The sequence below is a fragment of the Canis lupus genome, chromosome 28, assembly GCF_011100685.1.
Source record: "Canis lupus familiaris isolate Mischka breed German Shepherd chromosome 28, alternate assembly UU_Cfam_GSD_1.0, whole genome shotgun sequence".
NCBI classification, from domain to species: Eukaryota; Metazoa; Chordata; class Mammalia; order Carnivora; family Canidae; genus Canis; species Canis lupus.
In genome coordinates, this window is record NC_049249.1 from 15,093,167 (window position 1) to 15,340,482 (window position 247,316).

The 247,316-nt window shown below is 49.4% G+C and overlaps 9 protein-coding genes, 3 long non-coding RNA genes and 1 other non-coding gene across 32 annotated transcripts; 7 read left to right on the forward strand and 6 right to left on the reverse strand.

Moving 5' to 3' along the window:
• Positions 1-300: 300 nt before the first annotated feature.
• NFKB2 (nuclear factor kappa B subunit 2) lies at positions 301-8,145 on the forward strand. Of its 2 annotated transcripts, none has more exons than XM_038578632.1 (23): positions 301-455; positions 1,714-1,808; positions 2,085-2,166; positions 2,281-2,321; positions 2,587-2,685; positions 2,765-2,916; positions 3,149-3,255; positions 3,348-3,506; positions 3,798-3,902; positions 4,019-4,104; positions 4,214-4,352; positions 4,608-4,736; positions 4,866-5,072; positions 5,151-5,292; positions 5,701-5,815; positions 5,908-6,121; positions 6,272-6,441; positions 6,569-6,671; positions 6,808-6,959; positions 7,087-7,156; positions 7,357-7,529; positions 7,650-7,761; positions 7,860-8,145. In XM_038578632.1, the coding sequence occupies exons 2-23, from the start codon at positions 1,788-1,790 to the stop codon at positions 7,982-7,984; spliced, it is 2,703 nt and encodes a 900-aa protein (XP_038434560.1). In that variant the 5' UTR covers positions 301-455; positions 1,714-1,787; the 3' UTR covers positions 7,985-8,145. The 2 variants fall into 2 exon arrangements, with proteins under 2 accessions (XP_038434560.1, XP_038434561.1); XM_038578633.1 differs by having other exon boundaries at positions 7,863-8,145.
• PSD (pleckstrin and Sec7 domain containing) lies at positions 3,645-26,258 on the reverse strand. 7 transcript variants are annotated; one of them, XM_038578628.1, is made up of 19 exons: positions 25,957-26,253; positions 24,349-25,510; positions 20,989-21,725; positions 20,605-20,707; positions 19,744-20,110; positions 18,565-19,005; positions 17,174-17,368; positions 16,941-17,021; positions 16,638-16,750; positions 16,045-16,103; positions 15,840-15,929; positions 12,227-12,270; positions 10,655-10,845; positions 10,500-10,570; positions 10,233-10,390; positions 9,918-10,062; positions 9,501-9,644; positions 8,805-9,042; positions 8,230-8,361 (listed from the first exon to the last, which is right to left on the reverse strand). In XM_038578628.1, exons 3-18 carry the CDS (start codon positions 21,640-21,642, stop codon positions 8,812-8,814), a joined length of 3,087 nt encoding a protein of 1,028 aa, XP_038434556.1. In that variant the 5' UTR covers positions 21,643-21,725; positions 24,349-25,510; positions 25,957-26,253; the 3' UTR covers positions 8,230-8,361; positions 8,805-8,811. The 7 variants fall into 7 exon arrangements, with proteins under 7 accessions (XP_038434557.1, XP_038434556.1, XP_038434559.1 ...); XM_038578629.1 differs by lacking the exons at positions 8,230-8,361; positions 8,805-9,042 and adding an exon at positions 3,645-5,496 and having other exon boundaries at positions 25,957-26,258; XM_038578631.1 differs by lacking the exon at positions 8,805-9,042 and having other exon boundaries at positions 25,957-26,257.
• Positions 18,039-27,474, forward strand: FBXL15 (F-box and leucine rich repeat protein 15). 4 transcript variants are annotated; one of them, XM_038578640.1, is made up of 6 exons: positions 18,050-18,128; positions 24,301-25,245; positions 25,341-25,471; positions 25,643-25,796; positions 26,117-26,622; positions 27,140-27,474. In XM_038578640.1, exons 3-6 carry the CDS (start codon positions 25,419-25,421, stop codon positions 27,327-27,329), a joined length of 903 nt encoding a protein of 300 aa, XP_038434568.1. In that variant the 5' UTR covers positions 18,050-18,128; positions 24,301-25,245; positions 25,341-25,418; the 3' UTR covers positions 27,330-27,474. The 4 variants fall into 4 exon arrangements, with proteins under 4 accessions (XP_038434567.1, XP_038434568.1, XP_038434565.1 ...); XM_038578639.1 differs by lacking the exon at positions 24,301-25,245 and having other exon boundaries at positions 18,039-18,128; XM_038578637.1 differs by having other exon boundaries at positions 24,301-25,471.
• A 112-nt stretch (positions 27,475-27,586) lies between these two features.
• CUEDC2 (CUE domain containing 2) lies at positions 27,587-35,221 on the reverse strand. Of its 3 annotated transcripts, none has more exons than XM_038578635.1 (9): positions 35,082-35,221; positions 29,478-29,564; positions 28,987-29,130; positions 28,828-28,889; positions 28,612-28,739; positions 28,344-28,526; positions 28,150-28,211; positions 28,008-28,068; positions 27,587-27,925 (listed from the first exon to the last, which is right to left on the reverse strand). In XM_038578635.1, the coding sequence occupies exons 2-9, from the start codon at positions 29,549-29,551 to the stop codon at positions 27,779-27,781; spliced, it is 861 nt and encodes a 286-aa protein (XP_038434563.1). In that variant the 5' UTR covers positions 29,552-29,564; positions 35,082-35,221; the 3' UTR covers positions 27,587-27,778. The 3 variants fall into 3 exon arrangements, with proteins under 3 accessions (XP_038434563.1, XP_038434564.1, XP_038434562.1); XM_038578636.1 differs by having other exon boundaries at positions 29,478-29,561; positions 35,082-35,154; XM_038578634.1 differs by having other exon boundaries at positions 35,018-35,143.
• On the forward strand, positions 35,148-41,088 carry LOC106557960. 3 transcript variants are annotated; one of them, XR_005380525.1, is made up of 5 exons: positions 35,148-35,638; positions 35,869-36,038; positions 36,997-37,065; positions 37,522-37,556; positions 38,315-41,088. It is a non-coding gene; the product is annotated as an uncharacterized LOC106557960 (long non-coding RNA). The 3 variants fall into 3 exon arrangements; XR_005380524.1 differs by lacking the exons at positions 37,522-37,556; positions 38,315-41,088 and having other exon boundaries at positions 36,997-37,449; XR_005380526.1 differs by lacking the exons at positions 37,522-37,556; positions 38,315-41,088 and having other exon boundaries at positions 35,950-36,038; positions 36,997-37,449.
• MIR146B (microRNA mir-146b) lies at positions 38,159-38,219 on the forward strand. The gene has a single exon (NR_049300.1). It is a non-coding gene; the product is annotated as a microRNA mir-146b (primary transcript).
• A 4,867-nt stretch (positions 41,089-45,955) lies between the features above and the next one.
• C28H10orf95 (chromosome 28 C10orf95 homolog) lies at positions 45,956-47,048 on the reverse strand. The gene is made up of 2 exons (XM_038578641.1): positions 46,817-47,048; positions 45,956-46,662 (listed from the first exon to the last, which is right to left on the reverse strand). Exon 2 carries the CDS (start codon positions 46,641-46,643, stop codon positions 45,984-45,986), a length of 660 nt encoding a protein of 219 aa, XP_038434569.1. The 5' UTR covers positions 46,644-46,662; positions 46,817-47,048; the 3' UTR covers positions 45,956-45,983.
• A 7,747-nt stretch (positions 47,049-54,795) lies between these two features.
• MFSD13A (major facilitator superfamily domain containing 13A) lies at positions 54,796-68,561 on the forward strand. 5 transcript variants are annotated; one of them, XM_038578645.1, is made up of 10 exons: positions 54,802-54,907; positions 57,982-58,175; positions 62,551-62,793; positions 63,416-63,498; positions 64,023-64,475; positions 64,629-64,752; positions 65,372-65,468; positions 66,015-66,186; positions 66,265-66,458; positions 67,713-68,561. In XM_038578645.1, the coding sequence occupies exons 3-10, from the start codon at positions 62,626-62,628 to the stop codon at positions 67,973-67,975; spliced, it is 1,554 nt and encodes a 517-aa protein (XP_038434573.1). In that variant the 5' UTR covers positions 54,802-54,907; positions 57,982-58,175; positions 62,551-62,625; the 3' UTR covers positions 67,976-68,561. The 5 variants fall into 5 exon arrangements, with proteins under 5 accessions (XP_038434570.1, XP_038434574.1, XP_038434573.1 ...); XM_038578643.1 differs by lacking the exon at positions 57,982-58,175 and adding an exon at positions 55,244-55,352 and having other exon boundaries at positions 54,823-54,907; XM_038578644.1 differs by lacking the exon at positions 57,982-58,175 and adding an exon at positions 55,241-55,352 and having other exon boundaries at positions 54,859-54,907.
• A 1,509-nt stretch (positions 68,562-70,070) lies between these two features.
• On the reverse strand, positions 70,071-87,990 carry ACTR1A (actin related protein 1A). The gene is given in 11 exon segments (NM_001003164.1): positions 70,071-71,873; positions 72,025-72,065; positions 72,684-72,745; positions 72,850-73,024; positions 73,641-73,733; positions 74,454-74,670; positions 75,961-76,085; positions 77,036-77,161; positions 77,917-77,992; positions 78,686-78,750; positions 87,864-87,990. Coding segments are annotated over 11 exon segments (1,131 nt in total). The 5' UTR covers positions 87,912-87,990; the 3' UTR covers positions 70,071-71,770.
• Positions 87,991-90,539: 2,549 nt separating this feature from the next.
• On the forward strand, positions 90,540-212,779 carry SUFU (SUFU negative regulator of hedgehog signaling). 2 transcript variants are annotated; one of them, XM_038578647.1, is made up of 12 exons: positions 90,540-90,902; positions 95,066-95,200; positions 131,934-132,070; positions 174,615-174,757; positions 175,678-175,763; positions 176,037-176,109; positions 180,334-180,490; positions 182,749-182,860; positions 196,685-196,819; positions 198,337-198,475; positions 207,090-207,158; positions 209,577-212,779. In XM_038578647.1, exons 1-12 carry the CDS (start codon positions 90,721-90,723, stop codon positions 209,664-209,666), a joined length of 1,458 nt encoding a protein of 485 aa, XP_038434575.1. In that variant the 5' UTR covers positions 90,540-90,720; the 3' UTR covers positions 209,667-212,779. The 2 variants fall into 2 exon arrangements, with proteins under 2 accessions (XP_038434575.1, XP_038434576.1); XM_038578648.1 differs by having other exon boundaries at positions 90,541-90,902; positions 180,337-180,490.
• Positions 199,609-218,863, reverse strand: LOC111093060. Its single transcript, XR_005380527.1, has 5 exons — positions 218,524-218,863; positions 213,521-213,632; positions 203,066-204,308; positions 202,541-202,713; positions 199,609-201,320 (listed from the first exon to the last, which is right to left on the reverse strand). It is a non-coding gene; the product is annotated as an uncharacterized LOC111093060 (long non-coding RNA).
• A 2,040-nt stretch (positions 218,864-220,903) lies between these two features.
• On the forward strand, positions 220,904-235,513 carry TRIM8 (tripartite motif containing 8). The gene is made up of 6 exons (XM_038578649.1): positions 220,904-221,865; positions 231,855-231,950; positions 232,257-232,490; positions 233,287-233,318; positions 233,451-233,566; positions 233,917-235,513. The coding sequence occupies exons 1-6, from the start codon at positions 221,296-221,298 to the stop codon at positions 234,522-234,524; spliced, it is 1,656 nt and encodes a 551-aa protein (XP_038434577.1). The 5' UTR covers positions 220,904-221,295; the 3' UTR covers positions 234,525-235,513.
• Positions 235,514-239,337: 3,824 nt separating this feature from the next.
• Positions 239,338-239,862, reverse strand: LOC111093000. The gene is made up of 2 exons (XR_005380271.1): positions 239,694-239,862; positions 239,338-239,544 (listed from the first exon to the last, which is right to left on the reverse strand). It is a non-coding gene; the product is annotated as an uncharacterized LOC111093000 (long non-coding RNA).
• Between the last annotated feature and the right edge of the window lie 7,454 nt (positions 239,863-247,316).

Sequence of the window (247,316 nt, forward strand, 5' to 3'; positions counted from 1 at the left end):
GAAGTGGGCAAGAGTTAGGCGCAGCATGAGCCGAGTAGCAGCAGGGACTGCCAGCTGTCTGGGGGCTGGCGGGGCGGGTAAAGAGACCGGAGCCGGGGCCCTTGGCCGGGAGATGGCGCCCGGTCAGCGAATCCAGCCTGCGACAGGTCCCCCTGCCAGAGCCCTAGCAGTAGCGGCCCGTCATCCTACCTCCCGACTCCTCCGCCTGAGCTAGTATCTCCCCTCTAGGGGCGTGCGTGAGTCGCTCCGGATTGGCTGCACGAGTCCGGAGTTAAACTTTCAGCCAATGAAAAAGGGCACGGGGCGTGACGCACGGAAACGTCACGGGAATTCCCCCCTCCCGGGGGTGGAAAAGGGGCTTTCCCGGCTGGAGCCTGGGTGGCTGTGGAGAAGTGTCGCGACCCGTCCGAGGTGGGTCGGGCCGGAGAGAAGCCGGAACCGGAGCCGCCGCCGCGGTGAGTGGCCGGGACACGGGGAAGGGCGGAAGGAGGGCCCTTAACTAACCGAGGCTCAGGGCTGGAGAGCGGTATCTGCAAGCACACACAGGACGCACACGAACAAGACGTACGGATACTCATCGACATCCTTGTACAAAAAAACAAAACAAAACACGCGGACCCATACGTGCACCTACGCGTATGCGAACGAGTGCACAGCACTGTCCATGCATTCAGACTCGCGCACACGCAAACATGCTCACCCGTGCACAGGTGCCTGGACCCATATCCTTCACGCACGAACTCCTATGTTCACCTGTGCCCTTACATATCAAAACACGCTCAGACGCGTCCACACTGAGAAGTTCACAGACGCTCACCTGCACACAGCCTTGCTCACTGGTACATGCATACTGACACCACGCAAGCACATGGGACGACGCACACTATGCCTGTGATACACACACACGGCCATGGGCCTGGGGCAGGGGGCGTGGGCACCCGGAGCAGGTGCGGTGTGGGAACCCAATGACTGCTGAGATGTTTCGGGGAGAGGCAACAGAAGGGCCCGTCCCAAGAAGGAGACCCTGTTCCTCCCCCCGCCCCACGGCCCCAGAGTCCGTTCTCGGGGCAGAACCCCGGGGGCCCCCGCTGGGAAGAGCCCCCGCCTACAGGCCTTCGGAAAGGAGGCCTTCCTACAGCAGGAATGTCCCCCCAAAAGCCCCCGGGTGAATCAGCCGTGGCCTCCCTCAGGGTAGAAAATCCCAAGGTTGCTCCAGGACAGGGGAGGGGGAGGGGGCGGGAGGCGGGCCTCGCCCCGACCTAAGAGCGTCCCCCACCTTTGAAAGGCCCTCCAGCCCCCCGCACCTGCCCTGGGACGAGGAAGGGGGCCCAATCACCAGGGGCGCCTCCCTGGGTCTGGCTGCCCCTCTGCCCTCAGAGCCGCTGCAAGCTCGGAGGCCGCCGCCGACCTCGCGCCCCTCCCGCCGCGGGGGCGGGGCCAGTGGCGTCATTTCCAGGCCCGCCCCCTCCGGCCCCGCCTCCCCCTGGTATTTTCGGGACTTTCCTAAGCTGTTCTAACTTTCCTGCCGCTTCCCCGGCCCTGCCCAGCCCAGCTCCGGATCTCGCGCTCTGCCGGATCTCGCCCGCCACACCCGGACGGGTGGCTGGAAGAGATCAGACCCTCCCCCAAATCTGGGGCCCACTCGCCCCCCCCTCGTGTCCTGATCTGTCTCTCCCTCCCACCCCCCGTCACTCCCCCCCGCCCCCACCTAAGGCGGGCGCCTGAAACACTCTGGGAAACAGAACCTGGCCGGAGCCACCAGACAGAGCCGGGCCTAGCCCAGAGACATGGAAAGTTGCTACGACCCAGTGAGTCACGCCTCCTGGCCCTAAAACCGGCCGGCTGCCCCCCATGTCTGTCTGTCTGTCTGCCTGTCTGTCGGAGTCCCCTCTGCCCCCCTACACCTGTAATGCCCTCTGATTATCTCAACCTGCTTGTCAGTCTGCCTGCCTGTCTGCAAACTTTTTCCAAGAGGAGCTTTTTATGGGTCTGGGGAGGAAAGGGAGTGGCTACCCAGGGCTGGGAAGTGGAAGGCTCTCCGGTGTCTCAGATTCAGTTGCCACCCTAATCTGTTTCCAAACCAGGGTCTGGATGGCATGATTGAATATGATGATTTCAAATTCGACCCGTGCATTGCAGAGCCCAAGGAGCCAGCCCCAGAGACAGGTTAGTGAGTTCCTTAGCTCCCCTTGTCCTAGAGAGGGGGGAGGGAGGAGCATGTGCCCTCTGACTGGGGGATGGCCCTGAAATCCTGGCTCAGCAAGGCCCCTTTGTCCCCAGCTGATGGACCCTACTTGGTGATAGTCGAACAGCCTAAGCAGGTGAGTGAATGGAAGGGATGGTGTGGGAGGACTTCGGCTGTAGGGACCAGTGGGGTAGTTGTAGTTGGGTGGCCATGGGGAGGGTCACTGATCACGGAGGCCACTTCGGGTTGAAACGGCTGACTGCTACTGATCACAATGGAGGTGTTGTGGTTCAGGAGAGACACTGCCAATTGTGGTCACTGATGGCTGGGAGTGTGACTGGCTTGGGGGGAAAAGAGGGGTCCCTCCTGTTCACATTGTCAATCTGCCCTGGGACGTTCAGCGAGGCTTCCGATTTCGATATGGCTGTGAAGGCCCCTCCCATGGAGGATTGCCAGGGGCTTCCAGTGAGAAGGGTCGGAAGACTTATCCCACAGTCAAGGTGAGTCAGGATGGTGCTGGATGGAGGGTGGGCTAACAGTGTGTTCAGGAGCATTACTGACAACCCTCACCCCTCCCAGATCTGTAACTACGAGGGACCAGCCAAGATTGAGGTGGACCTGGTAACGCACAGTGACCCACCTCGCGCTCATGCCCACAGCCTGGTGGGCAAGCAATGCTCGGAGCTGGGGGTCTGCGCCGTGTCTGTGGGGCCCAAGGACATGACTGCCCAGTAGGTGCCCCCTCATTGCCTCCCAGTCCTAGGCCCCAGCCTGCCTCTGTGAGTTTAGCATCTGACCAAGGAGAGAGACAGGTTGGCCTCAGAACCCCAGGCCCCAAGTGAAAACCAGGAAGGCTTCCTGGAGGAATGAGGGCTGAGCTGAGGCCTGGCAGTAGAGAGGGTGCCTCAGGAGGAAAGAACTGCCTACAAAGCTTCTGACTCCTCCGCCCCCTCCCCCACCCAGATTTAACAACCTGGGCGTCCTGCATGTGACCAAGAAGAACATGATGGAGATTATGATACAAAAACTTCAGAGGCAGCGACTCCGCTCCAGGCCCCAGGGCCTTACTGGTATGGGGGGGAGGAGGGGTCATGGGAGGTGTTCATGGAAGGAGTAGAGGAGGAGGAGGAGTGCAGGGGTCACATGTATGTCCACTACCCAGAGGCTGAGCGGCGGGAGCTGGAGCAAGAGGCCAAGGAGCTGAAGAAGGTAATGGACCTGAGCATCGTGAGGCTGCGCTTTTCTGCCTTCCTTCGAGCCAGCGATGGCTCCTTCTCCCTGCCCCTGAAGCCAGTTATTTCTCAGCCCATCCATGACAGCAGTGAGTATCCTGATCATCTGGGGTGCCAGGTCTAGGTGCCAGAGGGAGCATGGGGGGCAACCTCAAGCTGTGGAGTCAGACAGGCCTGGGTTTGAACTTGACCCGCCACATATGAGCCAAGTGATCTTGAGCAAGTCATTTCCCTAGTATGGCTTCCATCTTGGGGAAATGAAGATACTAGTAGTTCTTGTACATCTTGGGGTTGTTCAAATAATAATACAAAGCACCTGATTCCATAAATGGGGCCATGGCTATTATTTTGCCTCAAGTAATTGCTATCCCACCCCACAGAGTCTCCTGGGGCCTCGAACCTGAAGATTTCTCGAATGGACAAGACAGCTGGGTCTGTGCGGGGTGGAGATGAGGTTTATCTGCTTTGTGACAAGGTGCAGAAAGGTGAGGCTGGGAGCCTGGGATGCTGGGTATCAAGATGGGGAGCCAGGGCAGCTCTAGGACAAAAGGCCCTGCAGATTCTATTAGGAGCCATGGCCATGCTTCGCTCTTCCCTATAGATGACATTGAGGTTCGGTTCTACGAAGATGATGAGAATGGATGGCAGGCCTTTGGGGATTTCTCTCCCACAGATGTTCATAAACAGGTACCCCAGGGCCAGGGCTAGGGCCAGGGCCAGGGCCAGGGCTGGAGGCTGAACTGGGCCAAGGCCTCAATAACACCTTCTGTCTTCCTCCGCCCCCCCCACCCTCCAGTATGCCATTGTGTTCCGGACACCTCCCTATCACAAGATGAAGATTGAGCGTCCTGTAACCGTGTTCCTGCAACTGAAACGCAAGCGTGGGGGGGATGTCTCCGACTCCAAACAGTTCACCTATTACCCTCTGGTGGAAGGTGGAGCTGGGCTGAAGGGGGTGGAAGGGAGGGGTGCGGGGGTGGGGGTGGGGGAGTAGCCTGGGCTGGAGTGTCCCAAAGCTAGATCAGGGGACCCATGAGTCAAGTCAGGAGTGGGGAAGGTCCCAGGAAGAGGTGGTCCTAGGAGACAGCCTGAGGGCTTTTGAGGGAGGGCCATGACCAAACTCAGGACAGAGCTCTTGAGGCGTGGTGCATGAATTGGGGTTTTGACATCTCGTTTCCCTCTGGCCGCAGACAAGGAGGAGGTGCAGCGGAAACGGAGGAAAGCCTTGCCCACCTTCTCCCAGCACTTCGGGGGTGGCTCCCACATGGGTGGAGGCTCTGGGGGCTCGGCTGGGGGTTATGGAGGAGCTGGAGGAGGAGGTGAGGGGCTGCTGGTGGCGGGAAGGGGGATGGAGGAGGGAGGAGTAAGGGGGAGAGAGGTTGTGGGGGAAGAAATCAGGGAGAGCCCTGGCTGGTGCCTCCTACCCACAGCCCGGCCTGTATCCGCAGGTGGCAGCCTCGGCTTTTTCCCCTCCTTGGCCTACAGCCCCTACCCGACCGGCTCGGCCCCTTTGGGCTGCTACCCCGGAGGCGGGGGCGGGGCGCAGATGGCCGCCGGGGCGCCTGGCGTGGATGCCGGGGAGGAAGCCGCAGAGCCGAGCGCGTCCCCCCTCACCCCCCAGCGCGAACCGCAGGCCCCGGAGCTGCTGCAGCGAGGTACAGCCTCTTGAATCCGGGCGGTCGGGGCGCTGCGGGTGGGGACCGAGCCCGCGCCCACGCCCCTGTCCCCCCCAGCCCGGGAGTACAACGCGCGCCTGTTCGGCCTGGCGCAGCGCAGCGCCCGGGCCCTGCTCGACTACGGCGTCACGGCGGACGCGCGCGCGCTGCTGGCGGGACAGCGCCACCTGCTGACGGCTCAGGACGAGAACGGAGACACGTAGGTGGGCGAGCGGGAGGAAGGGACACCCGGGCTCCCTCGGCCAGGCCGGACTTGGAGCGCGATGGAAGGTCGTGGGGTGCGGGGCGGGGAAGGAGCCTGAGCCAGGGCTGTGGAGTCGGAGAGACCCGGTTCCAAGTCCGGCTTCACTACGTACTAGTTGTGCTCAAGGTACTTGATCGCTCCCCGCTTCAGTTTTGTAGGCTGTTAAAAGAGCACAATGATAGTACTTATATACTGCACTGGGTGTTCGGAAGGATTCAGTTCAGGTGCAGCGATGCCTCCGGAGACGTCTGGGTTCCACAAGCCCCAGGGACAGAGATCGTGGAAGCGGTGGGCGTTTTGAGGGCAGTGGATGCTCTGAGTGGCCTGGCTTGCTTGGCTACATTCTTGCTCCCCACCCCTCAGGCCGCTGCACCTGGCCATCATCCATGGGCAGACCAGTGTCATCGAGCAAATAGCCCACGTCATCTACCATGCCCGGCACCTGGGTGTTGTCAACCTCACCAATCACCTGCACCAGGTGAGGGGCACCAATTGGTGAGGGGGCAGGAGTGGGAAGGCAGGTGGGCCTAGGTCAGGGGCGGACCTGGCTCATTCTGCCTGCGTCCCCAGACACCACTGCACCTGGCGGTGATCACCGGGCAGACGAGCGTGGTGAGCTTCCTGCTGCAGGTGGGCGCAGACCCGGCACTGCTGGATCGGCACGGAGACTCCGCAGTGCATCTAGCTCTCCGGGCCGGCACCAGTGCCCCTGACCTGCTGCGTGCCCTGTTGCGCAGTGGGGTTCCCACCATGCCCCAACTGTTGCACATGCCGGACTTCGAGGGTGAGTTTTTCACCCCCTGCAGACTGGGGGCAAAGGTGGAGCCCAGGGAGGGCACCTGGCAAGTGCCTGGTGTGAACATGAGGCGTTGAGGCCAGCTGGTCAGGGGCCATGTTGGGGATGGCTGCTATAGGCTGAGTATCTCTGTCCTAGGCCTGTATCCAGTACACCTGGCAGTCCGTGCCCGAAGCCCCGAGTGCCTGGATCTGTTGGTGGACAGCGGGGCTGAAGTAGAGGCTGCAGAGCGGCAGGGGGGCCGAACAGCTCTGCATCTAGCCACAGAGATGGAGGAGCTGGGATTGGTCACACATCTGGTCACCAAGGTGGGACCGAGGACTGCTGAGGGGGTGGGGCTGAGGGTTGTAGAAACAAGGATGGTGAAGATGCATGGGTAGGGGCGGCCAGCCAGTCAGTAGGTGCTGTGATCAACCACTCCCTTGCACCCCACAGCTCCGTGCCAACGTGAATGCCCGCACCTTTGCGGGAAACACACCCCTACACCTGGCAGCGGGACTGGGATCCCCCACTCTCACCCGCCTCCTTCTAAAGGCTGGTGAGCCTCATCCTTGGGGCATATGAATGGGATGCCCCAAGGTTGGGGGGAGGAAGAGGGGTGCCTCCCAACCCCCACTTTGCAGTTCTTAATGTGGGCTCCCATTGTACCTTCTCACGACTACCTCCCTCCCCAGGTGCTGATATCCATGCAGAGAATGAGGAGCCCCTGTGCCCACTGCCTTCGCCCCCTACCTCTGGTAGTGACTCAGATTCTGAGGGACCTGAGAGGGACGCCCGAGGCAGCTCCCGGGGCCATACACCTCTTGACCTCACTCGTAGCACCAAGGTGAGGCTAGTGGGAACTAGAAGCACCAGGGAATGGGGTACCTGGGCTTATGGATGGGGACCCGAGAAGCTGCACCTGGGCTTAAGGACTGGGATGGGAGGTCATCAAACTGAGGCTGTCTCCCCAGGTGAAGACCTTGCTGCTAAATGCTGCTCAGGACACCATGGCACCTCCCCTGACCCCACCCAGCCCTGCAGGTGAGATCTCTTCACCCACTGCCAGGCCCCAATCCCTGCTCACAGAGGTCTCTTCTTTAGAGCCTCTGAAGGAGGGCTCCCTTGCTCCCTCCCTGTTGCCACCCGCTGCCCCAGGACTGTGAGAGTCCCATGAGAGAAAGGTGCCTGCCTGTGTCCATCTCTGGGGCTAACAGACACATCTGTGTGTGTGTCCCTGTCAGGGCCAGATCTGCCACTTGAGGATGCAGTCCTACAGAATCTAGAGCATCTGCTAGATGGGCCAGGAGCCCAGGGCAGCTGGGCAGAGCTAGCAGAACGGCTGGGGCTGCGCAGTCTGGTGGACACATACCGGAAGACTGCCTCACCCAGCGGCAGCCTCCTGCGCAGTTACAAGGTCAGCTGGCGCCCGCCCCTGCTCCATGCCTGGCTTCTTTGCTGTCTCCGCTCTCAGGTGCTCCCTTGGCCCCAGGGCTCCCGACCCCACTCTGATCTCACTCGTCTTCCTTCTCTCCAGCTGGCTGGTGGGGACTTGGCAGGCCTGCTGTGCGCCCTGTCTGACATGGGCCTGGAGGAAGGAGTGAGGCTGCTGAGGGGCCCTGAGGCCCGAGACAAGCTGCCCAGCACAGGTAAAGGGGTCCTACCGGGAAGGCAGATCCGGGCCTTGAGGGTGGGAGGCCTAAGACCTTGACTGTTCCCTTCCCCCTCCCTGTGCCCACTCTCCTAGCAGAGGTGAAGGAGGACAGTGCATACGGGAGCCAGTCGGTGGAACAGGAGGCAGAGAAGCTGGGCTCACCCCCTGAGCCACCAGGAGGGCTCTGCCATGGGCACCCCCAGCCTCAGGTGCACTGAACTGCTGCCCACCAACCAGCCCCCTCCCTGGGCCCCTCTGTACAGCACCCCTGCCTATTCCAGTTCTTATTTAACACCCCATGCCCACCCCTCAGTTGGGGCAAATAAAGGATTCTCATGGGAAAGGGAGGGGATACAGCACCCTTCCTAACTTATGGCAACCCCTGATGTGACTCTTGTCCCTGGAACCATCTGCCTAACCTGGCCCCAAGCCAGGTACTGGAGAGAGGAGAAGGAGGCACAGCCAGCAAGTCCAGAGCAGTTTTAATGGGAGTGGAGGCTGTACAAAGGGCAGGACCCACTGAAGGAGGGAAAGCAAGGCCGTGCTGTCCCCCGACTGTGTAAGGGGCCTAGGCATGGATACCCTTCCTTCACCTCTGGAAAGAGAGAGGGTGAGTCTCAGGGAGGAAGGAGGGAAAACCAGCTTAGCCCCAACTCCTGGCCTCTATCTGAGCCAGGCCCCAGGACGGAGGGGGATTGCTGGTGTTGGGTGGGGGTGGTCTCAGCAGAAAGCAGAAACGTCAGGCCTCCCCCCCAAAAAAAGCATCAAAAGTCCAAAGGGCCCTGGCCCCTCCCCCCCCAGCCTCCCGCCCCTCGTACGAAAAAGTGCAAAACATTATCACAAAATGGGGGTCTCAGAGGGGCCCCTAACCTAGGCTCCCGAGGCCCATGGCCTAGCCCTGCCCTGCCCCGGACACCGCGTCCGGCGCGGTCGGGCTCTGGGCCAAGGGGCCCTCATGGGTGACCCGAGGCCGGCCCGGGCTCAGGCAGGGCTATGTCATGCAGGTGCCCAGCAGGTGCCAACCCCCCACGCTCCTACCCTCAACTCAGAGCTTCCACCGCCCACTGCTTGCCCCTGTGCGAGGCTCTGAGCCAGGACACTGAGCCCGGGGCTGGCTGGAGGGGTTGGCCTGTAGGGAGGGACTGGAGTGAGGTGGGGGGAGTCCATCCTCCGTGCTCCCGGCCTGGGCCAGTGCTGCCTCTACTGCATCCAGCTCTTCACTGCCTGCCTTCAGCTTGACCCGAAGCAGCGCTGCATATGTGCCATAGCGGGATTTCTGAGGTAGAGGGGCAGTGGCTGTGAGCCTGCTCTCCACCCTCTGCCCATCTCACCCCCATCCGGACCAAGGAGGGGTGCCAAAAAAGGCTAGGAGATGGCAGGTTCTCGCCCACCTCTGAGACCCCCAAAGCCTCCTGGGACTGTGACGTGATCCCCTGGTAAGTTGGTTATCCTCTCTGGGCTCTCTTGAGGCTGCATATTATAACAGGTAATACTTCTGGAGCCTGGACTAGTTGGGAAAAGTGAGCACTTCAGCACCTGACAGACCTCATCTCACTTCATTACCCTAGTGGGTATGGAATGTCATCCCTGGCCCATAGAAAAGGAAACAGGCACAGAGGGGTAAGCAGTCTTTCCAAGGTCACCCAGCTGGTCCCATCCTCCTAGAGCCTGTGCCCTTAACCACTAGCCTGAACCTCCCTGATGGAGAAAGGAGCCATAGGGCGGGAGGTTCACCTCGAACTCCAGGTAGGCCTCCTTCTGCCGCTGCTCGTCAGCCTCCTTGCCCCGGGCCTTCCGGCCCAGTTGCGCAGCCCGGTGCTCTCGCAACTCGCTTGCCATGGCCTTCAGCTTGGCCTCGTGGGTCCGCACCTGCTCCTCCTAGAGGCCAGGGGGAGTGCAGTCAGGGTCACTCTAGTACATGTAGTGCCTTTGTGCAAAGTTTTTTAAAAAGGTGCCCCATCCTTTGGACAGGCAAACACCGCGTCTAGTTTAACACCTTCATAACTGGAGTGGAAATGATTCAGCGTTCATTCACCCCCGCCCCAGGCCAATGTCCCCGTGTGGTGGACATCTACATAATCCCACACCGCAGTCGGGCTGGGCCTGCCCCACTCCATCCCACTGGCACCAAGTGGATGGAGCTGGGGGTACCTGGGAGAGGCGGGTGGCAGCACTGGGCAACAGAGGGCGGCTGAACTTCCTCTGGGAGCTAACAGCAGCTGGGAAGGGGGGTGCAGAGAACATGGCAGCCACCACATTGATGCGAGTAATCCAGGACTGCATCTGCTCCAGGCTCCTGGGGAGACCACACTGCCGCTTAGGGCCTGGGCCCAGGATTCCTGTCCAGGGATGCCTGGCCTGGCTCAGGGTGTGGCCTGGGAAGAAATGAGGCAATCCAGGGACAAGGGAGGGGAGCACAGTGGGAGAGGGGCAAAGCGGTCCAGATGGCAGGAGGAGGGCACTCACGGGGCCTGGAAGAGGAAGACCCGCCAGTCAGCAGTGCGCAGGTAGAAGACATGGGGCCTCTTGCTGTAGTCGCTGGCACGCGTGGCCAGTGCGTGGTGGATGCTGATGGCATTCTTTAGCTCCGCCTCTGATAGGGCCTTCCCGGGCTGATACTCCTCCTACAAGGGTGCCCATCTTGTCCTGGCCATGGTCCCTGCCCCGCCTAGCCCAGCCCACCCACATTCCCCTGAGCCAGCTCAACCCCAACCCCTTGGGCTGGCCCCGCACCTTCTGTAGGTAGAGGATCATGCCCTTGAGGATCCCGTGGAAGCTCTTCCAGCCCCGCTTGCCCCGAGGTGCTGGGGGGAAGGAAGACAGGTCAGGGGGCCTGAGACAGGCCCCCTCCCCTCCATCCCCCAGACCCTCCCCACCCAGCCACGTACTCTTCCTGCAGTCAGGGTCTGCGTGCACCTTTCGCACCAGTGCCCCATGCTTGTAGACTGCAGCCCCAGGCTCAGGAGTCAGGTCCAGGAAAGGGCTGGAGCCGCTGCCACTGCCCCCGCTGACCCTCTTGATGACCTTGGGGTTGGGGTCGGCCAACTCAGATAGAGAGCGTCTCAGCTCCTCCTCGTCTCTGCAGGTGTGATCACCTCAGAGGGGGCTGGCCTTGCAGCCATGACCCCCCCCTCAGCCCTAGCCTCTGCCCACCCAGGAAAGCACCCCCTTGTCTGCCCCTCACAGGGTGTGGCTCCCCTCAACCCGAGGCTGCTGGAGCCTTATCTCCCACCTCACACCACATCTCCCTGGGGGTAGCTGTGCCCCCTGCTCAGGTGAGATTCCTCTAGGTAGCACATCTCCTCACATGTTAGAGCTTGGCACGGTAGGGCCATGACTGTCCCTTCGTCCCCATCCTCTCTGTTTCTGCACACACACACCAACCCCCCCACCCTACTCCACAAGGGCAGATGCACATCTGACTCAGCGGTCTCAACCACACCCAGCAACACCCTTTGCTCATAGTTTGTTGGCTAAATGGTGGCAGAAGTAGCTTCCTAGTGATCACTGAGTAGCTCTTGGTCAGCAGGCTCTGTTATCATCTAAAGAGTCAGGTTCTATCCTGTCACTTTGTTGATCAAAAACCTGCAGTGGCTCCCTATCACCTCCCACGTAGAGTCTATGCCCTGCCAACACTGTCTCTTTCTCCTTCCACCCTCCAGCCAGCCAGGCCTGCCTCCTTTTGGTCTCCTCACCCCACACTCATTTCAGCCACCACACAGTTATTTGCCTCCCAGATATTAACTCCCCTCTCGCCAAATGCTTCCCTTCCTTCAAGGCCTGCCCCAAGTCCCAGTGTGCACGCCAGTCCGGAGCTCTGCCTCCTCTGAGGTCTTGTCTCCTGCAGGTTGGGAGCCCCCAACCCAAGTGACTCGTGCCTGGACTACCAGCAGATACCAGCAAATATGAGTGATCGTAGTGACTGTTTAGATGAGGCTTTGCCCCTCAGACAGGGGGCCCCAAGGCTGAAACTGGACCTCCTCCCTTAATTGGGACTCCTCTAAGATTCAACTCTGAGTCTGTTTCCACTGAGACTGCCAAGAGTAGACAACGTTGTCCCTTGTTCTGTGATACTCTGGATTCCCTAGGACCCGAGAGGGGCCTCTCGTGCTATTGGTCAGGGCTCTACTTCCAGAGACTTCTGCTTTCCCACTTGAGTTGCCAGGGGACCTTCCCTTTATAGTTTCAGCACTCCTCTCCCAGGCCTGCTGACAGTGGCCACCCACCCCAACCTAGCTTGTCATAACAACCCAGCTAGAGAAGAGACACAGAACCCCAAGCCCAGGCAGCCATCTCCAAAGAAGGAAGTGAGGCAGCCTCAGTGTTTCTCATGGCCTCACCCGCCTACCCTGCCCCACAACCCAGCCTGGACTCACAGGGGCCGCCTGAGCACACTCAGCCTCTCGGGGCAGCCCCTTCCCCACACCCCAGCTCCCTCACCACACAGCCCCAGGACTCACATGGCCCACTGCAGCTTTTCATTCTTGATGGAGCTGTACAAGGCCTGGTGGGGAGGAACAAATCAGGCAGGTATGGGTCATTCCTGGGGGAGGCAAACTATGTACCCCAATGCCAGAGCTCAGAGCCCTCCCTCCCAACTCAGGAGAGGAAACAATGGGGAGTGTGGGGCAGCAGGGGGTGTAATGAGCAAGAACACAGGCTCTGAAACAGAACTGGGACACGGAAGACACAATACTGTGTCACTTCTGCTGCAGAACTTTGGGCAAGTATCCATGGGGAGAACAAACGTAGTAACGGTGTGTAACGTAGGGCAGGCAATCAGCATAGGGCACCCAGGCATATGATCGATGCACAATAAATGGCAGCTTCTATTATCTTTGCTGTTATTTTGAGGGGTCATCCAACCCAGATCCTGGGTGGGAGAAGCACAGCCCTGGAAGGAATAGAAAAGAGCATCCCACGAAGCTCTCCTTTCCCCAATCGTGTGTGTTGGCCCTGTTTCCATAGGATAAACCCCACACAACATATGGGGAAACTGAGGCCCGGCAACAGGTATTCACTCTGTCACCTCCCTCTCTGGCTAACAAAGAACATACTCTCATGGCTCCTAACCCCTGGGCAAACTGAGCACTTAACCCAGCCCAGACAGCCACAGCAAGTCTAATGCCAGGATTGTGGAGTGAACACCAGTCTAAAAGGCAGAAGTCTTAGCTTCCAAATCCTGCCCACCCCAAGCTCTCTGTGACCTCCTGAAGCAGTCACTGCCCTTCTGTACATCTGTCATGGGGGACCTGTGGGGGCAGCAGGGTAGTCAGTAGAGCATGGGCTCCAGGAGTTGCAGAGGGGACCCTTCTTGGGAGTGGCCTGCAGTGTGAGTCCACAGCTGCACCTCCCACTGTGGGGGCGATTACACCAGCCTGTCTGTGAGTGGGTGTGTCCCCAGCATGTGCGTGTTGGGCTAAGCGTGTGGCGTGTGATGCTGCCTGCGTGAGCTGGGTGCAGTGGTGACGTCGGTGCCTTCTCCGCGATGGGACACAGCCCCCCACCCCACCACCAACATACCACAGTCACTGCCTCTCTCACTGCCCACTGTCACACTCAGCCACAAGGTTAGCCCAGCATCCCACACATGCACACCCTATCCAGGGGTGGGTACATCTCACAGCCTCCACCCCCTACACAGCACGTCCCAGCCTTATGCACACACAGCCCTCCCAGCACACCCTCACTCTCCAACTCTGGCCAGGAGGTTGAAGTGGCCACCCAGATCCACCCCGTCTGCGGCCTTCCAGTTCATCCCCCGCCCCCTCGGAGGACCCTCTTTGGCCCACAACCACGTCTTCTTTCCAAAGTCCTGAGCCCTATCGGTGAGCCCCGTCACGCTCCCAGCTGGAAGACCCAAAGGCCCTTTGCTTGGAGATGCCCACCTAATGCGACGGTCTGTGCCCTTCCCCCTCCAGTCCATGCCCACTCCTGGCTACCCACGGCCTCTGTCCCTGCCGGGCTTCCCCGCTCGGTCCGGCCGGTGCCTCCCTCAGACGCCCCCGCAGCTCCGCCGCCCTGCACAACCCCCTCGGCCGCCCCCCAGCCTGGCGTGGGCCGCGGCCCCAACGCCCTCACCGCCTTCTTCTTCTTGCGGCTCTGCAGGCGGCTGACCACCAGGTCGGTGTAGAGCACCGGCTTGAGACTGCGCGAGCGCTGCGGCCAGCCGTAGCACAGGGTCTCGGCGCCGCGGTGGGTGCGCCCGTAGCGCACGGAGCACAGCGAGCGCGAGCGCAGCCGCCCGGCGCTGCTGTGGATGCTGTTGACGCCGATCATGCTGGCCCGGCCGGCGCGCCGCGGCCCCCGGCCATGCCCCCGCCCGCCCTCGGCCCGGACGGCCCGGACGGCCCGCGGACGGCTCCCTCGACAGCCGGCGCGAGCGGCCCGGCCCGGCCCGAGCCCGGCCCGGCTCCCACCGACGCACGGAGCGCGCGGCGGCGGCGGCGGCGGCGCTGTCGGCTCTGCGGCTGGGCGCGAGCGGGAGGGGGCCGCCGACGGGGAGGGAGGGCGAGGGCTGGGGGCGGGGACGGCGCAAAATGGAGGCGCCCGACCGCGCGGGGGCCCGCGGCGCGCGGCCACGGGGGCGGGGCCTCGGGGGCCGGCCGGGCGGCGGCGGGGGCGGGGCGCCGGGAGCCCCTCGGCCCGCCGCTGCCAAGGTGGGCGGACCCTGAAGGGTCTGCAGCTCCCTCCCGGCCGGTCCGGGCTGGGGCACCAGCGGCAGAGGAGGTCGGAACGCGTCCCCTTGGCCGCTTGCCCCCACCCCCGAGGCAGGACAGGACACGCGGGAGGGGTGGCAAAGGACGGAGGCAGCGTGGAATCGCACCAGCCTCATAACTCACCCAGCCGAAGATAGCTCGAACGCCCGAGGCTGTATGCCCCAACTCACGTACGCACACCCCAGTTTACATAAACCCCAACTAACGAGATCACCAATCCACTCACCCCGACTCGCAGACACTACAAATTCTGATGCTCACCTCAGAATTTAGTCTTTAACTCATGCAACCCCTATTCATGGATGCATGGCATAATTCAGCCAATTTTTAGATATACACCCTAATACACAGAAACACCCAACGTACACCCCAACTCAGACACACTATATCGTAACCCCTTAAAGCACAAACATACCCCAAGCCGAAGCCCCTGATTTACCAACTCCGAAAAGCATATATATGCAACTCAACTCAAACATATACCTCAACTCTTTGACACCCCAAACTCACAATGGACACCTCCCACTCTGATATATTCCCCAACTCGGAAGCCTAACACATCCGAAGCTCACAGTCGCACCCAAAGACACTCCTGTGCAGTCACACGTATGTGACGGCCCAGAGACCCCTTTGCCAACCCTAGAGGTTTCAAGTGAGTCCAAGCTTCCTTGCATAAAACCAACGGATCAGAGAAAAGAGTGAACCTACAGGACAGGGACACCCTCTCCTCCCACGCACACCAGTCCCAGTGTAGCTCCCTGTGTAGCTAAACCCCTCAAGTGTTGGCGTCTGAGAGCAGGGCTGGGCAACAAGGGAGTCAGAAGAGCAGTGTCTAGTCCCAGGTTGAATGTAACTGGCTTTGAGACCTTGGAAGAGCTTTTGTCCCATTTGGACCCCTCTACCTCTGGGTCCCTCCTGGGCATTGGTACCAGAAGGGCCTTTGTGGCCATCTGTCCTGGGGTAAGGGCGGAGCAGGAGGAGGGAAGCAGTGCACCTGTGTGTCCCCGCCCTACGCTGGGGCCCCTCCCACCCTCAGTGAATACTGGAGGAGAGGCACTGAAGAAGGCCAAAGCAGGGTTCAAGGCCGCCTGATCGCTGGTTTTTGAGAGCCGCCTCCCCTCCCCCACTGCGCGCGGCCCCAACTGCACGCCAGTGCGCATGTTCCGGGGGAGCCGGCGTGTGGGGGTTGGGGGAGGGGGAGGTACCCGAGCTGAGTCACTAGAGGATCCAGCGCTAGAGCTGGGGGGCATCCAAGCCCCTCACCTCCTCCACCTCCACGCTGCCGACAGGCCCCCATCCCTCCACTCCAGCAACCTCTACCCTACCCCTCCTCCCCTCACCCCCGCCCCCCCACCTTGAGCAGCTCCCTGGGGAAGTCTCCGCCTTCATTGAGGCCCTCCAGGTTTCCGATGAAGTCTCCACAGGTCATGCGCTTCCCAATGTTCTAAGTGAGGGCACAGAGGCCTGTGAGGGGGGCCTTGGGCCCCAGGCCTTGAAGTCTCTGGACGAAGTCTGTTTTCTGGGTTCCCTCCCGCCAGCACCCCCCCACCCCCACTCACATGGCCGTGGAGATCGGTGTTGAGTAGCATGAGAGCGCAGGTCAGCGTGTGCGCACCGTCTAGGGGAGAGTTGACATTCAGCCTCGGCCATCTCCCAGGGCCACCTCCCAGGGACTCGTTCCCACAGCTATCCTCCAGAGCCTTCCAGTTCATCTCCTGTCCCTTTTGGCCCATAGTCACACTTTTGTACATAGTCATACTTTTTCACATCCCCATAGTGAACCCTACCTCCTCATGCCAAAGATCTCTTTTCCAGCAGATCCCTAAAAGGGACCTCATCCCCAACACCTGCATGCCTCTGTGAGTATGCACTACACACAAGCCAGTTATGCTGACCAGTGCAGCCAAATCACATTGTATGTGAACAATGGCATGCAAACACACCTGCTCTTCACAACACACCATAGACCCCAGCAAAGCCTGCCCACACCCACAGTTCTACATTCATGCAGCCATGTCAGCACTGCACACATGCATGCTCACAGGCCTGCAAGCTTGTGCATGCATTCACTCCTCCACACACACTCCTGCTCCTATGCACACACATGTGCCCATCTGCCTCAGTGACCACCCCTGCCCCCTGGCTTCCTCACCCTCTGAGGACAGGGCTCCGGGATTGCACTGGAAGTATCTCTGGGAGAAGTGGGCCAGCACGCGCTCCCGTTCCTGGGTCTCACCCATTAAGGCCAGCTCCTTCAGAAACACCCTGGGGATAAGGGAAGAGGGAGCACATCACCCCTACACGAGGTCCCCTAACCAGGCAGCCCCAACTTCTGGCCATGCCCAGCCAACCTGGGAAGGATGACATCAGGGCAGCTTAGGAGAGGCACAGGGGCTCGGAGGAGGCACACCAGGTCCAGAGAGTGGGGGCCACCCTCCAAAGGCTCACCACCCACCTGAGAGCTTGGTCCAGAGTCATGCCAGTGAAGACAAAGAACTTGAGGTACTCGCCAGCCACAAGTTTGCTGAAGTCATTGCTGTGGGCAGGACAGACAGATAGGTGGAGTCTCAGGAGAAAGGGTCAAGGAGCCAGATGGGGGCAGTTAGCTAGAGGGGATGTGGAGGTGTGACCGTCCGGGATGCATTCTCCCCCCACCCCTCCCTTCGAAGTCCCAACCAGCGGCTTTACTTCTTGCCCAGGTGCCGCGCCACATCAGCCTTCCTGAAGCCGTCTAGTCGGTAGAGCCTCTTAGCTAGGCGCTGTGCAGCCTCCAGGTCTGCTTTCTGCCCGTTGGACAAGGTGTCTGTGCTTCCCAGGGCCAGCCGCTCTGTGCTGTCCAGCTCTGAGTCTGAGTCGGACACCAGCTGGCTCAGCGGTGGTTCGCTGCCAGGGTAGAACACCAGCTCAGAGGTGAGGCAGTCCCTCTGGGGCCATTTGGATCCTTCCTGGGCCTCCAAACCCGGAAGGCAGAGAGGGCGAGACTGGGGCATGGGGAAAGTCTTTTTCTTTTCTCCAGAGGACACTGTACAGGTCCTATCAGCTGATTCCATACTTACTATCTCTCTGTGGTATTCCTACATCAAATTTAACCCACATCCCTCATTCTGCTGTGGGAATTTTGACTGCTTCTCCAAAGCTCCCTATGGAGTTCGCTATTAGGCACAGGTTTCCCGTGTCCACGCTGGCCCTACTGAGAACATAGTCCTCTATCTCTGAGAATATGGGCAAAGGTGGGCTATAGATAGGCTGCCAGAGAGGAACAGTGTAGGGTCAAACAATGATTTGAGGGCAGCAGGGACACCATCCCACTCCTATGTCTTTCCCCTTCTGGCCTTTTAGGGAGAGGAGCCTCCTCCTTGGTCCTTCTCTTCCACCCACAAAGAAGCAGGCTCTGGGGTAGAGGGGACTGGGGGTCAGCATGCACCCCATTCATCCCCTGTCTCCTCCTCCCCTTCCCTTCCCGCCCAGCTGCTCTACTCGCAAAGCCACCTGTCACCCCAGAGACAGAGGCCGGAAACTCCTGGTTGCTAGGCAACTGTCTCCCCGGCCACCCCCTCCTGTTGCCATGGCTTCATGACTGAGAGGGTAGCTGGCAGAGGGAGAGCAGAAAGGTTAGACTGGTGACAGGACTTCCTGGAGAAGGGTGAGAGGCTCCTGCCTGAAAAAGGGGAGGTGACAGGGGAGGGAGGCAATGGGAGAGGCTGGTGGCTGCACCTTTGAAAGAAGCCTCCAGGTGGGGTGGGGAAAGGTCACAAGACTTCTAACCAGATGAGAGGCTCTACCTGGGGAAGGAAGGGCCTTCCTGAGAAGAAAAGAGGGCATTCTCTGGGAACTCTTCAATCTAGAATCATGGTTTTACTAGTCACTGGATGTGAGACCAAGGGAGGAGGCTGTGAGGGGCTCCCCATCACCGCCAGTAGTAGCCCTCCACATGGAAAAACTGACATCCGCATCCCCTAGCCATTCTTTCAGGGGTCAGGAATATAAACTACATCTTTGCACCGAGGCTCTTTCCCTTGGAGCAGCTGTACCTGGGGCCCCGGGGACCTCAGTTCTGAGGAACCAAAGGAATCACTCACCTGCCCAGGGGTGCCGCCCCCAGCCCAAAGCTGTCCTCTGAGTGGCAGGGACTAGGGGGCTCCCTCCCTGGGGCCTGCTTGGCTCCAGTCTCTGCCTCCTCTTCTTCCCTTCTCTGTGTCCAAGGCCCATCAGCAGCAGAGCTGGTACCAGAATCTGGCTCAAGAGGTGCAAGTGGGGCAGGAGCAGGCGGGTCAGGCCGGGGGGCAGGGGGTTGGGGAGGCAGCTCAAAGGTGAAGAAGGGGCTCTGGGTTGGGCCAGGTGAGGCCAGGGCCTCCAGCGAGGCGAGGCTGGTGTAGGAGGTGCCCTTGGCTCGGTGTGACTCCAAGATGGCTTCAAACACACAACTGAAAGAGTCAGGCCCGTCAGCTGAGGGGCTGGTCCCAGGTAGAAAGGGCACAGGCGACTTCAGAGGCCCAGGGTGGGGCATCCGGGTGCCTGGCCTGCAGGGGCAGAAGAGTCTCGGATCAGGGGCCAAAGGACAGTTCTTGGTTAACATTTTACTGAATTCTCATATGACTCTGTGAAGGGGATTATCACCTCCTTCTCACAGGCCACTAGTCTTCTAAAAAAGCCACCTAGGTAGGGAGTCCCCACTACAGGCTGACCAAGCTATTCAGTCCCCCTGAGGCACCCCAGCCTTACCCATCCCTAGCACCCAATCATTTCCTCTCTTCCTTCCTGCTAATCTCCCTTTCTCCTCCTCCCTGATCCTCTCCCCTCCTGCCATCCCATTTCTATTTCTGGCAACATCTTAGGAGAAGAAGATGAGGCTCCAAGCTGCAGTGGGGTGTGAGACGGAGAGGAAAGCCCCCACACTCCCCATTCTCCTGCCAGGATCCAGGATCCAGGATCCGGGTTGATGCTCCCATGCCCCCAGGCTTGATTCTGACCCCTCACTCTGCCTCCTGTTCTTCACTGGAACCCCTTTCCTGCTCTGTCCTGGCTACTCCCTACCCCATGGGCTCTTTCTGACAGCCCCCCACCCACATCCCCAGCATTCTGCTAGGCCTGGGGCCTCTGTCCTGAATCTCCAGCTGCATCGCCCTGTTACACCACTAGCTTGGTCCTGACCCTCCCAGGCCCACCCTCATCTTCCCCTCCTGTCCCTCTGACCCCAGCTCTGCCTTTGGGCCAACTCCAAGGAGCAGGCCACGTTCCTGTCCCACTCCCCCACTCACCGGGCCCCCTCTGAGGCCTCAAACACCTCGTCGTCCACATCGTCTTCCCCACCTGCCTCGTCCTCGTCCTCGTCCTCATTGTCACTGCCCAGGCTGGGATAAGGGCCAAGGCGTGGACTGGGACGTGGGGCAGGTGGGCGGGCAGTGCCAGGTGGGCCTTCAGAGCTGGGCTGACTCTCGATGGCCGAGTCAGCCTCCTCTCGCTCAGCCAGCACCTCATCGATGTCGGTCTCGCGGTAGCACCTCAGGGGCACCGTGTCCAGGTCCGTCTCGGAGTACTTGGCTGCTCGCCCCACAGCCACCCCAGAGCCCTGCCCTGAGCCCACCCCAGGTGGAGATGGGGGGGCCTGCTCTGGGGGCTTAGCACCTGCAGTGTGCATAGGCATCCTGGTCAGGAGGTTATCCTGCTCAGCTCCCTGTCTGGATTCTGTTCTAGGAAGGAGCTCTTTCCTGCTGCCTCTTATTGGCAGGAAGTTCTTTCACTGTCTAGCCACCATTCTTCCTGCTACAAACTCAGCTTGTTCTTGGTGCCAGTGAAGCTCGTTTCAAGTCAAATTATTGTCAAATAACTTCAAGGGGCCTGAGGGAGACCAGCTTCTTTTGTCCTTTATAGAATGACCCTTGATATCCTGCCATCCCCTCTCTCCACAATCTAGCTTCCTCCAGGTGCTCAACCCAGCCATGATCCCCCTGACCCTCCATCCTAACACAGATGGGAAATTTGAGGCCTGGAGAGGCATTAGTCAACTTATGAGCCCAGGAAAGGATTGGGGGGAGATTTAAAGGAAGGCTCCCTACCGTGCCTCAGCTGCTGTGGAGAAGGCCCTGCCCTGTTCCCCTTGCCTCAGTCCAGGATCTTACCTGAGCTTGGGGGGTCCAGGGAGCCATAGAAGAATTCCCATTTGGCTCGAGCAATTCTCTGGGCATGAGAGGAGACTTCCCGGGGGGAGGACCAGGTGTCCCCCTAAGCCAGGGAGGGAGAGATAGACACAAGCACCCAGAGATAAAACCATACATACAAAGACACAAGAACACAGGACCGAAACACAGAAAGAAAACCACACAGGGACAGATATAGAGGTACCAAGGTGCAGGGACAAACACGGAAGGCAAGAAAGAGACAGATTTAGGAAAGGTAGAAGAATTTGGCATGAACAGCAGACAGGCCCAAAACTGCCAAGGGGCCAAGCCTTGCCCCTTTGCTGGGACTCTGGGGTTCCAGGGGGCCCAAGAGAGGTCACTTACCTGGTTCAGGAGTCCACTGTCAGCAGGTCCTGGGAATAGCTTGGCCAGGTGCTCAGAGGGTCCCCCCAGCCCATTGGGGAGAGAGGAGTAAAGGCCATCTGCCCCAACCTGAGGTTGGGCTGGTGGCCCATGTATAAGGCCCTGTCTGTCAGGCAGAGCTGAGCCTCCACCAGCTGGGAGTGGGTCTGATGTGGATGCCTCTAGTCGTAACTTCCGGTTGGAGCCAGGCCCCAGGGCTGGGGTGGGCCTGGGAGGAGAGACCCCACCCAGGTCCCAGCTCCGACTCAAGCCTCCAGGAGCAGGTAGCCCATTTAGTGGCCTCACACTGGCCTTCTCCACAAAGCGGAATATGACCACAGAGCTCTGTGCCCCCGGTGGGGGCTGCCCAGTAGGTGAAGAGGGTGCCCAGGGTGAGGGAGCAACACGGGGTGAGGGGGCGCCACGCAGGGGTGTACAGGGTGCTGTCACACGTCCCAGTTCCCGGCCTCGGGGACCAGGACCTGCCACCCGCCGTAGCAGGGAGCCTGTGCTGCCATACATGCTGGCTGGGGGACTTTGTGGCACTGGGCCTTCGGGGAGCCAGCGGCGTGGGCATCGTGGTGGGGAGATGGCACAGTCGCCCTCCGAGCAGAAGCGCATGGCACCCTGGGCCATGCTGGGGCCTGGGGTCAGGCTGGGGGGGCAGGGATGGCGAGGCCAGGCGGGGAGTGAGGGGGCAGCATGCTCTTCGGACAGGCCTGCAAGAGAGGAAGGGGAGCAGAGGGTGAGCTGCAGGGGAGGTGGATGGGCAGGAGAGCAGAGACAGAGAGGGGAAAGCTGGATGGGCCATCTAAGCGCCAGAGGCTTAGCCCATCCTAGGAATGTGGCATCATTAACCCCACCCCTAGCTAGAAGTGATCAGGCCTCCTACTTGGGCTACTTCCCTGAAGGCCTGAGGAGAAAAGAATTGTATCCCTAATGGGCCCAGGCTCTCTTCCTTCTGTCTGGGGGCCGTGAGCATCACCTTGGGAGGAAAAAGGAAGCTATTTCAGAAGTTGAGTGAGTTCAGAGTCCCTGTGGCATTTTGGAGGTACTTCTGGTGGAGGAGGGGGAAGACTGGTAGCCCACCCTCTGGATCAGGAGTATCAGTCAGTCTTAACCATCATACAGCCATGCCCCCCACCCCAGAGTCTCTCTTAAGGAGGCCCCTTACTCAGTGAGAGAGAACTCAGGCTTCCTAGAAGGAAAGGCAGGACGATGGAGGGGGATGTTATAGAGGGATCATGAGGGGCTGAGAGGCACATGGTGAAGGGGAGAACTGAGGCCTCTACTCCTAATGTATACATGCTGAATGGGAAAGGGACATTCTTGTTCTCTATACAGGTACACACACTCATACACACACACACACACACACACACACACACAAATAATATCAGTACACAGTTGAACATATTCCTAGGCAACACCTCCAGCACACATGGACCCAGGCACACACACACATACACACACATACACATTGCCCAAAGACACACCCTCATACACTCTCACAGTCATAACAAATATGTGTGTAATGGAAAGGCACATGCTTATTTTATACACATACTGTCATCAAACAAGAACACACAAAGAGACACCCAAATATACACACAGGCCCTCATTCTCCAATGCACACAGACACAGGCGTATTCAGACACAGAGACCTACTAGTCACACACAAAAATACAGATGTACCTCACACACATACTTAAGCAGGAACACACACACCCTCTCCCCCAACCCCCACCAGTCACCTGTCTCTGGGTGTGAAGGCTGCACCAGACCCTGTCTCTCCTTCCCTCTTAAAAGAATGACAGATCTTGTCCAGCCCTTAAAGGGGTAAAGGGGCCCCTGGTGGCAATGCAGGGTAGGGGCAGAGGTCAGGAGCAGCAATCCTGCCGGGCAGGTTTCTGAAGCTCAATGGGGGCCCAGGGCATCCCCACTGCAGCTCCGACAGGAGCTGCCTCAGTACTCACCGCTGCTCGCCTGGAGCTGGGGCCGAGGAGAGGCGGGGAAGAGGCTGGGCCCAGCTCAGCAGTGAAGGCAGCGCGGCTCCCGCTTGCTCCCGCTTGCTCCAGGCCCGTCTGCCTCTCAGTCCCTCCCCCTCCCCCCTACGCGCAGCTCAGGCAGAGCTAATCCCCCCCACCCACCCCCCCGCCCTTTTCCGGCCCTGAGCCCGGGAGGCTGGCCCCCCTTCCCGACGCTAGGTCCCTGCTGGGCTCTCCCGCCAACCTGAGACCCGCCCCTGACGAGGCGGAGGATGTATGGAACCCCCGGTTCTGTTCCCAAGACCCTCACGTGCCCCACCCCAGTCGTCCCTTGCCTCCACCGCCCCCCGAGCCACACGCCGGACCCAGCTGCACTCGCGTGTCCCGCTCCAGACCCCACGCGTGTCCCTAGGAGGTTGCCACATGACCTGTTACATGCCACACGCGCTCCCGCCCCCACGAGCACGCGTCCGCGCCAAGCACACCGTATGGGTGTAGACCGGACCCGCCCCCTAAATCCAGGAGACCATCAACTTATGGGAGAGAGATATGGGGAGAGGCCAAACCCTAAGAGGTTCTGCGTTTAGGATCCAGGAGACCCAACCCTGACCACTCGCCCAGGATGCAGCAGGAGGGATGTTAGTCAGACGTCAGAAAGAACTTCCTTGCTGTCTGAGTTAGGTGTCCTGCCTATCTGAGGGTAAAATGTTAGACGGGATGACGCCAGGAGTGGAGGAAGTGGGGAGCAGGCAACCCTTGTGCCCTTGGCCAAGGTAGAAGGGGCCCAGCTATTTTAGGAAAGCACTGCCAGAGTTACTATGGCAACTGCTCTCCTTGGGTACGCCAGGGCATGCAGGTGGTGACCTCGGAAGAAGGGGTCCGTTCGGGCAGTCAGGGGGCGCGAGGACGTGCGCGGCGGGGGCGCGCGGGGCTCACCGCGGGGAGGGGCGGCGCGGGCTCCGCGTGGTGCTGAAGGGGACAGCGCCAGATTTGTCGCACTGCGCAGGCGCAGAGGCGCGAACAAAGCGAGGAGGAGGAGGAGGCGCGCGTCGCGAGGTGGTGCGCGCCTACAAGGCTCTATCTTAGCGGAGGTCGGTTCTCCCACCTACCCCCTCCCCAAGCAGGCTAAGGAAGAGGAAGCAAGTCCCTCACCCAAATTAACTCTCTTTGGTCCTTCCCTGCTTCTGGCTTCTCCCTTCTTGCTGCATTGGGGGTGGGGGAGGGTGGAAGGGATTCTGGGAAAACTAGGATGCCTGAGTTTTCTATCGCGACTCGCTTGACCCTGGACAAGACGCGTCCTCTCCAGGGCCTCGGTTCCATCTTTAAAATGGAGCAACAGCACAGAGCTGCTCACCTTGCAGAAGTGCCCGAAGCCCTGATGAAATAATGGATGGGAAGCAGTTTTCGTGATGCAGAGGGAGATGAAGAAGCGGCTGCACGAAGGGAGAGCGCAGCCCTGCTAGGGGGCAGCTCTCGGCGACAGTAGTAACCCTCAGCGTCCTTCACACCCTCCACACCAATGGATGATGGGGAAAGCACTGCTCCGGGGGTTCCCCAGAGCGGACCCCGGAACCAGGAACTGCGGACGCGGTGAGAGGGCCGCCCAGAGTCTGAGCTTAGAGTTGTGGGACATCACTGCCCCCAGAGCGGGCCCAGCCCCAAATCCCACAACTAAATCCCCAGGTCAACCGAGAAGTGGTAGTCCTGGTGGGCTGGGTTGAGCACTCATTCTTCTCAGGACTCTAGACCTCCTGGGGAGAAGATAAGGACCCAGCTGGAGAGACAGTCCTTCTTAGCTCCTTCTGTCTCTCCCCTCGAGGTGCAAACCCATTCCAAATCTTCTGGGAGTGGACGGGGCTGGACAGCTCTGTACGTCACAACTAACCAGGAATGAGAGGTTTGGGCAAGTTTGCTTGATGAAGGAAGAATACTTCTAGCTTCGCCCATTCGATTCATTCAACAATTATTGGGCACCTACTACGTGCCAGAGAGTAAAAGCCTGGATAGTTTCTCCCCATTTTTCAAAGTCGCTAAGCGCGATCAGAGGGCAGAGGGTAGGCCCAGAACCTTGGAGTCTTGGCTCCGCCCCTTCTGCGTTTGGCTTTGCCTGCTCCTCCCATCACCACTTCACTCAGAGGCGGCCACTGGCCCAAGACGAAAAAACAGCCAGTCTCTTCTGCACCATCGCGTTCTTCAGCTTCAGTTCTCAAGCCCTGTAGCCGAGAAAGCGAGATCTGATGTTACGCCATCGGTCTGTTCCGCTCTCTGTTTCGAGATCCATCCGGAACGCTTTCAGATAGGATCCTCAGTGAGACCGCACTCGATTGAATCGGTCTGTCTCTGCAGCCCAAGGAGGCGGATTCGCTGAGGCCGCTCCACGGCCAAAGCGAGAAGACCTTACTGCGCACGCGCAATAGGCAGCCGATGGAGCCACCGATGGAGCCGTCCGGAGGGGAGCAAGAGCCGGGAGCCGTCAGGTACCGAGCACCGGAGGGGCCGAGAAAGGGAAGAAGGACCTAGGGGAGGGGAGCTGAATTGGGCCGTGTCTGGGGGCCGTTCTTAGGAGCCCGGGCGCAGAAACATAACCGAGGCGGACTCGCAGGTGACAGCGGCCCGGGACGCCACCGCCACCGCCCCTTTACCCGCAGGCTCCTGGACCTGCCTTGGGAAGACGTGCTGCTCCCGCACATCCTGAGCCGGGTGCCGCTGCGCCAGCTGCTCCGGCTGCAGCGCGTCAGCCGGGCCTTCCGGGCGCTAGTGCAGCTGCACCTGGCGGGGCTGCGCCGCTTCGACGCCGCTCAGGTGAGCCGGGGGCCAGAGCCCCGCCTCGTCGGGGTACCGCCCCCGCCCCGCCTCCAGCCCAGCCCCCAGCCCAGCTGTCTACCCTTACCCGTCCTCCCGGGCCTACAGGAATGCCCGGGAAGCGAGCCCCCCTGCGGGAAGTACTCTCAAAGGGCAGTACCGGGTATCAACTCTGTAGGCACTTGGGATCTCTCCTGGGAGAGCAGATGGCAAGCCCCGAGGGCGGGTTGCCCCCGGGGAAGAACTCTTCAGGTGCGGAGAGGCGGCACCCGTCCCGCCCCCGGGACCAGCTGAGAGTCGAGGTGCCTCTCTGCCCGCAGGTGGGACCGCAGATCCCGCGGGCCGCATTGGCCTGGCTGCTGCGGGACGCTGAGGGGCTGCAGGAGCTGGCGCTGGCGCCGTGTCACGAATGGCTGTCGGACGAGGATCTGGTGCCGGTGCTGACGCGGAATCCACAGCTGCGGAGCGTGGCGCTGGCCGGCTGCGGGCAACTGAGCCGCCGCGCGCTGGGGGCGCTGGCGGAGGGCTGCCCCCGCCTGCAGCGCCTTTCGCTCGCGCACTGTGACTGGGTAGATGGCCTGGCGCTGCGCGGCCTCGCCGACCGCTGTCCGGCGCTTGAGGAGCTGGACCTCACCGCCTGCCGTCAGCTCAAGGATGAGGCCATCGTATACCTGGCGCAGAGGCGCGGCGCGGGCCTCCGCAGCCTCTCGCTGGCAGTCAACGCCAATGTGGGGGACGCCGCCGTCCAGGAGTTGGCTCGGAACTGCCCGGAACTCGAGCACCTCGACCTAACCGGCTGCCTCCGCGTCGGGAGCGACGGCGTCAGGTGCCTGGGCATGGCATGGGATCGGTGGGTTGGGAAGAAAACAATCACTTACTTAACTTCTGGGTTAGGGGCGGGCTGTAGCTGTCGAAAGGCAAAACCGTGGTGTCTGGATTTCTCTGCTACCACGGCACCCCCATTCAGACCAGGAAAGGCCTCTAAGATTGCCTAGTCCATAGAGCCCATAGTAAAACAAAAAACAAAACAAAACAAAACAAAAAAACACTTTTGAACCAGTATTTACACACTGGCAGATTTCACAGTCAGATTTCTGGCTTTTCTTCAACAAGGGGAAAACCTTGAAATCCTGGGCGGAGTTGAGGATCAGTTCTCCCCTTTAAGAGGCAGGAGGAAGTCTCGGTTTCACGGGAGACATTGAATGTATGACTCCATTTGGCCCCCTCCCTCGTTTATGGAGGGAAAAAGTATGCTGAGTTTCAGGGAGACAGGGGCTTGGCTGGCTCCCCCACCGCGGGCGAGGCGGCTCCTGGCCCCTAGCCTCACCCGGCTCCTCCCCCAGGACGTTGGCCGAGTACTGCCCGGCCCTGCGCTCGCTGCGGGTGCGGCACTGCCACCATGTGGCCGAGCCCAGCCTGAGCCGCTTGCGGAAGCGCGGCGTGGACATCGACGTGGAGCCGCCGCTGCATCAGGCCCTGGTGCTGCTGCAGGACATGGCAGGCTTTGCACCCTTTGTCAACCTGCAGGTCTGACTTGCCTGCGAATGGGGCACAGCTGGACTGTGTGGCGGGGCCTGACTATGAACTGTAGGGAAACTGGACCGTGGGAGCCTCTGGATAGAGGCGGATGCCCTGCCCCACCCTGGAGCTTCAAATAAAGAGCTTTTTACCCCCTCTTGCCTGGCGCTGCTGCCCTGTTGGAGATAAGGGATATGAAACTGGGAGATAAGTCAGACAGACACAGTACCCCAGCACCCCAGTTCTGAGCAGAAATGACCAGAATGCACTCACACCTTCCTGGGGCCACCTTTACTGTGCCCGTGGGCAGCTCCAAGAGGAGGTTAACACTGTGGGGCAAGAAATTGGAAAGCAGAGTGGAGAAGGGGGACAGGAGTTAGGGCGGGCCCTGTGTGGGGGTGTAGGGCTCCTGCATCCCTCTGGGATCTGAGCCTAGAAGGCTCGGGCAGAGTCTGGTGAATGCCTTAGTGGAAGCGGTACTTTCTGGCTGGCTTGAGGTTGATGTATGTGGCCTTCATCTCCTCAGCCTCAGGATTCCGCACATCTTTGAATCGCTCCCCTTTGGTGCTTACTACTTGGTTGTCGATGTACCGGATCAGCTTCTTGGGGGCCTGTCAGGCATTGGGTAGTGAGCAGCAGAAACCAGGTAACAGTCCACCCACTCCACACCTCTAGCAGCCATAACCCTCTCACCTCCCTGGGAGCCATGGGCCGATGAATCTTCTGATCCTCTGCGCTATCCACCATCATGTACCTGCCAAAAACTGGCTGGGTGAAGCTCCTGCCACCCTGGGAAGACCCTCTAAGGGTCTAGCCCAGCCCAGCCCAGACTCACTTCTGCAGGATGAAGGACTTCAGTTCATCCTTTTGGGGGCCTCTGAGTCGCCTGGGCAGGTCCTGCAGAGAAGGGAAGCCTAGTCTAAACCCTAGGGCACCAGCAGAAGCAGACAGGGATAGGCTAGGGGCAGGGACTTAACACTAAGGTGGAAAAGGCTATTTGGGTTGAGGGGGATGTCTCGCAGAGGATACCTGGTTGGGGCCATCCCAGGCTGGAGGCCCCTCCTCCTTCCCCTCTACAAGCATCTGCACGGCTTCTTCCAAATCTCCTCGAGCTTTGGCCAGCACCCACTGGGCCTGCTCCACTGAACAGGTAGGGAACACCTCCAGGAGTACATCCACCCCCGGCAGCAGCTCCTCCTGAGCACCAGCTGCCTGTGGGCATAGATGTTGACAAGAAGCAGTACTTCCCTCTTTCCTGGCCCCTAACTCTCTCACCAGTACCCTCCTCTACCAGTACCTCATCCTGGGTGTCTCCAGCAGCAGTAGAAGCCCTAGTCTCTTCTTTGAGCTTTTCAGGCCATTGCAGGGGCTCGGGGGAGATGGGTACCTGACCTTGGACCTCAGAGCCCTGTGGTTGCAGGTTCTCTTAAGGAAGCAGATTGAGTATCAGGTTTGCCAGGGTTTTGTGGGGTGGGTGTTATGAATCATCCAAGTGCCCAGTCCCCAAACTCACCTTTGTTCCTGGCACCACTCAACTGCCCTGAGAGCTTCTGCATCATGTCCCCTATTGTACCCCTGAAAAGACAAGGAAAGTGATTAAGAGGACAACTCTGCCCACCTTCCACAATCAGCCAGTCCTCCACCCCCTCTTTGCCCCCCAGCCAGCTCCCACCTTGGGATGTGAGCAAAGCCAGGCACATAGGCCTCCATCATCTCAGTGAAAGCCTCCATATCGAAGTTCTCTTCTGATGGTCCAGAGGGGCCCAGATCCTCCAGGACCCCGAGCACATAGGAGAAGATGACCTCATCCAAGCCGCTGCAGGAAGGGGACAAAACAAGCCCTGGGTAGGACACCGGTACTTCCAGCACCCCCACTTAGCCTGAGACTCAAGCTCTCAGCTTCACTGGGTCCATGAGCCAGACTTCAAGCTTTGAAGCCAGAAAGTAATCCACCCTGCCACAGAGCTTTGGTTTCCCATCTGTCCAGCAAGGTGACAGAGACAGGTTAAGATGTAAGGCCATACCAGCAAATCAGAATCAGCTCTTTTCCACCTTAGGATTAGAACTGAGAGCTTCCCACATTAGTCTGCCCAGGGCCCCATATGCTGCCCATCAGCTCCAACACTGACACTAGCACGATCTTTCTAGGAGAGCTGCTTCTACCTGAGGTCAGCCTCTGGGAGGTGCGTCTGGACGAAGGCAAGGAGGGCTGCACTGACAATCCTCTCCAGCTCCATGCTCTCTCCTCTTCTGGAAGGAGAGAAGATGTAGGTTTGTCAGGCCCTCTTCTGTCTGCCCCTACCCACTAAGGCCCAGGGGCAGCCAGCTCCTCCCTCGTGCCCTGCTGTGGAAAACACTTGTTGATGTTGTCCATAGCTTCCAGCTCTGCAGCCTTGCCCTGCTCCCTCAAGCAGAGCTACAGCCCCCTCCCTGCCCATCTTTCCACCTCCTTTAGCCTGAGAGAGGGCTCTGACCTGTCTCTGGAGAAGGCCTCCACAGTGGTCCCCTCATCCCCCAACCTCTCCCCATCTCGCCACCCCATTCCCCAGCAGCAGGCCCAGACCCTCTGGCAAGAAGCCAAGGTCTTGGGGTCACATGCCTCCTGGCTGAGGAATCCCATCATTGAGAGGGTCACTTGGCCCTCAAGTTCAACCACAAGGGGCCCATTGTCCAGCCACCCCAAGGAGCAGGCCTCAGGACCTGGCACAGCCTTCCCTCGGCCAGAATGGGCCGCCCACCCACTGCACAAAGGGGCTTTTCTGGATATGGGGCTCTGATGGAAGGGGAAGTCTTTCAGAAATTCTCTCTTCCTGCCCAATCCAGCAGCTTGGAGCTATCTACAAAGCACTTTCCATCCTTCTTCCCAAAGCCAATGGAGTCCTACAAGATCTGGCCTTTGCCTGCCTCTCCACCCTCATCACTCATTCCACTCCTGCCTCACCAGCCTCTTTGCTAGTCCTCAAACTTCCCCAGCTTCTTCCTATCTCCTCCAATATCCACATGGTTCATCCCCTCACCTCCTTTTATGCTCTGCTCAAATGTTGCCTTCTGAGAGAGACCTTCCCTGACTAACCTACCAAAAATAGGTATTTCTTATACTCCTAATCTCTTACCCTGCTTTATTTTCTATATAGTACTTACTACAGCTTAATGTTATTTTATGTTTGCCTATTGTCTGACCTCCCTCATAGACTGTAAGCTCTAAAGTGCAGGGGGACTTTGTCTTATTCATTGGTGTAACCCCAGCACCAAAATGCTTGTACTTAGGAGATGTTCAATAAATACTCATTGGTCTATCTCATTCCTATCTACATACTTTTGACTCTCAACAGTCTATATGTGGGAGTCAGGAACACAAAGATGGTAATGAATGGCTCCACTCCCACAGGTCCAAATGTCAGCTCATCATCCCACTCAGAAGTCTCAGAGGTATCTCAAATTCCACCTACCCTACAGTCATAATATTTTCATGATCGGTGTACATGCCCCCTGCTATTTCACCCGACCACTCACTCAGCAGCCAAACCTGAAACTTGGGAATTACCCTTGATTTCACCCTCTTTCAACCCCATCTCTGCACTCAGCCAATCCAATCCTGTTGATTCTATTCCCTTATTAGTCTCCTTTCTATCCATTCTCCCCAGCTCATCTGGCTTCTGCTCCAATATCTCTACCAAAATTTCTCAGTCCAAGGTCATGAGTTACTTTTTCAGGTTTTGGTCTAATTAGGTTGAACCATATAAGCTTGCCAATACAGCCTGGTTTTGATCTACAGGAAGGAAGGAAGGGACAGAGGGAAGGAGGAAAAGAAGGAAAGAAGAAAAAGAGAGAAAAGGCTATTTCTTATGGTTTCACCTAATATTTGCCTTTTCAAGCAGTATCAGTGTTGGCTTCTGAGGCATCACACTCTCCTTCTTCTCCAACCATCTCTTCCTGGGCTCCCTTCCCTGTCCCCCTCTCTTCTGCCAGCAGGAAAGCTCAGGCTCAAAGCTGTTCTTCCTTTCTCCTTGCTCTGCACCCCATCTCTAATCTGGGCCCACATCTTTATGAACCAACTCTATGTCACCAATCCCCAAATCCTCTAGCACAGTACCCTCCTCTGAGCTACACATTTGCATATCTTCCTCACTGACCTCCATGTGGGTGACTTAATATGTCCCAAACTGACATTCTTCCAACTTCTTTGCTCCTCCAAGGCTGTCATCAGTAAATGCACGTGCACCTACCCAGCTGTTCTCCCTGCAAGTCTGAGAATTATCCTGACAGCATCCTATCCCTTCCAGGCCTTCCCACATCCAGTCACCAAACCCTGACCATCACCTTTCAACCCATGTGCTTTTCTCCATCTCTCCTCCCATTCTGCTCCACTTCTTGCCTTCACTGCGAGAGCCTCCTAACCCTTCCCCTTACTACCATCTTTCCCCCAAGAACCTATTCTTTATAAAGATCATGATTACATTATCTGTACAAAAATCATGTTTTTCCTGTTTAAAATCTATCACTGACTTCCCCCTTCCCTTCTGATTAGCTCAGATTATTTTTGTGCCCTTCAGTTCCTTACCCCTGCATCTCTCCAGCCTCACCGTGTACCACATCCTCCCTGGATCACTCCCCTCCACCCTGGCTTTCTTTCAGTTTGCCAACATTCAAGCTCTTTCATGGCAAGGGCCCTTGCACAAATTGTTTCCTCTGCCTGGACAACCTTCCACCTCCACCCCTTCACTTGTCTAACACCTTCTCACTTGTAGGGTCTCAGTTTACAATTTTCTTCCCCAAGGGACACTGCCCTTGACCCTTGAGAATTACTTTGGTCCCCTCCATCTTACACCCTCCTTGCAGACTGTGCTTTCATTTATTTCGCAGTACCTTTCATAGCTATAATTAAGCAATTATTTGGGCAATGTTTAATGTTTCTTCTAGTTGTTTCATGAGGACAGGGACTACACTCCTGGCTTGTTCACTCAGTATCGCGTGAAGTAGGATACTCAGCAAATAGTTACTCCTCGCTTTACAAATGAACTGAAGCTCTGTGAGTATAATGATTTGTCCAACATCACTTGGCTGCGCTGTGGTAGTTAAGATTTAAATCCAGGTCACCTAGCTGAGTGTATATTCCAAGGGATGGGGGGGGCTCTCAAGACTCAAGGGGTTGAGACAGAGCTACAATCTATGATCACAGTTCCTCAGTCCCCTGAGTAGCAATATAGTGTTGCTATGACAGCACAGGGGTCACTTTGAACAGCAAGACTAAGAAGCCCTAGCCTATTGTGTATGTGTGGGGAGATGGCTGCCTCTTGCTCCAGACTCTAGCATGGGCCCTGGAGAGGAGCAGAACTGCTCAGGGCAGCCTGGGTGGCTCAGCGGTTTAGCGCCACCTTCAGTCTGGGGCCTGATCCTGGAGACCCGGGATCAAGTCCCACAACAGGCTCAAGTCCCACATTAGGCTCCCTGCATGGAGCCTGCTTCTCCCTCTGCCTGTGTCTCTGCCTCTCTCTGTCTCTCATGAATAAATAAAATGAGTAAAATCTTAAAAAAAAAAAAAAAAAAACTGCTCAGACCAGGCATGCCAGATACTATTACGCAGTTCCCCCAAGAGGTCAGCCCTCTGCAGAGACCTACACTCAGCCCAGGTTTTTTTTTTTTTTTTTTTTTTTAAGATTTTATCTATTTATTTATGATAGTCACACAGAGAGAGACAGAGAGGCAGAGACACAGGCAGAGGGAGGAGCAGGCTCCATGCAGGGAGCCCGATGTGGGATTCGATCCCGGGTTTCCAGGATCGCGCCCTGGGCCAAAGACAGGTGCTAAACCGCTGCGCCACCCAGGGATCCCATAGCCCAGGTTATATCAAATCCTGGCTGCTGTCAGTTGCCTGGAAACCTCTGCTGGGACAAACGTTGCTGCAAGAAAGTCTAGTTTCTAGGGAAGTGTTCAGGGATGTGTTTGATGCCTCTTGGTTTCTAATCAAGGTCTGAGGGCCAGGGAGTTATTGGAAACTCCTTAGTTTCTCCTTCTTTGTTCCCCCAAAGAAAGTCTTCCTCCCCTAAGCTTTTGCTTTAGCTTGTCTCCTAAGGCAACACCCCCCCTTCTATTCTGGGGCTGCCCAAATTTTACCCAGCCTTTAAAGCTTGCTGTGCACTTCTTTCTTTCTTTTACCCTTCTCCATCCCTCTAGCCTTCCTCAGCATTGCTTTCCTGCTCAGAGGCTTCTTATTACTAATATTTCTCCTCCACAGTCCCCTAGTTAGGGAAGCTGGAGCCTAAGCAGCCAGCCTTCTCCAGGGTAAGAACATGATTTTCATGAGACTTTCCAAATTCTGGATGTAGTCTACAAAGCTCCATTACTTCCTTGAGGCTCAAATCAGGGCTTACTGGTTAGTGGTGTCCATGGAATGTGATTGTCATCCTGTCATAAGTCCTGTTTAAATACCTCTGATAGGGACACCTGGGTGGCTCAGAGGTTGAGCATCTGCCTTTGGCTCAGGGCATGATCCCAGAATCCCAGGATGGAGTCCCACATCGGGCTCCCTGCATGGAGTCTGCTTCTCCCTCTGCCTGTGTCTCTGCCTCTCACTGTGTGTCTCTTGTGAAATAAATAAAATCTTTAAAAATAAATAAATACCTATGATAATGGTAATAATAGTTCTATGTATTTTATACCTATTAACTCACCCAATCCTCACAATAACCCTAAAATATAGATACTAATATTTATACTAACCCATTTTACCCAAAAAGAAATGGAGACATCGAAAGGTTAAGTAACTTGCCCAAGGTCACACAGTAAGTTAATGGCACATTTACATCTAAGCAGTCTGACTTCAGGACCCTTACTGGTAACCACTAGGCTACACCACCTCTCATGAAGTAAACGATATAGTTTAGGCCCATGTGCCGATCCTCCTATCTTGCCTGGCTGGCCCTCCTGCCTACCTCAGGATCCTTGCTTACACCCTTCTCCCCCACTCAGAAAGTCTTTCCCTCTGCCTCTCATTCTGCAGAACTCACTTTCTTCCTGTAGCCAACCCTGGCTACCCCACCCTCACTGCCCCCAGGTGGCCTGAGAGCTCTCCAGGACCAGGCACAACCTTGGACTCTCCCATGCCCAAAACAGACCCTCTGGAAAATTTTAAGTGAGACTCGGGGAAGGAGCACCGTGTTGTTCCCTTGGGGGTGGGGAGGTGCTCAAGAGGTGGAGAGAAAGCAGAAGGCCATGTGGAAGGAGTCCTGGGAAGCAGTGTGGGCATTCAGAGGGTCTAGCACGGAGGTCTTCACTGCTTTCTCAGCCGCTATGAAGCCCAGCTCCTGGAGCCCTCTAGTCCCATAACACGGGTTCCAGAGGACATCATTGCCCCTGTTCTCCAAGTCAAGTCTTAGAGGCGCCAAGGACACTTAGGGCTACAAGGGATTCTGGCATCCAAAGTCAGGCGGGAGCACAAACGGGGATAGTGGGGTGCACAGGAAGTGGGACCGCGATCTTGGTCCACCCCTGAAGCGGAGCTCCCACAAGCTAGCGGGGTACCCATAAGGGTCCGGAACAGTGGGCCCGGGGGGAACCGGGATGCGGCTGCAGCCCTGGGGAAACAGGACTAGAGAGGCCTGAGGAAGCTGGGATGTGCCTTGATACAGGCCACGGCGAGAATCAGAGATGGGGGGCCGAGGGGCCCCAGGGAGTACCATGGGGGGGACACACAGGACCGGTACCCTGGGTTAGCAGCGTTCTCTGCGACTCTCCTAGCCCTGGGCCGGGGGCCGGAGGGGAAATCACCTGCTCCGACGGGCGCCGCCGGCGACTTGTCCCGCGCGGTGCAGCTCTCATCCCCCAGCCCCACCAACGAGATCAAAGGCGAGGCCCAGAGCGGTTCTCTTTCAGAAACGCTGCGGTAGCCATTTTTAAGAAGGGCAAGTGCCCACAACCGGGCGGGGCTTCTGGGCCCGTGCTCGTTTGTCTCGGGGTTTGGACAGGCTCCCGCAGCGGCCATGTTTGTTGCGGGTTGGGAGGAATTCGGCGTGGGTCCCGCCAGTGGGTGGAGTCTCAACGGCTGACCGTAACCCCGCCTGGTTCCTTATCAGCTGCGAAAGACCAAGAACCTTTCGACCCCACCCATTGTCTTCCCGTCCGCCTTCCTTGCCCCCAAATCTCCGCCCTCAAGTCCCGTAGCTTCCTCCTCTCTCCCTGTCTCTGCGGTCTTTCCACAGACCTGGCTCCCTGATTGGGTCTGGTGGCCCCTACACCCAGAATCCGGTGCTCTTCCCAAATCCCAGTGTCTCTCCCCGTTTAAGTCCAGTCTAGGCTCGAGGTCCATCATCCAGTCAACTTTTTAGGTGATGACTTCCCCCCCATACCTGTCCCCTTTGCCTTCCCTTAACAGCGATGTCTCCCCCAAGATTAGCGTGGGTTATGCCGTCTGGGTCTTGGGACTGAGGAGCGTCTTTTGGGCAGGGGTAGAGGGGAGCAGATGCTGGGGCGGGGAGGGGGCGGTCGACCTGAGCCCAAATCCAGGACAGTCTAAAGGCCATGCCTACACCCAAGACCTTCATGCCCGTGTTGGCAGGACCTCTCATTTAGGACAAGACCATTGAATTCCAGGACCCAGCAAGGCCTCATCTGCTTCTTTCTGTTCCTGCTGCCTCAGCTTCCAGGTGCCATCCTCTGAGGAGACCCACAGCCATTCCTTCCCAGGACTCCCGCTGGGGGTCAGAAAGGAAAGGGTTCTCTTCCAGGGTGAGCTAGCCCATCCCCAATCAGCAGGGATGAGCCTCTCATAAGGTGCTGGGTACTCAGCGACTGTCCTTGCCCTCAGGAGCTCATGGTCCAAGGTAGAAAGTCCCATCCTCTCTTATTCCCTAAGGGCTGAGGTAGTGCCAAAATATGGAGAAAGCGGGGTTCACTGCTCCCTCTTCCCTTGCTGCAGGCTTCCACCTCCCCCCACCAGGGTCCTCTGGCCTCAAAGAGCAGAACATTCACGGCTGGAGGGAAGAGGGCAGGAAAGGGGAGGAAGGAAGGAGGGAGCGCGTTTGGCGTCGCGTCTCCCATAAAAACACTGCCGCTGCCAGCCTGGCGCTGCTAGGGTTAATGAGAGGTGGAGAGACAGCAACTTTGAACTCCAGCTAGGCTGGCCCCTGGGAAGGGGGGTGATGGGCAGTTCCATCAGCCCCAGCCTCTACCAGCCTTTTAAAGGCTTGGCCATCCCTCCCTCCACCCCCTCCCTGCCACCCCATCTCCTCCTGCTTCATTGCACAATGCTGATGACTCTTCTCTCCCTACCACCCCCATTACGGGAACTTTCAGGTTTCCTCAGTAGAGCTGTCCCTAATTCTGGCCCGAGATCCCTGCAGCCATCCCTGTGTGCCTTTCCCCCCACCCCTCTGGCCTGTTTCTTGGCTGGCAGTGAATGTAGCTAGATATCATCAGAAAGAACTTCCAGAGCTTTGGGAGAAGGATGATGGGAAAGACCTCTTAGGGGGAGCCCCTTGATTCCTAGCTCAAATCGGGAAGGGTCCCAATTCTGTGCAGCAGGGGTTTGGTTCTGGGGTCAGAGGACAGAAGGCAGGCAGAGGAAAGGGACTGCCACCGACACGAGGACACACACAAACTGTAAGGAAGGGGCTCAGGGACACTTGTCCTGCTAGGCATTCCACAGCTGGCTGGACCTCAAGCCCCTGATTTTCTGTCCCCTCAGGTCTCAGTCTCTCCATCCCCAAGATGGGAACAGACTCCACCTGCTAGAAGCTACATGGGGTGAAGGAAGGTGACATAATGACCCCTCTTTTCCGATCCCCTCAAGTGGGTTTTGCAGCCTAGGCCACCTCCGCTGAAGGGAAAAGCTAGAAGCCTATGCTGAAGCTTCGCCTAGCACATCAATTCCCAATCTTCCAACCCCCAATGAGAAATTGGGCTTGAATTAGGCATAAAGGGCTGATTTCCCAGACCTTAAGGGCAGTGATAAAGCCCAGCTGGCTGGTCTCAACAGGTGGGAGGGACTCAGTTAGAGACTGAGGTGAGGAAGGGGACACTTCAAAAGGATGGGGAGAAGGGAGCAGTCCCCGCTCTTGCTTGAGGTCAGAAAGGGCTCTCTGGGCAAGGTGCCCAGCCCTCCCACACCTTCCTCCTTTCTCAGAAGAGCCAGGATGGGGCGGGGGTGGGAGTTGGCTGGGGCAGGGAGGGGGCCCTATTTAAGGAGCATTCTCTAAGAGCATCACTGCAGATCCAGCCTTAGGAGCAAGAGAGGAGGCTTCATGGGTAAGTGTGGGCCCTTGCTCACAACTCAAGCAGGGTGGGGGTAGGGTGGCTCCTGAGCTTGCAGGCTTGCCTTTCCCTCTCCAGGGATAGGCTGCAGCTCTGCCTGGTGAAGGGGAAGAGCATCCATCCCTCAGTTTAACTCTCCAGAAGTGAAAGTGTGTTTCAGGGAATTTGGGGGATTCATATTTTAGGGGTCCCCTTTGGCTCAGGAAGCCTCCCAGTTTCCCGAGAGATGCCCTCCTCGGTGTACATATTCTGGCTCTCTCCCAGCCCCCAAATCCCCCTGGAGTACCTCTCCACATCTGGCCCCGCCACGAGCACATCTGGGCAAGAAGTGATTCCACAGTACTCATGGAATCCCTGCCATGGCCCTGAGACCTTCTCATATCCTGTATCAATCCTATTGGAATTTAGAAAGCCCTTGCCCCTTTCCCTGGGGATGGGCCCTGTTTTTCAGCTGTAAGCTCAGACCCTCTCTGGGATAGGAGGAATCTTGAGATCACAGGTTCCTCCTCTGACCCACCATGAGATTGGGGGGAATTCACAGAAGAGAACACAGGAGGGGAAGTATCAAGGCTGAGAGAACGCTGGCCACCTGGCTCTGAGAACTGAATTCCATAGGCTGTGAGCTTGAGCAAACAGCCTAGGGACTCAGTTCTGGTGCCCGGCTGTGCTCTACCGTCAATATGGAGGCCATGGGGAAGCTGCTGGCTTGGGCTCACAGCATTCCAACCTTTTGCCATTTTGCTTTCCTCCAGGCACCAGCCAGATCTTTTAATAACTTCAACTTGGGCTACCCTTCTGCTCAAAGACCTCAATGGCTCCCCCAAGCCCCTTTGTCATTAAAGTCTTTCACAGTATGGCTTCCACTTAGCTTTCAAGCCAGAGATTCCCTTGCTCATTTGCCCATTAGAGGGCAGTCATAACCTGCCCTCTAATGAAACCCCCGTTGCTCCCTGCTTCTGCTGCTTTTACTCATGCTGAACCCTCCTCAATTCTTCTTGGGACACCTCTTTCCCCTCACTGTCTGTTGGGATCCTATACATCCTTCACGAAGTCTCTCTGAGATGCCTCTTCAAAGAAGCCTGCCTCAACTTCCCAACAGTGCAGATGATCTCCTGCAAATCTTCTATACTCCTCTCTAGAGGGGCTTGCTCATTCATGAGCTCCATAACATCTAGTCCTGTGTTTTGCACCTCATAGCTATTCAGTAAATATTGCTTGCATTTTGCTAAGTGTGGCTAATGTATGAAGAGGCAGTTTGGCCTAAAAATTAAGGTACAGTCAGATTTCCCAGATGCATTATCCATGTGTGACCTTGGTAAGCTGTCGTCCCTATAGGCCTCAGTTTCCTCCTCAGTAAATGGAAAAAATAATTATATGGACATCAAAGTTTTGTGAGGCTTAAATGATTTGATAGTTTCTGTTCAGGGCTTTAACATAGTACCTACACACAGTAAGTTCTCAGTTAAGTGTGTGAGTTTATTATGATTCTTATTATCTTCCCTTAAATAGAATGTGAGCTACCCCACTGGGAGGTAGGATAAGGCTTAAAATTAGCCAGAGTTTATTGAGTGAATGGCTCCAGACCAGATGCCAGGGTCAGGTAAGGGTGGGGCAAAACCAGGAGGAGGCCAGAGTTTGGTGGCCCAAGCCCTGCTGAGATCCAGGAGTTCTGGATAACCTTGGTTGAGTCACACTTTCTCTCTGGCCTTGGATTCCCAGCATAATGTAAATTGAGGGGATTGGACCGGGTGAACAGCAAAGTCCCTGGCAGCGGAGATGTTTTATGAGTTCTAAGCTTCTAAGGGTTAAGTTCAAATAAAAGATCAAAGAAGGAGGCACCTAGGCTCCCTGCAGGGCTCCCTTACATCCACAGGGCCTGGAGCAAGCACTGGGATTTGGAAAGATGTGTATGGCAGCATGCTGGACTGAGATGAGTGGCTGTACTTCCTTCAAAAAGCCTGTAATCAGGCTTGGGACCCTTCCTTAGTGGGGCTGGGGGTAAACTGATGTGCAACCTATGGGCATTTCTAGGGCAGAAGTGGAAGCCCTGGGGAGAAATGTCTGTGAGCAATGCAGATTGTCAGAGATGGAGGAAGTTAAGAAACTTCAAGGTCTGAACCCAAGAGGAGAGAGAAGTAAGGAGATAACAAAACACATTTATTGTGACATGAAACTCAGGATTTAGGTGAAACCTGCCTTGTTTCAAAAAAGGCAGCCCAGTGGCGCAGTGGTTTGGCGCCGCCTGCAGTCCGGGGTGTGATCCTTGAGACCCAGGATCGAGTCCCACGTTGGCCTCCCTGCAGGGAGCCTGCTTCTCCCTCTGCCTGTGTCTCTGCCTCTCTCTCTCTCTCTATGAATAAATAAATAAATAAAATCTTAAGAAAAAAAAAAGGATTTGAGGAGACTTACTGGCATGCAGATAGTTCTCCAAGATTAAAATTTAACACATAAAAAAAAAATTAACACATAGACATAGCTATGTAATACATTTACTACTTTTTGACCCAGAGAGTCAATTTACTTTTTTTTTTTTAAGATTTTATTTACTTGAGAGAGAGAGAGCAGGAGCAGTGGGGAGGGGCAAAAGAAGAAAGAATCTCAAGCAGACTCTCCACTGAGCAGGGAGCTGGATGCAGGCGGGAGGCATGATCCCAGGACCCCAGGATCATGACCTGAGCTGAAGGCAGATGCCCTCTTAGTATTTTTATTTTTAGTTAGAAATTATTTTAAACTTACAAAAATTTTGCAAATACTGCAAAGAAATCTTGCTTATCCTTCTTCCAGATTCACCGTTAACCTTTTGCCATTTTGCTTTCTCTAATCTACAGTCCTTATTCAAATCTTGCTACTTGTCCCATTAATGTCCTTCTTAACAGCTTTCAAATAAGAATCCAACACAGGATTATGGGTTGCATTTAGTTTTCATGTCTCTTAGTCTCCTTTGACCTGAAAGAGCTTTTCAGCCTTCCTTTGTCTTTCATGACATTGATATTTTTTAACAATAAAGACCACTGTGGTTGTCTGTTTACATTTATCTGAAGTTTCCTCATGATTATGTATTGCTGCTGAATTGATGTTGTGTTTTCTCAGTTTAATATATCATAAAGCACATAATGTCGACCTGTCTTTATGTTAAAGGAAAAAATTTTCAAGACACTCATTAGATGGTGAGAAAGACTTTATTCAAGAGGAACCACTGCAGTGCACTTCAAGTGTTGTCTATCAATTTTCCCTACAATTCTACTAGGTTACTATTTTTTTCTTTGTAATTAACAAATATCTTCTTGGAACATACTTCAAAACTAAATAAACACTGTTTCTCATCAAACTTTTACCCATTCATTTTAGTATCCATGAATGATTCTCACCAGGATCAATTATTATTGATTGGAGACAGATTTTCTGACCTCATTATTCCTCCTGCTGTGAGCAAGAGCTTTCCTTTCATATTTGTTTAATGTTAGGATGTACGTAATAGCTATTATTTAATCAGTAGGTAATCTGTTACTGTGATTTTTTCTTTTTTTAAAGATTTTTTTTTTAATTTTTATTTATTTATGATAGTCACAGAGAGAGAGAGAGGCAGAGACACAGGCAGAGGGAGAAGCAGGCTCCATGCACCGGGAGCCCGAAGTGGGACTCGATCCCGGGTCTCCAGGATCGCGCCCTGGGCCAAAGGCAGGCGCCAAACCGCTGCGCCACCCAGGGATCCCATCTTTTTTTAAAGATTTTATATTTATCTATTTGAGACAGGAAGAGCGCACATGTAGGGGTAGGGGCAGAGGGAGAGGGAAAAGCAGGCTCCCCACTCGCTGAGCAGGGAGCATGATGCTGACCAGGGATCATGACCTGTGCCCAAGGCAGAAGGCAATGCTCAACCGGCTGAGCCACCCAGGCACCCAACTGTGATTATTTTGATGCTTAAATTGTCCCTGATTTAGCCAGTGGAAGTCCCTTCAAACTGGCTTCTTTGACATTTCTGAACAAATCTTTATTTTACGGCACAAGACATTTCAGGCTTATCTTATACCTTCTTGGCTACAGCCTCGGAAGCAGCTTTTCCTGGTGGGCCTGGTTCCTTCTAGTGGAGAATGAAATGTGGAATCAAAGATCAGGGTGCTGGCTGTACTTGTTGCTACCAGTGCTCAATGGCAGTGGTTAATGATTCCATTTCTAAGACTTTAGATTCAACAATTGAATACTTGTATATGTGAACAAAAATGCATATTCAAGGACATTCTTTTTCTCCTCACCCTCACTACTTCCAAGTAAGACCAAGCCACCATTTGATTTTGTCTATATTACTTTAAAAGCCCCTCCCAACGAGTCTCCCTATTTATGCAATGGCCCCTTTACAGTCTCTTTTCCACACAGCATCCAGAATAATTAAAAAAAAATTCTGATCACATTCTCTCTTGCTCATAACACTCCATCCACTAAGAATAAATCCAAAATTCTCAGCATGGCTTCAAGGTGCCACAGGATCTGCCATCATCCCTAACCTCACTAACCGCCACTTTCTTGCTTGCTCACAGGACAAGGACACTCCAGCCACGGGGCTGTTGTACCTGCTTTTCTCCCCCAGGTATTCAAATGGCTTGTGAAGGTCTTTAGTAAGTCTCCACTCAAGAATCACCTCTTCAGAGAAGCCTTCCCTAGCTAACCTATTGAAAACAGCACCCTATCACTTAATCACTGTCTGACATTATTACATCATATGTTCACCCATTTGCTTGTTATCAGTCTCTCTTTCTCTGTGTTACATCTCTTAAGTAAGGGGCATGAGGGCAAGGGCTTGTTTGGTTCTCTCCTGTAACCCCAGTCCCTAGAATACTGCCTGGCATATTGGAGATTCTCAAATACCTGCTGAGGGAATGAAGATAACTTTCATTCTTTGAGGCTTTTGCACCTACCATGTCCTCTGCCTGGCTTCTTCCTCATCTTTTTCTTTGCACAGCTAGCTTTGTCACATTCTTTTTTTTTTTTTTTAAGATTTTATTTACTTATTCATGAGACACACACACACACACACACACACACACACACACACACACAGGCAGAGACATAGGCAGAGGAAGAAGCAGGCTGGCTCCATGCAGGGAGCCAATGTGGGACTCCAGGATCATGCCCTGAGCTGAAGGCAGACACTCAACCGCTGAGCCACCCAGGTGTCCCATGTCACATTCTTTAGATCTTGGGTGAAAGGCCACTTCCTCAGAAAACTTCCCTGTTTACCTTATTCTAAGCTCCACGACCACACTTGCATTTCCTATCTCAGCCTCTCATTCTTGCTGTAGTACTTATAACAACTTTCCTTTATCTATTTGCCTGCTGCCTCATCTCCATTTCTCCTTCTATAATGCAAGCTCCATAAGGGCAGAAACTGTCATAGTTCTCATTCATTACTTTATCCCCAGGGCCTAGAACAGTTCCTGGCAAATAATAGGCACTCAAGAAATTTGTTGGATGGACTTTTGACTGGAAAGAATCCAAACAGTATAGAATTTTGGGTGGCTGTTAAAGAATGAGGTAGCTCCATGTGCACTGGCATGGAATGATGTCCAAAATATGGTAAGATGTAACAGGTAAAACAGTACAATTCCTTTTATGTAGTTAATACTATGTGCACAGGAAAAGGAAAAATAATAGCTTGGACCCTACTAATCATTTGGGGATAAGGATATTAAAAAAATTTTAACTTCCTATTTTATATATTTCTGTATAGCAAAATATTATTTATTTATTTATTTATTTTTTATTTTTTTAAATATTTTTTTAAAGATTTATTTATTTATGATAGACATAGAGAGAGAAAGAGGCAGAGACACAGGAGGAGGGAGAAGCGGGCTCCATGCCGGGAGCCTGACGTGGGACTTGATCCTGGGACTCCAGGAACCCGCCCTGGGCCAAAGGCAGGCGCCAAACTGCTGAACCACCCAGGGATCCCATTTTTTATTTTTTTATTTTTTTTTTAATTTTTTTTATTTATTTATGATAGTCACACACAGAGAGAGAGAGAGAGAGAGGCAGAGACATAGGCAGAGGGAGAAGCAGGCTCCATGCACCGGGAGCCCGACATGGGATTCGATCCTGGGTCTCCAGGATCACGCCCCAGGCCAAAGGCAGGCGCTAAACCACTGCGCCACCCAGGGATCCCCATTTTTTATTTTTTTAAAGATTTATTTGAAAGAGTATGCATGGGCGGCCTGGTGGCTCAGCGGTTTAACACCACCTTTGGCGCAGGGCGTGATCCTGGAGACCCAGGATCGAGTCCCACATCAGGCTTCTGCATGGAGCCTGCTTCTCCCTCTGCCTGTGTCTCTGCCTCTGTGTGTGTGTATGTGTGTGTGTGTGTGTGTGTGTCATGGATAAATAAATAAAATCTTAAAAAAAAAAATGAAAGAGCATGCACAAGTGGAGGGAGGGGTAAGGGGAGGGGAGACAGAGAGGGAGAGAAGCAGACTCCCCGTTGAGTGTGGAGAGATCTCACTATCTGAGATCATGACCCAGGCTGAAATCAAAGGTAGGATGTTCAACAAATGAAGCCACCCAGCTGCCCCAACAAACTTTTTTTTTTTTTTTTAAACAAACACTAAATTGATCATTTAGTACATGCTATAGGCACTGTGGTAAACATTTTGTGTGCAGCACTTTACGGCATTTTTTTTTTAAGATTTTTTTTTAATTTTTATTTATTTATGATAGTCACACACAGAGAGAGAGAGGCAGAGACACAGGCAGAGGGAGAAGCAGGCTCCATGCACCGGGAGCCCGACGTGGGATTCGATCCCTGGTCTCCAGGATGGTGCCCTGGGCCAAAGGCAGGCGCCAAACCGCTGCGCCACCCAGGGATCCCTACGGCATCTTTTTAATAACCTCATGAGATAGAGGTCCTAATACTATCCCTATTTGCAACGTAGAAACTGATTCAGGGGCTTTAAGCAATTTACCTAAGGTCACACAGCCGACGCATTACACTACACCACCTCCCTGTTTTTATAATTAAAAAAAAAAAAAGGACAGGAAAATAAGATGAAACTAGGGGTGACCATTCAGGATCCAGGTTTTACACAAAAGATGCTATGCAAATTTGACTCTGAGCTCTCTAGAAGCCAGGGCAAAAAGAAAAATATGATCAGTTATGAGATCCTTGGTGCTTCCAAGATAAAGGTAAACCACTCATCAGAAGAAACACTCTTCCCAAGTGGTAAGGCTTGCAAGCCCTTCCGTGAGGTTCGTAAATACAGCAATATATTCAGTCGAGTGGTGTATGGCTTCAATAATTACCTGTGTACCCAGGCAGCTGTTGGCCATCTAACAAAAGGAAACTCAATGAAAGCAATTCCACAAGGAGCCACATTTGTACAGCCTGGGCATCAGATCTGGAGTCTTGCCAGACCCATAGTCAAAATTGGATGTGTGGCCTAACCCGCCAGCAAACTCCTGGAATACTGCAAACTCAGCCCGTTAAAGACTGTTAGCAAGAATGAGGAGACAAGAAGTGACATGAAACTTAAATTTCAAACCTAGTGAATTTTCTAGGTAGGCTGGGTTGATTTTATGCTTCTTTTACAGATAAAGAAACTGAGGCTCAGAAAGCCTAGTTACAAGACTAGAAAATGTCAGTTAAAGCCCTAAATCTATGTCTTAGGCATTCCTTCCTCAGCCACGCCTACCACCCATGCTACAACAAGAGCTTATGTCCTCAAGACTCTCTCCGTGGGTGGCAGGCCGCGGGACCTGGTGCACTGCCGGGCCTAGGTGCATGTCGTCCGCCACCCTGAAACACAGCTGCTGGAGCAGGGAGCTCGGCCCAGCCCGGCGCAGCCCGTGCGGAGACGGGGAAGTAAGGCTCACATTACAGAGATGAGGAACATCCCATCCCCACCCCTCAAACAGAAAAATGATCTCGAAGCATACACTTGACTTCATTTATTTACTGTTCCCTACAATCTGCCGAGAGGTGGGCCCTCAGCTTGGAGAGGAGCTTGGGCAATTCGGGGAGCTCTGTGAGACGCAGGAGAGGGGAAGGGAAAGTGGGGGCTTGGTGCCGGGCAGGCTTCTAAGACCCGGAGGAGGAGGGGCGGGCGAAACAAAGGGTCCACGCCCCTCTTCCAGCTCACACCCACGTTTCCCAAGTCCGAGTGGAAGGGAAGAGAAACAGGACACCCGCCCGAGATGTTCTGGATCTCTTCTGGCCCTTCCCCCGCTATCCAGCAAAAACGCGAGGGAAATTAGGGAAGTGCAGCAGGTGGGCGGCGTGTAGGCTCGGTAAAAAACGAAAGCAAAAAGCGAGGTGACAGGTGCACCGGCGCCGGCGCGCCGCGGAGGTCTCCCCAGTAGCGGGCCGGAGGCGGCGGGCGCAGGAGAGGAGAGGCGCGCGCGTGCTCACCGGGCCGGCCGCCGGGCCCTGCGGCGTCCTCAGCTCGGGCCTTTCCTCTTCCTCCGGCGGCCACACTCCGCCGCTTCCGCGGCCGGGCTGCTGTCGCCGCTGTCGCCGCTGGCGGGCGGCCGCAGCACGCGCCTCTGCACACGGTACTCGTGCTCGCGGACGCGCGGCGCGGCCCGAAGCAGGAACTGCCCGCCGCGGTAGGTGACGCGCACGTCGGTGCGCGGGTACGTGCCGTACACGCGCCGCAGCTCCCGGCGCACTAGGTCCGGCAGCTCGAGGCGCGGGTCCAGCGCGCGCTCCACGCGGCCCCAGCGCAGCTCGGCCTGCTGGCTGGCGCCCTCCGGCCACGGGGCCTCGCGCCGGGCAGCCGCGCTCCCCTCCGCCGCGGTCCCTCGTAGCGATGGCCCCAGGCAGCCTGGAGCGGGGAAACGCGGGCGCAGGGCCGCGGCGTAGGCCTGCGGGAAGGCCCACGAGGGCGGCGCGGCCGCCAGGGGCGCGCCCGGGCCGTGGAAGCAGTGGTATTCCCGCGGAGCCGGCCACTCACCTGCGATCAGGCCGGGGGGCCGGCTGCAGAAGCTGTGAGCGTGGATGGGGGGCAGCAGCAGAGGGCCAGTCAGGTAGGCATAGGGGAGGGGCTGTAGGGGAGGCCAGATGCCTTCCCCGGGCGCCAGGCTGCTGAAGGAGTACATGCTGGGAGCTGGTCCGCACCTGCAGTGGGAGTGTGTGGGGAAACCCTTTGTTCTACCTCCACTACCCATCCCTGGGGCCTTGTAACCCACAGTTCTGGTTCACAGCAGGAGCCCATGCACCGCGCCTGATGGTTTTGGGGAACTCTTCCTAAGGCATTCACTTTCCATCTCACCTCTTGTCCCAGGGCTGGGCCGAACCCCTGGCTCTCAGTAGGCAGTAAGGACCCAAGGCCTTTTCAAGCCCTTAGCGGTGAAGTGTTCTTCCCAGGTGGTTCCCCAGTCGTCTCCTTCAGCCCAGGGGAGCTGGTCCCCAGCATTTGGGGGAGCCAGAGAGGTCCGGAGCAGACTCCTCACCAGTTTTTAGTGGCACTGCTCTCCTCCATGCCGTGCGTGCCTCAGCCACTCCTCCCGGTTTCCAGGCAAAGGGAAACACATTTTGCTGGCCAGAAGCCAGCTAGTCTGTGTCTACGCTTGGTGACACTTCTGGTCATACCCACCTGCCCCAAATGGTGAGGCCTGTGCTTAGGGATGCCCTCACCACTACATTACTGAGGATATCTTGGTGCTCTTTCCAATTAGCCACCTGTTCCCGGCACCCCATCCTCCCAGCCCTTCCAAATATTCTAATATTTGAGTGAAGCTCCTACATTAGGCACTGAATCAAGTTACTTATGAGCATCTAACTTTAAGTTTGTATAAACCCTAGGGAAAAAAAAAAACCCTAGAAAGCAGGTACTAGTATTTTTTCCACTTTACATAGGAGGAAGCTGTTTGCCTCAGATTTGGTACATGCTAAGTGTATTCTATGACTAGGAAACACTCCCATATTGTAGGCTTATGTAGGTTAAGTATTTTGCCCAAACATACACACCTAGTTATGGTAAGAGCAAAATTCAGCCCTGTGTCTGTCTCAAGACTCATGATTGGTAATTAGCCTTATAGCCAATCCATGCTGGGACTTCTTTCACACTGTCTCCCAATCCTCTCTAGAGTGTTACATAAGAACTAATTCTTAATAGCCATATGAAGAACATGATAATATTTTCATTTAATCAATAAGGAACCAGAGGCTCAGAGAAGTTAGGCCACTTTCCTAGGTTTACACAGTCTAGGTAGCACAGTGGGATTTGAACTCAGTCCAACTAAGGTGAAAGCCCAGAAGCTACTTGGGTGAAACCAGATAGATTGCTTCATCCAGGTGTGAAGCCCTGGCTAAGCTCTAAGCTCCAGTCCCCTCTGGCGGCAAGCTACAATCTTCCACCTCTCTCCTTCCCATCGGGGTGAGTAATAGTTGCTGGATGCTTAAAACTGATACCCTCTCAGGACACCTGGGGGGCTCAGTGCTTTAGCGCCTGCCTTCAGCCCAGGGCGTGATCCTGGAGTCCCAGGATCGAGTCCTGCATCAGGCTCCCTGCATGGAGCCTGCTTCTCCCTCTGCCTATGTCTCTGTCTGTGTGTGTGTGTGTGTCTCATGAATAAATAAATAAATCTTTAGAAAAGAATAAATAAATAAAATCTTAAAAAAAAAACCAAAAAACCTGATACTCTATCCTAACTGCTGGGCTTCCAGGCCATCATACATTCCTTCCTTTTCACTTGATTCAAGCTGCATCACTAGCAACTCCCACAGGTTCTCCTTTCAGCATCCCTCAAAGTCCGGCTACCCTCTGGGAAGTTCCACACTCACCTTCATGATGTCACACTTTTATATTCCTGACTGAGCTCCTCTCCAAGTCTTAACCTGAGTCATTGGCCTGGTGGAGATGGCTACTGGAACTGGTCTAGGGTATATACTTAACACTCCACTCCCTGGGATCCCTGGGTGGCGCAGCGGTTTGGCACCTGCCTTTGGCCCAGGGTGCGATCCTGGAGACCCGGGATCGAATCCCACGTCGGGCTCCTGGTGCATGGAGCCTGCTTCTCCCTCTGCCTGTGTCTCTGTCTCTCTCTCTCTCTCTGTGTGACTATCATAAATAAATAAAAATTAAAAAAAAAAAAAAACACTCCCCTCCCTGCCCCAGAGCTCCAAGAAGGAAGCCTCATCCTCTGTGCACTTTAGAAATTTGGGACGCCGGGGTGGCTCAGGGGTTGAACATCTGCCTTCGGCCCAGGGCGTGATCCTGGAGTCCCCGGATCGAATCCCACATCAGGCTCCCTGCGTGGAGCCTGCTATTCTCTCTGCTTGTGTATCTCCCTCTCTCTCTCTGTCTCTCATGAATAAATAAAGAAATAATTAAAAAAAAAAAAAAAAAAACTGGTCCCAGGACACAGTGGCCTTTGTTGGGACAGGCCTCCACCACTAAGATGTCTACAACCTAATCCCTGCAAACCTATGAATACCTTATGTTACTTGGCAAGGGGGAATTAAGGTTGTGAATTAGCTATCCTTAAAATGAACTTATCAAAAAAAAAAAAATGAACTTATCCTAGGGGGTCCCTGGGTGGCTCAGCGGTTGAGTGGCCTGCTTTGGCCCAGGGTGTAATCCTGGAGTCCTGGGATCGAGTCCCACATCGGGCTCCCTGCATGGAGCCTGCTTCTCCCTCTGCCTGTGTCTCTGCCTCTCTCTCTCTGTGTCTCATGAAAAATGAATAAAATATTTTATATATTTTTTAAAATAAAATATTTAAAAAATAAAATGAAATTATCCCGGATTATCCAGCTAGACCCATTGTAATCATAGAGGTCCTTAAATGTGGGGAAGAAGGCAGGAGAGTCAGCGATGTTATGTGAGAGTGAACCAGATGATGCTAGTTTTAAAGACGGAAGGGGGTCATGAGCTGAGGAATGCAGGCAGCCTTTGGAAACTGAAAAAGGCAAGGAAATGGATTCTTCCCGAGAGCCTCCAGAAAGGAACACAATTCTTGTCAATATCTTGATTTTCATTAATGAGGCAGACTTCTAACCTCCAGAACTGTGAGATAATAACTTTGTATTGTTTTAAGCCACTAAGTTTTTGGTAATTTGTTACAGTGCTGATAGGAAATTAATTAATTTACCTCCCCAATCCTATTTTTTAAAGATTTTATTTATTCATGAGAAACACAGAGAGGCAGAGACATAGGCAGAGGGAGAAGCAGGCTCCATGCAGGGAGCCCAATGTAGGACTCAATCCCAGTACCGTGGGATCATGCCCCGAGCCAAAGGCAGATGCCCAACCGCTGAGCCACCCAGGCATCCCCTCATTCCTATTTATAACTTTGCCCTCTCCAAATCCCAGCACTTGAGGAATGTCCAAGACTCCCTATAAACTGACCTCACCCTAGCCTGGGGCTCTATCTGGGCCCCATGGGACTGGCCCTTTCCTCCACCTGCTACCACATGAGGATCTAGTCTCACCTGGGTGGGAGGTGGGGAGCATGTGAGACCCAGCTCAAGTTGGAGGCTGGGAGAGTGAGAAACCTGTATTTTAATAATTGGTCCCTGTATGCTTGCTGAAGACCTCTGCTAGTCTGGGGGTGGTTCAGGTAAATTGGAAAAATAAAGACCAAACTATGAGTTTCTCAACATTCATCTTGACTCTAGTAACAGCTTCTAGAATTTTGGGGTCCCATACCTTATCTACTCAATAAAGTTGTTCTGGGTGAGTTGGCTCTAGTCTATCCTTAAAGTTAGGGGTGATTTATGGCTAGATCAGTTGCACTGCCATTCCTCTTACAGGTGACTCAGTTGGTCAGTGGGAGCTAGTTCCAGGACTTTGTTCTTTTGGGATAGAAGGAATTGCTTTCTTTCCCCTGGACAGAAATCTGAAAAAATGCAGTCTGGGTGGAGAGGTGAAGGCCTGTTTGAACGTGGAGCCACAAAAGAAGTGGAACCAAGGGACAGAAAGAGAAGTCCCAATGACCTCATTTGAACCCTGGACTTCAAAGTGACATAAGCCAATAAATTCTTTTTTTCCCCCTCCAGTTTTATTGAGATATAATTGACATACCCCATTGTATAGGTTTATGGTATACAGCAAATGATTTGACTTATGAATATTGTGAAGTGATTACCATATTTAGTTAATTTCCATAATCTTATAGATAAAAAAAATTTTCCCATATAACTCTTAGGATCTACTTTCCTAACAGCTTTCAGATATACCATGCAGCATACAGCAGTGTTAACTACAATCATCAAGTTGTACATTATGTACTTAGTATTCCTAGAACTTTACCTTTCGACTACCTTCATCCAATGCCTCCTCCTCCCACCCATTCCCCCAATAAATTCCTTTCTTGCTTAATCTGGTTTGAATGGGTCTTTTTTTTTTCATTTCACACATCAGTTGTGTTTACTTTATATAAATTTAACTACAGAAGACATAAGGAAATAGACTTTTATTTTTTTTAAGATTTTATTTATTCATGAGACACACACACACACACAGAGGCAGAGATACAGGCAGAGGGAGAAGCAGGCTCCATGCAAGGAGCCCGATGCAGGACTCAATCCCGGGACTCTGGGATCACACCCTGAGCCAAAGGCAGACGCTCAACCACTGAGCCACCCAGGTCTCTCTAGACTTTTATTTTTAATTACAAAACACCATCACCTGAGTCCTTAGAAAATTGAAAGTTTGGGTTATTACACTGTGGAGTGGAGTCTTCTGTTGTTTGCAACCAATACACCTTGAGTGTTTTCCCTAGCATTTTAGGAAAATTTTCCAAAATGCAGCAACCTGTGAAATTTTTGATCAGTGAACTCCATGATTAGAGGTTCTCTTATTGGCAAAATAGAGGATAGATTGGTGAGAGGCTGGAAGCTAATCTTGGAAGATGTTCTCACACTAACCCAGGAAAATTGACAACCAAAACAGGAGCAAAGGACGGAAAAGAGATGGGAGCAGATTCATCTAGATTTGACCCCGTATAACTGCCTGGGTGGAGAGGGTTGAATAGAGGTGGAGGCACATGTTTTTGGCTTTGTTGCCTGTGTGGTAGTCAAAGCAAGCCTGGAGAATAAAAACCCCTCATGGGCAATTGGAAGTTGAGGAAATGGTGAAGTCAGATGGTTCATTTGGGGAGCTGTTGGGCAGGCAATTTTATATTCAGGCTGGAGATGGCAATTTTATATTCAGGTGGGGTAGTCATGAAGGGAAAAGTAGTAGGTGAAGGACTGGAACAGCTGCTACCTGGATCACACCTCACTGTGTCATCATGGCTGCCAATTTGTTGGGTTCCACTTACACCTTTTTTTTTTTTTTTAAAGATTTTATTTATTTATTCATGAGAGAGAGAGAGAGGCAGAGGGAGAAGCAGGCTCCATGCAGGGAGTCTGACACGGGACTCAATCCCTGGACTCCAGGATCACGCCCTGGGCTGAAGGCTGGGCTGAAGGTGGCACTAAACCTTTGAGCCACCTGGGCTGCCCTCCACTTACACCTTGTGAGGGCAGGGAGTCTTGTTTTTGAAGTCCCTTTTACCCCAGATAGCCTATGGCCTGGTAAGTCTGAGTGAATAATTGAAAAGAATTTTGGGGTGCCTGGGTGGCTCAGTTTGTTAAGCGTCTGCCTTTGGTTCAGGTCATGATCTTGGAGTCCTGGGATCAAGTCCTGCACTGTGCTCCCTGCTCAGCAGAGAGTCTGCTTCTTCCTCTGCAGCTCCCCTCAACCTCTGCTTGTGTTCTCTCACTCTCTCTCCATCAAATAAATAAATAAAATCTTTTTTTTTTTTTTTTTTTTTTTTTAAATAAAATCTTTTAAAAAATGTTTTGAAAATGGAAACTTGGGGGACTTGCCCTCCACGTTTAGAAAGCCCTGGGGAAAAAAGCGTCCCAGTGAGGGGACTGAGGAGGAGTTGTTAGATAAGAGGAGAATATGATGGAACCCAGATCAGAGAGGTCAGATGCCAAAGGAGGAGAGAATTTCAAAGAGAGAAATTATTTATGTATCTATTTGTCTCACAATCCAAGGACTCTGATATGACTCAAGAAGTTAGGCAGATGATAGGATCCCCTAGTTGAATCCTATATCCCTTCCCAGTTAGCTCTGTTGTTGACAACCAGGAAGGGAAATTGGAGATAATCACAAGGCCCAGCCCTGGTGCTGACACAAGAGGGTAACTGGTTACGTCACATTGTCTATAAAATCAGAGGGATGAGCAGGCACCTGGGTGGCTTAGTGGTTGAGCATCCACCCTTGGCTCAGGTGGTGATCCCGGGGTCCTGGGATCAAGTTTTGTATCAGGTTCCCCGGAGGGAGCCTGCTTGTCCTTCTGCCTATGTCTCTGTCTCTCATGAATAAATAAATAAAATCTTAAAAAAAAATCAAAGAGATGAGGGGGATGCTGGGTGGCTTAGTTGGTTGAGAGTCTGCCTTTGGCTCAGGTCATGATCCTGGAGTCCTGGGATTGAGCCCCGGTTAGACTCCCTGCTCAGTGTGGAGCCTGCTTCTCCCTCTCCCTCTGCCGCTCCCAGTGTTTTTGTTTTCTTGTACTATCTCCCTGTCAAATAAATAAATAAAATCTTTTAAAAAAGAAAAAAATCAGAAGGATGAGGAGCGTCAGTGTAACCATGGGACATAAAGTGTAACATAGAGGCTAAAGTTTTTCCAGTGGGTCACATTCAGTTCTGGCCCTTTGACAGCCCTTTCCGTCCCCCTGATCTCTCACAGGACTGGAGGCCAAAGTAGAGTTAGGGTTGCTTTGCAACAAAGGCACATGCTGGTCAGAGATAGAAAGGCAGGGAAACTCCTTTAGTCAATTTATGGAGGCCCTAGTGTGCCAGACACCATGCTGAATGCTGGTTTTCCAGCCCTGTATTCTCAGCCAGGAAAACATAGATGGGAGCAAGGGGTTGGGATGGGGGGTGATTTCCAGAAATTGCTTGAAGTTTAGAAGAGAGATGATATATGTGGCTTAGGGGGTACATAGGAGGTAAGAAGAGGGTCTGAAGAGGCAGGATTGTGGAGGAGAGAAATGAGATTGGTGAGAGGTGGATGCTGGGAGCAAAGATCACGGGATTGCTGGGGCTCCACAGGAACTGGCTGGACAGACTCTAACCCCTAACCCCTGCATACCGGGGCTCTAGTGTTGGACCATTTGCTGTGAGTGGGCCCTTTTCCAGGTAGTCAGGCAGGAGGAAGAGGATGATTTTCCTGTTGACAACCATCAACAAAAGCATAATAGCCAAAAACTTGCAATACTCTTACACTCTCATTTTTCAGTTAACACCTACAAAATCCCTCTAAGGCATAAAACAGAGGTTCACAAAAGGAGAGTCCTTTAACAAAGAAGTGAAGTTAGGGGATTGGGCCCCAGGTTCCCCTAAAACCTAAAACCCACCCACGCTCACTGCCTCATATCCCAGGGCAGGAAAACAGTAGGTCTGAAGTGTCTGCTCTTTGATTGCCTGGAAACCTAACCAGGTTTACAGGCCTATTAGGAAAAGACATGGGACATCCTCACCAGACTGAACTGAGCAAAAGAAAACTTGACTTTGAGGGCCTGGGCAGGGGTAGGAAAAGGAAAGACTGCTGTTCTGAGAGTCAAGAGAGCTGGATCCAGCTGGTCTGGGCCTCTTGCTTGTAGGAAAGTCTCTGAATCTCTCTGAGCCTATTGGCTCATCTGTAAAATGGCACCTACCTCCCAGGATGATGTGAAGACTCAACAAGACAATGCATGCAGAGTGCTTAACACGTTCCGGGGCACATAGTGAGAGCTCAATACTCCTTAGATTTTATTATTATTTTTTTTAATTCGAGGAGGTTGGGGTTGCCCTCTGGAGGCCTGGTGCCTGAGCGCTGGTGCCCACACCTTAAGCTGGGGATGTCCACTCTGCAGGGACTCACCATTCAGCCTCAGGGAGTCTCACGTTGTGCCACTGTCATCTCCTCATCTGCCTAGTTGTGCATCTAGTCAGACCACAAGACTCTTAAGGTGCTGTGCTCTGTTCATCCCGGGAATTAACACTAAGGAAGGACGGGGAGAGGGAGGGGAGCGCTCAGAAAACCCTTATTGATTTGAACTGAAATTGTCTTTAAGCAACTATAGAGGTGAAAGAGAGGGGGTGAACCGTCAGGAGTCCAGGCCACTGCTCTCTTCTTGCCAGTGTCCACGTTTTCTTTTCCGTCCTTAAGGGCATGAGCCCGTGACAAACATGGCGGCGGCAGCCTCGGGCGCGGGCACCTGCCGGGGCGCGGTCCCGGGAGCCGCGCGGAGCCAATCGCCGGCTGGGGGAGGAGGGAGCGGCCGGGGAAGCCGCTGGCGGGACGCGCGCAGGCGCACTGCCTCGCACCTGGTTCCAGGCGGCCGCAGGATTAGGCTTCTCTCCTGCCACGATTGCGGTGAGGGGCTGGCCGGCGGCCCGGGCGCGGGGGCAGGAGCGGGCCGGACTGGGGGCCAATCCTACACAAAGGACGGACCCGCGGGGGACAGGAACGCTGTCTGCTCTGCGAGTCCTGGAGGCTGTCTGCGCGGGGGGCTGGGGGGGGGGGGTGTCCCAGAGATGATCAGGTTGTGGGATGGGAGAGTCCTTGGGTCAGGGTGGGAGCAGTTTGGGCTCAAGGGGTGAGGGTGGAATCCTTGGCCGAAGGGCTCCTTGGGGGCTTGGGGTCGCGGGATGCATCAGGCCGGGATCCATTTCATTAATATAATGGCCCTTAACCCTGGTGGCACAGTAGAACCGCTTGGGGAGCTTTAAAAGAACACGACGTCGGGACCCATCCTTGACAATTCCGATTAAATTGGTCAGGAGTGAGGCCTGGGCCTCGATACGGAGCAGCCCCTCAGGTGATTTTAATGTGCAGACTGGCCGAAGAGCCACAGGTTTCAGCGCCAGCTATTGAGTAAAGAGCTCGTGGTTTAGCCCCCAGACTCCTCAGTGGCTTGGGAGGGGCGAGTGGTGCTAAGGTGAGGTCGCTGATCCTCCAGTGCTGCTGTAGTAGTGACCTGTGGGGGAGGGAGAGGGGGAAGGTCCCTCCCCCAGGAAGGTGAAAGTTCATTTCACCTTCCTGGGGGAGGAGGATAAGCCTATTACTATTTGGAGTGGAGGGTGTCCCACTGCCCCCAAGCCAGGGGAGGCCTCCTGCCAGGGCTGGACCCTGCAATGGGCAGGGAGACAAAGCAGGTGTGAAATAGGAAAGGCAGCAGACAATTCAGAGGTCCTCTGCTTGTTGAGAAGAGGACACACCTAATAATTCGTGCAGGGTGTTACACCTCTTCATTTCATTGGATGCTCCTGAGGACAGGTAGAGACTGGAATTGTTTTCTCCTGCTTCACAGATATAGGAACAAACTCAGATAGCTAGTTAGTAGTGATAAAGTTCAGATTGACTCAGGGTTCCCAACTCCAAATTATGCTTATTAGCAGCCTTTTCCCTCTGCATTAAACTGCTTCACACAGTCACTAATCCTTTTGGAGGGAATCGGCACCCACCCTTCTGATGCCCCTCATTCTAGGAGCCCCATCCCGCTTTCTTGGTTTCCTCCACCAAACCCACCAGCCATAGGTTGGTTCACAAATCAGGGAGATGCTACTGTTTCCATCCATTCTAGTTCTTTATCTTCCAGAAGCCTGATGGGTCGAAAGGAGTGAGTTTTCATGTGGGGGGATTCCTTCCAAACTGATGTGACTCTGTCACCTCACCAACCCGCAGTGCCCTCCCCCCCATCCCACTGTCCTCAGGATAGACTCTTGTGTGTGATTTACGGAGCCCCCTGATCTGCTGTCTTTCTACCTCCTTGCCCTGAGTTCTCTTTCCATAGCTCTCTTGTATTCGCTTTCCTTGCACATGGTACAAGCTTAATAAATGTTGCTTTTTTTTTTTTTTAATGTTGCTTTTTGTTATCACTCTTCCCCTTTGTGCACCTGTTGCCTTGCAATACATGTGTTATTCAGGGCACATCAAGGTTCTCCTGGTTGCCTCTTTCTGACTCCCACAGCCAAGCTGAACGGAGGTGCATAGTGGGATTTGGGGGTGGCGACGGGATTTAGGGCTGCTGCTCTTCCCTAGTTCTGTGGATGCCCAAATTGGCCTTTTAGGGGCAAATTGACTCAGCAGGCATTCACTGAGCACCTACTGTGTGAAGGAGCCTGGTGGAAGCAGGGAGTAGAAAACTGGGGTCTGACCTGGCTCTGCTCTTAAGGAGCTTGGGTGCTGGTGGAGGGTATGGGAGGCATCTGGGTCCTGATAAAGGAGGAAGGGGAAAGAATACCTGACTAGGTTTACTTGGGAAGGCTTGGCCACTGAACTAGGCCTTGAATCAGCAGGATTTGATTAGATGGTGGTGGGGTTGAGCATAGTGACATGAGAAATGCTGGGATTTTTTTTAGTCAAAGACGCTGGTTTTGAATCTTTGCTCCAGTACCTAATAGCTTTTTATTTATTTAACCTCCAGAGCAGAGCATTGGTTTCTTCGTTTATAAAATGAGATGGAAATAGTAACAAGAGTTGTAAGGATTCTTAATGAGAGATGTGAAAGCCAGACATACCCAGATGCCTGAGAAATGATATGTAGTTACATCTAGGGTATTTTAAGTGGAAGGAACAGCATGAACAAAGGTGTGGAGGTGGCATTTAAAAGAGAATTTGAGGGATGGCAGGATATACCAGGCAGCAAGAGGCATCAGTGTTGGGTGCTGGAGAGACTACTTAAGTTATGGATTGGACAGAAGGGGACACTGAGTGAATGAAACCTTTTAAAGATCATGAAACCACACTTCAGAGACATGAAAAAGAATAACAGTAGCTACTGTTTGTTGAAGATCTCCTATGTGCCAGGCACTGTGCTTGGTGCTTTATATTCCTTTTGTGTTCCAGCCCTGCAGCAATTCAAGAGGTTGGCATCATCCCCAGTGCTCGCTTCGGCAGCACATATACTAAAATTGGCATCATCCCCACTTTATAGATGAGACCAAGGCCCAGGGAGAGAGAAATGCTGGCTCAAAGCCACATAAATGGGACCATCCCAGCACGAGGGTGGAGTGGGCTCTGGGGACCTCCAACAGATGCTCTTGCCAGGTGCCAAGCTGGGGGTGGCGTTGGCTGAGTTACAGGATATTTCACCCGGCTTATGCAATGAGGTTGGTGTGGGTTCCAAGCTGTTCCTCCCCTGGAGAGGCAGGGCTGTTGTTCTCTGCTGGGAAGTATTGAGGGTGGGGAGGATTAGAAGGGGAAGGTGTTTCCTGAGGGAGGAGTGGAATCTGGAAGAGAAACTGGCTGCAGTGGCCCTGCATACTCCTCCCCCAGCTCTCTCCTGGGCAGAGGCTTACCTGGACAGGTTCCCCTGACTCCAACTCTGGCCTGTGGCTGGGGCTTGTATCTGGCACTCTTGAACTGTGCATGTGTTCCTGCTATTTGTGGACTCTCCTCTCCTGACATATCCTATCTTTTCTCTCAAATTCCCTTACCATGGGAAGGAGCCAGATTACCAGGATATTCCCTTGCTCCTACTCCAATCTTTTATGAGTGAGCCCAAGAAAAAGCCAGTTTCTGAACATCTTCCATGTAACAATGCTGGGGGCTTCTGGACATTCGTTTCGTCGTTCCTACATTCCTTTGAAGGATAGGCATTATTATTCCCGTTCTACACGTGGGGACACCAAGGCTCAGGGTAAGTCACTCGAGGTTGCGTTTTTAGTAGGAAACACAGTTAGGATTTAAACTCAGCCTCTCCTGATGGCAAAAGTCACGCCTTTCTCATGTCACAATCCTCTGAGGTTTTCTTTTCTTTCTTTTTTTTTTTTTTTTTTTTTTTTTTTCCCTCTGAGGTTTTCTACCATTACTCCAGCACTAGTGCAGGGAGCCAGCTGGTGGCAAGGCCAGGGGCTTGCCTGCAGGGTTCAACTCCAGCAACCAGGGTAGGTCACTAGATATCTGGGTAGGGGGCTGGGAGGCTTTACTCCCTTTGGACAAAGGCTTTGGAAGTGAGATGGTAGCAGGGGTGTGTGTGTGGCTGGGTGCTGGTGGTGGTGGTGGTGATGGTGGTGATGGTGATGGTGGGGTGGTGGTGATTCTGAAAGCCCTTGGGGAATCCGAGAAAGTGAGCTGGGTTAAGGATAAACAATGGAAGTAGACATTGTGCTTTACAACCCCAAAACACCTTTAGATTAATACTCACCTCGTCCTTGTGTGGTGGCTTCAGGAGGTCTGAGAGGCTCAATAGCAATAATCGCTGAAGTTTGAGTGTCCACTGCACTTAAGTGCTTTAGAGTATTTTTTCCTTGACTGCTAACAATAGTCTTCAGAAGGTTGATGGCATATTGCAGATCAAGAGACAGGCATAGAGAAGTTAAGCAAATTGCTCCAGGTCACACACGTAGTAACTGGTAGAGTCAGGACTTAGGAGACCCTCAATTGTGTTTTCCTTCTATGTTCTTAGAAAGTGGCAGGGAAACTTTTAGGATGATGGATATGTTCATGATCTCAACTGTGATGACAGTTTCACAGGTGTATGTATATGTTAAAGCTAATCAGGCTGTACACTTTTAATATGTGCAGATCATTATGTGTCACTTGTACCTCAATAAAGCTGTGGGGGGAAAAGCATTTCCCACCAAATGTTCATTTGGGGGCTGAAGGGCTCCAGGGGGAGGCTATCTGTCCATCCTCCTGCTTTGGGGCAAGGTAGGATCACTGGAGCCCGGGAAAGATTCTCACAGACTTACCAGCTGCTTCCAGGTTGTTCTGGCTGCTTCAACTTCTTCATTCCCCAACACTGGGCATAGGCGGGCACCAGTTGGATCTCTTGAGTGAATTGCCCTCATTTCTCAATGAGCCTGAGAGACCCCACTGGGATTCCCTCACTATTCCCCCCTCAGGGCCTATTTTTCTACCAGAGAATAGTTTCATCCGGCCCACTCTCTCCAAGGATGAAGGGCAAAGATGCAGGCCCTGCCCTGGGAAACTCCACAGTTGGGGTGTTATGGGGGCAGGCAGGAGAGTGTGGTACAGTGGCAGGAGGCATCAGTGAGGGGCTGGAGAAAATCTGGTCACGGTGCCGGCTCCTGAAAGATGGGGAGGTGGGAGGCCACTTCTGGGAGGAATGCTGCCGAGAACAAAAGCCTGGCCAGAGGAGAGAGTGACTTGAAGACCCAGGGGAGGTCAGGCTGGACAGAGGCCCCTGGGCACAGAGTGGGAGCCATAGGGGGTCATGGGGGAAGGACAGGTCCTGGGGGGTCACTACTGTTGGGTTAGGGTTGAAGTTGGCTCTCCAGGGCCTGACCATGATGGGAGGCTAAAGTTTCAGCTCTGTGTGTGTGCGTGCGTGCATGCATGCATGCTCCAACACGTAGACCACACCATGGGTAGGCTTGAGTCACGAGGACTCAAAGAGGAACAGCCCCTGGGGGTATGTGTAAGGCTCCTGGGGCTACTGGAACAGATGACCACAAACTGGGTGGCTGAAAACAACCAAAATTTATTCTCTCACGGTCTGAAAAAACGCTGATTGGTCATGTTCCCTCCAGAGGCTCTAGGGAAGACTCATTTCTTGCTTCCTTCTAGCTTCTGGTGGTTGCCTGTGGTCCTTGGCAGTCAGTCCTTGGCTTTTAGCTGCATCCTTAAACTTTCTGCCTTTGTCCACACACAGCTATCTGTCTTTTTTCTTTTTCTTTCTTTCTTTTCTTTTCTTTTCTTTTCTTTTCTTTTCTTTTCTTTTCTTTTCTTTTCTTTTCCCTCCCTCCTTCCTTTCTTTCTTTCTTTCTTTCTTTCTTTCTTTCTTTCTTTCTTTCTTTCTTTCTTTCTTTCTTTCTTTTCTTTCTTTCTTATTTTTATTTATTTATTCATGAGAGACACACAGAGGCAGAGACACAGGCAGAGAATCCTAGGCGGGACTCAATCCCAGGACTCTAGGATCACACCCTGAGCCTAAGGTAGACGCTCAACTGCTGAGCCCAGGTGTCCCAAGCTGTCTTTCTTTCTTGTGTGTGTGTCTTTCTCTAAATTTCCCTCTCCCTGTAAGGGGTCACCTGAATTCACTGTGATCTCGTCTTAACTTGGTTACATCCACACAGATCCTGTTTCCAGATAAGGTCACACTTGGGGTTAGAGCTCGAACATGCCTTTGTGTGTGTGTGTGTGTGTGTGTGTGTGTGTGTGTGTGTGTGAGTGAGGGGGTTATAGGGCGCGGGGGACAGGATTTAACTCACAGCAGGGATTTTGAGAGAGGGAAATCCTCATAGCTTCCCTCTGGGGATCAGCCAAGCACACAAAGGGTTACTTTTCTGAAAAGAGAATGGCAGCTTTGAATCTAAAAAAGGAGTCAGGCCTAAGTCAAGTCAAGCCTCACTGCCTGCCCCCTGCCACCGAAACTGGTCACCGCCCTGCAGCCTACTACCTACAGAATCTGATTCCTCCCCAGATCTCCTGAGTCAAAATCTGCATTCTGATGAAGTTGCCTGTGTGACTGGAAAGCATGTTCCAGTTTGAGAAGGCCCGTTCTAATAAAAATCTGACTTTTATTTCCTCCCCTCTTGTGGTCAACCTGCCCATCCAGCCTCTGCATACAAGTCAGCCGGGTTGGAAGCCAGGCACCCACCCCATGCTTTGTTCTTTCTTCTCATGTAACATGTTCTTAGATTTCTCTTCTGCATATCAACGTGGTCCACGTGCTTTTCTGGAGTGTCGGCCTTGCTGAGCCTGTCCATTTGGTGCATTCTTGGGCCGTGTCCAATTTTTTGCTCTTTATTACTGCTGCTACTGTGAACATCGCTATAGTATTCCTTTGAGGCTGGCTCCTTGAGGTGGAATTTCCAGAATCAAAGTGCATGACTGGTTGTGGACTCTCACTTATATACCTATGGAACCTGACATCACAGCAATTTTCTCTGTTCCACCCAACAGTGCATAGGAACCTGATTTAGAAAGTCAAGTAGCAGGAAAGGCTTCAGAACCAGACGGGTGGGGTCAGATCCCCTGCTTTTTTGCAGTATGACATTGGGCAAATGACTCAACATCTCTGAGCTTGGGATTGCTCTCTTTTTAACACTATAATGGTGCTATAAATTTTGTAGGCATTTTATTTTATTTTTTTATTTTTTTCTTTTCTTTTTATTTATTTATTTATGATAGTCACAGAGAGAGAGAGAGAGAGAGAGAGGCAGAGACACAGGCAGAGGGAGAAGCAGGCTCCATGCACCGGGAGCCCAACGTGGGATTCGATCCTGGGTCTCCAGGATCGCGCCCTGGGCCAAAGGCAGGCGCCAAACCGCTGCGCCACCCAGGGATCCCTGTAGGCATTTTATAAAGATAATCATGACACCACCACCATCTATTTATTGAGCACTTTCCAAGAGTTACCTCACTTGATCTTGACATTCCTCTGCAGAGTAGGCATGATCATCCCTCTTTTTCCCTTTTACAGAAGAGGAAACTGAGGTGTGTGTTAAGTAGCTTGCCTGATGTTATAGGGGGCATTGTGTGCCCAGGCCCACAGTTGACACATCCAGATTGTTAAGGTTCTTGTGATAAGACGGTGTGGATGAAAGAAGATGCTGAGCACACTGCCCTAGCACATGACCTGGTTTAGCACTCATGGGATGCCTGACTTCTTTTCCCACGCCTTTATCAGTTGTCTTGGGTTACTCTCGATAGTGGTGTATCTAGCCCAGCACTGTTTCAACTATATGTCATCGATGTTCTCCAGCTTTATTTTGCGTACAAACTTCCTCCCAGTGGAAATGAGGGGCTTTTTGGTTTTGTTTTAAAGATTTATTTACTCATTTTAGAGAGAGAGCATGGGCGGGGGGGGGGGGGGTGGAGGGGGAGAGGGAAAGGAGAAGCAGACTTCCATTGAGCAGGGTGCTTGATGTGGGTCTCAATTCTAGGACCCTGAGATTATGATCCTAGACAAAGGCAGATGCTTAACTGACTGAGCCACCCAGGTGCCCCTGGATATGAGTTTTTAAATGATTCAGAGATCTGGGGTTACAGTAGAGCCAGTAGAGCTGGCTCTGAGCCTTGCAGCTAACTGGCTCCTTCTTCCCCAGGGACAAGGATGGCCAGACTGCTCTTGGAAGTGAGCACTCCTCAGTGTTCCTGGGGCTGACACTGAGCTGGCAGCCATGGGGCTGGGCAGGCTCCAGGCCTGGATGCTGGGCCTTCCTACAGCTGTGGTCTATGGCTCCCTGGCCCTCTTCATCTCTATTCTGCACAATGTGTTCCTGCTTTACTATGTGGACACCTTTGTCTCAGTGTACAAGATCAACAAAGCTGCCTTCTGGGTTGGAGAGGTAGGCCAGCAGTGGATGGGAGTTGGGCAGATTGCAGGGCTGGGTGCCACCCAGTCTGGAGCATGGGGCAGGCCAGGTTGCCCTCCATGATTCAGCAAGAAAAGCTGGAGCTGGAGGTGTCCATGAGTCCTCCTTCTCTTGGCCACTCTCCTATGAGCCTGGCACTGTTCTAGATATTCACATATGTGGTATCATATATTCATATATATTAATTCATCAGCTGGATAAATTTGCCCCAGATGGGTGGGAGTTTGATGGGGGTAGTGGCTGGGAGAGTGTCTTTGTTTTGTTTTAAATATTTTATTTATTTTTTCATGAGAGACGCACAGAGAGAGGCAGTGACGTAGGCAGGGGGAGAAGCAGGTTCCCTGCAAGGGAGCCCAATGTGGGACTTGATCCCCGGACCCGGGATCACACCTTGAGCTGAAGGCAGAGGCTCAACTGCTGAGCCACCCAGGCATCTCGGTAGAGTAGGTTTTAGCAGAGGGACGGCCTCTTTGCAAAGGTTTGCAGGCAGGAAAGCTGGGCTCATCTTTGAGGGGTGGTGAGCAGGCTGGGTAGGGAAAACTCTGAGAGATGCAGCCACCTGGAGCCTACCCGCCCCTCTCCCCTCTGCCCACAGACGGTGTTTCTCCTCTGGAACAGCCTCAACGACCCCCTCTTCGGCTGGCTGAGTGACCGTCAGTTCCTCAGCTCCCAGCCCCGGTTTGTGTCCTGGGGATGGCTCAGGGGTGCCTCTATTTGGGGTGGGGAAAGAAAGGGAGACCATTTCCACTTTTTGACCAGGCTCTTTCCCTTCCCAAGGTCAGGCAGGTGGGAGAAATGACTTTGACTAACTTGCCTTGCTCACCTGGGGCAAGGTTTACCCCAGCTTGGCTTGTCAGGTCCTCAGAACAGGAAGCAGTACAGCAAACGCTCTCTGTTGCTTCTGGCAGATTCCTTGACCCCATCCCTGCTTAGGCCCAGCACTGCCCCCAACCCTGAGAAGTAGATATCCCACCACCCTTTGGTCATCAGCCTTGGCAGACTGGCAAGGGAGCAGACAGAGCATACCCTCCAGTGGGTTGTGCTTCCTAAATCAGAGGCTGAGGACGTGGGGCTCAGTGGGATCACTCTGACGTGAGTCCTGTGCTCTGGGCCTCTGTCCTTCCTTGGAGGCCTGGGCAGGGGGAGCTGTGGCTTGCCAAGTTGGTAAAAGCAGCTCCCACCTTTTCTCCTCTCCTCGGCAGGTCGGGTGCCAGGCTCTCCTCGAGGGCTGTGGTGCTGGCACGGGTGCGGGCCCTGGGCTGGCATGGGCCGCTGTTGGCACTGTCGTTCCTGGCATTCTGGGTGCCCTGGGCCCCGGCTGGCCTGCAGTTCTTGCTGTGCCTGTGCCTCTATGATGGCTTCCTGACGCTCGTCGACCTGCACCATCATGCCTTGCTGGCTGACCTGGCCCTCTCTGCCCACGACCGTACCCACCTCAACTTCTACTGCTCCCTCTTCAGTGCGGCTGGCTCCCTCTCTGTCTTTGCCTCCTATGCCTTCTGGAACAAGGAAGATTTCTCTTCCTTCCGCGCCTTCTGTGTGGCACTGGCCACCGGCTCTGGGCTGGGCTTTGTGGGGGCCACATGGCTGCTTAGGCGGCAGGTTGAGGCAGCTGGCAGGGAGCCAGGGTGCCCAGCCTTGGCTGTGGATGGCGGGTGAGTGGCCCTGGCCCAGCCCTCTGGGTTCCCACCAGCACTCTTCTGAGTGGGATTTCAACACTGAGTCCCCTGTTTGATGGGTGGCTGCCCTGGGTGGCGGATGGCTCTGGCCCAGCCCTTGGCCATTGGTGACCCCCCTCTGCCCTGTAGCCTGTGTGGAGAGGAGCTGCTCACGGGCTGCCAGGACGCAGGCAGCATCACTTTGGGCCAGTACCTCCGGCAGCTGGCACGCCACCGGAACTTCCTGTGGTTCGTGGGCATGGACCTGGTACAGGTATTGGAGCACCTCCCCAGCTCAACAGCTAGGATGTGCCTCACTCTAGGGAACGGGCTCCTTAAAAGCTGGGAAAGCAGTTGTGGGCCTCGTGTGAGGGCTTCTGGGTGATTGGCTAGTGGGAACACAGGTCGGGTAGTTAGGAGAACCAGATTCCAGTACCGTCAGAACTCCTAACTCCCTGTGTGATCTTAGGCAGGACTGTCTGTCTTCACCTGCAAAATGAGGGTGTGAAAATGAGGTGCCCTGTGGGAACTCTGTGACAATCTTTTTGAAACACTGAATGCCGTGCCTAAGACATGTATATAAATAAGCTAGCCAAATTCAGCTATACATGGGATGGTATTGATATCATCAAGCATGTTTTACTAAAGTGTTTTCAATTAAAGAGAAAAAAACTCAATCATTCAGTTGACAATTTTATCATTCCTTCTACCTATTAGCAAAATTAGATAAGCAATAGGAATTTGGTGTTGGGTTTTATTTTGGCACCTTCTGTAAGGAGGGACACGGGGTTAAAGTCTACCGCCAGCCACTCCCTTGTTGGCTTCCGGCCTTCCCAATCCCCACCCCCACCCCCCAGCCCAGCAGCCACCTTACTGCCCCCTTTGGGTTGCAGGTCTTTCACTGCCACTTCAACAGCAACTTCTTCCCCCTCTTCCTGGAGCATCTGTTGTCAGACCACATCTCCCTCTCCACAGGCTCCTTCCTTTTGGGTGAGTGGGTGCCCCAGGCTGGCGGCAAGGACAGAAGCTTGCACCCCAGCTGCTACCGCAGCTCCCTCCCCAAAGGAGCCTGGTGGTGGCTGCAGAGGGCCTAAGCCACTGCCAACTGTGGGGTTGCGCCCCAGCCTCCAGCTGTTTTTGTGGGGAAGGGCCCGGAGCCTGTTGTGCTGTGAATAGTGCAGCACTGCTCTCCTGGTGATCTGGACGATGGTGCCCCCCAGAGGTGAGGCAGCACAGTGGCCGGTTCACAGCAGGGCTGCGGGGCTTGGGTGTGTGGCTTGACTGCTGTTCTCTGTGTAGCCTTGGGCGTGTTTTGTTTAATCTCTTTGGGCCTCCATTTACCATCTGTAAAGTCGGGATAATAATAGTACTTACCCTAAAGGGTGGTGAGGATTCAGTAAAAGGATGTGAAGCTCATAGCACAGACCTGGCACATCAGGTGTTGTCGATGCCAGCTCTGATTCCGATTGTCAGGATGTGGATAATGTGGAAGCTGCTGTGGCGGTGCCCTCTGACAAGCCCCCACCCCCCATCCAGGCATCTCCTACGTCGCTCCCCACCTCAACAACCTCTACTTCTTGCCCCTGTGCCAGCGCTGGGGTGTCTACACTGTGGTGCGGGGGCTGTTCCTGCTCAAGCTGGGCCTGAGCCTGCTCATGCTATTGGCCGGGCCTGACCGCCCTGGCCTCCTCTGCCTCTTCATTGCCAGGTAGGCACTGCCCCTGCCCCCCACCCCCGCACCTCTGTTCACCCCTTCATTCTTGTCCCCTTTTCTCTTCGCTGGCAGCAACCGTGTCTTCACTGAGGGCACCTGTAAGCTGTTGACTCTGGTGGTCACTGATCTGGTGGATGAGGACCTGGTGCTGAACCACCGCAAGCAGGCAGCCTCAGCTCTTCTCTTTGGCATGGTAGCCCTGGTGACCAAGCCAGGCCAGACCTTTGCCCCGCTGCTGGGCACCTGGCTGCTGTGCTTCTACACAGGTGAGGGCCTGGGGGGTTGGCACAGGGCTCTTGAGGTTCCAGGGGTCAAAGCTTACCTGGCACACGAGCTGACAAGCTGGGTCCATAACAGAGACAGAATGGAAACCCACCAACCAAGGCTGTCCCTGGGCCACCCTTCCTCTGCCTCTTCCCATGTGGGTTTAGGGACTGAGTCTCCCAGTTCTTCCAGTCTTTCGATAGTTCCTTCATTTGTTCATTCATTCATTCATTCATTCATTCATTCAACAAATGTGTATAGAATACTTTCTCGACTAGGAGCTGCTCCAGGTCCCTTTAGGGAGGGAACAATGGTTTTTGGCTTCATGGAACTTATTATATTCCACATTCCCTATTCCAGAGGGATGGGTGGGTTGGTGATAAACAGCCAAACAAGAAAATAGCAGGTGGTGGGGAAAGAGATGGTAAAATTTGCAGTGTGACTGAGGAGCTACTTCGTGTGATCCAGGAAGGCCTCTCTGAGGAGGTGACCCCTAGGATGTGGACCGATGGCAGGAATCTGGTCTACAAAGATATCCATGAATCCCAGGCAGAAGGTGGGGCAGGTACAAAGGCCTGAGGTCTCAGGAGTGGTTAGGAGATGAGGCTGGGAAAGCAGAGGGCTCTGTCAGGCAGGGCTTGGCTTTTATTCTTGATGTGAAGAAAAACTATTGCAAAACTTTATATTGAATAAATTTTTAATTTATTCATGAAAGATACACAGAGGGAGAGACACAGAGACACAGGCAGACACAGACACAGAGAGGGAAGCCTGATGCGGAACTTAATCCCAGGACCCCCGGATCACGACCTGAGCCAAAGGCAGATACTCAACCAGTGAGCTACCCTGGTGCCCTATTGCAAAGATTTTAAGCAGAGCAGTGGCATGGTCTGCTCTGTTTTTTAAAGTTCACATTGACCTGTATGGAGAATGGGTCGTGGCGAGGCTATGGCAGAGGCCAGGGAAGCTTGGAACAGGTGGTACCAGGGGATTGGAAGAAAGTGTGGGATGTGTTTTGGAATTGGGGGAAGGACTGGCCGTTGAGTGGTGATGTTAGCCGAAGAAACCAGGAAGACTGAGGTTCTGGGGTGGATGGTGGTACCAGTCACCAAGAAGGGAAGAACAGGGGAGAAGCAAGGTTGGGGTAGGAATTGAGTTGTGGTTTAGACGTGCATGTGTGTCATTGGATGTGGTGCTGTGGACTTCAGAAGAGACCAGGGCTTACCCTGTTCTTTCTGCATGCTCTCTCATCCTAGGTCATGATCTCTTCCAGCAGCCCCCACTGAACCCTGTGGGGAGTGCCCAGCCCTGGCCAGAGCCCCCGGCCCCACCCCCAGCACAGGCCCCGACACTCCGCCAGGGCTGCTTCTACCTGCTGGTGCTGGTGCCCATCACCTGTGCTCTGCTGCAGCTGTTCACCTGGTCCCAGTTCACACTGCATGGGAGACGCCTGCACATGGTCAAAGCCCAGCGCCAGAACCTATCACGGGCCCAGGCCCTGGATGTTAAGATGGTGTGAGGGGCGGGCACAGCAAGGTCACCCTGCTGAGGATGCTATCACAGCCCTGGGCAGGAGCCACTCTTGCCAACCCCTCATCCTGTTACTCTGCCTTCCTGGGGCACAACATCCTGCTACTCTGCCTTCCTGGGACAGATGCAGAGTGTGGGGAGCTCCTGGGGCTGAGCCAGGGGCATCACTGAAGTCTCCATTCCTGCTTGGCTGTCTGGCCCAGCTTCAGCAAGGGCCTGGCTGTGTGCTCAGGGACCTGCTTCCCCCTGTGGGGCAGGAGGAAGAAGAGGACCAAGAGGGGATGGGGCTGTCCTGTGGTCACATGGGGTTGCTATGGGGCACAGAGGCCTAACCCACTACCTGACTGGGGCTGGTGCTCTGTGTGGGCTCAGAAGCCGCTTTCACCCATTCAGGGGAAGCTGTGAGTCCCACTGCCCTCTCCTTCCACCTTTCCAGCAGTTTCTCTGACCTCTCTGCTTCAGCTGTGCCTGAAGTAGCATGCCCCACCTGTGGCAGGGCTTCCTCACCCTTACCTGACCTCTAAAAGAGGTTCATTTCATCACAGACTGATTAAAGTCGGTCATTTCTATTCCCATTCCTGAGGTCTGTGCTTTGTGTGGGAGTGGTGGGTTGGTGGGTCTGAGGAACAGAATTCCTCACTTAATAGGAAAAGTACTCGGAGGACATTTTTCCACAGATGAGTTGGTGGGGGTTGGGGGAGACATCCTCATCAGATTCACAGAGGTAGCAGGGAGAGTGTGTGGACCAGTAGCTGCATGGGCATCTGGAAGCAAAGTGGCTTAAGGCCTGTGCTCATGTCCCGGTGCATTTCCTATACACCACTACCAGACACACAGAGGCCGAGACAGAGGCAGAGGGAGAAGTAGGCTCCATGCAGGAAGCCCAATGTGGGACTTGATCCTGGCACCTTGGGGTCACGCCCTGAGCTGAAGGCAGACACTCAACTGCTGAACCACCCAGGCATCCCTGTTCTGATTTTCTCTGAAACTGGAGGCCTCAGTTAACCAAGAGCCTATTATGGTGGCAGAGACAATTAGAAACCCCCAGGGAACCTTCTGGGTGCTGGAAAAGCAGGTGCTCCCTCTGAGCAAGGAAAAGCAGCTGCTTCCAAGACTGAGGTCTTCAACTTTGGAGTCACTGGGAGCTCTCAAAAATACTGATGTCTTGAATTCTGTTCCCCAGGATTGATTTCATGGGTTCTGGGCTATGGCTTGGGCACTGGGGTGTTGGAAAGCTCTGTGATTTTACTGTGCAGCTGGGATTAAACACCTGTGCTCTAGGTCAGTGTTTCTCAACCTAGAGACGTTAGAAGCTGGACAGTTCTTTGTTGCAAATATTTAGGGCAGCATCCTTGGCCTCTGCCTAGACACCAGTAGCTTTTCCCTACCAGGTGTGACAACCAAATGTCCCCAGACATTGGCAAACGTGTCCCCCTTGATTGGGAACTACTGCTCAAGGCCAGGTTTTTGAGGGTGTGTAGTGGCTAAAAATTTAGGCTCTAGGGCTATATTGCCTGGGTTCAAGTCTTAGCTAATAGAGGGCAGAGCTTTGGGAAATTACATCATCTTTCTTCTTCTGCAAATGGATAATAAAAATACCCATTTTGTAGGGTTGATAGGAGGATCAAGTAGGTTAACATTTGCAAAATGCCTGGCAATTCCTCCCCCCACCCCCACCAAGTATACAGGTTTAAAATGGAGAACTGAGTAGTCAGAAAATGAGTGTGGGCCCCAGGAACCACCATTTTATTAATAAGTTCCTGAGCTTCTTATCCATGTGAAAATTTTGACTTCAGGGATGTCAGGAGGTGCTCCCCTCATTCAAAGTGGTCTCACTCATGGTATGTGCAGGGCTGGAACCCTTAGTACCTGAGCAGGGCTCTGGCATGAGCACCATCTTCTCTGTATCTACTTGACAGGCTGGGACTTAAGCTAAGGGCTGGATAAGTCTGGCTGGTCCAAGAGTGCCCTCTAGAGGACAGACAAGGCCCCATCACCGCCTCAGATTGCGCACTTGCAGCTCCTCTCTTCCCATGCAGCTCCCTTTCTCATGCAGCACCAGAGGAAGAGGCCCAGCTGACTTGTCTATTGGAAGGACTTTATTTAAGTACACTGGGCCCCACCAGGCAACGTGGTTTGTGCAAGGGACAGGCTTGGGCTAAGAGAAGGGAGGTGAGCTGGTTAAGCACACTGCAGTCCACGGGTCGCCACATCGCTTTCACACACACCTGCTGCCTTGGCCCATACCTGGCAGGGCCTTTGGTCGTTGGACGGCATGGGGGAGAATGCTGCCCGGAATCTGGTATCGGGCAGGTCTTGGGTGTCACAGGTGAGGGTGCGGGTGAAGATCTGCTAGCCCCAGCTTTGCACCATCTGGGCTAAAAAGCCTTTGGACACTGCTAGGCCAGCCTGGTCTAGGGTAGGCACCTGGCCCCACTGGATCAGGGGAGATAAGCCTGTCAGCTCCTGGCACTCTGGTTCGGCCCCCTCTCTCCTTTACCAGACAAGTCCAAAGTTAAGAATGGCACAAATTAGTACAGTGGGTTCCTTGTCACCTCTACAACCTAGCCCCCCTGGGGCAGCTAGAGTGGGAAAAGGCAACCTGGTTAATTGCAGCTCTTTCTCCAGTCCTAAGGGGGTTGGATTCCCATTACCCCTCCTTTGCTAGAGGCCTCTGCCAAACAGTGATTCCTACTTCCTGTTTCAGAAAATGCAACCAGCAACCAGCCTGTTGATTCCAGGGCAGTGAGCAAATGGAAGAGGAAGAAAGAAAGAGGCTGGTGGTAGTGACTTTGAATGTAGCCTCTGCTCTTAAATAGCCCTGTGGCCTATGGATACGGTCAGTTCACCACTAGGAGGGAGTGGCAGGGCCTTGGACGCTATGCTAAACTGAGGTTCTGTAAACATTAGTGTGAACAAGGTGACTGGTGGGCAGGAGGCAATGAGCTCCCTCTCCAGTCCCATACTGAACAAACACTTTAATAAATAAAACTGTTTGAAGATGGCATTGCCCAAGGATGGATGAAAAGCAAGTAACAGGGCCTGGGGCCAACAGGCTCCCGAAACTCTTCTGAGACCCCCTGGACAGGGGGTGGGGGCTGGAGCATTCACTCTGCCACCAATGAGAAGTAGCACTACTTCTGCCTCTTCAAATGCCCAGTGTGGTCCTGGTCCCCAGGTGAGGCTGAGGGCCCCCTGCCGTCTCCTGACCCCAGAGTCTCAGTAATAGTTCCCGCAGTGCTCTTCCAGCCTCCCAAACCCAAACTGCAACAAAACCAGACAGAACTCAACCTCGGCCCTAGTCCTCAGTCCATGATTAATTGGCATTGAGAGCAGGACAAGCAACGGAGGCAGTGGCTGCCTTGGGCCTCAGGGCACCCTGGGGGTGGGATGGGGTGGGGCTAGCCCAGCCTAGGATGGGCAGCAGCAAATCTCCCGGGATTTACCCTCTCTGTCTCCCTATGGTAGTAAACATAGTCCCACACAGCCAGACGAAGGCCCAGCTGACGAAGGAGTGGAGCTCTCTGCCAGCCTCTTCCCTGTCAGGGGCCAGGTAGTGGTCAACCCCAGGCCTCAGGCCGTTGCCATCATGGGTAGTTCATCGTCCTTTCTGGGCCCTGGGATCCCTGGGCCACACGGCACTCGCATATGCGCACACATTCGTACCCACACACCCACACACACAATCACACACACAGGCAGTTCCTCGCAAACACTCCGACTCAAGAAAGCGAGTTTTAAAGTGGAGTTAACTTCAGAGAGAGGTGAAGACGATGTCTCAACATTAGAAGGTTTTCCTGTGGATAGATCGGGCACCGTCTTCCTCATATTCCTTCTTGGAGACCCACATCTTCTTAAAGGTGTCCAGGGAGGCGAGGATGGAGCCCCTGGAGTGGAGGGAATCCCAAGGAATGTTGTGAGAGGGACAGTGGGTATTCGTGGAGCAGACAAGGCTTTGCTTTGAAGGGATGGGGTGGTGAGGGGGTTAACAATGCCTTCACTTCCTGTTCTGCTCTTATTCCCAGGAGAACTACTCACCCAATCCATGTGGAATACAGTCTCTCCTGAGGTGCGGATATCTGAAAGGGTGGGTGGAAAGAGGACTCTGAGACTTTCATCCTCCCTGCCCCTTTCCCATCCAATGCTCATCTTTATGGCCAATTCCAATGCCCAAGGCAGTGGATGCATTTCACACAATAAGCTTTCAGTTATGTCCCTGCTGGACCCTGTGGCCTCTCTGGGGGTACTGTGGCCAGCCTGACACTCATCTGGAGAACTTGCAGATTTCTAGCAGCCCTAAGTACCTACAGCTGTCACGGAAGCTGGGGCTATCAGGGGACAAGATTGAGCTCTGCTGGGGGCCAGTGGGAAGCAGACCCCATGGGAGTAATCACTCTTTCATTTGGCTCCCCTCAGCCGGAACTTAGATGCTGGAGTGAGTCATAGGGGAGCACCAGGAGCCAATCTGTCCGTGTTTGCTTCTCCGAAAGACCGCACGTGGGGCCCTCAGCCTAGCACCGTGCCACATCAGGGTGTCAGAACTGGCCCCTTCTGTTGGGAGGGAGAAGGAAAATGGGTTCTCCTACTTTGGCAGACCTCAAGGTCAACATGAAAACTGGGAGCTGTCTAGCTTTGGAGGGAGTGGAGCCCAGTTCCATGCAGCCCCAGCCCCAGCCCAGCCCCTACCATGCTCCTACCCTGATCTTCACATCTTTCGGAGCCAGTTTCTTCACTTCACTCAGTAGTCTGTCACCAAAACCTGAATGGGCAGGAAAGGAGAATGTCAAGTCAATTCTCTAGGCGGCTGGGCCCAGCAAGATCTGTAAACTTCTTTGGAGATGGGCCCTGAGAGCTAAGACCAACCTTTGAATAAGGTGGAGCCTCCCGAGAGGACAATGTTAGAGAAAAGTGTGCGCCGCAGGTCCATGTCCGACTTCTGGATGGCAAACACCAGGACCTCGTGGATACCCTCACTCTCCTCTCCAATCAGGTCTGGCCTGAATAGCAGCTCAGGTGCCCGGAACCGGGAAGGACCAATCTGCAGGGTGGAGGGTAAACTCAGGAGGCTGGGCCCTGGGCTGACGTCACTTTGGGAGTGAGAATGGAAGAGGCCCCTCTGTCTATCTGTTAGTAACCAGGTGGCTACGAAGGCCAGACTCAGGGAAGACCTTGTATGTCAAGGGCCTCAAAACACCAAGATAAGGCTCTTGGGAACAAACAGGAAACAAAAGGGGACAGAGAGAGCTCCCAGGCAACTACATTTAATCCTAGCTCTGGCACTTTCCAGCCAAGAGATCTTTGGCATCAATACATGGGTTTGTTCATTCATGGAAATTTCTTCCTATTGATGGAGGTCCAGGAAGAGGGAGCTCACCCTATACTGTGCCCAAGTGAGAATGAACAGCACTAACCACCCTCTTCCAAGCCCCATCCTGACCTAGGAAAATGCCTCCGGTGCTGCCTCTCCTCCACACAGGAGAAGTAAAGTTCCTGACGCCTTGCTCTGCAGGAGAGAATGCTGTTCAAGAGCTCCAGTGCTCCAGGCAGAGGGTGTAAAAGGGCGGGTGCATATGACTCTGGCCTCCCCCGAGGAGTTCTGTTTGGGCCCAGAGCTTCTGGGGGTCCCGGGGGACTGAAGGGAGATCCAGGCCTACCTCAATGGTGCTGCCGTCAGGCAGGTAGTACTGAGCCTTCTCCGTCTCTAGAGTCTCATCCTTCTGTGGGTTTATGGACAGGTAGCAGGCTCTCTGCAGAACCGAGTAAGAGTCAGGCAGGCAGGAAACCTAGGCCTACCTGCTCAAAGTCCCAGGGCAGTGATGTGCTGCTGCAGAAATCTGCCCATCCACAGTGACTGCCCTAAAGGTCCACAGAGCTGCTGCCCTGGAACATGGCAGGGTGGCCTCTGTTGGCCTTCACTGGGTGGCATTTAGGAGTTCCTAGCTGCTCCAGCTTCCTTGTGGGCAGGCATGGAAACTGGCTTTCTGGAGCTGGGTCTGAGACCACAACCTAATTTTAGTCCAGACTTAGGCTTCTTTACCCTTCTACTACTCATGGTTCTGGGTCCCTTCTACCCAGTTGAGGTTTCCCTGGAGCCATGGGTGGCAGGAGGATCTAGTTTACTTAAAAGAAAACTGTTGTCTGACTTCTTTAAGGATGTAAAAGAATATATGTAATTTATACATAAAGCATAAAATCATAATGAACAACCCTGTACCCATCATCCAGCTTAAGAAATAGCAGCAGCTCCCTTTCCCCCACAAGATGGCAGCACTTGGGGACAGTGACTATCTGGGGGGAGGGGGGGCTGCTGGGATCACAGGGCAGCCAGGAGGCCTGGCTGGGAAGAACAGAGCCTGACTAGAGACCCCTAGGACAGGAGCTTCACCTCTTCACTCTAGGTCACAGAGGTCCCCACTGCCCCGTTCCCATTCTCCATCCTATCCCTGGGCGCACGGGGCAGCACTCACTTCTTTTATAGCCTTGACGATCTCAAACTCGGATGATGAGTGGAAATCATAGCCTTCCTTCCGCAGGTAGAGGCGAAGGAAGCGTGAGACATCTCGGCCAGCGATGTCGATGCGCATGATTGAGTGGGGCATGGCAAAGCCCTCATAAATGGGCACAGCATGTGTGACACCATCCCCAGAATCCAGCACCACACCTGTGGTCCTGCCTGTGGCATAACTGAAGCACAGAGGGCAAACTGTCACTAACCCCTGCCTCTTCACTCTGGGAAGAAACTCACTTTTTTTTTTTTTTTTTTTTTTTTAAGAGTCCAAAGTCAGCTAAACTGAAGCCGAGGCCTGCCTTTCTCTAGTGACTTTAGTACTAGACACAGGACTGAGGAAGCCTGAGCATAAGCAAGCCTGAAAAACCTGAATACAAGAAGCTGAGCCTCTCTGAGCCCCTCCCCCTTCCAGTAGAGTGAGGGGCCTTCCCACCTCTGGCTTCTGACTGCTTCAGGGACCCTGCCTGTGGGCCAGTTTTTAGTTTCCGGACAAGAGGAGATAATTCAAATGCTCCCAGCGGCCAGGCAGGAAAGGTAAATGAGTCAAAGAAAATAAGAATATTTTCACTTCCACAAAAGGGCCTTTCTCCCCACATGGCCTCCTACGTCCTTGGGTGTTTTTTTTGTTTTTGTTTTCTCTTTTGGTAAAGACAAGGGTATAGACATCTATTTCCGTGCTATGAGGGGAAAAACCCATGATGTTTAACGAATAGCAACTGACACTGTCTTGTGCAGGGAGGACAACAGGGAACAGAGCGGGCTGTAGCGGTCAGGCTTGTGAATTCTACCAGAAGTGGGAGCGGCTACTTCAGCTCCAGCTGATGTTTGTCCTATAGGAATGCACAACTAGCATTGCCAGATCAACCTGGCTTTTTTTTTTTTTCCCTGAAAGGCCAGAAGTTTGGATTTTGATAGAAAATCTGCTCCCCCCACCAACAAGGGTAGGCTCCATGCCTAATGTGGGGCTTGAACTCACGATCCTGAGATCAAGGGTCACATGTCCTACTGACTGAGCTAGCCAGGCACCTGGAAAGCTCCTAATTGAAATGCTCACAATTTTTTAATGGGGTCAAACACATCCTATCTGCAGGTCACCACTGTAAAATCTTAGCCTTAGACCTAACCCTGGGGTGAGGCAGGCTGGGAGCATGACGGATAATAGGGGTGTGAGTACAGGCACCAAGTGATAAGGTTTTCATCACAGCTCTGTCACCAGCCTGGCATAATGTCCGCACCAGCAGACACTGGATGAACATATGAATACACTGCAGGGACCCTCAGGAAGAGCTGTAGCTGCGTGTGGCCTTTCCAGCACACAGAGTAGAGAGCCCTGGGTGCCAAGCCACCGAGACAAACAAGAGAATTGAGACCGGGAGATATTTTCAATACTCCCTTTCCCACCTGCAGGAGAGGCACCTGCAGTCATCCCTCAAGGAGCCAGGCTCGCCAACCTGGCAGCTACTCACAGGCTGAGCACAGCTTGCATGGAGATGAAAAGGGCTGGGACATTGAAGGTCTCGAAGAAAACTTCAGCTGCTCGTTCACGGTTTTTCCGTGGATTTAAAGGCGCCTCCGTCAGGAGCACAGGATGCTGGTGAAAGATGCCCAGAGGAAGGTGAGACCCCCACTCCTCATCAGCACGGGGGTCATCAGGGCAAGGTGAGACCCCCAACCCTCATCAGGGCAAGGTGAAACCCACACCCCTCATCAGCATTGGGGCAGAAGCCCCTGTATGCTGGGCTAGAGAGCTCAGAGGACCTTTGTGAGGCTCCCTCCAGAAAAGGCCAAGCTGGGTCTGCCATCTACCCCTTGGCATAAGCCAGTTTTTCAACCTTCCAAATTCATGCCCCCTTTAAAAGTCTCATTCTCTCTTTGCCTCTGCCCCCTTCCTCCCCTCCTGGTCCTCCAAGATTCTTACATGGGTCCCTGTATTTACTATAATATTTCTAACTGTCCAGATTTTGCTAAACTCTAAATTTGTAATTCTTATGATAATGTTTAGTATTCACCTTTCTTTGTTTTTCTGCATTGAGTGTTACTTCCTTAGAAGTTAGAATATAAGCTGAAAGACATGGGTTTGTTTTTTTTGTTTTTGTTTTTTAATTTTTATTTATTTATGATAGTCACAGAGAGAGAGAGAGAGAGAGAGAGGCAGAGAGAGAAGCAGGCTCCATGCACCAGGAGCCCGACGTGGGACTTGATCCCGGGTCTCCAGGATCGCGCCCTGGGCCAAAGGCAGGGGCCCAACCGCTGCGCCACCCAGGGATCCCGAAAGACATGGGTTTGAAACCCAGCTCTACCACTTTATTCCCTAGTGATCTTGGAAAAGACTGCTTGGCTCCCCTGAGCTTCTTTCTGTTCCCTTGTTTGTAAAATGGAGATAATACTACCTGTATGCTATAGGACTGGTGTGCAGATTAAATGCAGACCTGTCTGAAGAGCACATGGCCTGTAAGAATCAAACACTCCTGGCAATTATCATCCTGCTCCTCCTCTCACCTTGGGGAGCAACTCTGCACACCCTGTTCATGGGACCCTCACCTCCTCTGAGAAAGTCTGCAGCTGGTCCTTAGAATAGACATACTGCCAGATGCGCTCCATGTCGTTCCAGTCCTTGACAATGCCGTGCTCCATGGGGTAGCGGATGGAGAGCAGCCCTCGGTGTTCCTGGGGGCAGAGAGCAGAACTTACAGCAGCAGCCAGCCTCTCAGCCAGGTGGCCCAGAGGGCCCCGTTCCTCCAGGACTGGGAGCTCCCACTGCATAGTCCTCATCCAGGGCTAAAAGTAGGCTCTCATATGCCAAGTCTCTAAACTATAAGCTGCAAACTGTTCTCACTGCCCAATCAGCTGGCAAAGCGGAGGCCTTCCGCATTTCCATGGGGCTTCAGTGCCCTAACAGCCAGTGACAGGAGGCACCCTCCTCACTGCCTAACCCCAGGACACAATCTCCTGGCTCTCACCTCTGAGCCTCAGCACTTGCAGCCTAGGTTGGCAACAATGATTCTGTTGGTCCACTTCTGGAAGCTGCCCTAGGGCTCCGGCAAACTGTGCTAATTAACTCATCCCCAGGGCATACCAGCTGGGATTTCCCCCTGACTCTCTTTTGCCAAAAAAATAACCAAGCTAGTCAATTTGATCACTGGCAAGGTAGTGACAGAATACAGAAGGAAAGCAAAAGCCCTACTGTCTAGACTGGTCTCTGTTTCCCAAAGTGGGGTTCCAGATAGTTCCTCCTTAAAACCAGAGGTTGCTCCTGGGAGAAGTGAACCAACTAGACCTAGGATGAGGGGACCCAAGAGGATATTTTAATAGGAAACTGCTCCTTTTTCTCATGGCTGTCCCACTGTTGGGGCACTGCCCATGTGGGGAATAATGAAGGTCCTCTGCTGTCTTGAGGCTTCTTCAGTAGGACTGGGAATCACCTCAGCTTTGGGGCCAATGAAGATGTCGCCTTCAAGGGCTCCAGCCATGACGCGAACATGTTTGGGTCTGCCCACACTACGAGAGAGAGCAGGAGGACAATCACTTTTCATTTTGTGACAGAACATGGAAGGATGTACAGACGTGCATGCTTACATGGGAAGAAACTGTGATTATCTTTGAGGAGTGAGGTTATAGTTGATTTGGATTTTCTTCATTCTACTTTTCTCCATTTCCCACTTTCTATAATGAACATGTATTATTTTATTTGTATGTTATTTTTATTTTTCTGACCCAAATGAGATCCCTTTCTATCTAAAAGGCGGAGGGCTGACCTCCCATAACAAAGCTGATAAGCCTCCCAATCTGCTTCTTTAAAAAAAAAAAAAAAAAGATTTTATTTTGGGGATCCCTGGGTGGCTCGGCAGTTTAGTGCCTGCCTTTGGCTCAGGGTGCAGTCCTGGGGTCCTGGGATCGAGTCCCGCGTCGGGCTCCCAGCATGGAGCCTGCTTCTCCCTCTGCCTGTGTCTCTGCCTCTCTCTCTCTATGTCTATCATGAATGAATAAATAAAAATCTTTAAAAAAAAAAGATTTTATTTTTTTAAGTAAACATGGGGCTTGAACCCACAACCCTGAGATCAAGAGTCACATGCTTCACCAACTGGGGCTTGAACCCACAACCCTGAGATCAAGAGTCACGTGCTTCACCAACTGAGCTAGCCAGGTGCCCCGTGCCTCCCAAGCTTCTGACTAAGCTACAGAATTACTTACTAGTTTGGAAAGCAGTATTTGGGAATCTGATCACCAGCAAAACCAGCTTTAATCACACCGGATCCCTGAGGAGAGAGAGGAGAGAGAGAAGTCAGAAGTATGAGAAAAACAAGACATGCATATGATACAATACATATAATATGGTTCCACTTTTACTTAAAGGAGACTTCATATCTGTCTATAATATGTCCATTTGCATGAGCATTTGTAGAGGGAATGCATGCCACCAGGAGGGAAGTGGGACTGGGCATGGTGAGGAGAACTTTCACTGTATGCTCAAAGTATTGATTTTTGGTATTCTTTGACTCATCTACGTTGAATATGCTTTACTTCTGGAATTGAAAATAATACTAATAAAGGAAAGAAAGAGAAAACTCGAGGGGGAGAAAAGTACCTAGAAGCACCCACACAGCCAAGTTTAGGAACATAACCAAGGTGGGAAGAACGCATGATTCTTTCTGTTAAACCACATGTGATGCTGTTAACTTACTATCCCAGTGCAGGCCTAAACACTCCCTGCCCTCTGGGGTCTCCATGACAGACTACCACAATGAACACTACTATGCTTGGAGCTGACTCTGATGAGGCATATATTGTCTGGTTCTTACTGCAGAGACAAACCTTTATGCTCTGTTTTACTCACTGGCCTCCTGATGGTAAAGAACAGGGAAGTTCTAAAGTAACATCTGAGAAGAGACCCAACATTATTACATCCTAATCCTGCTGCTTGAATCCTTGGTAAGTTAGGAATGGTGCCAGAAGAGAATCTGACTTCTCTATCAAAATCTCTGGTACCACCTGGGGTCCATCCAAAGTAAATGGTGACTGTAGACACAGATACCAACTCTGTGTAGGAGAGATGTCAAGGCTTGATACTGCTTGCAGATATAGCCTGTTCTCTTCCTTCATAACTCTTCTATTACCACACCCGATTTGCTCACCCTTCTACCCTAACATGGTTTACAGCTGCACATATAATAGGGGCAAGCCTTTTCCTGCTGCCTATTACCACTTCTCTTGCGGTGGAGATTGATATTTCCAGAACCCACACAACAAGTAGTAAATACATCAGGAGATGCTAAATAGTTAAGGTTATCTTTGCACCAAAGGCTTTCCTGCAATATCTCTGGTTTCCTCTCTCTTAGTCTTGTTCTTTCACAGAAGAAGTGTGTTTGTGTGTGGGAGGTGGTGGTTAGATAGGCTATCCTGGTGCCTGACTCTGGCAAGACAGAGGGAGGATGAAGTAGCTAAGGGATAGAGAATGCCAGTTCTCTAAGACAGCAGGAACCTCTGCCAGCAGAAAAGAGAGAAAACAGGAAACAATGTGCAAACTCATCGGCCTGGGCAGAACAGCAAGGAACCTGGAAAAGGTGCAGCTGTAAACTGAGCTGAGAGCCTGGGAAGGAGGGAGAACTATTACTGCAGCCCGGGGCTCTGGGACAGAGGCATGGGCAGTGAAAACAGCACAGAGCACAGCACTGTACAGAACGCTGGGAACTTGTTGGCTCAAGCTTCCAGTAATTGCTCACTGCCTTCATCTGGGTGTGGTGATACAACAGACTCACTGGACCTCAGGGCAGAGGGTAAAAATAAGAAAAGTAAAGATGAGACCTGCATTTCAGATTCCAGATATTTTGAAGACATGATTTTCCTGGACATTGAATTTTGAGCTTACTAGCAAAATCAGACTAGTGTCGGAGTAGCAAGGCAAATTAAGATGTTAGGTTCATTTCTTCTTCCCTGTCCTTCCCAGCAAGAGAGTATTAGGACCCAGTTCTAATATCACTGTCTTCCTCCTGAAGAATAATCCCCTGCTGGAATTAATTACCCTTTTCCTATTATTTCACAAGATCACCATTACCTGTACCACTAGGTAGTCTGCATTTCGTTCTATCTATTTGAATTTGTGGTTTCCATTTTTGTCTGTGTTCAGCCCAAGTTCCTCAGGCTCACAGATTTTATGTATCAGCAGTATCTGGCATTTGAGGGTACTAAAAAAAAAATGCTAGCTGCCTAAAATTAAAACCAAGCTCAAGGGCAGCCCAGGTGGCTCAGTGGCTTTGCACCACCTTCAGTCCAGGGCCTGATCCTGGAGACCTGGGATCGAGTCCCATGTCGGGCTCCTTGAATGGAGCCTGCTTCTCCCTCTGTCTGTGTCTCTGCCTCTTTCTCTCTCTCTCTGTCTCTCATTAATAAATAAAAAATAAAAAATAAAACCAAGCTCAAATGATTTGGCTGAAGCCTAAAGTATGGAACCTGAACAAGCGGCTAAAATGCCAGAAGCCTTGGGCAGAGGTGGTGCAAAAAAGGTGAAGGCAGCATCAGGAATGATGCACAAGGTGGAACCAGACCCAGCTTGTCCCTGTAATCCCACGAGCTGGCCAGCCCAGCAACTGGGTGTAGAATGAGTGGGGATAGGGGAGGCAGCTGAGTTGCTTCTATTCTGCTAAGACCACAACACCACAGATTATAAAAGGGCCCTGTCAATTTCTTTAATATTATTTGTCACTAGGAACTACCTACCTGGCATATGAGCTTCCACTCTCTTTGTTATTCACTCTGGCAAAGCCAAATAAACAAGTGCCTTCTAGAGACGCTTCTTGAAAAAGTAGTTTCATAATAAATATTTGATATTTGAGGACTCAAGTCTGCTGCCAGGCACCAATGACCATTCTTTTTCTGAAGCAGGCAAACAGCGAATCCCTCAGCAAGGCTCTCCCAGTACCTGCTGACTGGGCCTGTGGCTTGCTGTCTCCAATTTTACCAGTGGGAAACGGATGCTGAGAGGTAGAGCCTCAGATTCCAGAACACTCTTGGTATATAATTTACCCACTTAAGGCATATAATTCAATGGTTCTTAGTATATTCACACAGTTATACAACTGTGAATACATCATCACCACACCATCATCACCATATACATCATCCCCACAATGAAATGTTAGAACTTCCTCATCATCCCAGAAACTGTACCCATTAGCATCACTTTCCATCCTACCTACTCTCTCCTGCCAAGCAGTTCTAGGCAACCACTAATCTACTTTCTGTCTCTGCAGACCACAAACTACTTTTACATTAACTTCCAACAGTTAAAAATTAGAGACTGCAAATAAAATTTAGTATTTCTGATTTCTCTTGAAACATCAGAAAATCTGGCAACACTGGGCCTGCATTCCTGCGTGGGGGTAACTGGCTGGAAATGAAAAGCAGCTGGCCCTTTGGTCAAGCACACTCAATGTACCTTCCAGACTCCTCATGCCTTCTTTAAAGCTACCCTCTTTGTCCCCCTTTTTATGTTCCTGCTTAGCTTCTGCAGGCACGGAGTTTAAGACTCCTATTTAAGGCATTCCCAGCAACTAATTCATGATGTTTCTCCTTCCACATGGAACCTGGTTTCTTTCTTACCCTCAGAGCACCTAGCTTGGTGTGAAGCACAACCCTGGCTCTCAAAATATACATAATTGAACAGTAAGCTATCTCTGTAGGTCACCTCCTCTTCATCCTTTTCAGCAAGCTAGGGATGGATTCTTGCTGAAATTGTACAACCAACAGGTCGAATATCAAATCACAAGTGACAGTGTTAAATATATTGACTTCATTTCCTCAGCTAATTCTAGTGTCTCAAACTTAAGTGAATCAGGGATGCCTGGTGGCTCAGTTTAGTGTCCAACTCTTGATTTTGACTCAGGTTCTGATCTCAGGGTCATGAGACCTGAGCCTCCCAGGTTGGGCTCCCAGCTCAGCATGGAGTCTGCTTGAGATTCTCTCTCTCCCTCTGCCTCTGCCCCTCCCCCTCCTAACACTCACACCATCTCTCTCCCTAAATAAAATCTTAAAAAATCTTAAATCAACAGATCTCAAGAGCTGATGACAAATTGTAAAAAAAATAAAATGAGATCATTTATGATATTTGAACATTGAATATTTGATGTTATTAAGGAATTATTAATTTTTTTAGATTTAATAATAGTTTTTTTTAAAGATTTTATTTATTTGAGAGAGAAAATGTGTACATGCCAGAGAGAGAGTATTAGCAGGAGCTAGGGGTGGGGAGGGGAAGAAAGGGCAGAGGGGAGGAAGAAGCAGATACTCTGAGCAAGAAGCCCAACATGAGGCTCAATCCCAGAACCCTGGGATCATAACCTGAGCCAAAGACAGATGTTTAACCAACTGAGCCACCCAGGAGCCCTGATTATGTTTTTAAAAGAGGGTGAGAGAGGGTACATGGCTAGCTCAGTCAGTAGAGCATGTGACTCTTGATCTCAGGCTTGTGAGTTCAAGCCCTACACTGAGCACAGAGCTTACTTAAAAAAAATAAAGGAGCACCTAGGTGGCTCAGTCAGTTAAGCGTCAGATTCTTGATTTTGGTTCAGGTCATGATCTCAGGGTCATGAGTGAGCCCCATGTTGGGCTCTGCACTGGTGAAGTCAGCTTGAGATTCTCTCTCTCCAGGAAGCCTGGGTGGTTCAGTGGTTAAGCATCTGCCTTTGGCTCAGGGTGTGATCCTGGAGGCCCGGGATGGAGTCCCACATCAGTCTCCCTGCATGGAGCCTGCTTCTCCCTCTGCCTATGTCTCTGCCTCTTTCTCTCTGTGTCGCTCATGAATTAAAAAAAAAAAAAAAAAGATTCTCTCTCTCCCTCTGCCCTTCCCCAGGCTATGTACCCTCTGCCCTTCCCCCTGCTATGTAATCTTTTTTTTTTCTCTCTCTCAAATAATCTCATTAAAATTTATTTAAGATTTTTAAAATTTATTTGACAGAGAGAGCGCACACTAGCAGGGGGAGATGGAGAAGCAGGTTCCCCACTGAGTAGGGAGCCCAACATGGGGCTCAATCTGAGGGCCCTGGGATCATGCTCTGTGCTACCCAAGTGTCTCTCAAATAAATCTTAAAAAAAATTTAAAAAAAACCTACATAGTATGGGAGAGGAAAGTCGGTGGGAATGCAGTTTAAAAAGATTAGCCAGGAGTTGATAACTGTTACAGCTAGGTGATGACTATGTGGATATTTGTTATACTATTCCTCTCCTTTTGTTTATATTTGACATTTTCCATAACAAAAAGAAATTGGGGTACCTGTATGGTGCCTCTGACTCTTGGTTTCGGCTCAGATCATCATCTCAGGGTTGTGAGAGCGAGGCCTACCACTGGCTCTGTGCTCAGCTTAGAGTTAGTCTGCTTGGGTTTCTCTCTTTTTTCCTTCTGTCCCTCCCCCCATGCATGTGCTCTCTCTTTCACAAAGAAAAAAAAAAAAAGGAAGAAAAACTGGCAAATGATAGCACTTTAGTAAAAACTCAAAACACAAACACCAGGCACACACTATAAAATATCTGTGTTTACAAAATCATGGATGGAAAGGACACATCAATTTATGGTGATAGTTTGTTTCTGAGGTTACTTCTGGGACAGAAAGTACAGGATTGTGGAGGGGTACAAAGAAGCTTCAATTGTATTTGTCATGTTTATTTCCTAAAAAGAATTCTGAAGCAAACATGACAATTGTTAACATTTAGTAAATGTGGGTGGTAGACACATGCTATGCGGGTGCTTGTTACATACTTCTCTGAAATTTTCTGTGTTTTTTAAAAAGATGGGTCTGAAGAAGTATAACAGCCCCCCAAAACAGTGAAACTTAGTTTATTGATGAACTTGAAAAGATCTGATACTATTCCTGCATTTAGGCCCAAAGAGTCACAAAGACAGTTTTAAGATTGACCAGAACATTGATCCATTTTATTTTTCTTTCTTTTTTTAAAGAAGTTTTTAAAAAATTTATTCATGAGAGACAGAGAGAATGACAGAGAGGCAGGCAGAGGGAGAAGCAGGCTCCATGCAGGAAGCCTGATGTGGGACTCGATCCCAGGTCTTCAGGATCATACCTTGAGCCAAAAGTAGCTGCTAAACCTAATTTTAGGACAGAGCTCAACCTTTGAGATCTCAGCAAAGATTTAAGCTTCAGAAGAAACACAGTTTTTTCTTTTCTTTTCTTTTTTTTTTTGAAACACAGTTTCCTGATGAAAGTGTCGTAGTCCTCAAAATGCAGCCTGGGAGCTGCCCTCATCTTAATGACATACCTTTGCGAAGAATGACTTGTGTTTAGTTTTTAAAAATACCTATCACTTTATTGTTGTCATATAAATGCATGCATTATAAAGTGCATGCATGTGCACCTTACCTTCTATTTTCCTCATTAAATTCTCATGAATTGGTTTGGTGCCAGAATAGGAAGAAAGGAGTAGTTAACAATTATTTTAAGACTGGGAAAGACTGCAAACTGCTAATGAGGCTCTTCCCTCTTTCCCCTGCTTTCTTTGTTCTTTCTTTCCTTTAAAAAATATTTATTTATTTATTAGAGAGCAAGAGTGTGTGTGAGTAGTGGAGGGGCAGAGGGAGAGGGAGAGAGAACCTTAAGCAGACTCCTCCCCTGAGTGCAAAGCCTGAGTAGGGCCTGGATCTCACAATTCTGACATCACTACCTAAGCTGAAATCAAGAGTCTGGTGCTCCTCTCCTTTCTTTTAATTATACTCTCCTTTGTCCAGAAATAAAGTTGTAACAATGTACTAAGCTATGGAGCAATTAAATCTGCTGGATATACATTATTCTCATAATATGAAGTTGGCTCAAATATTTCAAATTATTTTTCCTATTCATCTTTTATTTTGAAAAAACAAACAAACAAACAAACAAACAACTCTCTAAATGTCAAACAGCAAGAACTGGGATCCCTGGGTGGCGCAGCGGTTTAGCGCCTGCCTTTGGCCCAGGGCGCGATCCTGGAGACCCGGGATCGAATCCCACGTCGGGCTCCCGGTGCATGGAGCTTGCTTCTCCCTCTGCCTATGTCTCTGCCTCTCTCTCTCTCTCTCTCTCTCTCTGTGACTATCATAAAAATAAAAAAATTAAAAACAAACAAAAAACAGCAAGAACTACCTGAGGTCCCAGATCTAAAAATGTGGCAGATGCTCAGAATTGGGAGAATTCCTCCTACTTCACCTTTTGGCAGAATTACTGGCATAATAAAAGAAATGTTTTCCTAGAGAAAATAAATCAATTCTTTAAATCCTAAAGCTGAAGATGCACCACTACACGGATGCATTTCAAATACACCATGGAGAAAGAAAGGAGAAACTAAAAAGCATTAGCTTAACTGACATAAAGAAAATGGCTGGAGATGGAACTCCTGTCCAACAATTTCAGAATCAAAGAATCTAATGGGATGGACAGACTGCTACTTATGCATTGCTAAGGAAAATAGGAAATTTTTAATTTCTATTTTTTCCTTTTTAAAATTAAGAAATGCAGACGAAGTACATACAAACTGGCTGAAGATAGAAAGTGTTCTCTGAAAATGGAATCAAGAACAAGGAGCCCTACTCAGCACTCTGTAGTTACTAACTAGGGGATTCTCCCCACTTCAGCCCTTTCCTTATTTAGGGACATCTTTGTTACTGTGATAATTGGTCACTCATCCACCCACCCATCAATCCAATGAAAAAACAATTATTGAGCACATAATGGTGCCAAGCCCTAGGTGCTATGTTTATGGAGGAAGGTGGGAAGGGGAGAGCAATAAAAAACGAGAGAATGTCATCCTTCCCCCCAAGCATTTAACAGTCCAGGGAGGAAGACAAAAAGAAACAAAACGAAACAAAACAAAACAAAAATTCCTCCCCCCAAATGAAATGTGTCATTGAGCTCATCCTCCTGCTTTTCAAGGCAGAAACTATACTTCTGGAAAGAAGGAAAGCTAACAACAAAAAAGCACCTTTCTTTGGAAAAAGTGAGAAAGTTGGAACCCAACCTCAATTTGAGTCTTGGCTCCTCAATTTCTAAGACAAGTGGCTTGAATACTGTTGTTTAAACTAAGTTTCACCTTCCTGCATAAACGCGGGACAGTCATTCTTATCTACCTACAAGAGCGCTTGAACGAGATGATGCAAACGAAGGCACCTTGTAACAAGCCTAAGGTCCCAAGGGCTGAATCAACAGAATGAATCCGATAGCTGAAGGCAGACAGAAATGACAGTTTTGCCTCAATAGAGGGACCCAGAAGGCACCAACCAATCTTGGCGGGATGAGCCCTTTGAGTGGAAGATAGAAATGCAGTTGTTTTACAATAGTCACCCTCCGCCCCAAATAAGAGCGGGTATTTAGATTCTTTCCTTTGTCACTATAAATGCATTTGCGTCTTGCCTACTAGCAAGAGGAACAGCGGATAAAGCACTGGATTTAGGTCACCTCTACCGTGTGACCTTGGGCTCACTTCACCTCTTCGTGCCTCAGTTTTTTTTTTTTTTTTTCCTTTATAAAACGAGGATCAAAGTTCCTGCCTTAACTATCCACCTAATTTTTGTGAGGACTCAATTCGAATGTACATGACCCCCCCACCCCCCTTGTCAGCGCTTGAGCGCCTGGCAAATAGGTTTAATATTTTTCCCCAGCTGTTAGTCGTTCCCAAAAGGATGGTACTTCCCTGCTTGCTTGGTCACTCTCTTTTCTTCTGGATCTTTATTAACATCAGAGAAATAACTAAAATCCTATGGCAATTTCTGGCACCAGATTCCCGAGCCCCACCCATAGACACCACCAAGCCGCCTATCCGGCTGGGGACCGAAGGAAACTTAGCCCTTCTCCACCCGAGGGCGGGCCCCAGCCCGTCAGGCCTCTCCACTGACTGTGGCGCTCCCGAAGCCAATCCCCGCAGCTCTCGTACACCTGCCCACCGCTCAGACAGAGGAAACACTATGGCGGCCCGGAAGAACGGCAGGGGCGCAAGCCAATCACTACGGAGGGCTGCCCTCATCCGGCAAGGCCCAGAGGCGGGGTCATCGGTCAAGACGGACAGCCGGGGCAACCAATAGAGTTATTGGAAACTGGGGAGGGGGCGGACGCCGGGCGCTCACAGAGCTGTTAAGGCCCCTCGAGGCAGGGGCCAAGGACCCAGCTCGGACTACAGCCCTTCCCTTTATCCATCCCAAAGTTCTCCATCCCATGGTTGCTGGCCAGCCGCCCTGGCCTGCGGACTACGGGTGAGGGGAGGACGAAGGCGGCGGCGGCTAAACCCGCCTGACAGGCTGGGCCAGTGACAAAGAGCCGGTGGCTCAGGCCGAAACTCGGGAAGCGATCCCTTTGGGAAAGAGAGCATAAATCCTTTTAGAGATAGGAAAGACGCAACTCACGTTGTCGATCACGACAGGCTGGTTGGCGATCACATCGTAGGATTCCATGGCAGAAGAATCTCTCCTTCCGAGGAAGGAACTGCCAGCCGGGTCCGCTGCTAGCGCCACTGACACGCGTGCGCAGTCTAGCCGCCGGCACAGGGCGTCCAGGGAGCGGCCCGACCTCGCCTCGAAAGAACTACAACCCCCAGCATGCTTTGCACCTGAGATTAACGCTCCTGGCCGCTTCAGAGCCCCGCCTAATTTAAGAGGAGGGCGTCACGTTGAAAACATAGTACCCTGGGCTTTGTAGTATCCGTAGATGAATGGACCGGGACGCAGATTGATGGCAGTAATGCATGCCTGGATCTGTAGTTCCTTTGAAGCGATTCGCAGTGCATGCTGAAGTATGTAGTCTCTTTGAGTGCTTATCTGTAGTTGGGTTTTGATTGGCCAGTATTTCGTGGATGTTTAGATTTTTCAGATCAGTCCTGCCACCACTTCCCCTGGATAGTAAAAAGTTGCTGTGGTTTTATTTGGGTATGACATTAATAAACATTTATCAGTATCAAACTCTAATAAAGGAAAATTTAATACCCACTCACAAACATACACATACACACACGGAAGGAGGACATACATTCAGAACAAAAAAATAAATTTTATAACATTTGCTTTTCGGGAAAAAAAAAACAGCACATTTTGGTTCTTTTCGCATTTTTTCCTGGGTTGGTATAAACTTTGCAACAGGCCAACATCGGTCTGAAGACTGGCATTTGGGTACAGGTGATCTTTTGATCACTAAAAACATCATTTATTTAATAGCTTCAGGAACTGCTTTATTATCTCTTATGTTCATGGGGAGTTACAATTGACATTGATAAATGAGAAAATGGAGGTGAGGAGAAATTATGTGTCACTGCCCAGTGCATCTTTCTCTAGATGAACCAATCCCTCCCGTTCAAATAGTGGAGACCCTTTAGTCAATAGCACTGGTAATTAGGACTTCCTTTTATTCCTTTCTCTTGGAATTATTTATTGTACCCTGGAAAATAATTCTCAACTAGGTGGCTTAGGAATTAAAAATTCTCCCAGGGGTGGCTGGCTCGCTAAATCGGGAGAACACATGGCTCTTAATCTGGGGGTTGTAACTTCGAGCCCCACATTGGATGTAGAGATTACTTAAAATAACAAAAAATTCTCCCAGTTACAGAAAGCCAATGGTAATGGGAAAGAGCAGGTCTATAGTAGATAATGAATATTGATGTTCCTTAAGGCAATCTGCATAAAACAGAACAAAGAAGAGATTGTCATCACTAAAAGCATTTATTTTAAAAATTACCAAGTCTTGGGGTGCCTGGGTGACTCAGTAGGTTAAGTGTCTGCCTTGAGCTCTGGTCATGATCTCTGGATCCTGGGATCCAGCAGTAGGGAGTCTGCTTCTTCCTCTCCCTCTGCCTCTCTCCCCCACTGTTCTCTCTCTCTTTCAAATAAATAAAATCTTAAAAAAAATAAAGACAAAAAATTACCAAGTTTTAAAAACTAGTCTTAGTTTACCTAACTCTTCCTACTTTTTAATTTTTTTTAAAGATTCTATTTATTTATTCATAGAGACACAGAGTGAGAGAGAGAGAGAGAGAGAGAGAGAGAGAGGCAGAGGGAGAAGCAGGCTCCACGCAGGGAGCCCGACATGGGACTCGATCCAGGGTCTCCAGGATCACGCCCTGGGCTGCAGACGGCGCTAAACCGCTGCACCACCGGGGCTGCCCTTGCTACTTTAAAAAAAAAAAAAGATTTTATTTATTCAAGAGAGACACACAGAGAGAGAGGCAGAGACATAGGTAGAGAGAGAGAAGCTGACTGCCTACAGGGAGCCCAATGTGGGACTCTATCCCAGAACTCTGGGACCATTCCCCGAGTCAAAGGCAGACGTTCAATCACTAAGCCACTCAGGCGTCCCTAACTCCTGCTACTTTTTTTTTTTCTTGCTACTTTTTTTTTAATTTTTTTAAATTTTTATTTATTTATGATAGTCATAGAGAGAGAGAGAGAGAGAGAGAGAGGCAGAGACACAGGCAGAGGGAGAAGCAGACTCCATGCACCGGGAGCCTGACGTGGGATTCGATCCCGGGTCTCCAGGATCGCGCCCTGGGCCAAAGGCAGGCGCTAAACCACTGCGCCACCCAGGGATCCCTCTTGCTACTTTTTAACAAGACTCCAAAGTAAATATTTCAACATACAACCCCTGAATTTGGCGGGGTTAGTGTCAGTAAATATGGTAAATGGACATTCAAAGATGGTAGGAAATATTCAGATTTATAATCTATTACAACTAAAGCCACGCTAAATGGACGAATGAATCAATCCACTATTGTCAAATTTGTGCTTAAATTCTTGTTAGCAGGGTGTCAGCACAATAGCGACAAGTCGTTCGTCAGCGAGCTTCCCACAGCTTTCCTGGGACCCTAGCACCTGAGGATGCCTCAACATTTCTATTTAAATCTGGGTTCCTCCTAACACTAGGGGGAGGCCAAGAGCCTTGGGACCCCCCCCACACACGGAGAGGGAGGCGGGACCTATTGCCAAGTCACGCCTTCCCCATCTGTGACTGGCACAGACACTAGCCAATGGATACCGGGATAGGGCGCGCCGGCGCCCCGCCCCCCCGAGCGCTCCGCGGCCCCCGAGGCACCCTCCGGCCGTCTCTGCGGCGGCTACGGCCTGGGCAGACGGTGCGCCGTGCGCAGGCGCGGAGCCTAGACCTCGCTGCAGCCCCCATCGCCTGGGGGAGTCGCACCCACGGAGTCCGCCTGCTGGCGCGTCAGAGCTCTCCCCCTCGTCCACCCTCCCCGGTCCCCCCAGCGCCCTACGCGCCCGGATGGCGGAGCTGCGGCCTAGCGGCGCCCCCGGCCCCGCCGCGCCCCCGGCCCCTGGCCCTAGTGCACCCCCGGCCTTCGCCTCGCTCTTCCCCCCGGGACTGCACGCCATCTACGGAGAGTGCCGTCGCCTTTACCCTGACCAGCCGAACCCGCTCCAGGTTACCGCTATCGTCAAGTACTGGTATGCCCTGGGCCGCGGGGAGACGGACGACGGCGGGCAGGGAAGGGTTAGAACGCCCGGGGCGAAGTCATCTGCGGGGGAGGAGGAGGTGGAGAAGAATGGTTAAAGCACTTGGAAAGAGGGCGTCCTGCTGCGAGGCAAGGAGTTAAGGCTGAAGTTGGGAACGGGGACAAAGGGGTTAACGGAGCCTCTGGGTAGAGGAGGGTTAACGAGGGGGGAGGATGAAGGGTTAACTGGGATTAGGAGAATAGAATGAATTGGGGGTGTGTGTGTAGGAGCGGGGGGGGGGGCCGATAGGAGAAAGGGAACTGTAAACGTGGTGAAAGGAGGGGGCGCCTGTAGGGGGTCATTAGTGGGCTAAGGGAAGCCGGGGGCGGGGGTGGGGGAAGAAGGGCGGCTGAAGTGGGATGGGGGAGGCGAGGCGGGGCCTGGGGAGCACAAGAGAGGGCTTTGGAGGAGTGCGGCTGGCGAGCTCAGAGGGCTTGAGACTGCACAGGGTACGGTGGATTTGGGGATCCCCGCTCTCCCATAGGTTAGGAGGGAGGCAAGTTGCGAGAGTCGTGCTTGTGAAGAGAGGAAGAGGAGGTCTCCTTTTAAGATACCTTCCCCATGAGCTCAGACGTCAGTCATATCGGTGCAGTGCTTTTGCGTTTGAAGTTTCACGGAGCAACTTTTCTTGATAAACTTTCTGCTTACTCGGCACAGTTCTCTTTCTCCAAGCAGAGCTTCCTTTGGCTCTGCACCCGCTTTGCCTAGGACATTGGCTAGAACAGAGGCACGGTCAGGGAGATAGATCCATGGTTTGGCTCAGGATTGCCGGGGACCCCAGTAAATGATGAAGACCTGAGACACGGAGCAAAGAAGTGCAGCCAGATGTTTAGAGGGGCTTCCTGGCCCCAAGCTTCAGGATTTAGACCACAGTCTCTCAGGGAAGCTGAGAGTAACCCTCAAGTGGCTCTGTTCAGGATCATAGAAGGCCTGCCCTTGGGGTAGGAATGGTCCTTTCTTGTTTCCCATTCCTGTTTGCAACCTATCTCTTTTCACAGCCACTGGGCAAAACAGGTGTTAGAGGGACTCTGACAAAGAGCCTGTCTTCATGGTCTTTCTGGACCATATTGACTGAGGAATTGGTAGAATTTGTCCAGAACTGCATTCATGCAGGCACTGTATTAAATAATCCCCTTCACTGAGTCCTGAAAGACTGTTCAGAAAAAAGCTTGGGATGTGCCAAGGGGGCAGGTAGACCCAAAGGGGGAGGTTGAGAGAGTGGATGTCTTTGCTGGTTACCTCTTCTTTTAGGATGGAAGCTTCTCCAGGATAACCTCTTAACTTCCTCTGGAGATGGCAGAAACTAGACTGTCTGGGGCTGAGGCCAGTTGCCTGTGTCAGTGGGACAATATGAAGAGACAGGGCCTGGGGACCAGCCACCTCCTATGAGAGGGTCATGTCTGGTAGCCAGAGGAGATGTGGCCAGTGGTACAGTTCTCTCTTCAGCAGGCAAACTGTTCTTTGGTTGAGAGGAGTTTTTGAAGAGAGCTTCTGAGTGAAAAGCAGCTCTTGATAACTTAATCACCCATTCTCATTTCTTGCCTATATTTAAGTATGTGTTGTGATGAACTGTATTGGATTGTGTCATGGGGAAAGAGGGCCTGGTTCTGCGATGCTGTTGGTTCAGGTCTCATTTGAATGAACAGAGAAATCCCTACACAGACTTAGGCAACTGTTTTTATGTCACCCAGTTGGCCATGAAGGATAGAATTGTGTGCAGAAGATATTAAAGCACATGCAAAGGACTAAGACTGATTTGGGCAAGCTTGTTAACCAGGCAGGACTTATCTTCAGAAATGGGCCAACATGTAATGACTAATAAAGAGTACTTTGTGAGATTAGAAATGCTGGCCAGATGCAGAAAAATATAAGAAGGAGCAGCTGAGCAACTAGTTCTTTCTAAGATTTGGAAGGGTTTGCATAATTAAGATTCTGAAATTAATTCATTAATATACATCACACTTGGGATGCCACAAGGCCTCGTTAGCAGTTTGACTGACCAAGGCTACCTGGGTCTGGCTGTGGCCCACGGTCCCTTGAGATTCCTTTTCTTGTGACAGAAGGTTGGTTCTTTGGCTAGTGGACCTTGGCCGGCAGGGACATCCTGGCTGAAAGCTGATACTTTAGTGGGCAGGGAACAGAAACACAGAGGCAGAGCTTGTACCCAGGAGCCACTGCAGTCCTACAGCTGTCATGTGGAATGAAGTTAGGTGTTCAAGGAAGTAAGTTCAAGGAAGAGCATCAAGGGATACTCTGGGTCCTTGGATAACATATTTTTCTAAGTGCAAGATATGATTATTTTCTACATAATCATCTGTTTCCCATCAGGTGTCTGAGTAAGTAGAACAGAACACTGTGCTTGGGGACAAGGTTAATTTTGTCTGACTCTTGGTTATTCCTTACAGTTATAGTTTTAAGATAAAGCCTCGATCCTTGATGCAGTATCTCCTGAGAGAGGGCTGCAGAGGTGTGACAGATGGAGTATGGAAGTGTGGATACAGTTTTGCCACTTGTTGCTGGATGCACTTAGGCTGAAAGGGGCAAGACTGGGAATTTGCAGCAGGAAACTGGAGCAGATCTGGAGTTTGTAGTCACTCCCATCTGTTCTGGGCTTCTGCAGCTATCATGTGGTTCTTCCAGAGATAGCTACCCCTATGTTTCCTCCTTCCCCCAGCAAACTTTTCTGTATTCAACTAGTTGTGGAAACATTCAAATGATTTGGTCAAATCAGAGTTAAGGAAGGACATGGGGATTTGTCTCTTTTCCTAATCCACTCAGTTGAGTTTCTGAGCTATTTGTAGCAACTTTCTTACAAGATCTATAAATAACTTAGCATTTCCTAGCAGAGAATAAGGATTTCTATAAGGGCAAATAATATCCTGGCAAAAGAGGATGAAACCAGACTTACTGGTTTTAAATAGTATTTGAATTGCATGGTACTGGAACTCTTGCTGGGATCACATGTAGCATGTCTTTTATTTTCACATGTAGCATGTCTTTTATTTGGTTATTAGTGTTCCTGCAGCATACGATGCCAATTGCAAAGTGTACTCCATCAACGTCCTAGGGGCAGGCAAAGTTTTTGCAGTCTGTGGAATAGTCAGATGTCCGAGGCAGCTCACATGCAGAGTGTTTGTGGGCTAAATGCAGACTTCCTTCCGCTGATGGTTTCCATTTAGGCTGTTTCTCAAGTCTATTAAGTTTCCCTATCCATTCTGAAGAAAAGCAGGACCTTTTTTTTTTTTTTTTTTAAGAGAGAGCATTAATTGCTCTACTAAAGGAAACCCTTATGGAATTAAATCCTCAGAGTGAGCTAATGACTGAGTCTCTTCCTCAGCTTCTTGTCTGTTAGAATTATGGGGGAAGTTTAATGTGGTCCTCAGAGGCCCCAAATCATTTAATATTCTAGCCCTACCTTTGAGGCGACAGTCTCCTGGGATCATCTTCTGAATGCAGGCACTCTCACGGGTCAGTCTGGCCTGCTGCAATTCTCTGTGCAGGGCTGAGCTAGCCTAAGTGTGGCCTTTGTCACTTGCATGAGAAAAGACCAGCTTTGGTCTGTGGGGTACAGGCTGGGGTCTGGAGCCATTGAGTTTGTTTAGAACAAACTGTAATTAACATAGGGCACAATATAGTCTTTCAGGAATTAGCTGTCTAAGAGGCAGGAGTGGAGCCGAGCCTCTGCTTCCAGGAACAATGCCCATTGGGGATGCTCAGGATGATCTTTCAACAGAAGCTGATTGATTGACTGATGCACCTCTTCCCTTGAAGTTTGTTATATTTACAGGCACCATGGAAGAGAGATAATCCCTGCCAATCCCATTTGGGATTGGTAATTTGAATTAGGAGGAAGCAAAAGGGACAACCACCTAGTCTGTTTTATTTTTTAAAAGAGGTCCTGCATGTTGGGGATAGAAGGGAGCGTCTTGTGCTTATGGAATTGGGCAGCTTCTAGCTACCTGTCCCTTGGTCTTATCCCAGAGATGTGGCCTCCTTTTAGTTATCTTTCATTCCAGGTTCTTCCAGGATGGGGTCTTTAGATTTGTAAGGCATAATGTCTTAGCTTCATGTTGTGTACTTTCAGGCTCTCACTGACTGTGTTTTGTCTTTTGCAGGTTGGGTGGCCCAGACCCCTTGGACTATGTTAGCATGTACAGGAATGTGGGGAGCCCTTCTGCCAATATCCCTGAACACTGGCACTACATCAGCTTTGGCCTGAGTGATCTCTATGGTGACAGCAGAGTCCATGAGTAAGTGTATGACACTTGCCCATCCTCCACCTGTCTGTTCTTTAGCCTTGAGTCTTATTTCTGGGGTTTCCCTGAGCAGGGGTGATAATGTCATAGTTCTCTGAGGTTGGCACTTCTGAGATGGAACCTTTGGGTTTCTACCTTCTGCTTATATCTACTTGTGCCAGAGTGATCCAAGTCAGCACCTGACCTCTGCTCATCTGGTACAGGACAGTGTTGATGATGAGCAAGTGTTCCAAAACCATTAGGTTTTTCTAAGCTTGCTCTGGTGTTTGAGCTCAGAGGACAGGCAGTGTAGCTCTGATGCAGAATTTGATTTGTTGTCTCTAAGTCTACTTGTTTTTTTCCCCCTCTAGCTTATAATAAAAAATTTTAAACATAAGGCAGAGCTGGAAGAATTTTATAGCCAACAAGCAAATATCCACTACCTAGATTCTGCAATTAACATTTTACTTTACTTGCTTTATCATGAATATATCCATCTCTCTCCCTCTATTGATTGTACCTACTTCCTCATCACCTGCAGTTGTCTGTGCTCAGATTATCCATAGCACATTTTTTATTCTAGTTTGTCTCCCATTTTCTCCCTGTATACTTCTATTTTTTTAATATTTTATTTATTCATGAGAGACAGAGAGAGAGAGAGGCAGAGACATAGGCAAAGAGAGAAGCAGGCTCCATGCAGGGAACCCAAGTTGTTTGTTTGTTTTAAGATTTTTTTATTTACATGTGTGTGAGAGAGAGCACAAGTCAGTGAGGAGCAGAGGGAATGGGAGAAGCAGACTCCCCACTGAGCAGGGAGTGGATGTGGGGCTTGGTCCCAGGACCCTGAGGTCATGACCTGAGCCTAAGGCAGATGCTTATCTGACTGAACCACCCAGGTGCCCCTTCCCTGTATACTTCTAAATTCTACCTGCCCTCCTATGTACACCTATAGCCACTGAATTTAAACAAATTTTAATACTAAGTTAAACATCAACTTAGTATTAAGTCAGCTGAAACAATAACAGCAATACTAATAATGAAAGCTAATATTTATTAAGCATTGATTATGAGCCAGGTATTATTCTAGTCACTTTGCATGTATAAACTGATTTTATTTTCACCACAACCATATAATACTGGTAGACTCCTATCTGCCCCATTTTACAGGTGAGGAAACTGAAATACAAAGAGTCTATAACTTGCTTAAGGTCACACAGCTTGGATGGGTGGAACCAGGATTTTTTTTTTCTTTTTTTTTTTCTTTTATTTATTTATGATAGTCACACAGAGAGAAAGAGAGAGGCAGAGACACAGGCAGAGGGAGAAGCAGGCTCCATGCACCAGGAGCCCGACATGGGACTCGATCCGGGTCTCCAGGATCACGCCCTGGGCCAAAGGCAGGCGCTAAACCGCTGCGCCACCCAGGGATCCCCAGGATTTTTTTTTAAAAGGTTTTATTAATTTATTCATGAGAGACACACAGAGTGAGGCAGAGACGTAGGCAGAGGAAGAAGCAGGCTCCCTGCGGGAAACATCTTTTTTTTTTTTTTTAAAGATTTTATTTATTTATTCATGAGAGACACAGAGAGAGAGCGAGAGAGGCAGAGACACAGGCAGAGGGAGAAGCAGGCTCCATGCAGGGAGCCTGACGTGGGACTCGATCCCGGATCTCCGGGATCACACCCTAGACTGCAGGTGGGGTTAAACCGCTGTGCCCCTGGGGCTGCCCCCCTGCGGGAAACTTGATGTGGGACTCAATCCCAGTATCCTGGGATTACATTGTGAGCCAAAGGCAGATGATCAACCACTGAGCCACCCAGGGGTCCCTGGAGCCAGGATTCTAATAAGGCATTCTGGCTCCAGAGCTCAGACTTTTAACGACTGTGCTTTTAGACAATTATATCATGTCCTCGAGCAAGTTACTATCTAGAATTTAAAAAAAAAAAAAAAAAAGATTTTTTTTTCTTCTACAGTCTTTTGTGAGAAGAGTTCTTTTTCTTCAACTTAAATATTGTCTTCCTCCCCCCTCATTAGCATGGTTAATCAAGAACTGATTCTATTTCTGTACCATATCCTCTCCTGCTTTTTGCTTTCTGTCTTGTCTTTTTTCCCTTCTATATTATCTTTTGGGTATCTTGGTGATGACTACTTAGCATGTGTAGGTTGAAAGACTAGCAGGGCTCTTCCTGCCCTGCCTCAGCAGCATAAGGGGATGATTCTGGGGGTGATGATGGTATCATGATAAAGAAGATGATAATCATCAGGGTTTTTTTCCCCTTTGTTTTAGTTCTTAGCATCAACTTTATCATCGCATCAAATACTTTACAATCTTACCAGGTTCTTTTGTTATCTTCGTTTTATAGAGGAGAAAACTGAGTCACTTGAGGGGCAAATGAATTGCCTAAAATAAAAGAACTAGGATTCACTTGAACTGTCTTGAGTCCAAAGTCTGGGCTTTTAACCACTAGAGTCTTCTACCTCTCTGATCACAGGTCCAACCCAACTTCCTCTTCTCTCTCATCAAGCTGGGGGCCCAGGCCTCATCTCCTTACTAATCACATGTTGAGAGCAATGCTTGGACCTGCCTAGATAGCCTTCCAAACTAATCCATTGCAATGTCAGAAGGCTTTGGCAACAGTGAATTAATCTTGCCTGAGTAGGGACCCTGCATTACAGTGTTAATAATGGAGATAGAATAGCAAACAGATGTGGGCAATAAAGGCACTATGCTGGACTTTAATGTATATTTTTAATAAGGAAAAAAAAAAAAGAACCTGCAGAGGATATTTAGTGTAGTTAGCCTGTACCTTTTTGTTGACAGATTTATTCCAGTCAAAAAATATCATTTCCTATGTGGCTTAAAGATTCTTACACTATACTTGCATATGAGGGATGGGTCCAATCCCAAAGTGACATGAAGAATATAATTGAGAAAGCCTCATATTTCAGAGGGAGCAACCTCTGAATTTTTTCTTAAAGATTCTATTTATTTGAGAGAGAGAGAGCAGGCACAAGTGCGGGGGAGAGGCAGAGAGGAGAGGGATAAACAGACCACCTCGAGCGGGGAGTGCAATGTATGGTCCATCCCAGGACCGCAGATCATGACCTGAGCTGAAGGTAGACACTTAACCAACTGAGCCACCCAGGGACTCTGCAACCTTTGAATTTTAAAGAGGGCCTTCCTTAATGTTTTTTCACATTTGAAAGTACCCCCTTTCTGTATGATAAAGCACTGTGATGTTCATATGTCATTTATGACATTAGACCTCAGTTTGGACCGTACTTTACTGCTGGAATCTAGTGTTTTCTGGTATTATGTCCTACCCCTAGAAGGACATGGAAGGAGTGTTCTTGGATATTTATCCAGTTCTGGTCTGTGTTGCAGAAGTCATAAGTACATTTGTAAGTAGTCTTGTGCTGGTGTGACTGATCTCTTCTCAATCCTGGTAAGTTTCTTGAAGAAAAGTTTGCTTTTATGAACATTTCATGTGGCAAGGCCTCTTTGAAACAGATTTAAAGATTCTTATTTAATTTAGTGCTTGAAGCTGAGATCAGAAAGGTGAGTGTTCTACCATCCAGTTTAAATGGATGATAGAACACTTTTAAAGAAGTGTTGAACTGAAATTATGGCAGATGAATTTCTGGTAGTGTTCTTCCACTGTCTTATTGCATTCAGTAAAAAAAAAGCGGGGGGGGGGGACCAAGCTCATTTATTCAGCATATGTTCCTCAAGTACCCATTTTGTCCCAGATGCAGAACATCTTAATATATGTCTTGGGGATAAAATGCCAAGACATAATTCCTACCTCAAGGAGTTCATGTTCTAGATGGGAGATAAACATAAAGAGAAGGTTATAGTACTGGGAAATAAATGCTGCAATCCGTGGATGAACATGACTTGGGAGCAGGATGAGGGATATGACTTTTAGTCAGGCTGTTGGATCTGAAGAAGCTCCAGGGAGGAGCTGAAGTTTGATAGGTGTCTGCAAGCTGAAGGCCAGTAAGAAGGAAGCGGGCCAGGGGAGATCACAGCCTGATACCCTAGGGCACCAGCACTCACTTCCAGGGTTGAGGGGACTTTGACAATCTTCTGGCCCAATGTTTCCCAAACTTCTAGTGCCATCTTCATAATTTTTGCCATGTAGTAGGTCATCTAGTTTATGTTCTTTTTTTTCTTTTTGAAGATTTATTTATTTATTCATGATAGACACAGAGAGAGAGAGAGAGGCAGAGACACAGGCAGAGGGAGAAGCAGGCTCCATGCCAGGAGCCCGACATGGGACTTGATCCCGGGACTCCAGGATCACACCCTGGGCCAAAGGCAGGCGCCAAACTGCTGAGCCACCCAGGGATCCCCTAGTTTATGTTCTTTTAAAACTAACCCTCCTTTTGTGGTACCTGGGTTACTCAGTTGGAGGAACATGGGACTTTTGATCTTGGGGTCATGAGTTAAAGCCCCATGAGTTAAAGCCCCACATTGGGTGTAGAGCTCACTAAAAAATTAATTAATTAACTCCCCTTTTTGAAACTGATATATATTTTTAAAAGTTAAGTCATTATCACAAATGGAAACCAGTATTGTTTGCCATAATTTAAAGGTAACTATGGAAATGAATGCAGTGATAACAAAGCAATGTTATTAAATTGTAGCTTAATACTGTGGCCTGTCACAGAAGATTCTAAATCTGAGGCCAGATTTCTCTTTGTTCAAGAGATTAGCAAGTATGTTAGAGGTGTTAAAAAGATACGCTAACACCAAATAGAACCTGACACTAGGCATGATTAGAAAAATTGAAAGTGAATTGAAAAGGGAACTTTTTTTTAAGTATCATTCAGGGGCACCTGGGTGGCTTAGTTGGCTAAGTGTCCAACTCTTGATTTTGGCTCAGGTTATGATCTCAAGGTTGTGTATTGGAGCCCTGCTTCAGGCTCCCACTGGGCATGGAGTGTGCTTACAATTCTTTCTTTCAGGGCACCTGGGTGGCTCAGTCATTTAAGCATCTGTCTTTAACTAAGGTCATGATCCCAGGGTCCTGGGATTGTGCCCCACATCAGGCTCCCTGTTCAGTAGGGAACCTGCTTCTCCCTCTGCCCACCCTATCATGTTCTCTCTCACTGTCTCTCAAATAAAATAAATAAAAATAAAAAGTATGATTCAGTACTATTATTGTTAAAAAATGGGAAACATTGATCTAGTTCATGTCCCTTAATTGTACGTGGAGGAAAGTACAGTAACCCCCTGAAGGCCATACAGCAAGCTAATGAGAGTGGCAGGATCTCCTAGAGTCTCTACTATTCTATGCTCTATTCTATGCTCTCCCTCTCTCTCTTTTTTAAATATTTTATTTATTTATTTGACAGAGAGAGAGAACGTGAGCACAAGCAGGAGAATGGCAGGCAGAAGGAGAAGCAGGCTCCTCGCTGAGCAGGGAGTCAAGGCGAAGCTTAATCCCAGGACCCCAGGATCATGCCCTGAGCCAAAGGCAGCTGCTTAACTGCCTGAGCCACCCATGTGCTCCTATGCTCTTTCCATGATTGGGGAGAAAGGAATGTATGGACATTTTTTTGTCTTTAGCATAATAATATAAGCAAACTTTTTCCCCCCAGGTTTTACTGTATTCCAGGTTATATATAAACTATATAAACTCTTTTCATAAAGGTATCTTATGTTATCCCCATGGTAATTCTATGACACAAGGAATTCTTATTATGTCTCACTTATAGATGCAGAAATTTAAGTTTAACTTACTGCATAGGTAATAAATGAGAAGCCAGGTCTAGTGATCCCACAGCCAGTATTCTAAACCATTGTGCTCTACTTACGGTCTTTACATTTTGATCAGTCACCATTTATTCAGTGCCTCCAGTATGCTTCCTCCCTTTAAGATTTCTCCTTCTCACAGATAGCCAAGGATAGGTTAAGCAGAAGTCCAGGGGTCCCTTGTCTCTAGGGCCAAGGGTCTCTTGCCCCTAGCAGGCTTGCTTTGGGAGTAGGAGAGGACGCCTACCCTGGTACTCCTAAAAGACGTGAAGAGCAACCTGGTTGCCTGAGTCCTGGAATGGCCAGTTCCATCTAGGTTCTTTCCGTATTCAAATTCACCAAAGGAAATAGGACAAGAGAGTACTTGTTTGGATTAAAAGGCTCTTAAGAGGCTCTTTCTGAAGTTGGAGAGATGGAACAAGTTCTAGTCTGGGCAGCCACAGGAGAGAATGGAGTGCTTTTCTAGGAACCCTAAGGCTACCCTCAACTGACTTCAGTGGCAGAGATTGTCCTGTTGCTCTTCCCCTGGACTTGGGAGGTGTGAGACAGCTGATCTTCAGTCGCCAAGAGCCTGTTGGAAGCCTCCAGCTCTGGCTATTCCCCTTGTGGCCAGCAGCTGTGGACTGGAATGTGGAGATTTGCAGGGTTGTAGAAGATGTGGCTTCAGCACTACTCTCTATGAGGATTTCTGGCCGCCCTTTGTACTGCCGACAGCCCTAGCTGGATCTGAACTACAGGGCGCAAAAGGCTGGCTAGTCGCAGAGCGTGTTTGTGATCTCAGGCCGACTTTCCTGATGGGATTCCACTGGGCAAGTCATCTTCCATACACGTCAGCTGGTTCCAAAGACAGCTTTTGTGTGGTGTTGGCTCGCAGGCTGGTAGCTGCACAGGATAGAGCCCGCACCTCACCTCTGCCACCCGTGGCTGATCTGGGCTCTGCCCCACAAATGGTGGCTTCTTGGTGGATGTGTCTGTGGAGTTTGGAGTTGTTCTTGCCCTCCTTGGGGCTGGAACTGCTGCTGACTAGCTTTCTGTGTCTGTCTCGACTGGGTTGGTAGAGAACCTCCTTTTCCCTTTAGGTTCCTCTAAATTGGGCTCTGTAACTCAATAAATTGAGTTATTTATTAAAACACTGGATACAGATTAACTTTTCCACTTGTTTTGTGTGGCCTTGTTCCCCTGCAGTTGGGAAATGCTAATTTTCCCTTCTTAAAGCTTCGTTTGCAGGAACTTTTTAATGTGTCGTTTCATCCTCTGGGGTTTCCAGTGGAAATCCTACCTTTGCCGTAACACACTTGTCCTGGGAGCACTGTCCTGATCCCTTCTCTGGTTGGGCCTTTGCTTTCTTCCCAGAACTCTCATGAAGCTGACAACCAGAATACCTCCATAAACCACCCACAGATGACAGGCTGGTCCTCCCCGTTGCTGGCACAGCAGGCTGAGGAAGTGCTCTGCAGTCTCATGGCAGGGCAGGCCTCCCCGAAGCTTTGGTCACCCAGCCTTTCATCTCTGAGATGTTGAGTTTGGGGAGGACTGTGTGAAATGGTGGTGCTCTCTTCTATGGGCAAGGGCTCTGGGCTACTTAGAGTGAGTGTCTTTGGTGCTTGTCCAGGGAGTAATAGCCAGCAGCAGGGCTACAGCTCTTCTCAAAGCTGAAACCACCACTTTGGTTTGAATTTCAGGCCCCACATCTCTGAGTTTTGAAATGTTGAGAATTCCATTTCTTTTGTAACCACAGGAAGACCTAAGGCACCGTGAGGCTCCCAGCAGATCTATGTGGGTATGTGGCTTCATCCTTTGGAAAGCATTTCATTTGCAGTGTGGATTATCTCTTCCTTCATGGGGTGAGGATTCCATATTTTCCAATGAAGAGAGTCCCTCAGCAGTAAGGAGACAGTTGGGAAGAGATTCCTTGAGCTGGCCCAGTCAAACTCACTTTAAAAGGTTCAAGCAGCCTGATTATCAGGAGTGACTGCCAGCCAGAGTGACACCAGGCTGCTCAGCACTGGCAGATTTCCCTCTCTTCCCACAGAGACAGGCAAAGACTTGGAAGCCTTTATGGATTTGACATGATTGGATCTCTTAGTCCCTGTTCAGCCCGCCCTTCTAAGCTCCCATTTTCTACACCTGAGGCTTTATCCTTGCCCAGATTTCTGACTGAGAGCTCCTAACCCAAGACTTTGGCCTTTGACTCCTCAATTTATTCTCCCACCCTCCTTCTGAGCTATCCCACTGAGCCTCATTTCCTGTTTGTAGTGTAGTCTGTAGTTTGTAGTGTAGTTTGTAGTAGTAGTGGGTCTTTTTTTTTTTTTTCTTTTAAAGTTTTATTTATGATAGTCACACAGAGAGAGAGAGAGGCAGAGACATAGGCAGAGGGAGAAGCAGGCTCCATGCACCGGGAGCCCGACGTGGGACTCAATCCCGGGTCTCCAGGATCGCGCCCTGGGCCAAAGGCAGGCTCCAAACCGCGGCGCCACCCAAGGATCCCAGTAGTGGGTCTTAAGGTACTCGTGCAGTGACCTTATCCTCTCTGACCCAAGCCTCAGAGGAATGGTCTCCTCATTCCTACATATACCTTTGCAGATCGCTGCCCTGCCTGCCAAACTTTCTGATACAGAGCCTGGGGCTGCAGAGCACTCCCCTCTAGCAGAGCTATGTTGAGTGTCCGGTATAGACAGAACATTTGGGAAAATGTTGTGTTCTGGTTGAGGTTGAGGGGGACAATGAGAAGTTATATCTAACTTCTGTCCTTGAAACACTCAACATCTGCTTGGTAAAAGATAGCAGAGACCCCGGAAAAGAAGAAGACAATGAGGTTTGCTGGGATGTTTTTGGCCTTGCCCAACTTCTATGGCTTTGAGGCTACTTCCCCTTACCCTGTGATCTTCAGCACTTGGAGAAACTCAAAACAGGTAATAATAATTGTAAGCACTTATAGCTCTCACTGTGTTGAAGACACTGTTCTAAGTGCATATAAACTCATTTCATGTGTCAGGTTTACATGGGGTAAATATTAATGTCTTTTTTTGTAAGGAAATTGTGGCACAGAGATGTTAAGGAACTTAACACCCAGCCAGTGAATGCTGGAGCTGGACTGTAAACCTAGGCAGTCTGGCTCCAGCAGTCCCCAGGCCTCCCTTCCTCTACCCACATGGGGTGGGGAGTTCAGGCAGGGGTGGGGGCAGCTGCGCTGGAGGCCTCAGTTACAGTTATACACCTAAGTTCAAAAGTATCTTGGCTTAATAGAGTGTGAATAGCTAAGCAGGAAGTGCTTTGTAGGAGAAATGTTGAGCTGGATGTTGAAGCAACTTTGTAGAGAAGAAAGAGTCCTGCTGGGTGATGGCAAGAGGGTGAAATTGGAGGGTAAATGACAGGATCCTGTGTCATCTCTCCAGTCAAGGCTTCTGCAGCCTTACTGTAGTCATTTTTAGTAAGTTGTTGGGAAATCCTGCAACTCTTAAAAAGCACAAAGGTGATGCTTTTGGCTTGGGTGTCAAGTTCACATGGTCATGCCTCTTCAGTAGTCAGAGGTGTGCCCTCTGTTCCAACAGCTCCAGAGTATGTTCTGACCAGGGTGTGTGGGGTGTCTGATCATGTCTCTGGGGAGGACATGGGGAAATGAGGGACACTTCAAAGTACCCACACCATCTCACTGAGGTGTCTGAACTGCACTGGGAAGGATATTTGTTCCTTTTTTTTTTTTTTTTTTTTAAGATTTTATTTATTTGAGAGAGAGAGAGCAAGAACAGGGTGAGGGGCGGAGGGAGAGGGAGACTCCCCACTGACCAGGGAGCTTGATGTGTAGGACTCAATCCCAGGACTCCAGGATCATGACTTGAGCTGAAGACAGCCGCTTAACTGATTGAGCCACTTGGGCGTCCCAGGGATATTTGTTCTGATGTAAGATATCTTGTCACCCTGGAGAGGATATTTTTTTCTTCTGCCCTTATATTAATGTGAATTGTTGTATTACTTTTTTTTTTTAAAAGATTTTAGTTTTTAGAGAGCTTGTGCACATAGGAACAGGGGGAGGGGAGGAGGAGAGGGAGAAGCAGACGCCCTACTGAGCAGGGAGCCCAACACAGGGCTCCATCCCAGGAACCTGAGATCATGACCTGAGCAGGAGGCAGATGTTTAATAGACTTAGCCACCCAGGCATCCTGTCATATCACTTTTTAAAAACTAATTATTAATTAATTAATATTTTTATTGTAAAACATAACATAAACTTTACCATTTTAGCCATTTTTAAAAAAGATTTTATTTATTTATTCATGAGAGACACAGAGAGAGGGAGAGAGGCAGACATAGGCAGAGGGAGAAGCAGGCTCCATGCAGGCAGCCTGATGCGGCACTTGATCCCAGGTCTTCAGGACCATGCCCTGAGCTGAAGGCAGAGACACTCAACCGCTGAGCTGCCCAGGCATCCCCATTTTAGCCATTTAAATCTTTAAAGATTTTATTTATTCATGAGACACACAGAGAGAGAGAGAGAGAGAGAGAGAGAGAGGCAGAGAGAGGAGCAGGCTCCATGCAGGGAGACTGACATGGGACTCAATCCCAGGTCTGCAGGATCACGCCCTGGACTGAAGATGGCACTAAACCGCTGAGCCACTGGGACTGCCCATATTTTAAAAAAAATTTAAGGGGATCTGTGGGTGGCTCCGGTGGTTTAGTGCCTGCCTTCGGCTCAGGGCGTGATCATGGGGTCCCGGGATTGAGCCCTACTTGGGGCTCCCTTGCAGGGAGCATGCTTCTCCCTCTGCCTGTGTCTGCCTCTCTCTCTTGTGTGTCTCTCATGAATAAATACATAAGATTAAAGAAAATAAAAATAAATAAAAAATAATTTAGAATTTTTATATTTATTAATTAATTTAAAGATTTTATTTATTTATTCATGAGAGACACAGAGAGAGGCAGAGACACAAGCAGAGGGAGAAGCAGGCTCCCTGCAGGGAGCCGAATGTGGGACTCGATCCCTGGGCCAAAAGCATGCATAAACCACTGAGCAACCCAGATGTCCCTAAAAAAAAAAAAGAAAAAAGAAGAAATTAATTCTGGGCCACCTGGGTGGCCCAGGGGTTGGGCATCTGCTTTTGGCTCAGGTCCTGATCCCCGATCCTGGGATTGAGTCCTTCATTGGGCTCCCCCAGGGAGCCTGCTTCTCCCTCTGCCCATGTCTCTGCCTCTCTGTCCTCATTAATAAGTAAATAAAATCTTAAAAAAAAAAATTCCAGTATAGTTAACATGTAGTGTTATATTAGTTTCAGATATACAATATAGTGATTCAACAATTCTATACATTACTCAGTGCTCATCATAATAAATGTACTCTTTAATCTCCTTTACCTATTTCACTCATCCCCCTCCACCTCTGGTAGTGAATAGTGAATAGTCTATTTTTTGGTTTGTCTCTTTTTTTTCCCTCATTTGTTTTGTTTCTTAAATTCCACCATGTGTAAACTGTAATGATTTTTAAAAAATTAATGGACTTTATATTTTAGAGTAGCTTTAGGTTTACAGAAAATTGTAACAGATAATAGAGTTTCATACCTTTACTTTGATTATAGTTTCCCTTGTTATTAGCATCTTGCATTAGTGCAATTGTAACATTGCTAAAATTGATGAACCAATGCTGATACATTATTACTAACTAATGTCCACAGTTTACATTAGGGTTCATTTTTTGTGTTATATAGTTTTGTGAGTTTTGATAAATACATGTCCTGAAATACCATGGTATTGTGCAGAATAGTTTCACTGCCCTAAAAATGTGCTGTTCTTTGCCTTCTGATCTCTCCCTCCCTCCCCGCAAGCCTCTAGCAATCACTGATGGTTTTACAGTGTTGCCTTTTCCAAAATGTCATGCATTTGGAATCATACAATACATAGCCTTTCAGACTGACTTCTTTCACCAAGCAATATGCATTTAAGGTTCCTCCATGTCTTTTTGTGATTTGCTCAGTTCTTTTTATCATGGAGTACTACTCTATTGTGTGTATGTACTAGAGTTTATTCATTTATTATTGAAAGACATCTTCCAGTTTTTAACAATTTTGAATAAAGCTGCCATAAACAGTCATATGCTGGTTTTGTGTGGACATAAGTTTTCAACTCATTTGGGTAAAGTTTCTGGATCATATGGTAAGAGTATTTAATTTTGTAAGAAATAGCCAAACTGTCTTATTTTTTTAAGATTTTATTTATTTATTCACGAGAGACAGAGAGAGAGAGAGGCAGAGACACAGGCAGAGGGAGAAACAGCTCCCTGCAAGAAGCCCAATGTGGGACCCGATCCCGGATTCCGGGATCAAGCCCCGAGCTGAAGGCAGACACTTAACTGCCAAGCCACCCAGGTGTCCTGCCAAACTGTCTTCCAAAGTGGCTGTACCATTGTACATTCCCACCAGCAGTGAATAAGAGTTCCTCTTATTCTGTGTTCTCACCAGCATTTGGTATTGTCAGTTTTTTTGGATTTTAGCCATTCTAAGAGGAGTGAAGTGGGTATTTCATTGTTGTATTAATTTGCAATTTCCTGATGCCATATGATGTTGAGCATCTTATGCTTATCTCCACCTCTGTCTCTCCTTTAGTGACATATCTTGTTTTTTGCTCCTCATCCCATTCCCCACTTCACCCTCAACCACACATACCTTCTTTCTCACATTATGGGTTCAGACATATAATAATGGGGCTGATCATATTTTTGGCATGTTTGCCTTTTGGTCACTTCTCAAGCAGATAAGTGAGTTAGTTCCCTGAGTAGGTACTGAGTCCACATCTGAATTGCTTTGTCTCTGTTGGTTTTAACTGGGGCTGGCTCGTGAATTCTGTAGTTTTTTCCCAGTGATGTTGTCGACCAAAGAGTCTGTAGCTGGTACTGGGACCAATAGTCCCAATCCCAAGGTTCAAGATTGATTGTGCCTTCCAGTTACAGACAATAGAAAGACTATTGTGCAAACTTGTTCCTGGTGATCTTAACCTTGCTTTATTTATTTATTTTTTTAAACATTTTTTTTTATTTTTTTAATTTATTTATGATAGGCACACAGTGAGAGAGAGAGAGAGGCAGAGACACAGGCAGAGGGAGAAGCAGGCTCCACGCACCGGGAGCCCGACGTGGGATTCGATCCCGGGTCTCCAGGATCGCGCCCTGGGTCAAAGGCAGGCGCCAAACCGCTGCGCCACCCAGGGATCCCTTAACCTTGCTTTAGATGAGAAATGAGTACACCAGGTTGCTTGAGATCCCAGCCAGACCTCAAACTTTCTGTCTTAATTGAACCAGCATCGAGAAGACTTTCCAAAACCCCAAATTTTCCTGGCCACTACTTTCCTTGTTCCATTCATCATTGTTGTTACATTTTAGTTATATATTTGCTTTTTTCTTTTCACTTATAAAGTTGAACCATTTTACCCAAAATGTTGGAAATTAGAGAAGGGAAGAAAAAAATATTCCTGATCCTATCACCTTTTTCTTGTGCTCTTGTATCTGTCTTCATGAAGATTTATGTAAATAATTCATGGTGAGTGTTGCTGGCCCAGGTGTGCATAATTATTCCCACTCAGTTTGGGAATTAACATCTTCCAAAGCTTCCTCACTGCCCAGCTAGTACTTTTTTCTAAATTCAGTTGGCCCACAGCTGCCAGGGTTTCCAAATTCTGAAAACAGCACATTTGCTAGGGAAGACAATTCCTACCCATTGCTGTGTTGCATTTACTACATCTTTTTTTAAATTATAATTTTTAAAAGACTTATTTATCTATTTTAGAGAGAAATAAAGAGAGAATGCAAGTGGGAGTAGGGGCAGAAGGAGAGGGAGAGAAAGACTTCTCAAGCAGACTCCCTGCTGAGTGTGGAGCCCTACCCTTGGGGCTCCATCCCAGGACGCTGAGATCATGACCTGAGCTGAAATCAAGAACCAGCTCCCTAACTGACTGAGCCACCTAGATGCCCCAACTACATCTTTTTTTTTTTTTTTTTCTTTTGCTGCTAGACTTCTCATAGGGATGAAGAGCAGGTTAGGTAGTAAACATACTGACTGCGCTGGCCACCTACCTCTTAGTCCCTTAGAAACAAATCTACCCCATGCATGGTGGTAGTCCAAGTGGGTGTGTTGTTCCTGCTGTTGTTTTTCATTCATTCATTCATTCATTCATTCATTCATTCATTCATTCAGAGATTTATTTATTTGGATGGAGAGGGCAGAGGGAGAAGGAGAGTCTCTAAGCAGACTCTCTGCTGAGTGCCAGAGCCCAACTGGGGGCTCAATCTCATGACCCTAAGTTCATAACCTGAGCCAAAACTAAGAGTTGGATACTTAACCAACTGTGCCACCCAGGCACCTCTGTTTTCCTGTTAAAAAGGTGATCAGTGAGGAATGCCCAGCTGGCTCAGTAGTTGAGCATCTACCTTTGGCTCAGGTCATGATCCCAAGGTCCTGGGATCAAGTCCCACATCAGGCTCCACATAGGGAGCCTGCTTCTCCCTCTGCCTGTGTCTCTGCCTCTGTGTGTCTCTCATGAATAAATAAATAAAATCTTAAAAAAAAAAAAAAAGGAAAGGTGATAGTGATTAGATCTGGTGATCATTGTCACCTGGAAATGAACACCATGAGCCTTCTTATTTCTCCCTTTCTTGGATGTATAGATACAGAGGATGGAGACCAGGCTTACAGAGTACTCCAGGCTCCTTGTACCCAGTGTACACAGAAGTTTCATAGGTATAAGCAAAAGCGCCAAGGGATGGATGAGATCCTTTTCAGGTAATTTCCTAAAATAAATAGGCTACCATTTGACTTTCTGTCATTCATAGGAATAAAATAATTTAATAATAGAAGATCTGTCCTGATAGTGGGCCTCCCAGGTGACGGGGCGGCAGGGAGGTGGGTACACTTGGTTCCCATCCAGCATTAATCACTGGCCTGTTTGGAGCCCAGCCATTCATTTACTACAGAGATGATCATTGCTGGGGTAATTCTGAGCATGAGGTATATAATAATGAGCAGCATACTCCTGGTCTGGTCTTCGTGGAGCCTTCAGTCTTTTTGGCTGAAGAGTCCTTGAACTGGAAAATATTGTGGGCAGGTGGGCTTCATACAGCTTGGGAACCTTAGGTCATCACCTGGAACCTCCTTGCCTTCTTTTCTACAGTCCATGCCTTGAGGCCTGGTGGAAGACTTTCTCAAATAAGAGTCCTGAGACTCAGAAACATGGCCAGGCCTGTGTTTGGGGCTAGATCAGCTGCCCATTTGTCAGGGAGAATGTGGGTTCATAGTAGTTCTCAGAGGTACATACATGTTCCACTGGACTCCAGGCCCTTTCTTAGTGTGTTAATAAAATATAGTGGCTTTCAAAGATTCCTTTCCTTCCTACTTTCTTCTACGTTATTCAGGCTTCTTGAGGTTCCAGTCATAGAACCGACTTTGCCACCGAAGACCAGTCAAGGAGATGCTTTTGTTTTTCCAGTGCTGACCTCCATGAGATGCCTGGGGGCTCTTGGAGCCCTGCCTCTGACCACTGGTTTCCCTTACTCTGATCTCATGCCTTTCAACATAAGGTCAGGAGCTCAGGAGTCCTGTCTGTGGGGAGGGGTAACTACTAGAGAATGGGGCCTGGCCAGGGCTCTCCATCCTATCCCAGGGGGTCAAGCTGGCTGGCTGCACTTTTTCCTTGTGATGGATTTTGATTTCTAAATGCTTCTGAACAGCTTGGTCAGTTAGAGAAAGTGTAGTGAAAACCAACAGCCAACGCTGTGGCTTTCCCTAACCCCTTCTTCTTGCTGTAGCTTTTCCAATATATCGGGTTGCAGACATGCTGGATTCCTGCCTTCCTGGAGCCAGTCTCACAATTTTTCATTCTCGTGGCCAGAGTTTTGTGCAGAGGAAAGGCCCAGGAGGATGGCAGTAGCTGCACAGAGAGCCTTTGGGGTTGAGGCTTTGAATGCTATTGATATGGATCCCTTGGTTCTCTACTAGCTCTGTGGCCAGGAGTAGTCGTCCACAGCATCTCACACATGTCAACTCTCTGCTCAGAACCATCCAGTGGCTTCCCACTGGTAGCCCTCACTTTGGGCTTTCTCTGGCTGTTGAGAAAGCATTCTCACACCAGAGGTAGGGAATTCTCTCAGTCCAGCATCAAGTTGGAGCACTTAGCTCTTTCAGGGAGGTTCCTTCAATCTGGACCCTTATTATCTTGAGAGGGGAGATAATCCAAGTGCACTGTATTTCCACAGGAGTCAGAGCCTTCCTTTGGAAGGAGATGTGTGATTTTGGTAGAAATGTCTGAACTTTACTTTATTAGGGTGGTGGAGTACCACCAGAACCTGGCACAGTGCTTGGTACCTGATAAGCCCTTAATTGATTTCTTTGACTGTTTAGTGCACATTATGTAAATTTCTGGTGCTCTGTTACATGCTGGGAGTACCATGGGAGCAGGAAGGCAAAGTTTCTGCTGTCATGGATCCTACATTCTTATGGGAGAAACATGTAAAAGTATGTATAGTTTTAGATGGTGCAGGTGCTGTATTGAAAATAAAGCAGGAGTGATGTGCTGGGGAGTACCTGGGTAGAAGTAGGAGTCGAGGTGGGTGGAGAGAGTACATTTAGCAGGTAACCAATGATGGTTTCCTTGTAAAATGTAACATTTGAACTCAATGACAAAGTAGCAGCCAGGGCTGTCACATTATATAACTCCACGGGCACCATTCATAGTATCCTTTGCAGTTAGTGTTCCCTGGAGTTGTACAGTGCTCTGGTCACTCAATCATGTGAAGATAATAGGCAATGAAAAAAGCTAGAGCAAAGGCTCTGAGGCAGGAGAGACCTTGAGGTGTTCAAGGAAAAGAAAGAAGGCCAGTGTGTCTGGGGCTTGGTAAGAGAGAAGGGCAATGGAGCAAGATGAGGCAGGAGAGTTTGAAGGCAATATAAAGAATGTGACATTCCACATATTTTTTTACTTATGAGAGAAGCCAAGGGATGATGTGATGGGGGGGAGGCAGGAGTGTGGTTTTAAGAAACTTTTCCAGTAGTGTGGGACCTTAGCACCAGTATGAAGACATGGGAACAGAGCTGAGTGATGTGTTTTGTTTCCCTAAAAAGGAAGCAGCAGCAAAAGTGGCTCAAAGGAAATGCCATTAAGATATTTGAATCTGACTTTGATAGTGACGGAGAGGAAGGCTCATTGCTTTTTTAATACTGTCTTATCTTGCTTGTTGAATGTCTCATCCTTTTTATCTCTTTGGATGGCAATGGGAATGTGATTACCATTTAGCATTTGCTCAACTGTGACATGATGTGCCCATGTACAGAACACACATAAAGGACAATTCTTGCCCTTGGCAAACTGAGATGCTGCAAAGATTTGTTTCTTCCCATTATCCTCTTTCAGATGTCTTGATCTTCAGGGGCAGCTGCTTCCTAGAGTCCTGGAGGATAGTGGGTGGACAAAAGGTCCTTGGGCAGAATGCTGGCCCTTGGGTCTGTAAGAAGCCCCAAGCTGTACACCTGTGTGCAGATGGTTGCTTCCCAGATCAGACTTAGATCTTGTCGCTGTTGGCCTGCCTTTTCTTCTTATTTTTTTTTGAAGTTTATTTATTTAAGCAATCTCTATACCCAATGTCAGGCTCAAACTTAGGACCTGAATATTAAGAGCCACATGCTCTACTGACTGAGCCAGCCAGGTGCTTTCTTATTTTTAAAAAGATTTTGTACAGATGTTGTTTAAGCCAAAGCCAAGAGTGGGAGCTGTTATAATGATGCCAAGAAACCCACCAGGCTCTTCTTTGGTGCAGAAATTTTATTCAGTACTAGGCTGGTTTGGACTTCCCCCTAGAGGACCGACCTTTCAGTTTTTTGCTGGTGGTTGGGAGTAGAGGGAAGAAGGTATGCAGGTTTCCACTAAGGAGGGTGAACTGTGAGCTTTCACTACCTTGCAGAAAAAGGATCTACTGCTCTTGGCTTGATGTTTTTCCTTTTTAAAAATTACTTTATTTTATTAAATTTTTCCCCAGTTTTATGGAGATATAGTTGACATATAGCAACTGTAGAAGTTTAATGTGTACAACATAATGACTTCACATATTTTATGAAATCCTTATCACAATAAGTTTAGTTATTCATCAAAAAGAAAAGAAAAATGTGTGTATTTGTGTGCACACGCACGTGCACATGTGTGTGTGTGATGAAATCTTTTAGGATTTACTTCCTCAGCAACTTTAAATTGGGGTGCCCAATTGGCTCAGTTTGTAGAGCATATGACTCTTGATCTAGGGTTGTGAGTTCAAGCCCCACATTGGGTGTGGAGCTTACTTATAAAACATTTTTTTAAATATACCATACAGCAGTGTTAACTACAGTTATCATGTTGTACATTACATCCCCTGGACTTAGCTTATAACTGGAAGCTTGTACCTTTTGAGCACCTGGTGTTTTTCTTAGACTTGATGTCTCAGTCTGGGGAAGCACTTTGCTCACTGAAAGCTTGGGATAGAGTTAAATGCCCTAAGTGTTGAGAGCCAAGTGAGTTCAGTTGATTCTCAGCTGAATCAGTCCTATGAGCTACTATTTTGAACCTTGAGGAAGACTTTGGGAATGTGGTCCTTGGCTCCCAGTAAGGGACCTCAGGAAACATCTACTTGAGTGAGGCAAATGCATTCTGTGAATCTTGTGGATGCTGTGTAGTGGAAAGAGCATCTGCTACTCAGTTCAAACTCAGAGGCAGCTGCCCTGCACTGTGCCCTCATCAGACTCCCAGCTCAGTGTAAGGATGCAGTCTCAGGGGGTGTCATTTTCCCTTCCTTCTTTCCTGCCTTCTTCCCTCCCCCTCCCCATCTGCCTCCCCTTTCTTTTCTTAGGATTATACAAAATTAATATAATATAGCTGGATGTTTTAAAAAAAATCTTAACTATGTCAAAATATTACCATATAAACATATTTCAAAAGAATTTTACAAAGTTTCTCTACTTGGTATTGTATTTGTGTAGTCACCAAACACCATTTCAAAAAACTAATGAAGAATCTGTAACTGTAAATTGTTCAAATATAAGAACATCACCTTTGCAAATGTTTAGATCCAAGATTGGAAACTTGGGCAAAGCTGGAAGACATGGGCATCCTTGAAGGATGGGCTGATTAAACTCTAGAGTCTAAGAGTTGGGAACCTAGAGTCATCTGCTGATTTTTTGTAAAGATTTATTTATTTATTAGAGAGAGCATGCACACATATGTGAGTGGGAGGAGCAGCAGAGGGAGAGAATCTCAAGCAGACTCCCCACTGAACATGGAGGTCAATCCCACGACCCATGAGATTATGAGCTAAGCCAAAACCAAGAGTCAGGTGCTCAACTAACTGAGCCACCCAGGCACCCCATATGCTGGTGTTTTAAGGGAAAAATGATTTACAGAGACTGCTTTTACTGAGCACTAAGCAAAGGAAGGGTGAATGCTAGCTTCTGTGGGGGGTGCTGCCTGGGTGCTAGATACTGGGCCATCCCATTTTAAGCCTCCCAACTCCCTTTTGAGGGAACTACCCTTATCCTAGTTTAACAGCTGAGGAAACAGAGGACATGTGGAAGTTAACTTGCCCAACAGTCAGCTAGTCAGTGGTGGGTTGTGGCTTGTGTTGGCTCAGGTGACCTCCATTGCCTGTATTCTTGCCCATTTTACTGGAATCCTCTTTGGCAATCCAATACTCTTATTGGATCCTAGGGTGGCATAATTTTGTGTAATTTCCACTTTAAGTCTACCCTGGGACCTCCAAAGGGTCCAGGGAGACAAAGACTAAGAATTTCTGACATCTACCTTTCTCATTTCCTGGCTTCCTGGTCACTGCCGTTGGGCTTACCACTCTGCCTGAGCCCTTCAGCCCATAACCTGGAGCTAGCACTTCCGTCTTTACCCCTTACCTACCACTCTAAATCTTATAAAACTTTGCCTCTTTTCTCAGATTCAGTTTATTTTTTAAAAGATTTTATTTATTTATTCATGAGAGACACAGAGAAAGAGGCAGAGACACAGGCAGAGGGAGAAGCAGGGTCCATGCAGGGAGCCTGACGTGGGACTTGATCCTGGGTCTCCAGGATCAAGCCCTGGGTGGAAGGTGGCACTAAACCCCTGAGCCACCTGGGGCTGCCCTCAAGATTCAGTTTAGTTAGTAAACATTGTTCAGTCTCAGTATGTGCATGTTACCCGTAGTTGGTCAATTCATATCTTTTGATACTGCTAAGTACCCAGCATTGTTCTGTGTTCATTGTGTCACTTCAGGGAACTACAAAGAAGTAGAAGAATGGCAGGACTCCACAGTATAACATGAGAGACCTTAGCTTAAAATGTAAGAGAGAGGAATGCCTGGGTGGCTCAGTCAGTTAAGCGTCTGCCTTTGGCTCAGGTCATGAACCCAGAGTCCCAGGATGGAGCCCTGCATCAGGCTCCCTGCTCAGCAGGGAGTCTGCTTCTCTCTCTCTGCCCCTCACCCCCCTCTTGTGCTCTCTCCCTCTCTCAAATAAATAAATAAAATGTTTTTTAAAAATGTAAAGGAGACCATACAAAGCACTGTATTAGAGCTAAAACAGTACCTTGAGAGAACATAGTATGGGAAGAAAAGACATAATTTCACTTAAAGACGTGATAATTGAGAAGAGCTTTGACAAGAGATTTAGAAAGATAAGACTGGACTAGAAGGACCTTCCAGGCTGAGGGGTTAGCAGTAGTCATGGCATGGGGTGGGGGTTGTGTTTGGGACATGGGAGTTGGTTTGGCATCATAGCACAGTGTTGGTACTGGCATAGATATAGTGGGACCTCGGAGCAGAAAGACTGGTCGATGTCAGAAATGCTGTTCAACACCTGTGGTGTGCCTCATTTTCTTGACCTACCAGTTTGGTGACTTTACACAAAAGGTAGATGAAGTTAGCCACACATGATAACACACATGTATGCCGCATGCATGTACACACCTGTATCCTAGGAAGAATGCCTTCTTTCCTTAGTGCTCATAGACCAACTTCTAAAATCTCTTATTCTGGGGCTCCTAAACTAAGGAAATAATATGGATTTCCCCAACTATAAGTTATTTGAGAGAAAAAAAGAAAATGTGCAATATGCATCAGGATCTTTGCCAAAGCTGCTTTGGAAGCAGCCTTCTATTCAACAAGAAAACAATGGTCAAGTATAGGATCATATATAATTGCCTCTTTTTTTTCTTAGATTTTATTTATTTATTTTAGAAAGAGAGAGAGCATGAGCAGGGAGAGGAACAGAGGGGGAGGGAGAAGGAGGGGAAAAGAATATCAAGCAGACCCTACTGAGCATGGAGCCCAACATGGGGCTTGATCCCAGGACCCTGAGATCATGACCTGAGCCAAAACCAAGAGTTGGATGCTTAACTGACTGAGCCATCCAGGTGCCCCTAATTTCCTCTTTTGTAATAGACAGTTATACTTCTTTTGCAATAGGGAAAATGAATTCCAATATGAAAAATGTATCCACATTTGTGAACAAAGAAAATAGTAATTTCTTTATCGTGTAAGTGTATAGTGATTGGCATGGTTGCCCCTCTCCTAGTGCTAAAGGGAATAGAGGAGGGATTGAGATTTGAGAACCTACAGGGAAAAGAGTTGTGTAGGGCATCGCTTTTCAGAGTGACCTTAAGCAGTGACTTCAATCTAGGGGCATGGCCAACCCCAGGCTGTCTTGCAGGAGGGATTCCTGGCCTCTCTCTCCTCCTTCTCTCTAATTTCCTCTCAGAGCTTCCACTGGCTGAACCCAATTGGAAGCCAGAAGGCTCAGGAGCCCCACACAGGTCAGCTTTACAGGGCAGAGAGTAAGGTGAATATGTTGGTTTCCAATGGCTGCTTAAAAAATTACCACAAACTTAGCAGCTTACAATAACACACATTACCTCACATCTCCTTTGGGTCAGGAGTCCAGGTGTAGCTTAGCTTAGGTTCTGTTTGATCTCACAAGGCTGCAACCACAGTGTCAGCTGAGCTGCATTCTTATCTGAGGCTCTACTAGGGAAGGATCTACTTGCAAACTCCCTCAAGTTGTTTGTAGAATTCCTTTTCTTGTGGCTATTGGAGTCATGAAAGCTTTTTTAAAGAGAGCAACAGGGGCTCATGGATGGCTCAGTTGGTTAAGTGTCTGTCTTCAACTCAGATCATGATCCTAGGGTCTTGGAATCGAGCCCTGCAATGGGCTCCCTGCTCACCTAGGGGTCTGCTGCTCTCTCTCCATCTGCCGCTCCCCCTGCATATGCTCTCTCTCTCTCTCTCTCTCTTGCACTCTCCCTCTCAAATAAATAAATACAATCTTTAAAAAAAATAAAGCCAGCAACAGAGATAGCGACTGCTAGCAAAATGCAGTCTTCTATATAATGTAACATATTCGTGAGAGTGCTATCCTGTCACCTACCTGTATTCTGTTGTTAGAAGCAGGTCAAGGTCTTGTTATTATTCAGAGAGAGGGATTCCACAAAGGCATGAGCACCAGGGGCAGAGATCACAGGGATCTATCTGCCATAATGGGGATGAGTCTGCAAGGGCACACAGAAGATGTTGAGCTTAGGCACTGAGCTCAGAGAAGGTAACACTTGAGCCTTCTTTTTTTTTTTTAAAGATATATTTATTTATGTGAGCGGGGGCTGGGGCAGAGAGAGAAGCAGGCTCCCCTCTGAGCAGGGAGCCTGATGTGGGGCTAGATCCCAGGACCCCATGTTCATGACCTGAGCTGAAGGCAGTTGCTTAACTGACTGAGCCACTCAGGCGCCCATACCTGAGCCTCCCTGAAGGTTAGCAGAGGGTAGAGATAAACGGAACAACTTATTTGGAGTGTCTGAGTCATTAGGGTGTCCAGACATCTGCCATTCCATTCACTTGGCACTTGCTTAGAGTTTTAGGCAGAGGAGGTAGATGGGACCCAGGTCATTGTGAGACTTGCTGAGAGGTCTGGACTTACTAGCGAAGGTTTAGTGGGGGCAAGCTTTGGAGAATTTTAAGCAGAGGAGAGGCATATCATATTTCCTTTGGGGAATGTCAGAACAAACAACTAAATAGGGCAAGAAGCAGATCAGTGAGGAGGAGTGTTATGGACATCCAGGGGAAAAATGCAGATGGCCAACCCATAGTATGGCAGTTAGGATGGAGAGAAGAGGACACATTTGAGCTGCTGAGGAGGGAGGAGGAAGAGTTGACAACTTGGTGACTGTCTTCCTGGCTACCCAGGGGGATGACGCCAGACTGGAAAACACTTAGGATTCTGGTTTGGTGGCTGTATTAGTTTTCTATTGCTGTGATAACAAATTTCGATGTGTTTAGTGGTTTAAAACTATATACATTTATGATCTTAACTGTTTTGGAAGTCAGAAGTTTGACGTGAATCTCACTGGGTTAAAATCAAGATGTCTGGAATCCCTGGGTGGCTCAGCGGTTTGGCACCTGCCTTCGGCCCAGGGCATGATCCTAGAGATCCGGGATCAAGTCCCACATCGGGCTCCCTGCATGGGGCCTGCTTCTCCCCTCTGCCTGTGTCTCTGCCTCTCTCTCTCTCTCTCTCTCTCTCTCTCTGTGTGTGTCTCTCATGAGTAAATAAATAAAATCTTAAAAAAAAATCAAGATGTCAACTGGGCTGCATTCCATTTTGGAGGCTGTAAGGGAGATTCCATTCCCTTCCCTTTTCCATCTTCTAGAAGTGACACATATTGCTTGGTTCATGCCCCTTCCTTCATCTCAGGGCTAGTAAAAGGCAGACTAAGTTCTCATACCACACCTGTCTGCCTATTCTCCCACTTCTTCTACCTCTCACTTTTTCTTTGAAGGATACATGTGGTTAGATTGAGCTCACTCATATAATCCAGAATAATCTCCCCATCTCAAGATCCTTAATTTAGTTATATCTGTGAAGTCTCTTTTGCCATGTAAGGTATCATATACAGGTTTTAGAGATGAGAATGTGGACATATTTGGCGAGCCATTACACAGGCTATTATAGTAGTACTTTTTTTCGGTTAGGGAAAGATAGAGAAGGATCAGGTTTGGGAAGATACTGAGTTCAGATTTGCATATGTTGAGTTTGAGGTATCTGGGTCTGGTCCTTTGAGGACAGATTTGGGAATCCTCAACAGAGGCATGGTGCCTAAAGCCACTTAGTAAGGTTACCTGCAGAGACTGTATATGAGATGGCTGGGATCGGGCCCCGCAGAAAGTTGGGCTTTAGCTTCTGTCCTTTTTTTCACCTAGAAAGTACCCTAGGAAACAAGTGCAGATCGTGCACAGGGAAATGCTCACATTCTGTTTTTCCCTAGGGAAGTGCTTTCCAGTAATGCCCTCTCTTTGCCAGGCAGATCTTTATTCTCTGTATGTGTGAAAGGGATGGAACAGTGGCTAATTCCAGGGCATTAGGAGGTTTGGGGCAGAACTGAGGGCTTTGGAGCAAATTAACCTCAAGAAACGTGGTACTCCAAGCATGTACTGGAGTTTGGATGAGTGGTCCTTGAAATTGCTTTGGCACTGCTCTGGGAGGCAGAGGTGAAGAGGTGGGTAGCCTCCTTTGCAGAGCCCCAGAGATATTGGAGGTCTTTAGTTTAGGTCTTTTTGTAATCTCTGGGTCCAGCCTGGATGAAGGGTAGGCTTTGCCTATGCCTATTAGAGACATAAATGTAGGTTGTGTGTGCCCTTGGAGGGAAGCCACCAAAGGAAAAGGTCTGCAGGTCGTTTCCCCAGGGACAGGACTTAGAGACCCTTTCTTTTTCTCCTCCTCCTCCTCCTTCTTCTTCTTCTTCTTCTTCTCCTTCTTCCTTCTTCCTTCTTCCTCTTCTTTCTTCTTCCTCCTCCTCCTTCCTCCTCCTTCCTTCTTCTTCCTTCCTCTTCCTCCTCCTTCCTTCTTCTTTCAGATTTTATTTATTTATCCATGAGAGACACAGAAAGAGAGGCAGAGACATAGGCAGAGGGAGAAGCAGGCTTCCTATAGAGAGCCTGATGTGAGACTCAATTCCAGGACTCTGGGATCATGATTTGAGTTGTAGGCAGATGCTTGACCACTGAGCCACCCAGGCATTCCTAGAAGCTCCATTCTTCTGGGAGAGAATGACCAACCTAGTAACATTGGGAACTAAGCCTAATTTTCAAGAAGAGCTGGTTAGAGGGGGGAAGACCAACCAGGAAGTAGGGAAAGAGAAAGGGGAAAGAAGACCCAATAGGAGGCTTTATAGAGAATGAAGTGACATCACTTCTGGTTCTGGAATTGGACTGGCCTGGCCTCCTGTGGCATATGTTTTCTGAGGCAAATAGTGTATTCTTTCTTTTCTTTTGGTAACAATATCAAGCTTGAGACAGAGTCACAGTCCTTAGACCTGACTTTAGAAGTACTAACTTCACAAGGTGGAGCCTTGAGTTGGCCCAGCATTCAATGCTTCAGCCACTCACAGGGAAAGAGGGTGCTGACCACAGGCCTCTCCTATCATACCTTGAGTGTACAGTATGTACACTCAGCCAGCAGATTCTGTGAGAAGTCTGGCAGATACAGTAGTGAATAAGACATAGCCCTGTCCTTGTGGTGTTTATAGTCTAGACCAGAGATTATAAACAGTAGAAAATTTGGAAAATACAAAGAAGTTTGAAAAAGAAAAACTGTACTGTGATAGCTACTATAATAATCTTACTGCATTTTCTTCCTTTTTCTCACATATATTTTTACATTGTACATGTATGCACAAATATATATTTATAAGATACTTATTTATTTATTTTAGAGAGTGTGTGCACACAAGCAGGGGGAGGAACAGAAGGAGAAGGACATGTCCCCACTGAGCATGGAGACCTACATGGGGCTTGATTCCATGACCCCAAGATCATGCCCTGAGCCAAAATCAAGATGCTCAACTGAATGAGCCACCCAGGCACCCCTGCACAAATATTTTGAATCACACTTTGTATGAGATTTTGTTTCATGCTTTTTCAATGACTGTTTGTAGTAAAATCTGTATTTACCATTTTAACCACTTTTACAGTTCAATGAAGTTAATTAAGTACATTCACGTTCTTTTTTTTTCTAAGATTTTATTTATTTATTCATGAGAGAGACAGAGAGAGAGGTAGAGACATAGGCAGAGGAAGAAGCTCCCATGCAGAGCCTGATGTGGGACTTGATCCTAGGACCCTGGGATCATGACCTGAGCCAAAGGCAGATGCTCAACCACTGATCTACCCAGATGCCCCTACATTCACATTCTTTTTTTTTTTTTTAATTTTTTTGAATTTTATTTATTTATTCATGAGAGACACACAGAGAGAGAGGCAGAGACACAGGCAGAGCGAGAAGCAGGCTCCATGCACCGGGAGCCCGACGTGGGATTCGATCCCGGGTCTCCAGGATCGCGCCCTGGGCCAAAGGCAGGCGCTAAACCGCTGCGCCACCCAGGGATCCCCCCCTTTTTTTTTTTTAAGATTTTATTTATTTATTTATGAGAGACACACCCACAGAGAAGCAGAGACACAGGCAGAGGGAGAAGCAGGCTCCATGCAAGGAGCCCGACATGGGACTCGATCCCGGAACCCCGGGATCACGCCCTGAGCCAAAGGCAGCCCTTGAGCCAAAGGCTCAATGGCTGAGCTATCCAGGTGTCCCTGCATTCACATTCTTTTTTTTTTTTTAAAGAGATTTTATTTTATTTTATATTTTTAAAGATTTTTTTTTATTTATTTATGAAAGACACAGTGAGAGAGGCAGAGACACAGGCAAGGGAGAAGCAGGCTCCATGCAGCGAGCCCGACGTGGGACTCGATCCTGGCACTCCGCGATCACTCCCTGAGTCAAAGACAGACACTCAACCACTGAGCCACCCAGGCGTCCCTGTATTCACATTCTTATGCAGTCATCACCACTATCCATTTCCAGAACTTTTTCATCTTCCCAGCTGAAGCTTTGTGTTCATTAAATAGTAACTCCCCATCGCCCCCCACCTCATTCTAGCTGCTCATATCTGCATGTTTTATGGAGATATGGCAGCCACCATTCTGTTTTCTGTGTCTATGAATTTGACTACTCTAGGTACCTCATATGAGTGGAATCATATATTTGTCCTTTTGTGTTTGGCTTATATCACTTAGCATAATGTTTTCAAGGTTCATCCATGTTGTAGCATATATCAGAATTTCCTTCCTTTTTAAGGCTGAATAATATTCCTTTGTGTAGACATGCACATTTTGCTTATCTATTCACCGATAAATAGACATTGGGTTGTTTTTGCCTTTTGGCTATTGTGAACAATAGCTGCTGTGCATATGGGTATGCGTCTATTTGAATCCCTGTTTTCATTTCTATTGGGTTATACCCAGAAATGGAATTGCTGAATCATATGATAAATCTATGTTTATTTTTTTTGAAGAACCACCATCCTGTTTTCTAGCTGTGCTATTTTATATTCCCACCAGCAATGTAGAAGGCTTGCAATTTCATGACCACTTTAAGAAGAATTATTTATATTTTTATCCTGTAGTTAACAATAAATAGGTGAACAGCAAACAATAGAGGCTTCAAAGTAGGTATCTGATGTAACCTTCCCTTTTCTCCTCACCAGTTAGAGAGGAGTGCAAAGCCCTTTTCTTCCTAAAGCTCAGAGATGAGTCCCCCTGTTTTTAGAACTCTTATTTTTAATGACTGTGTCACATCCTGCCACACCATGCACCCAAACTCAGAATACTTCAGCTTGTAGAACATTTAGACTGTTTCAAAATTCTTTCATTCATTCATTCATTCATTCATTCATTCATTCATTCGAGACACACAGAGAGAAAGGCACAGACACAGGCAAAGGGAAAAGCAGGCTCCATGCAGGGAGCCAGACATGGGACTCAATCTAGGGTCTCCAGGATCACACCCTGGGCTGAAGGCAGCACTAAACCACTGAGCCACCAGGGCTGCCCTGTTTCTAAATTCTTAACTCTTATAAATACCATGGAATATATTTATACAAAAGACTTTTTCCAAATACAAGATTATCCTCTTAGGGTGAATTTCTAGAACTGGGGACTACCATAGATAATAGTTGTCACTGAGACAGTACCTATTTTTTTAATTTATTTTTATTTATTTATGATAGTCACACAGATAGAGAGAGAGAGGCAAAGACATAGGCAGAGGGAGAAGCAGGCTCCATGCACCGGAGCCGGACATGGGATTCGATCCCGGGTCTCCAGGATCGCACCCTGGGCCAAAGGCAGGCGCCAAACCGCTGCGCCACCCAGGGATCCGACAGTACCTATTATATTCCAGTCACTGCTCTGAGGGTTTCACATATATTAGCTTATTTAAATAGTTCCCATATGATAGCTACTTACATCTCCATTTAAAATACAGACTTTAGGGCAGCCCCGGTGGCCCAGTTGTTTAGCACTGCCTTCGGCCTGGGGTGTGATCCTGGAGACCTGGGATCAAGTCCTGCGTCAGGCTCCCTGCAGGGAGCCTGCTTTCTCTGCCTGTGTCTCTGCCTCTGTGTGTGTGTGTGTGTATGTGTGTCATGAATAAATAAATAAAATAAAATAAATAAAATAAAATAAATAAAATAAAATAAAATAAAATAAAATAAAATAAAATAATAAAATAAATGACTTTAGGGGTGCCTGGGTGGCTCACTTGGTTGGCCGTCTGACTCTTGATCTTAGCTCAGGACTTTATTTCAGGGTCATGAGTTCAGACCCTGCATTGGGCTCCATGGTGGGTGTGGAGCCTGCCTAAATAAATAAATAAATAAATAAGACCTTTTACTATTTTTTATTTTTATTTTTAAAAATATTTTATTTATTTATTTGAGAGAGAGTGAGAGCCAGAGAGATCACAGAGGGAGAGACAGAGGGAGAAGCAGACTTGATGCAGAGCAAAGAGTCTGATGCGGGGGGCTTGATCCCAGGACCCCGAGATCATGACCTGAGTGGAAGGCAGATGCTTAACCAACTGAGTGACCCAGGTGCCCCCCGCCCTTCTTACTATTTTTTAAAATAGACTTTATTTTTTAGAGCAGCTTGAGGTTCACAGCAAAATTAAGTGATGTACAGTTCGTATATATACCCTCTGCCGCCACACATGCATGGCCTCCCTTACTCTCAGCATCCATTACCAGAATGATACATTTGTTACAGTCAATGGACCTACATTGACACATCATTATCACCCAGACTCCATAGTTTACCTTAAGGTTTATTCTTCATATCTCCTATTTCTACAGATGGAGAAATTGAGGCACAGAGAGGATAAGTGATTTGCCCTCCAGCGAGGAAGTAGCAAAACCAGAACTTGAGCGTAGGCAGCCTGGCTCCAGAGACTCTGCTGACATTTCAGTGGCTCTTGATATTGGGTAGTGACACTTCAATGTTGGGTGATTGTTCCAATTTGCCTGGGATTAGTGGCTTTCCCAGGACATGAGGCTTTCAATTATAAAGCCAGGAAAGTCCTGTGAAAACAAGGACAAGTCGGTCGCCCTATTTCAGTGACACAATAGTCCTCGGGCCTACGATGGGTCTTTTTAGTAACTAGGTCAAGAGTTGGATCCTCCTCAGATCAAGGCTGGACATGGCCAGAAGGATGAGGGGAAGGGCCCAATCCACTTCCTGTTTCTTGGCCTCTTCACATTTGTTTCTGGGCACACTGACCAGGCCTCCTCCTTGTTGTTCTGGAACTTAAACTGCCCAGACAGAGCAATAGATCAGATTATGTGTTGACTCTTCCTGACCAATTGTCTTTTGATGGTTGGTGGATGTTCGCTGTTTTTTGGAGAGGGGAGTAAAAGAGTCCTGGATATTTGAGCTGGCTATCACCCCACCCTTCCCCTGCAGCACACTTCTTCAGCCCAGAGCCCCTTGAGTGTAATTATACAATGCCAAGAGTGTTTGCCTTGCAGCTCAGGTATGTTGCAACATCCTGAGCTGTGGGCTTATAGTAGGCAAACAGATCTTGAAAAGAAGGTGAATGGTCACATTTGTGACGTGAGAGGAGTAAGGCATGTGGCCAGCTGCGCCATAGGATAGCCAAAGCACTCCACAGGGTATCGGAGGATCTGGAAGCCAGCAGGGGCCACTTCCTCTGAGGTCACACTAGGTCTTGATGGAAAGGGTTGCTGCCTGAGCCTCTGAGCTCATTCTTTTCATCTTTATTGAGCACCTATTATACACCAAGATACATATTCAGAGAAATGTGTCCTGCCCCCCATCCTGCAGTTCTTTCCATCTTGTTCCTACCTACTGCCTGTAGGCAGCTAATCTTATTAGTTTCTGATTTATTATTCCTGTGTTGCTTTTTGCACAAATGAGCAGATATATGTATATTTTCCTATCTCCCCCTCTTTCTTCCTCAACAGGTAGTGTACTGTAGTACTTTCTGCCTTTTTTTTTTTTTTTTTAGATTTTATTTATTTATTCATGAGAGACATAGAGAAGCAGAGACATAGGCAGAGGGAGAAGCAGGCTCTCTGTAGGGAGCCCGAAGCAGGACTTGATCCCAAGACCCCAGGATCATGACCTGAGCAGAAGAGAGATGTCAACCACTGAGCCACCCAGGCATCCCACTTTCTGCTTTCTTTACTTGGCAATATCCATATCGGTTTGTTAGCTCTTCCTCATAGCTGCGTTAATACTCTTTGAACCACTCTCCCATGAATGGGCATTTATGTTGTCTCCAATATTTGGCAATTAGAAGTTCATAGAAATGGGATTGCTGGGTCAAAAGGTAAAATATATATAACTTTATTAGCTTTTGCTGACTTACCCTCCAAAATGATTGTACTAACTTGTATCGCCAATACAGTATCTTTGTATTGTTTGACAGTATCTTTCCCCACAGCCTCATAGAATGACTTTTTAATTTTTGCCAATCGGATGGGTGAGAACTATGTTTCTTGTTGCTTTAATTTGTATTTAAATTGCATTTCGGGCGGCCCCAGTGGCGCAGCGGTTTAGTGGCGCCTGCAGCCCAGGGCGTGATCCTGGGGACCCTGGATCCAGTCCCACATCAGGCTGTCTGCATGATGCCTGCTTCTCCCTCTGCCTGTGTCTCTGCCTCTCTCTCTCTCTCTATCTCTCTATGTGTCTCTATGAATGAATAAATAAAATCTTAAAAAAAAAAACAGGCTGATGAAGCCTATGGACCCTTATAAATTGCATTTCTCCTATCATGAGTGAGGTTGAACCTCTCTTTGTATGTCTGTACCTATATATCTATAGTTTGTGATTTTTTTTACTATCAATCTTTTCTTTTTCCCCCTCAATTTTTAAGAACAGCTTTATTGAGATAAAATTCACATACTGTACAATTCACCCCCTTAGCATGTATAATTTAATGGTTTAAGTACATCACAGAGTTATGTAACCATCGCATAATCTAATTTTAGAACTTCTTCATCACCCTAAAGAGAAATGCCATATGCATTAGCAGTCATTCCACATTTGTCCTCAGTTCCCTACCCATACACAGTCACTAATCTGCTTTCTATCTCTGCAGATTTGTCTGTTGTGGACATTTTATATAATATATACATAATTTGTATTCTATATTACAAGTTATATGGGCACCTGGGTGGCTCAGTTGGTTGATATCTTCCTTCAGCTCAGGTCATGATCTTGGGGCCCCGGGATTGAGCCCTGAGTTGGGCTTCCTGCTCAGCTAGGGGTCTGCCTCTCTATCTGCCCCTCCCCCTCCCACTTGTGCTCTCTGTCTCTGTGTCTCTTTCTCTCTCTCAAATGAATAAATAAAATCTCTTTTTAAAACAAAAACAAAAACCAGGACGCTTGGGTGGCTCAGTGGTTGAGAGTCTGCCTTCGGCCCAGGGCATGATCCTGGAGTTCCAGGATCAAGTCCCACATTGGGCTCCCAGCATGGAGCCTGCTTCTCCTCTGCCTATGTCTCTGCCTTCTCTCTGTGTCTCTCATGAATAAATAAATAAAATCTTTAAAAAAATAAATAAAAACTAAGTTATTATATTTATCATGTATCAAGGGAATCATACAATACATGGTCTTTCATGACTGGCTCCTTTTACTTAGTGTAAGTGATAGAATGCTTCTAAGTGTTCCAGGCAGTTTCTAACATTTAATCTTCACAACTCTGAAATTGTTACTGTGAGGAAACTGAGGCACAGAGAGGTTAAATGTCTTGCCTGAGGTCACATGGCAGTAAGAAGCTAGACTTTGGAGTTAGGCCAACTTCAAGTCCAAGTCAACTTGCTTGCTGTGTGACATAGAGAATATTACTTAAACTCTAGTCTCTTTTTTTCATGTTAGTTAAATGAAGATAACAGTGGCTGAATCTTGTTGGAGAATTAAACGCTGTGACATAAGTACTTAGGTCAAGGTCTAAAACTTAATAGGCATTCAGTTAATCATAGTGGCTGTTAGTAGCTAGAGTCCAGTAAAGACTTGGTTGGTGTGGTTGGCCTTGTCCCTCCTAGCACTGAGGTGTACCTGAGATACCAGGATTTTTTTTTAATATAATTCACATGCCATGAAATTTGCCTTTTTAAAGTATACAATTCAGTGCTTTTTAGTATATTCATAGGGTTGTACAACCATCGTCACCATTTAATTCAAGAACATTTCCATCACCCCAAATAGAAACTGTACCCATTAGCAATCACTCCCCATTCTCTACTCCCCCTAGCCTCTGGCAACCACTAATCTACTTTCTGTCTCTGGATTTCTTTATTCCAAACATTTTTTTTAAGATTTTATTTATTTATTCATGAGAAACACAGAGAGAGAGAGAGGCAGGCAGAGACACAGGCAGAGGGAGAAATAGGCTCCATGCAGGAAGCCTGACGTGGGACTCGATTCTGGGACTCTAGAATCATGCCCTGAGCCAAAGGCAAGCACTCAACCACTGAGCCACCCAGACATCCCTATTCCAGACATTGTTTTAAAGATTTTATTTATTTATTATTTATCTGAGAGAGAGGGAGAGAGTACAAGTAGGAGGGAGGGGCAGAGGGAGAGGCAGACCCCCCGCTGAGCAGGGAGCCCCCATGCAGGACTCGATCCCAGGAACCTGGGATCATGACCTGAGCCGAAGGCAGATGCTTAACTGACTGAGCCATCTAGGTGCCCCTATTCCAGACATTTGTATAAATGGAATTGTAACGTTATGTGGCCTTTTTCTATCTGGCTTTACTCACTTAGCATAATGTTTTCAGGGTTCATCCACGTTGTATCAGGACATTGTTTTTTTTTAATCCTATTGTTTTGTGCTACATTTTGTTTGTCCCTTCATCTGTCAACCACATTGGGTTGCTTCCACTTTCTGGCTTATTATGAATAATGCTACTATAAACATTAATGTACAGGTTTAAAATTTTTTTTTGTTTTTGTATTTTTTTATTTTATTTTATTTTTTTAATTTATGATAGTCACACACACAGAGAGAGAGAGGCAGAGACATAGGCAGAGGGAGAAGCAGGCTCCATGTACCGGGAGCCCGATGTGGGATTCGATCCTGGGTCTCCAGGATCGCGCCCTGGGCCAAAGGCAGGCGCTAAACCGCTGCGCCACCCAGGGATCCCTGTTTTTGTATTTTTAAAATTTTATTTCTTTGAGAGAGAGCACGAGCATGGGGAGAGACAGAAGGACAAGCACATTCCCCACTGAGCAGGGAGCCTGACTTAGGGCCCAGTCCCAGGACCCTGAGATCATGACCTGAGCTGTAGTCAGACCTTAATCAACTGAGCTACCCAGGTGACTCAATGCACAAGTTTTTGTGTAAGCACACATTTCCAATTCTTCTGGGTATATACCTAGGAGTGGAACTGTTGAGTCATGTGGTAACTTTGTGTTTAACTTTTTGAGGAATTGCAAGCCTGTTTTACAGAGCAGTGCTGCCATTTTGCATTCCCACCTGCAGTGTGTGTGAGTTCCAATTTCTCCACATACTCGTCGACACTTGTTACTGTCTTTTATTTTAGCCATCCTAGAGGGTATGGAGTGGTATCTCACCATGGTTTTTTTTGAATTTCCCTATTAACTAAGGGTGTTGAGCATGAGATGCCAACTTTTAGGTCAGGTCTTTTCTGCCCACCCTAGCTGTTGTGTTTCCTCCAGAAAGTCCCTCTGGTTTCCCATTCATCTTCTGCCTGGCGTTGGTGGTCATTTTGGCTTCTTAGATGCTGACTTGTACCTTCTTAGTCCAGCTGCTTGGGGCAGGCTTTTGGGCAGGTTCCAGTGGTCGTGCAACTGTGTCTGGGATTAAAGGCACAGGTTCTTTCTGTGTGCAGGTTTAACGTTACTCTTGAGGCTGCCACATCCATTCCTAAGGTCTCCAAATGGCTGGGACAAAGCCAGACTCTCCCCTGGGTACCTCAGCGAGCAGGATCAGAAATTCTTGAGCTGGAAACAGTCTCAACCATCCTTCTGCAACAAGACCATTAGAACCCTTCACCCTCTCCCTACCAGAGGGAGAATCTGTAATATATTCCTTTAGAATCTCTGTAGGAAGAAATTCCACTGGCTCCCTTTACCACTAGCTAATATTTTAGTAGCCTTCTATGTTAGAAAAATTCTTTGCTCTGACCCATCTCCCTCCTTCTGTAGCACATGCCAGTTTCCTCTCATGCTTTTCTTCCTCAGAGGATGTGGGACAGCTGCCCCTAGGAGGGGCTTCATCCTCTGGTCAGACAAAACCACTTTGGCTGGAGAAGCCCTCACGTGAAGAAGTCGAGACCAAGCCAGGCCTCTCCCAGGGGACTTTAAAGACTGAATGACCTTGTCGCTTGGCTGTTTCCTGGGCAGTCTGCTTTGAAAAAGAGAACTTCTGACAGGCTCCAGGTTGTGTGTTTATCCTGAAGCTGGGCCATTCCAAACGCATGTTTCAGAGTTTAGAGGTTGCGTCCAGCCAGCCTGGTGGGTGGTAATCAAATGCAGGTGGATACCATCTGGCCAGGCCTGTCCTTCCCAGCTAGCCAAGTGAGGGCTGGCCTGCCCACCACAGAGCTGGCCCAAAAAGCATCCCGCATGTAGGCAGATGGTGCACATGTGCACATGCACACCCATACATGTGTGTGTATGTGTACACAGCTTCCTTAGAGGGGTGGTGCTGCTGGGATGCATATGATTTCTCTCTGCATCGAGGGTTCTTCCCATCACACAATCTGAAGAGGATTTTCTTTTTGTCTGTTTCTCAAGTTTTTGTGGTTAGAAATCATGTATTTTTCTTGGCCCAAGATGAAAGCCCTGGAATAATCGTCTAATACATTTTTACGAAGCTGCTTCTATTGGAGGCTGCTTGAAATCTTCCCTTTGGCCTAGTGACCCATCTCCTTCAGTGGGATTTTAACTCTGAGTCAGTGTTGCATTACCTTAGATTTTCACACTCTTCTCAAGCCTGCAGCCCCGAGGAAGTGGCTCTTCCAGCCTCAGCTTGTTTAGCTATTCCCCCAGCCCCCTTGCATCGAATTGCTCCCAAATATGACAGTTCAGTAAGGGCAAAAAATAGCTTACACCGTGTCCTGCCAAACAACTTCTTCTCATCTGGTCTCTGAAATTCTAGTTGTGTACCCTCAAAATGGATTCTGCCTCCCACACTGTTAGGTACCCAGAGGAAATGCAAACCATGGACACCTCCTTTAAATATAATTAGGCCCGAGCATAACGACTTTAAGGCCCGATTCCTTTTCAGTGCTTTGGAGAACATAGCTTCCCAGAAGTGATCTCCCCACTGTAGCAAATGCAGGAGGGCTGAGCTCACCCAGGCACAAACACAAGGTTAGGACTGATGTCCGAGGTTCAGAAACTTTGGAATCTCTTTCTGTCCCATCTTCTGGCCTGGCCTCTTGAGGGTGATGAAGAGGATGATGGAGGAAAGACGCCACGTGGAATTCTAGGGTTGGGCATCGTCATTATCCCTTCGCAACTCTTGCCTCTGACTGCCTGTTCGGGTAGCTTGGCTAGCAAGGAGGTGTTGGCTGTCATCTTAGTTTATGGTTTGTATTTGTATGCTGAGGAGTTTACATGTGTATAATCATTGTGGCTCATGTTTGTACAAGATATAATTACTGAAAATTATATCATGAACTTATTTTAACTTTTAACCCTTCCCATGCTGGCAAACCTCTTAAGTTCTCAGGAACTCCTCCCTGGATGCTTCCCTCCCATAAGGGGGGCATGTCACCTCCCCAACCAGGCCTTGCTTTCTCATCCACATCATTTTTCCTTTCTGACAGAAGTCCATTTCAGGGGCTTCCCTGAAGACCTGGTCCTCTTCTGAGTGTTTCCTAGCAGTGAGAGGCTGGCATTCCTCCCTCGCCTCATCATCACTGTGATAAATATGGCCATAGAGGCTTAACTGTCATCGTTCTTGACCACCTGGGGATGAGAAGGGAGCACAAATCATGCTTCCTGAGCATTCCAGTGATTGAAGAATGCACATGGGGCAGCGAGTTTCAGGAAGAGCATGTGCTGATCAATTAGGATGTGTGGGATGCTGGGTTTCAGGCAGAATATAGGCCCTCCCAATATTTGGAATCTGCCTTGGGACTTATCCTCAAATGCTGAGTTTGGAGACCAGCCAGCCCATCCCAAGGATTGTACCCTTGTGGGGTACCATCCCAAGGTGGGTGTGGAGAGAAATGATCTCTTCCTCACAATACAGTGGGCCTTGTGTCCTTAGCAAACTAAGTAGGTGCTTATTAACAGCTTGAAGGAATGAAGAGTGTGAATAAGGAAGATTTTCAGTAATAGAGACTTAATCATCAAGAGGAATGTTCCAGAGCCACAGAATGTAGAACTCATAATTTAGAGTGCCACCAGGGGAATTTGATTGGCTGGACCAAGGTCAGAGCCATGGACCGTGGCTGGCAGGAGCGCAAGACTAGTATTGTGGCTCTTTATAGGCTATTGAGGGAGATTCTCTGATTAAGGGGTTTGGATGCTAAGGCCACCAAAAAAGGGGGAAAACTTTAATTGGACTTTAAAAACAGTGTTTTCCTGAGGTGGTTGAACTAAAAACATTTGGTTTTTATTCCTTTCAGATTTACAGGAACAGACGGGCCTAGTGGTTTTGGCTTTGAATTGACATTTCGTCTGAAGAGAGAAACAGGGGAGTCTGCCCCCCCAACATGGCCAGCAGAGCTAATGCAGGGCTTGGCCAGATACGTGTTCCAGTCAGGTAAGAACTCTTAAGAGCTGGCTGACGTGGGGATCCTTTTGCTATGAGCCTGCTTGGCTTTGGGAACTCGTAGCCATATTTTGATATCTGTGGCGTTACCTTTTCTGAGAGTATTGTACATCATTGTACTATGGCTTGTTTTGCCTGGTGTTTCCTGGGTGGGAAGCTACCTGGGCCAGGGAAGAGAAGGATTTGCCACTATGACCTCTAGCAGCCTGCTATTCTGACACCTTGAGCCTAGCCATACTTCTGATTCCCAGTGAGCCAAATTCCAACTCAGCATGGAGCTGATCAGCTCTTTCTGTCTGTCCCATTTCGCATAATGTCCTTGCTCCCTGCTACCAGTGGCCTAGGCATCTCCATTTCTGGGGTCACAAGCACATGTGTTAATTTTGGTTAAGCCTTGGGTTAACAGTGGAGAGTGTGACAGAGAGAAAGAATTGCTGGGTGTTTGTTCCCTCACTGTGTGAGGGTGAAGCTGGAATCAGGCAGGACCTTGACAATCAGAATAATTTGATTCACGTGATTCAAGTGGCTACCAGGGGATGGTTCTATGCTCCTGGTGCCCCTCTGGAGACTGCTAACATGGTACCCAAAGTGGGGACTTTGTGTTGGGATCTTGGTCTCTTGCTCTTAGCTCATCCTGCCTATAGTCCTCCAGTGGGATGAAATGTTAGAGCAAAATTTAATACCTTTTAAGGAAGGTTTCATATCATCTGGATGTTTTTGTGTGGCAAATTAATTGCTCAGTAATACGTCTCATATGGCTTCAGATTTTTTTCTTTTTATTTAGTTAAGTAGCCTTCAGATGAAGGCCAAGACAATTTTATCCAATTCTTTTGCTCTTTGACTGCCATAGATGAGCAGCATCGAGGCCAGAGTCCCTCAAAGTACGGTCCTTGGATCCCCTGCATCAGAAGCACATTGAGAACTTGTTATAACCACACATTCCTGGGCCCCATAGGAGATCTCTGACTCAGTATCCTTTAGGGGTGTTGTTCCCAGATGCTTCTGGTAGTGACTAAGTTTGGAGAACCATAGATCTGACAGTGACTTTTTTCCCCCCAGCTTTGAGTGGGTTATAAATTGGGGGTATAATAGGTCCTCTAGGTTGAACTCATCTGTCCTCATTCTGGACCCCTGGGGTCAGTTGTTGGTAGGGTGGCTATCACATAATGGGACTGATCCTTAACTACTATCTACCATTTTGTGTCCTCTGGAATAATCCCCTTTGGGAGACTATAGTGGGTCTTTTCTAAGCGAGGGTTCCTAAACCTGGCTGCTCATGAGGTCCTCTGGGGAGTTGTCCACACTCTGATTCCCAAAACCCCTGTGTGGCCGTGATGCAGTTGGTCAGAGGAGAGACAGAGACATTTGTTTCTTAATCAGCTTCCCAGGAGATTCTAATGCAGTCGATCTAAGGATGATGTTTGGGTTCTTTTTTTTTTTTTTTTTTTAAAGATTTTATTTATTTATTCATGAGAGACACAGAGAGAGAGGCAGAGACATAGGCAGAGGGAGAAGCAGGCTCCATGAAGGAAGCCCGATGTGGGACTTGATCCTGGAATCCAGGGATCATGCCCTGAGCCAAAGGCAGATGCTCAACTGATGAGCCACCCAGGTGTCCCTGATGTTTGGGTTCTAAAGGATTGTTGACAAGGAAGAAGTACTGTTCACAGGGACAGGGGAAGCAGGCTCCCTGAAGCAGTGGCCCATGTGATTTGGTACTGCCCTAATGTGGTTTGTAGAGTCTTTTAAAATTGTGCCAGGAGTCTATTACCTAAACCTTTGTGTCCTCCCTTTTTCCCTTCTTGGGATGCTCGAAGCTGACCCTGATAGAGAACTGTCTTTGGAAAAATAGACTTTTCTTGATGGGGAATTTGATCGGCTGTAGCAAAGAAGGCTCTAAACACTAGACAACCTCTTGCTTGTATAGACAGGTAACTCCTTGCCCATTGCTTAAGCCAGTGCATTTAAATGTTTGTTTCCACATAATGTACTTGCTCAGGTGGATAGAGATCAGAGAAATATAAAAATAGGTGTTATGAATCACTGTCAGGAGGAGTCAAGCAGATGAACTTCTGAAATAGTTCTGATATTATAGTTCTGAAGTAATAGTGCAGGTAAGTGGGAAAATAAGATTTAAAATAAAATTTAACTTTTCACCCATACAGTAAACATCACTAGTGACCATTTTGTACCATTAATGTGATCATCAATTCAGGAAGATTATCAACAAATGCCAAAAACCATTGGATAAAAAGATTGTGGGGATCCCTGGGTGGCTCGGTGGTTTGGCGCCTGCCTTTGGCCCAGGGCACGATCCTGGAGTCCTGGGATCAAGTACCACATCAGGCTCCCGGCATGGAGCCTGCCTCTCCCTCCTCCTGTGTTTCTGCCTCTCTCTCTCTCTCTCTCTCTCTCTCTATCACTAATAAATAAATAAATCTTTAAAAAAATAAATAAAATAAAAAGATTGTCAGGGGACAAGATATTCATTCACAGGAACTCAAAGAAACCCTCCAGAGATTACTTATTCGTTCCTGAGAAACACCTTTACAATGATAAGATTTGGGTGGACATCACCTTAACGAAATGATCAAACATAACAATACCAGTAATGGAGCAAATTATGATTATGTACTTCCTTATGTGTGGCAGTAGACAGTATAAAATATCCACTGGGTAGCACTTTTCTAAAAATGTTACACCTGTGTTGAATCATGAGCAAGCAGTCAAACAAATCTAGATTGCAGAACATTTTATAAGAAAACTTCCTGGACTCTTCAAAAATGTCAGTGCTGTGAAAGATACACAAGGACAAGAGGCAGCGGGTGTACTAGATTACAGGACACATGGCAGTTTATTTTTTTATTTTTTATTTTTTATTTATTTTTTTAATATTTATTTATTTATTTATTTATTTATTTATTTATTTATTTATTTATTTATTTATTTATTTATGATAGTCACAGAGAGAGAGAGAGGGAGAGAGACAGAGACACAGGCAGAGGGAGAAGCAGGCTCCATGCACCAGGAGCCCGATGTGGGATTCGATCCTGGGTCTCCAGGATCACGCCCTGGGCCAAAGGCAGGCACCAAACCACTGCACCACCCAGGGATCCCCAGTTTATTTTTTTTAAGATTTATTTATTTATTTATGATAGACAGAGAGAGAGAGAGAGAGGCAGAGACACAGAAGGAAGGAGAAGTAGGCTCCATGCCGGGAGCCCGACGCAGGACTCGATCCCAGGACTTGATCCCGGGACTCCAGGATCGCGTCCTGGGCCAAAGGCAGGCACTAAACCTCTGAGCCACCCAGGGTTCCCCACATGACAGTTTAAATGTACTTATGATCCTTGATTGGATCCTGAACTGGGGCGAGGTGAGGTCATTTTTAGGGCAGTTGGAAAAGTATAGACTGTATATTAGATAATAGTATCATACAACTGAAATCCTTTGGGTCCAATATAATACAGTGGTTATATTGGACAATGTGCTTGTTCTTAGATAAAAGCTGAAGTCTTTATGAATAAAATGACATTTCTGCAACTTAATTTTCATATGATTAGGCAAAAAAGTAAAGTGTGTATGGAGAGAGAAGAGAAAGCAACGTGGCAAAATATTAACAATTCTGATGAATCTAGGTCAAGGGCTTATGGATATTTGCTATACTGACCTAATTTTTCTATGTGATTGAAATTTTTTGAAAGAAAAAGTTGTGGCTGTTTCTTGAGTAGCCTGGCAGGTGTGTGCTCCACAGTCCCTTGTGCACCAGTGGCCCCTTTTGTGGTGTCTGTAATGTGACTTCAGATCACGTCAGGCATTACACAGCAGCAGCAGGATGACCCTCTTGAAAGATGATAATTGATTTTCTGTTTTCCAGATTTTCTATAATATGATCACACTACTTAAATAATAGCTAAAACAAATCTCCCTGAAATGCTTTTTAGAACATGGCAGGGAATAATAATAAATTATTTAAATAATGGGAAGATTATTTTAAAAAGTATATGGTAACTGATACAAGGTAGGAGACCATGGCTATGGGCTTACATGGTGAAGACAAGGGCTCACATTTACTAGTGTGTTCCATGAGCCAGCCACAATTGCCAAGCGCTCATTTAATCTGCAGTAAAGCCCTGTGAGTTAGACACTGTGTTATACCAGCTTTACAGTTGCAGAGAACAAGACTGTATGGAAAGGTAAAGTATATAGCATGTTCGAGATCACACATCTAGGAGGTGCAAAGCAAGATTTGAACCAGGGGGGATGCCTGGGTGGCTCAGCTGTTTGGTGCCTGCCTTCCGCCCAGGACACGATCCTGGAGTCCCAGGGTCGAGTCCCACATCGGGCTCCCTGCATGGAGCCTGCTTCTCCCTCTGTCTGTGTCTCTGCCTCTCTTTCTGTGTCTCTCATGAATAAATAAATAAAATCTTAAAAAAAAAAAAAAGATTTGAACCAGGCAAGTTAATTCTTTATGCCGTTCTCCTAACCATGATGCTATGTTGCCTATAGCTCAGCTGATGTCTGGCTGCTGGAAATGAGATTTGAGAATCCTCCATATGGATGACTTCACTGGTTCACTTGGCCTGTGAGCTCCATGATGTCTCTCTCACCCCGTCACTCTGGAACATTTGGAAAATGCAGAAGGCATTCATAATATCACCAAAATCCTCTTATATCTATCCTTCCATCCCTTAACTTTTTTTTTTTTTTTTTTTTTTAGTCATGAGAGACAGAGAGAGAGAGAGGCAGAGACACAGGCAGGGGGAGAAGCAGGCTGCATGCAGGGAGCCTGACGTGGGACTCGATCCCGGGTCTCCAGGATCATACCCTGGGCTGAAGGCGGCGCTAAACTGCTGAGCCACCCGGGCTGCCCCCCTTAACTTTTTATTCATGAAAGTATGTATATAAAAAATACAGCTTGATGACTCACAAACTGACCCTTATAACTGTCACCCAAATCAAGAAACAAGCTAGTTCTTCAGAAATCACTGGTGCACCAATGGAACAAACCAGTGGTGAGTGTTGGTGTGGTCGGGATGGGTGCGTGGTAGTGGGGGTAGGGGGGAGGAGTTGGAGGGATTTCGTTCTGTTGATGCGGTCATGTCGGGTGTCAGTTCAGTGACGGCGGTACGTGAATGGACGTGAAGAATTTACGCTTTCCTTGCCTTCTGTCCTGTCCTTTCTTCCTTCCTTTCTTTCCTTTCCTTTCTTTCTTTTCTTTCTTTTCTTTCCTTTCTTTTTCTTCACCCCCGTCACTTCACTGCATAATACAGGTCTTGAGTACCATATGCCTGAACTTGTTAGTTCTAAGCTAAACAGCCCCCATTTCTGCTCCTCCCCCCTGTACTGTTCACCATCCTGCACATGACTGCCAGGTCAAGGGGGCATCCTAGTATGAAGGTGAATAGCATGGCCCCTGGACCCAGACTGTCATCATTCTTAGCTCTGTCAGTTACTGCCTCCTGACCTTGGGCAGTGTAACCCATTTACCCATCTAGAAAGCAGAGATAATAATCGTAACTACACATGAGGTTATTGAGAGGATGAAATGAGCTAATACCTATAAAGCACTTAGAATGATGCCTGACATATAGTAAGAACTATGTAAATATTACCCACAATTATTGTTATTATTCATATTTCATCTTTAAAAACTTTATATGGATGAAGAAAGTGAGTAACTTAGTTCTTTTTTTGCAATGACAGTAAAGATGCCATTTAACAGCAAAACATTGTTAGGAAGGTGATGCCTTGCTTGTCTCTGAATCAGACACTTGTCTCAACTGATATCATAGTATTTGGTGCTATTATCTTTCTCCACACAGAAAATCAATAATAGTGATACAAATAAAATTGCCTTGTTGTGTCATCACATTATACAACCAAAAACCAAATTTAGTTAAACTGGGGCTCCTTGATTTATATAACTGACAGTCCATGTAAAATCTTATACAAATCAACTCATATTCCAAATGCAATAGGGCCCATGCAGTTTAGTGGGACCTTGTAGTAACTTCCTTTATTAGGTGAAGAATCTTTTTTAAAATTTGAATAATTGCCCCTATTGTAACTGTTTTGTAAGACTAAGTTTAGGCCTTTCAGGATTTTTCAGAGTGTGGCACATTCTTCTGATGCTGCAGAGAACCTCCTTTGTGATGAGTAGGCATTGCTCTAGCCACTGAGTTGTCATCTTCTACAAGGGTTACATATGTGCTGTGATACACAACACGTGTTTTACGTTTGATGTGCACACAGATATAACTACATGTATAACTAGTAGTAGAATTCTGTTTGATGGTCTTGCTTCACCTGTCCTGCCTACCTTAAACTCAGTGACTATATGGAGCACCCCACCTGTTTGCATGTATGAACATGCTGAGCAGTGCCATCAAGTAAGTGGAATGCTTAAACCTGCTTTTCCAGGTCGAAATAGCATCCACAGCCTTGGAAAAGGCATCAGGGCACTGGTAGGCAAGGGAAAGAGGGACAAAGCTGTGGGGAGTATGGTGGCGGGTGGCAGTGCACACACCTAGTTGTGAGGCCATGTGAGGCTGCCTCTGAAGCCTGCTCTGAAGAATGACTCAGAAGGGTCCTGTAACTTAGCTGGAGGACAGTTGGTTGGTTTGCTCAGAGGTTGATTTGCTCTCTTTGTAGAGAAAAAGAAGTAGAAATGAGAGACCTGGGAAAGGAGAGTATCTAGAGAAGATGAAGGATGTAGGGGTAATGTAGGCACATTAGTGTTTATTCAAGTTAATAAGCAAATGACAGAGACTCAAATCAAACTACTTTAATGGCTTTATGGCTCAGGTGAATGGGTTGTCTCGGGTTTCAGGCATGGCTTGATCTATATGTTCAGACAGCATCCTCAGGGCTCTGATACTCGAATTGATCTTATACTATAGACTGACTCTCCCTACATGCCACGAAAGATGAACACCAGTCAGTTCCTGGTTCTTTCAGTTTGTAGTCCTAGCAAGCAGGAGGATTTTTTCTTCCAATATTCCTACATCAGTCTTGGGGAGGAACTCAGATTGGTTCTGCCTGGGTCATGTGACCACTCTGGTTGGTGGTGGTAGTTGAGATGGAGCACCAGAATTTATGTTAAGTTTTTCCCCTCTCCTCACTTCTAACCATATGGAGTAGGAAAGAAATCCCCTAAAGCAAAGGGTAACTCCTGACAGAAAAAGATTGGGTATAGCTCTGGGTAGGGAAAATCAGTTACTGTCATGAGGCCGCAGGGGCATCTGTCACCTAATAATCCTGGTGTATAGTTATGCTCAGAAGTCAAATCCTTAGAGTACATAGATGGAGCAGGCACCATTTGTTCTGCCTTGTATCTGTTGGGTGGTTTTTACTACAAGTAATAGAACATCCTGACTAAAATGACCTACCAGTAATGGCGCTTGTCTTATGTAGTAAGTCATCTGAGGTAGGGCAGTTCCAGGGTTGATTGTCATCTATCTGTTCAGTGAAGTTGTTTCGGACCTGAATTCTTTCCAACTTCCTAATCTGCCTCCCTCAGCACCTTGGCCTGCCTTTTAAAACCAGTTCCCTCTTAGTCCAAAGATAGCTGCCATAATCCCTAGCATCCTAGATTCACACTTGACAGAGTCTATAAGTAGTAAAAGGGAACTTCTGTCCTATGTCTCTTTTAAAGACCAATCAACACCCCCACAGAACTGCCCTCATTGACCTCCCCTTGCATCTCACTGGCCAGAGCTATATCAGGAAGGTGAGGAAATCAAGTTGGTTTATTTTTTATTTATTTATTTATTTTTTTTTTATGATAGTCACACAGATCGAGAGAGAGAGAGAGAGAGAGAGAGAGAGAGAGAGAGGGGCAGAGGGAGAAGCAGGCTCCATGCACCGGGAGCCTGATGTGGGATTCGATCCCGGGTCTCCAAGATCGTGCCCTGGGCCAAAGGCAGGCGCCAAACCGCTGCGCCACCCAGGGATCCCTCAAGTTGGTTTATTAATCAATATCCACTTTCTAGGGCTGGGAAGGGCCCTGTTTCCCTGAGGGGCACAGCCAAGGAAAGGCAGGAGAAGGAATTTGGGCTTCTCTTTTAAGGAGGGAAATGGCCCCAGGTGGGCAAAACAGTATCTCCAATTCCACCCAAGAAGCCCTAGCTGTGTCTGGGATCAGAGGAGCCTTGCATATTGATCTGGACACGGGACCAGTATACAAGTGTCAAGTAGAAAGAGAATAGTCTAATCATAAGGACAGGGGAGCTGTCGTTTCACCTGCTACAGGAGATTTAGAATCAAATCCAGCCTGTGGCATGAATCATTTGGTAAGTTCTGCAGTCTCTCCATCAGTAACTACCAGCAGACATTTGAACTTCTTTCCTTCCCACTTTGCAGCCCAATGTCTCTTCCTTCCCATTCCCTTTTAATTTTATGATCAGCTTATTCCTTCTTCTCAGATTGCCAGTGACTGCTCCCCTGCCCCCCTACCCTCTGGGTTTCATTAAAGAAAAACCATTCCCCCAACTCAGCACGGCTTGATTTCCGAGCCGTGCTTTAGAATTCTGCTGGAGAGGCTGTCTGCTGCTCCGTTCTGCCATTAGTAGGCCTTAACCACAAATTCCAAGGCAATTTCACTTGAATTTTAGGAGAAACATGGCCCCCCAACCTTGTAACTGACACTGTGGAAATTCAAGTGCCTTGGCCGGCTGCTGTTTAATGGCAACCTCCTGACATGTGCTGAGTCTGCTCAATTTGTGATTTGGGCCCAAGTCAGGAGACAGGGCAGCACCATGGAGGATCCTGAGCCATCAAAGTTTACAGCTGATTGAACTCTGAGGGATTGACAAACTAAAGCCAATAGAGACTTTTTTTCATTTTCTTTCCCTTTCCAATTTATAAAAACAAATACTTGCTCATTATAAAAACTGAAACATAGAAATTTATGACCCAGAAAGTGAAAATCCTTCATAATGCATCCCTCCACTGAGAAAACGTTGTTATTCTTATTTGCAGATTTTCTTTTCAATGCATAGATCTATATAGGATAATCATTATTGGGGTGCCTGGGTGGCTTAGTCGGTTAAGTGTCTGCCTTTGGCTCAGGTCATGATCTCAGGGTTCTGGGATCCAGGATCGCCCTGCTCAGTGTGGAGTCTGTTTCTCCCTCTGTGATCTCTCTCCTTCTTTCTCTAATAAATAAGCAAAATCTTTAAAAAGAAGAAAGAAGAAGAATCATTACTTTATAAAAATGGACCATACTTTTCATACTATTGTTCAACTTGCTTTTTTTTTTATTAATATCTTTTGGACATCTTCCGATGTTAGTGTGTTCTTCCTAACTGTGCTTTTTTATTATCTAGATACACTATATTTTATTTAACTAGTCTCCCATTGTTGGGCGTTTGGGTGATTTCCAGCTTTTCCCTACCACAGATCTGCAGTGAGCATCCTTGTATATGTATGTCCTTGTACTCTTGCCTAAGAATTTCTGTGGGATAAATTCCTAGAAGTACGATTGCTAGGTTAGGTGAAATGAACATTTTACATGTTGGTAGCTATTGAGACAAATGATTATATCATTAGAGTAATACTGTTGTGATTGGCCAGGAAATATTATCATTGTTTTCAACAAACAACAGAATGATTGTTATATAAAATTGTTTTTATGACAAAGTACTCTCCTGAGTCCTTGAGAATTGGTCCCTTTTCTTAGGTTTTTGGCCTGAGAGAGATTTATTTTTATTTATTTATTTTTTTGAGAGAGATCTTTTTTTTTTTTTTAAAGATTTTATTTATTTATGATAGAGAAAGAGAGAGAGGCAGAGACACAGGCAGAGGGAGAAGCAGGTTCCATGCCGGGAGCCCAATGCGGGACTTGATCCTGGGACTCCAGGATCGCGCCCTGGGCCAAAGGCAGGCGCTAAACCGCTGAGCCACCCAGGGATCCCCGAGAGAGATCTTTAATACAAAAGTAATATCAATGAATTATGGCATTTTCTTGAGTTTTGTTTTCGTCTGCCTTTTCTAAAGTTAAAATTATACTTGCAGTTCAGTCTTTTCCTGTTGAGGCCCCCTCCCTTTTTTTCCCCACTTGCTTTTTTATAATTGAAAGTAAGTGCATAGAACAGTGGCTGTTAAGCTCCAAGCTATCCTAGCTAGGCACTTGCATTCTCTTACATAACCTCTGCTGTAGGTGGCTTGATGAGGAGATACTAGGATTTCCACTTCTCAGATGGGGAAACGGGTTCAGAGAGGTGGCAGGCCTTGCAGAATTTCCTGCGTCTGGTGAGTGGCAGGAGCAAGCCTCCAGCGACACTCTGACCAGCACTGGTTTGAACCACTCTTGAACCTCCAAGGATCCATCTTATTTGTTTTAGTCTTTTTTTTTAAGATTTTATTTATTTATTCATGAGAGACACAGACAGAGAGAGGGGCAGAGACACAGGCAGAGAAGAAGCAGGCTCCATGCAGGGAGCCTGATGTGGGACTCGATCCTGGATCCCAGGACCACAACCTGAGCCAAAGGCAGGCACCCAACCACTGAGCCACCCAGGTGTCCCTCAAGGATCCATCTTAAATGAGGAAAGGACTTAGAGGAAAGAAGCTATTTTTCATCAGTTGTACTTTTTATTTGAGGGCGTGCTGCATGCCAAGGATTGTGCCAGATGCTGAGGAAGCTGCATGGAACAAACAGATAGGGTCCTTGCCCTTAGGCACTGGAGAGAGACAGTGAAAACACAGGCACCAAAATATTTGATTCCATAAGGTCATGGAAATGGAAAGAGCAGGGTTCTCCAAAGAGTAAGGTGGTGGACTCATTTTAGATTGTAGAATCAGGCAAGGACAGGACTGAAGCCAGAAGGTGAGGGGAAGCATTCTTTGCAGAGAACATCCTATGTAGGCCCCTGAGGAGGGGAAGAGCTGCAGGAATTTGAGGAGCTGGAAGAAGGCTCCTTTGCCTGGAGGAGCCTGGAGGCTGAGCAGGCGTGGGGAAGTGCTGGGCCTCCCACTTGCATGTGCTCAAAGTCTTGATGATGAGTGTGACTTCTGTTTGAAGGGCAGTTGAAAGCATTTGAAGGAGGAAGGTGAAATGACCAGTCTAGGGGGATGAACCCCTCTCTCTTTTTTTAAAAGATTTTATTTATTCATGAGACAGAGAGAGAGAGAGGCAGGCAGAGACACAGGCAGAGGGAGAAGCAGGCTGCATGCAGAGAGCCTGACATGGGACTCGATCCTGGATCTCTGGGATCAGGCCCTGGGCCGAAGGCGACGCTAAACCACTGAGCCACCTGGGCTGCCCGAACCCCTCTCTTTAAAAAAAAAAAAAAATTAAGACGTCCTTGGATTCGAGGTGTTGGAGACTTTCCGGCTGATTTTGAGAGAGGCTCTTTCCCAGGAAGGTGCTAGGGCGCCTGCAGCACTTTGGAGTCTCATATTCTTCTCAATCCTCCTATGCTAACCCTTGGGACCTTAATTTAGTATAATCCTGCCCCCAGTTTGCCTCTTCTAAGGATCTCCAGCCTAGGGAGGGGCGCCTTATCTCTGTTGGGGATTTTAGCAGCCTCTGCATACCTATGCCCCACAGCATACCATGGGGCTCTCTTTCCAGATCCAGGAGGCAGATTAGGCTTTGCTTCCTCGCCTCTGCTCTGCAGGTGAGTGAAGGAAGTCAGGAAGATTGAGTGAGGAGCTTAGAGCATGTCCCCAGGTGTGAGATATTGCTAGGCTGCAGTTCAACTTCTCAGCAGCAGTTTACCTGGCTTTCTTTTCTAGAGGTCCCAAGTGGATGTGATCTTAATATCTTTGCCTCAAGTAAAGTTTTCTGAAAGGAGACGCTCCATCATTGCCAATGAGAGCTGTCGAGGTCTCTCGTTTCCTGGTTTGGATAAGCTGCCCATTGCCCCAGTCAGCTAACTGAAGCCAAATGGAACTGCCTGGTTATATTAATATCATTTTTCTTCCTCATACTCTTTTTAATTTTTTCGACGTTTTCTTTCCCTCATCCTGATTTATCCTCTTTTCTGGTTGCTATGGGTCTGTAAAATATTTTCCCTTTCATCTGTTAGTAATACTGACCAACTATAGGGCAAAACAATCCTTGATTTTTCTGCAGTTTCTCAAGATTTTAGATTAATAGTTGAAAGCTACTCCGCTGGAAAAAAAAAAATGGAGAACAGGCCAGCCCCTCAGAAATGAGCTTATGCCATAAAATTTAAGTGGTTTGCATGTAAATTATAGTCTATCTTATATTAAATTTAGGTGTTTTTAGGAAAGACTCAAACCAGGAAAGCAGAGGTTGGCAAAGTACTGCCAGCAGGCCAAATCCTGATGGCCACCTGTATTTGTAAATAAAATTTTGTTGGAACACAGCCATGCCCATTACATATTATCTAGGGCATATTTTGTGTTGCAACAGCAGAACTGAGTAATTCATAACTGATACTCTATGGCTCTCAAAACAAAATATTTGATATTTGGCCTTTTACTGAAAAGTCTAACTCTGACTTAGTGTTTTCAACTTCTGAATAACTACGTAAGTGGAGGGGTGGCATCTTTAAATCTCAGCAGTATATCCAGATGCCCTGTGAAATGAATTGCCTTAGCTGGGGCCTGTGCCCCGGCTCATGATTGAAGGAGCACGTGCCTAGAGGTTTGTTGGGGAGAGACGAATGCATCCCCTGATGAGCTGCTGCAGGATTTGAGGCAAATTCCTGTAGCTTACATGGGTCTGTATGTTACTTGGAGAACCACATGAAATGTTTTGAGCTTCTCAGTAGAAAGGAGTTATTGGAGGGACGCCTAGCTGGCTCAGTCGGTAGACCATGTGACTCTTGATCTTGGGGTTCATGTTGGGTGTAGAAATTAGTTAAAAATAAAATCTCTAAAAAAAAAAAAAAAGTATAAAAAAAGGATACTGGCGTTAAACTGGGATAATTCGCCCTCAGACTAGTTCTCACATCTTTGGCCCCCTGTGGAGTGTTAATTGGTTGGCTCTGAGCAGAATGTGGCTCCTTTGTCTCTAGTACTTGCATTTCTGGGGTCCTCCCTCCAGGGGGTAGTGCCAGCCTCCGGCAAGTTGAGCACAGCAGCTGGAGAGTTAGGAGTAGACCAGCACCTCTGCAGGAGGTAAAGCTCTTTGGTACCCTAATGGCTCATGGTGGAATGTTCAATGAAGGAGGCTGGAGAATGCATGGAAGGAAATAGGAGCCCAGGGAGGTAGGTTGAACATCTCTAAGACTTTGTTATTTCATCTATGAAATGAGATAATAGTAATATCTACTTCCTAATATTTTTAATGCCCCTAGTACAGTATTTGACATAATACACAAAAGCAAGTAATATTAATTATGCTGTCATTTAAGAAGCATATTGCAAGAAAAAGGAAACAGGCTTAAAAGAAAAAAAAGAAGCAGCATATTTCACTGTATAGAGTCGGGTCCTAATCCTTTTAACAATATATACATGTCCATGTAGTTGCCTGGAAGAGGTATACATGAAGATGAATCACAGAGGCCATTTTAGGATGATACAGTTATGAGCCATTGACATTTTCCTTTTGGGACCTTCCTGCCATTTTAGAATTTTCTGCACAGAGCATGGTGTTATTATCAGAAAAGAAAAACCAAAAGGATGACAGGAGTGAATTTTTCAAAGACCTGCCCAGAGGACAGGACAGTGAGACCCAAGAAGCAGCCCCAGGCCATACCACAGGACAAGTCACCACCTCAGGGTGTGTTCTCTGGTGTGGTTACTGGAATAGCTTTGAATACCATGCAGTGATCTGTCAGTGCAAGGGGTCTGCTTTCTTGCTCAGTTTCTTCATAGTTCTCTCTGTGGGAAATAAATGACTCCCCTAAGCCAGACACGGCTCTGCTCTGGCTCCCCTGGCATTGGGTCTCCATAACCAAGCCTGTCTTTTTGCCTTGCAGGGCAGACAGGCTTGCTGTTTGATTTCTCTCCAGGACTTAGGGGCCAGGAGACGAGCCTGCCCCTCTCCACAGAGTTCTGATGAGGTTCCAGCAGAATTTCTGACCCCTCACGGAGCCCCTTCTCCAGGAATATGACAATCAAAACTTGAACCAGGGGAGGAAAAGAGAAAGGAACTTGAGTGCCTTTCAAGAGGGATTGTAGCAAGCCCAAGCAATGGGTTGTTTGCTGGCATGCAGCAGGGGGCCTCCAAAATGGCAGTGAGTAAGTAGCCTTCCTCTGCCTTGTCTTGCTTAGGTCCATGGAAACTGCACCTAGGGGCACTGGCTCAGGGGAGGCATCTCTGGGGCAGGTTGCAGCCCAGTGTCTAGAACTTCCTGAGCCCCAGGCCTACCTCTAACAGTCCCTCTTTTGGCTCAAAGATTTAGGGAGAACGGGACACTTATCAATTTCCTGGGCTGACTGGGTGTGTCATGCTCCCCACCCATAGTGGCCAGTATGGTGACCTGAACACAGGAAGCCTTTTTCCTGTGCCTCTTTTCACTGGGCCACTCAGATCACACATGCATTGTGTTCTTCCCTGACTGATGCACTTTCATTCTCCCAAACAAAAAAAAAAAAAAATAACTATTGTTTTTCCAGTTAATTTTTTAAAGATTTTTAAAAAAGATATTATTTATTTATTCATGAGAGGCACAGAGAGAGAGAGGCAGGCAGAGACACAGAGAGAGAGCCCGACGTGGGACTCTATCCCAGGACCCTGGGATCACGCCCTGAGCTGAAGGCAGACACTCAACAACTGAGCCACCCAAGCATCCCTTTTTAAAAGATTTTATTTATTTATTTGAGAGAGAGAGAAAGAGAGCACATGAGAGAGCACAAGTGGCGTGTGAGGCAGAGGGAGAAACAGACTCCATGCTGAGCAGGGAGCCTGATGTGGGACTTGATCCTGGAACTCCAGGATCATGACCTGAGCCGAAGGCAGATGCTTAACTGACTGAGCCACCCAGGTGCCCTGTTATTCCAATTTTTTTTTAAAGATTTTATTTATTTATTCATGAGAGACACGGAGACAGAGAGAGAGGCAGAGACACAGGCAGAGGGAGAAGCAGGCTCCATGCAGGGAGCCCGACGTGGGATTCGATCCCAGGTCTCCAGGATCACACCCCGGGCTGAAGGCGGCGCTAAACCGCTAAGCCACAGGGGCTGCCCTGTTATTCCAATTTTTAAAATGAAGTTAAAAAAATCAAAGGAAAAAAAAAATCAAAGGACTACAATTCAGTTCACTTCTGACACTATTTCCTTGAAGTTAGTGTCTGATCCCAAGTAAGGGTTCAGTCTCACAATACTGCTCTTTTTTTTTTCTCTTTTTTTTTTAAGAATTTATTTATTTATTCACGAGAGACAGAGAGAGAGAGAGAGAGGCAGAGACAGGCAGAGGGAGAAGCAGGCTCTATGCAGGGAGCCCAACATGGGACTTGATCCCCGGTCTTCAGGATCACACCCTGGAATGAAGACGGTGCTAAATCGCTAAGCCACTTGGACTGCCCTGCACAATACCACTCTTACTGCAGCTGCCAGTCATAAGCCCCAGGATGTCACCTGTACTTTTAAACAAATGGCTATAAATCAGAGTTCCTGTGACTCCCTCCCTGGGTTCAAGAATTTGCTACAACAACTCACAGAACTTAGAAAACAGTTTATTACTATATTACCAGTTTCTTATAAAAGGATACAACTCAATTGCAATATTATTTACAGTAGCCAAGACAAGGAAGGGACCTAAGTGTCCATCAATGGATGAATGAATAAAGAAAATACCATATATACATACAATGGAATAATATTCAGCCATAAAAAAGAAGGAAATCTTGCCATGTGTGACAACATGGATGGACCTTGAGGGCATTATGCTAAGTGAAATGACTCAGAGAAAAAACAAATATCATATGATCTCACTTATATGTGGAGTCAAAAAAATCACCCCCCAAAAAAGAAAAAAAAACCCCTAATAGATCTAGAGAATTGATTAAACAAGTAAAGGTGGTCAAAAAGTACAAATTTCCAGTTATAAAATAAGTCATGGGGTGTAATAAATAGCATAGTGACTATAGACAATAATTCTGTATTGTATATTTAAAAGTTGCTAGAGTAAATCTTAAGATTTCTCATCACAAGAGAAAAAATTGTGACTATGTATGGTGATGAATATTAACTAGACTTATTGTGGTGATCATTTTGTAATATATACAAATGTGAATCATTATGTTGTATACCTCAGAATAATATAATATCATATGCCAATGATATCTCAATAAAAAAGAAAAGATACTACTCTGGAACAACCAGATGGAAGAGATGTATTGTTTGGGTGAGGTATGTGGAAAGGAGCACAGAGCTTCCATCCCTTGTCCATGTGCACCACCCTCCCAGTGTCTTCACATGTTTTCCATACTGGAAGGTCTCTGAACCTCATACTTTAGGGATCTTTATGGAGACTTCATCATGTAGGCATGATTGATTATTAATTCCATCTCCAGCCTCTCTCACCTCCCTGGAGGAGAGAGTTTGAGACTGAATGTTCAGAGCTTCTAATCATGGAGTGGTTGTTGAGGTGACTAGCCCCCATCCTGAAGCTATCCAGAAGTCCATAAGAGTTGCCTCATTACAACAAAAGACACTCCCATCATCATCCAGGAAATTCCAAGGGATTTAGGATTCTGTGTCATGAGTTGGGGTCAAAGATCAACAAAAGAAGTTCCTTGCATCTTTATTATTTAGGAAATAGTGTAGGTTTTAAGAGCTCTGGTCAAAAGCCAGGGACAAACACCAAAGTATATATTTCTTTTTTTTTTTCAAAGTATATATTTCTATCATGTTATAATATAACATGATATCACAGATACTAAGATAACAGACCACTCAAGAGTAAACAGCCCCTAAGATAGTTTACAGTTTTCCTCCCTTTAAACAGTGCTCTAAGGAACATCCACGTATGTACATCTTGGCAATCATGTTCAGTTATCTCAGAATAAATTTCTAAAGTGGGATTTCTGAGTCACAGGACTACACATCTTGCAGTTTGGTACATATGCCCAGCTTTCCTCAATGAAGGTGATTCCATGAGGCTGAGTGACTCCTGACCACACACTGTCCCTGTCTTGTAACCTGTAGTCATGGCCAGTTGGCAGCCGAGCCACTAAGGAGGCACTATGCAGCCTTTAAAGTTCACAGAATGAGTCACAAAAGTCTTTCAGTCTTTGGTAACATCAAGGTTGGTTTTACTCCAATGCTAAGGAAGTTCTTTGAGGTTGGGGGCCTTTAGGCCTAGCAAACTCCATGGCCCTTAGAAAACCCAGCTAAACTTCCAAGTTCACCCTCATGTTCACTCCCTGTTCCATCCCCTCTAAGCAAGAAAAAATGTCCTGGCAAGGAATCTGGCTGAAACACCAAAATGTGATCACTCATAGCTTACTACTGCCTCTTCCTATAACCATATCACCCAAAACTGGTTATTTTCAACCCCTTCCTATGTCTGATTGGTAGGGAACTTTGGAAGTATGTGGACAGACAGACAGCTGGGGAGTCTAGTCTTTCTTTACATGTATACTCGGAAATAAATGCCTGCTTCATGTTCCGTCTCCAACCCAACGGCACGTTGGATGCTGCATTCTACAAGGGACATTGACAATCCAGAGTGTATCCCCAGAGAGTGACTTTGAGAGTGGCAAAAGTTCTCTTAAACCGTGGTCTATGAGGAATGGCTTTAAAAAGTAAGGAAACTGGAAACATTTAGTCTGGAGAAGAAAAGACATGGGGATGAGGTGTGGGGAGTGGTGAACAATGACCTACAAAAGATGTTTTAAAATTTGAGGTCTAGCCATATGGAAGAGGGATTGGGCTTTTTCTTTGTTAACCAGAGGAAAGAACTAGAAAGCTGTTAACTATTCTTCTGGATGTGGAAACATTTTTTTTTCCTTTTATTTATTATTTACAATAGTCACACAGAGAGAGAGAGAGAGAGAGAGAGACAGAGACATAGGCAGAGGGGGGAGAAGCAGGCCTCCATGCCCAGGGAGCCCGACTTGGGAGTCGAATCCCGGGTCTTCCAGGATCGCGCCTGGGCCAAAGGCAGGCGCCAAAAACCGCTGGTGCCACCCCAGGGGATCCCATGGATGTGGAAACTTTATCTTTCTTTCTCTCTCTGTTTGGATTTTTGTTACGTTTAGGTGCTGTTGCTTTAGGGGAGGTTGGTGGAGGGAGGGTGAGGGGAGTGGAGGGAGGGGAGGGAAGGGATGAAGGAATTTCCTAAGGACTTTCCTTTCCTCATCCTTCTTGTTTTTTTCTTTGTTCTTTCTTTCTTTCTTTCTTTCTTTCTTTCTTTCTTTCTTTCTTTCTTTCTTTCTTTCTTTCTTTCTTTCTTTCAATTCTTTTGAGAGAACACAAGAGTGCACACAGAGGGAGAGGGAATATCAAGCAGACTCCCCACTGAGCGTGGAGCCCATGACAGGGCTCAGTCTCACGACCCTGAGATCATGATCTGAGCCATGCAGGTGCCCCATGAAAGCATTTTCTAACATGAATAGGCCTTGGGAGGCAGTAAACTCACCATCTCTGAAGTTGTCCCAGTAAAGTCTGGGCAGCTACTGGCTAAGGCCTTCATAGAGGGGCTTTAGGTGCTGAGTATGGAGTTGGTGATCTGGGAGCTCAGACTACTGAGCTCAGATGCCACTTAATTCAGGCTTGTTTTTCTTCTAATCTGGCATACTTATGACTGCCACTGCTGTACTCCAGTCTCACTTTCTGTAAACAGGCTGCTTCCCCCTTCTTGGTGCTTTCTGTCCCACAACCCTCCAGGTCTGATCCAGCTGGATGATTTCTGAGAACACCCATAAATACTGTAGCTGTGTTTCTTGATGTAAACTATGGAAGGAGGGGCTTAGTTTCCTGAGCCAAAAAGTAAAATCCTGGCTCCCTGAGGAAGGGTCTGCTTTGCCACAGGGGATGGACTCTGTGTCTCACTTCCTACCGTGTCCTTCTGCCTCAAATATTTTTCTTGTAAACAGTGGCTGAACCTTTCAAATGAACAACAGTTGCTTCATTTGTATAGTACATTCAGCATATAAGGCGATTTTCATGCATTTTAATTCTTTGATTCTAAAAACTACACTGCAAAGTAGATAGCATCATCATATTTTAGTACATAAAAAAACAAATGCAGAGAATTTAAATGGCTTGTTTAAGATTACACAGCAAAGAAAAATACACCAAAGAATAAAGCAAAAGGAAGTACCATTACATGGAGAATATTTACTTGAAGATCTGTTTTTTGCCTTTTTTTTTTTTTTAAGATTTTATTTATTTATTTGAGAGAAAGAGCGAGCATACAAGAGAGCACAAGCAGTGGAGAAGGAGAAGCCGGCTGCCTATCAAGCCGGGACCTCTATACAAGTCTCCATCCCAGGACCCCAGGATCATGACCTGAGCCAAAGCCAGATGCCCAACCAACTGAGCCACACAAGCACCCCTGTTTTTGCCTTTTACCTGAGGGTAAATATAATACATTTAGGGTGACTGTTTGCCCCTATGATCTCGTAGAAGAAAACCAATCAGCGATGCTTTCACCTCATACTATAGTGACCAGTGACAGAACTAAGAGAAGTCAATGTTTTATTAATTTATCTTTTCTGGGGGATCCCTGGGTGGCTCAGCGGTTTAGTGCCTGCCTTTGGCCCAGGGCCCAATCCTGGAGTCCCAGGATCGAGTCCCGCATTGGGCTCCCGGCATGGAGCCTGCTTCTCCCTCTGCCTGTGTCTCTGCCTCCCTCTCTCTCTCTCTCTCTCTATGTCTATCATGAATAAATAAATGAAATCTTTAAAAAAAATTATATTTTCTGAGGTTGCTGGATATGATGCCAACCAACAAGCTCTCTGGCTTAAATGTTGATGTTTCAAGCGAATGGCCCATAAACACATGAAAAGAAAGATGTTTGCCTCACTCAAAATAAGAGAAATGCAAGTTAAATTACCCTCAGATACTACTTCTTACTTGTCATATTAGTAGATTCCAAGTTTGATAGCATATCCTGGTGTCAAGCTGTGAGGAAGCAGGCACTTCCATGTGTTCACTCTGGGATGCAAAACGGTGCTCTCTCTGTAGGAGAGAACATATCAGTATCCAGTATCTACTTACCCTTTGATGCAGCAATGCCACTTCTACTAGGAATCCCAAAGATATGAGCAAAAACATAAAAAGATGCTCATAAGTGGCTATTAATTGAAGGAGCATTTGTAGTAACTAGTGTAAACATCTCATGACAGCGATGGGTCTATGGGAGGAAGTGGAAGTGTGTGCATGCTTTGTCAAGCCTCTGCTTGGGTTTGATATCATCCCTTTAGTCAAAATAAGTCAGGTTGCCAAGCCTAGGGTCAGAAAAGGAGGGGACTACAAAGTTACAAAGTTAATACCCTCAGAGAGGGTATTCACTGAGGCTGTTAGTACAATCAGTTTACTGTAAGGAACTTAGAATCTTTCTTGTAATTTATACAGCATGGTTTATATAGATTTCTGATCTTGATCATATAAATAGAATACACTCCAAGTTAACAAGATGTCTCTTAAAATGTATAAATCCAACTACTCTATTTCAGATATTTCAGTATACATTAAGCAGTTATGTTTGAGAGTTATGAATCCTCATCATTCTGTGCAGTAAAAGAGCTGATGGTGATGGTGGTAACACCAATGAAGATGACCAGTGGAACTGCCTCATCAAGAATGTCTGTGCAGCGTTCTTAGAGCTTTTTAAAATGTCCAGCAAATTAATCAAGCAAAAAAATTCTCTCTTTAATGTAGCCTAAAAAGTTGTTGAATATTCAGGATATGGAATCAAGTGTGTGGTGGTGTTGTAACCAAAATAAAACTATAGCCATTGCACCTTAAAAAAGAAAAAAAAAAAGGCAATGTGGAGAAAAGTATCTATAGTAAGTTTCACTTATATAAGAAAACATGTTTTTCTTTATATTTTTAAATGGAAGGGTAAACCATAATATTTTTAAAATGGTAATCTATGGGAGAAGGAGAGAACAGATGGAGAGGACAGAAAGCCAACTTCTCTGAATATATTTTGTTTTTAGATTTATGACTTTGGAATCATGTAAAAATTTATATAATTATAAGGCAAATCAAAATGAATATTTTTGCCCTTTGTGTGTGTGTATGCTATAAAGGAGATTATCATAAAACCAGTGGCTTAAAAGAACATACATTTATTATTACCGCTTTGGGTCAATAGCCTGGGTACAGCTTGGGTCTTACAGGGTCTCATCAGTCTGAAATCAAAGTGTTTGCTGGGCTGCATTCTTATTTGGAGGTTCTACTGGGGATGGATCTGCTTCCAAGTTCCCTCCGGTGGTTGTTGGCTGAATCCCTTTCCTTGTAGCTGTAGGATTCAAGGCAGCTTGCTTCTTCAAAGCAAGCAATGCAAAAAGGTGGTGGGGGGCGGTTTACAAAGGTTTTCAGTCCTTTGTTTTAAGACCTTTCACAGGATTCCTTCAAGTCTATCAAAGATAATTTCCCTTTTAATTAACTAAAAATTATTTGATTTGGCCTCACTTCTATTAGAATGGATGCTATTTAAAAAATAGAAGGGGTACCTGGCGGGCTTAGTCAGTGGAGCGTGTCAGTCTTGATCTTGGGGTTGTAAGTTCCAGCCCCAAGTTGGGTGTGGAGATTACTTAAAAAATAAAATCTTAAAAACAACACATACCAGAAAATAACAAGTTCTGGCAAGGATGTGAAGAAATTGGAACCCTTGTGCTTTGCTGGGATGGATGTAAAATGGTGCAGCCATTGTAGAAAACAGTCAGTGATTCCTCAAAAAAGTTAAACATAGAATTACCACGTGATGGGGGCATCTGGGTGCCTCAGTCAGTTAAGTGTCTGCCTACGGTGCAAGACATGATCCTGGGATCCTGGATGGATAATTTCATCAGAGAAATGGAATTTGTTATAAAACTCCAATGAAAATGTTGGAACTATAAAACACAGTAAGTAATATTAAGGACCTAATGGATGAATTTATCAGCCAACTAGACACTGCATAAAACAATGTTGCATTGGGCTCCCTGCTCAGTGGAAAGCCTGTGTCTCCCTCTCCCCACCCTCTGCTCATGCTTTCTCACTATCTCTCTGTCTTTCAAATAAATAAAACCTTAAAAAAAAAAAAAAAAGAATTACCATATGATTTACCAATTCCGCTTCTGGGTATATATGCAAAAGAATTGAAAGCAAGCTCTCAAAGAGATATTTGCATACCCATGTTCATAGCATTATTCACAATAGCCATTAGGTGGAAGCAGCCCACATGTCCATCAACAGATGAATGGGTAGACAAAATGTGGTCTATACGTACAATAGAAAATTATTCATACGTACAATAGAAAATTATTCAACCTTAAAAGGGAAGCAAATTCTGACACATGCTATAACATGGATGAACCTTGAGGACATTATGTTACAGTGAAAAAAGTCACAAAAAGACAAATATGGTATGATTCCACTTATATATGGTACCTGGAATAGTTTAATTCATAGAGACAAAAATTCATAGTAGAATGGTGGCTACCAGGGGTTGAAGGGAGGGAATGGAGAGTTAGTGTCTAATGAGTATAAAGTTTTGGTTTTGTAAGAAAAGAATTCTAGAGATTGATCGCACAATAACGTGGATGTACTTAACACTACTGAACTATAACCTTAAAGATGGTTAAGATGGTAAATGCTGTGTGTATTTTACTATAATTAAAAATTTAGGGATGCCTGGGTGGCTCAGCAGTTAAGCATCTGCCTTTGGCTCAGGACATGATCCTGGGGTCCCGGGATCAAGTCCCACATCAGGCTCCCTGTATAGAGCCTGCTTCTCCCTCTGCCTGTGTCTCTGCCTCTCTCTCTGTCTCTGTCTCTCTCTCTCTCTGTGTCTCTAATGAATAAATAAATAAAAATCTTTTTAAAAATTTAAAAAATTTAAAAAACTGATTTCAGGGCCCTTGAATGGCTGAGTTGGTTGAGCTTCTTACTCTTGGTTCAGTTCAGGTCATGAGCTCCAGATCCTGGGATCAAGCCCTGCAACAGGCTCCTCGCTCATGGAGGCATCTACTTGTCTTTCTCCACTCTGCCCCATCCCCCGCACTCTTGCTCTCTCACTCTTTCTCTCTAAAGTAAATAAGTCTTTAAAAAGAATAATTGAAAAAAAAAAAAGAATAATTGAGGGGATTCCTGGGTAGCTCAGCAGTTTAGCGCCTACCTTCGGCCCAGGGCGTGATCCTGGAGTCCTGGGATCGAGTCCCACATCAGGCTCCCTGCATGGAGCCTGCTTCTCCCTCTGCCTGTGTCTCTGCCTCATTCTCTCTCTCTGTCTCTCATGAATAAATAAATAAATTATTTTAAGGGAATAAATAAAAAGAATAATTGATTTGGGATCTTAATTACATCTATAAAATCCCTTCACTTTTGTCATATTCTATTGGCCAGAAACAAGTTGCAAGTGGTGCTCACAGTTAAGTTATGAGCACTAGAGGTGAGGAGGAATTATGAGGCCACCTTAAAATTGGCTTGCCAATATTTCCTAAAAATTAAAAGCAAAAGGAAATAAATGAAATTCACAGCATATCTAATTGATGTCATAACAAAGTGCATAGATTTTAAAACACAGTAATGTGACCGTATATTTCTGATAGATATATCACAAAGACAAAAAATCCCCCTATTTTCAGTGATCACATTGTTAATAATATTGGTATTATTATGAAATTAGTGTATATAAATAATAGATAAGGCAAATCATTATTTAGAAACCAAGATTTTCAGTAAGAGAAAAAGAAACATATAAAATCAAATAAATAAAAACTCTGTATTCTTAAAATTTTTGAAAGATTTACTTATTTATTAGAGGGGCAGAGGGAGAGAATCTTACGCAGGCTGCATACTGTGAGTGGAGCCAGTGCAGGGCTTGATCTCATGACCCTGAGCTCATGACCTGAGCCAAAATCAAGAGTCAAACACTCCACTGACTGAGCCACTCAGGTGCCCCTGTATTCTTAAATTTTAACTGGAAATATCAGGATGAACTTGAGATTATTTTTTCTTTTAAAAACAGTATTTTGGGGATCCCTGGGTGGCGCAGCAGTTTAGTGCCTGCCTTTGGCCCAGGGCGCGATCCTGGAGACCCGGGATTGAATCCCACGTCGGGCTCCCGGTGCATGGTCATAAATAAATAAAAGTTAAAAAAAAATAAAAATAAATAAAAATAAAAACAGTATTTTGGGGGCACCTGGGTGGCTCAGTTGGCTAAGCGTCTGCCTTCAGCTCAGGTCATGATCTTGGGGTTCTGGGATTGAGCCCTGCTTTGGGCTCCCTGCTCCCCTGTTTATGCTCTCTCTTTCTCAAATAAATAAAATCTTTTTTAAAACACACAATATTTTTATCTTTGTTTACTGAAAAAAATATTTTTTTAAAGATTTTATTTATTTGAGAGAGAGTATAAGTTGGGGGAGGATCAGAGGGAGAGGGAGAGAGAAGCAGACTCCCCCCACTCAGCAAGGAACCAGATGTGGGGCTCGATCCCAAGACTCTGAGATGATGACCTGAGCTGAAGTCAGGGGTCCGACATTTAACCAGCTGAACCACCCAGGCACCCTAACCCTATGACATCTCTTTATACCAGAAAACAGGAAGCTACCAAAGATTGTGAGGGTCATATCAACAGATGCAGCAGAGTCTCTATTTTAGAGATCTCTACCACCTAAAGATGGGATAATATAAGTATTAAGAACAATAACAACTGTAATGGATTGATACACATCAAATAAATTAAAATCCATGTGTTCATAGATAAAAAGGCAAACAACAAAAAACTGCACTGATCATCTTTAGAAGATTTGACACATTGTATTCTTGAAAACTAGTGAGTAAAGGAAAAGAACCATACATTTAATCTGCCTTCCCTGTAAATTAAAGATTTCCAGCTAAAAAATTATACAGAATGATAGAGTAGTTTTTGGAGCCTCCTAATGAAATATTGAATTTAGCAGTTGTCACCATAGTGTGACCCACCCACTATGAGCTTACAATTTCTAGCTCTCACCTTTGGTATTTACAGGAAACACCAAAAGACAAAGGGACATGGCAGGGACACAATCAGCAAAATTCAGACTTTGGGGAATTTTACTGGAAAGACAATCTGATTCCTTCAATAAGAAAAAACAAAAAAGAGGAAGAGAGAGAAACTCACTTTAAAAATAAACTAGCCAGGGGATCCCTGGGTAGCTCAGTGGTTTAGCACTTGCCTTCGGGCCAGGGCGTGATCCTGGAGTCCCGGGATCAAGTCCCACATCAGGCTCCCTGCATGGAGCCTGCTTCTCCCTCTGCCTCTTTCTCTCTCTCTCTCTCTCTCTCTCTCTCTCTCTCTCTCTTTCTCTGTGTGTGTGTGTGTCTCTCATTAATAAATAAATAAATAAAATATTAAAAAAAAAACAGCCAAATACATTGTATGACTCTTAGTGGATAGTAATTTGAAAAAACCAACCTTGGAAGACATTTGTAGAAAGTCAATTTGGGGGATGCTTGAATGAGTCTGATGGTAAAGCATCCGACTTTTTTTTTTTTAAAGATTTTATTTATTTATATTCAAGAGAGACACAGAGAGAGGGAGAAGTAGGCTCCCTGCAGGGAGCCCCATGTGGGACTCGATCCCAGGATCACAACCTGAGCCAAAGGAAGATGCTCAGTCACTGAGCCACCTAGGCATCCCAGCATCTGACTCTTGATTTCTGCTTGGGTGGTGAGATCAAGCCCCAGGTCCAGCTCTGCGCTCAGCAGGGAATCTGCTTGAGATTCTCTCTCTCTCCTTCTGCCCCTGCCCCCCTGATGCATGCTTTCTCTCTATAAATCAATCACAATCAATCTTTTATAAGAAAAGAAAGACAATTTAGACAATAACATTTAATATTTGATAATACTAAAAACCTGCCAAATTTTTAGGTGTGATGCTTATAATTGTAGTTATGTTTTTATTTTATTTATTTTTTTAATATTTTATTTATTTATTCATGAGAGACACACAGAGCGAGGCAGAGACACAGGCAGAGGGAGAAGCAGGCTCCATGCATCGGGAGCCCAATGTGGGACTCGATCCCAGGTCTCCAGGATCGTGCCCTGGGCCAAAGGCAGGCGCCAAACCGCTGCGCCACCCAGGGATCCCTGTAGTTATGTTTTTAAAAAGAGTCCTTACCATTTAGAGATCTGTACTAACATACTTATGGATGAAATGATATGATGTCTAAAATTTGCTGCAAAATAATCCTGTGGGGATAGTGTGGGAATTTGAGGGATAGGGTTATATATATGATTTGGGATAGACCGTGAGTTGATAATTATTGAGGCCAAGTAATGGATATATAGGAGTTCATTGTATTATTTTCTCTATTTTGGTTGAAAAATCACCTTCATGAGTTATTAGTTGAAACTAAAGCCTATGTTTCAGACCAGAAGTAGAGGAGGGGTGTTTTTAATGTGCTTTGGAAACATTTGAAGTTCAAAGCTATATGGTGGGTTGGCCAAGCCCTAGTGGATTAGTGAGAAAGAATTCCTTAGAGACCAACTTCTCTAGTACTCAGGTCACCTCCTACCATGTTCTTTCCTTTCTCCTCCTACTGTTTCAGTATGGTTGGTGGATAGGAAGAAGGGTTGAGGTTTATTGGTTTGGTTTGATTGGTTCATCCAGTTTTCTCTGCCACAGACTGAATTTAGCGACTCACTTAAGAACGGCTTCTTCCTGAGAGTGTTAGGGCAAAACCTCGATCTCTATAACAGACCTGCACTCAAATAGTTTCACACTTGGTTACACTTGAACTTGCAGTCTGCATGGGGATAGACTTTTTTTGTAGTAAGTGTAGCACTCGAGTTAAGAATTTCTGTTTTAGGGATGCCTGGGTGGCTTAGCAATTGAAAGTCTGCCTTTGGCTCAGGGTGTAATCCCAGGGCTCGGGATCGAGTTCCGCCATCGGGCTCCTTGTGGGGAGCCTGCTTCTCCCTTTGCATGTGTCTCTGCCTCTCTCTGTGTGTGTCTCTCATGAATAAATAAATAAAGTCTTTTAAAAAAAAGAATTTTGATCTACTTAACTTCTTACCTGGCCCCAGAAGGTTTCTCTCTTTGTAAATTGGAAACCGAATGCTTTATGTACATAGGACCAGGGCAGAACCAGATTCTTCTTTTGAGGGTGCCAGAGCTACATTCTGTCCTCATCATCCTCTTTCCTGAAGGAAAAACAAATATGCTTATTTTGTCTGTTCCTCTCTAGCCTGTAAATGCTAAGAATACAACTCTCTCCACTCCCAAAAGCAAACACCAAATAACAAAGCAAAAAAGTTTATCCTGGACTAGTGTGTCCCTCCAGATTTCTAGACTTCTGTAAAGGGGGCAAAATGCCTTTCCTCTTTGGAATCTAGGCAAAATGAAGGCTACACTAAAGTTCTTTGACTCAGGAATGTTCGTAGATAGAGATGGAGCTTTGATCCAAAGCAAAAGTGCTTCAGCTCTGTCCACCCCATCTTCACCCAGCCCTGTCTGGTTGTTAGTCTGTAAATATGTCTACCATTTTGATCTTAGATGTTAGCTGCTTCAGTGCTGTGTTAACCCTGAGCTGCACAGCAGTAAAAATGCTGAAAGTGCTAATAGGAAACAATGTACAGTGTACAGAAATAGGACTAAGAACAAAAACAGCAAGGGAGAGAAAGGGGATTGTTTTTATGTAACTGACTATAACCACTAAGAGAGGAAAAAATAAATAAAATTTTGAAATCTGTGGCAAGAGTACCAATATCATTAGTCTGATTAATTTAGGAGAAGGTGGGGTATTTGTTCAAGAACTTAAATGCTTAGCTGGTGAAAGTGCCACTGGCAACTTCTTAGATACAAGCCAAGGATGGTCTCCTAGATTCCTGGACCATCCAAGTCTGTACTGCTGCCCTCAGAGTTGGTGGCACAATAGCCAGTGTGATGGCCACTGGAGTTGCCAAAGGAATACCCACCGCATGTCAGAGGGATGAAGGAGGAGTACTTCTTTCCCATTTTATTTTTTAAGCATACAAATAATATATAAATCCATTTGGAAGTTAATGATTCAGACTCTATGAATAAAGTAAAAATCCTCCCTGACTACCTGACCCAATCTTGGGCCCCTCCCCAAACCACTTTATCTGTTTGGTGTGCTTCCTTGTACCCAACCAGACTTTTTCTATGCATTCACCTTCTCCTGGGTACCTATAGAAGTGGTTTGGGTTTATGTATATATTTTTTCCTCCTTTTTTTTTTTTTTAAGTAAACTCTACCTCCAATGCAGGGCTGGAACTCATAACCCTAAGATCAGAGGTCCCATGCTCTAGCAACTGAGCCAGCCAGGCACCTCATATTTTTTCCTTCTTTAACGTAAGTGAAACTGTACTTTCCTTCAGAATTAGATTTTTTAAATAACTGTGCATCTTGGGGACGCCTGGGTGGCTCAGCGGTTGAGCGTGATCCTGGGGTCCCGGGTTCAAGTCCCACATTGGGCTCCCTGCAGGGAACCTGCTTCTCCCTCTGCCTGGGTCTCTGCCTCTCTCTGTGTGTCTCTCATGAATGAACAAATAAAAAATCTTAAAAAAAAAAAAACATGCATCTTGGAGATCTTTCCATGTCAAAATATAAAGATTTATCTAATTCCTTTTTACTGCTGCCTATGATTTCAGAGTATGCATAAACCATATTTTAACCATTCTCTTGATGCACATTTAGGTTGTTTCCATTTTTTTCACTATCACAAACAGTGCACAGATGTTGTGAGCATTCTTTTTCATTCCTCCTTGTGAACATGTTTTGCTCTAGGGCAGATACGTACCATGAGGTGGAATGATTAGGTCAAAGAGAAAGTCCTTTTATATTAGTAGATTCTGCTCTGTGGCCCTCCAAAGTGACTGTGCCACTTTACGGATGCTTGGCAGCTAAATGGATTTTCATTGTAGACTTACCTAATCTCTTCAGGAAAAAGATGGAAAGATTAGACGCATGTGCTTGATTTTTAAAGCTTCAAAGCATCTTCTAGTACTGTTTGGGGGTTGAAATGTATATAGGAACTGCAAATTTAAAACCTTCTATAGTTATTTTGGCTTTAAGAACAAAGGGCCTGCAGGTGGCGGGCCCTGTGTGTAGGCTCAGGAGAGTGAGAAGAGCAGAAATGGGTTTTGCAAAGTTACAAGCCTCTGGGCAAAAGACGTTTCCTTCCAATGCCGACAGGTGTCTAAACAGATGGAGCTACTTTAAAAGAAAAGTGAAAGCATCTGCCTGCTTAGGACTCAAGGCTCTCTGGAAATGGAGAGTAAGGATCTGTATTCCTTGTAGGAGAGCATGGCACATAGAGGGTGAGTGGATAGGACTTGACTAGTGACAGCCACACGCCATGCCAGGTAAACTCTACTCAGCTCTTTTTGCACCGAGGCATTCACCTTCCTGTGGGAAGAATGAGTCCTGCCATGGCCCAGTGTGTACAGACGCAAGGTGAGTGTCAGGGATCCGCACTCTGCCTCTGGGGAAACCACACTATTGGCAGGGAGTGAGCCATTCTTGAAAGGTCTGCAGCCCCCAGAGACTCACTTTTGGATGAGAGCTGCCAGTGGCCCCAGCAGCCCTCCAGCCTCCTACCTCCCCTGCTGTAACCATTATTCCAGGTTGCTGAGCTTCTCTGCTTATAAATGGGATTTTCCTTACACTTTACTATTTGTCTTTATGATCACGGCTTTGAGGGAGAGGGAGAGAGCTGGGGAGCCAGAGGTTTTTGAGAAAATACATAGGGAAACAATTTTGAGCCTCTTTTGGCTGGGTTTCTAATCCTTGGTGATTCCTTTGATTCTGGGCAAAACCTAGAAGGAATATCCTTTATGGTTCCTTGCAGTTTTATAAGAACAAACATGTCCCCTTGCTCTTCCTTATTTAATTAAGCAGTACAGCCCATTCATTTCCCTCTGTCTTGCAACCACATTTAGCCAAATTAATATCAGACAGAACTAGTTAAGGGAAGCTCTCTAACCATAAACACTCAAATTAACTTTTCAGGTTATGAAGCTGCACTCAGAATTTTAAAAAGGTATGTGTGGTGTGTGGGGGAGTACAGTTCATTTTCGCTTTCACCACTTGACCAGGTTGGAAAAACCTGACAGCCAGCCACCATCCACACTATTCAGCGATGAAGAGTCTGCCTGCTAGCCTCTCCTAGCCTCAAAGCTTGTTAACACATGTCCAGTGAATCTGTTTCTTTCCCTCCCCCTACAGTATATACTTTTTCCTGTTTTTCCTTTCTCCAAAGAAAATGGCCTTTCTTTGGAGGAGTTTGATTTGAAACCCCACAAAGAGAGATTGTATAGTCATGCTCCTGAGACCTCCTTTTCTGCAAGCATCCTTTCTGCTGTGCATGTGTGTGGAGAAAGGCAGGGGTGCCGAATTCAGTTGCTTTGTACCAGTTGAAGCCTCTAAGCTCTAGAGTATCCCATCCTTATCCTCTCCTTGTATTGTTCGAGTGTTAGAGGGGAATTACCCAGGACATACTTTTCTTTTTTTGCTCCTTTTTTTTTTTTTTAATTTTTGATAGTCACAGAGAGAGAGAGAGAGAGAGAGAGAGAGAGAGGCAGAGACACAGGCAGAGGGAGAAGCAGGCTTCATGCACCGGGAGCCCGACGTGGGACTCGATCCCAGGTCTCCAGGATCACGCCCTGGGCCAAAGGCAGGCGCCAAACCACTGCACCACCCAGGGATCCCTCTTTTTTTGCTCCTATGTGATGTGTATGCATCACTGCCCTTAACTGCTATCCAGAATTCCTGAGATAGGCCTTGCCTCACCACTGCTGCAAGGCTCTGAGCTAAATTCTTATCCTTGGCTTGGAGATGGGGAGTAGGAGCTAGCAGGCAGGGAAGTGCTCGCTCACAGCTTTGCTTGGATTGTTGGAGGAAGGAGAGTTGCTGATCATTCCGATCAAGAAGAGGGTCTGTGCCACTCATCCTTTGGTAGGTACTGTCAGGTACCTAAAGTAGTGGAGGCCTGGAAGGTGTTAGGACAGCATCTTCTGTGCAGTGCCTGGGCTCATACTCTCCCCATAATGAGCATAGCATCTCATGGGTGTATCAGAAATATAGTCTGTGGCAGTGGCATTAGGCTGTCCTACACCCTATGACCTCCTGAAATTTTGTAGGCTGAAGAAACAGAAACTAAATACACACATCCTCACCCCTCCCCCCAGCTTGGCTTAGAGCAAGGAGAAAGCACCTGGGCTTTAGAAATTAGGATAGGATTACATGCAAGATCCACTGGGGGCAGTGGGCCAACTGTGGCCCCAGTTAGGAGCATCTGAGCTGGGAATAGGCCAGCAGAACTGACTTTGAACTTTACTCTTCCACTGCCCCAACCAGAGCTGATTCATTCAGTAAAACCTCCAGGTTATCTCCTCTCACTGGGGCATCATGAGGCTGCCTGAGGCTGTGCAGACTTGGGTTTCAGCCCTCATAAGGATATTTCAGTTTGTGAGCCTTCAGCTGACTTTAAGGGGCTGTCTTTGAATCTCAAAGGAAGCCTGTGGACCCAGCTCCGCTGTGCAGACCACAGACTACAATGGCTGCAGTAGCATCTTGGGCCTTCTCAGAAAGGAGGGTGGCATCGGGCAGTCATCAGATGCTCCCCATGTGTTTTGGTTTCCTGCTGGGACTCTCTAGGGACAGGAGGACAGGCTACCTGACCCTTCCCTATCAGCAGCCTGTGTTGTTGGGGGTGTGTCTAGCACATCTGGCATTTTAAGGAAGAACTGCTAAGCCCTCCTAGTAACCAGCTCTGTGTCCTCGTATAGGACATTTAAGTACACGTTGTCAAACCAGGTGTGATCATTGCTGTGATTTGTGAGCAACAAGGCAAGAAAACTGGAGACTGTTCTTGAAAAACTGATGGCTACCCCATTGTTCAAAAGCTTAACCTTGAGGGGCACTGGGTGGCTCAGTCAGTTAAGCATCCGACTCTTGGTGGATTGAGCCCCACGTTGGGCACTGTACTCAGCGTGGAGTCTGCTTGGAATTCTATCTCTCCCTCCCCTTCCTGTGCTGGTGTGCTATCTTTCTCTCTCTCTCTCTCTCCTTCCCTCCCTCCTTCTGAAAGAAATAAATCTTAAAAAGAAAAAAATTTGACTTCTAAGTCCACAGACTCCAGCCTGCCAGCCTGTTTTGTGCCATCTCCCATTTTCCAAATCTCTCTAAAATACCTCTTGTAGACCAGCCACTCATTTGATACCTGGTACAATTCAGCTGTGTTTCTTCCCTTCTTCCTCTCAGAGCCTCACTCAAAAGTGCCTTTGCCTTCGGGGGTCCGAGCTTCAGCCATGAGAAATCCACTCTTTTTGGCTCTGGAAGACATTAACCTGTTCCCCTCAGACCAAGTATATTAATTGTGGGATAGGGTGTGGAGGGTGGAGCATTGCTTTCCAAACTATTATGCAAAAACATTACTGGGACTGTATTTTCACACAGAATGGTAGACTGACAGTCATTTTCCGGAGTTGGGTTGAATTAAGAATTCTTGAAGAATGTATTTGTTCCTCAGTGTTTCAAAGGCAGCACTAATTATTTTACAAACAATGGCTGTTTTCTTCTGCAACCCATTTCCCTAGATTTTGGTAACTTCTTATATCCGGCACAATCCAACTTCAAACGACCAAGACTAAAGCATGGATGTTTGAGAAGTGGGGGTAGGGTCAGGGCCAATCTGAGGGGCTGAGTAGAAGCTGCACTCCCGGAGTGCCTGGCTGGCTCATTCGGTAGAGCGTGTGATTCCTGATGTCAGTGTTGTGGGTTTGCATACCACATTGGGTGTAGAGATTACTTAAAAATAAACATCTTAAAACAAAACTCTGCACTCCCATACAGCACTCTCAACTTTTAAGAGTTCTTGCCAGGCAGTTGTTAATGGGGAAGGAGACATAGAGTGGTGAAACCTTAGTCTCAGTGAAGCAAGGGGCAGACCTATACCTAGCAGTTTTTTGGCGTGGTATTCTCTGATGACTTTGCCAAATAGGTAGCAGCTGAGGGAGGTTTCTTGGTGGCAGAGCTCAGAGGAGGGGAAGGGAATGGCAAGTGAGCATCCAGGCTTCACCTGGAATGGCCTGCCTTCAGACTCCAGGAGGCCCCTCTGCTGTGTGGTTTGGGTGGAGGTCCCAGGGATTTGCATCCTAATGTCTTGGTTAGGACACTTCTGGGAGCCAAAGAGAGGAAGAGAGAGGTAACGTGCCCCTCTAACCACTGGCCTGAACAGCTGGCCTCTGACTGAGGCGTTATTAGCATTTGAAAACCCCTCTGAAGGGGCTGAGAACTTCCTGGGGTGGGCGCTGAGGCCTGAGTGCTGAGACCCGCGGTGGCTCCACACAGAATGGGGCCAAGCACCGAGGGCATAAAGACCAGACTGGACTCAAGAATGAGCCCATTGTGGCTTTGTCCCAGGCTTGAAAACTGTGACCAAGGCTCTTTCATTGTTAAGAAAGACCGTTTCTTGGCCACGGCAGAGCTAATAAGTCTCGTCCCCCCACCAGGCAGGGCTGAGGAAGAAAGACCGAGTCCCAGTCAGGAAGGTTGTTAGCATGGTGTGCCCCCAAACCTTTCTGTGAGTAGTTATGAGTTCTCCTCCCTCATCCCTCCTTCGGATTCACTCCTGATCCACACGTGTTGGTCCCAGAGCAGCAGCTGAGCCTGTCTCCCTTTTCTGCCTTAGGGTCTCCCCTTCCAGCTGCCTAAATTAAGCCCTTTTCTAAATTAAGTCTGTATGAAGGTTTTTTTTTTTCCTTTGTCATTCTTATTTCATTTAAACAGTTTTGGTTTGTACAACGTTTATTTTTTTAAGATTTTATTTATTTATTCATGAGAGACACAAAGAAGGAGAAACACAGGCAGAGGGAGAAGCAGGCTCCATGCAGGGAGCCTGAAGTGGGACTGGATCCCCCCTGGGCTGAAGGCGGTGCCAAATCGCTGAGCCACCCAGGCTGCCCTGTACAACGTTTATTTTTAAGCCAGGGTCAGTTCTGACTAATCAAAGGTCATGGCTCCAAACCGTTTCAGCCTTTTCCCTATTTCCAGCTTATCTTCTTGCCAGGTTTGGGGTACGTTTTTACAGACCAGGCAGCTAGGTGTGGTGTGGGTGGAAGAGAACTGAAGCAACGCTTCCTTAAACCAGGAGCGATGGTGCCACCTACTGGCTTGTGCTGTGAGCTACAGGCTCTGGCGGGTTCTTAACTTCATTAACGAATAGATAAATAAAACGTGCTATATGCACACAATGCAATATTATTTGGCAATAAAAATGAAGTATTGATACATGCTACAACATGAACCTTAAAAACATTATACTAAGTGAAAGAAGACAGTCACAAAAGGACATATATGAGTCCACTTGTATGGAATGTCCAGAGAGGCGAATCTATGGAGACAGAGAAATTAGAGGTTGCCTATGGCTAGAATGGTTAGGGGGAAACGAGGAGTGACTTGTAGGCATTGCTTTTTGGGGGTGATGAAAATGTTCTGGGGTTCATTGTGGTGATGGTTTCACAACTGTGAATTTCACAGTATGTGAATTACATCTCATTAGTCATTAAAAAAAAAAAGAAAAAAGAAAAAATATACTAGGTGAAAGGGAGGAATCCTGGGGGAAAGGCAAAGTGGGCAAAACAAGGCCAAGGTCCTGGATTCTTGATTACTACCTTCTCAGGGTAAGCAGCAGCCTGAGAGAAACCTGACTTACAATGCCCACACATTGGTATGTTATAGGTCTACATGACCTGAATGACCGACACTTCCATTTTCTACAAATGAGGAAAAGATCCTTGAGAGACACTGCCCAAGGTCATGGGACAAGTCAGTGATGGGGCACAGTGCCACATTTACCAAACTTTTGAGTCATCCATAACACTTCTGTGTACTGCCTATCACATAACCTACCTGTATTTTCCCCCTAAGATTGACTCACTTTTAAAAACCTAGACAAGAGGCACCTGGGTGGCTCAGTGGTTGAATGCCTGCCTTTAAATAAAACCTTTTTAAAAAGTAAAAATAAAAATCTAGACAAACTTAGCTTTTTTTTTTAAATTTTTATTTATTTATGATAGTCACACACACACACACACACACACACACAGAGAGAGAGAGAGAGAGAGAGGCAGAGACATAGGCAGAGGGAGAAGCAGGCTCCATGCACCGGGAGCCCGACATGGGATTCGATCCCGGGTCTCCAGGATCGCGCCCTGGGCCAAAGGCAGGCGCTAAACCCCTGCGCCACCCAGGGATCCCTAAACTTAGCTTTTTTAAAAAAAGATTTTATTTATTTATTCACGAGAGACACAGAGAAAGAGTGAGACAGAGACATAGGCAGAGGAAGAAGCAGGCTCCCTGCGAGGAGCCTGATGTGGGACTCTATCCTGGCACCCCGGGATGATGACCTGAGCTGAAGGCAGACACTCTACCGCTGAGCCACTCAGGCATCCCAGCTCCCTTATTTATTTATTTATTTATTTATTTATTTATTTATTTATTTATTTATTTATTTATTTATACATACAGATTTTATTTATTTATTCATGAGAGACACTGAAAGAGAGAGGCAGAGACAGGCAGAGAGAGAAGCAGGCTCCATGCAGACGGCCCGATATGGGACTTGATCCCGGGACTCCAGGATCACACCCTGGGCCAAAGGCAGGCACTAAACCATTCAGCCACCCAGGGATCCCCCCCAGCTCCCTTATTTAATAATATTCCCATCAGCAGTGTATGAGGATTCCAGTTTCTATCCTTACCGACATTTGTTATTGTCATTGTAATTCTAGCCACCCTAGTGGATGTGAAGTGATGGTATCTCACTGTGGTTTTGATATGCATTTCCCTAATGGCTAATCATGCTGAGCATCTTTTCATGTGCTTATTGGCTATTTTTATATCTTTTTTTGAGAAAGCTCTATTTAGATCCCCATTTTAAAGTTATTTGTCTTTTTATTATTGAGTTGCAAGTCTTTATATATTCTGGGTACCTATCAGATGTACGACTAGTAAATATTTTCTCACATTCTGTAGGTTACCTTTTTACTTTATTTTTTATTTTTTTATTATTTTTTCACTTTCTTTTAAAAACAATTGTTAAATATACATAACACAAAATTTACTACTTTAACCATTTTTCTATGTATATTACGTGGCATTAAATACATTTTACATTGTTGTACAACTGTTGCCACCATCCATCTCCAGAACTTTATCTTTCTCAACTGAAACTTTATACCCATTAAGTGCTAACTTTCCACTTCCCTCCTCCCCCAGCCTCTGGCAACCACCCTTCTACCTTCTGTCTCTATAATAATTTGACTACTCTGGTACCTCATATGAGTGAAGTCCGTTTTGGGCAGATTAGCTTACTTAACATAATGTCTTCAATGTTTATCCATCTTGTAGCATGTATTAGAATGTCCTTTTTTAAAAAAGATTTTATTTATTTATTCATGGCAGACACAGAGAGAGAGAGAGAGAGAGAGAGAGAGGCAGAGACACAGGCAGAGGGAGAAGCAGGCTCCACGCAGGGAGCCCGACGTGGGACTCGACCCCAGGTCCCCAGGATCACACCTCAGGCCCAAGGCAGCACTAAACCTCTGGGCCACAGGGGCTGCCCTAGAATGTCCTTTTTTAAGGCTGAAAAATATATACCACGTTTTGTTAATCCATTCATCCGTTGATGGACCCTTGGCTTGCTTCTCTTTTCTGGCTGTTGTGAATAATTCTGCTGTGAACATGGGTGTATAAGTATGTGTTTGAGTCTCTTTAATTCTTTCAGGTGTGTACCCAGGCGTAGAATTGCTGGATCCTATGACAAGTCTGTGTTTAACTTTTGGAGGCACTGTCACTCTGTTTTCCACAGTGGCTGTACCATCCTACACTCCCAGGAACAGTGCACCCAACTTGAAAGTTTTTCCACAGCCTCACCAGCATTTGTCATTTTCTACATGGTGTTTTATTTTGTTTTGTTTTGTTTTATGATAGCCATCCTGATGTTTGTGAAGTGGTATTTCATTATGGTTTGGGTTTGCATTTCTTTTTACTTTCTCAGTGGTACTGTTTGCAACATAAAAGATTTTTATCTTAATGAAGTCCAATTTATCCTTTGTTGATGGTGCACTTGGTGTCTATCTAAGAAACCATTGCCTGATTTAAGGTCAGAAGGTTTATTACTATGTTTCTTCTAAAAGTTTTACAGTTTCAGCTATTACAGTTAGGTCTATGATCTATTTTAAATTAATTTTTGGGACACCTGGGTGGCTTGGTGGTTGGGCACCTGCCTTTGGCTCAGGGTGTGATCCCTGGATCTGGGATTGAGTCCTGCATCGGGCTCCCTGCATGGAGCCTGTTTCTCCCTCTGCCTGTGTCTCTGTCTCTCTCTTTCTGTATCTCTCATGAATAAATAAATAAAATCTTTTTTAAAATTAGTTAATTGATGAATTTTTGTTTGTGGTGTAAGGAAGAGATCCGACTTGATTCTTTCGTATGTGAATATCCAGTTATTCCACTACCACTTGCTGAAAAAATTATCTTTCCTGTATTGAATTGTCTTGGCATTCTTGTTGAAAATTAATTGGCCATAAATGTTAGGGTTTATTTCTGGACTCTAAATTCTGTTACATTGATCAAATGCCTCTCCTTATGCCAGTACCACACTGTCTTTAAAAAAAAAAAAAAAAAAATTAGGGGATCCCTGGGTGGCTCAGCAGTTTAGCGCCTGCCTTCGGCCCAGGGCATGATCCTGGAGTCCTGGGATCAAGTCCGACGTCGGGCTCCCTGCATGGAGCCTGCTTCTCCCTAGGCCTGTCTCTCTGCCTCGCTCTCTCTCTCTCTCTCTCTCTCTCTCTGTGTGTGTGTGTGTGTGTCTCATGAGTAAATAAAATCTTTAAAAAAATTTTTTTAACTTTATTTTTAAACAATCTCTCTACTCAATGTGGAGCTTGAACTCACAACCCTGAGATCAAGAATCTGCATGCTCCACTGACTGAGCCAGCCAGGAGCCCCACTACCGCACTGTCTTGGTAACTGTAGCTTTGTAACAAGTTTTGAAGTCAGGAAGATTAAGTCTTCCAACTTTTGTCTTTTTCAAGCTTGTTTCAACCTTTTCTGGATCCCTTGCATTTTCTTTTTCTTTTTTTCTTTGGCTTTATTTATTCATGAGAGACATGAGCCGAAGACTGGTGTTCAACCCCTGGGCCACCGAGGTGTCCCAAGGATCCCTTGAATTTTCATATGAATTTTAGGATCATCATGTACATTTCTTTTTAAATTTTATTTATTTATTCATAGACACACAGAGAAAGAGGCAGAGACACAGGCAGAGGGAGAAGCAGGCTCCATGCAGGGAGCCCGATGTGGGACTCGATCCCGGGTTTCCAGGATCACACCCCAGGCTGCAGGCGGCGCCAAACCGCTGCGCCACCGGGGCTGCCCATCATGTACATTTCTACAAAAAAGGCATTTGGCATTTTATTTTTTTATTTTTTATTTTTTTAAATATTTTATTTATTTATGACAGATACAGAGAGAGAGAGAGAGAGGCAGAGACACAGGCAGAGGGAGAAGCAGGCTCCATGCACCGGGAGCCCGATGTGGGATTTGATCCCGGGTCTCCAGGATCATGCCCTGGGCCAAAGGCAGGCGCCAAACCGCTGCGCCACCCAGGGATCCCGGCATTTGGCATTTTAATAGAGATTGCATTAAATCTATTACTGTCAACAATCTTGTCTTTCTGTCCATGAATATTGTATATTTTTCCATTAATGGAGGTCTTCTCTAATTCCTTTCAACAGTGTTTTGAAATAGCACAAGTTTTACTTTTTTTTTTTTTTTTGGTTAAATTTATTCCTGAGCATTGTTTTCTATTCTATTGTAAGTGGAAGCTTTCTTAATTTCATTTTCAGATTGTTCATCACAAGTGCACAGAAATACAAGTGATTTTTGTACATTGCTGTTGTCCCCTGTAACCTTGCTGAACTTTTTTATCCTGATAGTTGTTTAGTGGATTCCTTAGGATTTTCTATGTAAAAGATCATGTCATTTGCAAATATAGTTTCATTTCCTTTCCAACTTACCTGGATTTTTTTTTAAGATTTTATTTATTTATTCATGAGAGACACACAGAGAGAGAGGTAGAGACAGAGACAGAAGCAGAGGGAGAAGCAGGCTCCATGCAGGGAGCCTGACATGGGACTCGATCCCAGGTCACGCCCTGGGCCGAAGGCGGCGCCAAACCGCTGAGCCACCCGGGCTGCCCTCTTACCTGGATTTTTGTTTATTTTTCTTGCCTAGTTTCCCTGCTTAGAACCCCTAATGCAATGTTAAATAGAAGTGGTAAGAGTGGGCATCTCTGTTATGTACCTGATCTGAGAGGAAAATAATTCAGATCTTTACAATCAAGTATGGTGTTAGCTGTAGGTTTTTTGTAGATGCCCTATTATAGACTGAGGAAGCTCCTGTCTCTTCCTAGTTTGAATGTTTTTATCATTAAAGAGTATTAGATTTTGCAAATGCTTTTTCTGTGTCTATTAAGATGATCATGTGGGGTGTTTTTTAATCTTCATTCTATTGATATATTACATTAGTTTTCTTATGTTACCTCAACCTTGTATTTCTGGGATAAATCTCACTTGCTCATTGTGTATAACCCTTTTTTATATTTTGCTATATTCCGTTTGCTACTGCCTAGTGTGAATTTTTGTGTTTGTATGAATAAGGGATAATGGTCTATGGCTTTCTTTTCTTATAATGCCTTTGTCTGGCTTTGGTATCAGGGTAATATTTGTTTTATAGAAAGAATTGGCAAGTGTTACTTCTTATTTTTTGGAAGTTTGTGAAGAATTGGTATTAATTCTTTAAATGTTTGGTAGAATTTACCAGTGAAGCCATCTGGGGTAAGCTTGTTATAGGATAAGCTTTTGAATTACTAATTGAATCTTTTTGCTTAGTGCTTTGTTTCTAACTTGTAGATCATGCAAGCTGCTTATAGACACGTTTCTGTAAAAGGAGAAGGAATCTGGGAAAAGTGGGCATAGCAGGAAATTTGAAGGTTTGAAGGTTTCTAGTTGGCTCTGCCTGAAGCTGTGCCTTCTCTACCTTTATTACCCCATGTGAGTGAATGCTTTTGAGGTTAGGACCAAAAAGCTGAGCCTGTCTCTTAGATGGAAAAAGTAGTTAGTGTAACCACACCCGACATAGGAGGGAGTTAATATTCAGACCAAGACAAGTGAGAGGCTTTCTCAGGCCTTCCTGGGAGGCTTCAGGCTAGGTGAGTGTGTGTTTTGGGTGTGTATTTTCTGTCTTTTTTTTTTTTAAGATTTTATTAATTTATTCATGAGATTCACAGAGAGAGAGGCAGAGACACAGAGGAAGAAGCAGGCTCATGCAGGAAGCCCGATGTGGGACTGGATGCCCAGACCTGGGATCACGCCCTGAGCTGAAGGCAGAGGCTCAACCGCTGAGCCACCCAGGCATTCCTGTGTATGTATTTTCATGTTCTGCCTGGCCTTAAATATTGATAAAAAGTGTAGAGTCCCCAGCTGTTGAGATTCCCAGATCATAAGTAATAGACCACAATGAACTACCATACAGCCACTTAAAGAATGAGGTAGCAGAGTGCCTGGGTGGCACAGTCAGTTAAGCATTCAACTTTTGGTTTTGGCTCAGGTCATGATCTCAGGGTCCTGAGATTGAGTCCTGCATTGGGCTCCATGCTCAGCATGGAGTCTGTGAGATTTTCTATCCCTCTCCCACTTCTGTCTGTCTGTCTGTCTGTCTGTCTCTCTAAAATAAATAATAAATCTTTTTAAAAAAAAGAATGAGGGGGGCACTTGGATGGCTCAGTTGTTTAAGCCTCCACCTTCTTCAGCTCAGGTCATGATCCCAGGGTTCTGAGATTGAGCCCCACCAGAGGCAACAGGGAGCCTGCTTCTCCCTTTGCCTGCCACTCCCCTGCTTATGCTCTGTCAAATAAATAAAATCTTAAAAAGAATGAGGTAGGGCAGCCCGGGTGGCTCAGTGGTTTAGCGCTGCCTTCAACCCAGGGCGTGATCCTGGAGACCCAGGATCGAGTCCCATGTCGGGCTCCCTGTGTGGAGCCTGCTTCTCCCTCTGCCTGTGTCTCTGCCTCTGTGTGTGTCTCTCATGAATTAAAAAAAAAAAAAAAAAAAAAGAATGAGGTAGATTTTCAAAAGAGATTTTGTTTATTTATCCATGAGAGACACACACAGAGAGAGGCAGAGATACAGGCAGAGGGAGAAGCAGGCTCCATACAGGGAGCCTGATGCGGGACTCGATTCCGGGACCCTGGGATCATGACCTGAGCCAAATGCAGATGCTCAACCACTGAGCCACACAGGAATCTCAGAATGAGGTAGGTTTTTATGTGCTGACATGAAATGATCTCCCAAGATATATCATTAAACAAAATGTGCAAAACAGTATGCTACCATTTATATTAGGGGAAACAAAAGATGGAGAGAACCTGTAAATGCACACAAGCTATTAAATACAGAGTACCTTTGGAAAGGGTACCCAGGGATCCCTGGGTGGCTTAACGGTTTAGTGCCTGCCTTCGGCCCAGGGCGTGATCCTGGAGTCCCTGGATCGAGTCCCACATCAGGCTCCCTGCATAGAGCCTGCTTCTCTGCCTCTCTCTCTCATTCTGTGTCTCTCATGAATAAATAAATAAAATATTAAAAAAAAAAAAAAAAAAGGACAGGGTACCTAGCAGAAGGATCAGGGGTGGGGAGAGACTTCCTACCACATGGATGTTTTCTTCCTTGTGGTTATGCTATTCTAGAAAATTTTTTTGAAGTGATGAGCCTATGTGAAGTGCAGTGGTGAGGCTATGAGTTGGCCATGTTTGCATGTTTCTCTTGGTCAGTCTGGGCACAATGTCTGTAATTTCGTGGAAACACCCACCCTTCCAGCTATACATCTCTGCAGAGGTGTGTGAGGCACAATCCAGACCTCCATGTCCTTGAAGCGTCCACTGTTCTTCAGAAATCCCTCTATCTGTCTACCTGTGGGAAACCAGTGGCCAGTCTCAAAGGCCCTCCACAGTAGGTGGTTCCTTTTAGAAATACTTTCCGCAGCACAGAAAAGGATTGGAAACAGGGATGTACTTTTCTGTGGTGAAGTGCTTTCCCTGCCCTCCAGCCTCCTTGAGGATTTCTGGCCAGGTGGCCCCACACTAAAGCACCGTATTCTTTGCTGGCAGACTTGATCATGGCTCCCCAATCCCAAGTAAGTCTTTGGATGTACTACACCAAGTGAGCATCTACAGTAGCAGCTTGTCCTTTTCTACCAAAGGCTGGCAGAATTGGCAAGCAGGAACACATTAGGTTTGGGGGAATCTCCACAATCTTTTCTCCTATATGAGTGAATGCTTCCCCTAGTAGACTGGGGAGGTTCCCAGTCTGGACTCCTCTGGTATCAGGGTTCCAGGCATGGATGCAGGGCCTCCAACACTGAGCATCCTCATGTCTCTTCCCACAGAGAACACCTTCTGCAGCGGGGACCACGTGTCTTGGCATAGCCCTTTGGATAACAGTGAGTCAAGAATTCAGCACATGTTGCTGACAGAAGACCCACAAATGCAACCTGTACAGACACCCTTTGGGGTGGTTACATTCCTCCAGGTGAGGCAGAGGTTGGATGTGGGCCCAAGCATTCTCTGAGGGAATAGTCTTTGTAGTAGAGGAGGGCTTGGGTAGGGGGGAGTGAAGGCAACAGGAGATTTCCTTCTCTTGCATTTTCTCTTCCCTCTGATGGCTGGTTGGGTAGATTGGAGCCTGCTGAGATGGGAGAAGGGGGAAAGAGAAGGGGCCATGTGGGGCCGGGCAAGGGGGCGGGGGGCTGTAGTTGAGCAGCTAAGCCTAACAAGGTAGGCATTTTGGTGAACTGGTAAAGTCCCAGGTGGCTGTAGGCACAGGACCACCCAGTAGGAAGACAACTTCAAGCCAGCCTTGCCCTTACCCAGAAGGGGTGTACATCCATCCACCCCCGCTGCAGCTGGGCTTGCTTGTGATCATGATGGGGTCCATGTGAAGGTTCACTTATTTCCCTTGAGGTTTACACAAAGGCCCCGCCCCTGATGAGGAAAGAGAGCTTTTCTGCAAACTGCTGGGCCCTTTGGTTGTCATTGCTCGGAGCCTAAAAGGTCTCAGAATCTCCTGTGTTTACATTCCCGGTGATCCTAGTCTAGGCAGTAGCATCTCCCTAAACTCCCCCTGCCTTCGGAGACATGGGCTAAAGACCCATCTGATTTTCACCTCTGCCGTCCGGGGCTAGACATCATGTCACCCAGACACCTGACTCCTTATAGCAGGGCAAGCGTCAGGCCCCAGTGCCCTATCTGTGGACTCTTCTGGAAATCTCCTAGCCAGGCGGCTGTTCCCTCCTACGGAAACAATCCTATTTTGACAGACAAGCCCTTGACCATAGATCCTTCTTGTGGTCCCCCAACTTGAGTTGATCCTGAAAAAGCCTAGGTGGCAGTCCTGGGTGGGTGGGTGGACTGGCCATTAACACACAATGGCTTCTTGTGCCCGGGTCTCAGATTGTTGGCGTCTGCACCGAGGAGCTGCACGCAGCCCAGCAGTGGAATGGGCAGGGCATCTTGGAGCTGCTGCGAACGGTGCCCGTGTGAGTACACACCAGCCCAATGAGGTGGGGCCTGGCTTCCTGGGCCTGGGGGTGGGAGTTCCTCCTTACCCCCACATGTGGGCTTCCCCTTACGTTGTTTTTCAGGCACTGGTTTTTCGTATCAGGGATTCCTGATGATTCACTCCCTGACAGTCCTTGACCTCATTGCTCCCCTTTGTTTTGGGCCTGGGGCAGCAAACAGGGCAGTCTGAAGGCCCAGCCCATCAGCCCCAGACCCTCAGTTACTATCCTGTCCCCTTTCCTTGTCCACAGCGCTGGCGGCCCCTGGCTGATAACTGACATGCGGAGGGGAGAGACCATATTTGAGATCGATCCACACCTGCAAGTATGTCTGGAGCAAGGAAAACCTTTCTAGCACACTATCCCTAGGCCTCTTCCAAATAACACTGGCTTTCATGCTGGGAAAACGGAGGAGCTTTATTTGTGAATGAGTAGAAATATGGCATGATTTGGAACTTGTCCCCTGAATTCTGCAGAGCACATAGGGAGCGGAAACTTCAGGCCAGGAAAGCTGGCCTCAGACACATGTTTTTTTTGCATTTAAAAAGGGTGAGACTTTTTTTAAAGATTTTATTTATTTATTCATGACAGACAGAGAGAGAGAGAGAGACAGAGAGAGAGACAGAGAGAGAGAGAGGCAGAGACACAGGCAGAGGGAGAAGCAGGCTCCATGCAGGGAGCCTGACGTGAGACTCAATCCCGGTCTCCAGGATCACACCTTGGGCTGAAGGCGGCGCTACACTGCTGGGCCACCGAGGCTGCCAAAAAGGGTGAGATTAAATTGACTTTTATATTATGAATAAATGGAAATTTATAATATTGAGATTGGGATGATGCTACAGTAATATCTTGGCTAGACTCATAAAAAGAAATGAGGATCCATGCTTACTCTGACACCTTAAAATGTAAGAGCAGTTCTTGAGATAATTGGAACTACATCAAAGGGAACAAATAAACTAGAAACTGTTTGTACTGATAAAAAAAATAAATAAAGGGCAGCCCGGGTGGCTTAGCGGTTTAGCGCCGCCTTCAGCCCAGGGTGTGATCCTGGACACCTGAGATCGAGTCCCACGTTGGGCTCCCTGCATGGAGGCTGCTTCTCCCTCTGCCTGTGTCTCTGAATCTGTGTGTGTGTGTGTGTGTGTGTGTGTGTGTGTGTGTGTGTGTCTCATGAATAAATAAATAAAATCTGGGATCCCTGGGTGGTGCAGCAGTTTAGCGCCTGCCTTTGGCCCAGGGCACGATCCTGGAGACCCGGGATCGAATCCCACGTCAGGCTCCCGGTGCATGGAGCCTGCTTCTCCCTCTGCCTGTGTCTCTGCCTCTCTCTCTCTCTCTGTGACTATCATAAATAAATTTAAAAAAAAAATTAAAAAATAAAAAAAATTTTAATAAATAAATAAAATCTTTAAAGAATAAATCAATAAAAAATTAAAATAATAAATAAATAATAAATAAAAAGAGTGGGGGGGAAAGGATGAATTTTATTGTATGCAAGTCATACATCAATAAACCTGACTTAAAAAATAAGATCACCAGATTTTCACTATAGAAAATCAATATTGCTTGCCCAGGATTCATCCTCCCACTTCCATCTTCTTAAAAGAACACAAACTTTCTTTCAGGGAGCCACCTCCCTACCGCCAGCATCTGGTAACAGGGTAGGTGATACTGACCCCATGGCCCTGCTACAGTGGGAATTGTGATGAGTCTAGTGATCGCATGCCCCTTCTAGATACATTTTCAGCTTGGGCAATCAGATTCCAAGCTCCTCCCCTGGGGAGGCAGGCATTCCTGGATGTATAAAGGAAGTCTGTATACGTGCAGACCTGCAGTCGCCCACTCCCTGTGGCCCAGCTGTGCAGTGACATCTTTGGTTTCCCAGAAGAAACACTCTTTGCATGCAAGTTAATTTTGAAAACCACCTAGAGCATGACTTCCTTCCTAATGGGCTGCTCATGAAACAGGACAGCAAGACAACTAAGAATGTTCCTGGCATGTATACACTTCCTTCTACGCCCATCCCCCACTGTCCCCACCCCCCCCCACCGCCCCACCAGTCATAGCCCATTGCCATCCCTGAGCCTTTCATGTCTCTGTAAAAAGCTGGTAGTCTGTGGGCTGCCACCAGGAGCTCCATGTCTTGTAGGATGGTTGAGAGGTGGCAGGAGAGAGGTAGAAGGCAGATACACAACCAGCAGACCCTGTGGGTTCTTTACTGTAGAACTGTGAGTTCTTGGGCAGAAGCCCTGCTCATTCACAGATGACGCCCCTCTATTTTCCTAGTGCCTTTAACACTGAAGTTTTCAAATTGCTGCCAGGGTCCTCTGTTATCTCTAAAGTTGGTTTCCCTCTAGCTTCTGCTTATGCAAAAACCAGGAACCACGAAGGCTATGTGTCCCTATGTCCTTGTTCTGCAGCCACCCTGGGATCCAGCATGGGGCACTGTGGGCTGTTGTTTAGCCCCGGTCGTAAGTGCCAAGTACTAAGAAAGAACTTGGTCATTTGAACCAGAGAGTAAGCAGCCCATCCTTCTCTGCATGCCAAGAACAGTTCTCCATCCTAGTCTTCAGGCTCCACTGAGACAAGCCAGCAGGACCCAGAGCACCTCGTAGTCTTTAAAAGCAAGTGGTGGTGGGAGGGGGCTGGCTCAGTCAGTGGAGCATGTGACTCTTGATCTCGGGATCATAAGTTCAGGCCCCACGTTGGGCATAGAGTTTACTTAAAAATAAAAAATTAAAAAAACAAAACAAAAGCAAAAACAAGCAAGCTGGGGGACCTTGGTGAGAAAGTCCAACTTTCTTTCCTGGGCCCTGTGCACCAAGTGGGAACTCTTCTGTGCTCGTTTGTAGCTGTCTGGGGCTTGCTTGCAGGTGGTTCATTTTAGAGCTGGCTCCTGTCCCTTTTCTCCTTTGCTACTAGCCAGCTGTGTGTCTTTTTTACTTATAAAGTAAGTGGGCTGAACTAGTTGAGTCAAGAGGCGTCTTCAGCTCTTTGCTTAGGTGAGGGGCCCCAGGGCAGCCAGTAGAGAAGGTAAAGCTCAGACTCTACCCTGAGCAAAGCAGAGCCCACACACTCCTGCCTGGAGCACGGAACTGCTCCTGTACTTAGCCTCTCCCTGTTTGTGCTCAGAATCCCCAGCTTTGGGGAGCCTGGCTGGCTCAGCCAGTTACAGCATGTGACTCTTGATCTTGGAGTTTTAAGTTTGAGCCCCACATTGGGTGTAGAGATTATCTAAAAATAAAATATTGAAAGAAAGAAAGAAAGAAAGAAAGAAAGAAAGAAAGAAAGAAAGAAAGAAAGAAAGAAAGAAAGAAAGAAAAGAAAGAAAGGAAAGAAAGAAAGAAAGAAAGAAAGAAAGAAAGAAAGGAAAGAAAGAAAGAAAGAAAGAAAGAAAGAAAGAAAGAAAGAAAGAAAAGAAAGAAAGAAAGAAAGAAAAGAAAGAAAGAAAGAAAGAAAGAAAGAAAGAAAGAAAATCTCCACTTTCCCCGAGTTGCTTGTAGCACCAAGGAGGCATCAGGGCAGGGCGATCTGCTGACTGGTCTCAAGAAATAAGGACCTTACCTTGTGTTTCCACAGATAGGCTTCCTGGCTGAGCAGCAGGCCCATGTGATGCCTGTGGAGCCACCAGAGAGGGTCAGGCAGACAGAGAGGCGGATTCTTACTGAGGTGCTTTCACTTACGAGCTTTATTTGGCTCACGTGGCTATTTATAAGCAACGTTGCTAGAGCCTTCCAGACGGCCTTTAATCCAACGCCCAGCATCACAGAACTATGTTTTACCAGAAATCCCAGGGATGTTTGGGTACAACTCTTCCTTGAGGCCATTTGGAGAGTGTTGGGACTCCACAAGGCCAAGGCCTACACCAAAGGCAGGGCCTCTGATGGGGTCTGCAGATGGCCACTGCCCTCCAGGCCTCCATCTCAGTCTAAGAAATGGAAAAGATACTGCATCCTCTGCCAAACAAGTTAGTGAGGCAGCTAGGGGAAGTCCTGCCCCTCTGCTCCCTGGTGGCGCTTCCCTGGGTGACTGCACCCTCTGCTGTTAGAAGAGGGAAGTGCAGGCGTGAAGTTAGAGAAGTTGGGCCATGTCCTGGCCTCTCCAGCCTGTGGCAGGCTTCCACCCTGTCCTCTGTAGCAGTAGCTGCGGGGTTCTTCCTGAATGACCAGGGAGGAGAAGTCATTTCCTTTCCTTAGGGAAAGAGTTCCTGGCTCTGCCACATCAGCTGCAGGGGCCGACATGGGGTGGGCAGAATTAGGGCTCTGAAACAGGGGGGCAGGTGGTTTTACTGGGAGGTAGAGATAGAGGACAAGCTTTCCTTGGGATTTTCATGCTTCCTGGCTTCACCTGATCCCTTGTTCCCCTGGAGGAATCCAGTGGCTTGCCATCATGAGTTAGCAACCAGGGCAGAACAAGATCAGCCATCCTGCTCTTCCAGCATCTGTTCCGTGCTCAGCATCTACAAGAACTCAGTAAATACTGGAAAGGTGGTGGTAACCTTGGGCCACTGGTTCGCTGAAGGAACTCTGGCTGTTTGGTTCTTTCTAAGCAGGAGAGAGTTGACAAAGGCATCGAGACGGATGGCTCCAACCTGAGCGGGGTCAGTGCCAAGTGTGCCTGGGATGACCTGAGCCGACCTCCTGAGGACGACGAGGACAGCCGGAGCATCTGTATCGGCACACAGCCACGGAGGCTGTCTGGCAAAGGTAGCTGCTACCACCCAGCCTTCTTCCTCCCCTTTCCTCAGGCCCAGTTTTCAGGCTCTCTAGGATGAGGCTCCAGCATCAGTAGCCCATTCAATAGTTCCTTTCCTGGCAGGATTTAAACAGCAAGTGAAGTCTTCCAGCAGGGTGGCATGAAGAGAGCTTTATTGGCCCATTTCTCTTGTGTTTCCTGTGTGTATTTCAGATGCACTGCCAGTGGTGACCATTGTGTTTTAGATTTGCCCCCTTGCAATCTGAGGTTGCGGAGGTGAGTGGAAGCCACAGAACAGTTACAGGAAAAGGCCATAGTCCACCCAAATGCAAAAGAACAAGCATCGGCCACCCACAGAATTGAAACAAGGCCCAGCTCTGGCCTGAAAGCCATGCCAGACCCGAGAATCACTCTGGCCTCAGGCCCTCCCAGGCCTGAAATGAGAGAGGCCTGGGTGTGAGGCCAGCTCACAAACTTCCCTGCCTCACTGTCCTGCAAATACTGCACAGAGGGCCGTGTGCAGGACACCCCATGCCCACTGCTTTCTGAGTGGGTCCTTGGGGAAAAAGGATAGACTCTCCTGCTGGAAGCTCACCAAGGTGGTCTTGGCTATAGAAACAGCTGTGGTTCTTAGCTAAGGGCATTTCTACCTAACTCCAAAAGGAAAGCAGCCATTTATATATATGTATGTTTATCACTTGTTTTTCTACTTTTTTTGCCTAGTTCTTCCACCTTTTCTTACTGTTTCAAGAATAAGATACCATGGGATCCCTGGGTAACTTAGTGGTTTAGTGTCTGCTTTCGGCCCAGGGCATGATTCTGGAGTCCTGGGATCGAGTCGCACATCAGGCTCCCTGCATGGAGCCTGCTTCTCCCTCTGCCTGTGTCTCTGCTTCTCTCTCCTTCTGTGTCTCTCATGAAAAAATAAGTAAAATCTTAAAAAAAAAAAAAAAAAAGAATAAGATGCCTACAGTCATGAATAAAATACCTTCACATGTGATAGCACTTATGGAAGCTATTCTGTTTCTGTAAAGGATAACTTAAGCCCCTAGTGTAAATATCTGATCCCCTTTTGCCTTTCTGCTTGTTCTGATGATGTGCTAATAAGCCCATGGGAGGTTCTGAGAGAAAGCATATAGTTATTAAAATCATTAAGTTGGGGGCAGCCCGGGTGGCTCAGCGGTCTGGCGCCTCCTTCGGCCCAGGGCGTGATCCTGGAGTCCTGGAATCCAGTCCCACGTTGGGCTTCCTGCGTGGGGCCTGCTTCTCCCTCTGCCTGTGTCTCTGCCTCTCTCTCTCTCTCTCTCTCTGTCTCTCATGAATAAATAAATAAAATCTTTAAAAAAATAAAAAATAAAATCATTAAGTTGCTTTTGACAAAAGATTTAAGGAGGGATTCACAGTCTTGTCCAAAATTTCAATGGTTATTGGCTAATTTTTAAAAATTATAAAAGTAATTCATACCACTGTAATAAGTCAGACAGAAAAGTTAGTATTATTGCATCTGTAGTCTAAGCCCACCCTTTGAGCAACCAGCACTAGTTTGCTTTTCTGGATGTGTTTGCTGTTTGTATAGGTAAATCTTAGACCAGAATCTCTACAGGGGACCAGAATAGTGAACTTCACTCCAAAGATCAGCAGAGCACCTTGCAAAGAGTTAGTCCCACCAAGAGATTCCTCTCTTACCCTTGGCAGACCATGGACAGGCAGGGTTCCCTGCACCCAACATGGGGAGATGACCTCGGTATCCCACTGGCCAGCCCAAGGAGAAGGGTGGCAGGGCCAGATATCTGACCACCCAGAACCCAGAAACTATGTAAGAATTCATTCATGGCAAAGCCCTTGCGGCCCTTGGTAGCATCCATTGCAGTGGGCAGAATCCCTGAGTGGTCTTGGGCAGTGGCAAAGACCTTGTTGGTGACTGTCTGGAGCTATGTTACGGTGAACCTAGGCCTTGGCAGAGGAAGGGAAAGGACAGTGAAAAGCCCTATCATGGAAGGTGCCCTCCTGACGTCCAGAGGCCACCCCCTTATCTTCTACAAGAATGGCACTCTTCAGACCAGGAATTTCTCAAGAACACGGTTGCCTCATCTGCCCTGTGTCCTCACACTGCTCTCACTCAGCTCTCATGGCTGATGTCTAGAGTGGGTTCATGGCTTTCATAGGGCCTTTTCCTAGCATGTCTACAGAGCCAGGTTCCAAACGCAGGAATGTTGAGGGATGTTAGGAGCCCAAAGGGCCATCAGGCAACTAAGTGGTGTTGTTGCAGACACGGAGCAGATCCGGGAGACCCTGAGGAGAGGACTTGAGATCAACAGCAAACCTGTCCTTCCGCCAATCAACCCTCAGAGGCAGAATGGCTTCACCCACGACCGGGCCCCGTAAGTTCCCTGCACACAGAGGGGGTTAGTACAGGTTCCTGATAGCGGTGTCCCAGGGCTGGTGCTGGGTGGGGCGGGGACGGGGGGCACTTTTGTCCTGAAGTGTCTGTCCCTGGGGCTTGCACAAGAGATAGAACCATGCCCATAGTTCTTGTTAGATGGGCCCAGGGTCTCTGGGGCACACAGATCTGTGGGTCATAGGAAAGGGCCTCAAATGGGACCCAGCGGACCAGGAATATAAACATCAGTAAATATTTACATGGGCTGTGTGAGCAGACAGGAGGCCAAGTTGGGGCAAAATCCCAGCCTTGAGGGAGCCCATTGTGCTGAGCACAACTCCCCTCCTTATCTCAGCCTCGGCCAGAGTTGCCCTTCCTTCCTTCCTGGAGCCTGGTCTCCGGCTGATAGCTGCAGCCCCAGGGGCCTCCCTGTCTGGCCAGCCCCATAGTGGACGCCTGCTGCTGAGGCCCTTTTTCCTGCCTCCTTTCCATGGGGCCCAGAGAAGGGAAGGGAAGTCCTTTGCAGGCCTTGGCTGCCTGTCTAGGGGCCCCTATAGCCCTTTGGGAGATACTGTGGCCACCCCCAGAGGTCAAATCCTCTTCCTGCTGACCTCTCTTCCTCTGATAGGGGATAAATGGTAGGCAGGGCTGGAGCTGGGCATCCCCTTCTGCCCTTTGAATCAGGGAAGCTGTAGGGAATAACTGCTGGCAGGGGATGCCTGGGAGCTGGCAGCCCAGAGCAGAACCCTTGCCTGCCAGAGAGGAAGTCGCTATGCCCTGGGCTTAAAAGGAAGCACAGCACTCCTGCAAGACCAGGGTAATCTGTCCTTCTGAGAAGTCTTTATTACACACTTGATGTGTGGCAAGCTAAGGGCTCAGGGAGCCATCTGGAATATAGGCTCTTCCTTTGGGGGTACATGAACTGAAATTGGTGTGAGTCTGGCTGTAGATGCATTTTGTTGGAAATAGCTGTTTCTTTGAATTCCAGCTCCAGTTGCTCATCCATGATCCCCAAAAGTGGTAGCTATCTAATATTCTACAGAAAAAACAAGTCAGCCTGATCTGGAATAGTAAAGGAGGGCTTCTCAGAGGAAGAAGAACATGAGTTGGACCTTAAAGCTGCCCTAAAATTTTTAAGCAGGAAAGGAACTGACAGGGATGGAACAGGGGAGGCCTGGCTAGCTAAAGTCAAGGCTGTAACCTAGGAGCAGACTGTGGGGTAGGGGAGAGTTACTCTGGATGGCCAAGATGGCTTACCTGGAATTTGCCATCCAGAAGCCAAGCAAGTTGAGCTTTTTGGCAAGAGCCTGGTGAAGTCTCCACTGTTACCTCCGAGCAGCTTTCAACTCCAGCCAGTGGGTTTCTCTAGCCATCTGCTTTGAAGTAGCTGGCGTGAGGCACCATGATCTTCTCCTGGCAGTAGCAGATGGCCAGGCTGAGGCATGGGGCATCTGGAAGCTCTCCACCTATGAGTCTGGATCCTGTCCCAAGGCCATGCTCCTTCCCATGCCCTGAGCTTGGCTTCACCCTCTAGGCCCCATTGGCACTGGCGGGGAGGCTGGGAGGTACTTGACGGCTTAAACACTCAAGCACATTGCCTATGACTTGTAGACAAGTCTCAGTTCAGATGGCCCTGTCACCTCTGGAAAGTCCAGGTTTATGGGCAGAAGGGCAGGGGCTCCTGCAGAGATAACACCCCACTTGCCATTTTTGTATATATAGAACAGACTCTAGGTCTCACCCCCTATCCTGGGCATATGTTCAGCTGCTGCACTTTCAGACATTGTAGGGTGCACAAGGCTCAGGGTTCCTGGATGCATACATACAGCCCAGACTCAGCCCACCTCTGATTGGGCAAAGGACATTGGATCTGGTCCAACAGCTATCTGTAGACACAAGGAAAGAGCTACAGCCTCTACCTTTGGCCTGAATTGACTGAGCTACAAATAGATGGATGGAAGTAGATCAGGGGTGCCAGACCTTTGGGGTCATCTTCCCTCCCTGCAGTTCAGGTAACCAGTCAGGTCTCCAAAGTGCTGGAATCTGCAGTCCGGAGGGAATCAGAATGTCTCTTTTGAGGCTCTCAGCGCTAGTTACCAATTTGTTAGCAGTTGGTTAAGAAATGGTTCCTTCTGCTTTGCCAAGATCCTTTTCCAACACACCCCTCAAGTGTTTCAAGGCTCTAGCTCACTGTTATCTCATGATCGATGATGATGGACTCAGTTTAGATCAGCAAGCATGATTATAATATCTATGCTGCCCACTCTGGGACCTGACCCCATTTCAGATAAACCACATAGATTGCGACTGAGAAAGCCGACCCAAAATGTGCTGGCGCTAGTGTTTGCTCCCCTCCCTGTGGGGGAGCAACCAGCACAGGCCTTATTGTGTGTGCATGTCTGATTTTCCTTTAGTCAGGCTTTCTAGATTGAGGCGCTCTGGTTCCACGTGGGTCTGGGAAAGGTCTGAGGAAGCTATGGTTCAGAAGGGCTGATGGATCCTGGGTATTAGCAGCTGGGCTCTGGCCTACTCGTGGGGCGCAGAGGGGGGTCAAGCACTTGCTCTTTTCACATCCCACTAGCAACTCACACTTACACAGTGATGACCATGTGCCAAGTAATGTTCCAAAAGCTTTACAACACATGACCTTCATTCATTCTCACAGGCACTCTGTGAAGTACTCTAATAATCCCCCTTTTACAGATGAGGAGACCCAGAAACAGAGAGGCCAGTCAGCAACTTGTACAAGGTTAGAAAAGGGTGGTACTTTGGACTCTCTTCCCTAGTGTGTCCTTTCTTACCCCATTCTCAGGGATCCCATGAGAGATACACAAGGCTGTGTCTCTGAGGTAATAGTGGCCCTCATTGGTGGACCTCATCTGTCTAGTTGGAGCAGAAATAGGAACCTTTCACATGACATTGAAGACAAGACTCAGCCCCATGTTAGAAGCTTACTGTGCATATTTGACTATAGGGAGGACATGTGGTCAGCTTTGGTGCTTCCAAATCCCGGAGATAACAAGCTGTATCATAATTGGCTCATTTATATCAGAATTACTTTTTGACACAAAGCCTTGTTTTCCTTATGTTCAGAAACAAAACCAAGCCTATCTCTGTCCCCTCTACCACCTCAGTGCTAGGGGATTTCTTTCTTTCTTTCTTGAGGCCTTACTTCCTGCTTCCCAGAAAGGCAGGCCCCTCTGGGTAACCTGCTCCTCTCCCACTTGCCCTCACCAGCCTCCTCCCACCGCCTCCACCGCCTTCCCAGAAGGAGAGTCCTTGGCCCTTTTTGGGGCTTCTTTCAGGGTTTCACAACCCTTGCATTCCAACCGTGAAATTTGTATCTGGCTTTTCCCAAGATGATCAGTTGAGAAAAGCCTCTTTCGGCTTGCTGGCGCCGCCCTTCCCACTGCCGGCCTGGGTGAGTTTGGGAAGCATGGGAAGCAACTCCCTTCTTGCCACTGAAGACAGCCTGGCTTAAGGCTGTGTCTGCCAATGTTTGTAGGGACTTGAGGGGGAGAAAAGGCTCTGGGCATCTTCTCTGTCTGAGGTGGCCTGGACTGTTCTGCAGAGTTTGGACTTGGCTCCCCAGCCTCTCCACAGGGACTCAGAGGATGTGTGTGGTCAGGTGCATTGGGGTGGGGAGCTTTCATTTCCATAAACTTTTGTCCTGATGCTGGGAACCTACAGCAGTGTTCCAGGGTCCTTTTCCCTCTGCCAGGGTCTCATTGCCTGAGGTTGGAGGACCTGTACAAAGCTCTCTGGGTCACATATCCTCCCAGAGAGGGGCAGTGCTCCTGTGTGTGTATATATTTGTTGGCAGGGGAAGGTCCCTGACTGTGAGAAAAGCACTTTGTAGTTGAGGCACCTTTAAAAAGCAAACTAACTATAATTTCTGAGCCAAGTTTCTCAGTCTTCTGGAATCACGCCAGCAACTTTTAAGGCCTCTTTTTTTCTTTTTTTTTTCTTTCTTTCTTTTTTTTTTTTTTTTTTTTTTTTTTTCCTTTTTGCTTTTTTGCCTTTTTGCCTTAATTTCCTGAAGAATTAAGGTTTTGTATATGAATTCTCTGGTTGTGACTTCCTCTGCTGCACAAGTCTCCCAACACACACATAGGCATGCACATATATTTCTCTCCACTTTTAGAGTGTCTCTCCTCCCATCTGTTTGCCTTTTGGATGAGGTGACTTTGCTGTCTCTGCTCTCATCTTGAATACCTTATAACCTGGCCAGGGAATCATCCTTTAGAGAAACTTATGTTTTGTTTTACTCACCCTATGAGGCCCATGACAAATCATTAGAAGAAGAAAATATCTAGTCTATATCTAGTGAATTGGATGAAGTTAGGTGAGTTTCCATCTGAGAAAACAGCTGGGCCGCTGACACTCCCAGCTCACACACAGGGCAGTCTGGGTGACCCTGCCCAAAGTGCCTATCACATCAGTGCAGCAGCCAGCCCAGAGCCCGCACGTCACATTGGCTTCTTTCACCACTCCCACACTAGGGAAGTACGTTGTTTTTGCTGGAGAGAAAACCCAGAAAGAAACAGCCCTGCTCTCAGCCCCAGCCAGGTCCTGCAGGGCCAATGGGAGGAAGGGCTCAGGCCTCTGTGATTCACACGTGTCCTGCTGAGTGCCTGCCTTTGTGTGCCTTTCTCAGAGATGCATATTTGAGAGGGCAAGACAAGGGGCTTCATGGCAAATGTGGCACAGGTAAATTTCTGTTTGAACTCCTTTCTCTGCTCCACTTCCCCAGAGAGTTGGAGCCGTGGCCACTGTTTACACCGTAGCCTTGGAGTTCATGGCCAGCATGTTGAATCCTCAGTCCACAGCGCATCCCCCTTCTTCAAAGTTGCACAATCAGGAGTATTTTTATCACCCATCTTTGATCCTCAGTGTCACCCAACACTTCACCAGTGAGTCACTTCTCCAGGGAAGGGAAAAGGAAGGCTCAAAGGTGAGAGCTGGAGAGAGGAAATGACTCAATGTCTCAGAAAACGGAAAGTCAAGCGTTCTGGTGAGAGTGAGCTCGCTCAGGAAAGCAGGCATCCTTATCTCCCACCAAAGTCAGAGGGCTGGGCAGGGGGCAGAGGTTTCTGGTGCCAAGAGGAGTTAATGGTTGATTAAAGAATCCTCTAATCATCATGCCAGTTTCGCTCCCTCTCTCTTCTTAAGTCACACCCTGCCCCACCGTTCCATCATCACATCCCGTCCTTGGGGTGCTCACAATAAAAATAACATACTTTATCATTTGGTTATTGGTGTACCAGGTAATACAACCTTGTATTTAGTAGTTGTCATGGAGGTGAGCTGGTGCCTTTACCCCCATCCCATGCCTATACCCTGTCCTAGTCCTGCCTCAAAGGGGACCTTCAAGTGATTCTTTCTCTGGAAAGTTCAGAGCTTTTGTCAGCAATCTGAAAGCAAAAGAAATAATCTCCCAGCCTAGAGGCAGAAGCCAGAGGTTGGGCTGGCTTAGTAGGCCAAACCCACTTCACGGTTGAATAGTTACCAACCCCGATGCCCTGGTTCCCACTCCCAGGCATCCCCAAGGAGAAGGCCCCAAGTTGTGTGGCCAGTGCAGATGTCACCACTATCCCAGGACTGGGACTCTGGCTAAATGGAGGCTCAGTTGTTCAGCTCCTCTCCTTTCCACACCTGCTGCCATTGATAAAACATGACCAATAAATGATACCCTTAGGCTTAAATGGGCAAATTAAGACTTTTCTATCTGAAGAGACCTGGATGGAGAGGAAACGTGGATGCAGCTCCATCAGTCCATAAAGTGTGGGTAGGGTGAATAGGGGCATATGCTATGAACTATACAGTACTAGAAAATCAGGACTCTATCCTGACAGTGGAAGGAGAGAGTGTTTTAGAATATGTGAAAAGTCACCGTATGCAGTGGGAAGCATAAATATAGAATGTGTTATATAGACAGGTGGTAAAGAAGAAATAAATGCTAGAATTTAGATCAATTCCTGAATTACCTAGGTGAGCATCTAAGCCATCCTGTAAACTACCCCTCGTCATTCCCACTACAGGAAGAACCTTGGGCTGGACAGTGTCTAGTGACTGAGCATGCAGTCTTGATTGGGCATTGCCACATGCCGGGTCCTGTGTTGTGAGCTGCTGTTGTCCCCATTTTACAAATTAGAACACAGAGGGTTCTTACCTAGGGTCGGTAAGCTAGAATAAGTGTCAGAGCCAAGATTTGAACCTTAGATTGTTTAATCCAGTCCTCACCACCACTGGGTACTGCCTGTAAAAGAGGATAAATGTGGAGTGGCTTCCTGCCAATTCAAGGAAAAAGTAACTGGAAAGTAGGCCTTGGCAGTTTATATATACCACTGTATAGAGTAAAGCTGGTGTTTTAGTTTGCCTTGAAACCCATGAGGTTAGCAGGTCAGTGGGCACCGTTTGGCTGACAAAGGCATGCCAAAAAATACGGTGAAATCTGTTCGAGGATATACTCCACCAGAATGAGTAAGAAAGACATGTGGGGTACAGGAAATGGGGTCCAGCATGGGAAAGAGGCCAGGGGAATCACTAGGGTGACTGTGAGGGCAGCTTTGCAGCAAGAATAGAAGGCAGCCAGTTTGGAAGGACCTCCAGAGGAAGGGCTTTAAAAAAGATAAAATTGATAAAAACTTGATGTATCTGAATATCCTGGAGGAAATCTGTAGACCATTGGTAGTTAGTTTAGGATTGAACTAGTGACAAACACACAGAAAACCAAGATTGTTATTAAATCCAAGGAAAATAGAAAACTACACCAGAAAAGTATACTTTTCTAAAAGTATGTACGATAATGTATTACACGCCTCAGTAGTAAATAAGCATTGGTTTCGTATAATAATGTAGACACTTAATGCTGATCCAAACAGACTTACGAACAGGTCTCCTGGGAAGGTGGGAGGGTGGGAGGGTGGTACAGAAGAGAGCTAAGAGCTCGTATTCCTTTGTCAGTAGGTGAAGCCAGGAAGAGGAATACCAGGAAATAGAAGTGAAGTACATTAGAAGTATGGAGGAAGATACCGGAAAAGTCTGCTAAGAGCGATGAGAGTGGTTGTCTCTGAAAAGGGGGGTGGGAAGACTGGTGACTGTGAATCCGATAGGACTCTGTGACTCTTTAAACTTTAAAAAGAGTCATAGGGACACCTGGGTGGCTCAGCGGTTTGGCGCCTGCCTTTGGCCCAGGGTGTGATCCTGGAGTCCCGGGATCGAGTCCCACATTGGGCTCCCTGCATGGAACCTGCTTTTCCCTCTGCCTGTGTCTCTGGCTCTCTCTCTCTCTCTGTGTCTCTCATGAATAAATAAATACAATCTTTAAAAAAATAAAAATAAATAAAAAGAGTCATAAGTAAAAGTCCAAGTGATGTTGTAGGAGCTGTTACAGCTCGCCCTGTCCAGTGAAAGGAAAAGCTAACCCGCTCCAACTAAAAATCACAGACTCAGGGATGCCTGGGTGGCTCAGGAGTTGGGTGTCTGCCTTCAGCTCAGGGCATGATCCCGGGCTCTGGGATCAAGTCCCATATCAGGCCCCTTGTGGGGGGCCTGCTTTCCTCTGCCTGTGTTTCTGCCTCTGTGTGTGTGTGTGTGTGTCTTATTAATAAATAAATAAAATCTTTTTTTAAATAAATAGATAGATGATAGATAGATAGATAGATAGATAGATAGATAGATAGATATCACAGAATTGGCCTTGAGGCAGCCCTGGTTGTGCAGAGGCACTTCCACTGCCCCTGCTCTGGGCTAAGAGTTGAAGATTATAAGGCTGTGACCACCCGACAGGCCTCCTGAGAGCCTCTGTCTCCATGTAGAGGGAATGACGAGGGGCACTCAGCTGTGCCCCTGATGCTGACCAGCCATGGAGGTGCTCAGAGTGCAAGTGCCAGGGCACTGCAAGAAAGCACCTTGGGCAGAGTGAGATCAAAAAGGAAAACCCTAATGCCCTGCTATCCCCAGATCGGGGGTCTTCGCAGCCTTTCAGGGGATTTTGTTGGGTGTTAAGTGAAGAGGTGGTTCTGCGGCTAAGATCGGAAGATGCCAGCTCACCTAGAATGAAACTGGCTGGTTTGGCTTCCACAGCGCCCCCGCCTTGGTCTTCTAAATGCCAACATTTTAGGTCTTTCATCTGAGATGCGGTGTGTTGCATCTAGCCCTTGCCCCATCTGCTTTCTTAGAAGCTTCCCTTAAATTAAAATTCCATCAAATACCCTTTGGGAAGTCCTGCCTTGACTTCTAGGAAGCAGTTTTTTTAAGAGTTCAGGGAAAAAAATAGATGTGTCTTCATGGCCTTGAAGACCCAGAAGGAAAGCCCACTCAAAGGAATGGGAAGTTCTTTTTTTTTTTTTTGGAATGGGAAGTTCTTAAGGAGAAAAACTGTGGTTGTTTCAGCTGGCGTCAGGAAGACCTGGGGATTTTGCCTCAGCCCTTTATTCATTCATTGTGTAACCTTGGGCTAGTTATTTAAGTCTCTGAGTTTCAGTTTCTTCATCTGTAAAATGGGGAAAATAATACCTCTTGATAGAGTTGCCATGAAAATGAAAGGAAGCAAAGTTTTATAAGGTTTAGCAGAGGAGGTGGCATCAGAGTCTGCACTCAATAAAAGGTGCCTCTTAATATTATCATTGTCACCAGTCCCCTGGAAACTAAAATGAAGTGTAATACCTCCAGAGACCAGTATGTAGAGAATCTTTTACATAACTCAGATTTCTTGAAGAATTTGAACAAAATCTGGAAGGAGAAGTATGTTATACCAGCACAGACTACTAAGAAACAGGGTCGAGAAAAGCTGAAACTGAAGAAGAACTGAGTCTTATAAAAAAAAGTGCTATGACCAGCAAAAAGGACTTTAGTTTTTGTACTACTGTTTGGAACAACAAGAATAAGAAAACGTAGGTCCCATTGTTTGGACAGAGTAACTTTAATCAGTGGCAGAGAGAAAACAAGATTTACTCAAGTTCTGTTATGCTTCAATCTCAAAAAAAAAAAAAAAAAAGTTATCAGAGCAGGAAGAGTCAAACAGGCATTGATGAGAAGATTGAAGCCATGATTTCAGACCACTTGATCTACATGTATTGTGCCCCAGAACACCAGACAAATTGGCAAATGAAATTTATGAAGCTGGTGTCCATCATCTTCGAGGGAGTAAGAGAGAGATGTTGGCAGGCTGAAAGCACTCAGAAGTTTCAACGTGTAAAAAGCATCCTGTACTCTCCAAACAAGTGAGCCCAGTGTCAACTCTCAGGGAAAATTCTGGACCAGGTTATTCAGCAGGCAGACTATGAGCACTCTTTAAGAGGAACAGTAAGCCCTGAGAGTCAGCATGGATCCAGAAAGAATCAGGCCTGCCAGACCATTCTTCTCTATTTTTAGAAATAGTTACCAGGTTGCCTAGCTGGCTTAGTTGTAGGATCATGAGACTCTTGATCTCGGGGTTGTGAGTTCGAGCCCCACGTTGGGTGTAGAGATTACTTAAATGAATAAAGAAAAGCCTTTTTAAAAACTTTACCTTAGAAAACAAAAAAGAAAAGGAAAAAAAAAGAAATAGTTACCTATTTATACCTGGTAGACAAAGGAAGACTTCTATAGGTGGAGTTTAGCAAGACATTTTCAGAATGTCTTCTGACATCATTGTTGGCATGATGGAGAAACGTGCAGAGAGCATCCAGGAAGGTGAAGGGCTTGGTGATGGAATGGTTGGGTTGATTTATAATTGGTCAGATGAGCATGCCCCAAAAGTAATAATGTCATTCTGTTAGCCTGTCTGCCTGGCCCCATCCTGTTCACTGTTCAATCAAAGCCTGGGATGAGAACATTGATGGTGAGTTTAACAGTTTCATCAGTGATATGAAGTCAGGGTGGAATGCCAGTATGATGAATGCCAGAGCCGGGTTTCAGAAATACCTGAACTGCTTGAAACAGTAGCCAGATAATGCAGAGTTGGGCTTTTAGCTCCAGCTAATACACAGTACGTACAAGATGGGAAAGAAGAGGTCTAAGCACAGGCCATGAGAGAGAGCCTAAGGGAAAGGTTGTTGACAGAGGGTATGCTGTAAGAGCTGGTAGTATGATTGGGTTACAAAGAATAGACCATTTGATGACAGTTTTAATAGAAATAAGGTTTCCCAAATAAGAAAGCTCATAGTCCCTCTTTGATCTGCACTGGTCAGACCACATGCTGTATTTATTTCCACACATGACACATCACTTCTGGACATGACATTCTGGCTTTGACAAGCTAGAGTAAATGCAAGTGAGAGTGACTTGTGTGGCTGGAAGATTTCAGAACCACGTCTTAAGAATATAGTTCACAAATACTGGAAAAGAGAAGCTGATGATGGCCTGTGAGAGCAGCCTTGGGGATTTGCAAGGCTGTCATGGGATGAGGGATTAAACTACTTCTGGGCAGCTTGAGGTCCAGCAGATGAGAATTGCAGGAAGACCATTGTGCTCTGTAGAAGGAAGACGGCCCTGCCAGCACCTCCCTTAGCAGAACAAAAGCCTCAAGGGTTTTTGTTGGCCTGTAGTTGTGCCTTCCAAGAGGACCAGTGGTTGACCAGGGCCTGTAGTATCTGTTCAGGGAATCAGGAGCCCTTCAGGCCCCAGCTCAGAAGTACCCCCTCCCAAGCTCAGGGCAAGGACCTTTGCTCAGAAGTGGGACTGATTTGGTCAGAGGCAGTTGGTAAAGCCAAATAATTCCCTCCTAAGCTATCTTGCAGGAAGAGCAGATAAACTTCTAGAGGTAGCCCCTAACATCCTGTTAATGCATTCCAGATGTATTTTGAGCACCTACTACATCCCCAGGCACCGTTAGATGCTTCACATGGGTCATCTAGTTTAATCCTTATAACGAAAGGGTATTATTATCTATTCCCATCAAGAGGATACTGACGCTTAGAGAGAAGGTAAGTTATTTGCCTGAGCTCATGTGAGAGTTGAACCCAGAACCTGTGTGTTAGCCATTTTGCCACCTGGAGTGATAGCTCATCCTTCACCCCCTGGCCCTGTATCCCTAGCAATCCCCAGTAGGTGTAGGGCATACTTCCCTGGGAGTCCTTCTCCCTTCCAACCCCCCCGAAGCTCTGCCTTCTCCTCCACTGGGAACTCAGGGAGAAAACAGCCCAGCTGAAAAATTAGGCCACGCTGGCGAGCACAGTACTTATTTTTTTATGACTAAGATTAAGCTGACAACCATGCAAAACATTGCAAACCTGTGTCGGCTGCAGATTTAATACCTCACCCAGCCCACACAAATAATTCATGCTTCTGCATCGATGTCCAGAAAAAACAAATCAGCAGAAAGCTGGGCTCCTGCGTGTGTGTGTGTGTGTGTGTGTGTGTGTGTGTGTGTGTGTGTAGCAGCCGCGTTTCCATTGAAGCAGCATGCCGGAAATACCCGAGCTCCAGGATTGCAGATCTAGCATTTTGCAATTTTTTTTCTCTTAAAAGATTAAAGTACGTTTTCAAATGATTGAAGGTTGGTGGGAGGTGTAAATGTGGGCACTTGTCACATTAATTCTTCAGATGATTAAGTTCTTTTCCATTTCTTTAAAGCTGTTTGCAGTTTGGGGTTTGATGTCCTCGTTCTGGGTGAGTGTGTTGTAGCAGTTACCAAGGTGACTTTAGCTGACTTTCAACAATTTATTTTTCCCTCCAGCGTGAGATGTCTCTAGCCCTGTGTGCTGTTGATTCTTCTCTCTCAGCTCCCCACCCCCACCTCAGTTGCTATTCATCAGCATTTTTGCTTATGCCAGAGAGGCAGCAGTCCTCCAGTGAGCCCCATGGGCTCTGAGGCCCCGCCTGGCGGCCAGGCTTCAGCCCCCTTCAGCCACATGTTGGTATGTCTCTACATGGGCCCATTGTCAGAGGTGGCATGGGGCAGTCACTAAGAATGACACCCTGGCTCTTCCCCTTAAATTCACTCTGACCTCAGGCTTGTCACCTCACCTCTCTGAGCCTCCATTTCCTCATCTGTGAAAGAAGGGCCAACCATAGAATATACATGGGGAGCTCACTGTCCAGTGAGTCTATGGACTCCTTGCTCTGGAGCAGAGTAGGGTGCCTGTCTTCTGAGTTCTGCTTTTGTCTGGGCCCTGACGGCACCCACTGAGAAATGGTGTGTGTTGTTTCCCTCCTCAGAAGGGAGGTGTAGCAACCAGAGTGTTAGGGAAAGAGATATAGTCAGAGGTCCTAGGCTCCCATGCTGGCCTTCCCCAGACCAGGTCTGTGGCCTTGGACTCGTCACCAGCTGTCTTTTGTGAAGGGAAGAAGTAGATTAAATCACCTCAGAGTTTCCTTCCAGTCTTGAACTTCCATGACCCTCTTGGCCATAGCATTTTGTCTCCTTCACAGGTCTTGTGAAAGGGTTTGTCAAAGGAGAAGCTAGGGCAAAGGGCAGTTTCAGAATTTGGGAAACTGCTTTGGGAAACCAGAGGAAGAGACCACTTTGTGAAAGAGCAGTTATATCTGGAGTAGATCCACACAAGCTGGTAGGAAGGGTCCCCATTACCTTAGGGGCTTTTATAAACCACTGCCTCTAAAGGGCCCTGGGCCCTCCATCCTTTTGCCTGCTGACCTCACACCCTCCCTCTGGGGAGGTTCTCTGCCTGTCAGGGTGCCTTATTGGCCACTCAGCGCCCGCCCCTGCCACCACCTCCCACCTCCCCACCACCCCACCCCCACCCCCCGCCAGTGTGTGAGGAGGTTGGGCCTGCCCCTCACTGGCTGTCTGACTGTGAGCCTAGACATCCTGGATGGCTCCTGCCTCTTGAATGATAAACAACTAGAGCCTCTCACCCAGTATTTTGATGGACACTTGGGGAATTGTTCTGAGATTCACAGCCCAAACTAGGATCCGGCCTTTTGAATAGGATCAGTGGGTAACCCTCATTTCCGGCTGAGGCAGATTTGAGAGGCTGTCAGTGGGGGCAGCTGAATTTGAAAGAGCATATCTTAGATTGCAAAGGGATCCCATGGCCCAGTTGTGGGATAAGTTGTTGGTGGGAAGCAGGACAGGAGGGAGTATGAGACAGCAGTGACAGACTCACTGTAGCCAAGGCCACAGTCAGGAGAAATCTGGTACAGGGCTCCTGGGGCCTCAAAACCCAGTAGGATGGTGGCCTGGTTCTGCTGCCCAGCCAGGCCCACTAGTCTGACTCCTGAGAGTCTGGTTTCCACCCCCTCACTAAGGATTGTATCATTTCCTGGTCAGATGAAGGATGTGTATGTCACTGCAGCTCCTGGCCATTAGCAGGAGTGTGCATGCTCAGAGCCTGCGGAAAGTCACAGCTTTTTCAGGGTCAGCTGGAAGGAAACTCTTGGAGCCATGCCTCCTGATACTCTAGCACTCCAGCTTTGGAGAACTTGGGAACCGAGGCTCCAGGGCAGGGGAAGAAGGGCTCCCAGATGCTCTTGCTGCTGTATGGGGAAGAATAAGCCACTGTGACATAAACTTTTATAGAAGTGTGTTGGCCAAAGATGAGGCTTTAAAACACATTCTAACTGTGACCAAATCCCAGCTCCAAACTCCCAGACAGGGTGACTTGGACAAGTTCCTTAACTTCCCTGATCCCCAGTTCCTCATCCATAAAAGGGATTAGTACCTACCTCCTGGGAATGTTGAGAGGAGTAGTCAGTGAGAAGTGCTTTGCACAACGTCTGGCATTTAGCAAGGACACAGTGAATGGTGGCTGCTGTTACCACCCCACCGTGGTCACTCACCATCATTGTCATTATTCAGGAGCCCAGCCTAAGACTCCTGTCTTGCTCCTCCCGATGGTGTTGACCTTGTGCTGAACCTGCTCCTGTGCTTGCCTCATAGGAGCCGCAAAGACAGCCTGGAAAGTGACAGCTCCACAGCCATCATTCCCCACGAGCTGATCCGCACGCGACAACTGGAGAGTGTGCATCTGAAATTCAACCAGGAGTCAGGGGCTCTCATTCCCCTCTGCCTCAGGTGAGCCCTGCAGCACACAGCCTGTTCTCAGGGAGCCTTCTCCCCCACCCCTGGGTAGAGTCCAGGGATCCTGGGAGAGAGGAGAGGTGGTCAGGCAATTCCATCTTGGGCCTGCGGTGGGGGAGCTGTGGACTCTTGAGCCAGCCTGTCACCCCCACTGTGCTGAAGAACACTCCTTTGTCCAGAGAGGTGTCCCTCCACCATGGTCCCTTAGGGAGTTCAGCGGCCTAGCAAACCCAGATGCCCCTGCTGTTCCACAAGCCCAGGGTCAGTAGCACTGGGGATCAGGGCGGGGGCTCCAGTGGGTTGGACTCTATTTTCTTCCACTGGTTACTTTTCCCATGCAAAACACTCAGTTCCCCAAACCCAGTGGCCAGCACAACAGACTCCTTGAGGGACCGAGAAGCCCAGCTGTATCCTTTCTGCTGCTGTCTGCAGTGCCAGAAATCTAGCCCTGTGGCCAGAATTCAGCTCTCTGCTTGGGGATGTACTGGCCTAATCTGTTCAGCTGGCTTCTTGCATAGCCCTTGGGGTTTCCACCCTCACTTTTATAGCAGGGAGGTGACCAGAATAACTCTCAACTCAGACAACAGTGACAAGGAGGAAGGGGGTTGCCCTGGTTTGGTCCCTTCCCACTGTCCCCAGAGCCTGAGAAAGAAGTTTGGATGCTAACCAGCTTTGGCCACCCCGGGCAGCAGGGCAAAGATAGCAAGTGGTTTGAATGAACGGGGGCTGGCAAGGTCCCCCACCAGGACCCCAGCCATTTCCTCCCCAGCTCCCTCTCTGGCTCAAGCTCAGGACTTTTGAAGGGTTAATCTGAGGCAGCCTGAGAAAGCAAAGGGCAGGTGGTGCTTCCTCTGCCTCCCTGGTTGTCCCTGCCTGCCCTTCCCCCAGGTGTATTTCTAGACTGGGGATTAACAGTAACTTCTTTTGGCTCCCTCAGAGTGACCCCATTTGGCTTCAGCCATTGTTGTTGTTATTGTTATTGTTGTTGTTGTTATTATTGTTATTGGTTTGTTTTGAGGCGTGCTTGTGGCCTTGGGGCTAGCCATTTTAATCTTATGGGAGAGCCCAGGAGCTGGTGGACGACTCTGCCCTGGACACAGGGGTTGTGCTGTGAAGGTACTATGCCATCCTCCCAGGGGCTTGGGAAATATGTTTAGGAGATTTCACCCTCGCCCTCGAAAGGGTGGACATGATCCCACTCTTAGTTCTGGGCATGACCTTGGGCACATTGCTAACTGCCCTCTCTGGCCTCAATTTCCTCACCAGGACATGAAGGAGGTGTATTCCACTCCCTTGCAGACCCTTTGAATGCTGATCTAATGTTTCTGCTAGCTTTGAGCACTTTGGAGGAATGACAGTAGAGAGCTTGTGAGGGGCTTCCCTTGGAAGGTGCTGAAATGAACATGTTCAGTTACAGTCCCCTGTTGTTGGGCAGGCAGGAGGGCATTTGCTGGGCACCCTGTCCCTTGGCCGGGGCCTGCCACTCACTGTCTCCGTGTTCCCACCCCCAGGGGCAGACTCCTGCATGGACGGCACTTTACATATAAAAGTATCACAGGTGACATGGCCATCACATTCGTTTCCACGGGAGTGGAAGGCGCCTTTGCCACTGAGGAGCACCCTTACGCAGCCCATGGACCCTGGTTACAAGTGAGAAGGCTCATTTTCTTGTCCCTACCTTCTTTCTGTGGGCTCTTCCCACACCCGCCTTCTCCCTCCCCTCCTTCTCCTCCCTCAGCAGCTCTTGGTGACTCCCTTCCAGAGGGCCTAGCTATGGGAAGCCTTGTGGAGTGTGGATGCTGCTGCCTATCCCATCAGCTCTAGAGCACTTCCTGGCCTCTCCTCCCATCACTCAAGACACCAGGGATGACTCTCTAGGCCTTGGCCATTGGTTTGCCATGGAAATCCAGATTTGAGGGATGTGAGACTTCCTGCACCCTAGATAAACCAAAGTCCAGGAAACCAAGGGTGAACAGAATAGGAGGAAGTATGGAAGCCACTCTTAAGTGGCTCTGTGGAAATCTCACCAGAATTCCTAGAAAATGGGCATGTGGACCTGGACCAGGGCTGGGATGAGCAGGCCTCAGCAGACAGAGCCTCCCCATTCTCTTCATCTAATGGCTTTCCTTTTCCTCCTAGTGGAAACCTTTTCTACACAGAAACCTGCTGGCTTGTCCAGAACACTCTGTGCTTCCTTTGCTCTTCTGGCTGGAGCACAGCTTCAGAGACACTGCCAAGTGGGGTGCTGGGGCCTGAGAGCCACAGGCCTCCTTCCAGCCCCCACCCTGTCCCAGGTCTCTAATGGGTACTTTGCTGGTCCAGCACACTCCCAGATATATTAGGGAAACAACACCCTTTTATCTTTGTTGGCATTTGGGAGGAAGAACATCTACCTTACCTCTCTCAGGAGTATCCAGAAAGGGGATCTGCCCTAATGCACAACTTGACTATGCCTTGTTTGTGGTGTGTGGAGGGGTGGTTATAGTAGAGGGGAAGGGAATTATGCTGGTTTTGTGGGTTTAACCCAGTCTGGGGGGTCTGTGAAGCATACTTACTGGTAATGTGGGCGTGTGTGTGTGTGTGTGTGTGTGTGGGCATGTGTGTGTGTGTGAGAGAGAGAGAGAGAGAGAGAGAGAGCTTGCAGCTGAGTTTTTCCTCCTTCGGGCCTCTTCCCTCCTCCCCCCACCCAAATACTAACCCTTAATTAAAACAAACAGCAAACAAAGGACACCAACCACACTCCTCAGACAGAATGAGGTAGAAATGGAAGCTAGTGCTTTAGGAATATTGTGTTCCATAAATTATCTTGCCTTTTTCCACTGTTGTTATTACATTGTTTCATAACAAAATTACTTTGAACCATAAAGTTATAAATACATTTTAAAAGTCCCACTTGGTAACATTAGAGTTCTGTCCATGTAGTGTTGGTAGTTACTGTAGCAAAAGCTCTGAAGTGTAACATTTGAAACTAGGACTGCACAAGTGGAAAGGACCTCCCCATCACCCCCAGCTATGTCCTCCAAAGCCAGGCTGCCTCCATGGAGAGAAGGAGGGCTGCCTCCTACCTGGGCAGAACTGACAAGGAAGGGGGAGGTAGGGCCCCAGCAGGAGAACCCAGCATCCCCTGAGAGCCGAGTTCACAGGTCATCATTCCCAGTAGGTGACTGTGCTCACAGGTCTCAGAAGTGTCCTCAGGTAGCACTTATGTGTATTGAAGGTTCAAGAACATTTTCTTAGGAAAGTAGGGACCAGAGACTCTCCAAACTCAAGAAGAAATTCTCCCGTTACATCTTACATCTTCACCTCTGAACCTGTCCTTGGAGTCTTGCCATTCTTGGAATACCTTCCTACCCTGAGGAAGGGATGCTCACCATTTCCATTCTCAGCAGCCCAGGAGCCCTGGCCCCCAAAGGACTCAGCAGATGTGACATTGCCCCTCCGTGCCCCCAGAGTTCTGACCCCCAACCCCAGTCCCAGGGCCCCTTATCCCAGAGCTACTGGTGTTGTGCTCCCAGGTCCATTCCCCTCACCCTTGGGCAGCCCCTCAGGCAACTGAAGCACTGGGCATGGCCCCTCCCATGCACTGTTGCCCAGGGAACCAGAGCGGTGGGAACCAGCCGCTGCCTCGGCATGTTTCAATAAAGTTGCTGTGCTGGGAGCTGCTTAATCAAAGGCCTGTGTTATGGGCTCATTAGTGTGGTCCACCATGGGCCAGCTCACAGGGGAGCTCCCAGGAAGGCTGGCTGGGGCCCCACTCCCCAAGCATGCACCCTCAACTCACCGAGGGGTTTCTCAGGCCCTTTCCAGGGAGCTCTGGGAAACCCTCTGACTCTGCCCCCAGCCAGTCCTCAGCCATGGAGCCAACACCCACAGCAGCCCTCCTCCCCACCCCCAAAGCAGTCAGCACTTTCTGCTTCTGACTGCCAGCCTGCCTTCCCCTTTAGGGTCTTGCCATTGTGGTCACAGGCAGCTCCCTAGCTTGTGGGAATCCAGGCTTGTAATTACTTGGGGGCCTCTCAGGCTCCCTGTGGCGCTGCTGGTCTACCAGGAGTCTGCAGGACCTCATGGAGGCCTGGCGTCAGGCTCATCACCGAGGAAGGGCCACTCCACTGGATCAAGAATGGTGCCAGGCCCCTCTGGAGGGGGTTCCCCAACATGCAGGGGACTGACCCTTTCCCCCCACAGGAGTCTCTCACTCACTCTCCCAAGAGCAGGGGTGTCTCCTTGGCCCTTGTGTACCAGGCCTGTTGGGGACAGAAGGAGTAGGAAGGAGCTGAATACAGCAGGCCCACATACGTGAAGAGCTCCAGACTTCTGTTTTCTTGGCTGCTACTTGAACGCTCCCTGTTGATCCCAGCTGAATGAGGAGGGCCAGGATGACTTTCTTACATCAGCCTCAACAGCCTTGGAAGCCCTTGCGCCCAGCCCTGGCACTTTGTTCTGGCTACCAGCCCAGGACTGTTATCTCTTGGGGAAAAGGCATGGCAGAGACACCCTGCACGAGAGAAGAGCGACAGAGGAGAGGCTGAAAGAAAAAGGTAGAGGGAATCGGGGACCTCACTGGAGCATGTGGAGTGGCCCCAAACAGGCCTGCGCACCTGCCTTCTCCTGGTCCTGCACCTCTCCTCCCCCCATCTCTCCAGCCCCAAGGAAGCCCAGGTCCCAGCATATGGAAAGGCAGGGCTGTCTGCAACCCCAGGGTGAACTCAGTGGACACTCCCTGCTTCCTGGAGGAGCTGGAAAGGCAGGAATCCTCCAATTCTATAGGCTTCGCAGTTTCCGGAGGTCAACACCTTGACTCCATCTGCCCTACCATCTGCTGTTTTCATCCTTGTGGAGTTTGGAAAGCCTGTCAGCCAACTCCAAAGCTTTGCAGGAGGGTCTTCAGATCCTGGGGGAGGCCTGCCAACATCCTTTCTTGCACACCTTCCCCCAGCATTCCATAGCCTGGTAGCTTTAACAAGCCTCTCTCCCTTGAGTCTGTCAACACTGGGCTGTTAGTCTTCTGAGCAGGAGCCCGGCCCAGACTGAGTGGTTCATCAGTCCCCAGCTAGGGTTGATCTGAAGTGGGAGAAGTCTGCCCCAGAGGTCACAAGGTCACACCACCAAATATGAGAATATTTTTTTAAGCCCCGCAATGCTTTCTCAGCTGTGTGGTGTCTAACAATTCACCCAGGTGGCACCCCCATTCCCAGCCATTCCCTACCAGCCTTGATGGGAGGCTTTAGCTTGGGAGAAGATGCCCAGCTGCTGTCCTGAGTGGGCTCGCCACTCCAGGCCAAGTTTGGGAATCACTGCTGGGCTCTCATCCTAGCCTGGTGGCTGACTCACCACTGTCCTCTGGACAAGTCCCCACCTCCTCCTGTCCCCATCCACCCATTTGGACATTGTGTGGAAGACACTTGGCAGTCCCTAGCCCAGGCCCTGTGCAGTTCCTCTCCAGCATCTCTACTGATTCTCCTTCTATTGGTGAACCTGGCCACAACCTGTTCTCCCTGGAGACCCTTGCTTGGGCTGCCATGGGACCTCATTGTCCAGGGTTACACCCAGATATGATTAAATCCCACCACTGTGCCTGGGGAGAAGACTGTGATGGCCCGCTGTGCCCTCATCAGCCAGGCACCAGAGCAGGAGGAGTCTGAGCCTGCTCCTGGCCACCAGAGCCAACTTCTCACCACCCACTGAGAACAGGAAATTAATGTGTGCCACACACACCTCTGCTCCCAAGTCTGGGGGGTCTCCAAGCTGTTTTCTGGCTTTCGTCTGACCCATTGGAGTTGGGGGTACACAGACCGGACTGCATCCTCATCCTGCCGCCTCCTTGGCCATTGTGGGCGCCAGAGCAGTTCCTTGGCAGGCCCTGCCCTATAAACAACACATTTCCGCCTCTGAAAGAAGGAAAGAGAAGGAAAAAGAAAGCCAAACTTGTCGGGAAGCAAGAACAACGTGTCAACACGAAGAGCAAACAGGGCCCCGGACAAAGTGTGGATTGTCATATCGAGGGGAAGGAGTGGGCATTGTCAGCGCTGTTTGCAGACTCAGAAATAGCACCAACCACAGACATTTGAATCAGATCTGCAGCAGCTGGGCTTCTGCCTGCAGCACAGCAGAGCCTGCCCAGAGCAGGCACCACAAAAGATCACTTTTCGGGTTCCTTCTGGAACTTGCTGGGGCCTGGGGAATTGGGAGATTGTTGACAGCCCTCCCTCATCACTAACCAGCCTGGCTGTCCTAAGGTACCTGGTGTGAACACCTTGGAGAAGGCTGTTGGTCTGGATTCCAAGAGTGGAGGTTGAGGTGGGGAGCAGAGCCACTATTCCCCTCACAGCTTGGCCAATTAGATGATGGTAAAGCTGCAGCCACCAACTCACCTCTGTTGGTTAAACCTGTGCCCAAAACCCCTCCCCCTGTGTGTGTCTGAGTATTCTCCACTCCACGATTCCTGGGGTGCCTCAAAAATGCAGGTGCCTTGGCCTTGTCGGGGTATTCCGATTTAGAACGTCTGGATGACATCTCCATAGTTTCAGAAGATTCCCAGAGGAGTTAGCTGCTCTCTAGAGAGCCTCCTCCCTCTACAGGCTATTTGTGCACAAACATAAGCATTTTATGCCCAGCTCTTGGTGAGTGCAGACATTACTGAGTAGTATTGTCATTTTCCGTATTATTACTGTTATTTCTATTGCTGTTTTCTGGGCTAGAGTAACTGTTGCCTTATGTATGCATTTACTAAGCTGGCCTGTAAATGTGCCTTGCTGTTCCCACTTGGACATGATCTTTGGGTATGGTTTGCCTTCCTTTCCAAGTGGCCAACTTGGTTTTTGAGCAGCTGGGTGCCTTTGATGCTCAGGACTTCAGCCCTCTTGAGCTGAGCAGGGCTGTTCCTCTTGAGGAGGTGTGTGGCTGGTTGGGTTGGGATGACTGGTCTTCTCAGCCATTGGTAGAAGCCAAAGTCACCTTCACCTCCCCCATCAGAGGAAAGAGAAGAGTTAGTCCTGAGTATATAAGGCTTCTAGAATTGGGGTGTTTTCCCCAGGCCGGAAGAATGTATCTGGTACCACAATGGGGTCAGATCACTGTTCTAAAGTCCAGGAGCCTTATCTCCTCTCAACACCTGCTCATTTGCAAAATGGGGGTGACAGTTACCTCCTCTGCAAGACCGCCAGGAGGGCTCACTGAAATGATGCCAGTCAAGCCCTTAGCCCAGTGCCTGGCACATGGAAGAGGTAGTGCTTCTGCTGGTAGTGGTGTTATCATTACTACTGGCATTGTAACCATCCTGTTATTATTTGTGGCAGAGCCAGGCAGCCCCATGGGGACCCAGTGAGTTTCCAGCGCCTCAAGCCCCAGACTGCACAGGCTTTTCCCACAGTTGCATCACAACGGCGCGTCTGTTGCTCAGGAGAGCGCCCAGGAGCTGCTCCGTCACAGTTGTCTATCTCCAGTGTCCTGTTGATAAGATCTGTTAACATTCTCAGCTCCAGGTCTGAAATATACAAAGAACAGGGCCTGTTTGTTCAATCCAAGCTTCTAAGGTTTAACTCCCAAAGGAAATTAAATTAGATGCCTGGAGCTATGACAGTCTGTCGTGTTTCTTTGCAGGGAATGTCACCCTTAATATCATGCAGATCTTGTGTATAATTTTCTCTGTTCAATTCTCTTAAAATGATGTGAAGTTTCCAGCAGGAACCAGCAAGTCACCAAAAGTGAAAATTGAGGAGCAACCAGGGTTTATCCTCTTTTCTGGTCTTGCCATCCCCTCCCCCAGCTGAGTATAAAATGAGTCCACACACAGATGGTGTGCACTGGTGGTGGTTCTGCTAAAAGCCACCATAACGTACCCTCTCTCCACTACCTCTTCCAGACCTTTGTCAGAGGAACTGGCTTAGGACTGAGCTCAGCATTGGTGGGGTTGCCTTTCCCCTTGTTAAGTAACAGCTCTCTGGTGTCTCACTGGGTGGTCGCCGTCCCTGGGAACCCTCCTCTCTACCTCAGCCCCAGCACTACAGTCCCGGGCCTATTTACCTTTCTGGCAGAAAGTCCCTCCCTCTAAATTATTTGTGGGCTAGAAATCAGCCCAGCCTGGCCCGGACTGGAGCCATTGTAATATAATTGGGTTTTAGGTATGCTTGTGTTTGTGCTAGCATTTGCAGAGATGGCAACAAGCCCCGGAAATGCCAAAAATATGAATGTGACTTTTGTGCTACTCAAGCAGACTGGTGATAACTGGTAGGGAAACTCTGGACTTTGACGGGGGGGAGGGAGGGACAAAACCCTGGGGTAAGAGGAGTAGAGAGGGCTCTGGAAGTGGGACGACTGGGGTATGATTGGAAGGAGCCACCTGGAGCACTTGGAGGAAGAAGGGGGGCGGTAGGGGCCACCTCCGGTGGGCATCTCCCTGGACTGACTTTGCCCATCTAAATCTGGTTTCTGTCCTCACTTGAGGCTTGAGCTCCTCAAACAGAAAAACCTTTGGTGAGATGGGAGCCAGTGGTCAGAGCTATTTTGTTACTGACTATTGGCTTGTAGCCTGGGAAGGAGACATTCTTCGGCTCCCTGTCAACCAAGAAAGGGTGGATGTCCAGGTAGAGTATGGACTGCTCTCATGCCTGTGTCCCTGGGGCTCCATCCAGGGCCAGGCCTAGCAGAGGCACCTAGGGAGTGCTGTGGAATTGAATGGATCGGTGGGCAGATGAGTGGAAGAGTAAATAAATGCATAAATGCTGTGTGGGGAAGAGCCCCAGATGTGGACACTATACCTCAGGCACTACTTTAGAGTCCAGACATGACTGGGATATGGTCTTATCTTAGCCACTCACAAACCATGTGATACTGGGCACATTACATAACCTGCCTATGCCTCAGTTTCCTCATCTGGGAGGAGACTAGAGGAGATAAGCTACATGAGCTATCAGCACAATGCCTAGTACAGCGGCGGTTTCCTCACTCAGGCTTCTCATTCCTTGCTCGTACCTCCACCCCATCAGCTTCCTTCCCTTGGAGTCCTCCATCCTGTGGGGTCCCCAGAGACCCTGCTTGCTGCTCTTCTGCATCATTTCACTTAATCTCACAAGCTGACTGTATTTTAGATATATAGATATTCCACTTACCAGAGTGGACAACTCCCAGGAGAACCTGAGGGGTATTTTCTCAAGTTCTTGATCCCCATCCTTCTAGAGGGCTTTCCCTCACTGGAGTCCCTCACCTTGGTCTTCATTGTCCTTCCCCCTCTGTGCCTCACCCAGGGCCTTCAGAGTTTGCTGGAGGAGGCAAACCAGAAGTCGGTGGAGCCACAACCGGGAGAGGTGTAGAAGGATCTGGTGCCGAGGCCAGGAGGCCCCCTGGGCCAACACAGGGAGGAGAAAGTTGGAGGGAAGAGGAAAGACATCCTCAGCCTGGGCCTGGTGTGAGCTTGGCCTGGCTCTGCAGAGCCAGCCTGGGCAGAGGAGCCATTGGGAAAATGGCCCATTGGGTTGAGGAATGCCCAAAAGGGGAGGGGTGGTGCCCACTGAATAGTGGGGCCATGAGGTGATGAGGCATCAGACTAGAACAGCGAAGTGGGACAGCTGGGAGGTGACCTGCAGAAGAGGGTTCTTGAAGTTTTGAAGAACTCAGTGGCTGAATGAGGTCATCAGGGCAGGGGTTTGGGAGCTTCCGACCTGAGAAAGTGTGGATGCTACAGATGGAAAGAGGACTTGAGAGTCCCTTTCCTATCTGTAAAAGGGGAGAGGTTGGTGCATAATCTCCACAAATTCTCCAGCTCAGACATTCTTGGATGTACCTTCCGGGGCATTTCCAGATTCCAGACATGGCTTGTATTCCAAATCCAAACAGATTCCTTTTGTCCTACCAAGTTGGGAGTAAGGGGGAGCATGTGAGCCCCGCTGGGCATGGGGCTCTTGCCTAGTGCCTGCTTCTCCATTGCCCCCTGCTACTCCCTGCAGCGTGCAAGAGGCGCAGACTGCTGGAACAGGGACTCATATCCCTTCTGGGGCCCAGCGATGCTCTCTTCCCACATCCCCCACCTTGCTTCCCCATTGTCCTCTGACACCCTTCCTTCTCTGCCCCGGTCCTAGCCATATTGCAGGCAGGTGGAGGTGGGGGAGAACAATGACGGTCTGGGAGAGGCTTCGAGCACTTCTCTCTGTCCCTAAAACAGGCTCATATCTACTCCATGGCCAGAAGAAAGTTCTGTGGCTTGGCAGTTGACAAAAAGACCATATATTAAAAAATAATCATAAACGCTTGTCTTGTACCTTCTTCCCAGATTCTGTTGACTGAAGAGTTTGTAGAGAAAATGTTGGAGGACTTAGAAGATTTGACTTCTCCAGAGGAAGTAAGCCTGTTTCATTCTAACAGCGGCTTCCAATCCCCAGGAGCCCATGGGTGTCTTTCAGTCTGTCTGTCCCGGAGGTGTGGGGATGGGCCAGAAAGGAGACCCTGGGGATGTTAAACAGCTTTATTTCTGGCTTCCCACCACCCCCTGCCCCACCCTGTTATAAGGACACTCAGCAAATTGTCTGAATTGGCGGCTCCTGAGAACCTCACTGAGGAGGCAGCCAGGGCCCTCAGGCTGGTAGTTCTTCCCCAGCCCCTGCTGTTCCCTGGCAGGTTCTGAACAGAAAGCCTACGCCTGCTGCCAGAGAACATTCCACTGGGGAGTTCTGGTGGGCAGTAAGGGACTCCTGCTCTTGCCTCAGGCCACCCAGGAGTCAGTCTCCTTCCTCCCTTCTCCAGCCATGAGCTCTCCCCTCTGGGTCTGCCTCTTCCAGGCGGAGGAGCTGGCAGGCCAGGTGGGGGCTCGTGCCTTCCTTGTCTACTCATCTGGGGTGCAGGAATGGAGCCCATAATCCCCTTTGTTTTTCTTCCTTGTTCCTGGCATCCTCATTTGCAGGGACTTACCTCATTCTGGAAAGTCCCTTCCCCTCCCCCAGCCTCCTACAGCACCCCAGTGGGATCTGAGCCTTCCTGGCCTCAATGCCCCATAGGTTAGTGGAACATTAGCAACCTAGCCAGGCCTCTGGAGAGCTCTTCTGGGCCCTCCCCTGCCTGTTGTGGCAGAGACAGACAGACCCTTCCATTGCCCTTTCTGCCGGGAAGTGTGTCTGGGGGAGTCCACATAGGGGCCAGCCTTTTAAGCCAGAAGGAGGCCATGTAGGAGCTAGCTTTCATCCAGGGCTGGAGCTTATAGCTGCCAGTGCTCCCAGGGCCACATGGGCCAGCACATGGTGGCCTCTGACATCAACCAGGTGGAGGAGAGCACACAGGGTGAGACTACCCTATCCAGGTCTCCAGGTGGACAGCAACTCCTCAGAGCCTGAGGTCACCTCAATCCTCTGGGATGTGGCTTCAGAAGTTCACTCAAATTTATACATTCCAAAGTCACCAAGTACCCGATCCATGCCAGCCAATCAACCCCCTCGAGTCACTGATCCCTGAGGCCTGGCTTCTATTCAGTCAGACCAGAGCCAGCTGCCCAGGAGTGCTTCCGGAGAGGCCGTGTCTCACTGGGATGGTGCTGCGCCAGACCGCTGCTTTGAGCTTGGGTGTTGAGGTAGGAGGGGGACAGTCCAGGCAGGAGGGACAGGAGCCAGGGGGAGCTTAGGAAAGTAGGTCACTAAAAATGACTTTTTTTTTTTTTTTTTTGCTTCTCAGTCCAGAGGCTGTCCCCACACCCTGCCTCACTCTCTACTTTGGTCCTGGCTTGGAGAAGTTCCCCATCAGAGGGAGGGAGAGGGAGCCAACCAGGAAGCATCAGGCCTGTCCACTTCCAGCTCCAGCTCTAGGCAGGCTGAGGGCCCTGTTCTTCCCTCCTTTCCAGCCTGGCCTGACTTCTCACCTCGCCCTGAGGCAGTAGGGGTCATGAGAGGCAGACCCTGTTTTCAAGTCAGTGAGCATCTCGTGAGCGTGAGCGCACCAGCTGTGTGCCAGACCACATGCAAGGTCCCTGAATACAGAGGAAATAAGATCTAGCAGCCTCTTTCCCCCACCCCACACCAAAGGCTGAGACACAGAACTGTAAGCAAATCAGTGATCCCTGGACTGGAGTAGGAAAAATGTGGGCTCTCCCCGGCCCCCACTGGCACCATGCTCAGGCTGGGGACCCTGGGGAACAGATGAACTTGAACAAAGGGGAGCAGGATGGGGGCACACCAGGCCCAAGAAATCACTTTCAGCCACCCTTGTCTGGCCCCTCTTCCCCAATTGAGGCCGAGCCAGGGCCTCCTTCCCTTTGGACCCTTTGGCAAAGGCCACAGAGGGCGGGTTCCGGGGTCCTTCGGCACCAGCCTCTGCAAGAAAAGCCATGGCAGAGCCTGGACCACAGAATTCCAGACCTCAAGCCGCTTCCCTCTAGCATCTGCACCCTCCTCCCTGCCCCCCAGCCCCCAGCCCCAGGGCCTCAGGGAGCAGATTCCTTACATGCTTGTGGCCGGAGGCAGAACCAAGGAAGTGAGTTGGAGGGAGGTCAGCACAGTCAAGAAAGAGTTAGAAAACAGGCCTCCTCCAACCCCAGTTAATTATTGGCAGGGCCAGGAGAAAGAAGGGGTCACGGAACTCTAGCAGCTTAACCCCAGCCACCCACCTGGGAATAGCATTTGCAATCGAAGCCAGGCACCGTTGGCCTCCCTTGCCCCTAGCACCTGGGGGACAGCACATGGGCGAGGGCTCTGGGATCTCTTTAGGCAACTTGGAAAGAAGGCAGTGAGTTCTGCTAACTGTGTACACTCTGGCTCTGTGCTTGCTTCCTCCACAGTTCAAACTTCCCAAAGAGTACAGCTGGCCTGAAAAGAAGCTGAAAGTCTCCATTCTGCCCGACGTGGTGTTCGACAGTCCACTGCACTAGCCTGAGTTGGGCCCTGCAGGGGCCAAGGGAGAGCCCAGCTGCTCCCCGGTGACTTCCAGTGTAACAACTGCGTAAAAGAGATTCCCACAAATAAAAGGACATGTATGAGGAAGATTGCGCAGCCACCGCACCTGCCTCACCTGCAGCTCAGGGGCTTCACCCCCCCAGCCGGCCAAGCCCTCTGGGCTGGGAGTGGGCAAACGCAAACCTTCCCCTCCTGCCACTGCCATAGGTTGTGGTTTGAGATTTGACTCTGGACCTTTGATGTGACCGTAGGTGGAGACAGGCCTCATTCTCACCTATCCCCTGCCACGCAGTCCGGCAGGAGGGAGTGGAACGGCCGGTGCACACACTGCCCAGCTCTCTTCTGGGAAGCCTTTGCTAGGCCAGCTCCTCTGGCCACGGAACAATCCCTCCGATCCTGTTTGGTTTTCTTCCTCCTTATTTTATTTTGTAGAAACCGGATGGTATTTTATTGGTCTTCAAAGATGTCCAGAAGCCGTGTATATAATGTTTTTTAAACAGAACTTTATTCCCAGATGAACTTTCTCATTCTCTCAGACAAGGGCCTGGGGCTGTCTCCCCATGAGCCACCACCAGAGATGGTGCCAGTGTTTGCCTGCCAGCCCAGGGCCCAGAGGAGCCAGCTTCACAGGCTTTTCTTCCCAGCTGGGCCTGGTGGAGTCTGGGGTAGGGGGGAGAGCTGAGATGCGCCCCGGTGCAGTCTTCAGCTCAGTTTAGCTGGGGCTAAGAGGAGGTGCTGCTGGTTCTCAAGTGGACTAGGCCCCCTGGCAAAGTTCAAGGACCACCATGGTCTCAGAGACTTGGTAACCCCAGCCTCCTCTTCCAGGCCTTGTCCACCCATCGACATCTACCTGAGAGAGGGTGAGGCCCAGCACCATGTAGACCATCCTCACCTGCCATTCAGGGACTAGGTCTCCAGCTCCTGTCCTGTTCCCTCCTATCCTAGGCCTCCCAGCCTCCAGGCTGCAAGACTCTGGCATATTAAAAATGGAAAAAACCAACCTCTCACCATGTCCTTCACTTTGATTTTGCAAACACTGCACTGTGTGGCCCTCATCCTCCCTGCGTCCATTCGTTTCTTGTCTTTCATGCCCCATTTCATTCCCTGGGCCTCTTTTCCTGCATCCTGGTCTCATAGTCCCATGCCCCACTATTGCAGATCTCATGGTCTTCCTCCCAGAAATAGACCTATCTCTGGCCTGTGGGTTTGGGGCTCCTCTTGGGTTGTCTCCCACCGCTGTCTGACCTGGAATCAACAATTCCCTTTTGGGCCCTCTCACCCCTGACTCTAGGGACTGCTATTTCAAGATCTCCCTTCAGGCCTTTCCAAAACAAAGTCCTTTGGTCTGTCAGGGGGCTCAGAGGACCAGACACTGCCCTGTCTGCACCTGCCACCCACATGGGCACCACAACAGTGCCATAGGTGGCCCCTGGGGTACAAGACCCCTCTGATGAGAGACTCAGCCAAAGAGCTGCCTCCAGTGGTCATGAGGGCAGTGGCCAGGCTCTCCAGGGAGCAAGATTTGGACTTCCAAAGGGCTACAAGGCCCTGGCTGCTTCTCTGCACACACCCTCAGGGCGACCCAGTTAACTCCATCAAACTCAGAGCTTCAAGGTGGATCATCCTGGAATACTGGGAGAGATAGGCTCTAGGCCTCCACCAATGAAGATGGAAGCTCCTCTGGACCTGATGTTGGCAGTAGCCTTCTGCTCCAAGGACTTTTCCAAAAGGACATTTTCTGGCCTTTGCCCATCACAACATCCCTGCCTTTGAAGCTCTTATCATTTAATGTTTCATGGCCAGAGAGGTGCCATTAGCTTGTGTCCTTTCCATGCCACCCTGATTTGCCTCTCCGCAAATTCTTTCTGGGGACCTGCCTCTGCCTGCCTGCTTTGGCTGGTGGGGAGGAGGTATTTTCTGAGCTAAGTGTTGTCATCAGTATGGGAGGCAGGCAGGAAGCAGGTGAGCTCTGAGACCGTGAGCCCATGAAACCTGTGGCCCCTTCCTGTCCTATGACGTCAGGAACCTCCAAGGTCCAGCTGGGGCCAGGCCTCTGTCTCATTTCCCTATGGTGCATTGACTCTGCAGGAGTAGCAGAGCATCCACCATCTCTGACCAGGCCTTCTAGAGGTTCCTCTGGGAGGGGGTTCTGCTGGCTGGTGAGAGGGGACCCTCACTGAGGACCAAGTGAGGCTGACCGTGTAGCATGCCCAGCATGGCGTTTGGCATAGAGTGAGTACTCACTAAATGTACCACTTCTCTCCCTCCCTGAAGCTCTTCAGGAGCCCTGACATACTGACCTGGGGAGGTGAGAAGTCTCCTTCTCTAAATCTGCCTCTCTCCCTTGTGGCTTGCCCGGTCCTACCCCCCTCCTTCTGAGTCCCTCTGGCTAAAACTTCTGAGAGGAAGGGGCTCCCCCATGCAGTTGGCCTGCCACCTACATATGGCAGACTCTTGGACTCCTCAGGTCCAGGGTGGACTGCAAGAGGGCTGCAGACCCAGCTGTCATTCTGAGGGGTAGAGTGTCTCATGCAAGGTCTCAGGTCTGGCCAGGGAGCAGGTGCCTCCTCCTGCCCTTCTCTTCCTCTTCCAAAGGCCAGGCTTCAGGGAAGGGACTATGAAGCCTCAGAAGAGTCTAAAGGGCTAGAGCATTTTAAAAAATGCACAGAGGATCTTGGGACTGAGTTTTGAGATTGAGTTGAGAGCAGGGGAAAAAATTACGAAGGTTGATGCCCCTATGGGGCAAACCAGCAGAGAACTCCCTTGACTGTATTTTTTTATCCAGTTGTTTTCCTCTCTGGCTTCCAGGTCCTCCATGCCAGGTGAGGTACCTGGGTCCCTGTTACAAGTCAGGAACCCTATAGAGAGAGCCTTCCTTTTGTACAAGTACCTGAATGCTGCAATGAGCAGACTTTTATAAAATTTTATATTAGTTTCTAATGTCAACAGTGACTCGGTTCCTGGGGGCTGCACCCAGCCTGGGACTTTTGTAAGAATTTTTGGGTGACTCACTTAGATGTCGTTTCTTTCTTGCTCCCTCTTCCTCTGTGTAATCTAAGTGCATTAAACATATTTGCAGAAGTTTGGATCTTGTGCTCCTTTTTGGATGCCTGGAGTAGGGGAGTGGCAAGCCTGAGGCCCTGGCTGAGGGGGTGGGTTTGGATTCAGCCACTTAGAAAGAAGCCAGGGTGGGGAAAGGTCCCCAAAGACTCTTGTTGGGAGTGGAGGGGGTGCCAAGGAGCAGGATCACACAGCTGGTGACTCTAGAGTCATGCAGAAATGACTTTGCAGAGACAGGCTCCCTTTCACTGGTCTTAAATTCCTCTAAGGTTATGGGGTGTGGGAGCAAGGAACAGGTCTGGGGAGAGGAGTGGGTGGGTGGGTCAAGACCCTCTTTATTCCTCTTCTCTCCTCTCAAAAAGCCCTTTTCCCTTGAGAAGGTGGGCCTTCCTTCCCTCTAGTTTTAGGGTTCTTATGTCCCTTCCAGCTCAGGTCAGGAGATGGCCACTCCTCTCAACATAGAAATTCAACCGCCTAACCCATGACCTGGTAGTGGTGGGATGGACAGGCAGCTTCAGAACTGTCACACCCACTGGGTGACACACAAGCCAGCCTTCCCTTCCTGTGAGCCCCTCTGGGCCAAGGCCTTGGTGAGGAGGTGGTAGATCGCCCAGCTCCTGTCTCTCTAGGGCCTGACATGGCACAACAGAGCCCAGTCCCCATGAGGAGAAGGCAACAGCCTGGGATCTTAGAGGCAGGCAAGAGGATGTCCTCACCCAGAAAGGGTTCCCAGAACCCACAGACCTCTAGACCTCCCCCAAGTTCTTACCCTCCGTGCTAGGCCTGGTTGTCTGTCTTGGAGAACAGCAGGGCCTTTTCTCCTAGTCCTCAGGATGGACTGTAGCACCCAGGGTGTTCTGCTGGGGCTAGTGGCAGAAGTCCTGGGGGTATCATGAGAAGGGAGGGGGAGGGGGGTGTCAGTTCTTATGAAGGCACTCTGTCCTCTTTGAGAACCAGCTGTAGCTGGGGGGATTTTCCCCAGGCAGAGGTCAGTACTCCTTCCCCTGTGACCTCCTACTGAACTGTGGCTGGCCCCTGGAGCAGTGGGGCAGGTCCTGGGGGGTGGGGGGGGGGGGCAGTCACTCTGGCAGGCAAAGCAAGGGAACTAGGAGGATTTGGAGCCAGACTGACAATCAGAATGGCCTGGGCCACACCCCTTCCTCTTTTCTTTTCCCCTTGGAGATTGGGGGGCAGGGTGGAGGGAAGGGCTTATTATCTAATCCTCCTCATCTGACCAGCCTAGAAAGACCCAGGGGCAGAGTGAAGCTCCTGCCCCAGAGAGTACAGAATAGCAAGATCCTGTGTTTAGGTGGCTCCAAGAGACAGGAGTAGGCTGAGGTTATTTCTGGAAAAAGGCTCCTGGGCCTATAGCAGAGACCCCACCCTAGGTTTAGGGAGGGAAGAAATCTGCCATGTGATACGTCATGTTGCCTCCAAAAGCCCTGTACATTCCTCCAGGCATCTGCTCTGCCCCATGTGGGGTGGGAGAGTGTCAGGGCCCTGGGTGAGGAGAACCCACAGGCTCCAGAGCCATGGGGCTAGGGAGCCTAAGAGATTTGCCAAACTGGCCTAACCAGAAGGAGAATGCAGCTGGAAGTGAGTCAACCCAGCCTGCCAGGCACTGAGGCAGCTGCAGGCTGCATCGAAGAGGTGGGGAGGCCAGGGTGGGGGTGAGGAAGTGCTGTGCTAGGCCAGGGAAGGGAGAGATTTGTCACAAAAGGCATGGGGGAGGCAGGTCAGGATGTGGTCTGGGAGGAGCAACCATCTCCTGGCCCCTTCTGTGGGAGCACCATGGGACTGACCCAGTCCCCTCCTCTCCTCCTTGCAGCCAGGAAGTCTTGGGGAGGGAGCTAAGGACAGGATGGGGGAAGGGGCAAGATGCCTGCTGGTGGGTATCCACAGTCTGCATTCATTCACTCCTTCTTTCAACAAGTGCATGCCAGGCCCTCTGCTATATGCTGGGAGACTTAAGGAGTGTGTAGTGCAGTGGGGAAAAGAGACAACGAAACAATTGTAAGGAAAAGCCACAGAAGAGAAAGGCAGTCAGCTGCCTTCTATCCTACCCTAACCCCACCACTTGTCAGTGTGACTTAGGCAGGTTTTTTCATCTGCAAACAGATACTCACTTCACAGAGTTTTGGGGAGGATTATATGAGATAATATGCCTGAGATGCCCGGCACATGGTAATTGCTCAGTTAGTGGTAACCCCTATTAAAGGGCAATGCTATGGACATAGAAAAAGTACCCAACCCAGTCTGGGGAGGTTAAAACCAGCTTCCTGAAAGAAGCGACATCTAAGTCAAAACGGAAGGATACTAGAAGGGTAAAAGAAGAAAGGCTTTATTATCAAAAGCCCTCCAGGCAGACAGAACAACAAGGGCAAAAGCCCCCAAACTCTTGGGATTTGTAGAGCTCAACTTGCTTAAGGTTTAAGGCATGAAGCTTTCATTTGAGGACCATTCCCCTGCCTGTTGGATGGAAAATATTCTGAAAGAGAGCAAGATTAGAGGCAAGGACCTGGCAGGCCTAGGTTAAGGTGGAAGCAGTAGGGACAGAGAATGACACTCATTCATTGATTCAACAAATATTTATTGAGCACCTACTATGTGATAGGTCCCATTCTAGGCACCAGAGATAACATTATTAAAGAAAATTCCTCCTTTCACAGATCTTATATTTTCGTGATGGGAGATAGATAATATTTGTTTAAAATAGAATACATAGTACATAGATATATGTACTATGGAGAAAAAATAAAGCAGAGGAGGAGAGAGAGGGATAGGGTGGGGTGTGTTTTTAAATACAGAAGTCAGGGAAGGCCTTGCTGCATAGGTGACATTTGAGCAAAGGATCTCAATGACAAGACGAAGTGTGCAATAGGGACATCTGGAGGAAGAATGATCCAGGCAAAGTGAAGAGCAACTGCAAAGACCCTGGGGGTAGGAGAGACACACCAGGTGTATTTGAACAAAAGCGGAAGCCAGTGTGGCTGGAGCAGAATAAAAGAAGGGGAATAACAGGAGATCATTTGTACAGAGGGCAGCTTTCTATTGCCTTGCAGGCAATTAGAAAACTTTGACTTTAATTCTGGTTGAAGTTGGGAAGCCATTGGGAGATTCTGAACAGAAGAGTGACACAATTTGACATTTTTAAAAAAGATTTTAAAATTTATTTTAGAGAGAAAGTGAGCAGGGGGAGGGGCCGAGGGAGAGAATTTCAGGCAGATTCCTGGCTGAGCGGAAGCCCTAGGCGCCACTTGATCCCATGACCCTGACATCATGACCTGAGCCCAAATCAAGAGTCAGACACTTAACCAACTGAGCCACGTCAGTGCCCCACATTCTGGCATATTTTTAAAAGATTTCTCTGACTACTATATTGAGAAATGACTTGGGGAGGTAAGGGTAGATGCAGAGAAACTGGTTAAGATCTACTGAAATAATCCAGGCTAGAGATACAATGAGGTAATGGGAATATTAAGAAGTAGTTAAGATTTGGGGCACCTGGGTGGCTCAGTCGGTTAAGTGTCTGCCTACAGTTCCCAAGAGTCCTGGGATTGAGTCCACATCCGGCTCCCTGCTCCTTGGGGAGTCTGCTTCTCCCTCTCCTTCTGCCTGCAGCTCCCCTGCTTGTGGTCTCTTTTTCTGTCAAATAAATAAATAAAATCTTAAAAAAAAAAAAAAAAGTAGGTTTCAATACATTGAAATCAAGGTGCCTGTAAGACATCTGGGTGGATGGCATGGTTGACTACACTGATCTGCCACCAGGAGGGTGAACTTCTGGACTAGAGATACTGAGTGGGGAGCCATCAGTATAAGGACAGTAATAAAGCTTTAGGAGAGGCTCTAGGTAGATTAGTAAGAGAATAGGATGGAGGGCAGGGCTCTGAGGACTGTCAACATTTATGAGATGGAAAATGGAGAAGTTGGGATGCCTGGGTGGCTCAGAGGTTGAGTGCCTGCCTTCGGCCCAGGGCGTGATCCTGGGGTCCCGGGATTGAGTCCCATATCAGGCTCCTTGCATGGAGCCTGCTTCTTCCTCTGCCTATCTCTCTGCCTCTCTCTCTCTGTCTCTCTCTCTCTCATGAATAAATAAATAATCTTTGAAAAAAAAAAGGAAATTGGAGAAGTCTGTGGTTAGAAAGACAAGAAAAAAAAGAAAAAAACAGAGGAGTATGATATCTTACAAGTTAAGGGGAGTGGTCTAGAAAGGTGAGGAATGTAAAGAATCCTTTAGATTATCCTGGAGGGTATTGGTGAGAAAGCCAGAGAAGGACCCTCCAACAGCTGCCAGCTAGATTCTATTGTTTCTCTATACCATCTTTAAGCATAGAATTTAGGATTAGGGCTTGAAAATCATTTTCGCCTTGGTTTGTTCAGTCAGACAGACAGCATTCATTCATTCATTCATTCATTCATTCATTCAACATATCTCCCATGTGAGGGAATGCAAAGTACTTAAGACATGGGCTCTGTCCTTGAAGGGCCCACATTAGCCCCCCAATTAGGAATAAGGAGATGGAAGTCCTAGATCAGAGAGGCCCTCTGGTTTTATGGAAGGATCAGGGACTCATTGGTTACTCTGAATTGGATTTGAATCTCAGTTCTACCATTTGGAATGTAATTGCTGATGACTCCAAAATCTATAATCTCAGTACAAACCTCCTCCAAATCTGTATATATATGATTGTCTTCACAACATTTCCATTGGGATATCTGAGCCAGGTCAGATTTAACTTAGAACTACTGAAAAATCTCCCTACCCAATCTAATTCTCTCCAATTCTCTCCTTCTCGGTAAATGGTTATCACCATGCAGACTCAAATGAGGCCACCGCTATGAGGCCCAAATCCTCAGAGTCATTTAAAAACTTCTTGGAGGGGGATCCCTGGGTGACTCAGCAGTTTAGTGCCTGACATTGGCTCGGGGCATGATCCTGGAGTCCCCGGATCGAGTCCCACATCAACTGCCTGTGTCTCTGCCTCTCTCTCTCTCTCTCTCTCTCTGTCTCTCATGAATAAATAAATAAATACAATCTTAAAAAAAAAAACAAAAACTTCTTGGAGGGATTAAAAAATTGTACATACCTGGAAACATTTCAAAAGTTCAAGAGGAAAAAAAAAGTTCAAGAGGATATTCTATATACAGCGATGAGCATATCTTGATCCCATTCCTATTAACATGTTGATTCCCCTCCACCCCATATCTAACCCATATCTATTCCTGCTGGCACTATTTCCAAAATATATCCCACATCTGAGGGCTTCTCATAATCAGCTTCAAGTCTAAATTCCTTACCATGACCTAAAAAACCCTGTATGTTCTTGTCTTTCACATGGCCTCCTTTCTGTCCTGGAGCATGCCTACTAATCTATGGCTTTCCCATTTGTTTCTCCTGACTGAAGCCCTCTTTCCCAGGGTTGTTAATGGCCTGACTCCTGAATATTCAGGTCTTGACTCAGATGTCACTTTTCTGGAGCCCCTTACTCTCAATCACAGGAATTATCCTGTATATTTAATTATATTATTATTATTAGGTATATGTTCTCCAGGGAATCCCCAGGGCCTAGAAAAATGCCTGGCACTTGCAGGCTTTTGTTAAGTATTTGTTAACTGACCCTTCGACCTCCAGCAGACTACTTCACTTCTTTAAGCCTCCGTTCCCTTATTCATAGAAGAGGGATTATAATGCCTATCTTGCTTGGTAGTTTGAAGCGTCAGAAATGTGGGGGAAAGTGTTAAGGACATCGGGGAAATTGCCCCACAGCGTACCTTTGCAGTTCCCCGCTCTCTTCCATCAGACCGAAGGAGCGGATCGACTAACCCTCCTCTTCCTCCCAGGTAAAAAGAGCTATGGGTGAAAAGGCCCAGGAAGAGGTGGTCCCACTACGCAGCGGCATCATCGCCCTTTTAAGAAACACGGCACTCTCCTCCCACCCTAGTGTTTAATGTACCGAAGTAAGTGCGAGTCACGTGAGGCTCTCGGGTCTGCCCCGCCTTGAAGAGGCGGAGCCCCAGCTTGGGGACCAATAAGAGGCGCAGCCTCCGGAACAGCCCCAACTCCAGACAGGGAAAAGGGGAGGAGCCGGGAGCCCGAGCCGCTGTAACAGCACTTCCGGACAACTCGCCCCGCCCTATGCCCCCCTCCCCTCCGGGTCCGCTCGGTCTCCAGTGCCGGGTGGGCCGAGCCAGCGGGTGCTGATTAAAGGCGCCGCAGTTGCTCTGCCGCTTTCTCTCCCACTCCCCCTCCCGGCCTCCCCGCCCCCTTCCCGTGTAGCGGGACCGGCCTTGATGTAGGGACACCACCCTCCGCCTGTCTCCGCTCCAGCTCGAGAGTCCGGCTCACCGCAACCCCCTGCCCGCCCGCATCCCCGCCCTGCCGGCCGCACTCTGCCCAGCGCCCATTGTATCCCCTCGCCCCCAGCTGCAGACTCCGAGGCCAGGCCGTGGCGGGAAGATCGGGGACCCCTGTGCGCCCCTCCGGCGGGTCTCCGGAGCCGGGCCCCTCCCCCGCCCGCCCTCCTTGCTTCGGCTAGGTGGCGGCGCGGGCGCCCTTCCCTCGCTGCGGAGGCGGAGGCGGAGGGGCCGACCGACCGGCCGCAGGGACTCACCCCCGCCCCGGCGGCGCCCCCCTCCCCGCCCGCTTCCCGGGGGCAGCGCCAGAGCCCCAGCGAGCAGAGGCAGGGAAAGAACTGCCCGGCGCGCAGATCATTTTTATTATCGAGATTATTATTAAAAGGGGGCGGGGGCCTAGGATGGGGGGGAGGGGGCTAGAGACGCAGCTATTTTTATTAAACAGATTATTCCTGAAATAATAATAATAAGCGCAAGATGGCTGAAGGTGGCCCTGATGAGAGTGTTGGGTTTTTTTTTTTTTTCTTTTTTTCTTTTTTTTTTTTTTTTGATCTGAGGATAAAGCTCTGAGGCGACTGCCGCTGCGGAGACCCTGCCCGAAGTGCCCTCCCCTCAGTTGTGAAGCTTCGGGCGGACAAACCGACCCACAGACAGAGCGACCGGCTGGGCCCGCCCCGGACGCGTCGCCTGGGCAGCAGCCGGGGGCCGCCGGTGCTCGCCTTTCTGCCGACTTCTTCCAATTCTAATCTTTTTTTATTTTTTGGAAAGGACCGGGGTGGGTGGAGCAGAGGTGGAGAGAAATCGGGACTTGGCATTTTCTCCTCTCTCTCTCTCCTAATTTGAGGGAGGCCGCCAGCCCTCCCCTTAAAAAAAAAGGGAAAAAAATCCCCCCGAGAGAGCGGGCGAGCGGGCGAGCGCGGAGAAAGCCCGCGGCAGGACCCTCGAGCGAGCGCGCCTGGACCCCGGCCGCCGCGGCCGCCGCCGGCAGCCCAAGATGGCTGGGCTCTGAGGGAGGCCGCCCGGCCCGGCTGGCTCGGCCCGGCCCCGCCGCCGCAGGCCAGCTCCGACCGCAGCCCCGAGCCTTCCAGGCCGGAGCAGAGGCCGAGAAGAAAAGAAAGTGGGGGGGAGGGGGGCCGGGGCGGCGAAGGGGGAGGGCCGGGGCGGGGGGAGGGGAGGGCCGGGAGCCGAGCCTCCTGTTCATTAGCAGTTGAGAAAAATTCCTTTCTAGTTTGATCAATCCTTGTTTTCCTCGGCAGAGCCGAGGCGCCCGCCCAGCGCGGAGACCCAGAGCGGGGTCTCGCTGCGGCGGGGGCGCGGGCCGCGGGGAAGCGCAGAAGTCGCGAAGAGGGGTCAGGCCGGAGCGCCGCCGGGGCTTCTCCCTCCCGTTCTGGTTGGCTTTTTTTTTTTTTTTTTTTTTTTTTCCACTTCTCTCCCTCCCCCTTCCGTTTCTATTTGTGAAGGGAGGAGGAAGGCAGAGGCGGGCTGGTGTCTCTGGCCGGGGACTGGAATTTCATCTGAATGACTGCCCCTGCGCGCACGCAGCGCCCCGGAGTCGGCCCGCCTGCGCCCCGCAGCCCGCACCCGTTCCCGGCCGGCCAGCCGGGGGGCGCCCGCGCCGCCGCCCGGGAACCGCCAGCCCGCCTCGCCCGCCCGCCGCCGATCTAGCCGCCCTCGGCGCGGCCGCCCCGACTCCCCGGCCGCTCGGACCCCGGACGAGGCGGGTGAGGTGCGCGCGGGCGGGCCGGGAGGGAGCCCCGTCGCCGGAGGAAGTGTGCGGCTCCCGGGCTCTGTCCGCTGCGGGGCGCGCCCCAATGTCAGCCGCGAAGCCGGGAGCAGGCCGCGGGCCGCCGCTGGCCTAGCCGCGCGCACGGGGGGGCCGGCCTCTTATATGGAATTTGGACCCCGGCGCTCCCCTCCAGGGCTGGTGTCCCGGCCGCGGCCCTGGCGCAGTCCGCCGCCTCCCGCTAGGCGCTCGGGAGGAGGAGGAGACGCAGCCGGCTGCGCGCGCGGCAGGAGGACCGAGGCTCTCTCCTCTGGGGGGCAGGCGCGCGGAAGGCGCTGGTGATTGAGCGACTGTCGCGGCGGCCTGGGGCCGGAGCTCGGGGCTCGGTGGGCCTGCAGCTGCACGGGACGGACCCCCAGAGTTGGGCAGTCGGGGAGGCCTGCCCGGGCCCCCTGCCCGCAGCCGCCATGGCGGAGAATTGGAAGAACTGCTTCGAGGAGGAGCTCATTTGCCCCATCTGCCTGCACGTCTTCGTGGAGCCGGTGCAATTGCCGTGCAAACACAACTTCTGCCGGGGCTGCATTGGCGAGGCGTGGGCCAAGGACAGCGGCCTGGTGCGCTGCCCGGAGTGTAACCAGGCCTACAACCAGAAGCCGGGCCTGGAGAAGAACCTGAAGCTCACCAACATCGTGGAGAAGTTCAACGCCCTGCACGTGGAGAAGCCGCCGGCGGCGCTGCACTGCGTGTTCTGCCGCCGCGGCCCCCCGCTGCCCGCGCAGAAGGTCTGCCTGCGCTGCGAGGCGCCCTGCTGCCAGTCCCACGTGCAGACGCACCTGCAGCAGCCCTCCACCGCCCGCGGGCACCTCCTGGTGGAGGCGGACGACGTGCGGGCTTGGAGCTGCCCCCAGCACAACGCCTACCGCCTCTACCACTGTGAGGCCGAGCAGGTGGCCGTGTGCCAGTACTGCTGCTACTACAGCGGTGCGCATCAGGGACACTCGGTGTGCGACGTGGAGATCCGGAGGAATGAGATCCGGGCAAGTACCTTGCACGCGCGCGCGCGCGCACGCAAACACACACACACACACACATACACACTCCCTACCGGGTGGGGACCACCCATCCAGACAGGCCAACTCTTGTGACATCAGGCCAGAGGCCCGCTTCCAAACACTTCTACCCTGAAAGTTTAGGGGCAAGGTCCTGGGAAGAAGGGTCCCCTGCTACTTGATAGATTCCTGCACCTGTGCTCCTAGGGTCCATCTTTTGAGTCATTTATAGAACTGAGGTGAGGGGTGGAGTTTGGGTGTTGCTTTTCTGTTCTGCGCACAGCTCCCTTCCCCAGCCTTGTTTCTGTAGGCCCTGTGGGAAGTCACCAAGGCAGTGACCCAGGTCCTGCTTCTCCAGCTGCTGTTTATGTAATGAGTGTCCTGGTGCCGCTGCTGTGGCTGACATGATCCATGATGCTGGCATACCAATGAGGAAGTAAACAAAAGCAGCCATGTTAGTTTCAAGCCCTATTGGAAACACACTGGGGGGGGGTGTGTGTGGAGGGGAGCTTCCGGAGGGAGAACAGAACTCTGGTATCTATCTGGACAAGGCCTGGACAGCCGGAGGCACCGCTGAGCAGTGTCGCAGCCATTCTGATTATTCCCAATAGCCCACTCTTCATGTGTGAGAATCACTGCCCTCTGTGTGCTGATGTATGTTGCCTGCGTCTGCATGAACAAACCTTAAAGTATGTGTCTTCATCACCCTGAGCCCTTTCCTCCCAGCCCAGCCCTCTATCACAGCCCTCCCACATTTGGGGAGGGGAAGTAGAAGACGGAAAAAGAATCCTGTGGGTTTAAGGTTGAGCTGCCTTGCAATCTGGTTTCAGGCAGCTGGCTCCCCTGGGCTGCTGGCTGGGTGATTACAGAACCGCATCCCCTCCCATTGTATACACCCGGCAGCAGCGGCCAATGTCAAAACCGCCTTCCCCCTCAGGCCTCTGAGCCTGGCTTTGGAGCTGGACTGAGGCAATACTTCCGTCCCCTTCAGTGGAGGGGGGCTCCTCCTAGGTCCCTCCCTGGTCCCTTGGCTTTCAGGGTTGAGTCATACCAGAAGGAAGGGGTTGGCCTGAGACTGAGCCATCTCAGAGCCCCAGCTTGAAGCCTGGGTGTGATATCATGGGGGTGAGGTTGGGCTTTGGTCGGACTGGGAGTGTTTAATGGGTGGGGGCCCCTGGAGGCTAGTTGAGGCCAGTGGGGAGCTGGGGTATGAGGAAGCTCTGAATAGGGGACGGTTGTGGACGGGGGCTGTTTCCTGTGGGGGGGGGGGGGGAACCAGTCAGAATGAGTCACTGTTTAGCAATTAAAAAACATACACATACAACTAACAAAAGGCAGGGGGGCCGCCACAGGCTGAGGGCAGGGATGACAAATACAATTTGCTGTATAATTAGTTTCTAATCGGATGGGCTAGCTCTGGGTTTTTTGTACCAGGACAGGACCTCTGGTTTCTGAAAGGGAAGTGTAGAGGATGGAGAGAGGAAGGAGCCATTCTCTTCCCTTTCCCTGGAGTTGAGAAGCAGAGGCCTAGGAGAAGCAGATGAGCCCCTGGTGTCCACCTCCAACTCAGGGCAGGCAGAGCCCAGACTTTTCTCAGTATTGGGAAGCTGCTGCTATTAATAAAGATGGAAAGACTAGGGAAGGAGGGGAAGGCGCAGAGGCAGGAGGAAGGAGCGCTGTCCAGTCCTGTGTCCTGGGATTGGCGGCGGAAAGTGACAGGAAGGGAAAGACGGGGATGTGGCTGAAAGGAGCTGGGGAGGGGCAGCAGCCAGGGTGAGGAGTGAACGTGTGCCTGCACCCACGCTTCTGCTCTTAACTGTGTCTGAGTGCTGGGGTGCCTTTCATTTGGGTGGGGAGAAAACATAATTGTGTCTGACTCGGTAGTAGGAGGGCTTCTTTAGATGGGCGTCTGTGTTTGCAAGTGTCTCTGAGACTGCTTTGCCCTTAAGTGCACCTGTCTCTCATCTGTACAGTTGGGGATTTGGGGCGAGGGGAGGTGGTTTGCCCATGCATGCGGAGTATACTGCAGGGTTCCCACCAGCAGGTCTCTGTTCCTGGCTCATGGAAGGAACTGGATGGGAAGGAAGTGCTGAACTTTGTCAGCAGCTGCATGCGTGCGCGCGCGCGCGCGTGTGTGTGTGTGTGTGTGTGTGTGTGTTCATGTGTTCATTCTTGTTCCTGGTGTGGACAGGCTCACAAATAGTGGGGTTGCTTCAAACCAGATATGTAATTCCATGCGCCTAATTAGCATCTGTGCCCAGCAGCCTGAGTCTTTCCCCCCTCCAGGTTTGCTCTGGTGACCCAGGGCCCTGGAGCTGGAAACCCTTCAACAGGCCAGCACCAATCCGTGTGAGCTGGACTTACTGGCTGTGGAGGAAGAGAAGCCTCACCCTCAGGGGAAGGGAAGAGCTGTGGGGAACCTGAATGGAAGAACCCCTCCTGGGGTCAGCTTCCTGCCAAGGGGCAAGGGCCTTTTCCTGGCTCCTTTTTCCCTGGCCTGAGGGCCTCTGTTGCGGCCCTGTTCAATGTGACTGAACTCTCCATATAGGCACCTGCCTTAAAATACAGCTCTGCTTCTTGTGCTTCTCCTTTGCCCTCCCGGTGGCGTGGGGGACCTGCTGCTGTGCCCTATCGGCTAGAAATAGGAAACTGATTGTCCGCGCCCTAGCGGCCCTTATCGCCTACTCACAAGCACCCACATGTGCGCGGGCCAGGAGTCTAGAGCAGGGGCCCAGCAGGAAGGCAACTCTGGCTCCTTTCCAGGCCAGAGGACAGCAGGGAACCTGGAGTCAGGTCTGCAAACCCTGTTGCCCTGCTCTGTCCTTGGGAAGCCAGTGTGTAGGCCACATTGCCCTGAAACCTGGCTGTGCACTGGGTTGACCCCAAAGACCACTCTTTGGGGACTAGCCTAGACCCCAAATATATTCTCCTTTGGGGCCTTGAGAGGCTAAGTTCCCAAAATTGGGATATCCAAGTAGGTTGGAGCCTGATAGCCGTAGGTGGTAAAACCCTCTTCCAGCCCCCTGGTTTAGGGGCTCATCTGAGCAACAGGGAACTGGGGTAAGTTGGGACCACCTTCAACACGGAAAGAAAACCCGAGATAAGGCCTAGTTATATGGATGAGGGACTATGCAGGGTGTGTGTGTGTGTATGTCTGCACGTACCTGTGTGTGTTCAGGTCATAGTTTTGCTCTTGTGTCATTCCCAGGACCTCAGATCAAAGCTGGAAATGTTGCCAGAACCCTTTTTCCTTGCATTCTGGTAGGTTTAGTGTTGAGAGGAGATATTCTCTGGGAAGGGGGGAGGGGATCCCAGGGGAGAGGATCCCACTACTCAGGCCAACTTGGGGTTTGTAGCTGATAGAGGTAAGGTTATGCTGCTCGCATTGCCCCTGGCTGGAGAGCTCCCATGGGGACCCTGGACCAGGATCTGTCTCTGGGTGAGCCGTGGGAGTGAGGCCTGCCCGGGCCCAGCTGTCTCAGGTAGCACCAGGCTCCTCTATTCCCTTCTGACCTCTCAGGTGGGGTGGTAGCTGGGGTGTGTGTGAGGCGCCCCTTCCTTGACTATCCTGAGTCTGCAAGGCAGGTAGGCTCCAGGCAGAGAGGAGTCTCAGGCAGAGGCCCAGCCTCCACCCAGGATCCTGCTGACACAGCCAGGCGCCTGTCATGCACGCCCTATTGATTACTCTGCCTCCTGCAGCTCCGGGTGGCCGCGCATCCATGTCTGTCTGCAGGTGTGTGTGCACGCTTGTGTGTAACCAGCGTGTCTGGTTGTGTCTCTTACATGTGACTAATTTTTTGTAACTCCCATGTGTATCTCTGAGAAGGTACCGGGTGAGTGACTGACTTGATCGTGTAGTTGTCTGGTGTGTGGCTGCGGGGCCAGGAAGGCTTGTGAGTGTGTGTCCGTGAGAGAGGAAGGTGACGGCATGGCCTGCTTGCTGTACACCTGTGATTGGAAGTCGAGTGGGTATGCGTGGCTGTCAGCACCATGTTGCTGTCGTGTGGCTGCCTGCTCAGGCTCTGAGGCTTGTGTGACTTTGTCAACTGGTGGGGGTGTTGCAGAGGGGATGAAAAGATGGAATTCACCCTAAGGTGAGCTTGTTGCCTGTGGCGGGTCCTGGAGGCAGAGGTCCAGGCAGATCCTGCCATGCTGTGTTGGGGGCAGTGTGGGTGGGCAGAGGAAGAAGGTGGACCCAGCTTGGGCCCCTGCCCCGGACTGAGCAGGCAGGCCTGGCTGGCCTCATCCCTGGCTCTGGGAAAGTCTTCCTTCCCGGCTGGCCTGGCATTCAAACCCAGACAAAGGGGGGCTTTCTCTCTCGCCTCTTTGTTCTGCTGCCCCAGAGCGCTGCTCTCTGCATGGCAAAAGCTAATTCCACTCTGCAGCTGGGAAACCTTCTCTGGGGTCTGCCGGGGCTTGTTTCAGAGCTGCCGCTTCTCTCCTTGCCCTGGCTCCTGCCCCACGGCCTCCTCTCTCTCTGTCTCTGGTTGCTTCTGCCCCAGGGATCCACATGGTAGCTCAAGGCAGGGGCCGAGGAGCCTGGAAAGGAGTGTCTAGGTCAGCCAGAAGCTGCTGGGAGACAGGGCAGAGTACTTTGGCCCAGGGAGAGGGAGGCCAGCATACTCCTGGGCCTAGGGTTTCAGTGTGTATGTGTGTGGGGGGGGGGTTTGGAATTGGGGGGCGGGTTAGGATGGGGTAGCTCTGAGCAGGGGCTACAGCCAGAGCTGGAGCTGGAATGAGAGCTATCTGGGCAGGGGCTTGAGCAGAGAGAGGTGTTTGCAGCCCAGCTCCCTCTTGCCCCCATACCTCTCACCACCACCACCGCCACCACCACAGGAGCTGCTAGATCCAGCCCTGGCCCTGTCTGAAAACCTCGGGCCTGCCTCTGGCCCAGCCCCTGGGGCCCTGTTCCCTCCTGACCTTGCTTCTCTTCAAGGTTGACTTGAGGGTTTTATTATTATTATTTATTAACTTTTATGCAGCCTAGAGTCCCCATGGCCTCACCCGTCTGCCCAGTCCAGTCTGGCGTCAAAAATGCCAGCTGGGCCTAGCCAGTTAGACTCCAGAGGGATGTGAGGCTTTCCTGGGGCAGGAATGTAAGGGGCTCCAGGTGCCCACCCTGCCCCAAGTTGGGAGGGGCATCCAAGAGCAGCTCAAGGCAAAGTCTAAAACATTGGGCGACAGGTAGGAGGAGCAGGATGTTCTGGGGCCTGCTCCTCCTACCTGCCAGGTATGATGAGATGGGAATGGAGTGCCCCCAAGTCTTTTTGATGCTTTTTCCCTCACAGGCCCGGGAGCAGACCACAGAAGGCTTAGGTCCTCAGGGAGGGACAAAAGTGAGCAGGTCCATGGGGCCAGAGGCTGCTGAGTGGAGCAAGGCCTCCTATTGCTCTTCCTCCTTCCTGCCAGAGGCCTGGCCCTTCCAGCAGCGTTAGTCTAGACCATGGTTCCCCCACTCTGCTCCGCTTCTGCACCTGTGCCCTTGAGGTGTGCCATTGTCCGGGTGACTCACTGTGGGCTGGGAGCCCTGTGTGAGGTGCCCCCCACCCCCCACCCTCCCTTGCCGCTCTGTGCTCCCTGCATTAAGAGCCCCATGCTCTGAATAAGCTGGAAAATCTGGTCCTATCTCTCAACTGTGTGTTTTTCCCAGATGGGAAATGGAGCCTCAGCTCTCAGCAGTTCCCTGGACGTTGGGACAGAAAGAGGCTGCCGGTAGTGGGGATGGGTGTCAGCCTCTCCTTCTCTCCCATCTTCCAGCTTCTCAGTAACTCGATTCAATCATCTGGTGGAACAGAGGTGGGGGCCAGTATAGAGGCAGTAAGGAGACATTCCCCACCTCCCCCATTTTCACAGCCCCTAAGGTGACAGTAACTCCCCCACCCCGTGCCTCCCCCACGTTTTGTCGGTGGCAGGATTAATCATCTGACTTCAGGGAGGGCAGTTCCTGCAAGGCTGAGCTGGGCAGCACAGGGCCCCCAGGTCCCCCTCCCAGCCTTCCTTGCTGGCAACCCTTGGCCAGTTTCCTTCCCATCCCTACCCCCTCCCCTACCTACCCTGCAGCAGACACAGGAGCTCAATGTCCTCAGAGCTGGGGGAGGGGAAGTGAAACTCAGCCACCTGCTGGAGAGTGTGGTCATTGCCTTTGCTAGGCCTGGACTGGGCTCCCAACCCAGAGGACTCTGGGCATGCAAGGCCCCAGAGTAGAAGTACTGCCAGGAAAGGCTCTGAGAAAAGCCTAGAAGAAGAGGGACAGGGCTAAGCTCCACTCCTAGGCCTGGACAGGAGGTGCCTCCTTTGGCTCTTCCCCGAGGAGTCAGCCATGAATTCCTTGAAGGGGTTCCAGGTAGGCGGGAGAGGGTAGAGTGGAACAGACCCCATTCTGATCCTCTGGGGAAACTGGGCAGGGAACCTACCTGGGGCTGTCTCATCTGGGACTCAGCCCCAGGCGTGTCCCTAATCTGCTACTGATGGGTTTGGTCTTGAGAAGTAGCTAGGCAGGGAGACCATGATGCGCAGATGTGTGAGTGGGTGGGGTCCTGGGCTTTCAGATATCCTCAGTGCTGAAAGATGAGAGTGGCCTGGAATCGGAGACACATCTGAAGGGCGGGGGGGAGGGTGCCCTGTTCTCTGACTGTGGGTAAAAGGCAAAAATTTGAGGGCCAGTTGTTAAGAGGGAGATAAAAAGCCCTAATGTTCCTGAAGGGGTATCGTGACCACCTTGCCTATATGGCAGGCCTCCCCTAATTGTCTAGGGCTTTCAGGAGGCCTAGTCTTCACAGCGTAGGGGACTGGATGCCTGTATATGTGTAGCTGTGTGCATGAGGTGGTCCCAGGGCATGGGTGGACAACACATGCTCCTGTATGTTCTGGGCGGTGCTACGAGGTGCTGCCTACCCTCTTCCTAGAGCTGTAGGCAGTTTCACAGACAGACAGGCAGGCAGGGAGGATGCATGACTGTCCCTCCCTCCCCCCACCCGGCTGTGTTTCCCTACAGGCCCTGACTCTCAGGCTGACAGACCCCTGTGTGTGTTGGACTGGTGTGGGGACTTACTGGAGGCCAAAGTGCTGGGGGCAGATCACAGTGTCCTGGGGATGGTGCTTAGAGGTTCTGTCCAAGTCGTTGGTCGAGTTGTCGGAGCAGGGGGTTCCCCAGGCTTCTCTAGCTTAGAACCTTTTTTTTTTTTTTAAGATTTATTTATTTATTCGTGAGACATACAGAGAGGAGAGACATATACAGAGAAGAGAGACATAGGCAGAGGGAGAAGCAGACTCCTCCCAGGGAGCCCGATGTGGGACTTGATCCGGGACCCCAGGATCATGCCCCGAGCCGAAGGCAGACACTCAACCGCTGAGCCACTCAGGCATCCCTCCAGCTTGGAATCTGAGAGCCTTATCCCCCTATCTCCTCCTGTCCCCAGGGTCCTGTTTGTTTCCAGGGCAGCCACCAACTCATAATGAGGTCACTGAATTCTCTGGCTGGCCTTGGTTTCTCCAAATGTAAAATGGGTTGGAGCAACAAGGAAGGGATTCGTGGCAGTTTGTCCCTAGGAAACCAGCTGGGTATAGGTGAAGGGTGGGGGTCAAAGGTCAAATTTGAGGGTCATTCTGAGGCCCACACAGAGGAAGAACAAGAACCACTCCATGTTGGGTAGACACTTACTATGAGCTAGGTTCTGCACAATCTTTGCAAACCTTACATTGGGGGCAAAACTGTGGCTGTCTTCAGCCAACCTGTTATGCATCTGTAGGGTGCTGGGGCCTCTCTGTGGCCTGACTGGGAAGAGAGGTAGAAAAACACAGTGGTAACACCTTATTTTCAGCAGCCTTGGAGCTTTGTAAGGAGATCAGACCACCCTTTGCGAGGCAGGCTACAGAATAGTGTTGTCCTGTAAGTCTTTCTGTGATGATGATAATGTTTTGTATCTCTCGTGTCCAGTACATTAGCCACTGGCTCCGTGTACCTATTGAGCGCTTGAAACTGAGGCTAGTACAACTAAAGAACTGATGTTTGATTGAATTTATTTTAATTCATGTACATTTAAATAGCCACATGTGACTAATGGCTACCATATCCGACAGTAGAGCTACAGAGGGAAGGCACAATATGACAGCCTGGCTGCATGGCAAGGACAGGGAGGGACTGGTACAAACTTCCAGCACAGGCCATAGAAAGTTTACCTTAAGTTGGGCCTTGAAGGATGGACAGAGGGAGGAAGAAGGCACTGTGGCCTATAGAAAAATGTCAGCAGGGTGCAGGGAGTTCAAATGTGCACAGAGAGCACTGGGGACGGGATAGCAGCCCACCTGGCTGGCCAAGTCAAGTTGTAAGAGAGCCTTTGTTGCCAAAGTATTGGAAAGAGGGAGTCACTGAGGGTTCTTGAGCAGGAAGAAACCATGTTTGAAGAGGCATCTCTGGTGAGAGAGGATGACAGGATGGATGGAACAGCCAGGGTGGGCCGGGCTGGGAGAGGAGGGGTTGTGAAGATGGGAGATAAAGGGCTGAGCATGGTCCAGCACCTTCCAGTAAACTGGCCTCAGGTTCTTAGGAGAGCTGGGGTCTCCCTCCCACCGGGGTCCAGCTAAGAGTCTGAGGGAGCTAGCAAGGGCTTTAAATTTTTTTTTAATTTTTATTTATTTATGATAGTCACAGAGAGAGAGAGAGAGAGGCAGAGACACAAGCAGAGGGAGAAGCAGGCTCCATGCACCAGGAGCCCGATGTGGGACTCGATCCAGGGTCTCCAGGATCGCACCCCGGGCCAAAGGCAGGCGCCAAACCCCTGCGCCACCCAGGGATCCCTAGCAAGGGCTTTAGAGGCCTAGCTCTCAGCGTCAAGAATAAAAGAAGATAAAAAAAAAAAAAGGGGGGGGGGGGGGATCCCTGGGTGGCTCAGCAGTTTAGCGCCTGACTTTGGCCCAGGGCGTGATCCTGGAGACCTGGGATCGAGTCCCACATCAGGCTCCCTGCATGGAGCCTGCTTCTCCCTCTACCTGTGTCTCTGCCTCTTTCTCCCTCTATGTCTATCATGAATAAATAAATAAAATCTTTAAAAAAAATAAAAAATAAATAAAGACCTTGGATTTAAAAAAAAAAGAATAAAAGAAGGGTTAGCTGCCCTTCATGCCCCTGGGTCCCGAGTGCAGGTAAGGCAAGTAGAGGGTGAGATCTGTGGACTAGACCAGAAGGCCTGTATGACCTTGGAAGGGTGTCCCTCTGCATCTTAGGGTACTCATCTCTAAGAAGGAGCTCCCCAGAGAGAGGTGGTATGACTTGTATAAGAATAGACCCTACTGGGGCGCCTGGATGGCTCAGATGGTTGTGCATCTGCCTTCAGCTCAGTTTATGATCTCCAGGTCCTGGGGTGGAGCCCTATGTCTTTGGGCTCCCAGCTCAGCAGGGAGACTGCTTCTCCTTCTCTCGCCCCTCCCCCTGCTTGTGTGTGTGCGCTCTCTCTGTCTCTCTCTCTCTCTCACTCTCTCTTCTCAAATGAATAAATAAAAATCTTAAAAAAAAAAAAAAATAGACCCTACTGCCAGATCGCCTAGGTTTGTATCCCAGCTCTGACATTTACTAGCTGTGTGACTTTGGATGAATTGCTTAATCTCTCTGGTTTCCTCTTCTCTGAATTGAGGATAATAATAGTACTTAACTCATAGCATTACTGGGATGATTAGATAAGTGTATACTGGAAAAGCACTTAGACAGGGGCTGGCCTGGCCCTGCCCTCAGAAAGCTCATGGTTTAGATATGTGTGGGAAGCTATTCCAGGGCTTTCTGTTCCTGGGAATGGGCTGGCCAGACAGCTGTCACCAGGCCCCTGGAATTGGGGGGAGGGGGGCGCCAGAAAGGATTAGAAGGCAGAAATGTAGGCCATCTGAGTCAAAGAATCTATGGGATGGGAAGGATGGAGCTCACCCATCCTTGGTAAGGGGTAGAGCTGCAGCCCCCTCTGACACCCCTTCCCCACCTGTCCCTGCAGAAGATGCTGATGAAGCAACAGGACCGTCTGGAGGAGCGAGAGCAGGATATTGAAGACCAGCTGTACAAACTTGAGTCAGACAAGCGCTTGGTGGAGGTAGCTAAGCCCAAGGCCACGGTATGGGGTGGGGAGGTTTGGGTGCAGGGCCTGGTTTCTTATTTGGGCTAGGGTCTGTTCTGCGGTCAACTCCGGGCCAGAATTCCTTGGTCAGTTATTCAGTGAACTGTCAGTGGTGGAGCAGGGAATTAGCAGCCCTCACCCTCAGGAGCCTTGGGCAGCCAGGGGGGTGGGGGTGGGGGGGAGGTCTCAGACTCCACCATTCGGGACCAGGAGACAGGCAGGAGCAGCAGCCAGAGGCCCCCAGTGCCCACCGGCTGCCCACCCTCACCCCTGTGGCTACAGGAGAAGGTGAGCCAGCTGAAGGAGGAGGTGCGGCTGCAGTATGAAAAGCTGCACCAGCTGCTGGATGAGGACCTGCGGCAGACGGTTGAGGTCCTGGACAAGGCCCAGGCCAAGTTCTGCAGTGAGAACGCAGCGCAGGCGCTGCACCTTGGGGAGCGCATGCAGGAGGCCAAGAAGCTGCTGGGCTCCCTGCAGCTGCTCTTCGACAAGACGGAGGACGTCAGCTTCATGAAGGTGGGCGCGGCCAGGCCACCCGTGAGGGCACCTGGGGTCTTTCCTAGGCTGTGGAGTCCAACAGCCCTTGCTCCCCGACGAATCTCCCCAGCGGTGTGCTCACAGGTCTTGGAGGCAGCCTGTGTGGATTCAGAACCCTCCCACCCCACTCTTTCTCACTGTGTGAGCTTGGGGGCCGGTCCTCGATGTTCCCCAGCTTAAGTTCCCCTCACTTATAAAATTGGGTTCGTAATACAGAGCCATTGTCCTTTCTCCACAATTCCAAATGTTAAAAGTCTCTGAAAACTAGTAGGAACAATTCTGACTGGTCATTTAAAAGAACAAATTGGCCTGAACTCATCTTGGCTGTTTATCGTTTTTATTTACCTTGCTTGATGCAAGTCTTCAAACATTTTGCTGCAGGAACACTGATGTATTGGGTGATGGCATCCTACTGGGAATAATATGTAATATATAGTACAAGCAGCTTATTCCCCTTCTAAAATCCAACAGATTCCTAATTCCAAAACACACCTGGCCCTAAGGATTTCGGATAAAGGACTGAGCATCTCCAACACCTTCCTCCTAGGGTCGTTGTGTAGAGAATGATGGATGTATAGAAAGCACTTACAGTGTTTGTCACATAGTAAGTGCTCAATAAATGTTAGCTATTCTTATCTTCTAGAGATGGAGATGCTCCCCCACCTCCCCCCACACTTTGGCTGGAATCAGATGGTCAGCCCTGCCTGGGGAGAGGGAGGAGGGGCAGCTCTCCCATGTTGCCTTTCCCACTGACTAATCCTTTTCTCTCCCCCAGAACACCAAGTCTGTGAAAATCCTAATGGACAGGTGAGCAGATGACCACTGGCCCCCAGGGGGACATCTGGGGGAGGGTAGGGAGGGCCAGGCCCACTGGGGGGAGGTAGGGCAGGCTCACCGGTGATACCTCCTCACAGCAGATGCCCCGTCCACTGCCCCCAGGACCCAGACCTGCACGGGCAGCAGCCTTTCTCCCCCTAAGATCGGCCACCTGAACTCCAAGCTCTTCCTGAATGAGGTGGCCAAGAAGGAGAAGCAGCTGCGGAAGATGCTAGAAGGTGAGGGTGGTATCCTCAATGGAAAGGAGAGAGCCCTTTGGGCAAGGAAAAATGCCAGAGCCTTCTCTCTGAGAGGCAGCATGGCCTAGTCAGATAGTCTTTTCTTTATATCCTGGCTTTGCCGCTTCTAGCTTTGGACCTTGGGAAAAGCTGTATCACCTCCCTAGACATTAGTTTCTTCAGCTGTAAAATGGGAATAATAATAGTATCTACCTGCTAATGGCATAGGAAACATCGACCAAGATAGTGCATGATATAAGAACTTAGTCCTACAGATAGAAAGTGGGGAGAGGAGGCCTGGGTTGCTTGGGATGGGAGCTTTGGCGACTTTTGTCCCGAACTCTCCACAGGCCCCTTCAGCACACCGGTGCCCTTCCTGCAGAGCGTCCCCCTGTATCCTTGTGGCGTGAGCAGCTCTGGGGCGGAGAAGCGCAAGCACTCAACGGCCTTCCCGGAGGCCAGTTTCCTAGAGACGTCGTCAGGCCCCGTGGGCAGCCAATATGGGGCAGCAGGCACAGCCAGCAGCGAGGGCCAGTCAGGGCAGCCCCTGGGGCCCTGCAGCTCCACGCAGCACTTGGTGGCCCTGCCGGGCGGCGCCCAACCAGTGCACTCAAGTCCTGTGTTCCCCCCATCACAGTATCCCAATGGCTCTGCCACCCAGCAGCCCATGCTCCCCCAGTATGGCGGCCGCAAGATTCTCGTCTGTTCTGTGGACAACTGTTACTGTTCTTCCGTGGCCAACCATGGTGGCCACCAGCCCTACCCCCGCTCCGGCCATTTTCCCTGGACAGTGCCCTCGCAGGAGTATTCACACCCGCTCCCGCCCACACCCTCCGTCCCCCAGTCCCTTCCTGGCCTGGCGGTCAGAGACTGGCTCGACGCCTCCCAGCAGCCTGGTCACCAGGATTTCTACAGGGTGTATGGGCAGCCATCCACCAAACACTACGTGACGAGCTAACGCCACGCAGGCAGTGGGGCGCTGGGGAATCTTCCCCCGCACCCTCAGTGGCTCGGGAATTATGCATCCAGAGACCTGTCCTTCCACTTCCTGTCTCCCCTCCCTCCCTTCTTCATCTCCCCCAAGTCTTTTCCTTTTGGATTTTGTTTTGTTTGGGGCTTTTTTTTTTTTTTTTTTTTTTAAATGAATCTCCTGGACACAGAGGCGACAGTGAGAGCTGGCCTGGCCTGGGCTACAGGTGGCCCTGGAGTTGGGAAAGCATCTACTTCAAGGCATTGAGCTTTCTCTCTGTCCTTTTTTCTTCCACTCCTTCTCCTTCCCACCTCCATGGCTGGAAGAAGCCTCAGCTTCCCCTAAAGCCTTGGGGGGGAATCTAACCCTCTGACCCAGCCCTGGGAGGAAGGACCAGTGGTGCCCACCCCCTGGCCTATTTCTCTCGTTTTTCTTTTGGACAGTTTGATCACTGACTGAGTAAGAAATGACCTGTAGATTGTGGGTTGTTTTTTTGTTTTTGTTTTTTTGTTTTTTAATTTTTTTTAAACCAAGAATGATTTCTCCTGCTTCCTTCTTCTCAACATCCTCCCAGATGGAGTTCAAAGGCCACTTCTCAAGCAGCTTTTGGCACCTTCAGCCTCAGAGTGGAATCTTAAAGACAGGAACCCCATGTCCAGGAAAGGGGAAAAGGAACTTTGCCAATGATAGTGACCACAGCAAAAGCAAATAATAATAATATTAATAATAATAAAGAGAAATAAAAGAAATAATAAAATAAAAAAAAAACATAGCACAGCCCTTGTTGAGGTGAGTGGGGGAGGAGGGGCTGCCCCAAGTTGGGTCCTTGCCTGGATTTTGACACAGCAACTTCCTGTAGTGAGCACTTTGTATGAATCGTGGACTTCCTGTTCTCAAGGCGCAGGTATTTATTCTGTAATCTCTCTAGAGCACACACCGAAATCCAACCTTCTAATAAACATAATGGCGCAGTCCCACTCCCTGCCTCGCCTCTTCCCCTCCCTCTCCCAGGCCAAGGGTCTCCAGGTGTTGGTACAAGAAAGGCCACTGAGGGATGGGAAGCCCTTGCCTTCTTTGCCTTGGCTCTGTGCTTGGCCTAGACTGTTCCAGGCCTGTGAATGTCAGTTCATCAGTTTGTCAACTCCATCTACCCTCAGCCTGGGGTTCGTTTGGCAAATATTTGCTGAGCGAGGGCCTCCCAGGCCCAGCCCCCTGCTTCAGAGGTCCTGGCATCTCTTTGAGGTTCTGCCGGCATGTTCTTAGCTAGGACAGACAAAGGAAGAAATACCTTTCTATGAGTCTTGCAAAATTACCTCCTTCAGTCCACAAATATTTATTGAGCACATGCTAAGTGCCAGGTACTCTGCGGGGCCATGGGTATAAACAAAGCAGTCCTTCTTTTTGTAACTTAGGGACCTTGGCCCCCACTGGAGGAGTCATTGAGCTCCACGCTTCCTTTAAGTGACTTGGGCCCAGGCCCCTTCTCCTGTTCACGGAGGAAGGCAGGCAGGAAAATATTTGGTTCTGAGAGGCAAGGAGGCAGGGCAACAGGGTGAAGAAGACATTCTACCGCTGTCCCCTTTGGCAGAGCTGCTCAAACACTCTAGTGTCTCTTGGGAGTTTATTAAAAGGGCTGATTCCTGGGGTCGGCTTTGACTCCATGGGAACCACCAAGGGCCCAGGAATCTGTATTTTTAACTCTCCGGTTAAAATGAGTGCTGCCAGGAAGGATTGGCAGCTAGGGTCTTACATGCCTGTGCCTCTGAGGATAGAAGGAGGGGCTAGAGCACACTTCTGTTGGGGGTGGGGCAGTGATCCTTAGAAGGGATCTCTGGTTTGCTGCCTAACACTTTGCACAGATCTTGTCATGAAGCAGCCTATGCCCTTCTTCCATACTAGGAGGGGCAGCTTTGCTGGTGCCTAGTTCTCTTTCCTCTCGTCTGTGTAGAATCAGGGCCTAGATTCCTCTTACGCCAGGAAGCCTAGAGCAAGGCAGAGAGCCATGGGTAAGTCCTGTCTGGTGCCAAGCGTTCAAGCTTCATCTAACCCTCCTTAGTCACCTCCCCCCCTCATAAAAGTAAGGACCCAGAGTGGAGGGCATGGTCCAGCCATGTTCCCCTGGCCCGTTGGGCTGGCCAGACCAAAACAGTCTTGGTCCTGCTAAGTAGAAGCTCTGCCCATCCTGCGGGAACAGAAAATGACTGTGTTGGATGGGTGGACCCTTGCCTCATTGCTCCCCCTTCCCCACTCTGGCTGGGAGCCAGAGCCAGGACAGGATGACAACAGCTGGCCTGCCCCCATCTCTTCCCCTGCACCTGTTTGGGACTAAAGCGAGGGGGCAGCTGGTTGGAGCACAGTGCCCCTGCAGCCCAGGGTGGAAGGATGCCTGGGGGCAGGTGCTGGTGGACAGACATTTAACTCCACTCACATCTGCCCCTGTCTCACTATCCCTTTCTCTGGTTCAGGGGCCCTAGGACATCTTCTGTGCCAAGGATTGACAGCCAAGACAGAAAGCTGCCCAATTTCTCTCAGTTGGCCTAGATTTGTGTTAGCTGATGGGAGGGGTCCTCTTTCCAGACAGAGCACTGGGACTGGGATATGGAGGGAGACCCTGGTGGGGGTCGAGTAGGTTTGAGCTCACCAGGTCCCGGTTCTGGAGGCCCACCCCAATTACACACTTAGGCACACAGGCTGCAGGCAAAGCAGCCAGCTGCCAGTAGGACAGCCTGGGGGTGCCTGGGCAGCCAGGGAAGCAGGGAGCTGCTAACCCCATCCAGCTGTCCCCAGCCACCCAGCTGTCCCCGGCTTTGCAGGAGCAGCTGTCACCCACCTCCCCAAAGGGTCAGGGGCAGAGGAGGCCCCGAAAGAGCTGGAGCCGCCCCAAGCCCCAAGACGCAAGGCCCGCGGGAGAAGGTGTGAAGGGGCCCTCCCCACCCCGGCCCGGTGTGCGTACTCCCACAGCCCTGGGCGCGCAGGCACACCCTGTGCCTCACACCGCGGACGGCTCGGAGATAGCGGCTCCCCCCGCAGGCGCTGCCCGCCCGCCTTCCCCGGAGGCGGCCACTCCTCCCCTTTCCCGGAAGGGCTGGGTGTCAGGAGCGCCTCTCCCCACCCGGCCGACGGGGGGCGGCGGCTGCTGTGGCCCAGATGTGCGCGGCCTCGGGGAGGCGACCGCCGGGGGGTTTCCTCCGCCCGCCACCCGCGCCGCCCGAGCCCTTTCAAGTCGCTGCCCGCCCCCGCCCCCGCCCCCGCCCCCGGCCCGGCCCGGCAGCTGCGCCCCGCTCCCCGCCCCCAGCCTCTCTCCCAGCTGTCTTCAGGGTGGGGCCGCGCAGCTGGGGAACAGCTGCAAGGCGTGGGGGGAGGGTCGGTGCCCCCGCAACAGCCGGAAACGGTCCCGGTGCCCGGGGAGGAGGGGCGGGGGGGCAGGGCGAGGCCGGGGGGGGGGCGGGGGGCCGGGGGGCCGGGGGGGGCGGCTCCTCCGCCCCTCCCCCAACGCATCTGGCCGGGCCAGCTGAGAGGGGCCGGCCTCAGATCAAAGCCCCCTCCCGGCTTCAAAAGGGCGCCCGAGGGCTGGGCCGGCGGTGGGCGGCCGGGAGCACCCTGCAGGCGTCGCGCTGAGTCAGCGCCCAGGCCCCTCTCCTGAGGCCAGACCCCACCTCCTCACCTCACTGCCGAGTTCTTCCATTCCTGTTCACACCTACCCACTCAGGCCCTGTCGTTGTCGCCCTGCCACTTCCTCAGACACCTTCAATTTCTCCCATCCGAGGGTGGGGGAGAACCGAGGCACACTTTCAAGACCGAGCCGGGCCCCCTGGGGGATTCCCTACCCCACCTCTGCGTCCTGTAAATCGGAGGTGGGTGGTTGTAGGGTCTCAGATATGTCCTTCCCCAACCTAGTGGTCTAGGCCTACAAAAGAAGGGGAGTGGGATGTTGACCTGCTGGGGCTACCGAGGAAAAGGAGGTAGAAAACCGATTCCCCACCACATTTCAGCCCTCTTTTACAGTGCAGGTTACCCTGTATTGATTTTGGAAAACTCTCCCTTGGAGGTACCTTAGAAACAGTGGTCTCTAGAACTTGCCCTGGTTCTAGAAACTTCTGAATCCCGTTTCTTTTAGTTAAGGGGCAAGGAAGGAAATTGAGAACAGTCTTGGATTGCCCCTTCCATATACTCTGGGTGAAGCCTTGTGATTCAGGGCTAAAATACCAGAAACATCCATGGAGGCTGAAGGAAATGAGACAGATCCTAGAGTGGGACAGAGGCAGCCAGGTTGGAGGCCCATCAGGTGAGATGTTATAGCTCTGGGCCAGGAGGTAGGCTGGCTTCAAGAATATCACCTTCTTCTGGCAGCTTTTCTCTTCCTCCAACACTCTACCCTTTCCAAAGACTCTCTTCCCTTCCAGAACAAGATATAGTCACTCTCTGCTTGAATTCCTCAAGACACTGCTTCCACAGGGAAAGTTCTTACAGATAAATAAAAATCTGGTGGGTAGAGCTTTGATCTCTACCATATTCTCTATGGTATATAGAAATCACACCCACTGAGTGAGCGAAGCCTTCAAGAGCCCAGGGCTTCTTCCCTAAAATCCCCTGTCCCTGGTGTGTATGACGCAGGGCCTTGGCAAGAGGCTTACCCCTGTGTTCTACACTGGAAATCTGCATGTTTCCTCCATGGGTAACCAGTTTTCTTTAATTGCTGTGTGGTTAATTCCTCTCAACGGCAACAAATTGGGATATTTATGACTTCCCCTTGCATTAGATCTTCAATAATTGGATCTTTCTTGAGAAAGAACCCATCTGCTCAGTGCCGTAGATTATTTTTCTTTATTTGCATTGAGGCAAGAAGAGGGAAATGTATGGGATGGTGTGTGGCATAGTTTTCAACAGCTCGTAGAATGGGGTGTTAGTGGTGGCACCGTCCACATCTCATAATTGCAGGTAGAGAATGACATGCAGGAGCAGGTATCCAAGAACTGGGTGTTAAGGATGGTGTGGACTTCTGGTCCACCTGGAAAAAAATGGCAATGAGTCACTTGACATATGGATGTCCAGGCTGCCTGGTTGTGAATTGGATGTTGTCATTCGACACTCTCCCTGTCTGTGTCTGCTGCAGGGCACTGAGCAGGGTGGGGGTTCACATGCAAATGGGTAACTCACAGCCTAAGGGGTACAGACTCTTCAGTCCCACCAAATGCCATCTCCATTGGCTGCAGCAACTGAAGCTCCGCCTATCCCATCAGAGGCTTCCAGTCTCCAGCAGCCAGGTGGTTCCATGCCCTGGTGGTTCTGCTGAGCCCTCTGCCTGGATGGTACACCTAGGCTCAGAGTTTTGCCTCCTCTGTGTCCCCCTCCCTCCCCAGGAAGTCACGTGTGAGTGGAAATGAAATGATGCACGCAAAGTGCCAGGTTTGTTGCTGGCGCAGTCCACTTTTAGGCACTGATAGCAATCACAATGTTTATGTTCCTGTGAGGCAACCACACTCCTGTGTACTTAAGCCTCACACGGTATTCTAACTATTGTGGTTTACATGTCAGGGTACCTACTGCATAGCATACATGTCCAACTAGCCTGTAAGTCCCTGGGGGACATGAAATATTAGTCATCTTTGATTTTTCAGAGCCCAAGACAGTGCCTGTTTCATTCACTCATTTATTCATTCAACAAATAGTTATTGCGGTCCCTCTAATTCTGGGCAACGTTCCAGCGTTGGGGATACATCAGTTAACATAAGACCAACTATATCCTCTTGGAGCTGATAATTTAGTGGGGAGGGGACAGATGACAAACCATAAATCAATAAATGTGAGTTGGTGATAAGTATTATAAAGGTAAGTAAAACAGGGTGAGGGGGGTCAGACATGTCAGTAAGGTAAGGAGCATGGGAGTTTTATATATATATGGTCAGGGATGGTTTTCCTGAGAAGGTGACATTGAGCAGATATTTCAGAATGTGAGGAGGCAAGGTCTCAGGGCATCTGAAACAACAGTGTTCCAGGCAGACAGGACAAGTGCAAAGGCCAGAGGCAGATGATGCTTGTTTTGGGAACAGTAAGGGGCTGTGTGTGGCTGGGAAGAATGAGAGGCAGAGCAGTGAATAATAAAGTCAAAAAGACATGAGGGAAGGGGCCCAGGGCATGAGGCATTATAAGTGCTTTGCCTCTGCTCAGGAGATAATTTACTGAATGAATGAACCCATGAATGAATGAATGGCTGGATGGCTGGCTGGCTGGATGGATGCCAAATGCCAAGGCTTTTGGGGCTCTAGGAGTTTCACAGGAGAATCCTGTGGCTAGACGATCTCGGGCCATCTTCCTGGGCATATGGGACTTGAATCATGCCCTAAAAGAGGAGTAAGAAAAGCACAAAAGAGGGACGCCTGGGTGGCTCAGTGGTTGAGCATCTGCCTTTGGTTCAGGGCATGATCCCGGGGTCCCAGGACTGGGTCCCACATTGGGCTCCTTGCATGGAGTCTGCTTCTCCCTCTGCCTGTATCTCTGCCTCTCTGTGTGTCTCTCATGAATAAATTAATAAAATCTTAAAATAAAATAAAATTTATTTAAAAAAAAAAAGCACAAAAGAAGGGCAGACCCTCTGGGGAGAAGGTAACTATGAGCCCAGGTGGGGAAATAAAGTTGGGAGGGTTAGGTTGGGGGACTGAGGGATAGCTCATGTGAAGCTCAGTGTATGCAGGAGAGGCCATGATTGACAGATCTGTAAAAAAGGTTTGGGGTCAGATCAGAGGGGTCTGGAAAGATAGGATAAACAGTTTGGCAGGGCCCCCGAGGACATCTGAGCAGAACAATGGTTCTGAGCACTAAGTGGGGTGAAGGCCAGACAGCCCAGGACAAGATGGCTCGTAGGAGGCAGAGGGAGGCCCAAGTAAAAGAGTAGGTAGGGCTGCGGGGTGCAGGCTGGCCTGGGCCCAGGACAGGAAGGGCCTCCTAGGTCCCGCCACTCAGCCAAGGAATGGAAGCCCGGTTCAGGCCTTCTCCCTCCTTGCCAGCCGGCCGGGGCCCTGGAGTCAGCAGAAAACCCCAGGCCCCGGGGAGGAGGCGGCGCAAAGCCAGAAGCTGCTGAGGGAGCACTGGCAGCAAGATGCCATTGTACGTCCGCAATCAAGATACTTCAGAGGAAATCAAAAAGCACCAACTGGGGAAATGATGTGTGCGCACTAGCACTCTCTCTCCTCTCTCTCTCTCTTTCCCTCTCTCTCTCAAACACACACACAAACTTCTGCCTCGGAAATGGGTCAAGTGAAGGCTGTGGGCGTGGGCTGGGGAGGGAGGGCCGGGAGGAGAGGAGGCCCAGGGCCTGGAGCAGCCTGGGCGCTCGTGCCCACTCGCCCTCCTGGCACAGGGGGTGGCAGCAGCTGCAGGGTGGGGTGGGACGTGAGGATAAGCACCCCCCACCCCATGCATATGGATAATGCTCACAGCTGCCCTGCCTGCTTTGCGTTCATTAGGACCAACTGTTTCAGGAGTGGTGGCAGGCGGGCAGGAGGGGGTGATGTGCCCATTCACAGACTGGGAGTAGGGGGGCCGCTTGCAGCTGTGCAGACACCTCCCCCTGCCTGGAGCAGCATCCAAGCCCCTGAATTTCCCTTCCTTCCTCTTTCAGCCTCCCCACTCGCTGCTCTGGTAGATCTGGAGGTCTTGGAGTGGGAAAGGGGCCCAGGGAGTCAGGGGGAACCCGCAGGAGCTGGGGGGAACGAAGGGGAGAGTGGGCTGGGTTGTGTCCTCCCCACAACCCTGCCACACGATGGGCTTTTGCTTACAAACCAAAGCTCCTTATCCCTTTCTCTCCCCAAGCCATCTGTGGCATCCAGGAAGGAAAAGTGTTTTGGCCCTGTCATCTAGAGGCCCCAGAGGAGCCTCATTCATACCAAAAGCCCCAGATCAGGCTTGTTGTGTGCCCCCAGACAGAATCCGATGGGGCGTGGGGGTGGCGTACCAGCAGGAGTTTGCCTGATTCCACCTCTCTGAAGTGAGAAAGGCTGAGGAAGGGAGGCTGCTGGGCTCCAACTCTCCAGAGCAGGTCGACCAGCTGGGAGTCAGGGGGCCCAGTATTGAAAGCCAGGCCCAGGGAGGGGTCTGGCTGGAGAGATATGCCCAGCCACCAGGGAGGGCTGAGCAGCTTGTGACCTACACAAGGGCCCCCAGCTGAGGGACTCTCAGCTAGTGCCAAGCCTCGTGCCCTGATGTGTGGCCTCTTCTCCCATATGAGTCAGCAGTGGCCCAGGTGACAGGCCTGTCCAGTCTCAGGAACATGCATTCTGCAAACAAGGCAAAGAAAGAGCAAGACCAGGCAGTGTTGGTGTGCATCTGTTGGCAGCCTGCCCATCCTTCTTCCCTCTGGTGGTCCAAGGAGGGAAAGAGTGCTCCCTCTATTCCATTTTGGGCCAGGGCACTGGGTGGGAGCTGCAGAGCCCCGGTGAGAATGGAGGCAACTGATGCCAGCCCAGGGCCCAGGGAGCAACAGCCTCCCCAGCCTCTTCCTTTGTTGTCAGGGAGGGGCTGGGCCCCCCTGCCCCCTCTGCCGGTGGCCTCCAGAGCAGCAGCCATCTCTGGGACTCCAGGAAGGGTCTTGTGCTTCCTGAAGAGAGGGGTGACAAAGAGGAAAGGTAGGCCTCCTACTCACCTCCCTATTTCCCAGAGCCTCACCTGACCCCTACTCCTAGCACGTCACAGCCCTGTGTCTAGTCAGCAGGGCATCCTAGAGAAAAATGGGCTTTCCAGGCAGCCCAAATCCCAGACAAGCCATTTCCTAGTGGTGTGATTCTAGGCAAGTGACTTACCTTTAGGAGCCTTGGTTTCCCCAACTAGGAAATCAGGATGGGAATACTTGTAAGGCTACTAGAAGGATCTATCTAGTCAGGGACTGACGAACAGGGCTGGCAGTTTGCTTAGCAAAGCTGCCCCCAGCCCTTGCAGCTTTTGGCTTCAGGTATTTGAGCAAGTTCTCCTATAAACTCTGCCCCTCTTTGACTTAGCTTGATCTCTGCAATTCTGTCATTAATATTTTATTTCTTTAGCAAAGGTTTTTTGTCCCTGGGACACTGCTATTCACTCTGGGGAAAGAAACCTCCTCATGTTCCTTTGTTCAGGAGGCTTCCTTAGCTCCTTTTCTGAGCTTAGAAGCCAAAAGGTGAAAAGGTACAGGCCCCTCTTCCCCTGCCATCTGAAAGTAGAGCTTGCTTTCTTTCTTTTTCTTTTTCTTTTTTTGAAAGCAGAGCTTTCATATGAAACCTTTCACAAGACAGAATGGCGTAAAGCAGAGTATACCCTGCTTTCCAGAAGTTCACATTACGCCACATTGCTTTTATGTAAGACCTACGGTAGTATGGTAATGGCTTTTTTTTTTTTTTTTTTTTTTTTTTGTAAAAGTGAAAATCCCCTTCAGATTTCTTTTGGTTAGTGAAAACAGGTAGTAATGTAGGTCTTTTGTAATAGCAAAGTGGTGAAACATGAGCTTTCGGAAAATGAGGAATACCTGTGTCATGATGTGTACTTGGGGCCCAGGAGCACAGACCCGGGTGCAAATTTGGTTCAGCCCTGCTCTTCCGGTGCGATTCTGAGCAAGTGATTCAACTTATGTGAGCCCTACCTCCAAACTGTGAAAATACCTATAGTTAATAATGTTGCAAGGATTAAATAAGATACTGTGAAGTACCCCATGCTAGTGGGTGCCCCCTAACAACTTGCCCCGGTCTGACAACTTGCCCTGGTTGTTGGCCATATCCCCGCATGCGTGTGCATGTGTCTGCTTCCGGACACACACACACACACACAGGGCGCTGGACCAGCAGATTCACTGCAGGGAGCAGGAGCTCTCTTTCCCTCCTCCCTACCAACTCCTGGCGCTGCAGCTTCCCTGTGTTCTGCAGTGTTGGAAGAGGAAATTACTGAACAGATTGCAATTAAGAGGGGAGAGGGGGGAGAGAGAGACAGAGGCCCTAAAATGTAGCTTGAACTGAGCGCTAAACTGTGTTTTTGCCTGGAGCCAATCAGGAGCCTCAGAAAAGAGACTGTTCCCACTCACAAATCTAATTGCAAGAGGTGTGTCTGGGTGGCCCTGGGAGCCCTGGAGAGGAGGGGCCTGCCAGCACCTCAGGAGACTGTTGGCCCCTTGCTTGTTGCCTTGAAAGTTCCAGAGCTACATGGGGGGGAAAGGAGGGAAGGTAGAGGACTTGGGGGCCTGGGAAGGTCTGGACTTCAGAATTTCTGCCAGTTCTTATAAGATCTGCCATTGGTTTAGCACCTACTATACACTGGACATGCCTAACTTTGTCCAGTCCTCTGGAGAATTGGATAATGGTACCTCATTTTACAGATAAGAAACTGAGGCACACAGTGTCCCTACTTGGTGCTACCTGTTGCCCTATTATTTACATTATATTTCTTTTAAAACTTAAAAAAAATCTTATTTATTTGAGAGAGAGAGAGAGAGCAAGTGAGCTCAAGCAGGGAGGGGGGCAAAGGGAGAGGTAGACTCCCTGCTGAGCAGGGAGCCCCATGTGGGGCTCGATCCCAGGACCCTGAGATCATGACCTGAGCCAAAGGCTGACGTTTAACCAAAGGAGCCACCCAGGTGCCCCTACCTCTTTTAAATCTCTCTACCTTTTTAGTCCCATTTAATCGATGAAGTGGCAGGACTCCACAAGAGTAACTTGCCCAAGATCACAGAGCTGGTTCATGAGAGGCAAGGATGAACCCCGGGGCCTCTCTGACTCCAGAGAATGGCCTTTTGAATTGTACCTCCCCTGTCCCTTCATTGAGCAGGGTGTTCCGGATGGAGTTGCCAGATTTAGTAAAATAACACAATCAAAACAGTGAGAAGGACAGTTTTTGAATTTGAATTTCAGATAAACAAAGAATTTTTTTGAATATTAAAAGTATGTCCCTGATACTGTGTGGGAATATACTTGTATTAAAAACAATTCCTGGGCAGCCCTGGTGGCGCAGCGGTTTAGTACTGCCTGCGGCCTGGGGTGTGATCCTGGAGACCGGGGATCGAGTCCCACATCCGGCTCCCTGCATGGAGCCTGCTTCTCCCTCTGCCTGTGTCTCTGCCTCTCTTTCTCTCTCTCTCTCTATGAATAAATAAATAAATAAAATCTTTAAAATAAATAAATAAAAAAAATAAAAACAATTCCTTGTTTATCTGGAATAAAAGTTTAAATAAATGTCCTGCCATTTACCTGGCAACCTTAGACCTTGCTCCTCCTGCCTCAAGCACCCCTCTTTTCTGTCAACAGCTTACCTTCAAAGGCGGGCCCTTGGGACCAGCCATTCGGGTGTGTAGCCAGGCAGCTTAAGTGAGGCTGCCCAAGGGGAAGACATGCTTTTCTGCTCCAGGGGCAGAACCCAGAGCAGGTGCCTGCTCCATCATCTACTGTGTGATTTTGGACAAGTCTGTTTCCCTCTCTGAAAGGAAGACGCAATGGGGATCCCTGGGTGGCTCAGCAGTTTGGCAGCTGCCTTTGGCCCAGGGTGTGATCCTGGAGTCCCGGAATCGAGTCCCATGTCGGGCTCCCTGCATGGCGCCTGCTTCTCCCTCTGCCTGTGCCTCTGCCTCTCTCTCTGTGTGTCTCTCATGAATAAATAAAATCTTAAAAAAAAAAAAAGGAAGACGCAGTATCATGTACTAGGTTGTTGCAAGTCTCCTCGCCAAGCCTTTCCCCAATGTCTTGTCACTTTTCCCATCCTTGCAAAAGATCGTACAAAATCCATGGTTGCACTGTGGTGAGGACAGGGAACACCAAACATCGGGGATGAGGAACCCCAGGGGACACTGCCAGTGTAGACTTGGAAGGTGGGGGAGAAAAAGGGGCCGTGACTGTCTTTGTCTCACACAGGTGACAGCTCGCTCCAGCATTCAGACCCCAGGCCCCAGGCCCCTCCTGCACTGAAGGTTCTACGATGTCGGGCAAAGTCCTTAACCCAAGCCAGTGCCTCTGTCTTCTCGACTGCAAAGTGGGTCTCATGCTGCCTGGAACCGAACCTGAAGCGCCTGACGCGAGCAGGGGCTCCATAAAGTGCTGTTTGCTCTGTCGGCGGCGGTGTCACGCTATATCCCTCTGCAAGGAGCACCTTGAGGAACTCACCTCCGAAAGGACAAACACATTCGAAGCCCTTTCCGAGCGTTGGCAAAGAACGCGACACGTTCCGGGCTGCCTTCATTTCAGCTAAATTTTATTTGTCAGATTTTTGACAGACGTCTAAATTATACATTGAATTTTCCACATGACCAAATACCACGTCCCTTCCTTTGATTATCATTTTCAAAAGGGACGATAAAAAAAGAACCTTTCCATGGATCAGACCGAACCCTGAAACCACATGGAGTGCAGAGCTAAAAATAAAAGGAAGTAAGAACTGGCCCCTGAGAGGGAAAGAGAAATCAAAGCAAACTCTGACGGGAATCAAGGGACGAGTCCTGGCGAGGGTGACACAGTGTCACCCTCCAGGCCAGGCCGGATAAGGAGCGGCCGACAGCGAGGGTGGGGCACCGAGTGCCACAAAAATAGCCGCCGCCGGAGCCCAGAGGGGAATAAAGAAATTCGTCAAAAGCCAGGAGAGGGCGAGGGGAGTGGAGTTGGAGGGAGGGGCCGGACCGCGTCCTCGCCGCAGTTTGGGGAGCTGCGGACTTCTTCCACCCCGGCACATTTCCACCCGCCGGCACAATCGCTGACTTTCAGCTGTGCGCCGACATGTTCCCCGGCTCAGCCCACATCAATGACACCCTGTTTCCATAGTAACCAAGGGAGAGTGAAGGGGAAA

Excerpts from the sequence above, each read along its gene's own strand:
- NFKB2 (XM_038578632.1), top strand. The coding sequence starts at position 1,788 with ATGGAAAGTTGCTACGACCCA. Across the intron at positions 4,353-4,607 it reads CTATTACCCTCTGGTGGAAG|ACAAGGAGGAGGTGCAGCGG; the intron begins GTGGAGCTGGGC and ends CTCTGGCCGCAG. Across the intron at positions 6,442-6,568 it reads TCACACATCTGGTCACCAAG|CTCCGTGCCAACGTGAATGC; the intron begins GTGGGACCGAGG and ends TGCACCCCACAG.
- PSD (XM_038578628.1), bottom strand. The coding sequence starts at position 21,642 with ATGGCCCAGGGTGCCATGCGCTTCTGCTCGGAGGGCGACTGTGCCATC. Across the intron at positions 10,571-10,654 it reads AGACCCTGACTGCAGGAAGA|CACCTCGGGGCAAGCGGGGC; the intron begins GTACGTGGCTGG and ends CCTTCCCCCCAG. Across the intron at positions 10,391-10,499 it reads TGATCCTCTACCTACAGAAG|GAGGAGTATCAGCCCGGGAA; the intron begins GTGCGGGGCCAG and ends GCACCCTTGTAG.
- FBXL15 (XM_038578639.1), top strand. The coding sequence starts at position 25,419 with ATGGAGCCACCGATGGAGCCGTCCGGAGGGGAGCAAGAGCCGGGAGCC. Across the intron at positions 25,797-26,116 it reads GCCGCTTCGACGCCGCTCAG|GTGGGACCGCAGATCCCGCG; the intron begins GTGAGCCGGGGG and ends CTCTGCCCGCAG. Across the intron at positions 26,623-27,139 it reads GTCGGGAGCGACGGCGTCAG|GACGTTGGCCGAGTACTGCC; the intron begins GTGCCTGGGCAT and ends CTCCTCCCCCAG.
- CUEDC2 (XM_038578635.1), bottom strand. The coding sequence starts at position 29,551 with ATGGAGCTGGAGAGGATTGTCAGTGCAGCCCTCCTTGCCTTCGTCCAG. Across the intron at positions 28,740-28,827 it reads GAGTGGTGCCAGGAACAAAG|AGAACCTGCAACCACAGGGC; the intron begins GTGAGTTTGGGG and ends TGCTTCCTTAAG. Across the intron at positions 28,069-28,149 it reads AAGTCCTTCATCCTGCAGAA|GTACATGATGGTGGATAGCG; the intron begins GTGAGTCTGGGC and ends AGTTTTTGGCAG.
- C28H10orf95 (XM_038578641.1), bottom strand. The coding sequence starts at position 46,643 with ATGTACTCCTTCAGCAGCCTGGCGCCCGGGGAAGGCATCTGGCCTCCC.
- MFSD13A (XM_038578642.1), top strand. The coding sequence starts at position 62,626 with ATGGGGCTGGGCAGGCTCCAGGCCTGGATGCTGGGCCTTCCTACAGCT. Across the intron at positions 63,499-64,022 it reads TTCCTCAGCTCCCAGCCCCG|GTCGGGTGCCAGGCTCTCCT; the intron begins GTTTGTGTCCTG and ends TCTCCTCGGCAG. Across the intron at positions 66,187-66,264 it reads CTCTGCCTCTTCATTGCCAG|CAACCGTGTCTTCACTGAGG; the intron begins GTAGGCACTGCC and ends CTTCGCTGGCAG.
- SUFU (XM_038578647.1), top strand. The coding sequence starts at position 90,721 with ATGGCGGAGCTGCGGCCTAGCGGCGCCCCCGGCCCCGCCGCGCCCCCG. Across the intron at positions 132,071-174,614 it reads CAGATACGTGTTCCAGTCAG|AGAACACCTTCTGCAGCGGG; the intron begins GTAAGAACTCTT and ends CTCTTCCCACAG. Across the intron at positions 196,820-198,336 it reads CTCATTCCCCTCTGCCTCAG|GGGCAGACTCCTGCATGGAC; the intron begins GTGAGCCCTGCA and ends TCCCACCCCCAG.
- TRIM8 (XM_038578649.1), top strand. The coding sequence starts at position 221,296 with ATGGCGGAGAATTGGAAGAACTGCTTCGAGGAGGAGCTCATTTGCCCC. Across the intron at positions 221,866-231,854 it reads TCCGGAGGAATGAGATCCGG|AAGATGCTGATGAAGCAACA; the intron begins GCAAGTACCTTG and ends CTGTCCCTGCAG. Across the intron at positions 233,319-233,450 it reads GTGAAAATCCTAATGGACAG|GACCCAGACCTGCACGGGCA; the intron begins GTGAGCAGATGA and ends CACTGCCCCCAG.